Source organism: Equus przewalskii, chromosome 9 (assembly GCF_037783145.1).
Source record: "Equus przewalskii isolate Varuska chromosome 9, EquPr2, whole genome shotgun sequence".
Taxonomy (NCBI): Eukaryota; Metazoa; Chordata; class Mammalia; order Perissodactyla; family Equidae; genus Equus; species Equus przewalskii.
The window spans coordinates 6,904,924-7,170,762 of record NC_091839.1 but is presented as its reverse complement, the minus strand read 5'-3'; the positions used below and the strand labels follow the sequence as shown (position 1 = coordinate 7,170,762).

The 265,839-nt window shown below is 53.7% G+C and overlaps 22 protein-coding genes and 2 long non-coding RNA genes across 80 annotated transcripts; 10 read left to right on the top strand and 14 right to left on the bottom strand.

Annotated features, from left to right (window-relative positions):
- Positions 1–14,940: 14,940 nt before the first annotated feature.
- Positions 14,941–21,861, bottom strand: LRFN3 (leucine rich repeat and fibronectin type III domain containing 3). The gene is made up of 3 exons (XM_070632693.1): positions 20,715–21,861; positions 17,870–19,306; positions 14,941–15,569 (listed from the first exon to the last, which is right to left on the bottom strand). The coding sequence occupies exons 2-3, from the start codon at positions 19,288–19,290 to the stop codon at positions 15,104–15,106; spliced, it is 1,887 nt and encodes a 628-aa protein (XP_070488794.1). The 5' UTR covers positions 19,291–19,306; positions 20,715–21,861; the 3' UTR covers positions 14,941–15,103.
- A 26,530-nt stretch (positions 21,862–48,391) lies between these two features.
- Positions 48,392–51,128, top strand: TYROBP (transmembrane immune signaling adaptor TYROBP). Of its 2 annotated transcripts, none has more exons than XM_008543335.2 (5): positions 48,392–48,548; positions 48,929–48,955; positions 49,111–49,251; positions 49,426–49,469; positions 50,897–51,128. In XM_008543335.2, the coding sequence occupies exons 1-5, from the start codon at positions 48,461–48,463 to the stop codon at positions 50,960–50,962; spliced, it is 366 nt and encodes a 121-aa protein (XP_008541557.2). In that variant the 5' UTR covers positions 48,392–48,460; the 3' UTR covers positions 50,963–51,128. The 2 variants fall into 2 exon arrangements, with proteins under 2 accessions (XP_008541557.2, XP_008541556.2); XM_008543334.2 differs by having other exon boundaries at positions 48,393–48,548; positions 49,423–49,469.
- A 142-nt stretch (positions 51,129–51,270) lies between these two features.
- Positions 51,271–55,946, bottom strand: HCST (hematopoietic cell signal transducer). Of its 4 annotated transcripts, none has more exons than XM_070632689.1 (5): positions 55,818–55,946; positions 52,642–52,737; positions 52,215–52,238; positions 51,656–51,787; positions 51,271–51,426 (listed from the first exon to the last, which is right to left on the bottom strand). In XM_070632689.1, the coding sequence occupies exons 2-5, from the start codon at positions 52,682–52,684 to the stop codon at positions 51,386–51,388; spliced, it is 240 nt and encodes a 79-aa protein (XP_070488790.1). In that variant the 5' UTR covers positions 52,685–52,737; positions 55,818–55,946; the 3' UTR covers positions 51,271–51,385. The 4 variants fall into 4 exon arrangements, with proteins under 4 accessions (XP_070488790.1, XP_070488793.1, XP_008541554.2 ...); XM_070632692.1 differs by having other exon boundaries at positions 51,271–51,423; XM_008543332.2 differs by lacking the exon at positions 55,818–55,946 and having other exon boundaries at positions 52,642–52,839.
- Positions 54,648–61,567, top strand: NFKBID (NFKB inhibitor delta). 2 transcript variants are annotated; one of them, XM_070632687.1, is made up of 12 exons: positions 54,648–54,792; positions 56,120–56,220; positions 56,389–56,449; positions 56,822–57,039; positions 57,298–57,488; positions 57,581–57,686; positions 57,804–57,950; positions 58,067–58,118; positions 58,202–58,350; positions 59,764–59,880; positions 60,187–60,351; positions 60,925–61,567. In XM_070632687.1, the coding sequence occupies exons 4-12, from the start codon at positions 57,034–57,036 to the stop codon at positions 60,976–60,978; spliced, it is 987 nt and encodes a 328-aa protein (XP_070488788.1). In that variant the 5' UTR covers positions 54,648–54,792; positions 56,120–56,220; positions 56,389–56,449; positions 56,822–57,033; the 3' UTR covers positions 60,979–61,567. The 2 variants fall into 2 exon arrangements, with proteins under 2 accessions (XP_070488788.1, XP_070488789.1); XM_070632688.1 differs by lacking the exon at positions 54,648–54,792 and adding an exon at positions 55,445–55,723.
- Positions 61,568–64,780: 3,213 nt separating this feature from the next.
- APLP1 (amyloid beta precursor like protein 1) lies at positions 64,781–73,839 on the bottom strand. Of its 4 annotated transcripts, none has more exons than XM_070632686.1 (17): positions 73,586–73,839; positions 72,542–72,685; positions 71,609–71,741; positions 71,285–71,397; positions 70,920–71,053; positions 70,622–70,803; positions 70,032–70,162; positions 69,589–69,663; positions 68,544–68,702; positions 68,337–68,465; positions 67,330–67,429; positions 66,447–66,554; positions 66,165–66,188; positions 65,903–65,973; positions 65,615–65,677; positions 65,340–65,483; positions 64,781–65,224 (listed from the first exon to the last, which is right to left on the bottom strand). In XM_070632686.1, the coding sequence occupies exons 1-17, from the start codon at positions 73,730–73,732 to the stop codon at positions 65,126–65,128; spliced, it is 1,956 nt and encodes a 651-aa protein (XP_070488787.1). In that variant the 5' UTR covers positions 73,733–73,839; the 3' UTR covers positions 64,781–65,125. The 4 variants fall into 4 exon arrangements, with proteins under 4 accessions (XP_070488787.1, XP_070488784.1, XP_070488785.1 ...); XM_070632683.1 differs by having other exon boundaries at positions 66,165–66,191; positions 70,032–70,246; positions 73,586–73,836; XM_070632684.1 differs by having other exon boundaries at positions 70,032–70,246; positions 73,586–73,836.
- A 993-nt stretch (positions 73,840–74,832) lies between these two features.
- KIRREL2 (kirre like nephrin family adhesion molecule 2) lies at positions 74,833–82,963 on the bottom strand. Of its 2 annotated transcripts, XM_070632680.1 has the most exons (15): positions 82,683–82,963; positions 82,296–82,445; positions 81,257–81,406; positions 80,936–81,096; positions 80,384–80,534; positions 80,008–80,113; positions 79,768–79,916; positions 79,319–79,446; positions 79,095–79,227; positions 78,701–78,801; positions 78,319–78,538; positions 77,740–77,844; positions 77,318–77,418; positions 76,926–76,991; positions 74,833–75,803 (listed from the first exon to the last, which is right to left on the bottom strand). In XM_070632680.1, exons 1-15 carry the CDS (start codon positions 82,732–82,734, stop codon positions 75,468–75,470), a joined length of 2,109 nt encoding a protein of 702 aa, XP_070488781.1. In that variant the 5' UTR covers positions 82,735–82,963; the 3' UTR covers positions 74,833–75,467. The 2 variants fall into 2 exon arrangements, with proteins under 2 accessions (XP_070488781.1, XP_070488783.1); XM_070632682.1 differs by lacking the exons at positions 78,701–78,801; positions 79,095–79,227 and having other exon boundaries at positions 82,683–82,860.
- On the top strand, positions 82,917–103,591 carry NPHS1 (NPHS1 adhesion molecule, nephrin). Its single transcript, XM_070632679.1, has 29 exons — positions 82,917–86,419; positions 86,529–86,744; positions 86,820–86,942; positions 87,132–87,260; positions 87,793–87,874; positions 88,256–88,359; positions 88,560–88,687; positions 88,775–88,946; positions 89,134–89,291; positions 89,552–89,696; positions 89,795–89,919; positions 91,103–91,289; positions 91,499–91,628; positions 91,730–91,902; positions 92,338–92,478; positions 92,560–92,700; positions 93,243–93,364; positions 94,313–94,484; positions 94,584–94,740; positions 94,836–94,987; positions 96,335–96,446; positions 96,528–96,709; positions 98,397–98,453; positions 100,176–100,295; positions 100,426–100,450; positions 100,558–100,633; positions 100,794–100,887; positions 100,985–101,100; positions 103,073–103,591. Exons 1-29 carry the CDS (start codon positions 86,164–86,166, stop codon positions 103,202–103,204), a joined length of 3,927 nt encoding a protein of 1,308 aa, XP_070488780.1. The 5' UTR covers positions 82,917–86,163; the 3' UTR covers positions 103,205–103,591.
- A 5,463-nt stretch (positions 103,592–109,054) lies between these two features.
- On the top strand, positions 109,055–113,122 carry LOC139085439 (uncharacterized). Its single transcript, XR_011543733.1, has 3 exons — positions 109,055–109,916; positions 110,653–110,960; positions 112,720–113,122. It is a non-coding gene; the product is annotated as an uncharacterized lncRNA (long non-coding RNA).
- A 4,138-nt stretch (positions 113,123–117,260) lies between these two features.
- PRODH2 (proline dehydrogenase 2) lies at positions 117,261–127,360 on the top strand. 2 transcript variants are annotated; one of them, XM_070632677.1, is made up of 10 exons: positions 117,261–117,546; positions 117,623–117,819; positions 117,908–118,046; positions 118,131–118,217; positions 121,651–121,731; positions 121,812–121,967; positions 122,041–122,207; positions 125,556–125,666; positions 126,110–126,195; positions 127,134–127,360. In XM_070632677.1, the coding sequence occupies exons 1-10, from the start codon at positions 117,373–117,375 to the stop codon at positions 127,316–127,318; spliced, it is 1,383 nt and encodes a 460-aa protein (XP_070488778.1). In that variant the 5' UTR covers positions 117,261–117,372; the 3' UTR covers positions 127,319–127,360. The 2 variants fall into 2 exon arrangements, with proteins under 2 accessions (XP_070488778.1, XP_070488779.1); XM_070632678.1 differs by lacking the exon at positions 126,110–126,195 and having other exon boundaries at positions 117,266–117,546.
- A 1,467-nt stretch (positions 127,361–128,827) lies between these two features.
- LOC103566087 (inactive serine/threonine-protein kinase TEX14-like) lies at positions 128,828–136,372 on the top strand. Of its 8 annotated transcripts, none has more exons than XM_070632670.1 (17): positions 128,828–128,917; positions 129,682–129,919; positions 132,178–132,292; positions 132,687–132,852; positions 132,932–133,086; positions 133,168–133,228; positions 133,305–133,429; positions 133,568–133,660; positions 134,084–134,419; positions 134,497–134,654; positions 134,731–134,924; positions 135,010–135,082; positions 135,169–135,257; positions 135,347–135,520; positions 135,696–135,848; positions 136,028–136,077; positions 136,165–136,372. In XM_070632670.1, the coding sequence occupies exons 2-17, from the start codon at positions 129,787–129,789 to the stop codon at positions 136,259–136,261; spliced, it is 2,172 nt and encodes a 723-aa protein (XP_070488771.1). In that variant the 5' UTR covers positions 128,828–128,917; positions 129,682–129,786; the 3' UTR covers positions 136,262–136,372. The 8 variants fall into 8 exon arrangements, with proteins under 8 accessions (XP_070488771.1, XP_070488775.1, XP_070488773.1 ...); XM_070632672.1 differs by having other exon boundaries at positions 128,829–128,917; positions 129,655–129,919; XM_070632673.1 differs by having other exon boundaries at positions 128,876–128,917; positions 129,738–129,919.
- A 5-nt stretch (positions 136,373–136,377) lies between these two features.
- On the bottom strand, positions 136,378–149,791 carry ARHGAP33 (Rho GTPase activating protein 33). 2 transcript variants are annotated; one of them, XM_070632669.1, is made up of 22 exons: positions 149,422–149,791; positions 147,332–147,429; positions 147,170–147,254; positions 146,718–146,798; positions 146,480–146,617; positions 145,720–145,812; positions 145,086–145,208; positions 144,921–144,998; positions 144,769–144,835; positions 144,626–144,685; positions 144,385–144,537; positions 144,201–144,303; positions 142,885–143,029; positions 142,722–142,804; positions 142,535–142,642; positions 140,996–141,141; positions 140,213–140,366; positions 139,983–140,128; positions 139,835–139,909; positions 138,156–138,818; positions 137,670–138,061; positions 136,378–137,585 (listed from the first exon to the last, which is right to left on the bottom strand). In XM_070632669.1, the coding sequence occupies exons 1-22, from the start codon at positions 149,425–149,427 to the stop codon at positions 136,803–136,805; spliced, it is 3,780 nt and encodes a 1,259-aa protein (XP_070488770.1). In that variant the 5' UTR covers positions 149,428–149,791; the 3' UTR covers positions 136,378–136,802. The 2 variants fall into 2 exon arrangements, with proteins under 2 accessions (XP_070488770.1, XP_070488769.1); XM_070632668.1 differs by having other exon boundaries at positions 136,378–138,061.
- A 3,479-nt stretch (positions 149,792–153,270) lies between these two features.
- Positions 153,271–161,883, bottom strand: PROSER3 (proline and serine rich 3). 10 transcript variants are annotated; one of them, XM_070632643.1, is made up of 11 exons: positions 161,344–161,748; positions 160,331–160,512; positions 159,909–160,111; positions 158,945–159,072; positions 158,733–158,839; positions 157,991–158,073; positions 157,745–157,893; positions 154,923–155,092; positions 153,791–154,808; positions 153,620–153,701; positions 153,271–153,460 (listed from the first exon to the last, which is right to left on the bottom strand). In XM_070632643.1, the coding sequence occupies exons 2-11, from the start codon at positions 160,337–160,339 to the stop codon at positions 153,403–153,405; spliced, it is 2,007 nt and encodes a 668-aa protein (XP_070488744.1). In that variant the 5' UTR covers positions 160,340–160,512; positions 161,344–161,748; the 3' UTR covers positions 153,271–153,402. The 10 variants fall into 10 exon arrangements, with proteins under 10 accessions (XP_070488744.1, XP_070488742.1, XP_070488748.1 ...); XM_070632641.1 differs by having other exon boundaries at positions 158,733–158,842; positions 161,344–161,578; XM_070632647.1 differs by having other exon boundaries at positions 158,733–158,856; positions 161,344–161,574.
- Positions 161,884–162,012: 129 nt separating this feature from the next.
- HSPB6 (heat shock protein family B (small) member 6) lies at positions 162,013–165,123 on the top strand. Its single transcript, XM_008542335.2, has 3 exons — positions 162,013–162,769; positions 163,769–163,891; positions 163,984–165,123. The coding sequence occupies exons 1-3, from the start codon at positions 162,587–162,589 to the stop codon at positions 164,152–164,154; spliced, it is 477 nt and encodes a 158-aa protein (XP_008540557.1). The 5' UTR covers positions 162,013–162,586; the 3' UTR covers positions 164,155–165,123.
- Positions 165,124–165,172: 49 nt separating this feature from the next.
- On the bottom strand, positions 165,173–170,276 carry LIN37 (lin-37 DREAM MuvB core complex component). Of its 2 annotated transcripts, none has more exons than XM_008542336.2 (9): positions 169,912–170,276; positions 167,257–167,332; positions 167,019–167,069; positions 166,663–166,692; positions 166,496–166,581; positions 166,245–166,411; positions 165,550–165,690; positions 165,390–165,463; positions 165,173–165,304 (listed from the first exon to the last, which is right to left on the bottom strand). In XM_008542336.2, the coding sequence occupies exons 1-9, from the start codon at positions 169,943–169,945 to the stop codon at positions 165,223–165,225; spliced, it is 741 nt and encodes a 246-aa protein (XP_008540558.1). In that variant the 5' UTR covers positions 169,946–170,276; the 3' UTR covers positions 165,173–165,222. The 2 variants fall into 2 exon arrangements, with proteins under 2 accessions (XP_008540558.1, XP_008540559.1); XM_008542337.2 differs by having other exon boundaries at positions 169,741–170,237.
- Positions 170,277–171,237: 961 nt separating this feature from the next.
- On the bottom strand, positions 171,238–172,655 carry PSENEN (presenilin enhancer, gamma-secretase subunit). Its single transcript, XM_008542334.2, has 4 exons — positions 172,518–172,655; positions 172,229–172,384; positions 171,708–171,812; positions 171,238–171,520 (listed from the first exon to the last, which is right to left on the bottom strand). Exons 1-4 carry the CDS (start codon positions 172,642–172,644, stop codon positions 171,381–171,383), a joined length of 528 nt encoding a protein of 175 aa, XP_008540556.1. The 5' UTR covers positions 172,645–172,655; the 3' UTR covers positions 171,238–171,380.
- A 21-nt stretch (positions 172,656–172,676) lies between these two features.
- Positions 172,677–174,996, top strand: U2AF1L4 (U2 small nuclear RNA auxiliary factor 1 like 4). Of its 4 annotated transcripts, none has more exons than XM_008542332.2 (8): positions 172,677–172,814; positions 173,035–173,097; positions 173,490–173,556; positions 173,639–173,688; positions 173,762–173,860; positions 174,038–174,171; positions 174,284–174,379; positions 174,723–174,996. In XM_008542332.2, the coding sequence occupies exons 1-8, from the start codon at positions 172,761–172,763 to the stop codon at positions 174,805–174,807; spliced, it is 648 nt and encodes a 215-aa protein (XP_008540554.1). In that variant the 5' UTR covers positions 172,677–172,760; the 3' UTR covers positions 174,808–174,996. The 4 variants fall into 4 exon arrangements, with proteins under 4 accessions (XP_008540554.1, XP_008540553.1, XP_008540551.1 ...); XM_008542331.2 differs by having other exon boundaries at positions 172,727–172,864; positions 173,010–173,097; positions 173,639–173,658; XM_008542329.2 differs by having other exon boundaries at positions 172,727–172,864; positions 173,010–173,097.
- A 157-nt stretch (positions 174,997–175,153) lies between these two features.
- IGFLR1 (IGF like family receptor 1) lies at positions 175,154–177,676 on the top strand. Of its 5 annotated transcripts, none has more exons than XM_070632666.1 (5): positions 175,154–175,293; positions 175,713–175,937; positions 176,340–176,524; positions 176,847–177,216; positions 177,298–177,676. In XM_070632666.1, the coding sequence occupies exons 2-5, from the start codon at positions 175,781–175,783 to the stop codon at positions 177,621–177,623; spliced, it is 1,038 nt and encodes a 345-aa protein (XP_070488767.1). In that variant the 5' UTR covers positions 175,154–175,293; positions 175,713–175,780; the 3' UTR covers positions 177,624–177,676. The 5 variants fall into 5 exon arrangements, 4 of the variants coding, with proteins under 4 accessions (XP_070488767.1, XP_008540549.1, XP_008540547.1 ...); XM_008542327.2 differs by having other exon boundaries at positions 176,844–177,216; XM_008542325.2 differs by having other exon boundaries at positions 175,154–175,937; positions 176,844–177,216.
- A 416-nt stretch (positions 177,677–178,092) lies between these two features.
- On the bottom strand, positions 178,093–197,868 carry KMT2B (lysine methyltransferase 2B). Of its 3 annotated transcripts, XM_070632639.1 has the most exons (37): positions 197,484–197,867; positions 196,288–196,360; positions 194,013–196,042; positions 193,663–193,776; positions 193,426–193,576; positions 192,869–193,148; positions 192,652–192,707; positions 192,127–192,405; positions 191,743–191,837; positions 191,369–191,467; positions 191,114–191,227; positions 190,826–190,972; positions 190,632–190,727; positions 190,046–190,163; positions 189,393–189,506; positions 189,051–189,235; positions 188,887–188,976; positions 188,691–188,795; positions 188,484–188,557; positions 187,796–187,911; positions 187,608–187,699; positions 187,389–187,526; positions 186,495–186,653; positions 186,142–186,262; positions 185,986–186,064; positions 185,724–185,884; positions 184,465–184,692; positions 183,087–184,383; positions 182,908–182,997; positions 182,723–182,832; positions 180,056–180,193; positions 179,896–179,970; positions 179,618–179,795; positions 179,210–179,317; positions 179,010–179,093; positions 178,762–178,891; positions 178,093–178,669 (listed from the first exon to the last, which is right to left on the bottom strand). In XM_070632639.1, exons 1-37 carry the CDS (start codon positions 197,844–197,846, stop codon positions 178,394–178,396), a joined length of 8,163 nt encoding a protein of 2,720 aa, XP_070488740.1. In that variant the 5' UTR covers positions 197,847–197,867; the 3' UTR covers positions 178,093–178,393. The 3 variants fall into 3 exon arrangements, with proteins under 3 accessions (XP_070488740.1, XP_070488739.1, XP_070488741.1); XM_070632638.1 differs by having other exon boundaries at positions 192,127–192,707; positions 197,484–197,868; XM_070632640.1 differs by lacking the exon at positions 196,288–196,360 and having other exon boundaries at positions 192,127–192,707; positions 197,484–197,613.
- A 970-nt stretch (positions 197,869–198,838) lies between these two features.
- ZBTB32 (zinc finger and BTB domain containing 32) lies at positions 198,839–207,198 on the bottom strand. 11 transcript variants are annotated; one of them, XM_070632657.1, is made up of 8 exons: positions 206,175–206,300; positions 204,013–204,110; positions 202,904–203,046; positions 200,409–201,394; positions 200,074–200,147; positions 199,895–199,963; positions 199,607–199,771; positions 198,839–199,424 (listed from the first exon to the last, which is right to left on the bottom strand). In XM_070632657.1, exons 4-8 carry the CDS (start codon positions 201,293–201,295, stop codon positions 199,144–199,146), a joined length of 1,476 nt encoding a protein of 491 aa, XP_070488758.1. In that variant the 5' UTR covers positions 201,296–201,394; positions 202,904–203,046; positions 204,013–204,110; positions 206,175–206,300; the 3' UTR covers positions 198,839–199,143. The 11 variants fall into 11 exon arrangements, with proteins under 11 accessions (XP_070488758.1, XP_070488762.1, XP_070488755.1 ...); XM_070632661.1 differs by lacking the exons at positions 202,904–203,046; positions 204,013–204,110; positions 206,175–206,300 and adding exons at positions 204,759–204,818; positions 207,068–207,198; XM_070632654.1 differs by lacking the exons at positions 204,013–204,110; positions 206,175–206,300 and adding an exon at positions 206,722–206,838 and having other exon boundaries at positions 202,483–203,401.
- On the top strand, positions 206,944–214,544 carry LOC139085438 (uncharacterized). The gene is made up of 2 exons (XR_011543732.1): positions 206,944–208,953; positions 212,876–214,544. It is a non-coding gene; the product is annotated as an uncharacterized lncRNA (long non-coding RNA).
- Positions 214,545–220,690: 6,146 nt separating this feature from the next.
- Positions 220,691–239,514, bottom strand: UPK1A (uroplakin 1A). 7 transcript variants are annotated; one of them, XM_070557397.1, is made up of 9 exons: positions 239,469–239,514; positions 228,503–228,839; positions 228,138–228,222; positions 226,598–226,798; positions 223,840–223,914; positions 223,615–223,722; positions 222,688–222,867; positions 221,337–221,420; positions 220,691–221,255 (listed from the first exon to the last, which is right to left on the bottom strand). In XM_070557397.1, the coding sequence occupies exons 3-9, from the start codon at positions 228,216–228,218 to the stop codon at positions 221,211–221,213; spliced, it is 774 nt and encodes a 257-aa protein (XP_070413498.1). In that variant the 5' UTR covers positions 228,219–228,222; positions 228,503–228,839; positions 239,469–239,514; the 3' UTR covers positions 220,691–221,210. The 7 variants fall into 7 exon arrangements, with proteins under 7 accessions (XP_070413498.1, XP_070413497.1, XP_070413495.1 ...); XM_070557396.1 differs by lacking the exon at positions 239,469–239,514 and adding an exon at positions 229,264–230,196; XM_070557394.1 differs by having other exon boundaries at positions 226,598–227,260; positions 228,138–228,839.
- A 380-nt stretch (positions 239,515–239,894) lies between these two features.
- On the bottom strand, positions 239,895–247,492 carry COX6B1 (cytochrome c oxidase subunit 6B1). Its single transcript, XM_008542324.2, has 4 exons — positions 247,353–247,492; positions 245,834–245,950; positions 244,566–244,666; positions 239,895–240,083 (listed from the first exon to the last, which is right to left on the bottom strand). Exons 2-4 carry the CDS (start codon positions 245,937–245,939, stop codon positions 240,030–240,032), a joined length of 261 nt encoding a protein of 86 aa, XP_008540546.1. The 5' UTR covers positions 245,940–245,950; positions 247,353–247,492; the 3' UTR covers positions 239,895–240,029.
- Positions 247,493–250,125: 2,633 nt separating this feature from the next.
- ETV2 (ETS variant transcription factor 2) lies at positions 250,126–253,214 on the bottom strand. Its single transcript, XM_070557390.1, has 7 exons — positions 252,799–253,214; positions 252,474–252,563; positions 252,260–252,376; positions 251,929–251,988; positions 251,197–251,673; positions 250,554–250,666; positions 250,126–250,345 (listed from the first exon to the last, which is right to left on the bottom strand). The coding sequence occupies exons 2-7, from the start codon at positions 252,541–252,543 to the stop codon at positions 250,145–250,147; spliced, it is 1,038 nt and encodes a 345-aa protein (XP_070413491.1). The 5' UTR covers positions 252,544–252,563; positions 252,799–253,214; the 3' UTR covers positions 250,126–250,144.
- A 2,859-nt stretch (positions 253,215–256,073) lies between these two features.
- On the bottom strand, positions 256,074–264,588 carry RBM42 (RNA binding motif protein 42). Of its 4 annotated transcripts, XM_070557387.1 has the most exons (11): positions 264,412–264,504; positions 263,744–264,317; positions 263,375–263,510; positions 261,979–262,063; positions 261,799–261,873; positions 260,168–260,233; positions 259,916–260,091; positions 258,804–259,136; positions 258,365–258,482; positions 256,412–256,606; positions 256,074–256,319 (listed from the first exon to the last, which is right to left on the bottom strand). In XM_070557387.1, the coding sequence occupies exons 2-11, from the start codon at positions 263,869–263,871 to the stop codon at positions 256,207–256,209; spliced, it is 1,425 nt and encodes a 474-aa protein (XP_070413488.1). In that variant the 5' UTR covers positions 263,872–264,317; positions 264,412–264,504; the 3' UTR covers positions 256,074–256,206. The 4 variants fall into 4 exon arrangements, with proteins under 4 accessions (XP_070413488.1, XP_070413485.1, XP_070413490.1 ...); XM_070557384.1 differs by having other exon boundaries at positions 263,744–264,588; XM_070557389.1 differs by lacking the exon at positions 260,168–260,233 and having other exon boundaries at positions 259,916–260,070.
- Between the last annotated feature and the right edge of the window lie 1,251 nt (positions 264,589–265,839).

The window sequence follows — 265,839 nt, the reverse complement described above, 5'->3', positions numbered from 1 at the left end:
TCTCGAAAGGCGTAGGCGGCGGCACGTCGTGGCAGTGGTGAAAGGGCTGGTTCGGAGCTGCCAGGAGGGGGCAGGGCCCCTGGGTCTGGGGTGGGGACGCGGGCTTGGCACAGGGAGCAGCCCAGGGGCGTGGCACTGGGCATCAGGGCCCAAGTGCGCAAGACTGCGCGCTGGTCGGGACCACCCACATGGTTGGTCTGGTCTGCATTGAACTTGCCGCACAGGCCCACCACGTGCGCGCCGTGGCCGTCGGTCACTTGCAGAGACAGCGCGCGCTGCCAGTGGGAGACTAGGCGCGGTGTGGGCGGCTCTTGCTCAAGACCGGCCTCTGCCCATAGTTCCGAGCTGCGGGAGTACAACTGCACCCGCCCATCGCTCAGGGTCGCGGTAGCAGAAGCCGCTGCTGGTTCACCTCAGGGGCGACCCAGGAGCTCGGGTTACCAGAAAGGTTGCATTCCTGAGCATTTGAGGAGGGGTGAGGGGTGGAAGCTGAGGGGGTTGGACGTTGGGATAGAGAGAGAGAGTGGGGGCTTTGGGGATCTAGGAGGTCTCACCCTCATGCCAAACTTGGAAGCCCTCCTCTCGGGAATCCAGATAAGTAATTCCACTAAGGGGCTAGGACTGCCCATCTCCTTCAGTTAATAGGAGAGCTTTCAGCATGGACCCAAAAGTCTTTCCTCCAATTACCAAGAGCCTCCACCAAGAGCTTCCAGATCAGGGAGTATCTCCCTCCTCCCAATCCATCATTTCTTCTTTTTGCCCCCACCCAGCTAGAAGGTTCCCAACCTACCTTTTACTCTCCTTCACTGCCTCCACCCTGGTCCAGCCCCCATCATCTCCTGCCTGGACTATTGCAGCAGCCTCCTCAACTGGCCTCCCAATTCTTCCTTCTCAAGCCCCCTGGTTTGTTCCCCACACGGCAGCCGCAGGGATCTTGTCAATACCCCAGTGCTATCTCATCTCTCCTCTGCATGAACTCTTTCCTTGGCTCTCACCTCCCACAGAATAAAAGCCAAAGTTGTTACAAGAGGCCACGTGGCCATATGCGATCTGACCCCATTCTTTCTCCCTCTACTCTGCACCACAATCCCTCCACTTCAGCCTGGGCTTCTTGCTGCCCCTCTAATGTGCCTGGCAGAGTCCCACTCTAGGCACTTGCTGTTCCCTCTGCCTGGAATGCTCTTTTCTCAGATATCTGCATGGCTCTCTCCCACACCTCCCTTAAGACTTGGCTGAAGTTTCATCTTCTCAGCGAGGCCCTCCTATTTAAAACTTCACTCTCAGAAATCCTGATCCCACTTTCCCTTCTCTATTTTTTCTCTTTAGCATGTATCATCTTCTAACACACTATATAATTAACTTGTATTTATTGCTTATCTCTCTCCATTAGAATAGAAGCACCATGAGAACAAGGATTTTGTCTGTCTTTGTCACTGAAGTGTTCCTCAGTGCCTTGAACAAGGTCTGGTACACAATAATAAAGCATTCCTTAATCGTTGAAGGAGCTCAGGAGTGTCCGGTCCCTGGGAGATGGGGGCCCATGTTGGTAAGAGTAAAAATCTGGAGCCCTGAGAATTTGAAGGTGTTGGATACCTGGAGGACACCTGGAATGGAGGCTGCTGCAGGCAGGGGAGCCATAACAGCACTTGGGAAACTCCTGACTCCGGAGCTGCAGGGTGAGCTCCCAGGAAGCACGGAGGGGAGTATGGAGCATCATGGGCTCAGTCATCCGCTCCTAGCATCATGCACATTCTGAGCTTTCCATCTAGTAGCTCATTTAGTCCTCACTATGGGCCTATGAGTTAGGTCTTTTCATCATCTGGATTTTGTAGTTGAAGAAACTGATGCCAGAGAGGTTAAATAATTTGCCCAACATCATACAGATAACAAGTGGTCAACCTGGGATGTGAATCCATGCCACCTGGCTCTCGAGTCCATTGTCTTTCTATAGTGGTGCTGAGAGGTGCTTTAGTACATCCCTAACCTCCATTGGTTTGCCTGCTCTAGCAACCCCGATTAAATATAGTCTAGCCCCTGCAAGCTTCCAACCAGAGCAATGCCCCTAAACCTTCCCTGAGGAGAAATCTGGGATATGCCAGTGGCTGCCTGTGGTCCTAGGCTATGTCCAAAGCTCAGAGAATTTGGAGGTTCCAAATGCCAGTGTTAGGTGACCATAAACGTAGCAAACACTCTTCATACGACAGTGACCATGAGCAGGACTCTGTTGAAAGTGCTTTTCATATGTCAACTCATTCCCACCTCACGGGCACCTGATAAGATAAGGGCTAGAGATCTACAGTCCCTTGGCTACAATCCCCAAATGCAAAAGTGGTCTGAAGACTGAAAGATGTTTTGTGTGTTTGATGTTAAAAGATGATTGGCAGCAAGAGCTGACCAGAACACATGTGTGGCTGCTTAGAGTCTTAATTTATCCCACTTAGTGTGACTATTCAGACATGTCATTGCAGAAATATTAATGTTTGTGATTATGTAACACCCACTGGGAGTGTTATATAATACTTGGCGTTTGCATGGTATGACCATTTGAAATTCCAAAATCTGAAATTCACCTGGCCCCAGTCATTTTAGGTAAGGGACTGTGGACCTGAACTTTAGAGATGCCTCCATTTTAGTGATGACAAAAGATGAGGAACAGAGAAGGATGGGATTTCTGGGATTTCATACAGTATGATTCTTACCCTGACAAAGCTGAACTCATGCTTGACAGCAGTGACAGTGATGCCCAAGATGCGTGTTGTGACAAAGTGCATAGGCTGTCTCCCTCCAGAGCAGGTGATGCCCAGTTGGAAGGCAGGGAGGCTGCTGGGTAGGGCCTTCAGGCATTAGCTCAGCATGTAGGTACAGCCCCCAGACAAGGGGAAAGAGTAGCCATAGAAAGTGTAGATGTATGGTAGCCTGGAGGCCCAGCAGGTACCCCCTGTAATGGCCCACTACTCCTTACTAGGGACAGCCACTGTCTCTGATTTGGCCACAGATGCCATTTTGGATTCAGACACAATCTCAAGTTCTGGTTTCATTACGGCCACAGCCCCCAAGCCTGGTTCAGTCACTGCCCCCACTTTGAGCCGTGGCTTGGCCACTGAGACAGCTTCTGACCCAGAGCCAGACACTGTCTTGGATTTGGACTCTGCTTCAGCTTTGGGCATGGGCAGGGGTACTGGGGCAGGTGCTGGTTCAACCACAGCTACAGATTCAGACTGGGGTTAATTCACAGCCCCTCCTGCAAGGCACAGATCAGTCATGACCACAGGTGCAAGCTCGGATTCAGCCTGAGGTATGTTCTCTGGTCCTGGTTTGCTATGGTTTTAGAGCTGGATATGAACACTGTTTTGGAGTTATTCAGAGATACCGTCTTGGAACTGGACATGGTCTTGGATGCAGATGTGGTCTGGGTGCTGGGCCACTTAGGCTTGTGCTTCACAAGGTGACATGTGGTCCCATCAGAGCATGCATGGTCCTTGCAGGAGACTGGGAACTGGAGTGGTATCATCTGGGAAGACTCTAGGAGGGAATGGGGTTCCATGGGAGGGTTCAGATCCTCCTCAGTCAGAATATCTGAAGATGAGATGAGGAGAGGATGCAGCAGAATTGAATCCTAGCATTTAGTCGCATCCCTGACCTGTTTCCAAACCCTAGGCCTCCAGGGTCCCTGGATTTGGAGACTCAACCTTCAGAAGCTAGCAGGGCTCCCAGTATAAAATGAAGTGGGCCCATATTGGCCAAAAGAGAAGGGTGGGGCTGAGAGACAACACAGAAATAATCAGCACAGCCTGGTTGTGAATAGGACATTGATGAGCTGGAGAGCACAGGCGCCATCTGAAGACAGCCTATCAATTATTTAAAAATCGCTGTGCCAGTAAGTCCAGACACATCTGTGGGTTGATTTTGGCCAGTGAGGACTTCCACCTTGCCACATTAAGCAGTCTTAAGAGTAGTGTGTGTGTGTGCGCGCACGCACATGCACTCTGTGGGAAACTGGAGACATGTATTCCCCCCTAATTCCCTGGGAGGGGAGTTATTTCTTCATGGCTGTTGGCACATGAGGTTAGCCATCTACAAAGTGGACTTTAAAGAAATAACCTTGTTTGTTCTGTAAGGTTTTGCGTATTTTCCGTTAAGGTGGAATACAGAGTTTTGGTGTGGATTAGGGTGTGAGCTGAAGTTCAGCTCCTCAGTGTAGGGATGTTGTCTGTGTTGCTCATTGTTACATCTCCAGTACCTAGAACATGCCTGGCCTGAGGTAAATTTTTAAAAAAATTATTGGAGAAGGAAATAGCTAGTATTTACTGCATGCCAGACTCTGTTGTATTAACTCATTTTTAAAAATGCCACAACAACCTTATGATGTTGTTGGTATTATTATCCATACTTCTCAGAGGAGAAAATAGAGGGTTAGAGAGGTGGAGTGACTTGCCCAAGATCACACAGCTTGTAGAAGGACTTTAATCCAGGCCTCTTGGCTCTAGAGTCCAGCTCTGAGCCATTATGAATAAGTGAATTGAAGCCCATGCCTTCGTTTCTAAGAAACCATAGCCTCTCTCTGAGTATCCTCTCACTTTTCTCTCATTTCTTAGTCTCCTCCTGTTTTTCAGGACTGGAAGAGATTGGGTGGGAGTCCCGAATTCGGAGGTTACGGGAAAATCTTGAACCCCACAGCATATCGTGTATTCAGAACCACGGCCAGCGTCCAGCTACACTGAGTCTGCGCAGAACTCAGCGCTCTGGGCGGCGACGCGCATCTTTCCCAGCAGCCTGAGCGAGTTTGGGGTTGGCAGCTGCCGCCTGCTCCGTGCGTAGCTTTGGGCGGCGATTTCTCGCCTTCAACCTTCAACTGCTTCCTCTATAAAATGGGGATAAGAAAAAGACCTGCCTCCGGGGTGGTTGTGAGGAATACATTATACATGAAAGCCCTTATCACTTAGCTCATAAGTCTGGACTATTTATGTCTTTGCGAGGCAGTACAAAAACAAAATAAAACAAAAAGGCGGTTACAAACTTGTGCTCTGGAAGCAAGTGGACCTGAGTTCAAATCCTGACTCTGCCACTTTCTAACCAGATAAACTTGGTGAAAGATTTGAGCTCCAGCCCTTCTCCCTCCCCCTTCAGGAAAAATGAATTATTACGGTATTATCATAGAGTCTGCCTCAAAGCCTAGGGGGAAGTTGTTAAGCACTCAGTATTAGCTATTATTATTTTATTCGTTCCCCTGACCCCATTGTTCACGTTTTACACTGTGATAAAGAAAAAGAGCTGAGAACTTCAGCAATAACTACCTGAACCCAGCACCTGGCATATAATGCGGTGCACATCTAACAAATGATAACTATTATCATTATTTATTCCAGAAATATTTACTGAGTGCTGGGCACTGTCATAGGTGCTGGCGATTCAACAGTGAATGAAACATTTTTGTAAAAATCTGACCTTACGGAGCTATTTGGGGTAATAGAAAAGTTCTATAGCTTTATCTAGGTGATGTTTACATGGGTGCGAAAATTCAGGCTGGATCCTTAAAAATTGTGTAACTAACTGTGTATCCTAAAACTTACTTAAAAATTAAAACAAACATTGCCCTCAAAGAACTGTGTGGCAGAGAAAGAGAATAAGTATGTAGAAAGCGATATGCGATGTGAAAAAAAGCAGGGAAAGGCTAGAGATTGTAGGGATTGGGGCACTGCGATTTTAAATTGGGTGGTCAGGCTGGCTTCAGGAAGAAGGTTACATTTGAGCAAAGACTTGAAGGAGGCGAGGGAGTGATCCACAAGGCTATCTTGGGAACAGCCAGTGCAAAGGCCCTGGAGCAGAGAGAAGAAAGTAAGGTGGCCAGTGTGGCTGGAATAGATTGAGGGAAGGACAAGAAGAGCGAGAGAAGATGCGATCAGAGAGGTAACGGGCACAGACCGTATGGGACCTCATAAGGCTCTGTAAGGACTTCGCTTTTGCTGAGTGAGGTGGAATGATTGCACGGGAGGATTTTGAGTGGAGGAGGGACGTGCCTTGCATTTAAAAACTGTCTTGCTGGTTGCTATGTGAGCAATAGAGCATGGTGTTATGACTTTCCCCGACCCTGATCCCCAGGAATCTCATCACCCGCCCACTTCCCGACTCTCTTGGGCCCCAGGGCTGCTCAATCGCCGTCTGCTGCCCCTTGTCCTGGAGTCCTGAAGCCGGTGCCGAGGGCTGTACCAAAGCCGGGCACCTCTATGGGAGCCCCACGCATCTCCACGCAGCGCATGGCGCCGCGCCCGCGCCCTGGCCCCTAGGCCACCTCCGTCCGGGGGAAGCCCTGAGCCGGGGCTTGGCTTTGGATAGAATGCTGCCTGTGACCTGGCTGGCGTCCGGCGGGGATGAGGCGCCAGTGCAGGTCCGGCAGCGGCCGCTGGTCCAGGGGCACCGGAGTGGGCTCGCGTGCCACCAGCACCGCCACGTTGGAAAAGCCCGGCAGGGCCATGAGCGCGAAGCTGCGGCTGAACGCGCCCACTGCGGGAATGAGCGCGAAGGAGGGATCGTAGGCGACGCCCCGCGGGCCGCGGCCGCAGCCAGGAAAAGCACCTGCGGGCGGGCCGAGGAGCGCAGCACCCCCGGGCGCACCGGGTCCACAGCGAAGCGCAGCATTGCGCCAGGGCACAGAGTCCGCGCCTCTTCGGCGCGGCGCCCCCAAGAAGCGTAGGCTGCCCGGGCCGCCAGCCGCCATGTACACGCGGTCTCAAGGCCAGCGACTCTCGGGCGCAAACAGCCGCACGGCATAGACGCGGCCCCAGCGACCTTGGGGCAGCAGTTGTTCGGACACGTGGCCACAGGTCTTGTCTCTCGCTTGCAGGGAACGGTGACCAGCTGGCAGCGCGACAGGATGAGTGGCCACAACGCGGGTGCCCGATAGGTCGCCTGCGACCTGCATCTGCGGCTCTTGGAAGGGCTCCAGGTGCGCCAGGAGAGGCCGGCGGGCAGCGTGCTCGACGCGGTGCAGCAGGACGGGCTAGGTGTGGGGCTCAGGTGCGTGGGCTGAGCGCCGGCTACCGCGACAAACTCCTTGCGTCGATCATGGAGCTGCAGCGACGGCGGCACGGCCGCGAACCGAGTGTCCAGCAGGTGGAGCGGAAGCGCCAGCGCCGGGTCTGGGGAGGCGCGCCCACGCGCGTTCACCACGCTCGGTCCCACCCACCAACCCAGTGGCGCCCAGCCGCAGGCTCACTAGCACACTAGCAACGCCGTCCGGAGCCCCTTAGGCGAGGGCGACCCCGTACAGCCGGAAGTCAGGCTTCTCAGCAACCCCTACCCCGCCCCCGCCAACCCAGCCCCGTTCTCCAAGAAAGCCCTGATGAAGTGACGGCCCTGGAAACCCACAAACTCAGCCGTGGGGCCTGAGGGAACCGTGAGGGGAAAGGAGGGAGTCAATAAAATCCAGTGGATTTGGGGGCCAAATACAGCAGGTTCCAATCCTGACGCTGCCACTCTCTAGGCATGTGAACGTGGGCAAGCTACCTAACTTCTGTGAGCCTCAGTTTGCTCGTCTGTAAAAGGGGGTGTTAGCACACACTTCAAGAGCTATGGGAAGATTAGATGAGATAATGTATGTAAAGGCTCCGGAACAATGTCTGGTATATAAATATTAGCTTAAAATAAAATTGCTTCCTTTGTACCATCTGTCCCAGAAGGGCCTGCCCAGCCACTTTCACACAACCAGTTTGGCCAATCTCCTGCCACAGAGTCTGCCCACATAGTCCCTTGTCCCACCTGGCCAGGGTCCTGTCCCAAGAAGCTCCACTGTGGCCAATCCCCTGTCACAGAACCATGCCAAGCAGCCTCCAACCCCAGCCAGCACAACCAGTCCCCTGGTGCAGATCTAGACCTGCTCACCAGCCTTCTGCATCCTGAGGGTCACTCAGCCCGTAGCAAACCCGGGGCACGGAGGCACAGCAGGGCAGGTGTGAGGACAGCCATGGCTAGGAGGGGTGGACACATATGGACTAGTCAGTGCAGTCTCTCCTGCCAGTCTGCCCTCCAGCCCTCACACTGCAGGAGCGAAAGGGAGCACAAGGGGAATCCCAAAGAAGGGCTCTGGCCTCAGAGCCCACGGAAAAAGGCAAGGCCCTGGGACTCACATGCCAGGAGCTGAGCTGAGGCCAGGCACATTGTGGGGACACTTTTCATCTCAGATGCCTGGGCCAGGCCCTCAGCACCCTCCCTGGGTCAGTACACGGGTGTCCCCATTAGCATTGGCTCTAGCCTGACCTGGTGCCGTTGATCATAATGAGGTCTAATTCTGTGAGCAGGGGTCAGAGGGAGAGACAGAGAGGGGAGAGGGAGGGACAGAGAAAGAAGAGGGGAGAGACAGATGAGCAGACACTAAAAGAGGAAGAGGGAAAAATACAAGAAAATCACAGTGAGATGGAGAGATGCGTGTGGGGAGGGGGACAGGGTAAGAAATAGAGAGAGAGAGTGGGGAAGAGATCAAAGACCAAAAGCGAGACAAGAAAGATACTTCTTCAGAGGAGGGCCTTTGAGTGTGGTAGGAGTGGCTGTGTGTGGACGGGGTGAAGGGTCCACGTTTCTGAGACGGGGGATCGGAGTGGGCAAGGCAGGAAGACCATGTTCCTAAGACCAGAGGACAGGACTCCTGAGCCTGCTGAGGAGGGAGAGGCTTCAAGCTTGGGCATTTGGGGCCCTGGGAAGGAGGGGCCAGGAGCCTGGACTCCTGGACTCTGTGGAGAGAGAGGAATGGAGACTGGACTTCCGTGTCTGAGGGAGGAGGGCATTGGGGACCTGAACTCTTGAGTCTGGGGCGGAGGGGGCTGGGGTCTGGACTCCTAGTCGTGGAAGTGACAGAGGCAGGAGAGGAGAGGACACTGTGTGCTGGGTGTGGAGGTCTGGAGGGTTTGGTGGCAGAGCTCCCCAAGGGAAGACAGTGGCTTCCAGTCACTCCCATCCTCCCAGGACCTCCTGATCTGGAGGCAATGGAGCCGCACCCTCCATGGAGGATTCAGGAGGAAGGGCAAGGCTGGGGCTGCAGACAGGGCGAGGCAGGGACCTTGGATACGGTTTCCAGCCCCTTCTGCCCCGTGTCCTGGATCCTGCACCCCAGGCCTCCTTCTCCATCAGAGCCCTTGCCTTTGGGAGGGGGACTAGGGGGAGAATTCAAGAAGGAACCAGCTTTCTTTCAATAGCTTCATTTCTCACCTGCTTAAGATCCTTCCTGGGCTCTTTGTCACAAGCAGAGGAGGCAAGGGAAAGCTCACCCAGCACAAAGAACACTGAGAGGGAAGGCGTGGGAGCACAAACATGTGGGCCCTTCAGGGAGCGGCTGTTTCCTTCCAGCCTGAGGTGAGGAACACATGAGCTAGAGGTGGGGCAGGGTGCGGGACAAGGCCTGCAACGCCAGGCTGAGGAGCTGAGACTCTGTCCAGGAACCCTGGGGAGCCATGGAGGGTTCTACGCAGAGGAGGGTCAGGTTTGGCTTTAGGAAGATTCCCTGGACCAGAGGGGGAGCCTGAGTCCAGGAGCCCAGGCGGAGGAGATGTAGGGTCCCAGGTGGGTGAGGCCAGAGCTAGCACAGATGGGACCAGAGATGGGTGGAAGGGCAAAAGGGAGGGCTGCTCAGGAGGCTGAGCAGAGGTTGCCCTGAGACAGGAAGTGGGAAGAGGGGCCGGTTTGGGAAGCAGCTGAGGCCAGTGTGGGACCCAGAGGGTGGGAGCGGCCTGGGGGCTGTCCAGGAATCCGACGTAAGCCAGGCTTGGCGTTTAGGAGAGGGCCGGGGCTGGGCACAGAGATGTGGAGGTCATCAGCAGAGGAGGAAAACGGAGGGGTTGGGATGTCAGGAGGAGGTGAGTGGAGAAGCAGGAAGGGGGTCAGTTGCCAACCCTGAGGCTGCATTTTGGGCTGTGGAGGGAGAGGAAGTTCCCAAACAACTGATGTTCTATCCAGAGGACCGGGGCCAGTGAAGCGCATCCCAGGGGTTCCGCAGAGTTGAAGCCGGAATATACCCAGAATAAAGTCCTCTGAAGTCTCACATTTTATACTCTAAATTCTTGTCAATTTTGCATTCACCTCCATCAGTCTCTCCATGTGAATTCACATATAACCTCCCCTCTGCATGCCCCCTCCCGCCCTCAACAGTGAAAATCTTCAAGTGAAAATGCAGCTCTGGGTTCAGCTGTGGTTTTGGGGTCTCCTGGCCAGTCTCCCGGTGCATTGGGGGGGGGGTCTGTCACCCAAACATTCAGGCTCTTATAAGCCTGCCCACGGTGGCCAGACACTCCCGACCCTTCCACATGTAACCGAGCCCCCCCACCCTTGACTTTGTTCTTTGCCATGTGCCCCCAGCCACTCTCTCCACCAGCGCCAGATGGATCTTTCTAAAGTCCAAGCCTGACCCTGTCCCTCCCCCATGGCTCTGCATTGTCCCTGGCATCGAGTCGAAGCTCCTCGCCATGGCAGCTGGCCTCTGGCCACTTCCTGGGCTCACCCATCACCATCCCCCTCCTCCCACGCTGTGCTCCAGCTACACGGCACTTCCGCCAGCTCTTCAAGTGCCCAGTCCTCTCTCTTCCCTTCTTGTCTTTCGCACATGATTTTCTGTCTCCTTGGAACACTCTCTCCTTGTATATCCTTCAAGTGTTCTCTCCTCGGGCAGGCCTGGCTACGTAACTTGCACGGCCCAGTGCAAAACGAAAATGGGGAGCCCCTTGTTCAAAAATCATTAAGAATTTCAAGATGGCGACAGCAGGGCATTCAACCAAGCACAGGGTCCTTTTAAATGTGGGACACTGTGTGATTGCACAGGTCATGCTGCCATGAAGCTGGGCCACCTTCAGGAAATCTTGGACTCTCCCCCTTCCCATCCCAGGCTCGGTTAAGAGCCCCTGCCAGCTCCCAAAGTCCCTCGGGCTTAAACAGGCCCTAATGGTCCTTGCCTGTGCTTCCCCCATCCCAGCCCTGCTTATGGGCTGCCATTGTTGGTGGGTATCTTTTCCTCCACTAGACTGGCACTCTGAGGGCCGTGCTGGTCACCACCGTGATCCCAGCATCACTCTACACAGGTCAGGGCAACAGCAAGTGTGGATGCCTAGCCTGGATTTGTGAGGCATGCAAGGGCACAGGCACCAGGGAGGAACCAAAAGCAGGAGCCAGGCCCAGGTTCAACCCAGAAGAGAAAGCTCCCCTTTGGGGGACCCCTTTGTCTGATTCTCTCATCTATGTGCCCAGGTACAGAGCTGCAAGGGCTGGCATGAGCGGAGGCCTTGTAAGGGGTCACAGGTATGCCTGCTCAGGTACTGTGTCAGATTCAGCCACACTTGGTTGGATCCGGCAGCATGCAGATAGGGAACAGTCCCGCTATCAGGACTATAGTCACTTCAGGAAAATGCTCCAGAGCCAGCCCTGATGGCCTAGTGGTTAAACCTTGGCACCCACCACTTTGGTTCACTTCCTGGTTGCAGAACCACAGCCCCCGTCTGTCAGTTGTCATCCTGTGGTGACGGCTCACACAGAAGAACTGGAACCACTTACAACTATGATATACATCCATGTACTGGGGCTTTGCGGAGGGGGAAAAAAAAGAGGAAGATTGGCAACAGATGTTAGCTCAGGGCGAAGCTTTCCCTACAAAAAGAAAAAAAAAGAAAAGAAAATGCTCCAGTAGCCTGGAGCTTTGGCCCCAGGAAAGCTGGTCTCAAAAATGTGCAGGGCATCCTCAAAGCCAGATGGAGGGTGACAGTGGGAGGAACAGCCCTCCCCGAGCTCAGGAAATTAGTGGACTCGGCTGGACAGTGTTGGACAAGCTACGTTTTAAATTCCAGATACATGTGCTCATTTGTCCACAGTTGTGTTGTTCCTGCGTGGGGGCGGGGACGGCCCAGGCGTCCTGTGGGGCAGGCAGAGGGGGCCATGCCAGAGAGACCAGCCTGTGCCCATGCACCTCCTCCCACCTCCCTGCTTCTGGATGTGCAAGAACTACCACTGGGTGTGTGTCCTCCTTCCGGGCCTGCATTTCCAGTGTCCACATTCCCCCCGACCACCCACAGGCTCTGCCTTGTAGAGCCCTGGTCACTGTCTGCCTGGTACTTGAACCTGGAAAAGGGCCTTAATTCCTATGCTACAGAGAGGTCAGCTCCCCCACCTGAGGGACGGATCCTTGGCTATCAGAGACCAGAGCCCCACAGCTCTTCTTCCCCAGTGTCTCTGCAGTCTTGCCTGAGAACCGAGTAGCTGGACAGTGGTCCACGCTATCCTCTTCTGCGCAGGGGAGGGAGGCCTCAGGCGAGGCAGGCTCAAATCTCTCTCCAGTCCATCCACTTCAGGCCCCAAACTGGTCCGGATCACCCTTCTGCTCGGACTTTTGCAGCAGCCTCCTCCCTGGTGTCTCTGCCCATGTGCAACGAGACCCTCCCTGGAGCTTCCTGGAGATCCGGGAGCACCCCGCTCCTCACTGCTCAAAACCCTGCAGTGGCTTCTCATGCCACCTAAACTAAAATCCAGACTCCTCCAAGGCCACAGCGTCCTGCGTCATTTGCCCCTTCCCCACCCACCAGCCTCAATGTAGCATCACTTCCCTTCCCTCACCCCCCGGCCTCCTTCAGTCCCTTTTACTCACCATGCATCCCTCTGCCCCTGGACTTCTGCACATGCTGTTCCAGTCGCATGGAATGCCCTTTCCACACCCTGCATAAAGTCCAACTTGAGCATCCTCAGGTCTCAGGGAGGTGTCACTTCCTCCAGGAAGCCTCTCTCAACCCCTCTTCCCGGCTCAGGTCCCCTGGTTGCAGGGCCTCCCCCAGTGCCACGTCTCTCTCCTGCACGGCCCTCCTTGTCACCATAGATGCTTTACATTTGCCTGTGTCATTATTTAACATTTTTCCCCCCACCAAATGGTGAGATATGTGAGGGAGGACAGGCCTGTATCTGTCCCTTATTGAATTCCCAGCAGGTCACACAAGTAGGCACCCAATAAATTGTTCAAATTTGAAAAGCAGGGCTGAGGAACAGCGCACTCTGGTGCCCCCTCACGGCAGCAACTGGTATCCTGTAGCTGGCACTAGGTATCCAACCCTCCCACTCCCTAGGCCCCTTGGCTTCACCTCATCTCAGCCACCGGAGGGTGACAAGAGGAAGGGTCTCATGATGCTGCTGGAGGACCCGGGAGTCAGACCAGGTCCCTGAGACTCAGGTTGTTCCCATGGCAGATGGAAGATCATTTCCAAGGCCCGCACCCACCACGAAAGCTGCAGCAGAATCTGGGACGTTATCCCACCAGGACAAGTCATGCGCCCCTGGTTATGAGAATGGCCAGTCCAGTCTTGGGACCTCTTGGCCATGCTCCTCACAGCAGCATCACTCCAGAGAGGACTCACGGGACCCAAGTTCCCTCCACATCTCTGCCTCTGGACCACCCCCCAGAGTGGCCTGAGGTCAGGGAGTGCTATTCCTCTTACTGCCCATCCCCTTGCTGGATCTCCAGTGAGCCCCGACATTTCTAAGGCCCAGGGTTTGTCCTCCAAACCTCCAGGCGTGGTGTCTGAGGGCGGCCCAGGGGAATTCGAGACAGAGTGAGGACCAGCCCTGGAGGGATGTGGGGTGGAAAGGCCCAGATCGACCTGAACCAGGCTCTGGGCCCCAGAATCGTAGGGTCTCCGCTAGCTGTCTACACTTTCTTACCTCCTGCTCTCAGGTCAGCTGAATCTGGCACCTGCCCCCCGAGCCCCTCATGCTTCTCTCACGGGGGGCCCTGCAGCCTGATATCATTAAACACAACAGTCACTTGGGTCTCACTTGCCTGGTTTGCTTTGCTCTGTCCCTCCACCCGCTGCTCCTGTCTAGTCTTTGTTTTTCAGCCTAGGTTTGCCTGTTCCTTAAATATGGAAAGTCCCAGAGGCTGCCTCGCCACCCTGGTGGCCTCAGTTCCCCCTCACTGCTGAGCAGAGCCCTCATTTCTGTCCCCAGCTGCAGCCACAGACTAGGTAGGGGTCCTGAGGCCTCCTGGTTGCCACCCTCTGCATGTCCTCTGGGCCCCTCATTGGCCTCAGCATCTTCCTCAAACCTGCCCCTCCACCCTGGTCCTGTATCAGGGCAGATCCATTGTCCCCTCCCCTGGCCAGAGCCGTGGGTCTCACCCTATACACTTCCCTCCCCCACTGCCCTTCAGCTCCATAACCCACCCCCTCAGCTTCCGGAAGGTCCCCCAACCCTGCTTTCCCCAGCCCTGCCCTGGTCTAGTCTTGTCCTCACCCACCCAGGTCCTGGCCCTGGCCTCCCCCGGGTTTCTAGCTTCAGTCTTCCCCTCTGGCCCACCCCCTTCATGATGGCTAGAAGGATCTTCTGAAAGCCCAGACCTGACCCTGTCCCTCCTCTGGACAGAATCCTCCATGGCTCCCCAGTACTATGAGGCCAGAGTCTGAGCTCCTCAGCCTGGGGGTCCTGGCCCCACTCACCCTTCCTGCTCATCTCTACCACTGCACCCCCAGTGCCTAGCACTTACTAAGTCCTTGCTTGTCCTCTGCCTGGAACCTTTCCCTCTGCTCTTTGCCCAATTATCTCCTTCAGATGTCATTCTCAGGTCACGTCTCCCCCAGGAAGCCCTCCCTGACCACACCCTAGGCCGAGTCAGGCATCTTCCCTGGGCTCCCACAATCTCCTCAGCTCCCCTCATTGCCACATCTCCGATCACTCCAAGCTGTCACTGTCTGAGGACAGAGCTTGGGGCTCTGTGTGTCACCATGGTGTGACCCAGCACAGGGCACATCCAGAGAGGTCACTCACAGAATGTCTGTTGACTGAATGGATGACCATCGTCAGCCTCATCCAGGGACCTCAGACAGAGCTGTGGGGGTCTCTCCCCAGAGATAGCACCCACCCCCCAGCTCCAGACCCCTGCATGATCCCCCCACCCCAACAGACAGAGACAAGGGCAAGAGCCCAGGCCCAAGCTTAGAAAAATAGGACTTTCTTGTTGTGCCCTGGTGCCCCCGACACCCTCCCCATCAGAGTTTTAAAAACCGTGAGCCATTTGGTGAGTCTGAGGCCAGGTCCCACCAGGTGCCTGGGTCCTGCCCCGCCTGGGGCCAGAAGGGCCACAGAGGTGGTTGCCAGGCTAGGGTCCCATGGGTTCGTGGCTGGGCCCCCAGGGCTCACAGTCCAGCTGGACCACGGTGTGGGCCCTGGGTGCGGCAGGCTCAGGGGCGGGCGGGGCTGGCGCGGGGCCCAGGGCGCCGTTGGTCTGGGAGCAAACGCTGCTGACTGGCGCAGGGGCCTTGGCCTTGCCCGGGGGCTGGCCCCCGTGCACCTTGTAGCGCATAAGCAGCACAAAGATGAAGACCAGTACTGAAGCCACGATGACACCACCCAGCGCGATGATCATGGTGCCGCCCAGGAAGGGTGCGTGTGGGGCCGTGCACGGCCGCAGCGCCGGCTCAGTGGAGAAGCGGGCGCAGCCCACGGGCCGTGTGGCCGTCAGCCCGGTGGCGCTGTCCTCGTACACCGTGAGCACGCACAGGTCGTAGGTGCGGCCCGAGGCCAGGTCTGTCAGCAGGAAGGAGCGGCTGTCGGCCGGGATCATCCTGGAGGGACAGGCAGGTGGGGTGAGGTCTCTGGATGCCCAGCGGCCACCCTGCCCTCTGCCCCAGCCCTGCAGTCTGGAGGATTCCACTGCCCCGGCCCGCGGCCCCGCCCACTACCTCATTTCTCTCTAGCCCCTGAGTCCTTCAAACCACAACCGGAAGTTACCTGTGGTTTTCTCTGTAGCCCACCCCTTGACTTCTCCCAGTCCTGTTTTACTTTGTCGCCAGCTGCCTGATCCCCGTCCTGCACGGCCACCCAACCCAATATCCCACAGGTGTGCAGCCCTAATTCCCCCAGCTTCCTGCTCAACTTTGCCCCACCCACCGCCTGATTTCACTCTCCTCCCCGCTTCTCCCCAGCTCACTGCCGGAGTTCTTCAGTCTGTCACCCAGCTTCCCGCCAGCCCGCCCCCCGAGTGCCCTGTGGCCCTGCCACCAGACGTCTCTCCAGCTAGCCATCCAACTGTGTCCCAACCGTCTGACCTCCTTCTACCCCATGCCCACCTCCTTCTAGGTCCCCATCAATCTCCCCCTAATCCCAACTCCCAGTCTGCCTCCAGACCCTCACCCACCTTCCCCTTGCTCCCCGTCTGACTCTCCACAAGCTGTGCTGATTCCCCCTTGCTCCCCGTCTGACTCTCCACAAGCTGTGCTGATTCCCTTTTCCAGCTGCCTGATTTTCCTCCGGGGTACAGCTAGAATTCTAATCCAACCGCTGATGCCTGCTTCCCCTCTAACCTGCCAATGCACGTCCCCCTAGCCCCACTGCCTTATTATTGTTATTGTTTCTCCAGCACTGCCTGCCAAGGCTCCTCTGGTCTGACTCCGTTTTCATTAAACTGATGTGTCTCAGCCATTGCTGCTGATTTCTTTTCCTCCCTGTTGCCTTCTTTCTTTCCAGCTCTGTCTCCTGATGCCCTTTTATCTCTGTTGACTGGTTTCTAGAGATCCTTACCTTTCTCACATCCTTCTGTCCTTAGTACCCAATCCCACTCTATTTCCTTTTGTAGCAGAGCGCCCGGTTGGAGATTTAACTTGTTTTATAATCCGTTTTATTCCTAAACTGCTTTAACGAGGGAGGTACAGGGAACTGCATGATTGACTCTGGGAAGGTGACTATCTAGGACAGCATTTGTCCCCTCCCCGCCAGGCAAGGCGGACAGGACGTGTGTGATTGTCAGGTGTGGGCCCTCCGAGGGATCGATTGCGTGCTGCTGTCTGAGAGACGGAAGGAGGGAGCTTGCTGGATTTCCAGGACTAGAAAGGAAATCAAGTGACACTCTCTTGAGGTGTAGGCCCCTGGGGAGGGAAAGGGCACCCAGGGACTGGCTTTACAAGGTGCAGATCCTAGGCCCTGGGAGGCCCAGGCCTCTGCAGCCAGGCCTCGGGGCCCAGCCCAGCAGGGAGCCATCCAAGGCCAGCCAGACAAGGCTGGACTTGGGTGCAAGGTGTCACAGCCACCACTACTGACCACCTGTGGCCACCACAGACGTTCCCTGTGCCCGGCTCGGGGGCAGAAGATGTACTGACCCCCATCTCGGAGTATGTAAGCCCCAAGTTTGTGTTTGCAACAACAGAAGAGAGAAGGGAATCCTCAACAGGTGCAGACTCCCCAGTTCCCCTGCCAGGTGGAGCCTGAACTAGGCTTAATTCGATTTAGAACATCAAAAACTGAGAAGACACCATGACAGAACTCTAAACACGTGGAGCAGTTCCCACTGCACAAAGCCCAAGGCCATCTCTACTAACTTCCTCCCCTTCCGGCCTGAGTTTCTTTGCAGCACAGCTGCCTCAGTTTACTTTTGCTGTGACCCCCGTACCCTCCCCCCTGATCTCCTTTTCTTCCGCAGCCTGGCTCGTATCTGGCCCCGTCATCTGGAAACACCTGGTTCCTCTTTACCTTGACTTCTTAAATTGCGCCCCCCATTAACCTTTTACTCTTACTGCCTGATTGCCTTTTTATGTTTAACATTTACTTTTGCTGCCTTATTTCTTTTTACTCATGCAGCCTGATTTCTTTTATCCTCATTGCTTGATAAATTTTAGCCCTGTAGCCTGATTTATTTTACATTTGCTACCTAATTTATTTTGTCTCTACTGTCTGATTTCTTTTCACCACTGCTGCCAGATTTCTTTTACTCTCTCGGCCTGATTTCTTTGACCTTCGCTGTCTGACTTCCTGTGTAGCCTTGCAGCTCATTTCTCGGCTGTGCTGCAGCCTGGGGTATCAGTAGGTGGACTTCCAACCCTCCCTCCACCCTGCCCCCTACCCCCGAGCTGCCCGCGCCTAGACCCTGCACCTGTAGACGAGGATGTCATCGGCTGAGCTGTTGTACTGGATCTGGTACATGCGGATGCCTGGGATAGGCCGCTGATCTGGCCACTGGATGAGAGCAGCTGTGGCCCCATGCTCAGTCACTTGGACACCACGGTCAGCAGGGGGCCCGGTGTCAGCCGCCTTGGCGGAGGCGGAGGCAGAGGCGGCAGAGGGCGGGGTGAGGGCATCAGGATCCCCGTCCCGCGGGGGGTCACAGCTGGTGCTGTTGGCTAGCTGGGGGGGTGGCGGGGGACCCACGGTCAGCTCAACAGCAGCCGTGGCCTCGCCAGCTGCATTGGCCGCAATGCAAGTGAAGATGCCACCATCGCTCGGCTCGGTGACCAGCAGCTCCAGCGTCCCATTAGGGAAGGCGCGAGCGCGACTCGAGTTTCCCAGTAGCCGGCCCTGGGGTGACACCCAGCGCACTCGGGGCTCAGGGTCCCCCACTGCCCGGCAGCGCAGGGCGGCGGGCCGACCTGCAGGCACCGCCAGGGGCGGCGAGCGGTGAGTCACCACTGGGGGCTCGCACACAAACTCCTCCTCCCCTACGGCCCAGAAGTAGCGGCCACCGAGAGCAGGGGGGGAGGCGCAGGCCTCGAGGTCGTCCTCCCGTGCCAGCCGCCGCAGCCACACCAGCTCGCAGTTGCAGTGCAGAGGGTTCCCGCCGAAGGCCAGCACCAGGGCAGAGGCGGGGGAGCCACGGGGCCTGGCCAGCAGGGGCAGGCGGGAGAAGAGTGGGTCGGGCGGGATGGTGGTCAGGCGGTTGGAGGTCATGTCCAGCCGCGCCAACTTGTGCAGGCGGGAAAAGGCGCCGGCAGGCACAGAAGCCAGCAGGTTGTGGTCGAGGCCCAATGTATTGACATTGCCCAGGCGGCCCAGAGCCTCCCAGGGCAGCTGCTCCAAGTTGTTGTAGGAGAGGTCGAGGTCCTCCAGGGTCTCCGCGCAGTCGTCCAGGGCACCAGCCGCCAGGGCTGCCAGCTGGTTGTTGCTCAGGATGAGGTGGCGCAAGTTGACCAGGCCGCGCAGCTGACCCTCGCCCAGCGAGGTCAGCCGGTTGCCGTCGAGGTGCAGGGCGCGCAGGGCGCGCAGGTCGGCGAAGGCGCCAGCTGCCACGTGGCGGATGGTGTTCCGCGACAGGCTCAGATGCAGCAGGCCCGTCATGTTGGCCAGGTCGCGGCGGCGCACAGCGGCAATGAAGTTGTCCGCCAGGCGCAGCTCGGCTGCCCGGCGGTCCAGTGAGGGGGGCACGAACAGAAGGCCCGCCCCGGGGCACAGCACGCTCAGGGGTAGGGACTGTGTCTGGCAGCGGCAGCGGCGGGGACACGGGCTGGATGTGGCCGGCTGTGGTGGAGATGAAGCGGGGGCCAGCGGCAGCAGGCAGAGGAGCAGCGGGAGGACGGCCATCGCGGGCGGGGGCGGTCTGTGGGAAGAAGAGAGGCGTTAGGGCAGGCTGAGGCCAGCAGAAGGGTGCCAGAGGGGCTGGGGTAGTCTGAGAGCAGGAGAGGTCACAGTGGGCTGAGAGCAGAATGGTCAAAGATGGTCAGAGAAAGGAGTAGTCAGACAGATCAAAAGCCAGAGGAGATGGTCAAAGACTCAGAGAGACAGATGTGTCACAGGGGGACAGAGGGAGCAGAAGTGAACAAAGGGTCAGAGGGTAGGGAGGTGGTTAGAAATGGTTAGAGATGGTCAGAGGATGGGAGGGTTGGTCTTGGAGGGTAGAAGGTAAGTCAAAAGGCTTTAGATGAGGTCAAAGAGACACGGCCAAAGATCGTCAAGGAGAGGAGAGGTGGTGGTGGCGGTGGGGGCAAGGATTAGAAGTAGTCAGGCATGACCAGAGAAGAGAGGTGATTAGAGATGGTCAAGAAGATGAGAGGTGGACAAAGAGAGAAGTGGTCAGGGATGGTCAGATTCAGGAGAGATGGTCAAAGGTGGTCAGAAATGGTCAAAAGCCAGAGAGGTGGTCAGAGAGAGTAGGAGAGGACAGACACGTCTGAGATAGTTGGAGACGAGGACAGCTGGTTAGGATGATGGATGTGGAGAGAGGTCATCAGGGAGAGGAAAGGCAGTCAAAGATGTATGAAATGATCAGAGAGCACCAATGATCAAGAGAGACAAGAGAAGAGAGTTGGTCAGTAAAGGCCAGAGATGGTCGGATGGCAGTAGACAGGCAGTTAGGGTCAGGGACGGTAGGAGGGCAAGAGAGACAGTGAAGAATGATCAGAGAGAGGAGAGATGGACAGAAGCGGCTGGAGAGAAGAGGGGTAGACGGAGATGGTCACAGTCACAGGTCAAGCCTTAGAGCCAGGGGTGGACAAGGGCAAGGGAGCTGGCGAACAGAGATGTCAAAGGTGGTCACTGAGTGAAGCAGTAGACAGAGGTGGCCGGAGAGAGGAGCTGTGGACAGGGGTGTTAAAGATGATCAAAGAGAGAAGAGGCAGACAGAGATGGCCATTGAGAGGAGCGGTGGACAGAAGTGTCACAGATGATCAGAGAGAAGAGGTGGAGGAAGGAGACTAGAGAGAAGAGTGGTGGAGTTGGTCAGACAAGACAGATGTGGGAAGAAGGTGGAGAACAGGGTGGAGGGTCAGAGACCTGGAGATGCCATCGACGGGGGAAGAGGAGGTCAGAGGGGCAGGGCTGGCCAAATGGCCAGAGTGTTTGAGGCAGAGCAGGAGCTGGAGGTAGACCCTTAGGGGGCAGGGGGATGTCTGTTTCCTGGGGAAATCCCAAGGGTGCCCGGAGGGACCTGGTCCTCACTTACCTCCACCCCCAGCCACAAAGTTCCTCCCAGGTCCCTCCCCACCATGGGGGTCTCCCAGTAGCCTTACCTGAGCTGGAAGCCACCCCAGGGAGCAATGTCCTCAGGCTCCAAGGGGGCAGGGGGCAGGGTTCTGGAGGGAGCACCTGGTCATGCCTTTCCTGTCCCCAAGGCCTCTGTTGTGTCTCAGCTCAGATCTGTGGCCACGGAGACTCTAGACCTTGATACTCGGGGTCCTAGATGTCCAAATATTGGGCCTCTAGGGTCCAATTTTAGAACCCAGACCCCGTTAGGGTTGCTGAGGGTCAGGGTCTCCCAGTTCCAGTCTTGAGATGCTAAATAGCCAAATGAAGAGTTTAGGGTCTGAGCCCCAAGCCCAGTCCTGGGATCCAATACTGGGGTGCTGGGTTCAGATATCGGGGTGCTTAGTAAAGATTTGGAGGTCCCTAGCTCCAAATTTCAGTATTCAGGTTTGCAGCAAAGACTTCAGGCCCAAACTCAGGTTTAGGCCCCTTAGAATGCCAGGGTTCAGATCTTGGAATTTGAGGCCTAATTCTTAGTGTTCAGGTCCTAAATAGTGGGTTCCAGAGTATAGATATGGGAATCTGGTCCCAGATTTCAAGGTCCCAGGCGCAGAATTCAGAGTTGAGCTCCAGATTTGGGGTTTTAGGTGCTCAGTCTTGAGGTTCAGGCTCCAAATCTTGCCGTCCATATGCCAAATCTTGGGGTTCAGCCTCCAAATCTTGGGGTCCCAGGGACGGATGTTGAGATTCCAGCCCCAAATATTGGTGTTCAGGCTCCAGGTCTTGGGCTCCCAGCCCCAGATCAGGGTCCCAGGCTCAGGTTTCCAGATCCCTGGATCCAATCTCGGGGTGCAGGGCCCCGATGTCGGGGTGTGGGCCCTGGGTCTAGGGCGGCGGCGTGCCGGCTGGCTTCCCGGGCTGCGGCGGGGGCTGGCCCGGAGGGAGGGGAGCGGCTGCGGTGGGTGGGGGGGCGGCCAGGGAGCCCCGGCAGCCGGGGTGGGGCGAGGCCTGGGCGCGGACAGACGGACACACAGGGACTCGCAGGCTGGGGGCACCGCAAGGCAGGCGGGGGCGCAGGGGGGAGGGGCCACGCTCAGAGACCCCTCCCCCGCCGGGGCCGGGGCGGGGGCCGGGCGGGGGCAGGGCAGGCGGGCCGGGTCCGGGAGCTCCCGCGGCCTCCTCGCCGGGAACCCGGGGCCGCGCGCGCGCCCGCGCTTAAAGGAGCAGGCCCCGCGCGCGCCCGCGCTTAAAGGTGTAAGCAGCCCCCTTCTCTGCAAGGCGCGTCCCCAGCCCCACCTCCCAAGGAGTCGCCCTGGCAGTCGCTTGGGAGAGAGGATCCTTGGATACAGAGAGAGATACAGAGACAGAGAGCGACAAAGAGAGAGAGAGAGACAGAGATAAAAAGATAGGCAGACAGATTGAGAGACAGAGAGGAGTAGAATGAGAGAGAGAGGGAAAGACACACATATCCAAGAAGAGAGACAGTGAGAGACCCAGAGAGAAATAGACAAGAGACAAACACAAGTCAGAGATAGACAAAGACAGAGACACAGAGAAAGTCAAAGAAACAGGGAGAGACAGAGAGACAGACAGACTGGGGCAACTCAACTGTGAGGATGGGTATGTGTATGCGTGTCCAGTTCTCATTCACAGCCTTGGATGTGGCCCTCCATCCCAGAGCACTGCTCCCAACCTGTCTCAGCACCACCTCCCTGGGATGTCCCTTCCACAGCTGGAGTCCCCTTACTGGGACCCTGGCTGCAACAGGCCTGATCTTTCCGGCCAGAGGGGAGACTGCTCTTTCCCAAGGCTCCTTGCCCTGGTACAAGGGGAACACTTGGCTCCAAGACGCTGTGCCCTCTGGAATTAGAGCTAGACCTCAAGACACACTGGCCCGATAGCCCATGGAGGAAGGAGAAGATAGGAAATGGGACAGAGGCAGGGGGCTGGCCAGGTCGACCCAGAAAAGTGTGTTCACTGCCTTCCCCTCTCTCCAATTCAGGTCCACTGGCCCACAGAGGATTCTACTAGAATTGTACTAACATATGACTCACCGGGAGTGGTGTCTGCCTGTCCTGACGCCTGCCTGTGAGAGGATGATGGTGGGGGGTGGGGGGGTTCCACGTATCTCCTGGCAGATGGTGTCGCAGGAAGAGGGATGCGGGCCTGGGAACTTGGTTATAGCAATACGGGGGACCTGATCTTTTGGGAGCCCTGGTCTGAAGGGGACACATCCTTGGCCAGTGGTCATGGCCTTACCCTGGGGGAACCTGAATGGTCACGAGCCACCTCCACTGAGTGGAGGAATCAGGCAACCTTGTTGGGGGTGGGGCATGGATGCACATCCACCCTGGCATCCCTGCCTCTGCTGAAGGCTTCAGAACAGACTTTTGGTTCCTTCCACTTATGTGTATTGAAAAACTGCAGCTAAAATTAACTCCACTCCAGGGCCCGCCTTTCCAGATCATTAGCAAAGTTCATCAGTGCTCCTGGCCCAGCACAGTGGATACTGGTTACTCAGACACTCGGAAAGATGATGCAGAGTTTCTGAGCACTACAGAAGCGGGGGAGGTGGGGGGAGAGAGAGGGCAATGTATGGAGACATTCCCAAGAGTGGACAGGGATGAGAATTCAGTGGAACTGGCTGATTTAGGGAGTGACCCCAGGAAATGGGCAAGGGAGGGGGAAGAGTAAGACGGAGGAGCAGAAAGTTAATGGGAAGTGCAGATGAGGAGAGGGTGCCTCTCTGGGCAGCTGGGGCCAGGAGCATTAAGGAGCCTAGCAGAACACATCAGGACTGTTGTCCCTCCCTTTCCTTCCCCTGCAAAGTTCAAAGAGGCTGCGGGGCGTTTATCCACCAATTCTTATCCCGTTCAGTGCTTCGCTGATGTTCGTCCCTTTGGTGGAAGGGGGTGGCACTGAGAGCCATCTGAGCTCTGAGGCAGGAAAACAGAGAAGGAAGCCTTGCCCGAGCCAGACCAGCGGTCCTCATGCTTTAGCTGCATCGGGATCCCCTGGAGAGCTTGTCAGCCCTAGAGCCAGAGTGGCCAAGGTGTGATGAGGAAGCACAGGGCAGAATAATAAGGGCTTTGATGACACAGCCCAGGCCAGAGTGGTCAGGGCTCTGATGGGGGAAGCAGAGGGGTGTGAGGCCCAGAGGCAGAGTCCACTCCTTCTACCCCTGACCCCAGGGAGTCAGAGAGGCTTCCTGGAGGAGGAGACCTTTATGCTGCGACCTGAAGGATAAGGACAGATGAAGCAGGCGGGCACAAGTGTCCCCTGTGCCGTTCGTGTGCCCTCACACCATAGCATGTGCAGTCTGGTGTCCCTGCAGCACCTGAATAGTACTGTGCGTGTGTCTGCATGTGCTGTGACTCCTCATTAGCTCCTGGAAGGGGGTCCTGGTGGGATGTTTTTTGGGGAGGCTCCGCTTAATTGCTGCATTTACTTAATTGGAACATCTGGAGAAGGGAACAGAAGCAGTAGAAACAGCCACAGCGGGAAGAGTGAGGTTAATCTGCCTGGGAGCTGAGGGGGCCTCGGGGGCAAGGGGACTGCTCTTATCTACACACAGAATCTGCTAGAATAAACACAGATACACACAGGGGACACACCCACACTCACACAGGCACATCACGTCCTCAGAGGTTCGCCAGAACACACACAGACACAGCAGGCACATGGAACACACATACAGCTGGCCTCATGTTCAAATACAGGGGACACACACAAGTGCACATTTAGACACACACCTCCAAAACACACACACAGACTCACACTCAGACGTGTGAGAGGTCACATGTGTAGACACATACTCTGCACATAGATTCTCTCTTGCACACATGTGAGCCACACTCCCCCACATACACACAAGAAACGTGGTCACATCAAACACCTACAAGGGATGGGTAACACACACACACACACACGCACAAGCACACAGGTCCGCATGCACACTCAAATCAATGAAGTCAGCCTGTCTGCCAAAAAAGGGTCACTTTATAAATAAAAGTGGGCCCCTTCCAAGTCCGGGGGTTGTTAGGGCAAGGAGGGATGGAGGTGAGGTGGCGTCCCCTTGTCCTCAACTAGTACTCACTGACCCAAGTCGAGCCAGTGGGGTTCACTGGAATCAGCTCAGCTTGGTAATTAGCCCATGAATTGGTACCCAGGACCAGGGACTCACTTTAAAGAAGGGTCTAAAGGTGCACCCACCTTTGGAGGGGTCAAAGGGAGGGGCAGGAAGATGAACATGTCCTCCCCCCATACACACACACTAACCACCCTACATCAGACTCAGGGGTCCCAGGCAAGCACCGACTTCTGCGGGGCAACCACAAGACCCTGTGCGTGAGGTTCTGCTTAACTATGGTGGGAGAACTAACGCAACTTTCAGGGTCTGTTTTAATGACTTCTACCCATCAACAGGGAAGAAGACTTCCATAAGAACGTGGGGAAAAGTTTACATTTGTGCAAAGAACGGAGGGAAAGGTACTGATGACTTTTAACTCGCAAATATAGAGACTTGGACCACTGGACAGAGCTACTGTGTGAAAGCCTGAATACCACAACTAGGGGTCAGAAGCTCTTTCCACAGAATGACGGGGTGTTCAAGCTGTACTGACAGCAGGGGCCCAGAGAGGAGGGTCATTGTACTGGTGAGTGTGATGCCAGCTGCTGTAACAAATAACCCCCTGGATTTCAGTGACTTCATACAATAGTTTATTTCTTGCCACAGGCGACCTGCTTGATTAGCAGCTGTCGTCCATCTGGTGATTCACGCAAGAGACTTGTTAATCACGTGCCTCCATTACTTCCTGGGGCTCAGAATTATCTGCTTCCACCAGGCAAATGGGAGCAGACAGGGTGGGGAAGGTTTGCCAGCCTTTTTCTTTTTAAAGATTGGCACCTGAGCTAACAACTGTTGCCAATCTTCTTTTTTTTCTGTTTTTTCTCCCCGAATCCCCCCAGTACATAGTTGTATATTTTAGTTGTAGGTCCTTCTAGTTGTGGCATGTGAGACGCCACCTCAACGTGGCCTGACGAGTCGTGCCATGTCCGTGCCCAAGATCTGAACCAGAGAAACCCCAGGCCGCCGAAGCGGAGTGTGCGAACTTAACCACTCAGCCACGGGGTCGGTCCCTGCCAGCTTCTTAAAAAACTTGGCCCAGAAGTGACCTACATAGTTTCCTTCTGCCCATATTTTACTGGGAAGAACTAGTAACCTGGCCATCAGGGATGCAAGGGGGCTGAGAACATATTGCCAGGCTGAGCAGCTCCCACCCAGTCACAAGTATGCAAAAAGAATTTGGATTATAATGGACCCAACATCACTATCTGGATCACCACCGGATCCACAGCCTCAGGGGAGGCGCAGGAAGAGACTGTGGAATCTCCTTCCATCCCTTACACCAAATCCTGCTCCAGGGAGATGTGCCCAGCCTCACCCAGACCACCCACCCACCCACTCTGGTCCCCTGCCTTTGGGGTAGGTGACTACAAATTTGACCCCTTTGAGGGCAAAGTGAATCTGGTGTGATCTGTTAAATCTTTAGGTCAGTACAGAAAGGTGTGGTGAGTGCCCATGCTCTTTCCCTAAACATTTATTGAGCCCTCACTGGGGGCCTGGCCAGATGCTGGGAACATGCCCGCGAATCAGACACAGACCAGGCTTTGGGACTGTGTCACCTCATAAGGCAGAAAGAGAACAGATAATTTCTCAACCTGAGGTTGTCACTGTGGTATTCCCTTATGAACAGATGGGGGAGAGGGGAGAAGCAAGGAAATCACCAAGTGGGCCTGCCTCCTGGCAGGGGTGGGGGTTCAGGGAAGGAATAGGGGCAACATTTGAGGAGGAGGTAGGGGATAGGGCTTTCTAGACATGAACATAATCCCTGCGTGCAGATCCATGTGTGAATCAGAAACCCAATGATTCCAACTCCTAACACAAACCACTGCTGATTCAAGTGCCAATCAGAAATCTGATCCCTGTGAACACAAACCTGTGCTGATTCATGTGATAATTATAAATTTATACTGATTGAAACTCTGTCCTGGAGCAAGGCTAAGTCACAAGTGGGTAGGAACTAATCACCAAGTCAAGGAGACCCATATACTAAAGGTCATCCAGATTCATGTGCTAATTATAATCTTGGGATAATTTATAGAGTGATCAAAGGGTGTTATATTTATAGTAAAGAAAAGCACAGACTCTGAAGCCTGACAGCCTGGATTCAAATCCCAGCTCGGCCACAGACCAGCTGAGTGACTTTGGGCAGGTCATTCCCTTCTCTGGACCTCAGCTTCATTCCCGTAAAGGGGTCTGGCTGTTGGGAGCATTAAATGAGATGCACGTAAAGCACTGAGAGAAGTAAGTACTAGCTGTAAAATAATGATAATATGCAGGTAACAGTCATTGTCTTGGTTTCATTTAATCTTCAGAGCGGACCCCAACTCCAATTTCTTCACGACTACCTACCTTTCTTGGTCCAGGTCTGGGGAACCTCACCCTCTGAAAGGCCTCCCAGGGCTTCCCAGGCCAAGCCTCAGCTTCCCCAGCTCCGCCCCCTCTCCTGCTCCCCCCTCCACCCCTCCCAGCACCGTTTCCAGGCTGGGCATAACCGCTCAGCCGCCACGTGGAGGCAGCAACATGCCGCTCCGCCGCTGCGCGCGCGGCGCGTTGTGGGGCGTGTAGTCTCGCGGGCGTGTTAAGCGGTGGCTCCGGCCTGGCAGGCAAACTGCATTTCCCAGGAGGCCACGCGACAGCAGCCGCCTCACCTTGCTCTTGTCTGAGAGGGCGCCTCCAGAGCGACGCCGGGGATTATGGGGTGTAGGGCCTGCACTGCGCGCCAGAGGCGGCACTGCTGCGCAGGCGCGACTTGGGGCGCCCGCTGGGCTGTAGGCGGGGAGCGTGGACAGACGATCTGGGCTAGGAGCTGCGGGCTCCCGAGCTGAAGTTCGGGCAGCAGTGGAGCTCCCAACTCGGGGGAGAGCGAGACCGACGCCCCTGCCGCTGTGTGGGCCCTGGGGCCTGCTCGGCCCCTTCCGGCTCGCCTGCGTCTGCCCGCCCCTTGTCAGCTCAGCCTGTTCCTGTGCTCCGGTCTTAAAAATCAAAAAACCCCTTTGCCTTCTTTTCTCAGTTTTCTTTCACAGCCATTCCCCCCCCCCCCAACTTTTTAAAACCTTATTATGGTAATGTTCAACCATGCACAAAAATAGAGCACTATAACGATCCTCCAGGTGCCCTTCTTTAATGATCAACGAATGGCCGATCTTGTTTTATTTCTCCGCCTCCCCTGCCCGCCGAATTGGCTTAAAGCAAATCCCAGACATCATATGATTTCACCCATAAATACTTCTCTATGTACCTCTAAAATGTAAGGTTCTTAAAAAAAAACAAACCCTGTATCACGCCTAAAAGATGAATAATTCCTTAATTTTATCTAGTATTCAGCCCGTCTCCGAATTTCCCTATTTGTCCTATAAAGGTCTTGTAACTGTTGGCTTGTTCCTATCAGAAGCCGAACAGGATCCATGCGCTGCATTTGGTTGGTACGTCTTCAAGTCTTTCATTCTGTGACAGTTCCCCCTCCCTCTCATTCATCCTACAGTCTGATTTGGCAGGTTGCACTTTTTGGTGTCCTTTAGTATTTTATGTCCCCTGTATGTCCTGCAAAGTGGTAGATGTAGAGGCTGGGTCAGATTCAGGTTCAGTTTGGGGGTAAGTAGACTTCATGGGTAATGTCGAGTCCTTCCCTCAGGAGGCGCGTAGTAATGTCTGGATGTTTCTTTTTTTGTGATGTTAATTTCCAGTGTTGGGTTTGAGCGTTGTCAGCCTGATCCATCCATTATAAAACCTCAGCCAAACTTCAGGAAGGGTCTGCATGCTCCCCTCCCCATCTCTCCCTCTATTTTACAAAAACGATAATTTATATTGCTAAAGCTCTTCCTTGTTGCTAAACTCGAGAGGCATTTGTCCATCCTCAACTCACTGGTCCTAAATAACAGGTCTGTCCTGTGCTGTCCAGTATGGTAGCCACTGGCCACACAAGTGGCTATTGAGCACTTAGCTCATCCTAATTGAGATATGCTGTAAATATAAAATACACATGGGGATTTCAAAGACTAGTACAAGAAAAAGAATGTAAAATATCTCAGGAATTTAAAAAATATTGATAATATGTTGAAATGATAGTATTTGGGATCTATTAATAAAATATATGAGTGAGATATTTTATTAAAATTACTTTCACTGTTTCTTTTTACTTTTTAAATGTGGCTACTAGGAATTTTAAAATCACATGTGGCTCGCATTATATTTCTGTTAGAAGGTGTTGTTCTCGATGAGTGGTTTTCAAAATGTGATCTCTGGACCAGCATCATCAGCATCACATGATAGCTTGTTAGAAATGCAAATTCTCTGAGGCCGGGAGACCCACTGAACCAACAGCCTGCATTTTAACAAGTCCTCCAGACCATTTCTGTCTGAAAACTCCCCTCCTTGGGTGGTTAAAGTTCTGTGCGCTCCGCTTCAGCAGCTCAGGTTCACCGCTTCGGTTCCTGGGCACAGACCTCGTCTACTTGTTAGTTATGATGTCATGGCGACCCACATACAAAATAGAGGGAGATAGGCACAGACGGTTAGCTCAGGGCTAATCTTCCTCAAGCAAAAAAAAAAAAAGAGGAAGATTACCAACAGATGTTAGCTCAGGGTAAATCTTCCTAACCAAAAAAAAACCCACCTCCCCTTCTGCCTCCTGATTTCTGTGACACAGTGCTCTCCCAAACCTGCTCTCTTCTCCCCCCTTCACTGTCCACACCCTGGCTCAAGCACCATCTGCTCCCGCCTGGACCACCACAATTGCTTACAAACTGGTTTCCGTGGCTCTAATCTTGTGAACTACTTGCAGTCCTCGCACCATAGCTTGGGGGATCTTTCAAAAACATAAGTCAGATCACATTACTTCCCTGCTTAAAACCTTCCAGTGGCTTCTTCTTGTACTTAGAGTAAAATCCAGACTCCTTCCTGTGGTCCCTGCAGCTTCCCCATCTTCACATTGTCCCCCTACTCCTTCGCTCTTTCTGCCCCAGCCATGCCAGCCTCCTTGCCGTTCGTCTCACACTCCCAGCTGTTTCCTGCCTTGGGGACTCTCTGATGGCCATTCCCTCTTTTAGGAACAGCGTCCTCCCAGATCTTCGTAGTGCTGGCTCCCTTTTTTCCTTCAAGTCTCAGCCAGATGCCTCCATCTCTATGATGCCATCATGTCACCCTCACTAAAGCCTGACTCTCCCCACCCATGTTCACACAATATCACCCACATTTCATTCTCTGCGTGGCACATACCACACAATGTTCATTCTTTATTTTTAAAATTGTCTTATTGAGGTCATATTGGCTTATAACATTGTGTAAATTTCAGCTGTACCTTATTTATCAGTTTCTGTATAGACGGCATCCTGCTTACCACCAGTAGTCTAGCTTTTATCTGTCACTACACACATGTGTGCCTTTACTTCTCCCCTTCCTCCTCCCCCTTCCCCTCTGGTAACCACTAATCTGTTCTTCTTATCCACGTGTTTGTTTCTCTTCCACATATGAGTGAAATCATGTGGTCTTTGTCTTTCTCTGTCTGACTTATTTCATTTAACATCATACCCTCAGGGCCCATCCATGTTGTTGCAAATGGCAGGATTTTGTCTTTTTTATGTCTGAGTAATGTTCCATTGTAAGATATATATACGTCTTCTTTATCCATTCATCCGTTGATGGGCACTTGAGTTACTTCCTCAACCGGCTATTGTGAATAATGCTGCGATGAACATAGGGGTGCATAAATCTCTTCAAATTGTTGATTTCATGTTTTTTGAATAAATATCCGGTAGCGGGATAGCTGGATCATATGATGTTTCTCTTTTCTTGGTTGAGGAAGATTAGCCCTGAGCTAACATCTGTGCCTATCTTCCTGTATTTTTTACATGTGGGGCACCTGCCACAGCATGGCTTGATAAGCAGTGCGTAGGTATGTGTCCAGGATGCAAACCTGTGAACCCCAGGCTGCTGAAGTGGAGCGTGTGAACTTAACTTCTTCTCTACCAGACTGGCCCCTGGTATTTCTATTTTTAAGTTTCTGAGAAATCTCCATACTATTTTCCATAGTAGCTGCACTGGTTTGCATCCCTACCAGCAGCCACACACTTTTCTCCCTCTCCTTCGTTTGTTCATCTGTCTTCCCCACTATGATATAAGCATACAAGGGCAAAGACCATCTCTTTTGCTCACCACTCTGTCCCCAGCTCCTCACACAGTGCCTGTACACAGCAGGTGCTCAGTAAAGGCCTGTTCACTGACACAGTGAGTGAACTGTTCCAGCTGCTCCTCCTCAGTGGCTCCTGCTGCCTCCACCTACTCTGAAGTCAGAGGACTGTTGGCATCCACAGTGTTTGAAATATCAGAACATTCCCCATGACAATCCTGATTTCTGGCTTCTGCTGCATTGGGATATCTCAAAACACAGTGCCGACTTTCCTCCTTGGGCACAGTAGGCTGGAACTGCTATACCTGTGGGGGCCTGGTGAGGATACGGAAACCAATCCCGTATTAGAACAGAGGGACATCCACACATCGGGGTGGTTATGCAGCAGATGGAGGAGCTGAGGGGCCAGACAGGAGCCAGTGATGCAATCAGAAATTAGAGCAGCGAGAAGCCACTGCCGCTCCAGGCTGGAGGAACAAAAGGTGTCACCAGAACCCAGTGACGGAATCGCCTAACTGAAGCTGAAAACCCAGTAGGATTGTCTAGCTGGTTGGAGCTGTGGAGGAAGCACGACCACAGGGAGAGAGGGGAGAATTGCCCTGGCCCCTTCCTCCTGCTCTCCAGTCTCCTGCTCACGTTTCCCATTGGCTGAACCCCATTGAATCCAGATGAAGGGGGAACTGTGAACTGGGGTGCAGGCAGAAAGGGGAGGGGGGCAAATACAGCCCAGAGCAGCACAGCCTGGTCCCCGGTACACAGGGTTCCCACCTGGTTGTCCCATATCAGGCCCCGCTCCCTGATTTACGTTAGCTATCTGGCTGCTATAGGATTAGGCTTAGGGTTGAGTTTGCAACCTTGGTGTTTCAGTTATGTATTGCCACATGACAAATTATCCCAAAATTAAACTTTATGGATCAGAAATTCAAGAAGGCCTTGGCAGGGCTGTTCTTGCTTGGTGTCTGTCATATGGTTGAAGTCGGATGTTGACTAGAGCTGGAGTCATTTGCAAACTCGACTGGCCTGGTGTCCGTGGTGGCTTCCTCACATGGCTGGCAGTGTTGCTGGCTGTCAGTTGAGAGCTCGGTGGGCTCTGGACCAGAGCAGCTACACCTGGCCACTCCAGCATGGTGATCTTACATGGCGGCTGCCTCCTCCCAGAGCACATGTCCCAGAAGATCGAGGCGGAAGCTGCACGGCCTTTTCTGACTTGGCCTCAGAAGTCACACAGCATCTCTTCTGTTGCTGTCTATTGGTTAAAGCCGTCACAAGCCTGTCCAGATTCAAGATGAAGCTACCTCTTGATGTGAGGAGCTGATGGCCACATCTTGCTACAAAGAATGTTCTTTGAGGCGCTGATATGAGTCCTTTTCTCTCCTGACTCTAGACATTGTCCTTTGATTAACTTCTCCATTATATTCTGGGGGCTTTGATGGCAATCTACACCGCTACAATTCCCAGCCCGATTTGTAGCACAGACTCTTGTGGACCCTGATTTGGCTCCACCCTCATCTCTGACTTGAAATTTAAGGATCCACCAAGACTGAATCTCTAAGTGCTTTCTCCCTTGTATACCTTTGTACATGCTCTTCCATTTGACTGACTATGTTCTGTGTCATTTTAAAGACATGGATCTAGGGTTACCTCCCCCATGGAAGCCTTGCCAGGCGCTCACTCTCCCAGGTTGGGAGAGAGAGCTGCTGCAGGGCCCAGCAGTGGGCTGGACCCATATGTTCACTGCGTTTCAGGAGACAATGTCTGTGTGGCCTGCCCCTGCGTCTGCTTCCTGCCCGGCCCTTGGAATGGTCAACAGGAGCCGTTTAATGGACTGTTACACTGCGACTCCCAAAGAGCTATACCTCCCTGTTCACACTCTTACATGGTCCTCTCCCCTTGAATCTTCCTGGGACATGTGACTGGCTTTAAGCAATAGGATGTGACAGAAGTCACCTCCCGCCAGTTCTGGCCTAAGCCTCAGGCCTGGCAGCTTTTGCTTTTGTGCACTCAGGAGCTCTGAGAGCTCTTCTGGGGAGACACACGAAAAGGCCATGTGGAGAAACTGCCCGGAGAACTGAGGATGCCAGATGATGGTGGGAATCGAAGCCCTTCATATGTGACCCCAGTTCCACTGTTCTAGCTGCCCTTCAGCAGTTTGAGCTGTCCTGAAGCACCAGACATGTAAGTGAAGAAGCACTCTTGGGTGTTCTAGCCTTAGCTGACACTGTGCGGAGCAGAGACAAACCACCTCTGCTGTGTCCTATCCACCTTCTTGGAACACAGGACAGTGAGCAAATAATAACATGGGTGCTGTGGTAAGCCACTAGTTTGGGGGAATTTTGTTATGCAGCAATGTCTGCCCGATACAGGTGGAGTGCAGGCTTTCCTGTCTGTCGGTGGGCCTCAGAGAGGAAGGGGCAGAATGTTATTCCCAACAGATGTACACCCCCTGCCCGGATCAGGAGTGGCATATGGTATACGTTCAGTTATTTGCTTACTCTTTCATTCACCCATTCATTCTTTCACCAGATACTTATTGAGATCCTGCTGTGTTCCAGGAGCCATGATACACGGCACCTGTGGCAAGATACAAAGTCATGGAGTTCACCTAATGTAGAGTGTGATTTCAGTGTAAGAGCAATCATCCTGGGGAATGTATCAGAATGGTTGACCAAAGACAATAAGAAAGCAAGAATCAGGGCTGGCCCCATGGCCTAGTGGTTAAGTTTGCACACTCTGCTTCAGCAGCCCAGGGTTTCACTGGTTTGGATCCTGGGCACAGACATGGTGCCGCTCGTCAGGCCACGTTGAGGCGGCATCCCACATGCCACAACCAGAAGGACCCACAACTAAAAAAACATACAACTATGTACGGGGGGATTTGGGAAGAAAAAGCAGGAAAAAAAAAAGATTGGCAACAGTTGTTAGTTCAGGTGCTAATCTTTAAAAAAAAAAAGAAAGAAAGCAAGAACGTATTATGGAACAGGAGCCGATGTCACGCCGGGTGGATTTATATTTCAGGCTTTGCAGGGAAAATATCAATCTGGAGCCTCATCTTACAAGACAAATGAAAATAAATTCCAGATGGACTAGAGTAAAGTGTGGGAAGAAAATGACACAATAAAAGTTTTGAGGATGAAATAAATATTTAATAACCTCTGGTAGAGAAAGACTTTCTGAACTTTGAAGTGGAAGAACAAATTACCGAGGGAAAGACTGACGGATCTGACTGCATGAAGAGTTCACTATTCCGTATGTCCAAAAAGGCATGAGTAAAATTGAAGTTAAAAAACAGACAAAAGTATTCGCAACAGGTGTGACAGAAAAATGATTAACATCATGTAGTGAAGATATTAATAAGTTAATGTGGAATTAACATGAAGAGCCAGTCCCCAAACGAAGGACGGGCAAATAATATGAAAAGGCAATTCACAGAAGAAATACAAACGGCCAAAAAAAAAACCAAGTTTATCCCCAGTAATATTTGAGTGTCTTACCACTTGAAATACTGTGATGCATCTCTTTGCCTGTCAAATCAGCAACGATGTTTGAAACATGGTTCCCTGTGGCTGAGGAGACTTTGGAGGAAGGCAAGGCCCCACTCGCTGTGGTTGGGATGTGGGTAGGAATGACCTTTCCGGAGAAGGACGGGGCAACCTGAGTCCAGAGCCTGAAAACGCACATCTGTTGATCCACCATTTACACTTCTAAGAATTTAGCCCCTGGAAATAATCCAGCAAGTGGGAAAAGATTTCACTACCAGTATTTTCATGGCACCATTTAAAAAAATATATATAGCAAAAAAAAAAAAAAGGCCAAAAACTAATTGGAAATAATCATATGTCTTATGAGCATTTGACAAAGATCCATGGACGTTAATTGGTATTTGAAGATATAAGGAATACGGGAATGCCGGCTTGAATGAAGCTAGATGAGGAATGGCCATCAGCATGTGGGAGTCCATGATAACTGCTCAAGAGGGGGCTTCCCAGGCATCTTTTTCCTGAGTTTATTTGGTCTGGGAGCCTGTTTCAGTTAGCTGTTGCCGTCATGCCATTCTTCCACCTCATTCTATTGGCCACATCAGGTCTCAAGACCTACCCAGACTCTACCCTTCGGTGAAAGTTACTGTGAAGTCAGATGGCAAGGGGCAAGGAGACAGAGGGCTGAAAAATTGGAGCCACTTTTGCAGTCCACCAGAGCCCTTTTTCACGCAGTGTGTTGGGTAAGGTAATTAACTAGCGGTCGTTAACCAAAGAACCCCCGAATCTCGGCGGCATGATAAGTCTGTTTTTTCTTTGCACCATAGTGCAACCCAGTCAGTGGGGCGGCTCTGCTCTTCAGTCATTTGGGGACTCAGGTTCCTTCCATTTGGCAACTCTGGGCTCCTCTAATTCCCCTGCCCCTGGCCCCGGTCCTCTCTATCAATGGGTGTTACCAGAGGTGAGGGCCACAAGTGGGAGGTTTTTAGGGTTGCACCTGGAGGTCAGATATATATCTGCCCGCTTGCCCATTGGCTTACATACCTGACTGCCAGGGAGGATGGGAAATGTAGTCCAGCTGTGTGCAAAGGAGCAAAGGGAAGCAGTTTAGGCGAGCAATTAGCCCGTCTCTGCCACACATTTTGGAACATGCTGTATCTGAAAATAGAAAAGGGTTATGTGGTTTTTTATGTGTTTTCTTTTTTGTCACCTGTCTCCCTCCACTAGGATGTAAGCCCCACGAGGGCAATTTTGTTCACCACTTCATCCCCATCACCCATCCGAGGGCCCAGACGTAGTAAGCACTCAACAAATATATGTTGAATAAATGAAGGAATGCGAGTGAATAAAACAATTCAGTAACTTCAGGGCCGGCAGATGGCCGAGTGGTTAAAGTTCCATGCCCTCAGCTTCGACACTCCGTGTTCATGGGTTCCGATCTCGGGTGTGGACCTACTCCACTCATCAGCCGTGCAGTGGCGGCATCCCACATACAAAGTGGAGGAAGATTGGCACAGATATGAGCTCAAAGCTAATCTTCCTCATTCGAAAAAAAGAACACAACCCAGTAACTTCAGAGGATATAATGTTATATTATTAAGACTGATGTTTCTAAGGAGATTTTGGGAACATGAGAAATTGCTCACGTATAATGAACACTTAGCTAGGATACAGGCTAGGTAGGATATGAACCCTGTAAAAGAACTCGATGTAACAGTGGCCTTAACAAAGTAGAACTTCATTTCTCTCTCATCAACAGATCAAGAATAAACAGTCCAGGGCTTCATGGCATCAGTATAGGTTTCATGGCATCAGAGATCCAGGTTGCTTCGACCTATGGCCCTGCCGTCCATAGGGGAGTGCCCCGGCCTGCATGGCTCAGCATGACTCCCGCTACATCCACAGTCCAGGCAGTAGGAGGGGGAAGAGGGAAGTGCAGACTCACTCACAGCTCTTTCTGAGCACAGGTGAACCAAGGAATGAAATCTTAGCTTTGCTGTCTGATTTACTCTGCCCTCTGTACTCTGAGGGTCGTCTGTTTGGTTACTTTTCAGGTCAAAGAGCAGATGTATAACAGTGAGGTCATGTCACAGGTGCGCAGTTGAAGGGAATGTAGCTGCACGTTCCAGGTTAATACAAGTTGTTTGCTGAAATAGACAGGATGCAAATTTGCATATATGAGATGGTTAGAAATAGGTAAAACTATGCCCAGGAAAACAACAGGAAGGAAATATTACAAAACAGTATAACGAAGTTGTCTCTGAGAGGTAGGCAAATTTTTTTGTTCTTTTTGTATTTTTCTGTATTTTTCAATTTTTTATAGTGAGCGAGCATTATTAGATTTTTTTTGGTGAGGAAGATTGGCCCTGAGCTAACATCTGTTGCCGATCTTCCTCTCTCTTTTTTTTTTCTCTCCCCAAAGCCCCAGTACATAGTCATATATTCTAGTTGTGCGTCCTTCTGGTTGTGCTCATCAGCGTGGCTTGATGAGCAGTGCTAGGTCCCCACCCAGGATTCCAACCAGCAAAACCCTGGGCCACCGAAGTGCAGCATGGGAACTTAACCACTTGGCCACCAGGCCAGCTGCATTCCTCTACTTTGTATATGGGACACCACCATAGCATGGCTTGATCCATGGCTCCATGCCCAGGATCCCAACAGACAAAACCCTGGGCAGCAGAAGCAGATGGTGCAAAGTTAACCACTAAGCCACCAGGCTGGCCCCAGCGTTTTAAAATGTTATTTATTGTGACATATAGAAGATGTACAAGAAAAACCCCCTCGAAAACAAAAAGCAAATACACAGCTCAATGAATCACTGAGTGGATACTCAGCCACCCAGCTCCACAGGAAAAAGGAGGTCGTCTGTGCGTTCCAGAAAATGCTGTGTCCTTTTTTGTTCATAAAGCTTGCTCTGCTCTGACAGGTCACCACCACTTTGATTTGATGGAATCCCTTCCCCGCTTTTCCTAATAGTTTTGCCACCCCTGTAAACTTCCTAAGCACCGTAGTCTAATCTGGATTATTTTTAAACTTTATGTAAATGGGAGCCAGATTATGTATATGGCTGGTTTCTTTCACTCAATGTCCTGTGAGATAAATCCCTGTTGTGGCAAATGTTAGTACCTACAGTATTTATTCTGTGCATCTAGTGTAATTATTCCCATGATTCTGGGGTATTCCATTGTGTGAATCTGCTGCCATGCACGTATCCATCCTACTGTGATGGACATTCGCGTTATTCTCCTGGAGGGCTTTACCAAGAGAGCAGCTGTGGAGAGCCTTACACGGGCTTCCTGGCGTCCCTCCACCAGTCTCTCTAGGCTACAGATACGGGGGCAGAAGTTCTGAGTTGCTGGGAAAGACGACACGAAATTGTTTCCGAGGTGGTTAAAGCAGCTCAGCTCCTTCAGCAGCGTGTGAGAATCTCTGTTGCTCCACACCTTCACTGGGCTCGTCAGATTTAGACATTTCTGTCACTTCTGGAGGGCAGAGGGGACGGTGTGGTGTGGTTTGGCACTGCTGTTCTCATGTTCGCATCCCACTGAAGCTGAGAACCTTTGGTACCTTCGTTGCCATGTGGATTTCCTCTTTTGTCAGCATCTGTTTGAGAGTTCACTCACTTTTCTTTAGGGGTTGGCCATTTGTTTTCAAGGAGTTCCTTATAAATGCTGGACTCAAATCCTTTGTCTATACTGTATGTTGCAAATATCTTCTCCCACTCTCTGACCATCTTCTAACGGTATCTTTTTTTTTTTTTTTGAGGAAGATTAGCCCTGAGCTAATACCTGCCGTCAATCCTCCCCTTTTTGCTGCCGAAGACTGTCCCTGAGCTAACATCCGTGCCTATCTTCCTCTACTTTATATGTGGGATGCCTGCCATAGCATGGCTTGATGAGTGGTGTGTAGGTCTGCACCTGGGATCCAAACCTTCAAACCCCAGGCCACTGAAGCAGAACGTGTGAACTTAACTGCTGTGCCATGGGGCTGGCCCCTAATCGTATCTTTTTTTTTTTAAAGATTTTATTTTTTTTCCTTTTTCTCCCCAAAGCCCCCTGGTACATAGTTGTATGTTCTTTGTTGTGGGTCCTTCCAGTTGTGGCATGTGGGACGCTGCCTCAGCGTGGTTTGATGAGCAGTGCCATGTCCGCGCCCAGGATTCAAACCAACGAAATACTGGGCCGCCTGCAGCGGAGCGCGGGAACTTGACCACTCAGCCACGGGGCCAGCCCCTAATGGTATCTTTTTTTAATGGAAAATCTCAGACATACACGAGAGTAGAGAGAACAGTATAATGCATTTCCACAGACTTATCGTTGGCTTCCACAATTGTCAATTTATAGCCAATCTTATTTCTTCTCTTCCTGCACCCATTTCTTCCTCCTTGGATTATGTTAAACAAATCCCAAATGTCTTATCATTTTATCCAAAAAAATTTTAGTAAGTGGCTATCTCTAAGCAATAATGACCCTTAAAACAATAAATATATAACCTTGTCACTCTAAGATATCTTTTGACCAATGCAACTTCTTGATGTTGATTAATCAAATGTAACAGACTTCTCTTTTATAGTTAGTGCTTTGGGGTCTTGATTAAGAAATCTTTCCCTTCCTTGAGGTTATAAATTTATTCGCCAATATTATCTTTTAAAAACTTTTGCTTTGCCTTTCAATCCTTGTCCGTAATCTACGTAGAACTGGTTTTTGTGTACGGCATGAGGCAGCAGTCTAATGTCATTTTTATCCATTTTGATAGCAAACTAGTTCAGCCTATTTATTGAAAAGACCATCTTTTCCTCCACTGCTTTGCAGTAAAACCTCTGTCACAAGTCAGGTGGCCGTACTCGCAGGGGTGTATTTCTGTTCCTCTGCTCTGTTCTAGCTCACCAGTCCGTGCGCTGCTTCCTGTAGCTTCACAATAAGTCCTGATATCAGGTGGAACGAGACCTCTCACTTTGTTCTTCTCAAGAGCGTCTTTGTTATACTTGGCTTTCTATATTTCTGTATAAAATTTAGGATCCACCTGCAAGTTCCACAGGAAAAAACTGTTAGAATCTCCATTTAAATGCATCAAATATATAAGTAAACTCAGAGGAAAACTGATATCCAATCCAATAACATGATACATTGCACCATTTATTTAGATTTTTTAAAAAAGTCTTTTACAAAGTTTCGCTGTATAGGCTTTTCCCACACTTTGTTAGATTTATTATTAGATGCTCAACTATTTACGCCAATGTAAACGGTTGCTTTTCTCTACACTTGTTTGGTTTATGCCTAGTATATAGCAATAAAATTGATTTTTGTAGATTGATTTTTATATCCAGAAACCCAGCTAAATTCTGTTATGAACTTCAATAAATTAGTCTATAGAGTCTTCTTATTTTTCTATACCCACAATCATATAATCTATTAATATAAATTAATAAATTAATATTTATTAATAAATAAATAAATTATTATTAACTAATTAATTAATATTATTTATTTTCCTGCTTTACGGCAGAGGTAGGTCTCCAGGACCATAGTGAACAGAAGTGGGGTCAACAGGCACCTTTGTCTTATTCCAGATCTTAGATGGAAAGATTTTCCTGTTTAACCATTAAGTGCTTTAATACTGAGCCGTGAATGACGTGAGCTGTAGGTCTGGGTAGCGCTATTCATCCAATTAAAAAATTCACTTCTATTCCTGGCTTGCTGAGAATTTGAATCATGAACTGATGCTGCATTTCGTCCGCACTTTGTTGGCACCTCTTGAGGTAATCATCTGCCTTCCTCCTTTACCTGTCAGTGTTCTGTTTACATGAATTGATTTCCTAATATTCAACCAACTTTGCATTTTTGCTGTAACTCTCACTTGGCCATGATCTATTCCAAATTTGCCTCTACCCCATTCTTCTGGAACTACAATAAAATGAGGTAGAAATTCTCTTTTACTTATCTTTTGGACATCTCATTTTTGGTCTCTACTGAATTCTGGATGTTTCTTTTGACCTACCTTCTTTTTCAGCTATGTCTAATCGCTGTTAAATACATCCATTGAGTTTTTAATTTCCAGGATTGTATTTTTTCAGTTCTAGATTGCTTTTTGTTTTGTATTCCTTTTTTTAGTATCTTCTTTCCCCCTTCCTCTTCTTCTCCCCAACCCGCCCCCGCCCCGCGCCCCCCCCCCGCCCCCCGCCCCCCGCCAGTACATAGCTGTATATTCTAGCTGTGAGTGCCTCTGGTTGTGGCATGTGGGACGCCGCCTCAGTGTGGCTTGATGAGTGGTGCCATGTGTATGCCCAGGATCCGAACCAGTGAAACCCTGGGCTGCTGAAGGGGAGCACTCGAACCCAAGCACTCGGCCTCGAGGCCAGCCCCTTGTTTTATATTCTAATATGCTCTTTCACTTTTTATAGTTTCCAGGTCCATGATAAAAATTTCAGACGTGTGTTTCGTTTTCTTGAAAATACATGTAGCCATATCATAGTCTGTATCTGATAATTCCAGGATCTTAAGTGTTTGTGTATATGTTCTCATATCTGATGATATGGGTTAAAAATACTCTCCATAAAGAAACCAATCAAGTTTAAAAAATATATATGTCATTTAAATCCCATCACCCAGAGATACCACTGCTGACATTCTCTGACTACACATTCACACTTTTTTCTATGCAGACATATACAATTTTATTTAGGTAATTTTATATAATTGGCGTCATGTTATACACACTATTGTTATCACATATTTCCTTTACCTTCAACTCTGCTTTGCTCTCACCCTCTCCTGTCTCCTGACCCCAGTCACCAACATTACTCATGTTACAGCCTGAGGTGTGTCTTTCCACAGCTTTCCCCACCATTGCTCAATATGCAAACATTTATGCACATATTCCTAAGGGATTCTTCTTGGTCATGGTTGGGGATTGTACTGTATTCACTTTTCTCCATCTTACTTTTCTCAGTTAATATTCCTTCAAATCCGCTGTCGAGTCCTAATTCATTTGCAGTGACTGCGTTTAATGATACGGATGAACCACCATTGATAAGTCTATCAAGCATGGCTTTAATTATATTTTAAAAACCTTAACGTTACAAATAAAAGTCAGCCATTGTGGTCTAAGATGGCTGCCCGCTGCTGGTGTCAGGGACACGTTCCAGCCAAGAGGAGGGACGGACACAGCGAGGGCACAGCTTTGCCCCTAGGGACAACCCGGAAGTTGCCCACGTTGTTTCTTCCCACATTCCATTGGCCAGAAGACAGTTACAAGGCCTCACCCGGTTCCAAAGAGGCTGGGCAACATGGTCTTGGCTAGGGGACCAGATGCCCGATTACAAATTCTATTTCTGCAGAAGAACGGGAGAAAACAGTATTTGCTGATCACTGGCATCTGCCTCACTCACCTTCCAGCAAGTCAGCGCTTGCTAGCACCTTCCCCCAAGCCGGAGTGGGCAACATCTGGGTAGTCATCAACACTGCAACTGACAGGAAATAAAAAGACCCTGGCACCTCTTTACCTGTTTCTTTACAATTTTCATCTCATTAAAACAATTTTTTCATTCAGGTGTGATTTACATAAAGTTCATCCTTTTTAGTGTATTGTTCTATGAGTTTTGACAAATGCATACAGCCATGTAATCATCACCACAATGAAAATAGAGAGTTTTATCACCTCCCGAATTTCCCTCATTTCCCTTTGTAGTCAACTGCTCCCTCCACTGCCTGCCCCTGGCAGGCACTCCTTGGAGTTCTCTCCCTATAGTTTGCCTTTTCCAGAATGTCATACAAATGGAATCGTGTATGTAGACTTTTGAGTCTGGTGTCTTTCACTTAGCATGATGCATTTCAGATTCGTCTATGCTGTTGTGTGTATCGGTAGTACATTCCTGTTTGTTGCTGAGTAGTATTCCATCATGTGGACATACCACAGTTTGTTTACCCATTCATCTGTTGAAAAACATTTGGGTTGTTTCTAGTTTGGGGCAAATATGTATAAAGCCACTATTCATAGGGCATGCTGGTTTTTGCATGAAGTTAAGTTTTCACTTTTCTTGGGTAAATATCTGAGAGTGGGATTGTTGGGTCATATGATAAGTACCTGTTTATAAGAAACTGCCAAACTGTTTTCTAAAGTGTCTGTACTCTTTTGCATTCCCACCAGCAGTGGATGAGAATCCTAGTTGTTCCACATCCTTGGCAGCTCTAGCTATGGTCAGAGTCGTTGTTTGCCATTCTAATAGATGTGAGGTGGTATCTTATTGTGGTTTTCCACTTTATTTTGACCGAAGACTCAAACTATTACCTTATCCAGGAAGGGTAAGGCAGGCCCTCGGGATTGGTTCCTCTGGTATTGTGGACAATTCTCATGCTTTCTATCCAGGCGTTCAGAGCCTTTTGAACATCATCTCTACATTTTGGGAGTTTCCTACCTTATGAATTCGGCTTCCCCAATCGAGAAGTCAGAAACCCACTTTAACCAGCTTTCCTTGAGGCTGCAGTCTGCCAATCAGATGCACTCATGCTTTAAAAAATTTTTAAATTGGAGAATTTTGAAAAGACTGGAGACAGGAGAGTATGAGGAATTCTCAGTAATCTATCTACCCCAACAACCAACCAACAATGGCCTATCCTTTCCCACTATCTCCCTCTCCTGTATTGTTATCTAGCAAATCCAAGACATATTTTATCTGTAAATATTTTGGTACTCACATAAGAATTTGATTTGAAAGAGCGAGGAGAAGGAGGCAACCTGTAAAATCGATTCTGATGTGAATGACGGAAGTCTTACCAGAAAGTCCTGGATGGCATCAGGATTGGTGTAGCCCCAGGACTGATTCTCTGGCCCTCCTGGAGGTTCAGTGGTCTCCCTAACATCCCTGAACACATCCCCTTCTCTGTTTAAACTAGTTACATGGCTTCTCTTGTATGGAACAAAGAGCCCTGACTGCTACAGTCGGGTCAGGTTAACCTTGGTTTGATGACCAGAGCTGGGGGGTTGGGCATATGTAGTTCCTACTTTCCATCTGGAATCAGCAGGTTCTCTGAGAAGGGTGTGGGGATGGGATATGTCATGGCATCTATTGTACTGATGACCCAGTGCCCCTCCTTTCTTCTGGGAATCACACTCCCTTTGTCTTAGTGTGGGTTCTCCCAGAACCAGACACTGGGAAGAGGATTCAAGTGCAAGTCATTTACTTGGGAGGTTCAGAGAACGCCGGTGGGGAGAGGGGAGGAGAGGTGGGGAAGGGGGAGTCGGTGAAGGCAGGTTATCTAGGAGCTTAATCTTGCTGGGGAGTTCTGGCAGACAGTGTAGAACCCTAGAATTGTTCCATCCAAGGGGTGAGGGAGCTGGGGTATTTACCCACTGGCTCCCATCAGATATTGGCAGAGGCAGCTGCCAGAAGCATTGACTCCCTGGCCCTTCCTAGCTTGGGCAGAGTGGGTTCCAGCAGTCAGAAAGAAGCCTCGAGAAGACAGCCACAGTGCAGGCAGTTGGAAGAGGGTAGTGTGTTTGGAAATGGTAAATGCTAGGGGAACGGGGGTTAGGCAGCCGTGGCGTCCCCTACAGGCTGCTTCTAGAGACTGTCCTTCCCTCCTGCTCCATCTCAGTGTTCTGAAGGATCCTGCCATTTTCTTACAGACTTCACTCCCTACCCCAGCCAGCTTGGGGTGGGCAGGTAATTCGTGCTGAGCCAATCTTAGCCCTTTCCTAGGATTTTTTTTTTATCATGGGACCAGCAAGAGTGAGCAATTGATGGCAGAGACTCTGCTGTTCCATAAGGAACAGAGAGGGCTGAACAAAGCTGGCCCAGAGAGAAGCAGAGGCAAGCTATGGACAGAGGGTCCTGGGGTCAACCCAGATGTGTCCGAAGGTCCACCACGCCCTATCCTCTGAGGTCTGGGTGCTCAGCTTTCCCTTAGAGCATCAACCTCCGGATCTTCACAGACTTCGCCCTCTGAACTCAGCTAGCTCGAGCTGGGCATCTGCAACGATGGCAGGCAGGACACAGATTTGGATGTAGTAACAAAGTCCCCCAAATAGCGGTTCTGACTCCATTGTCTTTCGCTTTGTAACGGACCATCCAAAATGCAGTGGCTTAAAACGACAACGCTTTCTTATTTCTCATGATTCAGTGAGCTGACTGGGTGGTTCTTCTGCTCCACGTGGTGTTGCCTGGGGTCACTCATGTGGCTGCACTTGGCTGGCAGCTGGCAGGTACGGCAGATCCACGGTGACTTCTTCCACCTGCCTGGAGCCTTGGCACTTGCTCCCGGCTGGGGTGCCGTGGTTCTCCTCCACGTGGCCTCTCTGTCCACACGATATCTCGTCCTTTAGGGCCTCTGTGTGCAGCCTCACTCTCCAGGAAGGGAGCCTGGTCTTCCTTACAGCATGGCAGCTGGGTTCCAAGAGAGTAAAAGTGGAAGCTACAAGGCTTCTTAAGGCCCGGGCTCAGAGCTGGCACAGCATCACTTCCTCTGCGTCCTTAGTCAAAGCCAGGCACAAGGTCAGCTCAGAATCCAGGGGAGGGAAAATGCACTCTCTCTCTTGATGAGCGGGATGGCATGTGCATACTGGGAGGAAGAAATTCTTGTGACTGTCTTTGGAGAATTCCTACCATGAGTGGCTTAAATCAGGTAGAAGTTTCTGTCTCCTGTAACAGTCCAGGGCTGGGGCGGCTCCTCCAGGACGATCGGCTCTGAGGCTCCTTCTTTCTTGTTCCTCCTTTGTCCTTATGATGTGGCCCTCAGCCACTAGTTCCAAGAGGACCCCTCCCGCGTTCCCGTTCCAGCAAACAAGAAAATTGAAGAGGAGTCACGTGCAGCCTTCCACAAGGCTCTGACAGATAAACTGCCCGTCCACTTCCCAAACCGCCCATCAGCCAGGACGCGGCCATATGGCCACTCTAAATGCAAACGAGGCCAGGAAACACAGTTTTCACTTTAGTGGCCAGAAGCCCTGCTAAAAATCCTGTCGAAGGAGCAGGAGGATATTGGAGGACACTAGCGTTCTTACCTGTCAAGTGACTAATTCAAGAAGAAAGAGAGCATGTCTGCAGAGATGAGGAGCCATGCTAAATCCACCCTGTTACCACTAGTGGCCTTTAGTCCGATAGCCAAGGAACACCGATTGAGCATCTCCTATGTGTGCTGGGATTACAGCAGTGAGCAAGACGGAAAGGTCCCTCTTCTCATGGAGTTTCCATTCTAGATGAAGGGGCAGACAGTAGAAATGGGGACACAAATCAGAGAGTTTCAGGTGTGACAAATACAGGAAGAAAATGCTGCAGGTGGTGGGAGATGACTTAAGCAGTGGTGGTCAGTGGAGGCCCCTGTGAGGGTGTGACGTTTGAGCTGAGACTTGGAGAATGAGAAGGGACCAGTTATACAAAGACTTTGGGAAAAACATCCCGGGCAGAGGGAACAGCAGGTACAAAGGCCCAGAGGTGAGAAGGAGCCTGACTTATTCCAGCAACAGCAAGGGGGAGGGGAAAGGACAGAGGGGTGGGCAGGTCTTAATGGGAACAAATGTTTTGGTTCTCTCGGGTAATTGCTTACTTCTGTGGAATTGCTGAATCGCTGGGTAGGTAAGTGTTTAACTTTATAAGAAGCTACCAAAACTCTTTTCTGAAGTGGTTGTTCTCTTTTACGTTTCCACTAGCAGTGTATGAGATTTCCAGCTGGCCCACCTGATGGGGTCAGTCTGTTGAACTGAGTCATCCTGGTGGGTGCGTAGCGATATTTCATTGGGGTTTTCATTTGTATTTCCCTAATGACTAATGATGTTGAACGCTTCTTCACGTGCTGATTGGCCATTCATATATCTTCTTTTATGATGCGTCTGTTCAAACCTTTAGGCCGTTAAAAAAAAATAGGTTCTCTGTTTCAAAAAGTTTCCACTGGCTGCCGCGGGGAGGATGGACTGTAGGGGGCGAAAGTGGAAGCAGGGGGAGTGAGGAGGGCCTGCTGCTTCCCTAGAGGTGAGCTTGTTGCACGTAATTTCAACAGAGTGCCTGCTTTTTGGGAAAGTCAGCTTTGGCCTTCCCTGACTCTCGGACTGCCTCCAGGAGCGACTGAGACACTTTAGAGAGAGAGAATTGTGGGGGAGGTGGGCCACCCTGCTTCCTGGAGTCTGGCGGTGGGGTGGGGCCCAGCCCTCCGTCTCAGCCTTCTTTCACCCACTGTGGGGGGACCCCATCTGCCCGTGGAACGGAGACCCTGGAGAAGGGACCAGCCCAGGCCGGCATTCTGTGGTCTGCACCCTACAGTCGTACCAGGTGCGAAAATATTGAACTATTTCACTTCTGGGTGGTAAAGAAGTTCTACCCCACATCCCACAGATCTCTGCCATCATCCCAGTCCGTTCCCTTGGGTCACTTTGGACTTCCCCACATCTCTGCAACTGAAAGGGGGCCCCAGGACTCGGGCCCAGTCCTAGGGCCACATCAGTTCTGATGGGCTGGTGCCTGGGTGTGCTGGCTATGACTGAATGGTGGGGACGGCCCAGGCCTGGCTGCAGCTGGGAGGAGGCTGAGAGGCCAAGGGAGGTTTTTATCAAGGTGACCCCAGAACTGGAGACCTGAACTTCTAACAGTGACGCTAATGAGGACACTGAATTAACAGTCCTTGAGCGTACACACTGTGCCAGGCAGGCATTATTCTGATCGACCTCACAAAATCCTTGCAATAACTTGGACCATTGCAGCAGCTTGGCCCCTGCTCCTGTCCCCACTCCCATAGTCTGTCCTCACGCCCAGCCACAGGGTGCTGGGGAACACCTGAGTCGGACCAAGGCCCTCCTGGCTCAGAGCCTCCTCTGGTCTCTGCCGGCCCCTGGCTCACCCGGCTCCAGCCGCCCGGACAAGCCTGGTGGCCTCGAGGGCCTGCGGGGTCTGCTCGCTCCACGCTCACTCCACGCCTGGTCAGGGGTGGGGCGGGGGGGGGACGGGTGTTGGTTCTTTAGCGACTCGACTCAGGACTCCGCCAAGCCTGGGTAGTGGCAGCTGGTAGCAGCCAGTGCTGCCTGGACTGGGCCCTGACCCTCCTCTGGACTCCAAAACCCCTCCCCCCACAACGGGCCATGCAGCGTCTGTCCCATGATCAGCATCCAGTTTCCCCTTTTCTCTCCTGAGCCCCGGCCCAGGGAACGGTGGGGTGTGACGCCTGGATGGGGGAGGGGGGCTTCCTGCTTCTGGCCCTAACCTCAGGTTCCTCCTTCCCCAGCCCCGGCTCCTGTCTCCTCCTGGGTGGCCTCCCTCAGTTCGTGCTTCCAGCCACTTCCTCATTTGCTGGGGCAGCCCAGCCCGGCCCAGGAGTCACCACACTGCCGCCCTCCTGCTTCACTCCAAAGCCCCAATCCTATGTCTGTGTCACTGTCTGCTCCTCTCCCTCTTTCTCTGCCTCGCCGTCCTTTTCTCCTTCCCTATTTTTCATCTCGGTTCTTTTTTCTTTCTCTCAAAGGGTCAAATATCTGTCTTTGGCTCCTGGGGTCCATTTCACCTTTATTTGCCGTGTGACCTTGGGCGAGCGTCTTTACCTTTCTGTAATATGGGGATGATAAGATTGTCTACCTGAGAAGGCTGTTGTGGCGCTCTGATTAATCAAGGTTCTGATTATCAAGTAATTATAGCCGGCACTTATAAAAAGCTGACAAGTGTCAGACCCTGTTCTAGAAACACTAATTCATTTGATCCCCACAACACCCTATGAAGTAGGTACTATTTTACTCCTCGTTTTACAGATGAGGAAACTGAGGCCCAGAAAGGTTGAGTGACTTGCTCAAGGTTGTCCAGCCAGGAAGAGGCAGAACTGGCTTCAATCATGGTCAGCCACTGACCCTCCTGGTACAGTGATGTCTGACCCCTAATTGGGGTGGAGGTCTAGTTGACACATGGATGCCTTGCCCTTCGGGTCCAGCCTTGGGCTGCAGCAGGAGCGCTGGGATGTCTGGGCTTCATTCTTTCAGGCGTTATTTTTCTCTGTCCCTCCTCCCGTCCTGTCCCCTCCTTCCTCCTGCCACCACCCACCTCAGACTTCCTCCTTCACTTGGTTCGACGCTACGCCACATCCCACCAGCCCTTGGACTATGGTGTCCAGCAGCGTCGCCGGCATCATGGGGGACCTGGGGCCCTCCCAGAGGGTCCTGCTCCTGCCTCTCCTTCTCATTGTGGGTGGTGAGTTGGGGGCTTCTGTAGCTGCCTCCTGAGCCCCTGGGCCCAGCGCCGGGCAGGGCAGAGAGCAGGGTGGAAAGAGAGAACCAAACGGCAGGGTTGGGATGGGAGGAGATCCCCAGCTCCTCAAACCCTACGGGTCTCTCTCAGAGCCTGAGCCCCCAAGATCTGGCCTCTGGTAGAAGCCGGGAGAGGGAACTCTAAGGGTGTTGGGACAGGACAGTCGGTGTAGAAGTAGAAGTTGATGATGACAGCCCACAGGCCCCACCAGATGTTGCTCTCCACCCCGCCTCTTGGCTGTCGGAACCTACCCTCTCCAGCTTTTATTCCTACCCGCTAGTCACTGCCCTGTGCCTCAGTTTACCTTCTTTTTCTCTCCTCAGGTCTCAGCCCTGTCCAGGCCCAGAGTGGTAGGCCTAGACCCTCAATCCCGCTCCCTACCTCCCAAAGACCTCCCCATCTCTGCCCCTTCCCCACTCTCTCCAGACCTCCCCCTGCTGACACCTCCTCCCAGTTCCCAACTCCCACTGGAACGCCCCTGACCCTGTGCCACATACCTTCCCAGAATGCAACTGCTCTGTGGTGAGCCCCGGTGTGCTGGCAGCCATCGTGCTGGGGGACCTGGTGCTGACCCTCCTTATCGCCCTGGCCGTGTACTCCCTGGGCCGCCTGGTCCCTCAGGGGAAAGGGAAAGGGGCTGTGGAGGGTGAGTGGGGCTGGCGGGGGATGGCCCGGGACTTGCCTGGCGGGGAGGGGAGGCTCCCAAGTCACCATCATCCAAAGGGATGGTGATGGAGGGGCTGATTTCGCATCAATAAAATGGTCCCCATTCACCACCTTGTCTCTGTCTGCACCCTGCACCACTCGCCACCCCCAGCAGTGACACGGAAACAGCGCATCACAGAGACAGAGTCGCCTTACCAGGTGAGGAAACCACTCTTTCGCTCCTGCCCTGTGAGTGTCTGTCCTAAACACTCCTCAGTCTTCCCCGGACCGAGACCCTGAAGCCACTTTCTCAGCAGCACTGTAAACCCTTGAAGACAAACAGGGCGTCTGCCCAAACCTGCTTTCAATGAGCAATCAGGACCTTAAGCTCAGCTTAGTGGGAGGAGAAGAAATAGGAGGGATGGCTTTGCCTTTGCGAAGGCAAATGCAGGCCTCAGCCAGAAGGCAGGCTCCAGATTGTTCTGGAAAAGCCCGGGCTGGGACAGGCTGGTTTCCGGGAGAAGCTCTCAGAAGGGATATAAGGATATAATTCAGCCCTAGTTTGGTAACTAAAGAGTTCCCGAATTGTTTTGGGAGGGATCATGCATCCCTTTGAGAAGCTGGCGAAAGCTAGAGACTCCTCAGGAAAATCCACACCAAAAATGCAAAATCGTGCATATAATCTAGGGGCAGTGCAAGCATCCTTGACACCCTTCTTAAGAACCACGATCCAGCCAGACGCTTCTCTCCACCTCCTGCCTCTCTGTCAGCACCATTCTGACCCTTCCGGGGGTCATGGGCTCCTCTGATAATCTAATGGAAGCCAAACAGCCCCTCCCCGTGAAGACGCACATCCAGACGGGGCATTTGCCATTGATTTCAGGGATTCTGTCTGAGGGCTGCCTCTTGGGGCCACAGACTGTCCTCCATCCCCACCCCCCGTTGTGAGTCCTGCCCTGTGAAGTCTGTTTGAATTCTCTGCGCCCAGTTTTGCTTTGCCTCACTTGTGGGTAAACGGTCTCTTCATAAAGTGTGACAGTCTTGAGTTTGGCTCTGTGACGTCCAGGAGACAGAAGGGGCTTTCACTTACTGCGGGCACTGAAATTTTAGGGCCAAGCCTTACTCCAAGGTATTCACGCCTTTGGTAGGATTTGTCGAGCATCTGTACGGGCTGATGCTGGGGACACAGCAGCAGAATTTACAACCTATCTGGGGAGACGGACTGGAAGCATGTTAACAAATAAGATCATTTTGGGGAGGTGTCATGAAAGACATAAAACGGGTTGATGTGACCGGGAGTGGGGTGTGAGGGAAGACACCACAGATGGGGAAATCAGGAAATGCGTCTCTGAGGAAATGACACAAGTTGAGACATGAAGAGGGGGAAGGAACCATCTGTAGGAAGATCTAGGGGGCCAGTGTTCCAGGCAGAGAGAACAGCATGTGCAAAGGCCCTGAGGCTGGGGCATAACGATAAGGTAGAGGAGAAGGGGAACACTGAATGGACTTGAGTAAAACCCAGATCTCTTCCATGGCTGCAAGCTTGAAGAAGCTGCGAGGGGAGTTCTGGGAGAGGGCTGGATTCTTTTTGAGTTTATTTGGTGGATCCCTTCCACTGATGCTCCCTACCCTGTTTTTCCCTTTAGGAGCTCCAAGGTCAGAGGTCAGATGTCTACAGTGACCTCAACACACAGAGGCCATATTACAAATGAGCCCAGACCATGGCAGTCAACAACCTGATGCCTGGATCCAGTCACTCCTGATGCCTACTTAGCACCCTATTCCTACTCCCACCAAGATACAGATTCACGGAGTGCCCTCCTTGAGATGCCAGACCTTTCCCCACCACTGCCCCCAAATAAACAAGGCACCCCTAAACCCTGTTGAGTTATTCCAGATCCTTGGGCTGAGGGGAGGGGGATATGTGGGGTTCTGGGGGAGAGTCATGGACCCAGAAATAGCTAAATGGGATGGAGGCTTCGGGGACCCTGGGGTTCTTTGAATAAGAATTCGAAGTAGATGTATTCCAATTGCTTTATTCCAAAGCAACCCAAAGCTGGGAGTGGGTTTCCTGTGCCATCACACACAATCCGGGATGAGAGGGTCAGAAGTCAAAGGTCGCAGTTACAGGGGGCTCAGCCTCTGGCAGGCATGTTAATGTAGATTTTGCCATCTTCTAGGGGTGGGGGAGAGAAAGCATGAGGCCTGACCACTCCTGCCCACCCACATCTCCTCCTCCCTGGGGGCCCACCTCTTCAGGGGTTTCCTCAGGGGTTCCCCTAAGCACCGCCCCCAGGGTTTCCCCAGTACCACCTCCAGGACTTCCCCGGGGACCCCTCCCTGGGGACCTCCTCCCTAGGGACACCCTACTCCCATCCTCGCCCTGCCCCTGCCCCTGCCCTCACCTTGGGTGGGCCTGCTCCGGGGACGCATACACACAAATACGACCGCCACGATTAGCAGCGACACCACCGCATCGGCGGCCACGAGGCCTGCCAGGAGCGGCAGGGAGAGGGGTCCACACCCAGAACAGGAACCTGAGGGTGGGGGCCAAGACAAGAAGGCAGCTGAGGGGCTCCAGACCCTCAGAGCTGTGCTTTGGGCATATGGGGCAAAGGAAGATGCTGAAGGGGTGTCACAGACTCCCTGGGGTTGCACTTGGGGGTGAAAGGGGGAGAAACTGAGGGGTTCCAGGACTCGAGGGCTGTGCTTTGGGCATAGTAGGAACTGCCAAAGAGAGGCTGGGGGGTGGCCAAGTCCCTGGGGCTTCACTTTGGTGATGAGGGCAGTGAGATGGGGACCCAGGGTGGGCTTCAGATCCTCTGGGAGCTCTGATTTGGAATGCGAGCTGAGATGGTGACCTGGAGAGTCACTGGGAGAGTTCCAGGGCCCTCGAGACACACTTTAGGGATGCCAGCAGTCCCTGAAGTGGCATGGCAGAGGGAAGGAGCGTCAACTTCTCACCTGCGGTTATCTGAGCTGCAGCCACTGTGAGAAGAGAAGGAAGGTGGATCAGCGGGGAGAGGTGGTTCCCAAAATAGGGTGCAGGGAGAGGGGACGTCCTGAAAAGTAACCCCTACTCCAGAGAGATCAAATGAGCAAGAGGGGTCAGATGGGAAGGGGAGCTCCCAGAGACACAGAGAGAGACAGAAAATCAGAGGGAGAGGCAGAGACCCAGCAGTGAGAAGGGAGATGAACAGGCAGCCACTCCAGACTCAGTTTCCCTCCCCAGAGAACCAGGTCCAAAGCTGCATAGATCTCTGGGAAGAGAGGGGAAGGGAAAGGGTACTGGGAGAAGGACACGCCCTGAGTACTCCTCCCTTCAGATGCCACCCAAGCCACCCCTTTCACAAATACTTGGCTTGCCACCCCCCATAACCTCTGGCTTCACCTGGGAGCAAAAGCAGGAACAGGACGTTGTCTGGAGAAGCCATGGTGGGCTGAGGGCTGGAAGGGGTCTGGCAAAGGGCTTTGGTCCAGAGAAGTCCTGAGGAACAGTGGGGGAGTAGACTGGCAGCAATAGCGGATGTCACCCTGCTGGTGACAAAGCCACCTGCTTCCTGTGTTGTGTGTGTGGGAGGGTGAGAGGTGGCGGGTCCCTGTGACTGCCTTCAGGGACCAACTGGGGGGAGGGTCAGAGAAACCAGGGAGGCTGCTACCATTGTCCAGGTGGGAGGTGACAGGTGGACCAGGGTGTGGGCACTAGGGAGATTCTGGAAAGTTTTGGAAGTAGAGCTTGCTGATGGAGTGGATGTGGGTATGTATGAGAGAGAAGGACCCAGGATGACCAAAGCTTCTGGCCTGAGCAACTGAAAAGATGGAGCATCCTTTGACAGGATGCAGAAGGAGGGAAGTGAGTGCAGGGGGAAAATGCCTGAGGTCTGGGCACACTGAATTGGAAATGTCTGATAGAGCTCTGCAGGGGGAAAATGCCTGAGGTCTGGGCACACTGAATTGGAAATGTCTGATAGAGCTCTGCAGGGGAGGAAGATAAATCCTCCACCCTCTCTGGGTCCTTCTGGCTGGCCTAAGAATTAAATTTACATGAGATCGAGTAACAGGAGAAAATCAAAGCTTTATAACATGCATACATGGGAGAAACTCAGGAAAACTGGGTAACTCCGCAGAATGGCCAAAGCTATCACCTTAAATATCATCTTCAGCTAAAGACACAGGAGGATGTTGGGGGTAGTGGTTTGGGGTTTCAAAGGGGACGAAGGCAGTTCACACGAGATGCAAAGGCAAATGTTTGGTAGATGAGAACAGGCTTAGCAAGGACCCTCATAGTCTATGAGACCCAGAGTTATCTATGGTGATGGCCTGTCTGAGAGGCCATCTTAAATTGTTTAAGATAATTTAAGAATTATCTTAAATTCTTTTAGGCACTTAGGGGGAAGGTCAAAGTTTCTTTTAGTCTTTTGTTCTTAAAAATAATCAAAGCAAAGAGACACATTTTGGGGTGGCCAATTCTGATCCCCGGCATCTCCTTGTGGAGAAGTTGAACAACCACAGCTGCCTCTGAGTTCAGGGGATAAGTCCGGCCTGGAGATGTAAATTTGGGGGTTGATGGCTATGGATGGTATTTAAAGCTATGAGACTGGATGAGATCACCAAGGAAGTGCGTATAGAGGAGCAACGTCCCCCTCCCCCCCCCCCCCCCCCCCCCCCGCCCGCCCCCACAATGGGTGGAGAGGAGGAAACAGCCAGGGAAAGCAAGGAGCAGCAAGCGAGGGAGGAGAACCCGGAAACATGGAGTCTTGGAACCCGGGGAGAAATATGATTGACACGGTCAGCGCTGTGGATGGTCCCAACATGGGAACTGAGAAGGAGCCTCCCACCGGAATGTCGCTGGGCTTGAGGGCTGGGAAGTCCTGCCCGCTTCGTTCATAGCTCCACCACAGCGCTCAGCAAAGTGCCCCCACCCCCCACCCCGCCCCCCGGCCCCGCGGTAATACATAATTGTAAATGATGAATGAATGAGAACCGAACTCTGGAATAAAAGGTGATGGGAGGAAGACGGAGCAATTTGAGTCCACCTAGATCACTCTTACCAACAGACCTTTCCTCCCTCCAGACTAGGGAGTCCAGACCCCCAGTCCCCTCCTCCTTTGCGACCCAGTAATAAGCCCCCCAGGCCCCAGCCCAGGGCCCCGCAGTCAAGGCCTCCTGCACCCCCTGGACACAGACCCGTAAATCGAGGCCCCAGGGCCCTCCTCCTTCAGGAGTCCGCTACCCCAGACCCCTTCCCCCTCAAACCAAAGGTGGGGTCCCCAGCTCCCTCTTTCCCGAGAGACTTAGGCCCGCAAAATCAGCCCCGCCCCTTGAGAGCCCGGGTTTACTGGAGCGCGACGCGGGGACTCCCCGGCCCGTGGGCGGGGCCCCGCCCAGGACGGGGCGGTGCCAGAAGCTCGTTTAAAAACTCGCGGGGGACCGGACCCAAGATCGGGGACCCGGCGGCGGCTCCGCGGGGACACAGCGAGGCTGGCGCAGCGCCGAGGCCGGGGCCCTGGGGGCCCCCAGTCCGCGCCCCGGAATCCCCGAGGTAATGGGGGCAGGGAGGCGCGCGGCACGCTCGGCGGTGGGAGGGTGAGCGGCCGGCGTGCGGGGCTAGGAGGGGGACTCCGGAGGCTCTAGGGACGCAGCTGGAGCATCACGTCCTGGGTCCTAGGAGTGAGGGTACCCGGTGTTTGGAGGGGGCAGGGGGCCCGGACCCCTGGGTCTTGATGGAGGCGCGGCTGGGATCCGGGCTCCTGGGTCCCGAGGGTGAAAGGGCTGGGAGCCCGGACCCCTGGGTCCCGTGGAAGGAGGGCTGGCGGCCCGGATCCTTCCCCTGGGGAGAGGGCCTGGCCTGAGTCGTCGGGGGCGTGGTTGTTTCAAACCAGCCCGGGTCTCCGTGGGGAGGGTCGGGCGCCTGACCGCGGGGGGTCCACGCCGGCCGTGACCTGCCCTCGCCCCGGGATTTCCCGAGTCGCCCCGCGTCCGGGGTCCCCGGGCTGAGCAGGAATTCCCCACGTGCGGGGATTCCGCGAGCGCCACGCTCGGCCGCGCGCCCCGCCCCGGGACCGGACACCTGGGCCGGCACCCAGAGTTAGGGGAGATGGAAGATTCCCTTGCGTGAGCGCCGTGACGTCAGCGCGTCGCGTCTGTTTCCGTGTCTGCCCTCCCCCGCTTAACCCTTCCTCCGCCGGAACCGGCTCGGAGGGTGTGGGCTGAGAGCCCGGGCTTCCTAGGTCCAGGCGTCTGGAAACTGGGACTCCCAGGTCCTAGGGAGGAGGAAGCCCGGACTCCTGCGTCCCGGGGAAGGGCCGCTGGGCTCCCAGATTCCTGCGGGAGGGGCCTGCACTGCGGGGCCTGAAGGGGCGCGGGGTCTGAGCCCCTGGATCCCTGTTGAGCTAGGGGGCTATTGACTCGTGCTTCCCCGGGGACAGGGGCCGGGGACTCGGACATCCGGTTTCCCGAGGAAGGAGTATCAGGTCGGCTTCTAGGGCCGAGGGATGTTGGGAACCTGGGTTGCGTCTCCAGGGAGTGATGCCCGGTGACCCCCCTCTCCCCTCCCTGCCCACCGACCTCAGGCCTGGGAGATCTGGAAGGTGGGATTTTTCACGGAAGTTGGGGGTGCTGCAGAAGGGCGCTCTCCTCCCCCTTCCTTAGTTTCCACGACGCTGGTGGAAACTTGGGTCAGAGGGGAAAGTGCGGAGCAAAAGGAAGGAAACGGCGGAGGCGGGCGCCACACCCGAAAGTTTAGCTTGGCTTTGGAGTTCTCAGGCGGCATCAGTGTGCCAGTTTTTCCGCGCGGGAGGGAGCCAGAATCCACTCCCCCGCGCCCCTGGGTGACTTAAGGACTCCTGATTACTTCCCTCCCCGCGCAGTGAGCCGGAGTGAGCGCAGCCACTGTCCGTCGCAGACCGTGAAGAAGCTCCTGGAGGAACAGAGGCGCCGCCAGCAGCAGCCTGACGCTGGTGGGGTACCGGTGAGGCCCATGAAGCCCTGCCCTGCCGTGCAGGGACTCGCTGGCTTGCCGCCCTCGGAGCTGATGAGAGATGTCGTCCCGACTTAGATGCCCTGTAGGTGGGGAGTGGATGCTGAGGAGCCTGCCAAATAAATTCCCCCTTGTTCCTTTTTGCTTCTGCCTCTACAGGGACAGTTCCCGCCTCCCCTGGCGCAGCCCCTGACGCCATCTGTGAATGAGGCCGAGGCTGGTAAGTCTGGAAACTCACCTGCTTCCCTCAGGGCTCAAACATCCCAACTCAAAACTTTTAGGAACTTCGGAGTCAGACCCTCCTTCTTGCTGGGACCCAGTAGGTTTGATGCTCCAGATTCTCTTCAGCCCCCCAGTCTATACACCTGTCCTTCGGCGTCCCGGGGCCCAGGCTCCCAGCCTTTTGGAGCTCTAGGAGTCTAAGCCCTCAACCCCTCGGGGTCCCAGAAGTCCAGGTCCCAGCCCTTTGGGGTCCCAGAAGTACTAGCTTTCAGTACCTTGGGAGATTCCAGGCCCTCATGCCCATCCTGCAGCCTTGACCATGACTTCCCTCACTCTGGTAATGAGGGCCCCCCACTCCTCTCACACACAGGCCATACTCACTTCCCAGCACACCAGGAGACTGTGGGTTCTGGACTTGGCAGCCTGGCACCTCCCACGGGCTTTCCAGACTGGGACCCCAACACGCATGCTGCCTACACGGACAGCCCCTACTCTTACCCTGCTGCTGCTGCTGAAAATTTCCTGACTTCCGACTTCTACCCACCCTCGGACCCTGGGCGGCCGTGTCCATTCCCCCTGGGGATGGAGGTGAGATGCAGAGTGGGAACGGGATGCTGAAGGGCCCCTAGAATTCCCAGTTGCCCTCATGCAGTGTTCTGAGATGTCTGGGGCTGGGTTAAGATCCCATTCCTCAGATTGGCAAAACTGAGGCCCGAAGGTCCAAGGTCGCTTGGTACAGATGGGACTCCCAGCCACTCTGCCGGCGCTCTGTATGTGTACGTGTGTGTCGTGGATTGGGAAGAGGGAATTAGCTGACGGGCTCTCCCTACCACCCGCACCCTTCAGGAACCCCTGGATACCCGGCTCTATGCAGAACCGTCCCTGCCACAGGCGGGATCCTGGAGAGGTTCCGGACTCCCCTCAGGACCCCCACAGTTGCCCCCTGTGGTCACCGGACCATCGCTGGATGCAGCCCGTGCTCACATGCTGGCTTTGGGGCCCCAACAGCTGCTGGCCCAAGATGAGGAGGGGGACACGTGAGTATAGGGAATATGAGTATGGGGAATGGCGTCGGCAGGCTCCCGGCTTGCTGGGCAGCTGTGCTCACTGCCGCCCCACCTGTGCTCAGGCTCCTGCACCTGTTTGCGGCTCGGGGGCTGCGCTGGGCAGCATATGCTGCAGCCGAGATTCTTCAAGTGTACAGACACCTGGACATTCGCGAGCATAAGGGCAAGGTGAGGGCTGGGGGCCTAGACTCCTGGACTGAGGGCAGAGGGGCTGGGGGCCTGGATGCCTGGTTTTCAGAAGGGAGGGGCCTGGGGGTCCAGACTGACCTTTCCTGTCCCCTGCAGACCCCTCTCCTGGTGGCTGCCGCCGCCAACCAGCCCCTGATTGTGGAGGATCTACTGAACCTGGGAGCAGAGCCCAATGCCGCTGACCACCAGGGGCGTTCTGTCTTGCACGTGGCTGCTACGTATGGGCTCCCAGGAGTCCTCTCGGTATGGCCAGCTGGCAGCTGGGGTGAATGGGGTGGACTGGTTGCCCGGATCCTGGCTTCCAGTCTGGGAGACCTGGGGAGACCCTAATCCAGCCCTCTGCCTTCTCTTCCTCCCAGGCTGTGATTAACTCAGGGGTTCGCGTTGACCTAGAAGCCAGAGACTTCGAGGGTGAGTTGGGTGCTGAGCAGGGCTGGTGTTGCAGGCGGGGTGGGCACTCCAGATGCAGAGCCCTCACTGTCTCCATTCTGCAGGCCTCACACCGCTCCACACAGCCATCCTGGCCCTCAACGTTGCTATGCACCCACCCGACCTGTGTCCCCGGGTGCTGAGTACCCAGGCCCGAGACAGGCTGGCCTGTGTCCAGATGTTGCTGCACATGGGTGCTGATCACACCAGCCAGGTGAGCTGGGCTGCGGGCAGCCGGCCCCTCGGAGGGCGTGTGGCATGGGGGCACCTGGCTGTCCAGGGGCTCCGAACAGACCATGACCATTGCCTCTTCCCAGCTGTGTGACCTTGAGCACGTTACTTCACTTCTCTGTGCCCCAGTTGTCAAGTGGGAATAACGTTACGGGTCCTAGCTTATAATTATCAAGCGCTGCTTATTTATCAAGCCCTGAGTTTCATGGATTAGCTAATTGAATCCTCAAAGCCAGCCTTTGACACGTGTGCTCTTATTACTGTCTCTGTTTTACTAAGGAAACTGAGGCACTAGGAGTCAAAAATCTTATGGCTCGTGAATGTCAGAGAGAGCACTGGAACCCAGGTGGTCTGACCCCAGAATCCAGCTCTTAACAATCCTGTTATTCTCTCTCCCCTGACAGTACCTCCTTCACAGGCTGGCTGAGAAAAGTAAACATCCACTTATTGTTTTGGGTTTTTTTCCCGAAGAATTTGGAACACAGATAAAGTACAGAAAATAATAAAATGAACTCCATGTACCCGACATCAGTAGCCAGTCCTGCCCCGTCCACTCATCCACTTTCCTATATTACTTTTAAGCACACCCAAGCATATAATTTTATCCATAAATATTTGTGTCTTTAAAAGATAAGAACTCTTTTTAACCTCAATACCATTATTCCACGTTAAAAAAAAATGAACAATCTCATGATATCAGATGTCCTGGCTGTGTTCAAATTTCCACTGGGCTCTGAAGTGACGTACATTTATTTTTTTCATTTAAAATAACTAGCATCCAAATAAAGCCCAAATACGCAATATGTCTTTTTAAGTTGCTCTTAATTTAGAGCTTCCCCTGCCGTCTCCTGGTTTTCTCTTCATAATTTATTTGGTGAGCCAACTAGGTAAAAACACATAAAAGTTTTACTGTTCATTATCGTTACAAACTCTTTAAAGACACATAATAAAGTTTCATTGTGGAAAATATCTTTATTTGCTCCAAAATATGAAGAGAACAGCTCAATATGGAAGTGGATATACACTTAGTCAGTCCACTGCTCAGCTCGCATCCTTGTAGATAAAGTACAGTCTATGTGGGATGTTGGTGCATTTTACTGTGCTTAATAGAATGTGGGGTGGCCAGGGCAGCTGCTAGCCCAGAGACGTCCTTTGGTGGATTAGAAAAGGAACTTTTTTCTCAAAGACACCTGGGCTGGAAACTTGTCATGATAAATGTATAGTTCTATGATGCACATGACATTGTACTCTTGTATAGTGCACAACACATACAACTGTATAAGGCACCCCTGGATGCTTGCAAAGGAGAGACAGGGCTTCTAAAGGCTCTTGGGTTCTGTGGGAGGGGGCCTGGGTGTGAGAACTGGCCTGACCTCTGCTGTTCCTCTCCCTCCAGGAGATCAAGAGCAACAAGACAGTTCTGCACTTGGCCGTGCAGGCCGCCAACCCTACCCTGGTTCAGCTGTTGCTGGAGCTGCCACGGGGAGACCTGCGGGCTTTTGTCAACATGAAGGTGGGGGCCTAGTCTGGAATGTGCAGCTTATGTGAGATATGGCAGAGAAGGGCAGTGGGATGTTGGGAGTCCTGTGGGCTGTGGCCATGGAGGGGATAATGTGTGGGACATGTGTAGCATGTGGACGTGGATTGGGGGATGTGTAAGACATGGACAGAGGGGTGGGTGGAACGTGGTTGTGGAGGGCGGTCTGGGAGGTGAAAGGGGACATGTGGGACAGGGATGTGGCAGAATGTGAAGTGTGCTGCTGAGGTCCCAGACCAGCTGAGTCTGAATCCGTATCAGCCCTCCCCTCACTGTCCCCAGGCCCATGGGAACACAGCGCTCCACATGGCGGCTGCCCTGCCCCCTGGGCCGCCCCAGGAAGCCATCGTCCGGCGCCTGCTGGCAGCTGGGGCAGATCCAACCCTGCGCAACCTGGAGAACGAGCAGCCTGTCCACCTGCTGCGGCCCGGGCCGGGCCCCGAGGGGGTAAGCACCAAGCCCACCCTGACTGCAGAGTGGCCTCTGACCTACGGGGTGAGCCCCCGACCCCACCCATTCCTGACCCTTATTCAACCCTGACTTCAAAATGTGACCTCTGACCCCAGTGTTTGCTCCCTTACCTTGTAATGGCATGTCCTTACCTCTACTTCCACTCTGACCTCAAAGCGTATCCGCTGCTTCTAACCCTGAATCCTGACCTCAAGGTGTGACCTTTGATCCCCAAGTATGACCTCCAACCTTCTGCCCCTGACCCTGAGTCCTGACCTCACAATGGGACTTCTGACCCCCAAATGTGACCTCTGACCCTTTCCTTCTACTCTTTGACTCCCAGTCCCCAATACTAACGCCAGGTGGGAACCCCCAACAAACACCTTTCCCTTCATCCTCAATGTGTGAACCCTGACCTTCACCCCCAACTCCAAATCTTGACTTTGAACGTGACCTTCAAACCCAGCCGACCCCACTCGCCCTCTCTAAGCCCCAACTTCTCTGGGTGTGCCTCCCCCACCTCTCCTGGCAACCTCCCAAACTTCTCCGCCTGCCCTGTCTCGTCCCCAGCTCCGGCAGCTACTGAAGAGGAGCCGTGTGGCACCCCCAGGCCTGTCCTCTTAGGACTCAAACCCAGAACCTGGACTGATTTTCCAGTCCCCACCGTCCTGTGGGACAGCCAGCGTATGCGAATGTTGCAAATCCGTGATAATGTATGTGGAATGTCCTGCCATTGGGGTCTTACATTAAAACCCCAAAATGGCTGCTGGGGGGTAAACAGGCCCCAATATTTGGGGTGTTGTAATACCCCTCCCCCACCTGCAAGGAGCCCTCTTGATGATTTCTGTGAAATCGAGGCCCCTTGATTGTTTCTGTGAAACACTCTGGACCCCTAACCCTTTCCCCACCGGGATCTTTTAGGGTCCCCTCCTCTAACTTAGCTCGTCATACCTGGAGCCCCAGATGTAATTCCCCTCCATGGTACTTGGGGCATCTCAAAACATCTCCCAGTAGCATCCAAGTAGACCCCCCAGTCTCCCCAGGACCCACCCCCTGCAGGTCCTTAACTCTGAGACGTAGGAAGGACTGTCCTAGCTGAGAGTCCCAGGTTCTCCTGCTTTCTAATTCAGGGCCCACCCTGTCCCAGACCTCAGCATTCCAGTGAACCCCTCCCCTGTCTGAAACTCCCTATTAAACTCAGTTTGGACTAGAACTGTCATCTGGTCTCTGGGGGCATTGGTGCAGGGGAGTGGCTGGTGCCTGGCTGAGGAGTCAGGTTCAGATGAATGTGCCTGGGTGGGACGCGTAGCAGACACTGTGGGTGCCACCCTGTCGACACCTGGTGTTCTGACGGCTGAGGCCAGCGAGGGAATCTTTGTTTGTGGCTCTGCCCTGGGTATGAGTGTGCAAACCTTGAATGCCAGGGAGTTCCTGCCACTTCCCCCTCCCGCAGCCCCCTACCAGGGACTGACAAGATGGTGTATAAACACCCTGGGTCCCTCACCTCTCCGTGGGAGAACTCGCAAGTGCGTGGTCTGCACTGGCTCTCAAAGTTCCCCTGCAGAATTAAGCTCCACTTCCCCACAGTGGTTCTCGCTTGATAACATACCCTTTCTTGTCTGCTTTCCCTTTTCTGTGTCACTTCCTACCCACCTGACCAAAGTTCTCCACCCCTTCCAATAGTCTTGTCCTCACATCCTTGCCTCAGCATCTGCTTCTGGAGAAACTGAAAGGCAGACAGAAGACCTCCACAATGCCCCCTTCTCATACCTGCCCCACAGCCTCTGCTCTGGCCTCCATCCCAATCTTGCCACCTCAGACAGCCCTTGACCCACTGTAGCCCCCCACTGCTCAGAGCCTCATGGACAACAAACCAAGCACACTTCAGGGTGTGTGCTGGTGCCTCTGCCCCAAAATGTAAGGCTTAAAACAGTCACCACTTATTTGTTCATGATTCTGTGATCTGGACTGGGCTCAGCTGGGCAGTTCTGCTATCTTCTTCGGTCGCTCATGTGTCTGCAGTCAGCTGGAGGCCCGATCAGGCAGGACGGCTGCACTCACGTGTCTGATACCTCAGCCGAGACGGCCGGAACTGCTGGAAGTGGGCTGAGCATCTCTCTCCATGTGGGTTCTGCAGGAGGGTGGGTGCATCCCTTCACAGCTGGCTCCCGGAGGGAGTGTTCCAAGAGAATGAGGCCCTGCTTGCATCGTGCTTGCTGACCTCCCGTTGGTCAAAATCAGTCACGTGGCCAAGCCCAGACTTGGTGGGGAAGGGAGCACTACCCAAGGGCATGAATTTTGGGAGGTGGAGTTGTTAGGGGCCACCAGTGTAAGTCTCCTGCATCAGCTGCCCTGTGCCGGCATGCGTGAGCTCTTCTGTGTACTCACATAGAGGCAGCTGGCCCGTGAAGAATTCATGGAAATACACTGTAAATGTCACCTCTTCTAAGAGCTTAATTGAAATTCATCTTACAGTCAATTATGTGGCATAGTTTAATTTCTGCCTTGTTTTCCTTTTGGTACATAAAATAATACTATTTCTTATCATTAATGGCATCTTAGATTCTGCTGAGATCTAAGATGTATATCCCAATATGTATCCATACACACACATGCCACTGACATTGATAAAATGTCTCCAAGAAACTTCGTGTTATTAAAAGAATTAACATTATTTTCAGTGGGAAAACAAGAATGGCTTAGGGGTACAAGGACATCAAATGAGCAATAGTAAAATTATTTTTCCTGCTGGAATTTCAATAATAACAATGTTTTTAAATTAATCACTCTAAGTATTGCCATTAAAAGGTAAACATTAAAGAATCACGCACTGAGCACATGGAGCAAAATGGCCTTTCATTTCCCATCCCACCTGCTTGGAGCTCTTCACCCACTGTTAGCATGTTCATCAACCTTGGCTGTGCAAACCCAAACGCAGCTTTTCCCCTGCTGGTGATGCTGGTCATAGATTTCTGCTAGGGTCATTGGCGTACACCTGAAGATATAACCAGGATCAGATGCTACTGCACACTGGGTGCTCTAATGAAGCTGTGGCATTGCCTCCAATTTGCATCGTGTAGGCATCTTCCTCCTAATACCTCCAGGCCTGTATTTAATATACATGACCTGTATTTACATGTACACATTTTGAAGAGCCACTGTGAGCTCATAGGTCCTTCGGGAGGATTAGAAATAGGTGCTCCCTCCTAAGTCATTCGTCCCAAAATTGCCTGCTGTGCTGACAAAGGAACATGGCACACTACTGCCATCTGCTGGGAAATTGTGGTAAAAGTGCAAATCTATAATGTCTAGGAAGTGAACCATATCACTTGGAATTTTGCAGTGCACAACCTGAACACCATATGGAACAGCCACGAATTATTAGGCAGCAGGTTAGCAAAATGGCCAATTGTATGGGTGCTGGAGCCAGGTTTCCTGGGTTGAATTCCTAGCTCCGACCCTTCCTAGATGGTGACCTTGAGAACATGATGTAACTTCTCTTTGCCTCCATTTCCCAATCTATAAATTAGGATAGTCGTAGTGCCCACTTCACGGAGGAGAAGTAACGATTAAGTGTGCCAATGTATGTAAAGCCCTCGGAGCAGTGCTGGGCACAGAGCGAGCGCCATATGGGTGTTTGCTGCCATACCATTTTAACATTTATCCCACAATTACCTGTGAAGTAACAGGCACAGTTCTAACGTCTCTATTAACCTATAAATATTATCTATATTTATCATATAGATAAAATATAGATATATAATATATAGATAGATATATAATATAGCTATTATAAAATAATATATAATATAGATATTATAAAATAATATCTATAAATATTAACCGTTTTCATCCTCACAACAACCCTCACGGGACAGGTAACAGCTCACGCAGAGTAATAACTCCAACATGTTACAAAATGGGACACGTGAGGGTATAAATTCCAATAGGCACTTGCAAACACCACGTAACCCTCTCTGGAACATGTGACTGAAATTTCCTCGCCCCAGAGGAATTCCTATTGCCTCCCCAAGAAGGGATGAAGACTTGCGAATGAGAAGAGCGGTTCAAGATTACCAGTGTCTCATCGGGCTCTCAGCTTAGGGGGGGATGCTGTGTGTGATTGTGTGTGAGGGCAAGAAGAAGGCCGGGGAAACTCGCCAGCGCCCAGCCTCATCGCAGTCCACCCTGGGACCCAGCAGATAGAGGCCTAGAAGTCGAGGCCCGTTCAGCACCACGGAAAGCTCCTGGCTGGGCGTGAGAGGCTGTCCAAGGTCTCCGGGCCACGCCCCCTCCCACAGGCCCCGCCCAGACTTAAAGATCCCTCCTCCGGTTTAAGGAGGTGGAGGAGGGCCCGGCAAGGATGCACACTAGCGCTGAGAGCTATGATTACACACCGATTTCCCCGACAGAGACGCAGGATGGCTTGGTGGGGAAGAGGACTTTATTGGGATGTTAGTGGGGGACACGTGGGAGGGTGAATTTCAGGGAACAACAGACACTGGGACCAAGCTAGTGGTCACCTTAAGGAACAATAAATTAACGTACAAAATAAATTAAGGTGAAGAGGTCCCAAGCAGGGAGGCAGCTGGGAATACCTGGGGACTTCTTAGGGATGGAATTTGGAATTGGAAAGGAAAAATAATTTCCAGCCCCCTCACAAGGGGAAATGAACTTTTTCAAGACCCCTCCCCCAGGCTGGGAGTTGGGGTTCTGGGGCTCCAGGAAGAGGGAAGGTCTGGGCTCAGCCGAAGGGGTGAAGGGGGCTGGTTCAGGGTCGTTCCTCCAGGAAGCGGTAGGTGGGGTTCTCGTAGCCGTGACGCTGCAGTTCACGCAGCTGCTGCTCCTCCAGGGTCAGCATGGGGTCCACCTGCAAAGGGACAGCGGAGGGATAGTGGGGCATGGGGACCTGACCACAGATCTCACAGCCACTCCAAGCCCAGGATTTGGAACTCCACCCCACTCCACGTCTTTGTGTCTCTCACCTCCACCACTCCGTGGCTAATAGCCCCATAGGGCTTCTTTCTGCGCAACAGCAGCAGGGAGAGCACGATCAGGGAGCCCCCACCCGCTCCCATGATCAGCAGACCGGACACAGCCTCTCGGGACACGCCTGTCCCGGCTGGTGCCTGTGGGGAGAGGAGATGGGGCAGGGGTCACCTTAGAGGCTCACCAGGGCCCTAGGCGGCTTTGGGAGTCACAGCCTAGCCACTGACCTCTGACCTCTCCCCCTAGGTACCCAGAATATTCCTCCTCTTACCAGCTCATCTCTCTGAATCTCCGATGAGTGGAAAGGAAAACCCCTTGGAACAGACACATTCACCTGGGGGAGCAGGAGGTGTCAGTCTGGGCCCCAGCCTCCTCCTCCCCTGGGTCCCAAGAGGGCATCCCCCAGCCCTCTTCTTCCCAGGACCCTGAAGTCCATGTCCTCAGTCCCTTCTTCCCTCAGGCCAAGGAATCCAAACCCTTAGCACCCTCCTCCTTCAGGCCCAGGAGTCCAGCCCCTCTCCCGTCCTCCCTCAGGTGCCCGCAGGTCTGACTAACTTACCTTTCGCTCATACTGCTCCAGGGGAGACATATTCTCTTTCCCAGGGGATGCAGCATCTTGTTCTGTGGACCCTACCCCCCAAGTGCTATCTCATTCCAGAGAGTCCAGAGTGGTGCTACCCTCGCCTGAGGAAGGGGTTAGAGGGGGCACCAGACTCCACCCCAGGAGGTCTGAGATTCCCAACCTGTGGGCCCTTTTTCCATTCCGGGTTCAGGGACTCAATGGGATTTGGTGGCTGGGGTCTACTCTGTGAGATACTCACCTTTTGGAAGGGCCATGGGGGTGTCTGCTGGCAGCCGGGGGAGGCAAGGCAGGTGGAACAATGAAGAGAGGAGGGCATCATCGAAGAAAGGTGGAGAAACACCCTCCCAGGGGCCACAGAAGGAGGACCAAGGATCCTCAGAGGCCTCCCCAACCTTAGACACTCCTTCCCATCCTCTCCCACTCACTGTGGCGACTAAGACACCCCTGACTTTAGGGGATTAGATTGAGGTTGAGGGCCTGTCCCCTAAGTCTGGTGTTACCTATATTTGGGTTAACTCACCATCCTTGGAATCCAGAGGCTGCAGCTCACCCTTGTCCTCACTGCTCCCCGCCGGGGCAGGGGCTTCCAATTCATTGGGCCCCAGGTGTTCAGAGTGGAGGAGTTCCTCTGAGGGGAACATGCAGAAAGGTGGCTGAGGTCGTGAGCACAGGGACCTCACAAAACAAAACTGGGTGAGCAGATGGCACCTAACAGTTGAGTGACTGGGGGCAGCCCGAGTATGATCTGGGGAAGTGGGAGCTAGATGGAGGCAGCCCTGGCAGGGAGGATGGAGGCTGAAGTTTGAAGAGAATGGCCTCCTTAAAGAGTAGGGGAATTCGGGTTAGGTGTGGGACATCCAGTAGGAAGTCACAATAGATCTGGGAGCTGTGGGAGGTCACGCTTTCTGGTACTCATGCTCTTGTGTAGGCCCTCTCCTTGAATCTGGACTGGGTTTGTGACTTGCTTTAACCAATAGAATGTGGACCCAACCCTCAAGAAGACCTGGCAGCTTCCACTTTTGTGGGGATCCTGAACCACCATGTAGGAAGTCCAGCTACTCTGCTGGAGAGACCATGTGAAGGGGTTCCAGAGAAGAGAGACCCCAAGCCTACACGGAGAGGGAGAAAGGCTCTTTTGTGCCAGAGTCCCAGGCCCGAACTGATCGGCTAGCCAAATGTAGCTACGAGCTTGACCACTGGCAAGACCAGCAGGAGAAGCACCCAGCAGAACCCAGACCAGATGGCAGAATCACGAGCAAAGAAGTTGGTTGATTCAAGTCACTAAGTTCTGGGGTTTGTCACATAGGAATAGATAACTGAACTGGCGGGTGGGAGTGAATAGTTGGGGGTCAGGATCTGCTCTTAGAGATCTAGAATGGGAACCAGGGGTCACAGGCACTCACGGATCTGGGGCCGCAGCTCCTGAGCCAGCTGGGGGTTCTGGTCAAGAAGCCCCAGGCTCTGATTCATCCTTTCCTCGATTACTTGAAGGTGGGTCTGCACCTGTGGGGGAGGGAGTATGAAGTATGAAGGGGCAGTATAGGCTAGAGGTGGGGAAACTGAGGCAGGGTGAAGGAGGCAGGTCAATAGCGTCCGAGGACAAGTAGCACATATAATGGACAGGTGGCAGGGCACAAGGGCCAGGAACTGGGCCACCAGAGGAAGGAAACTGGAGGAGGAGAAGCAGAATATAAAAAGAAGAAAAAGACGTATAGAAGACAGGAAGTAAGAGGCTTGAGAAAGGAGGTAAAGTAGAAGGAAAAGGAGCAGTCGCTAGGAAAAGCAGGGCACAGGAGACAAAATAAGTACAGGACACAAGGAACATGGCGTAGAAGAAAGGAAGCGGAGGTAAGTGGGTAGGAGGGGCAGAAAGTAGGGTCTGAAGAATAGAAAGTGAAGTTTGAGGGGGGTCCAGAAAAGGAAGTGGGATTGGAGGGTCATATAGAAATAATGTGGTTCAAGGGTAAGACTTGGAGTTCAAGAACATAGAATGGATTATTCACGGACAGGAAGAGGACGTCCAAGGGACAGGAATTAGGATCTGAAGGCACAGAACAGGGGTTCCAGGGAAAATAAGCAGGGTTAGGGAGAAAGGAGAGCTGAGGGACAGGAACAGTGTTCCAGGCACAGGAGGGGGACTCTGGGGGAGGAAGTAGGGATCCATGGGACAGGAAGTGGCGTCAAGGGACAGGAAGTAGGAATCCAAGGGACAAAAAGGGGTCTACGGTGTGGGGAGGGCAGTGTTCTAAGTTGGGAAGTGGGGGTCCAAGGGACTGGAAAGGGTCCCAAGGGACAGAACGGGGGACTCCAGGAATAGGAAGGAGGTCCGAGGGACAGAAAGGGGGTCTGAGGGCCAAGAGAGGAGTCTGAGGGATAGCAGGGCATTTGGGAGCTGGAAGAATTTGAGCACCTGGAAGCGCATCTGCTGGGCCTTCTCGGGATCCACGGCGGCCACGTGCTGGTAGTGCCGCAGTGTGTGCCTTTGCTCCTTCTGCTCCGCCCGCAGGTAGCGCCGCAGGGCCAGCAGGACGCGCTCTGGCTGTGGGAGGGATGAAGGCTGCTTTCACCCATCCCAGCCCTTTTCACCCTCTGCCCTCTGCCCCCACAGCCCCCACACCTGAGGCAGATCCCCCTGCAGTGCCGCCAGGAAACCTTCCAAGGCAGCCCGGCGCTGGTCGTTGATAAGGGCGATGACCCGGGTGGCGTGGGTCTCCACCAGGCGCTGTCGCTCACCAGACACCTGCTCCTCCAGGGTCTGCAGAATGGACTGGAAGTGCTGGCAACGGGGTGGGCACAAGGTCAGGAGAGACGAAGATGGGTGAAAGCCGGGGTCAAAGGCAGTCTGGAAAGGCAGGCTACAGGGCCAAGTGGTGGTGGGGGAGCAGTGGGCCTAGGTCTGGGCAGAGTCAACCTGGAGGTGGGACTATCACAGGACACTGACCGGAAGGGGTGGGGCTACAGGCCAGGTAGGGTGGGGACAGCACCGGACTTACTGGGAGCCAAGCTGATGGCGTAAAGTGTATTGGGTGGGAACAATCTAGGAACAGAGCTGGCCTGTGTCAAGGTGAAAGAGACCAAGTATTGTAGGAAAGGTAGTGCTGTAGGCCTGGGCAGGGCCAACTGGAGCCAGGCTGTTCCCCAGCGAGTCTGAGAAGGGTGGGAGCAAGGGTCAGGGATTGGGGTCAACCTGAGCGGGGCCACAGTGGGTACGGCTGCACCGAGGTGAGGTTGAGAGGGGGGGACCGAGTCAGGAGGCTGGGCCTGCTGGGGAGGGACTGAGTGAAAGTGAGAGTAGAGGGGCAGGACCAGAGTCAGGGAGCGGGGCCTAACAGGGATGTGACCGCATCAAAGAGAGGCTGAGAGGGACCTGGCTGGGTCTACAGGGGGCCCAGCTTGAGACAACTTCACAGCCAGCCCTCAGAGTAAGGATCAAGTTAAGACAGGGCAAAACATGGCCAATCGGAGGAGGGAAAGAGCAACGTCCAGTCAGACGGAAGCCAAGAGGGGTGGAGCCAGATGTAGGGAGGTGGGGCCAGGAGAGGCCTATATAAGTAGGAAGGAGTGGAAATGGATGAGGCGGGACAAGGTCTGAGTCAGGCTGAGCCCAGGTGTGCCCCAGCTCCTCGACAGGCATGAGTTGGACCCGCTGGAGGTTGTCCTACCTCGTTCAGGGCCTGTCTGTCGGCTTTAGGCAGGTTCTTGGACTGGTTGTCCGCCATGGCCCATTCACGCATCACCTGGGGGTAAGGGGGGCTTCAGTGTCCTAGAATCCACCTTGATCCACTCACTGAGTCTCTGAATCCCTCTTCAAGACTTTGGAGGCTCCAGATCCCTTTAGTCCCACAGGCTCTTGGGTTCCCAAGAGGGAAGACTCAGGAGGAATTTAAAGTGGAAGAATACTGTGGACCAGAGTTCCCATAGCATTTGGTAGCATCTCAGTGGGATTCTACATGGGTCAAGGTCGTCTTAGGGGTGGTGGTGAGGGCTAGGTGTTGATGGGGGCCTGGCAAGCCCTTGGAGGTTGTCTCAATGTATCTCTGAGGAGTTTCCTGGTATTTAGGGAGCTCCATGTGGTAGGGGATCCTAGGGCCCCCGGTAGCATCACCTCATTAATCTGGCGCATCCTACGCTCCTCCAGGTCCATTTTAGCCCGCAGGAAGCCCTCATGCTCGCTGATCTCTCCAGGCATGCCAAAGTACACGTCCACACCGTCTGTGGGCCTTGGGGTGGGAGTCACTGCGAGCCCGGGAATCGGAGTCAGACTGAAGCTCATCTCCAGGTCACTTTTCCTACCTTGAGAACTACATTTCCTAGAGCACACTGGAGACCATCATGGGTCCATTTTAGCCATAGCTGCTATCTGACATCATGGGAGATGTAGTTGTGGACTGGGCCTGTTCTTACAAATCTTAGGAATCCATTACACCATCCTCTAAGCTTTCCCAAAATAATCCTCAAGACCTACCAAACGGTTCCTCCACTTTCAGGTACCCCCAAGCCACTCTCACTCTTTGCATTCTTCACAGGCCAGCCCTTCCACCTCTACGTTATCCAAAGCTATTCCCATCCCTTCCATTCCCCCCATTTGGGCCTCAGCCCCACAGACCCCTCCCAAAGATGCCCCTCCACCAAGGCTCCCTCAAATCATTCTCCCTCCAGGGTGGAGGGGGCCTCGGGATTCAGAGACTGCCCCACCTTTGCTGACCCCTGCAGGGGTATGGGAGCTTGAGGGTGGGGCTTTTTCTTCCTCTTCCTCTTCAGCCCGTGGGGGCTCCACGAAGTAGTCATCTACCGGCTGTAGAAAGGATTCCTCCTCTTCCTCGTCCTCAACCCCCTCTACTCTGCTCCCCGGGGGCCAGGACCGGGTGGAGGGGTCACTAGGGAGCAGGGAAAGACCCGATGCAGTAAGAACCTGGGCCCAGGCCCCCAGGCTTCCATCTCCTGCCTCGGGAGCCTTGGGATGGGTGGGCATGGAGGATTCCCTCCCACTCACCCAACTGCTGTCCCGGACGGGTTGGGGGTCACCGGAGGGGGGCAGCACACATACTCCACACCTCGGAACCGATCCGTGCCACAGGGCAAAAGCATACCCGAGCCATGCAGGATGAGGCCCTGGGAACTGCAGGCCTGTGGGAAGAGTGGGCCCAGTTGCCAGGATTGTGACGTAGGAGAGGGTGGAGGGGGGCCTGGATGCCTGGGTCTTGGGGGCTGATGGGGTTGGGAGCCTAGATTCCTGGTTCTGTCTCTGTGGGAAGAGGGGGTTGGAGGCCCAGACTCTTGGGTTCTGGAGGAGCAGGGTGTTAGGGGACCTGACTTTCGGGTTCTGGGGAGTGCAGATGGATGGGCCAGGGTCCTCACCTCCTGTGCCTCCTGGTGTCTCCGGGTTGAACTCTCACACTGATCCATGCGCTCCTGGTGCAAGAACCGGCAGCCTTCGGGCACCAGCAGGGCCTCGCTCACAAATTCACCGGCTGGGGAATGGGGGACACCAGAGTGAGAGACCCTCCCACAGCCACTGGCCCCACCCTCCTCGGAATCTAGATAGTTTTATCCTCGGAGGCTTCTCTGCCCCAGTCCAGACCCAGGCATCCGGCTCCCTAATGTGGACCCAAGACTGGGGCCCAGAAACCTGACCCTTGGAGACCCCCGACCTCCATTCCCCTCCCCTAGCCTGTGACTCACGCAGGCAGTGGAAAGGCACAACCTGGTGGTGGGGGTGGGCACAGCGGCCACCCCGGGCACCCCCACACCAGCGCTCCATGGGAATGGCCTGTGTCGCCTGTTCCACACGTGCAATCTGCAGCTCCGGGTACATCTGCGGGGACCGGTTGGGGGCGATCAACCCATTGCCAGCCGCGCCTCTCCACTGGCCATGTCCCTTTTCAAAGCTCAGAAGGACCTCTCCGCCCCAGGTCCTGCTTCTCCACAGAATCTGTCTTAGATATCTAAGCGCCTGCCTGCCTATTGGCCACGCCCCCTAGTAGCTCTCTCTTAAAAGCCCCGCTAACCTTAGGCCCCGCCCCTTTGCCTGTCCAGTTTTGTTACAAAGGTCCCTCCTCTAAGCACACCTCTCTTTTTGTCACCTCTGCTCCCTTCCCCAATCAGGATCATCTCCCCATAGGTTCCGCCCTCCCTTAAGCCTCGCCTCTTTCTCAGTCTGGCTTCTCAGTAACCGTCCCTTCTCTGTGTACTAGACTTGCCTTTCTATAGCCACGCCTCCTCGCTATCCACTCTCATTGGACTCCGCCCCTTTCCCTATCTTGCTGGTCCATAGGTTTTTTTTGTCTTAGCCCTGCCTTTCCTTTAGCCACGCCCACTTAACCCTACTCTTTAAGGACCCTACCACTAGACTCCGTCTCTTCACAGGATGGATATATTCTTCAGCTGGTCTTTGCACAGTTCTCCACCTTTCCTGACCTGGTTTCTCAAAAACAGGTCCTGCCCTATCCTCACCTCGCCTCTTTGTTGGCCACGCCTCCTAGCTTCCCCTCTCTTCTTAGATCCCTCAGCCAGTTGAACCACGTCTTTTGCATATCTAGCTTTTTATGGGCGACCCCACCCCATCTTGGACCCGCTTTGCCGCCGACCACGCCCCTCCCAGTAGGTCCAGCCCACCTGTCTGCAGTACTCCAGCACGCGTTGTGGGTCCCGGAGACAGCGTCGCGAGCGCTGTGGGTCTGGTTCCCAGCGGCCGGTGCGCAGGTCCCGGTGAAGGGTTAGGCGCCCGCATAGTCCAGCCACCTGGGCCGACCCCGGGGCCTGGGGTGAAGGCGGAGGGGGTCAGTGAGGGCTCAGGGGACGCTGGCACGTGGGTTACCCGGTCCTTTGCTCCCTAGGACTCAGATGTTCAGACCCCCAGCAGCAGCCTCCTCCACCAAGCACTGCACACTCGGCTCCGTAGAGGGACCGTTCCCCGGGAAACAGCTCCCACAGGGCGGGGGCGCCCCAGCTCTCCTGTTGCTATGGCGACCCGGGTCCCCCTGGATTCTCGCGGCCTGGTTGCCATGGAGACAGGCTCCGCCCCCACCCCCGACGCAGCGGCGCTGGAGCCCGAAGGGGTTAAACCCGAATCGCGGGGGAGGCGGCCAGAACCCAGGCGTTCTGGCCCCTCCTCCCTCCATCCCCAGCTCAGGCTCCCATTCTCGGGTGCAAAGACGACAAGGCCGGGCTTCAGGGCCCTGCAGGCCTGGACACCAGTCCTTGAGGGCTGGAGAGCTACATCCTGGGTCAGGGGGCGGTGGCTGGAGGCCTTGACTCCTGGGTTCTGGGAGGCTGTGGGGGCCCTCAGTGGGTGCAGAGAATGCAAGGTGTCCGGATTCTTGGATCCAGGTGCCTTCCTGCCTGATGGGTCCTATGTTCAGGCGGGAAGGGGTTGGGCTGAGTCACGTAGGTCGAGACGGTGGTCTGAGGGGGCTGGACTTCTGGGACCAGGGGCTCTGGAAAAGCCAGTCCCTTTGCTGAGGACGGGAGGGGGCTGAGATGGCAGATGATGGGGGAGCTGGGGCCTGGGTTCGTGAATGCCTAGTGCCGTTAGGGGCGCCTTGGGGCCAGCCACCTGGCTGCAAAGACTGCGGTTTCTGCCCTGGATATGTCCGCGTCGGGGTCCAGAGGCCCGGTCCCGCCCCTTCCCCCATCCCCCAGGACCCGGCCGGGGCTCACCTCGGCCGCGCCGGGGCTCCCACCGGCCAGGCTCCCGACGGCGAGCTGCGCGCGCAGAAGCAGCAGCGATAGTGGCAGCAACAGCGGCAGCGGCGGCGGACCCCGGCGGCGGCCCAGACCGCGCGTGGCGGGGCTCGCGGGCCCCATGTCCCGGCCCTCGCGCCCTCACGTCCCTGCACTCCCGCCCGGCCCAGCCCGGCCCCAGCGGTGACAGGAGCTCCCGGCTCCACCGCCGCCGCCTCCTCCTCCCGCCGCCCCCGGGCTGCGCCGGCGCCGCCAGCCCCGCCCCGCGCCGGCCCCGCCTTCCCGGCCAGGACAATAGAGTGGCAGCTCTGCGCAGAGTGGAGCGCTGTGGGACCTGGGGGGAGCCCGCGCCAGGTCCCCGCCCCGAGATGCCAGGCGGCCCGGCCCAAGTCCAGGGCCCAGCCAGCCAGGAGTCCAGGCCATGGGCCCCACCGTGGTGGATTTTGAGTCCTCCCTCCGGACCCTCACCCCCAGCTTTCTTCTCCCTTGGACCCAGACACTCACAAATCACCTTCCTCCTCTTCCAGGCACGCCAGCATTGGAGACGGCACTCCTCCCCCCCCCCCGCCCCCCCCCCCCCCCGCCCCCATTCCTCCTCAGGAATTCAGGCCTCCCAAATTTCTCTAATCAGGAACACATCAATTGAGACCCAGTCCCTTTCTCCCTCAGATCCAGAAGTCTGGGCCCCAGGCATCTTCTCTCTCGGGATCAGAGACCTCCCTAAGACCCGGGAGTCCAGGCCTTCTGCTCTGCTTCCCAGAGGTCCCAGGTGTCTGGACCTTTAATTCCTAGCTCAAGGATCCACTCACCAAAGCCCCCAGGCCCTTTCTTTAAGGATGACCAGAGTCGGGTACCCAGCACCTCAGGGCAAGGGCCAGGACCCCATCCTTGCTCGAAGGACCAGGACGTTTGTATTTTCCCATCCCTGGCCTCTTCCTCCCCGCCTCCCCTTCAGGGCTCACTGCCTTGTCTCCTCAAATGATAGTATTGAATTCTGTCTTACCCAAGCCAACCGGGGCAGCCCCGTCAGGTGTGTGAATCTTTGTGTAGCTGTGGAATAAAAGAGCCTGGAGTGCTAAATGGGTAGCAAGGAGCTGGGAGGAGTTCACAGATTTGCTCCGCTAGCCACTTCAGAGCCTAGGGTGTAGGAAGGGCCTTGGGGCAGGTCGGATGGACCGCTTCCTTGATGGAGGGTAATAACACCAGGAGAACCCTAAGACACATTCACTTCTCGACTTTTTTTTTATTAAACATAAATATTCTCATCCCCAGATTCCCCTCCCCCACCTCCAGGGACAGTTCTCGCCCTATCCTCACTCCTTTTCTTCCAGGTCCACTTCTTCTTCTTTAAGGAAGATGGAAGGAATCAAGATGGTGGCCATCTTGGGTTCCCAGGGAGTGAAGGGCCATCTTGGCAGCACTTCCACTGGCGAAGCAAAGTGCCCTTCAGCACATGGCCTGGCCTGGCTACCATCTTAATCTGCTCTATGTTACCTTTCTTCTCAATGCAGGTAGTCATCTTGAAATACCTTCTTTCAGTGTCTGGAAACAACTTCCATCCCTGCCCCTAACTCCCATCACCCCCTGTCTCCATCCCTCTCAAAGGGCCCATCTGCCATCTTGAATCTCTTTCCCACGCAGGGAGAGGTGGGCATAGTGGCCATCTTGCTCCCACTTGGGACGTTCCCTTTGGCTGAGCTGACTGTACATCAATGACCCAGACAACTGTAGCAATCTTTCCCTCCTCTCAATGTTCAATTTTGGAGGAGTAAGTTCGCCAACTTGTTCTGGTTCTTAGAAATCAGGACAAACCATTATGGCAAGTTGAAGACCCTAGGACTCTTCAGCTGGAGAGATGTCACACATGAGTCTGGAGACGTGGGTGGCCGGGTGTGGGGAAGGCAGCATATGGGAAGGGGGGAGTCCCGGGGGCTAGATCTGGGGGTCCAAAGGATGTGGGCTTGATGTAGCTGGTGAAAGCTCGTGGATGGGGTGTGGTGAGATAACCTGCCCTGGCTCTATACAGTCTGCAGGGAGGGACCACGCCCAGGTGCGGGTTGAAGTCATAGAAGGTAGGGGTCCCTGGAGGTCCAAGGGGAGAGGGGGGTGGCAGGAAGAGGCCTCCTCCAGGGGCTTCACCAAGGCTCAGGCTCACACTGACTCCTCGGACCTTGTAGTAACCGTTGGTTGGGTCCTGAGGGGACAAACGGGACTAGGTAAGCTATGTGAGGGTATGTGGATGAGGGTCACTGATGGAGGAACACACTGAGATAGAGCCAGACTGACAGACGGACAAGAGACAGAAGCAGAAGCAGACAGAGACCCAGAGACAGAGAGACAGACAAATAGATTGATAGAAAGACAAAGTAAGACAGAAAAATAGTGACAAGAGACAAAGGGACAGAAGAAGATGGGCAGAGGAAGGTGAAGAGAGAGGGACATAGGCCTGCTGAGGGCTGGCGGTGTGGAAGGAGATGAGAGGGAACAAGAGAGGGACCAAGACATTCATTCATGCATCTGCCCTACAGTCAGGCCCTGCGCTGTGCTGGGACATCTACCACTAGAAGAGACCTGGCCCTGTCCTCAGGGAGATCCCAGGCCAAATGGGAAATGACAAATCACCAGACAGAGCCCAGAGGGGTCAGGGCTGTGAGGGGGGAAGTAGAGGCAGAGTGTCTGGGGCTGCGATGGTGGAAACACAGGAAGAGTGATAGGGCTTGATGGGGAAGCCCAGGTCAGAGTGGTCCTGGCTGTGAAGGATCCAGGCTGTGAGGAGGGAAGCACAGGCTTTCTAGAACAAGAAATGTCTGAGCTGAGACCGGAGGAATGAAGGGGAGAATCAGGTAGGGATGGGAAGGAAGGTGGGAATGTTTCAGGCCAAGAGGATAGCATGTGCTAGGGACAGAGGAGAGAGAGAAGTGCTCTGGACTGGAGCCTGGGGTCAGTGGGGCTGTCCTGAGATGGGACCCCAAAGGTGCGGCAGGTGTGGGGAGATGTAAGGCCAGTGTGGGACCTTGTAGGTGCAAGGGGCCTGGGGGAGGCACACAGGAGGCCTGAAACATGGCTGTGATGGGGAAAGCACAGGCAGAGTGAACCCTGATCTGGGGCCCAAGATAGAGGCCAAGGCTGGGACAGCTATGTGGGCACAGTCAGCAGACATGCAAACTGAGGCTGTGGAGGTAGGTGAGATGGAGGGGGGGCAGGGGAGGGGGGCAAGGCCCCGGTTCTGGGGACAACAGAACAAGAAAGGAGGGGACAGAAGCAGGGAGAGAGTTGGAGACCCAGTGAAGGGAGTCCTTCCCCTCGCAATGCTCACCTTGCTCTCCAGAGTTCCCTCCTCGTCCAGAACCAGGTCACTGTGGTCCGTGTGCACGATGGGGCCCTGGAGGAGAGTGCTTAGTGAGAGGGAGTGGTCAGAGGATCCTCCTGCCCCAGTGACAGACCCAAGGACCCTCAGCTGGACAGGGGAGGCCAGGCAGGAGGGACCAAGAGCACCAGGGAGCTGGGGTCTGGATTGAGGACAACAAAGGGCCCCGGGGACATATTGTGTCTAGGGAGTAATTGGTCAGGGGCATATTTGGACTTGGGGGACATTTGTGTCTGGAGTCACTGCTGGGACTAGGGCCCTATTTGAGTTTGGGGGTCTATTTGGGTCTGGGTTACTATTTGGGTTTAGAGGCATAGTTCAGTCTGTTCCTGGCATCCTACCCGGTCCCCGCCGCTGCCTGTCTCCTCCTCGGCGCCCCTCGAACTGGAGCCATCGCTGCTGCCTGGGATTCGCACCAGGTTCTTTTGCTTGGAGAAAGAGGCTGAGGCCAGAGACAGTGGGGTGGCAGAGGTAAGCAAAGGGGCAGGGTTATAGTTTGGGGAGATCAACGAGCAGGAAGAGAGAGGACTGGGGCGGATAAGATTGGGAAGCTGGGAAGATGAGAACTCTGGTCTGGGAAGGCAAGGAGCATGACCCTGAGGAGATGGAGTTAACACTTAAGGGAGGAACCAGGCCTGAAGGTGAGCCAAGGCCCGTGAGGGGCCAGAGAGGTGGGACTGGGGCCAGGTCCCAAGGCCCAGCCAGTCAGTGGGCAGGTGAGTGTGTGCCAGGGGAGGCGCTGGGGCGGGGCTTGGGAGCTGACCCTTGCCGTGGCGCCAGCAGCAGAGGGCCACCCCAGTGATGACCATAAGGAGAGTCAAGGCTGCAGCAGCCACTCCAGCGACGATCTGCACAGTGGGCAGCAAGTCTGCAGGGAGAAGAGGGGGTGTCCCGAGGAGGGTGAGCAGAAGACTGAGGAGGAACTGGGGGACAGGGGCTCAGGGCGTCGCTTGGGGCTCTCTGGGTTCAGAAGGTCTCCAAGTTTGGGAATTTCCAAGGTTTGGAGTCCTCTAGCTTGGGGTCCTTGGATTTAAGGGCTCATGAATTTGGGGTCCCACAAGTTTAAACTCCATGGCATTAAGGAGTCTTTGAGTTTATAGGGGTTATTTGGAGGTTCCAGTTTTTGGGAGGCCTAAGTGTGAGGGGTCTCTCAGTTTAGGATTCCGTATTTGAGGTAATTTATTGTTTTTTTTGGGGGGGGTCTCAGGATTCAAGAGACTCATAGTTTTGAGGTTCGCAAGGTTTGGGACGTCTCTGCATTTGGGGGTCATCGGTCTGGGGATTGCAGAGCTTTTGCGGTTTGGGACCCTCAGATTTAGGGTCCTCAGGCCCAGGGTCTCACCTCGACGGCCCAGGCTGACCCGGGTGCCTCCCTCGCCCAACCGGTTCCGGGCACTGCAGTTGAAACCCCGGCTAAAGTCGGACTCCTGGGTTCCAGAAATGTGTAGCACAGAGATCAGACCCGGACCTTGTCCCCCGCGGCCTTCCGGAGCTGGGAACGTCTCCACCAGGAACCGACCCCTCGACCCCGCTGCCAGGAAGCCCTCATCCCAAGACCAGACCTGGGGGCACAAAAGAGGGAGGTCACTGAGGAGCCTGGGGAGGCGGGTAGAGGGCGGGCAGGGTGTCGGGAAGTCAGAGGTAGTCATGGCAGTTTTAGGGGTCCGGCTGGGAGGTCAGGGATCACGGCTGGGTGGGTCATGATTGCAGGGACATTTCCTTACCACGGCCTCTGGGGCGGGGGACGCGAAGACTAGACACTGGAGGCGGGCGGGGCCCCTCAGGGAGGCGGGAGCAGACTGCAGGGCGGTCACTATCGGGGGAGCTGGTTTGGAGATTGTGGACCAATCAGATGAGAGACCCCGCCTCCCCAAGGCGCGTCCTCAATGGGGCGGGTCAGACCTGGGGCATCCTCCAGGAGCCACAGCCAACCAGGCCACGCCCCTCAACTAACTCTGAACCCCTGGGAGACTCATTCACCAGGGCCCGCCCCTACCCAGGCCCCGCCCCCACAAAGCTCCTCCTCCAGAGGCCACGCCCATCCCGTTAGCCCCACCCACTCTGCCCGCTCGGCGTCCCAGGACCTGCCCCGGCCTCTGGAAGGCGCCGCTTTCTCACCATTCACAGTCAGCCTAGCCTCAGCAGCGCCACCCCCCCGGCCCGAGAGCCCCGGCTCAGCCCTGCACACGTAGTCGCCTGCATCCTCGGGCCCCACTGACGGAAGACGCAGCGTGGGCCCGAAGCCCAGCACCTGGGATAGGGAAGGGGCATCAGGGGCAGGACCTTGGGAGGAAGGCCCGTCCACCGCCAGCCACCGCCACAAGCCGCAGATCGGGCCTCACCTGCGTGCCCCCGCGGCGGGTCCAGGTTACCCGTGGGAGCGGGTTCCCGCGCCAGGCACAGCTGAAGGAGGCGTCTTCCCCCGCGTCTACCGACAGAGGCTCTGGCTTGGCCTGCAGAATTGGCCCGACTGGAGGAGAGTAGGAGTCACATGACCGGGGACGGATGCAACTTCTGACTCGGGATCAGCCACTCAGAAACGACGCCCTCAAGGGCCCCAGTATAGACCCTCTGTCCACGACTACTCTGCTCACTCGCCCAGCCCCGCCCTCGCCCCGCCCTCGCCCCGCCCCTGCTCCACTTGGAAGCTGACCCGGCGCAGCCAAACCCGACCTACAACCTATTCCGGCCCCACCCCCTCCCACAGCGGGTGGCAGCCACGCCCCACTCTAGTCCCGGGCTCACACGAGCTCTCCACTATGGCCACACCCACGGCCCCGCTCCAGCTTACACTGCACATCCAGCGCGGTGCTGCGGTTGGCGCTACCCACTGCGTTGCTGACCTCGCAGGACACCGGTGCGGTCAGAAAAGAGGCGTCCGCCACGACCTCCAACATTGGCCCGCGGGCCCCTAGCACCGGGGAGCCCCCCTTTGCCCACCTGCGAAGGAGGTGGGCTGTTAGAGTTGACCCAGCCCAAGCTCCCCCCAAGCCTGTGCTCCCGGCTGGGAAGAGGTGATCTTTGTCCTCACCTATAGCCAGTGACAGGAGGTTGGGCCGTGGCCTGGCATAGGAAAGTGACCTTCTCTCCCTCTTGCACAGTCTGTGGTTCTGCAGACAGAGTCACCACTGGGGGGTCTGTGGAGGTGGGTGAACAGTCAGCAGTGGGAAAGGACCTGGAACACCTTCACTGATGGCCTAGGAGTCCAGTTCCCAGCCCCTCCAACCCAGACGTCTGGGTCCCCAGTCCTCTCTTCCCTTTGAACTAGGAGTCCAGACCTCCAGTCCCCAACTCACCCAGGGACCCCAGATCTGCAGCTCCCTCCTTCCTCAGACCCTAGAGTCCAGGCCCCAACCTCCTCTTTCCCCCAGGACCTCAGCTCAGGGCCCAGGGTCCACCGCACTCACACTGCAGGCTCAGTGTGATAGCTGTGTCCTTCCCTGCGGGCAGGGCCTGGCTCCGGGCCCGGCAGACCAAGGTGGCTCCATCATCACGGCTGGAAGGGGTCAGGAATAAGATGCTCTCTACTGATCCAGTGGTCCCTTCCTTCAGCAGGGTCTGGAGGTTATCAATAATAATAATGATTTCATCTACCCCTGACATAGTGCTTACTATGTGGCAAGCACTCTTCTAGGCATTTATAGGGGTTACTTTATTTAATCCTCTCAATTACCCTATGAGGTGCATACTGCTATTATCCTCATTGTACAGATAAGGAAACTGAGGGATAGTGAGGTTAAGTTACTTACTTAAGATCAATCAACTAGCAAGTGGTTGAGGCAGGATTTGAACCCAAGTAGTCTAGTCCTAGAGTCCTTACCTTTAACCACATACCAAGGGTCCCAGCCCTTGAACCCCTGCCCTCCCATGACCTTTTCTCCTCCGGATGAGCCTGTGGTGGGAGTGGACCCCCCAAGTTCCCTGTGCGGGCAAGGGTAGCACAGGGCCTTGGATCTGACCTGGTGGAAGGTGGTCCCATCCAGCCGGACCCCATCTCGGAACCACAGCAGCTCAGGGGTGGGGTGGGCATCCCCATGGCTCCGACAAGTCAGATTCGCAGGAACCCCAGCAACCAGAGACACGGACGGGCCACCCAGCACCTGGGGGGCTTCTGGGGGCACTGTGGGGTGGTCTAGGGTCAGAGCTGGATCATGGGCCCAGAGACCCTGATCTTCCCAGCTCTAACAGACCACTCCTCTGGGTTCCCTGGACTCTGATACTCCCGGCTAGCACTGGCTGTCCCCCTGGGCTCCCGGGGGAAAGGGGGGCTGGGTCCTCACCCAGGACATGCAGTTGGGCTGGTCGAGAGCGGAGGCCTGCTTGTGTAGCCTGACATTCGTACGATGCTTGATCCTCTAGCTCCACGGGCTTAATGTGAAGGTCGTGCTGACCACTGGCTGCATTCCCTGATATCCAGTACCGGGACCATCCTGGAGTTGGGGGAGAGGCAATCGTGCCACGGTTCTGAGTTCCTGGCCCCAGGCCTCCATCCCCAGACGTCCCACACCAGAAAGACACTACCAAAAGTAGATGCTGGGCCAGAGAGACACTGACCCTCTCCAAATCCAGAGTCACTGCAAACTTGGGGGGGGGGTAAAGTAGAAAAAAAAAAGCAAGAAAACAACTGCCATAAAAGTCAGCATGATGTTACAAATGACTACAATAAAAAAATAAACTAAGGAACAAAAGTCAGATTAGATGCTACCTCTGGGGTAAGGAGGGAGTGGGGGAAAGGAATAAGGAGGGCTTCCGGGGGCCTGGCAGTGGACCTGGGTAGTAGTTACATGGATGTCTACTTTATAATTATTTGGCAAATCTTCCATTTATGTTTTTTTAATATCTTTTTTTTTTGAGGAAGATTAGCTCTGAGCTAATGACTGCCAATCCTCCTCTTTTTGCGGAGGAGGACTGGCCCTGAGCTAACATCCATGCCCATCTTCCTCTACTTTTTACCTGGGATGCCAACCACAGCTTGGCTTTTGCTAAGCGATGCCATGTCTGCACCCGGGATCCAAACCGGCGAACCCCAGGCCACCGAGAAGCAGAATGTGCAAACTTAACCGCTACGCCACCGGGCCGGCCCCCCCATTTATGTTTTATGTGCTTTTCTGCATTTATTTATTTTCCAGTAAAAATAAAAATCCCCAAACCCTATGGGTCATCCTCAAAGAAGCTAAAAATTCAGGACTCCCAAATGTTTACTTGAGTCCATTAATTTTCCAAACCTGAAAATGTCAAAATCGAAACTTCACTAACATCCCAAGCCCAGCACCCTCACTATGCAGCCAGCCCCTCCCTGAGTCGAGAGAACAGCCTCACCTGGCAGGTCCCTTTCACCCCCTAGAGCCAGCCCATCCTTAGTCCACTGAACCAGCCCCCGGTATGCGCCCAGGGCACAGGACAGCCGGGCCTCGTCCCCCAGCAGTACCACCAGGTCGTCGGGCTGCTGCAGGAAGTGGGGCAATCCGCCTAGGAGAATAGGGGGCAGCACAGCTGAGCTTAGCACATTCACCAGTTCCCTCACTCAGGACCCAGGAGTCTGGTCCCCAACCCCTTGTTCCCTCAGACCCAGAAGCCCAGGCCCCCAGAATTCTCCCTCAGACCCAGGAGTCGGAGCCCTCAGCCCCATCACCCCAGTAAAGCGGGGACTGGCAAACAATCTTCCCCCATATTTACTCACCCCCCATCCCCCTCCCCTCGCGGTACCTGCACGCCCTCTGAGGCAGAGAAAGAGGAGGAGGAGGGCGGGGACCAGCATCCTGAGTGTGGCCCCCAAGATCCCGCAGACTTGTTTTCACACTGGCTTCCCTGCCAACTCCTTCCTCGGCAGTACACCTCCCACCACTCTGGCCCAGAGCCCCCTTCGCCCCAGGCTGGACGCCCCCTAGTCTCCGGCCTGGAGGTTCCCGAGTCCGCTCAGCAGCAGCCTCCGACGCTCTGAAACCCGACCGGTTCCGCGCGCTGGCTCTGGGAGAGACCCCGGGAGGGCCGGATCCCGCTCGCCCCGCCCCTGGGAGACCCGCCCTCTTCCCATTGAGAAACTCCCGAGGCCACGACGCGGATGAATGGGGGCATGCAGGGCGGGGTCCCCCCGGCGGGCCAGCGCCCCAGCCCAACTGGGGTCTGGGAGCCGGAACACCTGGGTTGAAGGAGGGGGTCCCGGCTGGGTTGGACACCTGCATCCTGCCAGGGTTGGGGGGGGAGGGGGCCCGGGAGTGAGGAGGAGGGAAGCGAGGGAGTGGAAGAAACTTGCTCAGCCCAGGTCCTGGAGGGACAGCGCTGAGTGGAAACAGAGCTATAAATGGGAGCCCCTGGGGCCTCGCTAGTTTCCGCGCCCTGGGGAGGCGGGGCCAGAGGCTCCCCTCGGCCTGCGGGTCAGGAAGAGGGCACCGGGGGACCTGAGGGGTAGCTGGGACCCCTGAGAAGAGGGGGGTTCAGATCTCCCCACCCCAAAACCCCTCCTCAAACTATCCGTCTGCCTGCCTTGTTACCGCTGCAACCCAAAGCAGGCCCGAAGATCCAGGCCCCCAGCCCCTCCTTTGCCAAGACCCCGCAGTCCGGGCTCAGGCCGTGGTTGCCGGGCGACGGCTGGGCGGCGCGGGGCCGGGCTGGGGGCGGCAGGGAGGCTGGGAACCGCACAGCTTGTCCTGACGGCTGCTGCCGCCCAGCTGGGGCGTTCCCACGCTGCAGGCAGGCCAGTGCGCTGCGCAGCTGGCCGGGCAGGTGGGCGGGACCCCGAGCCCACTGAGGGGGACCTGGGGGCCTGGGACCCTGGGTCTGACATTCCTGAACCTGTAGGGACTGGGGGTCCACACTCAGGTTCTCCGTTGTTCCTGAGCTCAGATTCTTGCATCCCTACATGGCAGGGGCTTGGACTCCCAGGATTCTAAGTCTGTGGTTCAGACCTCTGTTGACTGAGACACCAATGGCCTGAATTGCTAGTTTCTGAGGAGTTGGGGACTCGACTAGGTCCCCTGCCTGTGGCAGGGTGCAGTTGGGAGAGGACGACAGGGGGTCAGAAAATCTGGTCTTAAGTCTGAGAGTTCAGTGGATTTAACCACCAATCTCTCTCCCACCCCCACACAGACCCAGGAGGATTTGAAAATCAACAGTGAACATCTGCCCTAAGTCCTGTGTGTATGGGGGGAAGGGTTGGAGGCCTGAACTCCTGGGTCTTTGGGGAGAAGGGGCTGCAGACCTGGACAACTGAGTCTGAGAGGGATGGATCCTGGGGGCCCAGACTGCTAGGCTTGAGGACTCGAACTCCTGGCTCCTGGATGTTGAAATAGGATGATGAGCTTGGGGCCAGGACTCCTGAATCTTGGGGAGGAAGTCAGGTAGTAAGGCTGTTTTTCCAGACACCTGACTTCACTTCCCCTTCCCAGCTCTCTGGGGCCACAGGCATAGAGCCTGAGGTCCCAGGAGCAACCAGAGAAGGAAAACAGCCAAGGTGGAGGGTGGAAGGTTTGTGCTAATTAAAGATCCCAGCAACTGACAGCTCTCGCCCTGGCCCCAAGGGACACCATCTGGTGAGGGCCCCTATAACAGAACCTCCAGCTCTGCATCCAGCCCATTCCCCAGGAGGTGTGGAGGGTAGTGGGAGAGGGAACGTGGGAGGAGGGCAAGGAGTCAATAACGGGAGGGAAGGAGAAAGACTAGAGGGAGCATCAAGGATGGAGCTGTGGGGGCTCAGGCCAGATGCTTCATCTGGTTCCTGGAGGAGGACCAGGGAGGGGAGTTGAGGGGGGAGAGAGAGAGAAAGCGAGCAGTTCCAATTCCTACAGGAGATAAGCAGGCAGAAGAAGCTTATCCCCTGTGAGCGTGTATGCGCAAACTGGGGTGGGGAGGGCAGGCCAGCCAGCATATGGTTGTCAAATTCGAAGATCTGACCATCTGAAGGACTCAGAGATGGAGAAACAAACACAAGAAAGAGACATAGTCAAAAGTTGACTGAGAGCAAACATTTATTGAGCTCCTGGTGTGTATCAGAGAGAGAGAGTATGGAGTGGAGGGAGATGAGAACAAAGACAGAAAGACAGAAAAACAGAAAAACAGACATGTAGAGGCAGATAGAGAGAGAGACAGTAAAATAGTTACAGGTTGATGGAGATGACAACACCTAACGGAGAGAGAGGGAGAGAAAGACACTGAAACGGAGAGGAGAGTCTCAAAGAGATGAGAAAGATAGAAAGATGTATTGAGACAGATAGAGGGAGGGGGAGAGAGACACAGAGGAGGAAAGAAGAGACTGGAGAGACAGAGGGAAGCTACATGAACTTGAGCTCCTCCGCTGGCTCAGTGCTATACGCACACTTAGTGCTGGGGGTCTTGCACCCTGCCTTTGACTCTCACTCACTCTGACTGCCCTGCACTCTGCACACTTACACCTTAGACACTCTTACACACTCACACACTCTGCACATGCTTTCACAGATCACAATTCACTCTCACCTTCCCCACGCTCACACACATGCTCACACGCTCACATGCACTTCACACACACACTGCACATAGGTATCTGCACTCTCCCAGTGTCTCACACACACTCTTGCACACTCCCCAGCAGAGATATCTGGTGTCACCATGGGCTGATATCTACTCCAGGAAGGAAGGGGCTTACCAAGGTCATGTACCAGGGCAGGGAAGAGCCGGCCGGCTCCCTGCTCCCCACGCTGAGCTGGGACTGCCTGGGTCTGACTACTCCCCCTTGTCCCTGGCCCCAGCCAGGCCCTTGGGGTCATGGGGGCTAGGGAGGCACCAAGGAATGTGCCTGGCATGTGCTGACAGGGGATTTCATGTTCCAGCTCAGCCGGGAGGAGCCTGCTGGGCAGAGGCCTGGAGCTGGGGACCCGGGAAGGAGCCTGGGGGAGGGAGCAGTGTGAGGAGGAGACCAAGCTGGGTCCGAGGACGGCCCCAACTCAGCCCCTGACCTCATCAGCCTCATCGCTCTCCTGGGCTCATGGGGTCTGCTGGACTCTGAACAGCGGGTCCTCCCTGAGGTGCTGTGAGCGGTGGGAGGAGAGCAGGGCTGGGGGTGGCAGGATAGAAGAAAGAGAAACAGAGACCAACAGGGAGGGAGATAGAGACTCAGACAGAGAGCGAGAGAGAGAGAGAAGGAGAGTGTCTTAGACAGGGAGACAGAGATAGAGAAAGACAGGGGCGGGAGGAAGGAGAGTGGAGGGTACTTATGGAGGGAGAGAGAGATAGGAAGGCAGAGAGAGAGAGAGACTTAGGGGAAGAGAGAAAAACAGAGAGAGAGGAGATGGAAAGAAAGAGACAAAGAGAAAAGCTAGAGACAGACATAGAACGAGGGACCAAGAGACAGACAGAGGCAGACGCAGGGGGCAGGCAATGGGCGCTTGGGGCTACAGGCAGAGGACCTGGGATGGCCCTGAGGATCCCCGTCAATGCTCCCCTGCTCCTCATGGGGCTGCTGACCACAGGTGAGTGGGATCCTGGCCTTATGACCCAGCACCAAGTCGCTTTCATTTCCCACCCACGTTCTCCAGACAGACCCTCTGCTCTCTCCTCCTGACCCCCCTGTGTCCCCAGGCCTGGCCCAGTTGCCGATCCCTGCCTCAGCCCCCCGAGGCTTCTGGGCTTTGCCTGAGAACATGACGGTGGTGGAGGGGGCCGCTGCGGAGCTGCGGTGTGGGGTCAGTGCCCCTGGCAGTGCTGTGCAATGGGCCAAAGATGGGCTCCTTCTCGGCCCTGACCGCAGGATCCCTGGCTTCCCGCGGTACCGCCTGGAAGGGGACCCTGCTAGAGGTAAGGGGTCAGAGCCTGAGACCCTGAGCCACCAGCAGAGGCTGACCGTGGCCCTGATCTTGGTCCCACCTGCAGGTGAATTCCACCTACACATTGAAGCCTGCGACCTCAGCGACGATGCAGAGTACGAGTGCCAGGTCAGCCGCTCAGAGACGGGCCCGGAGCTCGTGTCTCCCAGAGTGATTCTCTCCGTGCTGGGTATGGATGAGAGACCCCCCAGGGCCCAGGAGGCTGGACCCCAAGCCCTCTCCTACCCTGGGATCCAAGAGTCCAATCCCTTACCCAAGGCCAGGGGCGCAGAACTCATTTCATGAGCAATGAGCCCCAAAGCCCAAACTCTCATCTCCCTCTTGGAGTGGCCTCTCACCCCAGACCCTTTCTCACCAGTGCCCCCCAAGGTGCTTCAGCTGACCCCCGAGGCAGGGAGCACGGTCACGTGGGTGGCTGGACAGGAGTACGAGGTCAGCTGTGTGTCTGGGGACGCAAAGCCAGCACCTGACATCACTTTCGTCCAGAGTGAGTGTGGGTGAATTGGTGGGGGCAACGTGAAGCCCCGGGAGTGGGAGGGGATGTCTCCCTGCCAGTGACCTCCCAGGGGCCCAGAAAATACGACATTCCTGAGATGAGGATGCACGAGCAGGCCTGGGGAGATGCCGGGGACAGTGTGGGACCCTGTGGATGGGAGGGGACATCAGGGAGAAACACCCAGGAGATGGCAGGACTGCTGGTCTGGGACTCGGGGAGAGGCCGAAGCTCCACATGGAGATATGAGTGTCATTGTTGGTGCAGAAACAAGGAGCTGAGGTAATGGGGTGGAGGTGATACAACCCAGCAAGGAGGGGAGGGGAGTGGGGAGACTCAGGCCCCAGCCCTGAGGACCCCAGTATTCAGCGAGGCTTGGAGATGTGGAGGGGACAGAGTTAGTGCTTTTCCCCCAGAGCCAGGAGGGAGGGAGCAGAGTGTCTACCCTGAGAACTTCCAGGCCATGCTCCCCAAGGTCTATGTTGGGCGGAGCCTGGCATTCCTCCAGCCTTCTTGTTACCCAAAGGTGGACAGGTAATCCCGGATATCTCTGCTAACGTGAATGCGGGGTCCCAGGAGAAACTCTTCACCACAGAGGCCAAAGTCAGGTACGGATGTTGGGATGCCCTCCCCGCCATGATGACCCCCAAACTTCTCCCTGAAAACCCCATATCCTAGGGATTCGAGCAGGAAAGCCTGGGCCAGGTATGAACACCTGGGACCCAAGTCTTCACCTGACACTCCAAAACTTTGTTATGGGAACCCCCATTCCTGAGTATCAAACACAAAGATTTTGGCCAGGTGTGGGCCTCTGGAACCCCAGTTCTCACTGCTGACCCCCTAAATCTCTTCCACGAAATTCCAGATCCTAGAAGAAACCAGCATAGAGACTTAGACCAGGTGTGGGACGTGGGACCCCCACTTCTTCACCCTGACTCCCTAAATTTCAGATGATGACTCTGACTCCAGAATCCCAATTTCTCATCCAGGGTGACACCCCAGAGCTCGGATAATGGGCAGTTACTGGTCTGTGAGGGGTCCAGCCCAGCTTTGGACACCCCTATCAAGGTCTCAGTCACCATGAATGTTTTGTGTAAGTGGGAAACTGAGTCAGCTGTGGGCACTGGGAATGGGGAGCGGGAATCAGGGAGCCTGGGGGGGGCACAGGGATTATGGAAGATTCAGACTATCAAGGAGAAACTGGGGGGGGGGGGCGCAGTTCAGAAGCAGGTTGAGAAGCCTGGAAAGAACGGATGGGCTCCCCAGGCCCACTGAATGACTCCTGCTCCCCAGTCCCCCCAGGACCCCCTGTCATTGAGTGGCCGGGCCTGGACGAGGGGCACGTGCGGGCAGGGCAGACCTTGGAGCTGCTGTGCATGTCCCGAGGCGGGAATCCGCCAGCCACACTGCAGTGGCTGAAGGTGAGGGCAGAAACAGCCACAGGGGTGGGGCAAAGGGCAGGGGCCAGGAGCTGGCCCTGAGCTGGTTCAGGGCTGTTCTGTCTCCAGAATGGCCAGCCTCTGTCCACAGCATGGGGCACGGAGCATGCTCACTCGGTGGCCCGCAGCATGCTAGTGATGATGGTGCGGCCGGAAGACCACGGGGCAAGGCTCAGCTGTGAGGCCCACAACAGCGTATCTACAAAGATACAGGAACGTGGGGTCATGCTACAGGTCACTTGTGAGTCCTGGTGCCAGCTGCCCATCTGTCAGTCCACGCCCCAGAGAACCATCTGTTTGTGCCCCCAAATCATGCCTGTCTGATGCCAAAGACCTTGGCATCTGTCCCCGGTCTCTTGTCTATCTGGGCTGGCCTGTGAGGAATCCAGCCCAGCTTGGCATCTCTCCTCCGCCCATTGTCTCTGCAGTTCCCCCCAGCGCCATTACCATCCTGGGTTCTGCATCCCAGTCTGAGAACAAGAACGTGACGCTCTCCTGCATCACCAAGTCTAGTCGCCCTCGCGTTCTCCTGCGATGGTGGCTGGGCTGGCGGCAGCTGCAGCCCACGGAGGAGACGGTCATGGATGTGAGGCGGGAGCCAGGCTCCTGGGTCTGAGGGAGGAGGGAGCTGAGGGCATGGCTCCTGGATCTGGGAGAGGAAGGGTCTGGCAGCCTGGACGCCTTGGTCCTTGGGGAGCATGGACTGGGGCCTGGGCCTCCTGGGTCTGACAAGGAGGGGATGGAGACGCTTCATATGTCCCTGCTGGGGTCTGGGGTGGACCCAGGTTTCCGGTGCCATGGATGGGGGTACCCTAGTCCCCAAGTCTGAAGCTCACTCCCTGCCAGGGCCTGCATGGTGGCCACATCTCCATGTCCAACCTGACGTTCCTCGTGCGCCGGGAGGACAATGGTCTGACCCTCACGTGCGAGGCCTTCAGTGATGCCTTTACCAAGGAGACCTTCAAGAAGACGCTCACACTGAACGTGAAATGTGAGCCCCACCCATGCCTGGGGGTGCCCCACGCCTTAGAGACCCCGCCCAAGGCTTCAGCCCAGAGAGAAAAGCCCCTCTTCCTGGCTCTCCTCCAGATCCTGCCCAGAAGCTGTGGATCGAGGGTCCCCCAGTGGGGCAGCGCCTCCGGGCTGGGACTCGGGTGAGGCTGGTGTGTTTGGCCATTGGAGGCAACCCAGACCCCACCCTCACCTGGTACAAGGTCGGTGTCAAGCAAGGGCTGTGGGGTGGCCAGGAACGTGGCAAAGGATGAAAGCCCTGTCTCCTCCAGAGTCTTGGGAAATCTTGCAAAAACCTGAATTTGGTGAAAAATACTACAGATTTTGAGTTTGGTCAGGAAATTGAAAAAGACACAAACGCCATGAGAATTAAATGGAGTCCTAGGAAAATTCTGGGAATTCTGGGAAAACAGTGTGAATTCTAGAATAAAAGAAGGAATTCTGGATCAGGATCGGGAATTCTAGAGAAAAGCCAATTAATTTCATTAAAATTCAAGGAAATCCTGGTGAAATATCAGAATTCAGGTGAAATGACAGGAATTTTAGGGAAAAACTAAGAATTCCAGGAACAAAGACAATGATAGTCTGAGCAAAGGCCCGAAATTTGGGGGAAGGACTAGTATTTCCACATAACATTTGAAAACCCATTACATTAAATTGAATTCTTGGGATTTGTGAGTAAGAAAGTGAAATTCTATTAAAATTAAAAGACCTTCTGACAGAATTCTAGGAAAATCCAAGCAAGTTAGGGAGCTAGTGGAAATTCTGGGGGGAAAGACTAGGAATTATAGGAATGAAATGGAATCCCACTTAATTAGATGGAATTCTAGGGAAATCCCAAGAACTTGGGCAATACCAAGGATTCTAGTAAAAGAAAGACTGGGATAATAAGAAAATATTGGAAAAGGAGTCAGAAATCTGTGGAAAGAGAATGGAATTAAGGGAAAGCTCAAAGGAAATCTTTTGGGAAAGAGGGAATGTTAAGATAAAGAACTAAGTATAGGGAAAATGAAGGAATTCTGGGAAGGCTTGGGAATTCCAAGGGAGTTTCCCGGCACACGGTTTTCGGTAAATGAGGGGGGAATGGAGAGTGAGGAGTGGGCTGAGGGTCGGCAAGGGGCACCAGCATCGCGGGCTCCCGGGAGCAGAGCGGGCGGGGCGGGGGTGGGGCAGGGGCTGGGGGCGGGGTCAGGCAGCCACACCTCGGGGCGGGGACCCTGGATTCCAGTCCCCATTCCCCCACCCCAGCAGAGTGCCAGCGGAAGGGGGCGCCTTTTCCGCATCACACGAATGATTTCTCTGGGCTGGTGGGGCCAACCCAGTGGGGGCATCTCAGGGGGGACTGGCAGGGCCACCCGCGGTCCTGCAGTCAGTCTCCGCCCTCAGGACTCGCGCACGGTGACCGAGCCGCGGCCGCCCCAGGAGCCGCGGCGGGTGCAGCTGGGGAGCCTGGAGAAGTCGGGGAGCACCTTCTCCCGCGAGCTGGTGCTGGTCACGGGCCCGTCGGACAACCAGGCCAAGTTCACGTGCAAGGCGGGCCAGCTCAGCGCGTCCACGCAGTTCGTGGTGCAGTGTGAGGGCGCGCAGCCGGGCGAGGGGAGGGCGGGCTGGCCGCGGCGGGGACCGAGCCGGTGCCGGGCAGGGGACAGCCGATGCCGCAGCGCCGGGACGCGCAGGCCGGCAGGGGACGCGGGCCGGCCGGGCCTGGGGTGGAGGCGGAGAGGGAGCAGGCCGGGCCTCCTCCTCACCTCCGACCCTCCCTCCGCCGACCCGCTCTCGAAGTCCCCCCGACTAACGTGACGATCCTGGCCAACGCGTCGGCGCTGCGCCCCGGGGAGGCCTTAAACTTGACGTGCGTCAGCGTGAGCAGCAACCCTCCGGTCAACCTGTCGTGGGACAAGGAGGGGGAGAGGTGCGCGCACGTGGCCTCGCCGAGCCCTGGCTCTGGTCGCGCTCCCCTTGGGTCCGAGTTCCGCCCCGCCCCGACCCCACCACCCTCTGCCGGGTCCGCAGGCTGGAAGGCGTGGCCGCCCGGGCCCGGAGCGCCCCGTTCAGAGGCTCCGCCGCCGCCAGGAGCGTCCTTCTGAGGATGTCATCTCGCGACCACGGCCACCGCGTGACCTGCCGCGCCCACAGCGCGGAGCTGAGAGAAACCGTGAGCGCCTTCTACCGCCTCAACGTGCTGTGTACGTGCGCCGGCCTGGAACCCCTCTCGATTCCCTCCTGACACTATACTACTTGGGTCGTCACCTTGACACTGTTCCTGACCTCCATCCTAAATCTTGAAACTTTCCTGACCCCTGGCCGGGCACCAACTCCTATCCTGCCCAACCTGCATCTTGCCTTTGTCCTTTATCCTTGCTCCTGATCATGACCCCCATCTGACCCCTCTCTTCATCCTTAAACCTGACTCTGGTCTCTACCCTTTTCCTAAACCGGACCCTAACCGCTATCTTGAACCTAACCCTCGAGCTCAGCTCTGAACTTAATTGTTACCTTGTCCACCACTTTGATCTAGTCGTGACCCTGACTTTAACCCTTTGTACCTGTGTTTGGTCTCAAAGCCTTCCCAGACCCTAACCTTAACAACAGTCTTGACTCCTGGTGGTGCCCCTCCGCAGACCCTCCAGAGTTCCTGGGGGAGCAGGTGCTTGTGGTGACGGCGGTGGAGCAGGGCGAGGCACTGCTGCCGGTGTCCGTGTCTGCCAACCCCGCCCCGGAGGCCTTCAACTGGACCTTCCGCGGCTACCGCCTCAGCCCAGGTGTGCACAATGGGCATGAAGAGGGGCGCAGGTCTCCGGGACGGGAGGGCCTGGCGGGCTGCTCATCCTGACCTCTCCCAGCTGGCGGCCCCCGGCATCGCATCCTGTCTGGTGGAGCTCTGCAGCTGTGGAATGTGACCCGCGCTGATGATGGTCTCTACCAGCTGCACTGCCAGAACTCGGAGGGCACCGCTGAAGCGCTAGTGCGGCTGGATGTCCACTGTGAGCCCCCTCACAACCCCAGGAAACTAGGGAGCTGTGGGAGCCCCGCCCACCGTGTAGATCACCCTCACCTGGGGAACCTTGCCCACTGGGGAATCTCCTCTTTGTGGAAGCTCCGCCCACCTAGGGACCTTCACCCATCCCATAAGCTCCCACTCTGGAAGCCCTGCTGGGTTGGAGCCACGCCCACTTTGGGAGCCCTGCCCACTAGAGAGACCAAGAATGGAGTCTCTGCCCAGACAGGGAGCCCACCTACACGGGAGTTGCTCCCATCAGGAAGCCAAGCCCACTGTGGAAGCCCCACCCCTACACAATTCTGCAAGTCCACCAGACCTACTCATGTCACCACAGAGGCACAGTAGAGGGTGTGGACAACCTCACTAATCCTGAGAACTCTACTCCAAGTGCTCCACGTAAAGGGCAGACTGAATTTACACTCGTGTCTTTCCTGGGCACCTCTAAGACACCTCTCCCACTGGGGCCCTCTCCTACCATGGCTTATCTGGGCCCAAGTGCCTCCCCCAAGCCTCTGTCTCTTCCAGATGCCCCCGCCATCCGAGCTCTCCAGGACCCCACTGAGGTGAATGTTGGGGGTTCTGTGGACATAGTCTGCACTGTGGATGCCAACCCCATCCTTCCGGGGATGTTCCAGTGGGAGAGATTGGTGAGGAAACAACCCTTGCTAAATGGAAGTGGAGGCTGGGGGATATGGTTTCTTGACTGTGAGTTCCTTGGGAGGAGGAGTCACATCTATATGACCTTGTGTAACCATATATTTGTCAGGGCTAATTGAACTAATTGTTGAATGGCAGATGAATGGGTGGATGAGTGCATAGATAACCAGGTGAGTGGGTGGGCAGGTAGATGGATATATGGATCGATAGGTAGGTGGGTGGATGAACAAGTGGATGGATGAATGTGTGGATGAAAGAACAAATGGACAAATGGACAAGTGAGTGAGTGGATGAATAGAAGGGTGGCTAGGTGATTGAATAAGAGACATGAGTAGTAAAATGGATTAGATTAGAGAGTAGATGAATGGATAGATATGTCATCAGTGGAAAGATATCTGTAGAAGGATAGGATGTAGAAGATGGGTGGATAGATCAATGAAGAGATGGAGAGATGGGTAAATAGGTAGCTGGGTGAATTGATGAACAGAGGCATGTAACTTATGAGTGTGTGCACGTATAAGTGAATAGATGGGGTGGGTGGGTGGAGACATGGAAGGGCGGATAGATGGATGGAGAGAAGGAAGACAAATGGTTGGGTGAATGAATGAATGGATGGAAGGAGAGGTGAATGGATGGATAAATGGATGAATCAATGGTTAGGTGGATGGTTAAATAGATGGATGGATGGGTGGATAGATGGTTCCAAGCATGAATGATTGGATAAATGGATGGGTGAATGGTTGGCTGGATTGGTGGATGAATGAATGGATCCATGCACAAATGATGGGATAAATGGATGGTTGGATGGATGACAGGGGGGATTTTTCTTTGCTAGCTCTGTGGAAGGTGATTGTGACTGGGAGAATGAGGCTACAGAAGGGACCCAGTTTGGAGGGTGATGAAACTGGGGGGTCAACTCTCGAGTCTTGGGCCTCTAGGGAGAAGAGGAGGAGGACCGGAGCCTGGATGACATGGAGATGACGTCAAAGGGATCCACAGGGCGTCTTCAGATTCGCCAGGCCAAGCTGACCCAGGCTGGTGCTTACCAGTGCATTGCAGACAATGGAGTGGCACCTCCAGCCCGAGGGCTAGTCCGTCTTGTTGTCAGATGTGAGTAACACCCCAAACCCCTGACTTCAAGGCCTGCCACTAAACCCACCTCTCTCATGTTCTTCCATATGCCTCTTGTTGACCCCCAACTCTTCCTAGTTGCCCCCCAGGTGGAGCACCCCACTCCCCTAAGTAAGGTGGCTGCAGCTGGAGACAGCACCAGTTCCGCTACCCTCCACTGTCGTGCCCGAGGAGTCCCCAACGTTGTCTTTACTTGGACAAAAAATGGAGTCCCTCTGGATCTCCAGGATCCCAGGTGAGCCCAGGTCCAGCCAGGTAGCCCTCCAGCCCCGACTCTGGACCTCCAGTCCCAGTTACCGTCCTTGAGTCCCTGCCACACCTCCTCTCCAGGTACACGGAGCACACATACCACCAGGGTGGGGTCCACAGCAGTCTCCTGACCATTGCCAATGTGTCTGCAGCCCAGGATTATGCCCTCTTCACCTGCACAGCCACCAACCCCCTCGGCTCAGACCACATCAACATTCAACTCGTCAGCATCAGTACGGTGGGAGGCGCCTGTCGCGGGGTTGGGAGGGTGCTCCCTCAGTCAATCCCTGAGTCTCTGGTTGGCCCCACACTGAGTGAGGATGGAGTTTTTGCCTGCCCTGAAAATCCTAAAGGAGACTGGATCTTCAGGAAAATGCACAACAAAAGAATAAAAGATGAAAGGGGACTTTTTGGCCCAAATAATCGAGAAGTAGATTTTCAGGAGCAGCTGGCTCTAGACTCAGCCATCATCAAGAGCTCTCCATCTCTCAGGTCTGCTTTTCTCTGTGTCAGCTTTATTCTAAGGCTCCTCATAGTTGGCTGTTAGACTTCCCAGGGGAAACAGAATTTTTTCTCTTCCTAACCGTGGTGTGCAAGTACCAGAATTAAGATTCATTGGCTCTACTTGGCTCCCGGGCCATCCCTGAACCAATAATGTTGTTAGGGGAAGGCGACACTCTGGTTGGCCAGGCCGGGTCGCATGTCCATCCTACAAGGGGTGGCATCACTTCTGTCGGAAGTACGTGGTCTGAAAATGCAGGCAGGTGGTTCTTCAAAGGATATTCAGGGTTCTGTATCCAGAAGAAACGAGGGGAATGAATGCGAGCTAGGCACAAGAAGTCTGCTGCAAGGAACATGTATGTGACACAGTCCATTCTCGTTATTTGTCCAGTCTGTATTTGCAATTTGCCTAGTCCCTAAAATTCACATGTCACCCCCAGATCAACTCTCATGGTGCTTTCACAGCCACTCAGGGACGTGTACAGAGTGGGTGAAAATTCGAGTGATCTTATGAGCACATTGTCAGCTGTGGTAGAACCAGGCGACCCTCTGCCTTCCTGTTTCAGCTCTCAGACAAAAATGTGTCCTTAGTGCCACATTTTGTTTGCATTTTTGTGCTTTTTATTAGTGATGCTGCTATTTGAACTGGTCCCAAGCACAGTGCTGTCTAGTGTTCCTGAGAGCAAGGAGGCCATGATGTGCCATATGGAGGAAACACTTGTGTGGGATGAGCTTTGCTCAGGCGTGAGTTATGGCGCTGTTGGCCATGAGCACACTGTTAATGAACCAACGACACGTATTAAAGAAGGTGTCTTTAAACAGAAACACACGTCAAACAAGATCATGTTTTGATTGGTTGGTGAAAACCTTGTGACTATCGGCTGGCAGGAACCTAACCCCTCATTTACCCCGGAAGCAATAGTTGGGTTTTTGCTAATTCGGTGTCCACAGAGACTTTATAGAAGAAAACCACCACGAAGAATGAGAATCGACTGCATGTTCAAAATCATTCTTAGGAAAAATCTGGAAGTAATCTTCCAGAATCCTTCTGTATCTTCTTCCCATCCTTTTCCTCAAAGGCCGCCCTGATCCTCCGTCGGGACTAAAGGTCGTGAGCATGACCCCATACTCGGTGGGGCTGGAGTGGAAGCCGGGCTTTGATGGAGGCCTGCCACAGAGGTTCCAGATCAGGTGGGTTCCTGTGAAGGCAGGAAGGGGTGAAGCCACAGGGCTGGGGCACCACCCTGAAGGACTGCCCTCCCTCTTCTACAGGTATGAGGCTCTGGGGACTCCAGGGTTCCTCTACGTGGATGTCCTACCTCCCCAGGCCACCACCTTCACACTGACTGGGCTGCAGCCTTCTACGAGATACAGGGTCTGGCTGCTGGCCAGCAACGCCCTGGGGGACAGCGGACTAGCCGACAAGGGGTCCCAGATCCGCATCACCACACCAGGTGGGAAGGGACAGTCTTGGGCAGGTTGCAGAGTTCCTCAGAGGACTTATCGGGTGGTATAGTGAAGTCGATACTACTTTTCCTCTTTTACAGATAAAGAAACTGAGGCTTAAGCAGAGGTTAAGCGTATTGTCAAAGCTCACACAGCTAGAGGGAGGTAGAGATGCGGTTGACACTGAGGCAAATGAACTCCAGAGACAGTTTTTAACCACGAAAACATACTGTCTGAATGTGATCAGTGCCACAAGGGAAATTAGAAGAGAGTTTGCACTGAATGAAGATGAAAACGTGAGAAAATTGTGAGATGCAGCTAAAGCAGTGCTTAGCAGGAAATTCATAGCATTAAATGCTCATATTGGATTTTAAAAAAGGCCTCAAACTGATGCTCTAAGTTTCCGTCTTAAGAAACCAGAAAAAGAAGAGCAAATTAAACCCAAAGTAGACAGAAGGAAGGAAATGATAAAGGCAGGAGCAGAAATTGATGAAGTAGAAAACGGAAGAACAATAGAGAAAAATCAATGAAACCAAAAGCTCCTTCTTTGAAAAGATCCATAGCATTCGTAAAGGTAATCAGGGCAAAAAAGAGAGATGACAACTTAACCAATATTAGAAATGAAAGAGGGGACATTACTACTGACCCTACAGACGCTGGGCGGGTAATTGGGGAACATGAACAACTTTATGCCAATAAGTTCAGCAGCTTTGATGAAATGGACAGATTCTTTGAAAATGACTAGTAAGAACATTGTGCCTCTGACAGACACTCTGGTATAGTGGTTGCCACACAGAGCCTCTTCAGACCAGCCTGGGTTTGAGTCCCAGCTCTGCCACTTCCTAGCTGGGAGACTTCAGGCAAGCACTTAACATCTTTGAGCCTCAGTTTCTAAAAATAAGGCATATCTCAGATCTCTATGCCTCATTTTCTTTTTTTTTTCTTTTGAAGATTGGCACCTGAGCTAACATCTGTTGCCAACCTTCTGTTTTTCTTCTTCTTCGCCTCCCCAAAGCCCCCTGGTATATAGTTGTATATTGTATGCCTCAATTTCTGAAGATAAGGTCTATCTTGGACAGTTGTGAGGAATAAATTAATAAATCTGAAGTGTTTAGAACAGGGCCCTGTACAAAGTAAGTGCTATGTAAATGCTAATTTAAAGAAATACTCCTGCTCACCTTCGGTTTACTTTGCCCCATGAAGTCTCTCTCTTTCTGTCTTTCCCTTCCTGAAAGAGCAGCCTTTTCCCCATAGAAGTAAGGACCCTTTCCCATCCCTACAATCTTTCCTCCTCTTCCCCTGCCCCCCATTCCAGTCTTTCCTTTGAGCCCCAAAACATAAAATACTACACTCACCTCCCTGGCTCTGGAACATATACCTCTTCAGTGCATCCTGACAGCCCAGCAACTTTTTTGGTTAACCTCCAAAATTGACAATTCAGGTTAAAAGGACCTTCCACACCATAAAGCACTCATCAATAATTAATTATTATTATTACTGGCATTAGAATGGCAATTAATAGTATTGCCATTATTATCAGCAATTTCCAGGTCTCTTTGAAATGTTCCTAAGAAGCCATAAATCAGTTCCCATGAGTCTCAAAATGGGTTGAAAGCTTAATAGGAGACTGAGAAATATTTAAGGCTTATCCCAGATTCTTGGTTTTAATTCACAATCTCTATATCCACCTCCCAGGTCTAGATCAGCCTTCTGGAGAACCTGACTACCAGCTGCCCACAGAGCAGCCTGCAGGCAAGTCCTCAAGGCCCCAGAACACCCCTCTCTCCCCTGAGAATAGAACTCCCTGGTCTCTAACCTGCCTCCTTTTCCTTGTGGTCACAGTCCCTCAAGACTTAACTCTGTCCCTGTAGGCCCGCACTCATATCCTTAGCTCTTCCTCTTGCTTGGAGGGTGATCAACTCTCTCTCTTCCTAGTTCAGTTTAATTCTAAAAGAATAAGCTGATTCCATGCCCTGTTCAGAGCTGGTGTCAGTTGGCTTTTGCTGCATAACAAATCACCCCAACCACGGGCACTTACAGCAACAAACGTTATTTCTCATGGTTGTATGAGTGGCTCACCAGTTCTGGCCTGGGCTGCAGTCAGCTGGCAGCTCCGCTGGGGCTGGCGGTCTAGGATGGCCTCGTCCTCACCTGTCTGACAGTCTGGATATGGGTGGGTCAATGAAGATACCTTGGCCACATGTCTCTCCTTGGCTTTTTCACATGGAGCTGGTCCCAGGAGTCCCAAGGGCAGCAAGAGAGGGCAAGCTCCAATTTGCAATCACTTTTCCACTTCTGATTCTGTCACATTTGCTACTGTCTCATTGGCTGAAGTGAGAGACGTGGCTCAACTCAGAGTCGGTGTGGAAGGGGACTACTCAAGAATACAAAGAATTATGACCATTTTGCAAACAATCCCCTTCAGAGCCTGAAAAGAAGGTTGCAAGTGACAGAAATTCAGCTGTTGTCAGCAGCAGAAAGAATTGCTTGGCTCGTGAAATTGAAAACTCCAAATGTGGCTGGATTCAGGCGCTCAAAATTTGTACCAAGGATCTATTTCTTCCCCTCTCAACTCTGCCTTCGTCTCTGAAGGTTTCTTTCTCAGGTCCTTCCATCAAGAGGGCAAAGAAGTCCCCCCACACCTCCAGCTTTTGTTCCACTTCTTAGCAGCCAGCAGAAGAGTGGCCTAAACATTCTGGCAAAAACCCACCTTGGGTCAAATGCCGGTCCCTGAGGCGATCACTGTGGAAAGAGGAACGGGTGCTCTTATTGGTGAGGCTGGGCCACATGTCCTCCATGGAGTCCTGCAGAGCCACGCAGATGAGAGTGGGGGTGCAGCTGATTCCTTGAAGGAAATGAGTGCTGTTAGCAGAAGACGGGGAAACGGATGCTGAGCAGTTGTCTACTTACAGGGACTTAGTCTTGTCCTCAGGGATACAGCAGAGGAGTCTGGTATCATCTGGGATGGAAGTTTATGCAAAGAAGAAGTCATCTGAGTTGGATTTGGAAGAGTGAATATAATTTGAGAAGAAAGGACATTTAAGGACAGACAGTTGGCTGTTCCAAGCCTTAACGGTGGTGTGGGTTTGCCTCAGTAATTCTGGAAAGAGCCAGTGTTTAGTTTGTGTGGGTGGAGGGTGAATACCAGAGTCTATGGTTGATGGGCAAGGCTGGAGATGTGGGAAGAGGCCATATCACAGAAGGTCTTGTGTCCAGCTAAGGAGCTGGAGCCCCACCTGAGTCCATACGTGGGGCTCAGGCAAAGGTAGGCCCCGCTGCTAGTGGCTTGACTTGAGAAAAGAGCCACCTGCCCTGGGGTGGCAAGAAGGAGTGGACATGGAAACCCCTGCCCACCCTCTTCCCTGTCTAGGAAGTGGGGCTTTGCTTTGTCAGGGACAGGCTTTCCCAAAGAACCCTGCTCTGGGCCTAGAGCTAGCTGTTTTGGGCTCACCGAGTGGTACCTTCTGCCCCCAGGACCCTCAGAGCTGCCCTTGCTGCCTGTGCTGTTTGCTGTTGGGGGTCTTCTGCTGCTTTCTAATGCCTCCTGTATCCTGGGATTCTTCTGGCGGCGGAGGCTGAGGCGTCTTGCTGAGGGTGAGGAGAGACCCTTCCTCTGCAGGGATGGAGGGTGACAGGGAGCCCTGGGGCTGCTGCGTATTGAAGGTCTCCCGAGGCTGGGTGGGCTCTGGGGGGAGTCTCTGACTCCTTTTTCTGCTTCCCTCAGGCATCTCAGAGAAGACAGAGGCGGGGTAAGTGGGGATATGTTTCTGGAAGGAAGGCTTGGAGGCAGGAGGTTTGGAGCGACAGGTGTCCAAGGGTCAGCACTCAACTGCCCTGCCTCCCTCCATCCTGGAAGGTCGGAGGAGGACCGAGTCAGAAATGAATATGAGGAGAGCCAGTGGACTGGGGACCGGGACACTCGAAGCTCCACGGTGAGTGAGGGTGTTCCTGACAGCCCCCTGGCAGGGAACTGACAGTGACTAAAATTCTGCCATTAGCTTCAGCTGAATCCCTGCCCTTTCCAGGAACTATGGAGTCAGAGGATGGGAGAACTTTATCTGGTTTATTTTTGGGGGGGGGGGTGGTTTACAGGTGAGCACAACAGACGTAGAGCCATATTACCACTCCACGAGGGACTTCAGTCCCCAGCTGCCCCCCACGCTGGAGGAGGTGTCTTATCCCCGAGGTGAGTCAAGAGCACATCTGAACTTCCCCCACTCATAGCCACCCCTGACATCCAGACTGGGTGCCATGATCATCCCTTCCTTCCACTCCAACTCCAGCTTTCACAGGTCTTGAAGCGGAGGATGTGACCTTTCCTGGGCACCTGTATGATGAGGTGGAAAGACTGTACGCCCCGTCTGGGGCCTGGGGACACCTCTATGATGAAGTACAGATGGTGAGGAGAAACCCACCTCCTACTGCTTGTGTTAGTTAGGGTAAGCCAGCTGCTGTAACAAAGAGGCCTGGCCATGATCCAGGGGCCAGACCATCTATTTCTCTCTCAGGTAGCAGTCAGAGGTGAGTGGCCCTGTCGCATGTGGTTATTCTGGAACCCGAGTTCTTCCCACTGTGTTCCTCTGGTATCCCTTAGTGTGTTGTGCAAGTTTGCTTGGATGGGCCAGTTCACTGGGGATTTCAGCTTGTGGGAAAAGGAAAAAGAGAACGTGGTGGAGGTACAACCCTCCTATGGTCCAGGCCTGGAAATGATACACTCTGCTCTCATTCCGCTGGTGAGAACGTGGTCACATGGCCACACGTAATGGCAAAGGAGGCTGAGAAACGTAGTCTAGCTTGGCAGCTATATGCCTTGATACAATTCTATCACTGTGGAAGAAGGAAGGCATGCATTTCATTGGATAATTAGCCACCTATACTACACTGGTTAAGAAAAGAGATATAGAGAAAGAATTTTTTGGCCCACTCAGTTGAAAAGTCAAGGGATAGAATTGTCTTCAGGCCCACCCAACTGGACCCAGAATTTCCTCCCTAAATATATCCCTAGCAAATCCAGGTTTGCGTCATATTAGATTAGAAACCTCCAAAGAAAGAGAATGTATCTTTTCCATTATCCCCAGAGCCCCAGTGCTGACAGTTATAGGTCTAGCATGGGTCACATACTCATCGCTGAACCAATCACGGAGGCTTGGGATGGACTATGCTAATTGGACAGGTCTGGATCACTATGTGTCCCTGGCATCGGGGAGTGAGGGCCAGCCCCATTCAATCCACTGGGCTGAGAGTGGGGAGGGACAGAGAGCCCAGAGGGAAGTGAAGATGGTGGTGGGCAGGCAAAAGCAACAGACAGGCACTTTGACCTTCAGCTAGCCCCCACCCGCTAACCCACAGCGAGGGAGGTGGGACAGAACCGCTGACTTTCCGTGTGGCCTTGGCCAATGCTCTGGCCCCTCTGGGCTAAGGATTTCGCTCCGTAACATCGCGCCAGGTGAGGCGCTGTTCCCACCAGCGTGGAAATACAGGCACGAAGTGCTGTCCGCGGTGCTGAACCGGATGCCCCTCTAAAGCACAGACGCAGTCTGCACGCTTTTTCTGTAAAGGGCTGGATAGCAAGTATTTTAGGCTTTGCAGGACATACTGTCTTTCTCAAAACTCCTCAAATCGGCCATTGTAGTGTAAAAGTAGCCATGGACAATACACAAGCGAACGAGTGTGGCTAAGTTCCAATAAAACTTTATTTTTGGACACTGAAATTTGAATTTCATATACAGTAATTTTCATATGTCACAAATACTCTTCTTTTGATATTTCCCCCAAATTAAAAAATGTAAAACTGTTCTCAGCTCTCAGGCCATACGAGAATATGTGGCAGGCCATATTTTGGCCCATGGGCAAATCTGCTCTAAAGTTTGCTGACCTAAAACAACCATTTTCTCCCAGTAAAGACCATCCTACGAGGTCTTTTTTCTCTTTTATTTTGATGAGAAAATGTTTTGGAAATCATAGGACTAACGGAATCATGACTCACATTCCACAGTTCCCATAGCTGCTATCTTTGGCTTTTAAACATTTCATATTTCTGACATTTAAATTTTTTTTGACAAGAAATCATGGGATATCTTGGACTTGCTTAAAAATAATCCAGTTAGTGGAGGTGGGGATGAGATGATAGAGATATAGATAAATCAAGATTGACGCAGGGTTGATGTTGTTGAAGCTAGGTGAGGAGTACATGGGAGTTCATTATAATCACTCTACTCTTTGTATACGTTAGAATTTTTTCCCCATAATTAGAAGCTAAAACACAATTTTTTTTTCCTGGGAAGTTGAGCAGGAGTGTGTATCCCCCCAAAGCTTCAGTGATGACCCACAGGGCATCTCTCGATGGTTCTAACTCCACCTTTGCCTCTCAGGGCCCCTATGACCCCCGCTGGCCTGAAGACAAGTTTGAGGATCCAAGAGGAATCTATGATCAGGTGGCAGAAAACTTTGACCCTATGGAACCTGATTCTCTCCCATTTGAGCTGAGGGGACATCTGGTGTGAAAGCCTTCTCAACACCCTTTTCCTACACCTGCAGGACATAATCTTCCAATGGTCCTTTCCAGTCCAGCTGGGGTTGAGCATGTTAAGTGAGCTCCATAAGACACAAAGGACTGGACTTATTCAGGAGAGGACATGGAGGGTTGTAAGAGACAGAAGATGATTCAAGCTGGGGTCAAAGTATAAGCGAGGCTCCTTTTGGGGTTGGCTTTAGAAACTAAACTTCTCCAAAGGGACACCGTGAATTGTAAAAGACATCTCGAAAATCTATTCTGAGGGTCTCTTATGCTTTTTTAAAGTAAAAATTTCAGAAGTGGAAAAGACATTAAAAACTTAGTTCATTTTGAGTTCAACTGTATCTAAATAAGAATAAATGGAATTTATGAACCACTATGTCCTACTTTTTTATTGTTTTCCACAGTTATCTAAAACATGATGTATGAACTATGACAAACATGTAAACATAGACTCTATAAAGAGAAAGTAAATAGACTATCAAAACAGCCAGACCCAAAAGGATGCATACTGTACGATTTCACTTATAGAAATTCTAGAACAAGCAAAGCTAATCTATGGTGACAGAGCAGATCAGTAGTTTCCTGGGGCCGTGAGGAGGGAATTGATTCCAGAGGGCATGAGGGGGTTTTTGGGGTGATGGAAATGTTCCCTATTATGATGGTGGTGGTGGTTACATGGGTATATAAATTTCTCAAAACTCATTGAACTGTACACTTAAGATGGGTGCATTGTATGGTACATAAATTACACCTCAGCAAAGGAGATTTTAAAAAATAAATAATAAAGCAGCCCAGCAAGAGAATTCTTATTCTTTGTATTGAATAGCAGGAAAGATAACTGAGAAATCTGTCTATTTCCTTGGGGAACAAAATATAACCTTTCTTTAGGCCTCCACTTTCACCTGATGAATCATATTGTCAAGACTGTTAAATTCAAACGTTTGTCCATGTATTATTTTTTATCAGTGCAGACTAAAATAAGTTTTTACATCACAGCACTTGAATACACAAATACATTAGGGGCTAAATGATTTCCCTTTAATTAAAAGATGATTCCATTCTTAAAAGCAGAATTTTTCTGTGTATTTCTCCTTCTCAAAGAAGAAACCTACAACATTCTGTTTCCACATTGGCAAAGCAGGAAAGGTAAATTTATTGGCTCTTATAGCTGATGATCCCAGGTGTATTGTTGGCTTCAAGCTCTGCTGGATCCAGCATTGAAACAAAAGCCATGAGGGGTATATCTCTCTATGTCTCTTTGTTCTGTTTTTTTCTGTGTTAACTTCTTTTCCAGGTAGACCCTTCATTTGGAAGACAAAAATGACCACTTACAGTTCTAGACTGGCATTCCACAAGCTCAGTAGCCAGAATGTCTCTTTTGCCAACAGTTCTGGAAAGTCCTGGGGCTTTCATCAGCCCAGCTTGGGTCTTATGCCCATCCCTGAACCAATCATTGTGGCCAGGGAACGGAATATGCTGATAATCCAGGCCGTGGCTTGCTCAGCACCACATGAACCACTTGGGTAAGGCTCGCCAAAGGAACACCATGTTGTATCTTGGGTATATTCATGCACTTCTTACTTCTTCCTCTTTGCTATCATCAGAATCAATGTAGCAAACATCTATTGCTTCTGTCTGCTGAAAATCTAGCCCCTCTTAATTTATATAGGTATCAATGATCACACCAAGCCCCTGGATCCAAAGGCACCTGAAGTCAGAAGTACTCCTAGACTGTGAATGCTCCTTCTCCCTTAGGACAAAATGAATAGTGTCTTCAGTTAGTTGCAACCATAAATTACCCTCCTTCTTAAGCCATTTTGAATGGGTCTTCAGTTAACTGATACAGAAATGAATAAGTTACAAGGGGCAGAAACTCACTAAAGGTAGTAGAGCTAAAAGAGCATTTGTTTTATTAGTTACCAAAAAAAAAAAAAAGTAATTTCACAGTGGAAGAAACCCAAGAGATGTCACCTTAACCGAATGATCAAAGTTGACATGACCAGTCATGGACAAAACGACATCAAGGTCCTTCTGATCTGAAATACTGAGGATACAACGATATATCAATGATATTCCTGACCTAGGGGCATTGTTGGTCATGCTGCCAGCCCATTCCGACTCTTAGCAACGCTGTGTCCAGCAGAGTGGAGCCCTGCCTGGTCTTTTGCGTCATCCTCTCACCTTCGGCGCTCTATCAGACGATGCCCCACCGCTGTTCCTAGGGTCTCACCGCTGGTTTTGTCAGAAGTGGGTGGCCAGCTCCTTCTTCCTCGTCTGTCTCAGTGTGGAAGCTCCGCTGAAATTTGTCCACAGTGGGTGACTCTGCTGGTATTTGAGATCCTGGTGGCAAAGCTTCCAGCATCATGACAACACACAGCCGCCACAGTATGAGAACTGACAGACGGGCCGTGTGGTCCCCTGACCAGAAACGAACGTGGGCCATGGAGGTGAGAGTCCTGAATCTTAACCATGAGACCACCACACTAAAGTGCATAACCTGAATCTAATCATGAGAAAGACACATCGAAATTGAGGAATATTCTACAAAATAACTGGCCTGTGATCTCCACAGATGTCAAGGTCACGCAACACAAGACTGAAGACTTGTTTCAGATTCAAAGAGACTAAAGAGACAGGACAACTAACTAGGGTTAGGGTTTAGAGTTTAGGGTTAGGGGCTAGGGCTAGGGGCTAGGGGCTAGGATTGGGGCTAGGGCTAGGGGCTAGGGGCTAGGATTAGGGCTAGGGCTAGGGCTAGAGTTAGGGGCTAGGGGTTAGGGTTAGGGTTAGGGTTAGGGGTTAGGCTTAGGGTTAGGGCAAAACATAATTTCTGTAAAGGGTATTGTGGGGACAATTGGCAAAACTGAACATGGCTTGTAGAGTAGACAATAATACTGTATCAGTGTTAATTGTATTATACGACGGTGGTGTCAGACAGTGCCCCATTCTTAGGAAATGAGCGCTCATACACGTAGCATTAAAGGACGTTGTGCCTTCAATTTGCTCTCAGACAGCTGAGAAAAAATAATATGTGTTTATACGCAGAGATAGAAATGGATAAAACAGTGGAAAATGTTGACATTTGGGGAATGTGGGTGAAGTGTATTGGAATTCTTTGTAGCATTCTTAGAACTTTTCCATAGGTTTGACAGTATGTCAAAATAAAAGTTAAAATAAAAAATATGTATTATAAATGTGCACAACACCGTCATAGAAGCAAAGAATAGGAAGTGCCGCGGGGTTTCACGGGTTGTGTAAATCTGCCCAGTTCTTTTCTTTTTTCATTGGTCACATTGCCTTCCGACTGCTTCCCTCAGCAGGTTTCCTCCATGCTCTCCTTGTCCATCATCATTGCTCATCCAGGATTGACTGCCCCGCTTCCAGAGCACCTTGAAGCCCAGCACCACACAGCTGCCCGACTCTGAAACGTAGTGCCTTTATTCCAAATTTCAGACAGGCCGAATCAGGCTGGCCCAAGTTGGGTTAAGAAAAAGAAATAAGAGAGTCAGCTCTGATGGCCTAGCAGTTCAAGTTTGGTGTGCTCCGCTTCGGTGGCCTAGGTTCGGTTCCCAGGTGCAGAACCACACCACTCATGTGTCTAGCCATGCTGTGGAGGCAGCGGCTCATAAAGAAGAACCAGAAGAACTTACAACTATACATAACTACATACTGGGGATTTGGGGGTTGCGGGAGAAGAAAAAAGGAGGAAGATCTGCAAAAGATGTTAGCGTAGGCCAAATCTTCCTCTGCAAAAAACGAAAAAAATAAAAAGAAATAAGAGAAGAAATGAAGATTATCTAGAATTGGATGAAAATGAAAATGCTACCTATCATAACCTGTGGGAGGCACCAAAAGCAGTGTTTTGAGGGAAATTCATACCCTTGAATACTTATCCTAGAAAAGGAGAAAGCTCCAAAGTCACAAAGTGACTGTCTTAAGAAACTGGAAAATGAACTATAAAATAAACCCAAAGAAAACAGAAGCTGTAAGAAAATGAAAGGAGAATAAATGAATGAAAAAAATGTAAAATAGAGATTCTGTTTTTAAAAAGCCACAACTATGTTCTTTGACATTAACAAAGTATACAAATCTGATGACATAGGAAAGAAAGTCATCAAGGTGATGAATGCATAGGGCACCATAACTGTGAAAAGCAAGGGTTAAAAAAAAGGTAATGGTTTTCAGTCCTAATGGTATTTTGTGAGGCTCAAGCAACCTTGGAGACTGCACGAGTGTGTGTGTGTGTGTGTTGAGTGGGGAGCCATGACAGCCCTGGGGGAGGTGTCAGAGCCCAAGCGGAGTTGGGGGGTGTGCACAGCAGGGCAGCTGTGCAGGCTATCAGAGCCCCAGCGTAGAGGGCTGGTGCCAGGACGGGGCAGCAGACACGCCGGGAGGTCAGGTAAATACAGGGGCATTGATCAAAGCAATAAATATATTAACAATGGCCAGATTTCTCACTATCAGAGAGGGGGCTTTCCGTGGGCCAGAATGCATCATGAACCAAGGATAATGGTTAATCTGTCCGGTGTCCCTAAGGTCAAGAAGAACAAAGAAAAACAAAAGTAAACAAAAATGCTCAGGCACAGCCATGTGCTCATGGGGGTGTAAATTAATACACCCACTTTGCAAAGCTGTTTGGCTGTATGTACTAATTCTGAACATCTCCATACCCTACAACCCCATCATTACACTCCTAGGTACACACCCAATAGAGATGCTTATATAGGTGAACAAAAAGATGTGAACTAGAAAGCTCATTGCTACAAGAAACTGGAGACAAGCCAAGTGTCCACCAAAGGAGAATGGATAACTAAACTGGATATTCATCCAATGGATTCCATGGCAACGAGGATAAGTGAACTACTGATAAACAACGTGACAAATCTCACAAACTTAATATTGAACCAAAGGAGTCAGACCCAAAAGAGAACATAATATATGATTTCATCTGCTTAAAGTTAAAAACAGGCAAAACTAAATTATGACATTGGAAGTCACCGGTGGTCATCTTTGAGTGAGAGAGAGAGTGATGGGAATGGGGCACAATCAGGACTTTTAGGGGACTGTGTAACCAGCACCCTGACCTGGGGGCTAGTCATACAGACATCACTTTCTGAAACCTTATCACACTGAACACTTGCCATATGTGCACATTTCTTCATGTGTGTTGTATGTCTTAAAACTTTTTCCCTATATCTCTTAGATGGCATTGTGGTTGGAATTGTGATTTTCCAATATGGTGAACAACCCTTGGTCCTGTTCTGAACAAAAAAAATCACAATCTTCAACTCCACTTACACCATAGTTTCATTTCAGAAAAAGTATATTTTAAACCACACCAAAATTTGTCATGCATAAGTTTATGTGTTATATTAATAATTTCAGATAATTAGAAACTTTTTTTTTTCTCAGAGAACGCCTTTAAGAACATCTTTAGGGGCCGGTCCCGTGGCCCAGTGGTTAAGTTTGTGCACTCGGCTGCAGGTGGCCCAGGGTTTCACTGGTTCGAATCCTGGGCGCGGACACGGCACCGCTCATCGAGCCATGCTGAGGCAGCGTCCCACATGCCACAACTAGAAGGATCCACAACTAAGAATATACAACTATGTACCGGGGGGCTTTGGGGAGAAAAAGGAAAAAAGTAAAATCTTAAAAAAAAAAAAAAAAAGAACATCTTTAAGTTGTTCGGGACGCCGACCCAGTGTCTAGCCCTCCTGGTCCCTGACCTCTAAAAGTGTAACGCTCTCCAATTTGCATAGCGACCAAAGATTTCCAAAATTCCCACCAGGGGGCGGTACCGCCCCGTTTGAGAAGAACCAATCTAGTCGGAGATTCTATGTAAGCGCTTGTGTGTTGGGGTCTGGAGCTCAGCAGGGCTCTGTGCTGGAGATAAAACTCGGTGGTGGTGGTAGTGGCGGGAGTGTCCTCTGTATGGTCATTGGTCACTGAGCCCCAACATTTAAGGCTGAGTAGCTGTGCAGGGCATGGAGGCATAGACGACCGCGGGAGCACAGCGCCGGGAGAGATTTTCCTAAAATTGTTGCTGGAGAATAACGGTCAAGGCAGGGAGTGGTAGGAAATGAGGCTAGTGAGATGGACAGGGATAAATCACGACGGTCATCTTATCATGTTTGTACTTTATTCTAAGGGTAATAGGAAGCTGTTGACTCATTGAACCAACAAAAACAGACAGCATTTATGAGCTGTTCCCACATGCCAATCCCCATTCGAAGTTCTTTTTGTGTATTCTCTCCTGGAACGTCAGAACCATTCATGAGTGCAGGGCACCTTTGAGCGTTGTGTCTGGTCCACTCTACTTGGAGCTCCATGAAAAGGCGTATCCCTCCCATCTGGCCCGTCAGAGGATCTTATGCTCCAGGCCCAGTAATTGGTCTAGGGGTCATCAGGTGACCCGGCCAGAACCAGTGAGAGGACTCTGACCCCAGAGCTGTTCTCCCACTAGGACTCTGCCGCTGTGCTAAGATTAAAGGCCCCCTTCCCTCTCACCACAAAACGGGTGACCACTCACAGAAGGACCATCTGGGAACTTCTTTCAAGAACCTTCCTTGACTGCTGTTGAGCAGCCCATTGTGTTCTGTCTCTTCTGCCAGGCCCTCAAGATGACCCACCTGGTCTCTCCCGCTCCCACACTGTCATTTTCAACTTCATTTTCCCCCAACCCTAGTTTTCTGTTTACGGTAGGTATGTCAAAAGAAAAGCTTTTCTCCTCTATGAACCATAGTTGTTTTGACCTCCTTATGTTTAATTTGTCTGTGATCTCAGCTGGGGATACTCTTCTTTATTCAATAAGAATTTGTGGGTCATTTAGTCCACGCTATACTCTGGAGGATGCAGAGATAAACAACAGATCTGCTTATCTTCAATGTTGTGCAATCTCATTTTAACGTGTGTAGGAATGGATTTCTTCTTATTTATTGAGTTTAGGATATGCTTGCTTCTTGGAACTGTGGGTTCATATTTTTCATCGGCTCTGGAAAATTCTCAGCCATTATTTCTTCAAAGACTGCCTTTCCTCAATTCTCCCAACTTTCTGCTTTTGGAACTTTCAGTAGATATTGATGTATCTTTGTCTCTCTTTCATATATCCACCTCTTCGTCTTTCTGTGCTGTGTAATTTCCTCTGATCTTTTAGTTCAATAGTTCTGTCTTGAGCTATGTCTAATCCACTGAGTTTTTAATTTTCATTTTGGAAATTACATTTACTACATTTTTCATCTCTTGAAGTTCCATGTTTCATTTTATTTTTCAAATCCACTTTGTTATTCCTGATTTTCTCTTGTTGCTTGCTTATATTTGTGATTGTGCATTTTATTTCTTTAAACATTTTACAAAGGGCTAGGTTATAGTGTGATTTTGACAATTCCAATAGCTGAATTCTTGCAAGTCCGAATCTTTTGTTTGTTGTCGTGGCAGATTGTATTTTCCAAAGATGGCCCCGAGATTTGCCTTTCTTACAGAGTGACTTGAGACTATCCACTGAAAGACAGGCTCTGCGCTCCCCGCTTTGGTCTGGGCAGATTTATGACTACGATGGAAGAGACACTGTGTGGCTTCCAAGGCTGTGTCGTAAGAGGCAGTGCATCTTCTCCCTGGTTCCCTTAGGATGTTCACTCTACTTCTGCTGTCAAGAAGCCCAAGCGTCCTGTGGAGAGGAGCTGAGGCCCCAGCCCACAGCCTCGACTGAGCTTCCAGCCCACAGCCAGCACCAGGTGGTCAGACACGTGAGTACAGCATTTTCAAAGCACGCCCTCCCACCCCACATTGAGCCGCCTCAGCTCGTACTGCGTGGAGAAGAGACACGCCATCAATGCTGGGCCCTGCTCAAGTCTCTGATCTGTAAGGACAGTAAGTTAAGCTGCCAAGCTTAGGGGAGGTTGATCTGGCAGCCCCAGAGACCTCGAGCCGTTTGCTCTGCTGGCTCTCACTCGTGCTGGCTTACTTTCCTGTGTGCGTGGTGATTTTTGAGTGTGAATTTACTGCTTGATCTTGGTCACTGGGAGTCCTGCAAACTTAAACAGGGGACGCCTTCCTCCAGAGAGGATTTGCTTCTGGTTCTGGTGGTGCTTATGGGCGCCATTGACCTGGGTCCGTCTCCGCCCCTCTCGGGGTCTTGGCTTTACTTGAAAGCACCAGGTCCAGATTTTCCACCTCTCGGATGCCCCATGACTCCGCACCTGGATAGCAGTGCTGCTGTCAGCAGCTGCTCTCATGGCAACTCCACCTCTCCCTGCTGTCCCCTGCCCTACCCCCTGCCAGGTCATGATTTCTTTCTTTATTTTCATTTTTTTTTTTTACTGATGAAGATTTTCCCTGAGCTAGCATCCACTGACAATCTTCCCCTTTTTTTCGTGTGTGCACTGCTGCCACTGCATGGCCACTGCCAGGCGATGTTGTCGGTTGACACCCTGGAATTGAACCCAGGTTGCTGAAACGGAACACACCAAACTTAACTGCTAGGCCACCAGGGCTGGGCCAGGTCATGATTTCTTGAGGGGCTGATTCTTGGGGTCTCCTCTACTTCCTGCAAGATCACAATGACTCAAGAAGTGGATCTTGATTTATTTTTTGAGGAAGATTAGCCCTGAGCTAACATCTGCTGCCAATCCTCCTCTTTTTGCTGAGGAAGACTGGCCCTGAGCTAACATTCATGCCCATCTTCTTCCGCTTTATATGTGGGACGCCTACCACAGCATGGCGTGCCAAGCGGTGCCATGTCCGCACCCAGGATCCAAACCGGTGAACCCCGGGCCACTGAAGTGGAATGTGCGAACTTAACCGCTGTGCCACGGGGCCAGCCCCAAAAAGTGGGTCTTATCCACAATCCACTTGTATTGCTGCAAGAAGGAATTTTCAAGTCCTCTGTCCAGCAAATGCCAAAGAAATCCATTAAATCATTCATTCAACAAAAATCAAGTTCTGCGCTAATCATTGGGGATAAATTAATGACATAAACACATGTGGCCCCTGTCTTCATGATGCTCACGTTCTTTTGAGGGGAGAGACCTGAACTAAGTGTTCCCTCCAAGATAAATGAATGTCTCAGGAACTACAAGGCTGGCATTCGAGTGTGAAATTAGAAAACTTCCCCTCACAGGAGGGGCTCGTTGAGGGATTAGCTTAGATCCTGAGACCTGATGACATGTTAGAGTTAATTAGACAAACGAGGAAAGGAAGAGTTTTAAGGGGCAGCAAGTGCAAAGGCCCTGAGACAGGAGGAAGCTTGGTGTGTTTGAGGGACGATGAAGAGTAAAAGAGGGTGAAGGGTAGGGGAGATTAGGAGCTAAGTTAGAGAAGTGAAGGGGCCAGATTGTGGGAGCTGCGTGTCTTTGCCGGGTTGCACATTTAATCACCAGGGGAGCTGGTGACACTCCCGATGCCCATGACCAGTTATTTCAGATTCTCTGGGGGTGGTGGGGCCCAAACATCAGGATTTTTAAAAGCTCACCAAGTGCTGGACACAACACAATTATCCTTCAACAGATGAACGGATAAACAAGCTGAGGGGATCCTCACAATGGAATACTACACAAGCAGCAAAAAGAGTGAGCTCTTGAGACACACAAAAACTCAGAAGAACCTCAAGGACGTTGTAGTAAGTGAAGGAAGCCAGTCTCAAAGATGACGTTCTGCGTGACTCCATGTATTTGACCTGCTCGAAAAGACAAAAATGCGTGATGGAAAAGAGGTCAGTGGTCATCAGGGTTACGGTGGGGTGATGGTGTGGCTGGAACGGGAGTGCTTGGAGATGACGGGACTGTTCCTTCCTGATGCCGTGAGGGTTAAATGGATCTATACGCGTGTCAAAATTCATTGAGCTGTACACCGAAGGAAAAGCGCTATTTTTATAATATGATAACTTAAAAAATAAAAATACTCTCCCCAAGTGATGTCAAGGTTGAGTCACTGATGATGGGCCATGTAGACATTTGAAGGGGTTTGTTCTTCCTCCTCAGAGCAATGGGGAGCAGGAGGGGGGCCTCCCCGAGATGGGAGCCTGCGGGAGGAGTCGGACACTGGGGGTGGACCAGGGAGTGGTCCAGAGGGTGAGACACACTGTCAGTTCATTCCCTCCGTTCATCCCACAGACAGTTTTTCAGCGCCTGATGTGGGCTGCCTGTGCCTGCGGCCTGTAGCCTATTAGGAAACCAAGCATAACAAAACCGCCAGGCAAGGCGGGGGCGTGTAGCGACTGCACGGAAACCTGGGAGAGGGTCACAGCAGATGTCTCTGATCCCCACCCTTGGCCATGGTCCCTGTACTTGATTCCCTGGGCCGTGGGGCTCCCCTGGGAAAGTTTTTGGGGGCCAGGATGAGGGAACAGCATCCCTCAGATGCTGCTCCTGATCAGATCCTCCATGCCTGTCACCCCGGGACTTGGGGTTTCCATGAGGAATTTTGGGGGCTCTGCCTACCACCCATCCACAAGGCCCCTTGTGTGTCTTTCTGCTCCTCCAGCCCCAGTGTGGTCCAGCCTCATCCTTGAGCCCCTGTCCCTGCCTCAGCCTCTTCTCTGGCTTCAGTCTCCCTCTCTGATCTATTCTCTGCTCAGCAGCCAAGGGGATCTTCTGAAAACCTAAGTCTGAGCCTCGCTCTTCCCTACCTAGACTCTTCCGTGGCTCCCTAGGGCACCCAAGGTAAAATCAGCCCTTGATAATAAATACTCAAGGTCCCTCACAATCTAGCCCCCAAAGACTATTTTGCTCCTGGCTTCTCTCCTCTCCCTACATCTCCCTAAATGCCGGCCTCAATCCCCCACTGGCAAGTGTGCGAAGGCTCAGAACCTAGCCCTTCACCCTCTCTCCTCCCCTCCTGGCAGGGCTGTGGAGGGGCAGGAAGGCCTAATAACGTGGCGGCTAGGAGCCCAGGCCTGGAGGCTCTGCAGACAACCCAATGGTCACTGGTAGGAGTCTGATCTGATAAATTATAGCTCTAGACCAGAACTCCGGTTTACGGGAAATACGGAGAATACAGGACCATGTTAGATGACACCACAAGGGTATAATCAGACAAATACAATAGTGGGGCATTCTACAAGACACCTGGCCTGGGCTTTTCGGAAAATCAATATTGTTAAAAAATATCCTGAGGACTGTACCCAAAAAATTCCCCCAATATTAAAGAGACGTAACAACCAAATGCAAAGCATGAACCTGGATTGACTCTGGTTAAAAATAAAAAACAGCTATAAAAGACGTTTTGGAGGCAATTAGGGAAATTTGAACGTGAATGAGATATCACGTACTAAGGGATCAACGGCATTTTCTTAGATGTGAGAATGGTGGTGCGGGCACACAGGAAACATTCTTATTCTCAGGACATGCAAGCTGATATGCCGTAAGGTCTATAACCTACTTTCAAAGGGTTCTGTGGGAAACACATTAAGAGCCAGGGAAAGAGGAGAGAAAAAGCAAAAATGGACAGTTACTGATCGAAGTGGAAGAGGTATAAGTGGTCTTGTTAGCCATTCTATAAACTTTGTTTGTTTGAAAATTTTTGTACTAAGATGTCAGGGAAAATGAACAAATCATCAATGATGGGAGTCCATACAACAGAATAGTCTGCAAATGTTAAAAATGAGGCAGATCAGCAAATTACAGAGAAACAGAGCCAGAGGTGGTGGTTTGAAAAGATCAAGCACGTTGATGAAATCCCCAGCCAGCCCCATCAGAAGGAGAGAGAACAGAACTTACCAATACCAAGAATGAAAGCGAGGTTCACGTTACAAACTCCGTAGTCACATTTGACAATTTAGAGGAAATGACAATTCCTTGAAAAACGCAAGGTATGAAAGCTGACACAAAGTGAAATAGAAAATATGAAAAGCCCTACATTTATTAAAGAAATTGAATTCATTATTAAAAACCTTCCCACAAAGAAAACTCCAGGCCCAAATGGGCTTCCTGGTGAATTCCATCAAACATGAAGGGAAGAAATAACAGGATCTTTCAAATTTGAGACAGAGCTACATGTGCTGAGATGGGAGTGATCCTCCAAAATGCATTGTTAAGTTTAAAAAAATCAATGTGCAAAGAGATGAGTGCGATTTTCTCATTATGTCGTGAATAAAGGAGATACATGGGTGCACGTTCCACGCACAAACTGTCTTTTCAAAAACACCCCGTTGCCTTAGAGGGAGGAAATTGAGGGACTGAAATTCAGGAGTGGGAGAAAAATGACTTTTTCACCCTGCTCCCTTTCATATCGTTTTAATTGTTAAATATGAACTGGGAATGTAATTTAAAAAAAAGTTTAAAGACTTTTTTAGCTCCAGCTTTGCTGGGTTTATAGTCTGACTCTCGTCACTCAGTTCTGTGAATTGGGTACTGAAGAAAAGGCTGCAGAAAGAGGTGGTCAAAATCCTGAGGCCAAGGAGACCAGGGGACAAGGTCATTAAACACACACTTGGCCACCAACTGGCTGTGTGACTTCAGGCAGGTAACTCTACCTCTCTGAGCCTCCACTTTTCACATCTGTGAAATGTTGCTGTGCAGTGAAGAATTAATTTTGCCTGGCTCCTAAGCCCTTGGAATACCCTGCTTGATAAGAGTGTCTTTATTTATCCGGGGACCTTGGGCCGTGCAGTATCAGCTTGCCCTCTGGATGGCCAGTCATGTGGGAGGTCAGCTGTGCCTATGTCACTGACCCCCAATAAAAAGCCTGGACACCAAGGCTGCAATGCTGTATGTGTGCCTTCACGCATCGTTGCTGGGAGAATTGAAGACCATTCGCTTGGCTCCCCTGGGAGAGGACAACTAGAACCTTGTGCCTGGCGTCTCCTGGACCCTACGCATCTCTTCCCTTTGCTATTTTTAATCAGTGTCCCTTCACTGGGATAAACCATAACCGTGAGTAAAAAAGCTTTTCTGAGTTCTGTGAGTCCTTCTAGTGACTCATGGAACTGGAGGTGGTTCGGGGAAACCCCAACACAGGGGTGATTAATGGCTTGTACTTCATCTGGAGCACAGGCACCAATGCAATTGTGTATATGCAGCACTTAAGGATCACAGCCAGTACTTACTGAGCACCTACTCTATACCAGGTTGTGTATTCAAGAACTCATTGGATCCTCATAACAACCCCATGCGACTGACATTATGATTGATTTTTTTACTTTTATTGTGAAATGTATTATACCTTCAGGAGTACAAAATTTAGATGGATGGCTTTAAAAAATAATGTGAACAACTGTGAATCATCATCAGGTTAAGAAAAAAGGACGTAGAAGCCCCCATGTGCCCCTCCCCAGTGGCAATTCCTCCCTTCCCCCAAGGTAACTATCTCTCTGACTTTTGTGACAATCATTTCCTTGCTTATCTTTTCTTTATAGTTTGACCACTCACGTATGTATCCCCAAAACTTCACGGTCATTTCATTTTCCCTGCTTTCAAGTTTATTGACTAGAATAATACAGCATGTCCTGTTTGACGTCTGGCTTCTTTCACTCAACATTATGTGTGTGAGATTTACCCATGTGATTGCATGTGTCAGTAATTCATTCCCTTTTCATCGCTGTATAGTATTCCACTGTAAGAAAAAAAAATATATATATATATACCACAATGTATTTATCCATTCTCTGGTTGATGGAGATTTGGGTGGTTCCCATTTGGGGCTATTATAAACAGTGCTGCTATGAAATCCCTTCCTGTACATGTTTCCTGACTTATGTTCAAGTGCTCTAGGAAATGTATGTAGTAAGAAACAGCTGGGTTATGGGTTATGTGCATTTTCAAATTTATTCGATAATGCCACACTTGCATTTTAAGATGAAGCAATGGTAACAAGAGAGGCTAGGTAACTTTCCCAAGATTACAAGGCCAAACTTCCTTGCTGCAGAGCCCACCCTCTCACTTAGCACCACTGGCACATGGTGGGCCGCTCATAATTGTGAGCCATGATGCTGAGAGTTGTTGGGGCTGTTATTGGGGGTCTCCTTTCCTGACCCGCTATTCTGAACTCTGTTCCCATCAGTTAATAATTAACTACCCCCCAAGGAGCCTGTGATCCCGAAGCTTTGCCTTTCCTTGGCTACTGCCTGGTTAATCTGTCACTGGTCTGGCCGGGCAAGGGGCACTTGGTAGACCTGCTGCCCCCAAGCCCCTTTACCCGGTGTGGAAGTGGCCAGGCATCCTGATGCTCTGGACGTGCCGAGTGCTCTGTCCCCAAGCCGGCCCCTCCGCTGGGGGCTGGCAGCCCCTCAGCTTTGACGGGGGGGCCTTCCACCTCAAGCGCACAGGAGAGCTCACACGGGCTTTGCTGGTGCTACGGCTGTGTGGCTGGCCCCCTCTGGTCACCCATGGGCTGGCGGTGAGCAGTGACCCTGGGGACTGTCCTAGAGGCTCCCCAGGGCCCAGCTCTGAGCCCTCGCTCCCTGTCACCCCAGCTCCAGGCCTGGTCTCAGCGCCTCCTGGGCTCCCGGCTCTCGGGCGCACTTCTCCGAGCATCCATCTACGGGCAGTTTGTGGCTGGCGAGACGGCAGAGGAGGTGAGGGGCTGTGTCCAACAGCTCCAGACCCTCTGCCTCCGGCCCCTGCTGGCAGTGCCCACTGAGGAGGAGCCGGACTCGGCTGTCAAGATTGGGTGAGTAGGGGACCAGGGCCTGGGGAGGGGGTAGGACGGCAGGAGGGGGTTAGTGGACTCAGGGACCTGACGCCTGCTGGCTGGGCAGTGAGGCCTGGTACGAAGGCAACCTCAGCGCCATGCTACGGTGCGTGGACCTGTCACGAGGGCTCCTGGAGGCCCCTGGCCCGACTGGGAACATCCTCATGCAGCTGAAGATGACGGCGCTGACCAGCACTCGGCTCTGTGTAAGGGACGGTCAGGACGGTGGGGGAGGAGGGTGAGGTGCCCATTGAGTCCCCCTCACTACCCCACCCATCACCCCATTCCAGAGGGAGCTAACCTCATGGGTCAGAAGGCTGGGGGCTTCCTGGGAGCTGAGCCCCGAGAGGCTGGCAGAAGCCATGGACTCTGGGCGGGTAAGGACCTCAGGCTAGGGGACACTGGATGGTTGGTGGGGAATGTCGGGGGCAGAGTCCCCTGGACCTGGAAGCAGCAGGCACCTGCAAGCAGGATGTTCTAATGACCACTGCTTCCCAGGCTGGAGACAATCAGAAGAAGCGTGGCTTGAGCCCGGGGGCACAGTCAGAATGGATGGGATACAGGCCATTGTGGGTTCCAGGGGAGGCCCCTGGGGCTGGGAGCTTTTAGCAAACAGAAGAAAGCCTATCGATCTTTTAGCAATCACTCAGATATGCTAGTGTGTACTGGCTGGAAGTCATCATTAGACCAGTAGGGTTTTGGTTCATTCATTTCTTTTTTTTTTTTTTTTTTTTATTTCCGTATTCTATTTCTACCCTCCCTGCCACTGGCAACCCCTTCACCCTGTATACCATGGATCTCTTCATTATTGTGATCTTGTTTTGCCAAGTGTATACTGTTTGGGAGCATATTTTTTCCAACATTTTATGAAAATGTTCAAACATATAGAAAAGTTTAAGGAATTTTACAGGGAACGCCCATAGACCTGCCATCGTGCACATTTAACTACATGTGCTTTAAATCGTACCTGTCTCTCCCCATCCCTCTCTCCGCCCATCAATCCACACTTCCTCACAGATGCTTCAAGATGTGCATCACTAACTAGAGCTGGACAGTCACTTACAGGACTTGATTTCTTCTCCGGTAAAATTTATACACAAGGAAATGCACACATTGTAAATGCACCTTTCAATGAGCTTTGACAATACACACACCTGAGCAATTCAAATTCCTGTCAAGTGAAAGCACGTTCCCATCCCTGCAGAAGCTCCCTCCGGCCCTCCTCCATCAGCCTGGGGTGTGTGTAAAGACGCACACAAATGCTGCTGTGTTCTCTCTCCCGTTCTGTTTCACACTTTTCCCACCGAGCGCTCTGACTTTAAGATCCATCCAAGCCTCTTTGCATACATAGAATTGATTGCTTTTCATTGCTGTTTCTAGCCGTGAGGTTCACCTCTCCCGGGACGGACTCCTGGGATGGACACCCGGGTGGCCTCGGAGTTCCCCCACCCCAAACAATGCTGCAGGGGACATGCTGATGTTTCTTTTTTAAATTTTTACTTTTTATTTTTTTTTTTTTGCTGAGGAGGATTCTCCCTGAGCTAACATCTGTGCCAATCTTCTTCTATTTTGCATGTGGCCCGCCACCACAGCATGGCCACCGATGAGTGGTGTACGTCTGTGCCTGGGAACTGAACCCAGGCTGCCAAAGTGGAGCACGCTGAACTTAACCACTATGCCACCAGGGCTGGCACTTAATTTTTAATTTTGAAAATGTGTCCCAGAACACATAGAGGCAGGATTTGCGGTTTCAGAGGATCAGCTTTGGAGGATAACGTGTTTTATCTCTTTATGAGATGTAGTGCACTCACGTGGGGACAGTGATAGTAACTTCTCCCCAGGGAGGTTTTAAGGATGAAAGCCCCCGCCAGGCTGGCACCTGAGCGGGGGGAGCCTTCCTCCTCCTCTGTCATTTGCTTCCTTGGCTTCCTCAGGACATCCCACCTGGTTTTCCTTTTCCATCCTGCTGGCTCATTCTCAGTTTGTCTTAGGTTTTTCTCTGCTCATCTCTTAAATAAGAGGTTTCCCAGGGCTGGGTCCCGGCTCCCTCCTGCCTCACTCTTTCTTCCCCTCGAAGGGGCCTCCCCACCTACCCCCACAGCCTCAGTTTCCCACCCAGCACTAATGATGCCCCTGTTTCTGTCTCCAGCCCCAGCCTTTCCCATGAACCTCCTGGACATGCCCCAGACCCTCACACCTACCAGGCCCTATACTGGTCTCTGTGTCTCCCCACACCTGCCCCTCCTTCCTGTCCCCATCTCAGAGGCAGCCCTACCTCCCCCGATCTCGGATCTGAGTCTCCGCCCATCCTTGGTCTCCACATCCACTGGTTCCACAGCACAATTCATGACTTCCTGTGCCCTGCCATCTCCCCAGCCCCTGGTGCCCAGACGGGATACGATAAATATATGTTAATGAAGGAAGGAAGCAAGCAAGCAAGCGATTTTTAAACAATAAATTAATAGCGGAGAACTTACTGATTGCTTACAATGTGCCACTGGGTCTTAAGTGCTTCGTACGTGTTTGGGGAAACATTCACCCACTGCCCGTGAGTGGGTGTTGAGGGTGATGGTTAAGAATTCTAAGAAAGAACTGAAAAGAAAGGCTAGAGGTCTGTTTAGATAATAGTAAGCAAGAATGGAGAGTGTCTTTGATGGGGTTATTAGTAGACAGGACGTGGCTGAGGATGTCTCAATAGAAACCTCCAGAATTGAAAAGCATATAGAAAAAAGACTGAAAAAAACCCAAACAGAATATCTAAGATCTGTGGGCCAACTACAAAATGTGTAACATATGTGTAATGGGAATACCAGAAGGAGAAGAAAGAGAGAAAGGAACAGAAGAAATATTTGAAAAAAATAATGACTGAGAATTTCCCCCAAATTAATGTCAGACACCAAACCACAGATCCAGGAAGCTCAGAGAACCCTACGCAGGACAAATGTCAAAAAAACTATACGTAGGCGTATAATTCAAACTACAGAAAATCAAAGAAAAAATTTTGAAAGAAGCCAGAGTGATAAAAAAACACCTTCCCTATGAGAGAAGCAAAGGTAAGAATTACATCGACTGCCCAGAAACTACGCGAGCAAGGAGAGCATGGAGGGAAATATTTAGTATTGAGAGAAAAACCACCAACCTATAATTCTTTACTCTGCAAAATTATCCTTCAAGTGGGTGGCCCCATGGCATAGTGGGTAAGTTTGGTGCGCTCCACTTCAGTGGCCCAGGTTCAGTTCCCGGGCTCAGACCTACACCACTCATTGGTGGCCATGCTGTGGTGGCAATCCACATAGAATACAGAGGAAGATTGGCACAGATGATAGCTCAGGGCAAATCTTCCTCAGGAAAAAAAAAATTATCCTTTAAAAGTGAAGGAGAAATAAAGACCTTCTCAGACAAACAAAATTGTTACCAGTAGACTTGCTTTTGCAAGAAATATGAAAAATGCATAATAAAATTTACAATGTTAACCGCTAAAAAAACACAAACCAAAAAGACCAACTGCATGAGGTAGATGCTACTGTCATCTCCATTTCACAGAGGAGAAAAACTGGGGCCCAGAGAGGTGTGACTTGCTCAAGGCCACACAGTAAGTGGTGGAGCCAGGATTCAAACTCAGGTTCTGGGTCTCTTAACCAGGGTATTATAGCTCAATAAATAGCATCTATGTGATACATAGCTGGCTGCTTTTCAGATTTCTAACAATTTCTAAACTTTTTTCCCTTCCTGGGGGTGGGGGAGAGGAGACTCCGGCCCTGGAAGGGTCCAGTAGCCCTGACTGCTCTGCCTCCCCTGCTGTCCCCCCAGGGCCTCCAGATCTCTTGCTTGAATGCCGAGCAAAACCAGCATCTCCAGTCTTCTCTGAGCCGCCTGCACCGGGTGGCACAGGTAACACCTTCTGCAGTGGTCTGGCTGTGCTGCCCCTGCTGGGCGCCTGGGGTCCGGATCACAGCCTCTCTCTCCCCCAGCATGCCCAGGCCCAGCGCGTGCGGCTCCTGGTGGATGCTGAGTACACCTCGCTGAACCCTGCCCTGTCTCTGCTGGTGGCCGCCCTGGCCGAGCGCTGGAACCGCCCCGGGGAAGGCGGGCCCTGGGTGTGGAACACCTACCAGGCTTATCTGAAGGTGCGTGGTGCTTCGGGGGGCTGTGGGCTGGGGTCCCAGCGCCCCGCCCGAAGCTGCCTGTGTGCCCCACCAGGACACACACGAGCGGCTGAGGCGGGATGCTGAGGCTGCAGACAGGGCCGGCCTGGCCTTTGGAGTGAAGTTGGTCCGAGGGGCGTATCTGGACAAGGAGAGAGAGGTGGCCCGGCTCCAGGGGACCCAAGATCCCACTCAGCCTGACTACGAGGCTACCAATCAGAGGTAGGACTGGGCCAGGCCGGCCTCTGAGACAAATAACATCTCACTTTTAGTTAGAACTCACCACCCATGATGCTGAGCGTCCCCGTGGGTCCACATGTTACTCCCTCTCCTTGGTCCAGGACACAGTCAGTTCCCACCTGAACAGCAGCTTGCTCCTTGTGCTCCCTGCTCCCTCCTTAGTCCTCCCCTGCCCAGTCTGTTCCCCACATGCACCCCTCCTGTTCGTTCATAGCTGAGTCAAATCATGTCCCTCTTCAGTTCAAAATCCTTCCGCGGCTGCCGCCGCACCCTCAATAAACCCCAAATCCTTACAGTGGCCCACGAGGCCCGCGGATCTGCTCCCGGTCGCCTCTCTAACTCCTCCTCTTCCCACCCTCCCCCTCGCTCACTGACTCCAGCCCCTCTGGCCTCCTTGATGGTCCCCAGGGCCTTTGCACTTCTTGTTCCCACCGCCTGGAACTTTCTCCCTCCAGACAGCTGCATGTTCAGTCCCTCACCTCCTTGGGTCTTTACTTATTGGTCCCCCCTCAGGGGAGCTGCCCTGCCCTCTGTGTCAAAAACTAGAACACCCACACTCACCCTCTTCCTGGATAGACTTTTCTCTTTAGCACACATCAGCAGCTGAGGTTCTGTGTAGTCTCGTGTTCAATTGCTCATTGTCTGTCTCCCCAGCGTGGGCCCGGGGTGGGGGCGGGGGCGGGGGCAGGGGGTTCCAGTTTGTTCACTGCTGAACCCCCAGGGCTTAAATTGTGCTGCTGCACGGCAGGGGCTCAGTACAGACCTGTTGAATGAATAAATAAACTATCCTAAGCAGTAGGTACTATTATTATCAACCCTACTTCAGAGAGGAAGAAACTGAGGCACAGAGAGATGGAACACTTACCCAAGGTCACACAGCTAGTAAGTGGCAGGACCAAGATTTGAGCCCAGGCAGACAGGCTGTAGAGTCTGCATTCTTACCCACCTCAGATCACCCTGTGCAGGCGGCAAGATGTGGGTGAGCGCCCCAGACCCCCAGGCCACGGCCCCGCAAAGAAGGAATTTATTCATTCACCACACACTCGCCGACCGCCTGATTTAGATCAGGAAATGTGCCAGACCCTGGTCGCAGTAGCAACCAAGGTGGCCCCCAAGCCCTGTCCACTTCACAGTGGGTGGAGCAGAGGTCTGTGGGGCTGCGGGACTCGCCCAAACTTACAGGGCAAGGGGCCCAGCCATGGTCGGAGCCCAGGTCTGCACCCAAGGCCTAGGAGGGCTCCTGGGCACATTTGTGTCCCAGAGGCTTAACAACTGGCACCCTTATTACTTTTTTTACTGAGATATAATTCACATACCATAAAAATTCACCATTTAAAAGTGTACCGTTCAGTGACTTTCAGTATATCCACAAGGCTGTGCAGCCATCACCATGTCTAACTCCAGAACACTTTCACCACCTCAAAAAGAAACCCACGTCCATCAGCAGTCACTCCCCGTTCCCTCGTCCCCTCAGCCCTGGCAACCACTCATCTACCTCTGTCTCTGTGGATTCACCTGTTCTGGACATTTCCTATCAACGGAATGAGACAACATGTGGCCTTTGCGTCTGGCTTCTTTCACTCAGCATGATGTTTTCAAGGCTCAGCTATCTATCAGCACCTCCATCCTTTTCATGGCTAAATAATATTCCATCGTATGGGAAATACCATACTTTGTTTATCTGTTCATCAGTGGAAGGACATTTGGATTGTTTCTACTTTTTGGCTATTGTGAATAATGCTGCTGTGAACATTCATGGACACATTTTTTCTGTAAACATATATTTTCAATTTTCTTAAAAGTTCGGTTCTCTAGGAGTGGAATTGCTGGGTCATATGGTGATTCCACATTTAACTTTTGGAGGAAATGCCAGCTGGTTTTCCAAAGTGGCTGTGCCACTTTCCATTGCCACCAGCACGACGTGAGGGTTCCAGTTTCTCCACATCCTCTTCAGCACAGTACTATCAATATCTTAATATAAATTTTGAATAAATAATAAATCCACAATTAAAAAATCTAAATAACATGAAAATGAACACATGACATCTCTCTCTTCCACCCCCATCCCCATTTAATCATGGAGTCTCTGTGCCCCGCAAGGTAACCAATTTTGTTTCTTTCTTAGATGCATTTCCTGAGTCCCTGAATGTGTATTCAGGCAAACACAATGATTTTTGAGTGTGTTTGTGCAGAAGGCATCAGGCCCACACACTGCTCCTTGCTCTTCCACTCAGCTGCTGATCTTTCAAGCAGAATAGTCCAGCGATAACAGGTCCAGGCCCTGAAGCATCAGACAGCCTAGGTGCAAATCCCAGCTCAGCCACCTGTAGCTGTGTGACCCAGGGATAAGAGACTTAACCTCTCTGAGCTTCAGTCTCCCCCTCTGCAAAACGGGATGACCAGAACACCTACCTCACAGAGTTGGTTGGAGAATCAGCTGAGTGAACGTATGTGCGTCTGGCAGGACCCCAAAGGAAAAGACACCAGGGGGGTTAACTGAAGGAAACTTCATGACAGGACTATCTGTGGTGTGTGGGCAAGGTCAGGGGAACCCACAAGGAATGTTGAGGCACCCAGAAGCCACAGGAATGGGAAGCTGTGAGGACCCCTGGGCTATAGCTGAGGAGGTGTGGCCAGACTCGGGACAGTCAGAGTGGGCCAGGGAGGGGCCTAAGGGCGACATACCCAAGCTTTCTGTCCTCTGGACCTCTCTTCTCCTGCTCATGAGTCCGTGGGTGATGCGGGAGGTAAAAGCAGCTTGCTGAGGGCAGAGAAGTGCAGAGAACAGACCTGGAGGGCAGTGCAGCAGCACCAGGGTCGCACGTGAAGTCCACGGGGGGCCCCTGGCCACGGCAACTCGGGAAGCGTTTGCCAGGCTCTTTCCCTTTCCACGTGGGTGCCACAGCGTCGTCGTTCTGTTTACCGCCGTGTGGTACTCCACCATCCTCTGCGTGCCATTGTTCACCTCCCCTCTTACAGACACTTGGTTATTGCTAATCACGTCCTGTAGACAACGCGGCAGTGAGCGCCCTTGGGTAAATGTCATCTTGTGTGTGCGATGTGGCCCTTTGCTGTGAGACTGCTGTTGTCCCAAAGGCTTTGTGTACACCCTCATCTCACTGCATCCTCACAACAGGGCTGTTAGGTGCACTCGAGTTAGCAGAGGAGAGTAAGGAGGCTCAGAGAAGGTGCAAGTGGAACGGAGGTACCTTCTGACTCCGGAGTCCTTGCCCTTAGGCACCGCACCTCCTGAGGACAGGAACCCCCAGTCCCTGGGGCCTGACCCACACTTACCAGGTGCCATAAGCTGAACGGAGCATCTCCCTGCAGTTACAGCCGCTGTCTGGAGCTGATGCTGGCCCATGTGTCCCACCGTGGCCCCATGTGTCACCTCATGGTGGCTTCCCACAACGAGGAATCTGTTCAACAGGCAACCAAGCGGTATGAGGTGGGGGGATGGGAAAGAGGTGCCCACAAGAACGCCCCTCCCTTCCTCTCCCTTGCTCACAGTCCACGGGCAGAGGGCAGTGGACTCAGAACAAGGAGAGGGGCGGTGCGGGGCGGGGGTGGTGGGGTGGCCAGCAGTTCAGAGGGCTTCTGGGGAGGATATTCAAAACGTTTAACCCTTGCTATGCTGTAGGTCCGAGTGGCCCCAGCTGCACTAGGCACCGCCTCTCATTTGCTGGGGCCCGAGGAGGTCGAGGGTTCCTGGGAAGGAGCTGGGACTCACTGGGAGCTGTCAGGGGGCTCAGTGGTCACTTATCACTGAGTCTGGAAGTACTTCAATATTCAAGTAACTGGAACAGTCACATGGGTGCGCAGCGGCTGAAGTTCAGCTCTGGCTCCACCCACTGTGTGGATTGATCACGTGGCGTTTTCTGTAGCATGTGGGAGCTGGGCATTCCTCTGGATGGGCCTGTCTGTTTTGGACAACTTCTGGGGATGTGTGACCACGTCTCCCTGGCACTGGGTATGTGAATGGCCCATTCCCCAACCCCACCCTACGCCCTACCAGCCCCCAGGCCTCATTCTTCCCAGCCAGACCCCTTCTCCCATCCCCAGCAATTCTGGGCCAGGCTCCCATCCAGACCCTGCAGCTGCCCAGCTGCCAGACCCTTCCAGATAGGTCTGTTGTTCCCGTAGCTGAAGGCCTGAAGCCTGTGTCTGCATCTGCTGTCTGCGACTTCTGCTAGTCCTTGGTCACGGCGTCTTGGTTTCTGGGCCTTTGCTGTCCTCACCCTGTTGCTCCCCAGGGCCTCTGTGTTTTCTTCCACCAGGCGCTAAGGGGTACAAAACCCCTGTACCCTAAATTCACAGTTGAGGCTTCTTGAGACATCCCAGGGATGCAAATTTGGGCTGGGAATATGTGAGGGGACTAATACATGGCCACGAGCTCTCAGAGATGGTCTCTGTTCTCTCCCCAGCTCTGCCTACAGTCAAGGCCAGCCCGGGGTAGGGGGTGGGGAGACGGGGGACCGTTACTTCTTGTTAACTCTGACGGTGCAGATTTTGGGGTTTCAGCTTAACTCCTTAACTCCAGAAGTTCTCCTTTAGGACTCTCACCCCACTCAGGCTTTGGGGCTCCATTTCTTTACCCCCTCAACTCTGAAGTCATCAAATAACGGCTCAATTTTGCCCTCAGGGCAGGAGTGCTTCTGGTGCATCCTTTCCTTCTCTGAGATCTCACTTTCTCTTAATTCTTGGATTAGTAAATTATTCTCTTGGCAGCATTTTAACAACATTGAGAAGTTTTTAAAAACGTTTACCTCAAGTTTTTTTCGGTAGGGAATTTTGTCCAACTCGCCCAGTCTGCCACGTTCTCAGAAATGGAAGTCTCTGTTCCATATAGGGTCTGGGGAAGCCTCTCCCCAAACATGACCCCACATCCTGCCAACACTCTCCCCCCAGGGCAAGCCGGCTACGCTGTGTATAAGTCCATCCCCTACGGCTCCCTGGAGGAGGTGATCCCCTACCTGATCCGGAGGGCCCAGGAGAACCGGAGTGTGCTGCGGGGCGCCCGCAGGGAACAGGAGCTGCTCAGCCAAGAACTTCGGCGCAGGCTGCTGGGGCGGGGCCTAGGCGGACCCCGTTAGCACCCGCAGGGGTCATGTGGTCAATAAAGGTCGTGAGCTGCTGCCCTGCACTGAAGTCCCTCCTTAGGGCAGGGGGAATCCCAACCTCAGCCAGCCCCAGCTAGGGGGCTCTGCAGCTCAGGAGAGACCCTTAGATGACCCAAGAGCACAGCAAGGGCATGGATCAGAGACTAACGAGGCCGCCCCACAACCCTGAGGCAGCCTAGCCTGCGATGGACCTGTGGTCGCTCCACGCAGCCCGTCAGTGGCCGATGTGGGAACTTTCCTCACTCCTGTGGATGCCCAAGCAAACAGCACAGAGGAAGAGTGGACACTGAGGCCCCAAAGTCAAGAGGCTGGGCTAAGGCCACACATCCAGGGAGGGACAGAGGGAAGAGCCAAACCATCTCTGATTTAATAAGCATTTACCAAGGCTCCTTCTGAGCCAGGCTCTGAGGCAAACAATGCTGGGGACACAACAGTGACAGACAACCCAGGCCCGGCCTCACAGGGCTCTCAGTCCAGCAGGGCAGACAGATTCATCTTCAGACAGCGACAGCCCAGAGCGGTCAGGGCTGTGATGGGGGAGCCCAGGCAGAGCAGCAGGCGATGTTGGGGAAAGCATGGCGGCTGTGGGGAGGCCCGAGGAGACCCTTGGTGATCAAGAGGGCTTCCCAGAGGATTCATAAGAATAACCGAGTGAACATCGAGAAGAGCATTGAAAGAGAAGGGCCCTGCCGACAGAGCGAAGTGTGAGGCAGAAGGGGAGCCGGGGACAGGATGGAGCAGGCAGGGCCAAGTCATGCAGTCTCAGCTGCCGGGTTATAGGGTCTGGGGGTCGGGAGGATTTCAAGCAGATGGGGACGAGTCAGCTGTGGCTTCAGGAAGATTCCACCTGCTGCCATGTGCTGGGTGGACCAGAGTGGGGAGGCAGGCAGGAGCCCAGGGGAAGCTGGGGCAGGGCGGGGCTGTAGGGAAGGGAGGAGGGGCTGGTGGAAAGGACGGTCAGGAGGCTGAGCGGATGGGCCACCCAGTGACAGGCTGGAGGAGAACGAGACACTCAGGGAGAGGCCCAGGGCTCTGGCTTGAAGAGGGAACTGTGGGGCCAAACCTGAGACTGGGATCCGGGAGGAAACTCACTTTTGGGTAGATACTTAGGCCCGTGTGGGCCCCGGTGAGTGTGAGGGTCCCAGGGGACGTCGAGGCGGAGGTGTCCAGGACACTGTTCGGCCCCGGGTCAGGGGCAAAGAGGAGAGCCTGGGGCAGGGACAGGGAGAGGAAACAGCCCGCGGGCGTGGGTGAGAAGCACGGGAAAAGACAGCCAAGGACAAGGATGAGGAAAGCCCACCACCTCAACAAGTCCTGGGGCGGAGGTAAGAAGGGGTAACATATAGGGCGCAGCCCTAACTGTCCCGGGCAGACCTCGCTCTCTTCCGTCGGCTCACCCTAGGGATACAGGGGCTCCTCTCGGGGAGGGAACCTACTGCGCAAGTGCAAACGTGGCTGGAGGCCAGTGATGCGCATGCGCCTCGGACTCCCGCCCAGACCGCCAGATCTAGGGCATCGGGGTCACGTGGCAGTCACGTGGCAGTCACGGGTGACCACTATCGGAGCCCAACGGTAGGTGCAGAGCTTCCTGGGCTGGGGTGTGGACCTGAGAACCTTCCCAGAGTTTACCTGGCCCTCAGCTCTCCATTGACTCCGCCCCCAGCCCCCCTTCCTCCCTCCCCGGCGTCCCTTCCTTCCCGCCCACCCCACAGCCGTCTGGCCCCGCCCCTTTATCAGAGCCTGGCTCCATTCCGGGCACCCTTCCCCCAGCGCACAGAGACCCGCCTCAGACCCTTTCGTGCCCTCAGTCCCTTCCTGCTTCTGTGGACCCCACCCTGGCACACGGACGCTTCCCTGAACTTCAGTGCAGGCCCCCAACTCTCAGATCCTCCCAACCCGGAGACCCTGAGTGCTCCTTCGTCCCTCAGACCCCTCCCCAGGGCCCCTTCCCTCGCCCGCACCCCCTGCCCTCGGACTGTCCTCCCCTGGCCACCCCCCCCCCCACCCCGGCTCACAGCGCTTAGACTCCAGCCCCTCTCAGATCCTGACCCTCAGGCCCCCTTCCTCCAGCCTGGAGGTGGTCTTCAGACCTTCTTCCTAAGCCCTAGACTCCTTCCCTGGACCGGCAGCCCTTATACCCCCTCCCCTGGATGGAGTCCCCAGCCCCCAGATTTCCAAATCCCCTTTGGCTCCCAGATGCCCTTAGGGCCCTGACCCTCTGGTATGTAGCTCTTCCCGAGTGCACCCCCTTTCTCATTCAGATGCTTCCCTCCAAATCAGACCCCTCCTGAATTCCCTTCCTTTCTCAGACTGCCCCCCACCCCCATTCCATCCAGCTCTGTCTTTATCACGCCCGGAGGTCCCATCCTTCGTTGCCTTCTGCCTTCATGAGCGCCCCTAGCAGATCCCTGCCCAGGAGCTGACCCAGTTCAGAGCCAAGGATGCCCTTGTTGCGCTCTCGCTTCCCCGTGAAACTGGGCTCCGTTCGGGATCCAGAAGGCCAGGTGGGCCGTCTGCATCGCCTGGCTGTGGCTGGGGGCCCAGGCTGGGGCCTCAGCCGGCTCCTGCGGAGAGGTGAGGGTTTGGCTGCTGGAACGGCCTGTGGGGCAAGATCAAGGGGCAGCATGGGGGTGCAACTTCAGTCGGCAAGTCGACAATTGTGTACCAGGCACCTGCTGTGTGCCAGGCTCTGTTGTCGGTGTTGGGGTGTAAGGTAAACATGACCTTCTGGGTCGTTGTGGATGAAATCTATTATGAGAGTTTAAGAGAATGATGAGGATGGGTGGACACGCTGGAAAGGATGGCCTTTCGGATGGGGTGATACTTTAGTCCCACAGGGTAAGAGCTAGTCATGCAAAAAGCTGGAGGAAGATGGATTAGCCAGTGCAAAGGCCCTGAAGTCAAAACAAACTGGGTATGCGTAAGTAGCAGCAGGGAGCAAGGGGACTCAGAGAGGACTGAAGCTGAAGAGGCAGCAGACACAGAGATGAAAGGGCCTCAAAAGGAGTGTGAATTTTGTTGGATTTTGTTCTGTGTGCGATGGGAAACCATTGGCGTTGTAGGCAAGAAATTAACATTACCCAATTTACAATTTCTCTTTTTCAGTGATTTTTGTAATTTGATTGTATATCAGGCCACTTTCTAAACTTGTTTAATAGTTGTAATTGTTTGTTGATTCTTTCACTGTTTTGTTATCTGCAGATGGTGGCAGTGGTCTCAGCCCTTCCATCTTTAAACTCTAATTTCTTTTTCTTGTCATAAGGTGTTGGCCACAACTCCCAAACCTTGTTATCAATGGACAGCTCTTTCTTTGTTCTTGATATTGAAGGGAATGAGTCTGTGTTTCTGCATTCAGTATCATGCTTGTTCTTGGGTTTTGGTTTATAATTTTTATCAAGTAAGGACGTTCTCATCTATTCTTAGTTTTCTGAGGGTTTTTTTTTTCCTAATCATAGGTAAGTATGGAATTTTATCAAGTGCTTTTTCTGTATCTACTGAGCTAAATGTGATTTTTGTCCTTTACTCTATGAATGTTGATAGACTCTTTTGATGTCTATTGATAGATGAATGACTCTATTACGTTGATAGATTTTCTTTTGTTGACTCATCCTTGCTCTCTGGGAATAAATTGGGTTACTGCTTTTACTTTATTTAGGAGTTTTGCGTATATAGTCACAAATGGAATTGATATATCATTTCACTTTCTGGTTCTAGAAACTCTCATCTAGTTTGGGAATTAAGGGGATACTAGCCCCATACAATGAGCCTTGCCCTCTTTTTCTATTTTTCTGTTTTGGAACAACTTGTATAAGATTGTCTATACGTAAAATGAAATGATTATCATTATAATAATTATTTATATCACGAAATGATTTGTGTTTTAAAAGATCCCCTGCAGGGATCATTCAAGACGAATGCAGAAAATCAGTTAGGATGCCATTGCAAAGATGGTGGATTACTGAGTAAAATAAGATGCAGTGAGTGTGATATTAAGAGGTTCCTGAAGGATCACATTTGGAGGGATTTTGCAGCAGAGACCAAACTGGGTTGGACCAAGTGTGTGATTGATTAGCCATGTCTGCCAAGGACATAGGAGTGCAGGGACGAGGATGCCATGCAGTTGCCCTCCTTGAGGATGTGGGACATAGCCTGGAGGAAGAGGAACTCCAGATTGATGGGTGTGCAGAAACAGGGCTTGGGGCATGATGAGTGGGGAGATGGGGGTTTGGGAGAGGGGATCTGAGCAGGATGATGGGGGGAGGAGATTGGCAAAGACGTGGAGGTAGAGGTGCAGAGGAGGTTGCTACCGGGATTCTGCTCTTAGATGCAGTGTTCAAAAATAAACTTGAGAGATTTCCTGATGAAATCCAGAGAGTTTGATTGTTTTGAAGAATTGGATGCTGGCTGCATGGGACCTGCATATATGCACTGAATTAGAGCTGGGTGGAGGCTGCCTGCCCTGGACAGTGCGTGAGACACTGTAAGCCAAGGTCTCCACGAAGTCCACTTTCCCCTGGCCCCTGAGTACCTTCCTGTGATTTTGACCCCTCTGGGATGGGGGAGGGATGTCGGCACGGCAGGTAAATGTTACCCCGTGTTCCAACTCTGTGGACTTAATGGTAAGCGCTGTGTTGAGACAGATTCTGAGGCAGAGTCCTCAGAGGCTGGAGGGTGGGGGTTCCTGGATATAGAGATGGAGCCTGGCATCAAAGGTTAACAGTCCAGGTGGGACTGTAGGAGCTGGGAATTGGCAAACGTGCTTCCTGGCAGCCCCCAGGACCTCTGCCCCTGGAGTAGGGGCGGGGACAGCCCTGAGCCTCGCTGCCCCTCAGTTGTCCAGGTGGATGGTGAGAACTCTGCTGGGCAGACGGGGCTCTTCCTCTCGGCGCTGCTAGGCCACAGCTCTGCCGTGCAGCTCCTGCTGGCTTTTGGCGCAAACCCCAACCAGTAAGTGGACAGGTGGTGATGTCCCCACACCCCCAGGGCCCTGAGTCTGAGCCCCAGAGAGCCAGGGCCTTCTTCCCCAGAGGCCTCTCTCCCTCACGACCTTCTTCCATCCCCTGATGACCCTCCTGTCTCCAGTAACCACCCTCCTTGTCCTCTGAGTTAACGCCTTCTTGTCCTCCAAGACTATTCCCGTTCTCCTGGTGCCTCCCATGCTCACAGTGATCCTCTCATCCTCTCAAAGGCTCCACTGTGTCCCCAGGTGACCCTTCCTGTCCTGATATCCACCTGCCGTGTTCATAGTGACTCCTTTCATCCCTCACTGCCCCCTCCTGTCTCCTCTTGTCCCTGATCCATCCCTTTCCTAATCCATTCCTGCCTTCATTGTTCTCTGCAGCCGCTGCCTTGATGGCAGCACACCTGTGCATGCAGGTGCCTTCTCGGGCCGCAGCCTGGTGGTGCTGCAGCTGCTGCGGGCAGGGGGGGACCTGCGTCTGCATGACCAGCAGGGTCGCACGCCTCGGGACTGGGCAGAGCAGGGTGGTGCTGAGCAGAGCCAGGAGGTGAGCAGTGGCTGGGGTGGGGTGGGAGCATCAGGGCCAGCACCCCCACCCTGCCTCACCCCACATGCCCCCCATCCAGGTGCTGGAGCTGTTACAGCTCTGCTGTGTCAACATATCAGCACTAGTGCATGGTGCTGAGTTGGCACCCACGGCATCCCTGGGCCAGTTGCAGGCCAGCTCTGGACGCAGCCTGTGTTGCTCCCTGTCTCGGCTGTGGCTGGTGCAGGCGGACAGGTAACTGTCCACACTGTGAAGCCTGCCCACCCACCATTCCCAGCTTCCCCGAACTTACCCTTGGACTGCCCTTTACCCCAGGGCACCAAGGCCGGAGCAGATCAGGGGACCCCGCCAAATCCCAGGCTTGGGATTTGGACAAGTAAGTGAAAGAGGGTGGGGTACTGGGGACCACCCCTGTCCTCTTTGTGCCTCATAGTCGTGCTCCTCATCCCCAGCTGAGCAGCCTGTGGCCAGTGGGGCTGGTAACAGGCATACCCCTCGCGGACCCCAAGGAGCTGCTGCCAGCCCAGGGCGAGCCTGTGCGCACCTACAAGAGCAGCTCCCACACCCTCATGATCAAGTGAGAGCTAGCCCCCTCCCACGCCCCACGCCTGGCGGTCCAGCAGCACTCTAGGGAGAGTCTAACTCTCCTGCTCCCGTCGCGAGAAACCCCCCCCGTGTCTCAGATGTCCTCTCTCTCCCCGCCCCCATTCTCCAGCCTCTTGTGGAGGGGCCACCCTGTGACCGTGCGGCAGCTGACGGCACCTGGGAGCCAGCCTGACGTGCTGTTGGCTGACCTTCAGCACTGCAGGTGCACCAGCCCCAGCCTTCTCCCCGGGCCAGCCCAGTCCCACAGGCCAGTCTCCTGCCTGCTCTCCTGACTCAAGTGTTTCATAAACAAGACCAGGGACAGTGGCAGTGGCCACGGTTACAGTCTTCACCTGCGGGCCAGCACCCAGCATAGAGCCCTCCTACTGGAGTGGCCATCCCCCCACTGGCAAGTGGGTACCCAGTTCTGTGTGCTGTATCTTGTAGGCTGCGGAGGGGAGCTGGGTGCAGGGAGGGGGAGCGTGAACAGGGTACCAACTGGGTGCTGGCTCTATGACTGCCAGGCTGTGGGACCTGGGGTCTCAGTTTCTCTCCTGTCCCGTGGCTGGTGCAGATCTGTGCCCAGGAGCAGCCCCCCGAGGCAGGCTGGGGCCTCCTCATGAGTGGCCTGCTCTCCTCCCCCCAGCACTCTGCACCACCCCAACCTGTTGCTGCTGATGGCGCTGAGCCCTTCAGCGGACCTGTCGGGGCTGCGCCTTCTCTTCGAGCCCGTGTGGCTGGGTTCCCTCTATGTGGTGCTGCACCCACAGGAACCGAGTGAGGGGGGTCCCCGCCCTGCGCCAGGTCTGCTGCCTGGGCACCTGCTGCTGCAGGTGCTGGAAGCCCTGCTGTTCCTGCAGGCCCGCTGGCGTGCTCATGGCGGCCTCAGCTCCCATGCTGTGCAGCTGGTGCGGCCAGGCCTGGCCAAGGTGGGCAGCCTGGAGCACGGGCGCCCACTGCACCAACGCTGGCTACAGCCCAGGTGAGTGCCTGTCTCACCCGCCTGCTCCTGTGTCCCTGTCCAGTGGCTACTGGCTCATGTCTCCTCGGCATCTACAGGCCACAGCAGGGCTGCCTCTGGGGAGGCCCAGGCCCAGGGCTGCCCCCACCTCCCGAGCTGTACCCATGGCTGCCACTTGAGCTCATCTGCGGTGACACACCTGCTGCCACCTCAGACCTCTATAGCTTCTGCATCCTGGCCCAGGAGGTCTTCACTGGTCAGTGAGTGACCCTACACCCTGCCCCACTGTGGCACCCTGCCCGTTTGGGTCCCCCAATCGTGCTTCCTCACAGGAGAGCTGCCCTGGGCTGGGAGACAGGGACCTGAGGTGAAGGCTAAACTGGAGGCAGGTGAGAGCCCGGCCCTGGACCCCCTGGTGCCAGCCCCCTACCAGGCCCTGGTTCGGGCTGGGCTGGGCCTAGGGCCTGCTGACCGCTCGGGCAGCCTGCAGAGTACGCGGTACCTGCTGCGGGAGGCCCTGGCCCAGGTACAGGACAGGTTGGCAGGGGTAGGTGGTAGCTGTGGAACCTCAGGCAGGGCCCATGTCCCCACACCTAGCCTCCTTCCCACAGGACTCGGCTCCTGAGGTGAGCTCCCCAATGGGCCGGACCACACTGTGCCCTGTACCCCAGTGTTCCCCACCAGGTTAGAGGGCAAGGAGATGGTGGTGGCAGGTGCTGGGCACAGCTCAGCTGTGCCCCCCTATTCCAGTCAACTGGTCTGCCCCCCAGAGACACTCTACTATGAGGTGGCTTCCAGAGCCAAGACTACACCCAGGCCTGTGCCCCCTGTGATGTCCCTAGGCCCGTCTCCATCTCAGGTAGGAGCCAGGGCAGGGATGTGGAGGACTGAGGGAACTGTGGGGCACCTGGGCAACCCATGCCAGCTCTCTGCCATCGCTCTCTGCAGGCGCTGGAGACTCCTGAGGTCACGGGCCACAGCAGAGTCCAGAGGGGCCCAGCATGGGACTCGGGCAGCAGCTTGACTCTAGGCAGCAGCCCCAGTCCTAGCCATGGCCTCTGCCCAGGCCACAGCCCCACAGCCAGGGTCAGCCTGTGCCATGGCCTGGAGCCCAGCTCAACAGTATGGATACCCCCAGGGCCCCGAGCACCCATCTGATCACAAACTGATGACCCCTCCCCCCACTTGTCACCAGCCCCAATTTCCCTGGCTGCCTGTCCTCTGACCAAGGACCCCCTGGGACCCCCAACTGTCCCCTCTCTGATCTGTGACCCCTGACCAACCCTGCTCCCCCTAGGGCCCTGCCCTGCACTCCAGCCTCCAGGACCCACCCTCCCTGCTGGGGACCAGGGCTCTGTGGAACAGTTTCAGAGAAGTTCTGTCAAGATCCGAGCCCTGCAGGGGCTGTGGCGGCACGCACACAGGGCTGCCCCGCCGGACGCCCAGTTCTGTGAGCCCACCCCCTGCCTGCTGACCCACAGGGAGGCTTCCCACACCCTGGAGGCTGCTGGCAGGGAATGCCACCAGGGCAGGGGAAGCAGAGGACCCCGAGCCCACCCCCTGCCCCACCCCAGCCTCCCAGGCCCATCCGTGGCTGCCGGGTGGCAGCTCCAGCCTTTTTTCCTGCAGGCGCCCAGCCCTGGGCTGATCAGAGAAGGTCTCTTCTCCAGCCTGCAGAAGTGAGAAATGGGCTCTGGTGGGAGGGCCCCTGGGCCCCATCATCCCTGAGGTGACCCTCAGTCCTCCCCTCCCTGACCACTCCCCAGGATGGATCTGCTGGAGGAGATCATAGCAGAGCTGGACAGTGGAGGCCAGCTTGGAGGCAGGCCCAGCCGCGACCCCCCTCCTGGCACACATTCTTAGGGCACCCCTGGCCCCCTCCCTCTCTGCACATATCGCCCCTCAGAGCCTCCCAGGAGTGACTCCCCACTCAGCACCTGCCGAAATGATAAAAGGAAAGAAAATGATAAAGCAACCCATCTGTCTCTGCCTCTTTATTCACTGAGCCTGGGCTCAGCAGGACATTAGCAGCCACATTTTCACCATTTTTATTCATTAATTTTGTCAGATGGTTTAGCGGGGTATGGGGAGGAGGGAAGGAGCTGTCCCCCCACCCGCTGTGCACAGGTCAGGGCATGCTGGGGTCTCCTGAAGAGGGAGGACAGGGTGTCAGCCCAGCCCTCAGATTTGTGCAAGAGCCCCCAGGATGGAGGACGGCGGGAGGATGGGTACAGCCCCTTCAGCCCAGGGTAGGGAAGCTATAATAGGTTAGGGACCCACATCAGAAGCAAGTTACAAAGTTAGAAACCTGGGGTAGGGATCAGGAGCTCAAGAAAATACAAAACAAGGGTTTGGGTTGGGTCAAGATCAGTGAGGGGGAAGGGAGGCGTCTCCCAGCTCTGGCTCAGCAGTAGCTTCGGGTCTGGCCCTCAGAATGGAGGGACCAGCTGGGAGTGGGGTAGGGGGGTGGGGGACCAGCCCCCTCTCTTCCTTGCCCCCCATTCCTGTATAGGGACCCTCTGTGGTGCTCGCCGCCCCTCCCATAGGCTGGTGGGGCTGCCCTGTAGAGCAGGAGAGGCTCAGGAGGGCCCCAGGGCCCAGGTACCCTGTGAGCAGTGTGGGGGCCCCAGGGGGCCCGCTGTTTCTGGGGAAGGCGGGGTGCTGGGGGGCCAGGGTCTGAACGACTTCGGGGGTGGGCAGGAGGGGAGGAGGAGCTGGAAGAGGCGGGTGAGGGACCCCTGGGCCCTAGGGCTAGGTTGACATAGAGGGGCTCAGGTCGGGTGGGGCGCCGGGCAGGGTGCTGGGGGGCTGAGTAGCCAAGATGGTCATGGGGAAAGCAGGAGGGGGGTGGTGGGTAGCCGAGCAGGAAGTCAGGGGACCTGTGGGGTGGTGGCGATTGGCCAAGCATGCCATACGAGGCATTGAGCCGGTCTGGGGGCATGGAGCGAAAGGGACTCCAGGAGCGGGTGGGGCCAGGGTAGGAGCCCTCACCTGCCTCGATCTCATAGTACATATTCTCTCCCCTGTCCAGTGGGGCAGGGCCACCCAGGGGGCTCCTCCAGGCTGGGGCTGGGGAGCAGGGCTGGAAGGGTGGGGAGCCCAGGGGGTACAAGCCTGGTTTGGGGACCCCGAGAAAGGGTGGCAGGCACTCCCGGGGGGCTGAGGAGAAGCAGCTGGGGGTAGGAACCTGTGAGGGGACAGAAGACGGGAACTGGGCTGTGGTCTCTAGCGCATCCCTGTACCCCCCACCCGCCCTGAGCTGCACACTGACCTGGGCAGGGCCTCTGAGCCCCCTCCTTGAGGTCCCTGTGGGCCGCTGGCTCCTCACCAAGCTCCCATCAGTCGGTTGCCTTGGTAGGGAGGGTGGGGGTCCCGGAGCCCAGGCACGCGGGTGGGCTAGGGAGTGGGGGGGTGGTCCTGTCCCTGAGGTCCCCGGGGGCTCACCACCCACCTCCAGGGACAGTGAGCGGCGGAAAGGGGAGCAAGGAGCAGCTGGGGTGCTCCCATGCTCCTGTTGGCTCTGTCTCTGGGCCACCTGCTGAGCCCGCTCAGCCAGGGCCAGGGCCATGAGGCGTGCTGCGTTCTTGGGGGGTGGGGGCGGGGCTCCCCCAGGGCGCAGGAGGGACAGGGGTGGGGGCAGCAGTGGTGAATCCACACCAGGACCTACGCAGAGAGGAATGGGAAGGGGCATCAGCCAGGTCTTGGGCACAGCCTCAGGGTCTGTGAGGTGGGCTGAGGTGGGCTGACCAGGACTCACCGTGCTGGCCTTGGGCTCCCCGGGGACCAGGCAGTGCCAGCTTGCTGCAGATCTCTTGTTGGCAGGTGTCACTCAGCTGGGCCTCAGCTCCACGTAGCAGCAGGGGGATGAGATGGGGGCGTAGGCCTGGGCTGGGGCTGAGGGCTGGCGTTGGGGTGACCGAGGCAGGTGTTCCCCCAGCCCCCAACAGCTCCAGGACGGCGGGTGGCACTGATACAGCCAGGGGCTCTGAGATGTCCAGGGCGGTGGGCGAGGCAGGGCTGGCAGGCCCACGGGGCGAGAGGGCCTGCGGGGGTGCCCTGGGTGGGAAGGCAGAGGCAGGGGCCGGGGGGGCCGGGCTGGCGGGAGGTGCAGGGTCCCCTGGGGTGGGGCTGCTGCAGCGAAAAGTAAGAGGATCAAAGTCGAGCCCCCGGAGCCCCTCCAGGCAGTGGGGTGGGCTGAAGTCCAGCTCATCACCATCGTCCAGCCAGGCTGAGGTTCGGTGTGACGGGGAACCGGAGAGTGCCCCCAGCCCAGCTGCGGAGGACCCCGAGGGAGGAGGACAGGAGGAGGACGAGGAGGAGGACGAAGACAGGCTCTCGCAGGAGCCAGCAGGTGCCGGGCCCATGGGGAAAGCATCAGTGCTGGAGTGCGGTCGCCGTAGCCTGTGCAGTCTCTGAAGGCCTGGAAAGGCAGAGGGTGGGGGGGGTGGCAGTTAGGCATCAGGCGTCAGAACTTTACAGACCCATACCTCAGTGAGAATAGGGCACACAACCCAGCAGGTTGGGGACACATAAGGGTGATAAAGGAAATAAGTGGCCAGTCCGTGAAAAGAACCAGTCCCGACCCAGAAGCAAGAATGACGTCTGACAACCGCATGGGCTGTGAGCGTGAGACCAGCAGGATCCCAGTCACGGCTGCTGGAGGGCCACGTTTGCAAAACAGCCGGGCCTCGTCTTGTGCAGCGGAACATGCGTGTGCCCTCCAGAGGGCCCCTGCTCTCCTGGGTACGGGGAGGGCTCTCAGCAGTGGCAGGGACTGCTCTTCAGAGCCCCCACCCAGATCCATCAGCAGTAGGAAGGACAAACAGCTCCTGATGGGCCACCCACACACAGAGTAGGAGAGCGCAGGGACAGGAAGGAACCTGTGCTCCCCTTGGCAACTCCAACTCGGATGGGGTCTGCAATGCGGCGGGGAGCGAAAAGGCCCAGCTCCACACGCAGTGCGCCCCTTTCTTATGACGCCCTTTAATCAAAGCCTCACAATGACCAGCACTGCAGATATGCGACTTACCCACACGCTGTATGTGCCAAAGCTTTAAAGGCAGGGGATGACGACCCTCAAATGCAGAGGACGCACCCGGTCGGGGGGCGGCATGGGGGGAGGAGGAGCTCGCAGGTAAGGGAGTGGGGCTCTTTCAGTTCTGGCTGGGGGTTTAGGGGTGTTCGTTATATTACTGACTTTTTTTTCAAAAGGAATGAATAAAAGGCTGTTGGAAAGGACCCTGCATGGACCAGGGATCACAGGGCGTCATGAACTTAAGGGGATGATTTATCCAACTCATTGTACCTAAGGTCCAGATTAAAAACTACAAAAAACCCAAGGCCCCCAAAGGTGAAGTACAACATCTGGAGGCCAACTCAGGGCCGCAGCCCCTCCCAGCCCCATCAGGGCCCAGGCCCAGGCCACCCTGTGCTCACCAGCCCCGCTGGCCTGCGACGACAGCGACTCCTCGCTCTTGGCGGATCTCAGCGTGACTGTGTCAGGTCGGCTGCCTGCAGGGAGAAGTAGAGGGTCACGGGGGCACGCAGAGTGCCTCCCCCTAACGCTGGCTGTCCAGTTTCTGACCTGAAGGCTGCGGTGGGGCGCGGGTGCCCCCAAGCCAAGGCAGAGGCTTCTTTCGGGGGATGCTGGGGCCCCGGCCCAGTGCAAAGAAGGTCTTCCAGCTGCTACCCCCGGGCTTCCGCTGTTTCTCGCCTCTCTCGCGTTTCCTCCTGGGGTGTGGGAGGACACAGGCGGCAGGCTGAGGGGCCGGGGCCTTCAGGCTGGCCCTCCCCTCTCCCTGGCATCCCACTTACCTTTCCACAGGTGAAGCTGGGGTCTTGGGAGCTGTGACCTCAGTGGGTGTCCCCAGCCGGCCCTGGGTGCGAGCTTGGGCTTCCTCCAGCGTCAGCAGGCGAGTGGAGGGGCCGCTGCCCGCAAGGGACTTGGGCCTGGGGAGGAGGCAGCGGCCTGGGGAGTTGGGAAAGGGGGCAGCTGTCAGCTTGGGGGGCCATTCAAGGCCACAGGCAAAGCCAAGCGCCACAGCCCAAGCCCCGGCCCCGCAGCGTGCCCACCCGGGCTGGCAAGGCAGGGGGCCAGGGCGGATCAGGCGGGAATGGGGGGGCAGCAGGCAGGTGAAGAGGAGGAGTGAGGCAGAACGAGCTGATGAGGAGGCAGCTCCCAGCAGCCAGCGAAGGCAGCGGCTCTGGCTTCAGTTACCTCGGGCCAGAGGGCCCTCCGACGTGCTGAATCCTGATTGGGCTGGGGTCCGGGGCGGGGAGGGGAGTCTGGGTGGGGCTGGGGCACGGTCAAGTCTGGGGACCTCCCACCTCCTCCCAGGATGACCCAGGGCCCCAAGCGCCCCCAGGAGCTACAAGGGGTGAAGGAAGACCGATGTCCGGGCCAAGAAGTGGGGATCCTGAGCGGAGGAGCTGAAATGAGAAGGGGGGGCAGGGGAGGGAGAGGCCGGGGCGGGGTCCTCAAGGAGCCAGGAGGGAGGTCCAGCTTCAGTGGGGAAAGGATAGGGCTGGGAGCCCACCTGCCCTCCCACTGCAGCCCTGACAACGAGGGGGCAGTAGCCAGGGGTGGGCTGGGCGTACCTGCAGGATCAAGGCCAGCGGAGGTGAAGGTGTCACTAAACAGGACGTCCACATGGGTGAGCAGGAATTCCACCACCACTGACTGCACCCGCACCTCCCGGAAGGCCGCTGCCCCACCCAGCCCCACTGACTCCAGCTCCATGGACCTGGATGGGGGTAGGGGGAGGGAGGCCGGGTGCCTTGAGCCCCAGCCGGCAGGTTCTGGCTAGGCAAGGTGGGGAGCTAGTGGAAGCAATGACTGTCATTCAACGCCTCTGACCTTATCAAACTGACCACACCTAGAGCTGGCCTCTCAGCCTTTCCCCAAGCCCGCTCCCTCCCCGCCTTGCCTATCCTGGTCAGTGTCAGGCCCGTCCTTCTAGTGGCTCCAGTCAAACACCTCGGATCGTCCTTGACCCCTCTCTTTCCCTCACACGCACATCCAGTCTCTCAGCAAACCCTGTGGGCTCCACACACAACATCTATCCAGAATCTAAATTCTTCTCCCCACTGCCCCACCCTGGCCCGGCCTCCATCCTCTGCCTCCTGGACCATCACAGCAGCCCCCGCCCTGTCTCCCTGCTCCATCCCTGTCCCCTGCAGTCTGCTCCCCACAGCAGCCAGGAGCGGCCTGTGAACTTCAGTCAGGTCAGGGCCCTCCGGGGTCAGAGCCTCCCCTGGCTGCACTCACACCAGGTAAAAGAGAAGTCCTCACCACGACCCACAACCCATAAGTCACTCCTCTCTGTCACCTCTCTGACTTCATCATCTCCTCCCCCCAAGCTGTCACTCACTCACTCTCTCACTCAGCTCCAGACACGCTGGCCTCCCTGCTGGTCCTCCAGTACACCAGGCGCTGACTCGGCCCCTGGGCCTTTGCACTTGCTGTTCCCTCTGCTTCACTGCTCCTCCTCAGCTATCTGTACGAGTCCCTCCCCCACCTTCTGCAAGTATTGACTCAAATGTTACCCTCTCGATAGTGTCTTCCCCACCCACCTGATTTAAAATTGTAAACTTCTGTACTTCAGGTCTGCCTTTATTTTCCCCACAGTTCTTATACTCACCATCTGATATACTATCTATTTTGTTTATTTATTTATGTGTCTCCCCAGAAGAACCGGACCCCTCCAGGACAGAGAGCCTGCCTGTCTTGCTCACCATCAAATCGTCTGGGGCTTACCCAGCTGCTGGCCATAGGAGACTTCTTACTGACACCTTCCCTGCCACACTATCTAACGATTTCACAATGCCATGATCCCGTACATCTCCCTTCCCTGCTTCGTAATCTTTCCCTTACCACTTATCACCATCAGCCAGCGCTCTGTATTTTTCCTGTTAATCATTCACTGTGCATCTCCTCCCTGAGAATGTGAGCCCAGGAGCACAGGATCCTGCTTACTACTCTGTCCCTCGTGCTGAGAACAGAGGCTGGCACACGAGAGGTACTTATTTTATGTGTTGAATGAAATGGGTTCCTGGGGTGGGGGTAGGACTGGGGCAGACTTGAGGCCCAGCCCATGTGAGGGAGCTGAGGGGTGGGCTGGTGAGTTGCCAGTTTACCGTAGCAGGTTGGGTGCCCAGACGATGGCCAGGTTGCGGGCGTGCATGCTGGTGTTGGCACTGTGTCTCGCCATGCGGGCCAAGTGCCTCAGCAGGTACTCCAGGGTCCTAGGTGGGAGCAGAGGGGTACACTGAGGCTCAGCTCCTTAGGAGCCCACCCCAGTCCTTCCCTGTGCTCCTGGCTTGCCTGTAGTGTGGCGGGGGCAGCTGCTGGATGACGTCGTGGACGCGCACCAGGCGCTCCTCCTCCCCAGGCACCGACATGGCTTCCTGAGAACGTGCACAGGCATGATGGGGGCCGGGCCAGAGGCGTCCCAGCACCCTCCGGCCGCACCAGCTCCCTTACTCACGCTGAACTTCCCGTAGAGCTGGTACGTGAGCAAGGGGTTCGGCAGCTCGCGGAAGTAGAGCTTGCAGAGGGAGGACACGCTGTGGATGTCCTGCAGGAAGGCGGGGCCAGACAGTTCAGGGATCCTCTCACTGTCAAACTCATGCCTGAGGCCACCAGGCCAAGGAGGAGGAAGATTCCAGTCAGAGCTGGCCCACCTGGCCGTGTCCTTCCCCCACCCCCAAAGCGTCCGCAGATGGATGCAACCCTCTTCCTGTGCTGGGCTCTTCAGAGGCAGAACCTTACCGAAGCCCCCAAGAACCCTGTGTACCAAATATCAGGGTGGCCTATTTCACAGAGGCTCAGGTGGGAGACCCTACTGCGTGTAGCTACCCAAGGCTATCTGACTCCAGAAGGTGACCATGCTCCTTCCAAGTTGTGCCATTTTCCTGGCACAAGAGGTCACCAGAAAATGCGGCTGAAATCCCTGCAGCCCCTGCTCCCAGGTGTTGGTGGTGTCCCACTGCTCCTGGGGAAACCTCGTGTCTCCTCTCGCTCCCCTCCCCCTCCCCTCGGCTCCATTCTCACTGCACGGCCCTGTCAGCCATGATGCTCGGGCCTCACTGCTTCCCCACTCTTAAGACCCTTGTGCACACTGTCTCTCCCCGGCTCAGAACCCTCCTGTGGTTCCCCCTTTCCTCGGAGTAAAAGCCAGAATCCTAGCAGTCGTCAAAAAGGCCCTGCATGCTCTGCCCCTAATCACTGCGTAGACATCATCTCCTGCTGCTTTCCCCTTTGCGCTGGCTGTTCCCTTCACTGTGGATGCTTTTCCCAGGATATCCCCATGGCTTGCTCCCTCACATCCTCCAGAGTGAGCTCTCCCCCAGAAAACCTTCTCCGCGCGCCCTATTTAAAATTGCAGCGCTTTCTGACTTAGTATTACCATCCTCCTTACCCCAGTCTATCTCCAGAGGCCTTGTCACCTCTTAGTAACTCTCCTACTTCCTTGTCTGTCCCTCCTGCATGTAAGCCCCATGAGGGCCGGAGTCTCTGGGTGTCGCCAGAGCCACTAGGTCCCCAGGACCTCGTGCTGGGCAAGTGCCAGGTGCTCAATGAAGTTTGATCCCTCTGCTTCCAGTGCTCATTCTGCCCTCACCTCTCAGGCCTCAGCTAGGGTGTCACTTCCTCGAGGAAGCCCTCCCGGCCCCCAGCCTTGTCCAAGCCCGCTCTATGCCCTCTGAACTCCTGAAAACTGTCTCCAGCACCCGGCCCAGGGCCTGGAATAGAGACGACGCTCAGTAGATGTGTGTGGAGAGGACGGTTGGTGGAGGGCCTCACCGCAGCCTCTGGATGTTGGATGACACGCCCGAGAGCCGGTAGATTCCATCCACCACCCCGTGGGCCTCAATAAACTCTGAGCAGCAGCGAAGCACCTGGGGCACTGGGAGAGAGCAGCGGGGTCAGGGCTGGGCAGGTTGCATCCTGGTGGCCGGGTGGGCTGGGCAGGCGGCCCGGGCCTCACCATCCTGGCCTGAGTTGCTGAGGTGCTCTCCAAGGTCGCAGCCGAACACCCTCTGCCGCAGGATGCCGCGCTGCCGCAGCCGCTGCCGGGAGGGCCGGGAGCGCATGAAGGTGCGGAGGAGGCCAGCCAGCTTCCCACGCGGCCGAGGCACAGCTGTGGGGGTAAAGGCAGCCCGCACAGGGTCAGTGCAGCCACTGGTCTGGGGGATGGGGGGCAGGGCCCTGGCCCTTATTTCCATTACCTGAGGTCAGAGAGGAGATACCCTGGGGAGCAGGGACACCACACGGGGGACCGTCGGCATCTGTGGGGCAAACAGTGGGTGCAAAGGATAGACAGCAGGCACAGGATGCAGGGGGGCCTCCCCACTTGGCCCAGGGCACTTACCCCCCTTCAGGCCCGGACCCGGCCGCTCTGTGAACAGCTCCACACACTCGCTGGGGAAGAAACCGACCTGAGGAGGAGTCGGGGTCAGTGCCTGCGCCACCCTAGCTGGCTTGGTTTCCCAGTCTCACCTGTCCACCCCAAGCCAGGCTCACCTGGAAGCCTCGTTTGCCCCGCCACCAGCTCCGATCTTCCGTGGGTGGCATGTCGATCACAGAGACAATGTCTCCCACCTGGGAGTGGGCAGGTGAGAGGAGGGAGGGTCAGAGGAGCAGGGGAAGTGGGGAGCCAGGCTGGAATCCGCTCCCCCACGGCCTCACCTCGAAGGACAGCTCGTCTGGTGCCTGGGCCGTGTACCGTTTGACCACGTGGGCAGCAGCCACGGCAGGGATGTTGAGCGAGGCCTCCTCACTGAGGAGCAGTCGCCGGCCGTGGTTGTCCAGCTGAGATGAAGGCAGGATGTGGCAGGGAAGAAGAAGAAGGCAATGATAAAGACAGAGACAGTTCCTCCATGTCCAATGGAGGCCACCATCTGTCCCCCACCTAAGAGCTATTGGTCAAACACCTAAATTCTTGCCCCATCCAAAACAAAGCCCCTTCCTTCCTGTCCTGTCCCAGGACACCCCTGCACCCCCATCCTGCACAGCAGACACTGCACGCTTGCCGTCAGAAAACCTGCTGGGTTGCGCCTCTCTTAGCCAGGCGTTCTGCGACTCACAGCCAAACCCATTTCTAATCAATATACCTTGAGATCCTTGCACCCCACAGCCCAACACCCGCTGAAACACACACGCACTCGCTCTCTCGCAGGCCTGCACCCACACAGACACTGAAGTGCAGTGCCTCCTCCACTCCGCTCCTTCCTTTCCTGTGCCCACACACACTCTTGCAATGGTTCTCACTCCTCAGACATCCCCGGCTCACTCTCAACTCCAAGCCCCGACTCGGGCCCACCTCCATCCAGGTGAGCACGGGCCCACAGTTGAGGTTACTGTCCACCAGTCCCGACAGGGTCTCCAGGTACTGCAGCAGCAGTGGCACCAGCATCTAGGGGCGGGTGGTCAGGGTGGGCTTTTGTGAGGGGACCCTGAGAGAGCCCAGTGTCCTCTTACACCGCCCTGGCTCGCCTCTGGGCAAGGTTGAAATTCAGCCTGAATGCACGAGTTAAGTACTGAAATTTTTTTTTTCTTTAGATTTAAAAAAAATTTTTCCTTTTTCCCCCAAAGCCCCCTGGTACATAGTCGTGTATTTTTAGTTGTGGGTCCTTCTAGTTGTGGCACATGGGGTGCAACCTCAGCATGGCTTGAGGAGCGGTGCCATGTCTGCGCCCAGGATTCGAACCGGCGAAACCCTGGGCTGCCGAAGCAGAGCGTGCGAACTTAACCACTGGGCCACAGGGCCTGCCCTAACCCATGCCTCCAGGGGAGATACTGAAATATCATATCAGTTGATAAACAGGCTAGGCCAAGCTCCTGTGTGCCCCCATTGGCCAGGCCATGCTGACCCTCCCATGGAACCCTCTGGAACTCTCCAGGATTCTAAAACTCAAGGGAGCCTCAAGAACCCTGCTGCCTTTCTCAGGCCTCTGACTGGGTGGGGCTTGGGCCACACCAGTGTTTAAATATTTATCTATCCCCCTGCCTCGATGGTCTCCCGCATTGCTGATGAGGACATGCCACAGCTGAGGCAGGGGCTGGGACAAGAAGCAGTTTACCTGGGCAGCCCTGGCACCCTCCGGGGGTGGGGGAAGCTCTGGCAGGCAGGAAAACCTCCGGTCAAATATGCAGCGGTGGAGGTGGGCGTCCAGGGAGCGGAAGTCATCATAGCTGCGGAGAACTGGCCAGGAACGGCCCTATGGGCGTGGCGGGGGGGACAGAAGGGCACAGTTACACAGAGCTGAGGACCATGGTGCCCAGTCCGCCAGGCTAGATAAGGGGCAGGAGTGGCCTCACCTGACAGGTCACCTGTACCCCAAACACCAGCTCATTCTCCCCAGAGAAGTTGGGGCCTTCGCGTTCTGGAGACAGCAGGAGCTGCAGAAGGAAACAGAGGCCCAGGAGAGGGTTTCGCTTTGGTTCAGTCCTGACTTCCCCAGACTGGCACTATCTCGGGATGGGTCTGTGTCCCCCTCCTGGAGCTCCCCAAAGATGGGGCCTGGGGATGTCTCAGTCAGAGTACTGGGTCCTGGTACAGAGCTGACACCTAACAAGAAGTTGTTGCTGAATGAATTAAAGAACAAATGAATGAATGGACAGCTCTCTCCTTCCGCCCTGCAACTCTGGCCACTGACTGCTCAGATGGGCGGAGCAGCCAGTCCCAGGGAAGTTTCCGGGGTAAAGTGGCTGAGACTGCATCAGGGTTGGGTGGGATCTCACCTTCCCACCTGGGTGCAAAGCCCCCATACCTGAATGTGGCCAAAGTCAACATTCTCATAGTGGAAATGGGCACAGTCAGCCAGCCGGGGGAAGGGACCTCGAGGAGCCGAGAGCCTGGGAAACAGGTGACACGTCACTGGCGGCTCCTGCACTTGCCCCCTCCTAAGCTGAGCCTGTCCCTCACCTCTCACCTCTTCCCAGGCTTCCCCTTCACACTGGGCCCGCCAGTAGGGGGCAGGGGCTGCACGGAGCCCTCTCCTGGGCCATCCAGGCTGTCAGTGCTGCGGGCCTGTAGAGCAGAAAGAAGAATCAGAGTCCCCAGAGATGGGAGCAGAGAGACAACGGGAGCATTGTTATCTGCCAGCCGGGCCTGGAGGCCGAATTGCTCTACACACTGCCCTGAGCACGGAGTAGAAGAGTAGGTCAGGGGGAGGTGACAGCCAGCCGAGGATAGGCCTGTTTCTTCGTGTGTGGTCTGAGGCGGGTGGGGGGGGTGGGGGGGTGGGGGTGGGGATGCTGGAAGAGCAGGGGCTGAGGGTGAGGCAGGGAGAGAGCAGGCTGGTGCCATCTCTCCCCATTTTAAATCCTCCCATAGCCCCTGCAGAGTACAGTCATGTCCCATCTGTGCCTCTCCACACCTTCCATCGATATCTGGACAATCACAGCTACCATCTTATCAGTTTTCCTGCTTCCAACCTCTTCCCTCCTGCCAGCTTCTTCACAGCAAGAGCCAGTATAATTTTCACACAACACAAATCTGCCTGTCTCTCCATAGATGGTGGACCTGCAATGGCTCCCTGATGTCTTCAAGGCAGTCTGAATTCTCTGGTCTCTGTTTACCTTTCCAGCCCCATCTCTCCCCTTAGCCTCCATTCAGAGCTCTTGAACTTCTAAGAGTCCAGCAAAAGCATCTTATCCTTTTCTTGTACGCCTCTGCAAAGGCTGTACCCTCTGCACAAAACACTCTTCCCCATCCTCTCATTCCTCAGGTTTCAGCTCTCTTGTTCCCTCTTCTCGGAAGTTCTCTCTGACCCTTCAGGCTGTATCAGGTACCTCTTCTGGACTCTTCCACCCCTTGAGGTTCCCCCATCCCAGGCCTGACGGCCCTGCCTGAGCTTCCCCCATCACAGCTCTGAGCACTCTGAGATGTCACTGTCTGGTGACAAGTCCATCTCTCCCATTAGACTGTGACCTCTCCAGGATCGGGCACTGGGGCTGAGTCCCCAGTCCCCCAGCATTGCCCAGCACAGAGCTGGGCACAGAATTGGTGCTCCTTACAAGTAGGGTTCTGCCTGATTCCTCTCTGGGTCCCAATACCCAGTGCCAGCCCCGTCGCAGAGCAGGGGCCCGGTAGAATGTAATGAATAAATTAACCAGCTGCCAGATGGGGATTTCCCAGACCAGGCTCTAGCTTCTCCCTCCTTCATACCCCTGTAATCCCGACTTTCTCCTTGGGTCTTGTCCTCGGGTCTGTCCCCCTCCAGCCCATGAGCTCCCCAAGGCAGGATGGGATCTGACGCTCTCTGTGCCTGGAGCATGGGGTCTGCACAGAGGTCTCAGTGAATGTCTGTTAAGTGAGCCACGAGGAGGGAATGAATGGATGAATGAGCAGGAGCAGCATGGTGGGCGAGGGAGACAGTGGGGGAGGGAGGAGGAGGACAAGAAGATGGAGAGGACTCAAGGATCACGCTGGAGGTACAATGCCAGCTTGGGATTGGGGTGGAGTACTGGAGAAGCTGAGGTAAAGGTTCAGGCTGATGGCGGTAGGGGGGGATGGTTGAGAGGGACCGGGATGGGGTGAGAACGACGAGAAGGAGAAGAAAAGGGTCAGGTTGAGGATGGAGTGGGGGTGGGGCTCAAGAACCAGAAAGCGGCTGGTGGAGGAGGAGAGGAGCTAGGCCAGGGAGGGGCGGAGGTTGGGATGAAGACTCTGAGGATGGCTCTGGGATGGGGGCTGGTGAAGAACCACGGAGCTTCAACAGGCGCCTGCGGGGGCCACTCGGGGGATACGAGGCCCCTCCCTGGACCAGCCCCTCCTCCTCCCGGTCTTCGGCCGCTGTCACCCCCATCTAGGGCGTGGAAGGGGATGCGCGCTGAGGGGGCGGGGCCCGGGTAAGGGCTCGGGCCCAAGACCAGGCCGGGGGACGAGAGGGACCGCGACGAGGGTGAGGGGCGGCGCGGGCCGCGGGCTCGGGCGGGGCCGGGGGCGGGGCGCTCGGGGCGGGGCCGCGTGCGGACAGACTGACACGCGGACGGACTGACGGCCGCGTGGGCTGCTCACCACCATGGTCTCGTAGCCTCCTCAGGCGCCGGCTGCGCGGGACCCCTCGCTCGTCGTCCTCGTCGCCGATGCCGCCGCCATGGCGACACAAAGGGGAGGGCGCGAGCCGCGCGCGGGCGGCCGCAGGCCCCGCCCCTAACGGCCGCCCGTGGCTCCGGCGCGCGCCCCACCGGGGCGGGGGCAGCGAGGACGCGGCGCCGCTTCTCATTGGCTCCACCCTCGGCCTCAGGACGACGCCCCGCCCACCTGGCGGCTTCTCATTGGCTTCGGCTTGGGTCCCCTCGCTGCCTCGGTCTGTCTTCGGTCCCGCCCTGCGAAGTTTGACAGCGCCACGCCCACGGCTGCTTTTCATTGGCTGTCATTCCCCTCCTGAGACACGCCCCCAGGTTCTTTATGCTTTGCCTCCAACACTTCTAACACGAGGCGAGGGGCCCTCCCCTTGGTCCACTCTCAGTGACCGCTCCTCTGACACTTAATTGGATTCTCCCACGGCCTCAGGGCTTTTCTCCATCCCCAAGCAGCTTTTCAAAGTCAATCCTCTAGCCCCACCTTGGCAGTCCTGACCCTGACCCCGCCCACAGAATACTGAGGGCATTCACCGCTCGACGGTTTCCCTGGCTCAGGTGCCCTGCCTGGACATGACCCTATGCACTCTGCGACTTGGCCTTGCCCTACCCACTGCACGTTATTCTTGCCTTCTCCTCTACTGCTGATTACAGGCCGGCCTCTAGCCTTGATTCCTCTTACCTAGGAATATGTTTAGCCGGCAATACCAGAACATGACCACGCCTCCCATAAAGCCAATCCCAATTGTTCCAGCCATTGGCCGAGCCAGGCTCAGAAAACACTCTGTAGCAACGCCCTTTCAAAGAGGCCTCTCCCATTAGTCAGGCCCTCAACGAGACCCTCAGCTCAGAAGGTACATCCTTGATCCGTCCATTCATTCATTCAAAAACTCTGATCACTTAATTTGTGAATACGTCAGTAAACAAAACACGGAAAAATATACCCTGCCCACACGGAGCTCAAAAGCTAGTGGGAAACGACAGACAATGAACAAAATAAATATTTAAAAATATAGAATATTAGAAGGTGATAAGTTCTCCGGATAAAAATTAAGCAGTGATCAGAGAAAGGGAGTGCTGGGGGAGGCGTCAATTTACAGTTACTTATTTCAATTCATTGAACTTGCCGACTTCATTCCCATCACAGGATTTCCCACAGGATGTTCCCCCCACCTGGAATATTCCTCCCCACCACCCGTCAACCTCTGTGGTGGTTTTAAAACATGACTGCAAATTCTTTGACACTCTTCTCATGAAAATGTGGAGTCTATGTCTCCTCCCCCTTGAATCTGGGCAGGATTGTGACAACTTCAACCAACAGAGAATAGTGGGATTGCGCTATGTGATTTCCAGGGCTAGTGGTTAGCGGCAATGCAGCTTCTTCCTTGTCCACTAGGATGACTAGCTCTAGAGCCTTGAGGCATCATGTGAGCATTGTGACTGTGCTGAAGGAGCTACCCTTTGAGGAAGCCCAAGCCACACGGAGAGGCCATGTGTAGGCACCACAGTCCATGGTTCCAGCTGAGCCCAGCCTTGGGATCATCGGAGCCCTGGTACCAGATTGGTGCATGATGAAGCTCCAGAGATTCCACCCCGAGCTGTGGAGGTTCCTTTGTCTTCCCAGTGGAACCCCTAGACTTCATGGACAGACACAAAATGTCCCCAGTTGTGCCCTGTCCAAGTTTCTGACTCAGAGAATCCATGAGCATAATAAAATGATTGTTTTATGCCGCTAAGTTTTGGGGGTGACTTGTAACTCAGCAATGGTAATTAGGATGGCCCTTTTCAACTAGTTAATTCCTATCTGTCTCAGCTGAAATGTAACTTCCTCAGGAATCCTTCTAGGTCCCACTCACTCCCACCCACCACCCCCAATTAGATCAGTTCCACTACTAAACATCTTTTATTTCTCCTTATATCTAAACAGCTATTTCCTTCTTGTTGATTTCATTTAAATGTATGGTTTTTTCAAAATGGGTCTAAACAAATATTTACCGTGTCTGTGACATACAGAAGTACTTCTAACAGAAATCTATCCTATCCTCCCTTTTTAAATAAATACAGATATCAAAACAATCCTAATCATATATTCTCCAACATTTTGTTATGAAAAGTTTCTAACATACACCTAATTTGAAAAATTTTACAGTGGACTCCCATATACCCACCACTTAGATTCTACCATTATTTGCTTTATCTCCCATCTACCTATTACTCTATTCATCCATTAATCTAATTAATTTTGGGATGTATTTCAAAATAAATTAGAGACATTGATATACCACCCCTTAAATACTTCAGCATGCATATCTTTAACTAGCGCTCAAAGTTTATTTTTCTTTTGAGGTAAACTGTACGTTAAATAAAATTCACAAATTTCACTGAGTTTTGATAAGTGCATGCACCTCTGTAACCCAAACTCCTACCCAGGCTGGCAACAGGACTTTTTATATGGCAGCTCAGGGCTCCAAAGCAAGCGTTAGAGAGAGAAAGAGAGAGAGAGGAAAAAAACAGGTGGAAATCGTATCATCATTTTTAATCCAGTTTAGAACATTAAAGCAGTACCATTTCCTCTGCATTCTATTTGTTGGGGCAGTCACAAAGTTCTACCCGGTTTCAATGAGAAGGGACATAGACTCTACTTTTTGACAAGAAGTGTGTCAAAGAATTTGCAGACAAAACAATAGGTTTTCCAATAGTCCAGACCATGATGATAGCCTAGACTGGGGTAAGGGCAGTGGAAGAGGGAAAAGGGGTTAAATTCTGGATAGATCTTCAAGGAAGAGATGACAGGGCTTGCTGGTTAATTGACTGTGGGTGTGATGGAAAGAGAGGTGTGAAGGATGATGATGAGGCTTGGGCTCAAGCAGCTCAGATGGAGCTGAGGAAAGCTAGGGAGGAACAGGTTTATGGGGGAAGACTGGGAGGCCAGTTTAAGACCTGTGGAGTTTGAGGCATCTCTGAGACCTTTGAGTGGGGAGGGTGAGCATGTAGCAGGATATAGGAGCCTGAGGTTCAGTGGCCAGGTCTAGGCTGAAGATAGAAATTTGGGGACTATCAGAATAGAGATGGGACTTAGAGCCACGAAGCCAGACGAGAGCATCTGGGAATGAGTATAGAGAAGTCAAGGCCAGGGCCCTGGACATGCCAGTCACAGGTTGGGGCAATGAGGAGGCACGACCAGGGATGGGAGAGGGGTAGGGTGCTGGAAGCAGAGGAAGGAGGTGCTTCAAGGAGGGAGGGATCGGCACACCAAATGCTGCTGCTGGCTCCGCAGGATGCGGATTGAGGACTGGACATTGTCCAACACTCTGAAGTCCCCATTAGCTTCATGCCCAGAGGACAGTCCCTTTGGTCTCATCTGAGATAGGACAATCCACTCGTGAGTTGAGAGTCAGATAAGGTGAGTCCCAGTCTTACCTGGAATCCCTCCCCTGCCCTCAAAGAGGATGAAACCAAAAGATTTTGTGTCAATGGTGAGGGACTGGGGGGGGGGGGGTGCGGGTGTAAGGGAGGGTGGAGTCATTTCCTAAATTAGCACGACCCTTGGCCTTTCCAGAACAAGCCCTTTCTCAGAGACAATTAGTCATCTGAAAACTTTTTTTTGGTGAGGAAGATTGGCCCTGAGCCAACATCTGTGCCAATCTTCCTCCTTTTGTATGGTGGGACACGGCCACAGCATGGCTTGACAGCAGTGTGTAGGTCTATGCTCAGGATCCAAACCCCCGAACCCTGGGCTGCCCGATTGGAGTGCACAAACTTAACGATTACACCACTGGGCTGGTCCCATGAAAAATAAAATTTTTTATTGGGAAAAAGAGACTTTGTACAATTCAAAGTTGTCCGGCCTCAAAAGAGGCTCCTTCCCTGGGCAGCTGAGTCCTTGGGGACCTGGGGGCCATCTGGCTGGAGGAGATCAAGACCCTGGGTCTTCAGTGTGGTCCAGCAGGCGGGATAATTGGGCTTCCACTTTCCTGGAAAAAAGCCGGGGTAGTAGAGGCTGAGGTATGTGCTCAGGGCTGGGGTCTGGGGCCGTGGGCATTTCCAGGAAAGGGGCTCAGGAGAGGGGGGCACTCAATAGGGGTTCTCTGAGGATTCAGAGGCCCAGAGTCATAGATCCTGGTCACGGTCACCTTTTCTGCCGCTGCAGCTCTGCCCTCTGAACCCTTAGCACCTGCAGTACAGGGTCGTCCTGGAACTCGCTGCCGTCGGAGTCTGGGGGCAAAACAACGAATTCCAGGGAGCCGGACTCGTAGGGTGCTGGGCTGCCATCTAAATCCGGGCAGCCAGGCACATCCGCTCACCTTCGGCAGCCTCCAGAAGTCTGGCGGCCTGCGAGAGCAGGTCCTCTGAGGGGGCGTGGTCAGCAGAGGAGGAGGGCGTGGCCACAGCCTCGAGAGACCCCGCCTTGAACGAAGGGGGCGGGGCCCTGGCGCACGAGGACAGCTCCTCAGCCGGAGGGGGCGGGACTCTGGGCTGCAGACGCCCGGCTTCAGCCGAGGGACTGTGTTTGTCCTTGCAAAGCACCGACCCCACTGGGGGTGGCGTGGCCTTGGTATTCCGAGACTTGGCCTTATACTGACCCGGCGGGGTCTCTGCCTGCAGAAACCGTGGTTCAGACGGAGGGGGCGGGACCTCCGAGGGAGGGGGCGAAACCTTGGTCTGGGGGTGTGTGGCCTTGACTTTCGCAGACGGCGTCTCGCGTGGAGGCGGGCTCTCGAGGTGAGGGGGCGTGTCCTCCAGGCCGTCCGGAAACAGCCGAGCAGTTACCACCTGGCCCAGGGCGCCTCTGAGCTGCGGGCCGGGCCCCTCGTCCCCGGCCGTGTCTCGGCCAGCAGTGTCCCGGCGCGGGGCTCTGCTTCTCCGAGGCTTGGGGCCCTGCCTCTCGGGCTGGGCGGGGCTGCTTAGCACAGGGATGGGCGGGCCCTGGGGGGCGGCTGGGGGCGCGGGGGTGGAGGCGGGAGGCGCGAGGGTGGAGACCGGGGTCGCGGGGCTGGAGGAGGGGAGTCCGGGGGTGGAGGCGGGAGGCGCGAGGGTGGAGACCTGGGGCGCCGGGGTGGAGGCGGGAGGCGTAGGGGGAATGGCCCCAAGAGATACCCAGGGACCGGACTGCGGGGCCCAGAAGAACCCAGGGGGGCTGGGGCCCCAAAAGATGTGTGGAGAGAACCCTGGGGGAATAGGAGGCCTTTCTAAATAGAAGGCCTCCGGGGGACCAGGCCGGGCAACATTGCCCCAAAGTGGGACGCAGTGAGGCTGGGTTCCCAGGGAACCAGGGGTCTCTGCAGGGGCAGGAGAGGTCTGTAGGCTGATGGGGACAGGGACCTGAGAGGGAGAGAAAGGTTAGACGGTCCTCAGTCCCCCTCAGGCTCCTCTTCCCCCAGTTTCCCTTAGGCTTCCCCCTCCAGCCCCCTCAGGCTCCTCCCTTCCCCATCTCACCGGAGTAGTGAGGGCAGGGGTCCGGGGCAGCACCCAGGTTCCGTCACCCTGACCTCTTCGAGCCTGTTCAAGCTTCCGCTGCTGCCGCCACTGGTACAGAATGTCATCCTCTGGCCGCAGGGGTGCCTGGGAGGAGACTGGGGCTGGAGCAGGGATAGGTGCTGGAGTTGCTGTGGGGTAAGCAGAGGGATGGGCAGTAAGGGCAGGGGCCGGGGTGATGAGCAACCCAGCAGCCTACACACAGGCCCTTCGAGGGTGCCAGAAGGTTATTCGGACAGGCTCTCCAGATAAAGTCCAACTCCTCTCTGGAGTGGGAAACCGGGGAAAGGTCAGAGGGAGAGGAGAGAGCACTCAGGGCTTCTCAACCTGCCGTCATTCAGTTCTTCAGCATCCACAGATATTTATCGCGCTCTGGACACTGTGGTTACAGCAGTGCATAGGACGGATCCTCCAGAATCTGCCCACTTCTCCCCCCTTTGCTGCCCTTGCCAGGTCCAACCCCACAGCAGCCTCCTCCCTGGCTCCCTACTGCCTGTGCTCTCAGTCTGTGCCCCGCCTGCAGCTGAGGGAGCATGGGAAGACAGAGTCAGATAGGGGCCTCCTGGGTTAGAGTCCTCTGCAGGCTGCACCTCTTTCCTGAGAAAAAGCAGAAGCCTTTGCACTTGTGGTTCCCTCTGCTTGGAATGCTCTTCCCTCATGTATCCCCAGGGTTCACTCCCTCAGATCCTTCAGATCTTTGCCCACATATCACCTCTAGTGAGGCCTTCCCTGGCTACCCCATTCAAAACCGCAACAGCCCCCAGCCCTGCCCCTCCCTCTCCTCTTTCCTCTGCCATTTTCCTCCTTAGCGCTATCAACTTCTAACATACTAAATATTGTACTTTATTCATTGCTCATCTCTCCCTCCACAATGCCAGCCACACAAGGGCAGCGTTTTTTATCTGTTTGGCCATTAGCATACCCCAGTGTCAAGAACAGGGCCTGACGGCAGTATTTGTGGCATAAATGCAAAATGAACTGTTTACTGTGCTCCATGCCAGTGCCCCGCCCTGTGCTGGGGATCCAGCAGGGACTAAGGGCAAGGCCACTGGCTGTCGTCAGTCCAGTTGGGCAAAAAGACACCATTCCCATCACCCAGAGCACCTTTCATCAGTGCTGATCAGGAGGGCTACGATTCTCTTTCAGAAGCCCCCCATCTGATGCCGTACAGCGAAGGGGGGCATCATCTTATACCTCTGTCTCCTCCCCATCCCTCTACATCTGTGATTCTACTTCCAAACCTGGCCACTTCCTTCTGCTCCGCTCCTCAGGCTCTGGCCCAAGTCAAACTACCAGCATCTCTCACTGGGTGTGACAGCAGCCAGAGGGAGTCTATTAACACCCAAGAAAGCTCATGTCCCCTCCCTGCTCAGAACGTCCCGTGGCTCCCCAGTACTAAGATAAGGACCACATGCCTCACCATGCCTACGTAGCCAGTGTAATCTGACTCCTGCCAGTCTCCCCCACCTTATCCCACACCACTCTCACCCCCCGCTCTCACCTTTTCTAGTCCCTTGTCTGCACCATGCTGCCTCCCATCTCAGTCCTCCTGTACATGCTAGAGGGCTCTTGTCCCCGTCTCCATCCTTCAGGTCTCCACTTAGATAGCACCTCTTCTGGGAAGGCCTTCTCTGACTTCCCAGCATCACGATCCTCTCCTGCCTGGCCCGCATTGCTGCTTACATTTCACCTTTGTGAGATTATATAGCTAGTGTCTGCCCCACACTCACTCTGCTGTGAGAACCCTGACAGTGGGACCATGTATGCTTGGTTCCCTGTGGAGTCCCTAATCCTGCTCCCAGTGCCTCAAACACAGTAGGGATTCAATGCTTGTTAGATGAATGAATAAATAAATGTATTCATTCATTCAAAACAATTCATGAAGTAGGTACTAGTTTTATCCTCACTTTACAGATGAGAAAACTGAGGGTCAGGAAGGAGAGATGAATAAAAGGTGAAGCTTAGAAGGAGGGAAGAACCAGACAGGTGAGTGCTTGGGCTGGATCACACAAACGCCTCTCTGTTCCTTGTACTCCCCTGTCCCCATGCACGGGAGCCCCAGGAGTCAGGGAGAGCATCAGCCTGTCCACTGCTGTGTCCCAGGACCTGAGCACAGAGTAGCAGTAACACCAACGATGGCAGGTATAGTAACCTAGGTCCTTAACCCCATCTATGAAATCTTGGGGGCATAAATTTGAGAGTTCAACAGTTTGCGTATTTTAGCAAAGTGGCATGGTATGTAGAACACAGACAGGGGTCTGGGGCACCACACCAGACTCAAAAACATTGGTATTTGGTTGAACAATATGAAATTGCCAATAGTCTGCCATTTTTTACTTACAAGACAAAAATTTCATATGGTTCAACGTAAAATATCCATAGCAAAACGTATGAATATTCACCCTAAATGAGATATATATATAGAGAGAGATTATAAATATCCTTCATACTGTTTAGGTCAGATTTTGCCGTCAAGTCAGGTATGGTGCCAAATCTGCAAAAAACCTTCTGATTGTGGAGTTTTGTGTTCAGAACTGCAGACAGGATGCAGAGAGAGAACGTGTCACACTAATGATTAGCTACGGTAACAGAGCTGTGCTAAGTGCTCCGTGCATGCACCAACTCACTGCATCCTCACCACACCAGAGCAGAGGAGGACAATTATTACCCCTGTTTTAAAGTTGGGGAAGCCAGGTCCAGAGAGGCCCAAGGTCACACAGCTGGTAAGTGGCGGAGCTGGGATTTGCACCAACTGTCCTCGATCCTTGCCTCCCAGAACTTACCATGTGCCCTGGGGTCAGAGCCCTTGCTGGAGTCAGGGATGAAGGCCATGGAGAAGGGCGAGAGGCCATCAGAGCTGACGGGGAGTGAGGAGCTGCTGGCATTACTGGGGCTGACGGAGGAGGAGGAGGAGGAGGAGACAGAGGCCTTGCTGTAGGGAGAAGGCAGATGTGAGACCACAGGGGTCTCAGGCGGTGGGCGGGGCCTGGAGCTGCAGGAGTGGGGAGGCTGGGGGGCAGGGGAGGCACCTGCGCTGGAGCAGCCTGGCAGCTCTGCTTTGCAGGCTCAGCGTCTCCAGGTCCAGCAGGGATGAGTTCCATGTGTTAAGGCTCTGTGGGGTGAGAGGGTCAGAGGCCAGCCCTCTCCCGAAGGCTGCTGGGAAAGGCATCTGGACAGAGGGCCTGGAGTGCAGGCCTGAACTCCACCTGGTACCCCCACATGCTGGCTTAGAATCTGCTCCGCCTCCTCCTCGGGAAGAGAGACCCAGTTTTCCTCTGTGGATCCGCACCCCTCAGTGCAGTCACTGCTGTGGGAAGAGGGCAGACCCCACCTTCCTGACCAGGCCTGGCTAATCACAACATTCTGTCCTCTGGTTCACGGTGATTGATCCAAAGATGAGCGAATGAGAGGAAGCCCTGGGGCTCTAGAGGGAGCTATTGGGAAGGCCTTCTCTTTCCACTGGAGTAAGTCAGTAAGTTGGAAGCCTAGAGTTACTGGGCCATCTTGGCTACTCTGAGGGGAAAGCCTGCCTGAGATTGAGCCCAACAAAGAACAGAGAGCCAAGAGAGTCGAGTTCCTCCCCATACTGTTCAAACATCTGGATCCAGCCATGCCTGAAAGCATCTACTTTTGGATTTCTTGATTGTATTAGCCAACAAATCCTCCTTTCTTTGTTTAATCTTCCTTGAATTGGGGATTGACTCTAATTCCATCCCAGGGCTGGTGCTGTCAGTTCAGGCACCTAGGGGAAGGAGTGGATGGGGATGTCACCTGCTTTATTTCCTCAAGGGGGGCCATAGCCTTAGCCTCTGATGCGCTGGCCATCTTGGCAAGAGTTGGGACTGCTGTGTTGAGTCTTCCTTCTGGTTCACTGGCTCCTGCTGAGAAGTCCCAACTGATCATGGGGACCAAGAGGAGTGGCTGCTGGGGGCATTGATCAGGAAAGGTTTTAAGTCTGGAGTGGATGGGGCTGAAGCAGGTACCTGTTGCAAGCTGACTGCTGGGGTCTGGAGATTCAGGCCGCAGCCACCAAAAGTCAGCTGGGGCTGGGCCTGCAGTCTCTCGTTCCTCCCGGCTCGTGGGCTGAGCCTGACGGAACCGGTGTATGTACCTGTGAGCATCAGAGAATGGGAGGTGGGTCGGGTGAGGGGAGCCAAATAACAACAATAATAATAGTTACAATAGCCAATGTTTATGGAGGCCCAGGCAGTGCCTGGTAGTTGTCCCTCAATATCTATTCTCCTTTCTTATATAGTAATACAATATTATATGAGACTATATAATAATAATACTGGGCACATAGCCACTTTTCTATAGATACATTTACCAGGTGTCCCTGTAGCTTTATGGCCATGTAACTAGGTTCTTGACCAACACATATGAGGATGCGTGATTCTAGAAAGTAGATGTGGTTGGGAGCCATTTTGGTCCATGAAGGAAAGGGCCACAGAGCCACGGGATGGGAGAGCAACAAGACGGAAGGAAGGTGTCTCTGACGCCTCAACTAGTGGCTGCCCTGTCAGCCCTGGCTGCTTCTGCCCGGACTGTTAGATGAGGGAGAAATAAATGCTACCTGTTTAAGCCTCAATTAGAGACTCTGTTACAGCAGCTGAGCTTGTATCCTGCAAATCCAAGTGCTCGCTATGTGACAGGCATTGTTACAGAGGTTTTACAGACAATAACTCATTGAAAGCTGAAACAGCCCTAGGGGATATGTGTTATTAATATCCCCAATTTACAGATGAAGAAACTGAGGCCGAGATCATACAGGAAGTAAGTGACAGAGCTGGGATTTGAACCCAGGCAGCCTAGCTCCAGAGCTCTTCATAACACACATGAGGTATGGTCCTAAAAGTGCTGCATAAACACCTGTGGTTGTGATGGTGATTATGGGATCCCTGCCCCTGCCCCAAACCCTTCTTTCCTCCCAGGGCTGTGGGTACTTACTTGGCCACCACGGAGTCCCCACTCTCAGTCAGGGTGCGTGGTGGGGAGGCTCCAATTTGTCCCTCAGTGCTGCTGGGTGGGGAAGGGGTCCCTGAGCTGGATGGCCAGAACTCCTCAAACAGCTCAGGAGAGTTGGGACCTGTGGCCAGAGTTTTGGGAGCTTCTGGGAGCCTGGATCTCTGGGTCCTGGATGGGCTCCGGGTCTAAGATAGGGGAAGTGCGGAGAAGAAAAAGTGAGGCCTGAGGTCATCCCTGTAGGGGACTGAAGACACAGGTGTAGTCTCAGTCGGAGGGGAGGAAACACATCTCACAAGGGTTACAGGCTTGGAGTGACTGGAGCTGTGATGGTGGGTCGAGGTGGGAGAGGCCTGGATGAGGGCAGGGCTGTGAGGAGGAGAGGGGGGACTGTCTTAATCTCTCACCCCCATCATCACGTCTTCCTTCCCTCTAGTCGTCACTCCTTTGCTACTGGACTGGCACACAGCACTTTCTGTGGGGTGTCCTCACCTTGAGGTGCCAGGTCTGGCTTTGGGAAGGCCAGTAGTGGCTTCAACCCAGGGGAGTGTCCCCAAACGGGCTGTCTTGGATGGAGAAAACTGGCAGGCTGCAAGGGGAGAGTGGGTTTGGCAGGCAGAGCATGGTCACTGCAGGCGTGGGGGGCGAGGGTGGAGTCAGGGTGGGAGGATAGGAAGAGGAAGGCAGAACCAGACTGCAGGTCCCATGGATTCCTGGGAGAAATGGACTATAAATCCCATGAAGCACTGCTGCACATTCAAGCTGATGATATTGGAGGCATGATTCCCACCAGCCCTTGGAGCACTCTCGAATCGGAACCCAGGAACTGCTCCACCCTCGATACAGTCTGGGAGGAGTCTTCAAAATACAGAGGCGCAGTCCTTACCCCAGACCAAAAGAATCGGAATATCTAGAAGGGGAGCTAGGCATCTGTGTCTTTTTCGCAGCGTTTCACGTGATTTTTGAAGTGGACCTCGGGTTAAGAACCAAGGCTAACTCCTATTACCGGGCATTTCCCATAAGTCCTTGGGACACTCTCTAGGGAGAAAAGGGGAGGAAGGACTGCAGTCCCCATCAGTCACTGGGCTCCGCCTAAGCCAGAAAGGTAAAAAACAACACCCATGAGTCTGGGGGCAATTTCAAAATTAAGAAACTTAATTCCCAAGATGCCCCTGGACACTCTTGGAGGCGAAAAGTCCCCTGCGGCCACTTAGCGGAATGTAGGACGCTATGGGCCCCCCAGGATGGTGAAGTCTAAGGCTGGAGCAGCCAAAAGCTGTGGAGCATCTTGGGAGTTGTAGTTCCGGTGCGGTTGAGAACGAGACTCTGGACCCTAGCAAACTGGACCCTAGGCTGTGTTGTTCTGACCCTCGGTGCTCCCCAGGCCTCCTGTGTTCCCCAGAAGAGGGATCGGCCTTACCCGCGGTCCATCCTGCGGCTACCTCGGCGCTTCCGCCTGCTTCTCTCCTTCAGCCGACTGACCCCGCGCGCATCTTTGTCGCTTAGCAATGTCCTGTCGGCCCCGCCCTCTCTGGGAGTGCCGGCGCGGGAAGAGAGCGGCCTCCGAGGCTACCAATGATAGAGAGGAAAATAAAAGGAATTGAAAAGTGGCCAAACGGAGATGCCTCACAACTCGCTGTAACGTCGGCCTGACTGAAAGAGCGTGTTTGATTGGAGAACTGTAGCGTACAGCAGTAATTGACAAGCCTGTGGACCAATGGGAAGGATCTGAGGCCGGGCTCGACGTTGGGAGGGGTTCTAAAATACACTTCTTGCTGTCGTGTCTTCTAACCACTCCCCCTTTTGCTGCAGAAATCTCAGCCAGACTCCAGTCTAACGACGGTTTTTCTCGTTGCAGTGGGCAATCAGGGAGTCTGTCCGCTCTCTAACCGCCGTCCCTCCATCACTCGGACCGGCCAACGGGTCCCGCTGGGTCATCTAAGCACTTCCGTCTTGCTGCAGGAGCAGCTGGTTGCGCCAAGTGCCAGGCCTGGGCTCTTGGCCGAGGTGGTGGGATCAAAATGAGCTATTTCGGGCCCCGGCGCGCGGCCCCCGGGGGGCCAGCCTGGACTGTTCGTGCCCGTGCCCCCTGGCCGCTGCTCACCTGGCAGACCGTGCTACCCTGCGTACCCAAGGCTGAGTCAGAGACACAGATTTAGGCCCGGCCTGCCGCGGGGCTGGGCCCAAGGCCCGGGTGAGATGGGAGTAGGGTCTGTTCTGTGTCCTCTTGACAGCCTGGCCCACTTACAGCATTCCCTGTACCGGGGAATCAGCTCCTAAGACGGCCATCTGCGTCATCCCCAGAGCTGCCTGCGGGGCGGGGGTGGATTAAAGGGACTGGGAACTCCGCGGTGGGCTTCTCAGGACTTGGATCCCAAACGCCACGCTGTGCTCCCCACTCCGGCAAGGCTCAGCCTTAGTTTCCCTTTCGGGAAATTGGGGAATCTTAATGAAACCTCTTTGGCATCCAGCAGGCGCTTAATAAATGGCTAAGTCATTGTTGGGCTTTCTAAATAAGGCTCTATTAATGGCCGAGTCTGGCCACCTTCCCAGTGTCCCCGGGCGGCCCGCCGAGGGGCGGACACAGGGCGTGCTATAAATCCGAGGCGGCGGCGCACGCAGAGGCACTGCGGGTCCCAGGGCGGCGGCGGCGGCGGAGCAGGATGGAGATCCCTGTGCCTGTGCAGCCGTCGTGGCTGCGCCGCGCCTCGGCCCCGCTGCCCGGGCGCATCTTCGACCAGCGCTTCGGCGAGGGGCTGCTGGAGGCCGAGCTGGCTGCGCTCTGCCCTGCCGCGCTGGCCCCCTACTACCTGCGCGCCCCCAGCGTGGCGCTGCCGACCGCCCAGGTGCCAGGCCTGAGGGAGGGGCGGGCACCGGACCACTTCCAAGGCTCGGGGTCCTGGTCACCCTGAGGGAGTGAGGGCGTGTCCCTTGACTTTGAGCGGGGGCAGAGTCCGGTCACTCCGCGGGGCTTCCGGAGTTCCCAGAGTATGGAATCTCAGAGGCCGGATTACTGAAGGGGGTGGGAAGTCCATGTCGAGCTGGAGAGGGTCTCAGCTCTCAGGGGAGTGGAAGGGCTGGGTCACTGATGGGGCGGGGCGGTACTCTGAGAGGGTAACTCTGGAGGAGGCTGGGGACCCAGGGAATCTCGGGAAAAGGGGGAGCCCAGTCATTCTGAAGGGCGTGGGGCTCCCAGTGACTCCCGAGGGGAGGGAATGTTTTTGTTAACCTTGGGGAAGAGAGTTTGGAGACTGTATGTGGTGACTTTGTCTCCTGGAGAGGCAGAGGGGAGGAAGGGTCCTGTGACTTGAGAAAGAGGGGCCTGGCCACTCTGAGAAGCGGAGGAGGAGTATTAGTAACAGCTGAAAGGCAAGCGGTCCCGTGACTCTAGTGGGAGGGTAGAAAGAAGACTCTGGAGACCGGGGTGGGGGGGGGAAGAGGCATCTTGGCGATTTCTGGCTGGGGGTGGGGAGGCAGTAAGGGCCCTGGGGGCTCTGAGAGGAAGGGAGCTGGGGAGTCAGTATCCAAGCGGACACGCTGACGGTGGGGTCGTTGACACTGGGGGAGGGGGGCAGGCCTCACCCTGTGAGGGCGTTGGTCCCTGACTTTGCAGGGGAAAGGGGCCTCATCACTCTGGGTGAGAGAGGAATCCCAGTGATCACACGGGGAGGGGTGATCTCAGTGGGGGAAGAGCTCCTCAGCGGCTAAGAGTAGGAAAGGGAACTCCCCAGTTCCGGGGGCCAGGGTCAGCTGCAGCAACGGGACCGACCGGGCCCCGACGCGGGAGGGGCCTTGCTGGGTCCCGGGAGCCCGCCCCGCCCCCATGACAATCCGTCTGTGCGCAGGTGTCGACCGACCCCGGGCATTTCTCTGTGCTGCTGGACGTGAAGCACTTCTCACCAGAGGAAATCTCCGTCAAGGTGGTTGGCGAACACGTGGAGGTGCATGCGCGCCACGAGGAGCGCCCAGTGAGTCCGGGGGGGCGAGGGCGGGGCCACAGGCCGGAGGGCGGGGCCTCTATAGGGAAGGGGCGGGGCCGCTCAAGCCTCTCCTCCCGCAGGACGAGCACGGCTACATCGCGCGCGAGTTCCACCGTCGCTACCGCTTGCCGCCTGGCGTGGATCCTGCCGCCGTGACGTCCGCGTTGTCCCCTGAGGGTGTCCTGTCTATCCAGGCTGCACCCGCGCCGGCCCAGGCCCCGCTCCCGTCGCCGCCGGCTGCTACCAAGTAGGGGTGTGGGCACACCTGAACCCCGGGAGCTGCCTCAGGCCCCCTTTTAAAGCCGACCTGACTCCGCCCAGCCAGATGTCCTGAGCGCGCCAAGACCACTCGCCCACCCAATCTGGGATCCCACCCTGACCCTTCCAACCTAAACTTAGTCCTGATAACCTAGACCTTCCACTGACACTCCCGCACTCACAACCCCTCCAGCTTTCAAACCCCCCAAACCTCCCTAGCTTGCAGACCCTACAAGCACAACCCCTCAGCCTGCAGTCCCCCATCCTCACTGATCCTACTTTCTTGGCATATAACCCCACTCAAAACTCCCTCCTTGATTTCCTTCTGATTCCTCCAGGAAAACACCTCCACGCCCCATTTCAATCCCCTCCCCTCTGTGACACCAGATTACAGTGGACAGCCCTGCCCCACCGTAGGCCAGTCAAGCATAACTGGCCCCCGCCCCCGCCCAAATGTCCCAGACTCTGCACAGACCTTGGACCCCAGACCATCCAAGCCTGGCCCCCAAGGCTCTGGATCCTTCCCCTCATTCCAACCAGACACTCCATTCTCCCGACCTGAGCCCTCCAACCCATCTTCTGACTTGAAACCCCAGCCAGCCACCCCCAGACCCCTGAACTCCTTTTCTGACCTCCACTCTCGGACACCTATTCTAGGCCAACGAGGACCCTCAAGCTCAACCTGTACAGATACCTACTGCATCTCCCCAGACTCTGCACAGATATCCTAGGCCCTCATCCTTGACTCTAACCATAACCCCCTAGTCACTTTGTCTTGATCCCCAAGTCTCCAACCACATATCCCACGCAATCTACCTTCCACACCCCTCCCCTTATTCTCCAAGACCCAACCAAGTAGCCCTTTGATTCCCCACAATCTTTCTCCCTCCTTGAATTCCCTGCTGCCCCATCTCCTCACTCCTCTCTAAGCCCACTCCCCCAATAAACGTGCTAGAGCTGTGCCAGCTGCTTTATGTCTGGACCAGGAAGGATGGGCTGCAGCCACAGAGGCCAGGAGGGAGGAGGAGAATGTTTATTGGGGTTGGGGGGACAGGGGAACATCACTGTCGCTCGTACATCTCCCGTAGGATCTTCATGCTTTCTGAGTAACGAAGCTGGTTCCGATGAGATGCCTCCTTCCACCTGCAGTAGGGGTGGGGAGGTAGAGGGAGGACTCAGCAGTCGGGGCAGAGGCCACATGGGGGCAAGCAGGCTGGCGGATGCTCACCTCTGGCGGATGCGTTTCCAGCGCTGCATGTTGCGGTAGATGAGTGTGGAGGGTGAGGGCTCCGGCTCGGAGGGCTGCATGGACAGAGAGGTCAGGCTGGGTGGCCGTGTCCAAGTGCCACAATACACCCCATGGCCCCGGGCCAGCCTTGTATACCCACCTCATCATCGGTGGTACCCTGGGTCTCAGGCTGCAGTGGGGATGGAATTCGGGATCTGCAGGCGTCTCCAGGTGGCCCAGGGGCTGTAGGCGGAGGCAGCTTGTACACATCCCGACTCTTGCTGTTAGTGACCTCTGGACCCTGGGGACACAAGGGCCCCAATACCAGGCCCAAGAGAGTCAGAGAAGGCGACCAGGGGTACACATTTCACCCTTCCTGCTTCTCCCAGTGACAATAGAAATGAGGGACTCACCAAGGACTTGTACTTAGGAGTCATGTCTGAAGGGTGGGGACCTTACACAGCTTGGGGTCCGGTCTGCCTGCCCTAGGGATCCCTGTCATCTCCTGTCCAACCCAGGGACCCCCATCTACCCCTGCGCAGCCCAAGGGGTCCTCATCTGCTCCCCTAGGCCAGGTGGCTACACCTGTTTACATTAAGGACCTCTGTCCAGCCCCCAGCTTTTGGGGACCCCTGATTTTGGAGGTCTCATCTATCTGCCCAGGGGAACTCTATCCCCACTCCCTCCCAGACCAGGTAGCCATGTCTGCTCCAGGGAGTTCCATCCATACCCCAGCCTATGGGTTCATATTTGTGTGCCTCCCCAGAGCCAGGAGTCATTTCAGGGACGGAGACCTGCTGCCTCGGGGGAGGGTACCTTGTGACCATCTACCCACTGCCCTGCCCCCCATCCCACCTCCTCATCCTCAGGCAGCGGGGGCAGTGGTGAGCTGGGCGAGCGTTCACGCTCGCGCACTGAGGGGCTGTTGCGCATCCAGGCCCGGCAGATCGGGTACAGCGGTGTGTTCTCACTGAACTGAGCCAAGTCCACGCTCCGGTCAAACAGCTTGATCACATACGTGTCTAGGGTGGTGGGAGTGGGAGGGATGTGAACGTCCTCACGTAGCCCCTATTCTTGCCCGCCCTCCAGGGCTACCACCTACTCACTGGATCGCTGTGGCCCTCCCTCAGCCAGCCCATCATCCATCTCCCTCCTCTTCTTCCTCCGCTGGTGGGGGAAGCGGGCAGACGGCCTGAGTGGGGAGGGAGAATGTCAGGACCGGGGTGGGGGCTGGGGACCTCTCCTCAGCTGGTTGGCGCCCCTGCCACCTTACCGTTTGCCGGTGGCCGCGATGGAGCAATCTCTGTGGGGAGAGACAAGGCATCAGCAGGCTGACCCTTGAACAAATGCTTGCTCAAACCCCCCAAAGGCATCCTGGGGATGCCCTGAGATCAACCCTGAGATGCCCACGTGGAGCCCACCAACCTCTCAGGCCTTGTGTCCCACCCACGCCCCTGGGGCTCCAGGTGCCAACTGTGAGGGAACCTAAGTGTTTGCTGCCCCAGGGTCTTTGTCTGCGTAGAGTGGTTAGGACTGTGGGGAAGCATGGGGCAGACTGCTCAGGGCGTGCATGAGGGAAGAGTTATCCACGACAAGCCCTCAGACACGGATCCCGGCAACAACACTTACTTGTTGTGGGTGTCCGAGGGGGTCTTTCCGGCTTCCTCATCCAGACGCTCCCTGGAAGAAGAAAACTGTGGGCTCAGGGTTCCAAAGGCCTGGAGTGGGAAGGCACCAAGTGGCCTCTCCTTTGGGCCCCTTCCCCACTAAGCCAGCCTCTGTCCCACCTAGATCCACCCAGGACCAGAGGATCCAACTTGCCAGGGCCCCTGACCCGCTATGCCCCTATGCTGGGCCAGGTCCTGACCTGTCCATATGACTCTTCTCCAGCAGACACTGCAGAACAGCATCCAGTTGGTTCCGGGCCTTGGCCATCTCCAACTCTGGGGAAGAGGGTACAGAGCAGGAGTCAGCTCCCAGGCCGTAGGCAGGTGGACAGCCAACTGGCCAGGGAAGGGCATGCGTATCCGATCCTACGCCAGGCCCGGGCGTGCTGAGGGTGCAGTGGGCAGAGACTGCTGAAGCGATGAGCAGGAGCACTAGCTTCCAGGACTGTCCCATATGCTAGCGTGTGACCTAAAGCCAATCACCTTACCTCGCTGAGCCAGTTTCCTCATCTTGAAAGTGGGTCTCCGAATGACACCTATCTGCTAGGACTGCTCTGAGGTTAAATAAACCATGTTGTCGATGAATCTCTTAGCAGGATGCAATAATAATAAGTGACATGTACACAGTGCTTGCTATGTGCCAGGCGTTGTTCCAAGCACCTCACACACATTAACCCACTGAATTCTCACAGTAAGCCTGGCAGGGAGATATGATGTTTATCCCCATTTTAAAGACAATGAAACTGACGCACAGAGATGTTAGGCCACTTGCCCAAAGTTACACAGCTAGGAAATGGCAGGACTGAGGACCCGCACCCAGGCTGTCTGGCCCCACAGCTGAGGTTATGAGGCAGGGGCTCACACTGGGGACAGAATCTCGCCACCAGATGTGCTTTTTTTGGCAGAGGCAGTGGTGTTATTTATAATCTGAATTAAATCTGAATGAGCTGACAATATTTAACAATTGGGAGATTTCATGTAAAATACCCATTTTTGGCATTTTTTTTTCCCAGGAAATGAGATCTGGGCCCACCTTCCTGCCTGCAGAGGCGATGGCTGGCTCTGTCAGCCTGTGTTGGCCTCCCTTCATCACGGAACTTAGGAGGTGATGATGTTATAAATATTCTCCTCTCACTCCTGTGGGGTGTTCGCTCTCCTCTTCCCTCTAGTAGGAGCTGTGGCCCAGTGCTCAGAGCCTAGAAGGACACTCGAGGACATGCTTTGCCAGCCCTGGGACTTCCTGAGGAGACCGGGAGACGCAGGGATTCCTGACATCCCTCAGAGGAGAGATGGGGTTGAGGAAGGGGCTGGGGGCAGCTGAGATTCTAGCAAAGAGCCTTGGGCAGGAGCCAAGGTCTGGATCGACCACATCTCCTTCCCTGCCCCCGTGTCTCTCCTGAACCTCAGACCTTGGGGTCCCACGGACTCATGTACGCGTCCCCCTGGACATCCACCAGGCTCCTTCCACCTACTAGGGCCACACTGGCCTCAGTGTCTCTCTCATTTACCTTTTTTCCAGAGCCCTCATTTCAGGGGTAGCCCCACTGTCCCCCAGTCCCTTCCTGGGCTTCAACATGGACACCTCTCTCTCTCCCCCACCCCAGGCCATCAACCCCATGGCCTGTCCACTTGGCCTCCTGAGGGTCTCTCCCACCTCCCCCTCCCTACCCCACCCACTCTGGTCCTTTCCCTTCCTCCCCCCCCCCCGCCCCCCCCCCCGCCCCGGGCTCCCAGCCTCAGTCTCCCCTTCTGATCCACCCACCACAAGGTGGCCAGGGGATTCTTCCTGACACTGATCAGAACAATCCACGACTCTGCAGTGCCCCCAGGACAGTCCGCACTCTTCAGCCTGGTGTTCGCACGCCTCCAGGACCTTGCCTTCTCCTTCCCGCCACCATCATTGGTGGTCAGGCCCCTTTCACTTTTCTACCCACAATTTTTTTGGCATCTGGGGGGCATCTTTATTAACTCACTTCTCAGTTCAAAACCCTTCCTTGTTTCCCTATTTCCATCAGAGCAAAAGCCAAAGTCCTAACCTGGGCCCACAAACCTGTCCCCCTCCCCTCCCGTTTGTCCCCATCTCCTCACAGTCTACCTGACCCACTCTTCTCCAGCCACACAGGCTTCCCTGCTGGCCCCTGAACACGCCAGACAAGGCTTCCACTTCAGGGCCTTTTCAAAGCTATTTCCCTCGTCTGATTCGCGGTTCCCACACGTATCCTCATGTCTCTCTCCTTCACCTTGCCTCCCTCCTGATCTCCTTACCTTCTCCTGTTTCATCTCATTACCACTTATACCATCTAACATCCTACATCATTTCACTATTATCTTTTTGTCTGGATTCCGTGTCTCTCCCACTGCCCTTACCATGCCAGTCCTGGGTTCCCATCGGCTCGGCCCCAATCCCAAATCACTTCTTCTCTCTCAGCTTGTTTCCCCATCTGCCACATTTCCTACTTCCTAGGATTAGTGGGACACAGTGACTGCGAGGACTAAGTGCTTCCCTGTACTTCAGGCGTTCAGCACAATGCTTGACTCACGACCACTGCTGGATGTGGGGAAACTGAGGCAGAACCAAGAAAAGAGTCCTTCTCAGAGTCACACAGCTCAGGATCCCCATCTCTTACCGCCCCACAATGCCTGAGCCACCACCATTCAACCTTAAAGCTATCTCGAGCACAGACCTGGAGGGTATGAGGGTGGCAGGAATCGCTCGATGCCTGACAGCGATAGTCAGATGGGCTGCAGGGAGAAGCCGCGCAGTCTGCCTTATCGCGATAATCCTGTCTGTCGGGACTCCCATCCCCTGATCAGTCCGATGCACCCGGACAGGCCCCCGACCTCGGGGTCCTCACCTGATTTTTCCACTTTCACCTTCACCGGGAACATGGTTTGGGTCTGGGGTCTGGCTAGCTGGGTCAGAGAAGCCAAAAGAGCCTAGGATCACAAGTCAAGGTCGGAGGCAGACGGGGAGAGGTCAAAGGTAAGCTTCGGCTGCGGACAGCCCTCCGCCCTGAGCAGTGTCCGGCCGCGACCGCCGCCGCTGCCGCCAGCTCCTCTAGTTCCCCTTCTGAGGGCGGGCCCCTGCGGCAGTCGCCTGTTCCCATTAGTCAGTTCGGCCGTCAATCTCGTACCCCGACCATTTGAGAGCTGCCGCTGTCGGCTCCCAGCTCTAAGTCCCACCTTTCTGGGGCCCCGTTTCCGGAAACAAACCAACGACATCCCGGGGCGCTTCCTGGGAGATGTAGTTCTAGCTCCCGAGACTTAGCCGGGGTAACGGCGCGTGCGCCGCGCAAGGCACGGTGGAAGACGTAGGATCAGGGCACAGCAACCTTGTTGAAACTTGTAGTGTCAGAGCTTTGAGTAACGCCAGTTTAGCTATTGACAGGATTTATTTAACCGTGGGAGTCCCTCTTGTCCCTAAGAGGAAGGCAAGTCTGGAGTTTGATGGGGTTCCCTCTTACTAGGCATTTGCTAGGTGCCAGCTACCTGTTAATCTCTTTTCAGGCACAACCTCATTCATTTGGCAAATATTTATTAGGGGGCCAGGCACTCTTCTGGCCACTGGGGACACCGCAGTGCACAAAACAGACAAAAATCCTTGCCCTAACAGAACTTATATTTTAAAGGATGGAAGATAAACAAGTAAAACATTTTAAACGAAATGTGAGAGGACAAAGAATATAACCTGAAAGGGACACAGGGAGTACCAATGTGGGCATTGAAATTTTAAATAGGATGGTCAAGGAAGCCTTCTCTAATAAAGCTCTTGAATATGTCTATTGCTGCAGACAGCTCCTTCAGAAAATGGGAAACTTCCATTGACCACATGTCCCTTGGCCCAGACAAATTGTAGGAGGTAGCATTGTGGTCCACATTTCTAATGAGAATACTGAGGCTAAGTGGGAAAGTAATGTTTTCAAAATTCACACACTATCAGTACAGGATAGCAGCCCCTAGTACTGGAAGCATTATTCCTTTCTTGGTTCTGCATGTGTAGAATAGGGTTCCTGAGCGGGAAATTTCCTATTTCAGAGGATCATGATTAGTAGTCAATGAAAAAAATGCACATAATGTGTGCAGCACTAAGCCGGACACAACGTAAGCATTCAACAAATGTTTCTGAATATTAATAATCATTTTATGATTCAACCTCCAAAAGATCCTAGAGAGTCAGCATAGAGAATTAGGGTCCTTTATTGGGGGATGTCAGCAGAGAACACAGGAGATGGGAACAAGTCTCAGGGGCTTGAAAGTTGGCTTAGAGTAGAGGAACACATCCTGGGAGAATGAGCAGGTTCCCGGGCCTGTGCAGAAGAAGTTGTCAGGGGGTACCCAAGGGTATGGTGAAGGAGAGGTAGTCCCCAAGGGCGCCCCAACGGGGCCGGTAGATCTGGAAGATGGTGATCCAGGTGGTGAGTATAATCACCCAGAAGAGGAAGCCCACAGCTGAGCGCCAGACATCTGTAGGAGGGAACAGGAGTGGGGAAGGCTGGCCTCCACCTGCTCTCTGGTCTGCCCCAGACCAACCCTTTTTTCTCTTCTACAAAGACCCAGAATTCTGGAACTTCCATCATCCTCTCCCACCAAAGCTTCCTGCTTTCCCCTCCCCACACTGGACGGCCTCCCTTCATCTGTGCCCTGGACTCACAGCCTTTGATTTGGCTCTGCTCTGTGTATGCCGGGACAAGGAAGGCCTCTCGGAAGAACCAGAAGATGTTGACCAACCAGAGAAAAGGCAGGAAAGCAAACCCACCTAAAAAGAAAAAAAGCGAACTGGGACATAAGGCAATGAGGATCCTCGCCAATACCCACCTAGAGGACCTATTTGGAAGTCTTCTCCCATACCCAAGTTCAAATGGAAATCTCTGCTATCAGGGACTCAGGAATCCTGGCTGCTCCCTGGGATCCAGGAGTCTGATTCTTCAACCATCTCTTTCTCAGGACTCAGGAGTCCAGCTCCTCAATTCCTCTCCTCTCTTGGGACCCAGAAGTTGAGGTCCCAGCCTCCTCCTTCCTCAGGACCCAGGTCCTTCCCTCAGACCCAGGAGTCCGCGTCCCCAGCCGCTTCATCCCTTAGACCCAATAATTCAGGCCCCCAGACCCTCTTCCCTCAGGCGCTCTAGTCCGGTCCCCTCTCTTCTCCTGGGACCCTAGGACACCGGCCCTTACCCAAGTAGTACTTCCGGCACAGGTTCAACTTCTCCTCGTTGGACACTCGCTCCAAGTTCATATTTGCGCGGAGGCACGGTCGTCCCGAGGGTCCGCGGGGCGAGACCCAGCCTGGACCCCAAGTGACAGATGCAAGGATCGCGAACAACCACGCCCCTATTACGACAAATGGAGATAAACTGAAAGGTGGGTTTACTGAAAGAGGGGCACACCTGCCCCCACCAGAAAGCTAACTGGGTTGAAACGCTCTTTATGTTTACTGGGGGGTGCGAAACGACCCCTAACTTACCAGGGCAATCTACTTCCTGTGGCCTGGACGTTTCGCCACTTTCAACTACGGACGCTTGCGCGAGCTGCCGCAAGCATCTCTGGAGTTTGTAGTCTTTTTGGTGAGGCAACGCTTCACGCATGCGCATTCAGGGAACTCCGGCCGGTCGTTCTGCGCAGAGGGCGCAGGCCTCCACCACGCAAGCGCACTAGGGAGTTTGAGAGCGTGATGAGCGACCCGAGGCGTCGATGAACTACACTTCCCATGCTCCTAAGCGATGGAAGTGATGTAAAGAGCAGACAGAATTGGAGGGTTCGGGTAAAAATGGCTGAATATTTAGCTTCGATATTCGGGACTGAGAAGGACAAGTGAGAACGGGCACAGGGAGTGGCTCTTTAGGGGGCCCGGGACAGGGCTCTTGGTTCCCTGGTGGTTGGGCGGCGTGGGGCGGTGTTTCTGGGGTGTCCGGCCTCGCCGGCCCTTGGTTCACCTCTGTCTTTGCACCTCTTCCAGGGTTAACTGCTCTTTTTACTTTAAGATCGGGGCCTGCCGGCACGGGGACCGGTGCTCCCGGCTTCACAACAAACCGACTTTCAGCCAGGTGAGCCCCACCACGGAGCCTCGGGGGTTAACGCTTCCCGGCCCTTCCCCTTCTGCTGTCCATCATCATGAGCTCCCGCCTTTTCCGGATTTCTAAGGCCCACCCTACTGCCCCGCTTGTTTCTTGTCGGACCTGTGCAGGTTCCTCCCCCAACCTTCAAGCCCTTCTCCCAGGATTTTGGCCACGCCCCCGTACGTACAAGACTATACCCCTGGGCTGTGCCTCACTGCTAGGTGTCCCCTCTTCTGGTTTCCTTGGGGCAGGCATCGCTGATGCCCTCAAAATGCTTAGGCTTCTCTGGTGCAAGGTCCCACCCCAACCTTCGTATCCCAGCTATTTGCATGTACCCCGCTCTCTGAGCTCAGGCCCTGTCCCTTTTAAATTCTGTTCAGACCATAGTGCTGCTCAACCTGTACCGGAATCCACAGAACACCGCCCAAACCGCAGACGGATCGCATTGTGAGTGAGGGACCGGTCTTGGGGGCAGGGCGGATAACTGCCAGCAGGCCACCCCCTGATTCCACCCTGCCCCCTCCTCCAGGTCACGTGAGCGACGTGGAGGTGCAAGAACACTATGATAACTTCTTCGAGGTGAGGGTTGGCAGGGTGGATTGTGTTTCCTTTGGGCGGGGAGCTCAGCTGAGTTCCTCCTGGTCTTCCGCAGGAGGTGTTTACGGAACTGCAGGAGAAGTACGGGGAGATTGAAGAGATGAATGTATGCGACAACCTGGGGGATCACCTCGTAGGCAATGTCTATGTCAAGGTGCCTGCTGTCCCCCCATTAGAGCCCAGAGGTGGAGGCATTTCAATGCCTAATGGCCACCACTGAAGCCTCACAGCTTGAGGTCCATCGCTAAATCCAATCCAGCCCCAGAGCTACTAACTAGTCCCCTGAAGATTTCTGAGTTTGATTGCTGACATTGACCGACTTTCCTCTCAGTTTCGGCGCGAGGAGGATGCAGAGCGGGCAGTGGCTGAACTCAATAACCGCTGGTTCAATGGGCAGGCTGTGCATGCCGAGCTGTCTCCTGTCACCGACTTCCGGGAGTCATGCTGTCGGCAGTATGAGATGGGGTATGGTAGTACAGGGCTGGGATGGGCACCTTGAGCCTCAGACTACTGTGTGTGTGTTGGGGGCTGTCAGTGACAATGGTTTCCTCCATCCATCCGTCCATCCTCTACCTAGGGAATGTACCCGGGGTGGCTTCTGCAACTTCATGCACCTGCGACCCATCTCCCGGAACCTCCGGCGGCAGCTCTACGGGCGGGGACCCAGGCGCAGGTACCTCAGGACCAGCCTGCCACGACTCTTTATACCCTAAGCCCCATGTACTGAGATGAACCTCATCCTATGCCCCAATAACTGTCTCAAGCCTTCTGTACCCTAAGAATAGCCCTGAACCCCATCCCAAGACCAGCACCTACGTCCCAACCACAAAACCAGCCTGCACCCCAAACCCCCCAACCCAAGGCCAACCTACATCTCCAATCCTGAGATCAGGCCCTGGAACTCTAGTTACTTCATCACCTGCCCTTGCCCCATCCCAGAGCAGAGAGGCAGCCCTTGGGGATCTGCACACCACTCCCCATGGCTCTAACCCTTCTCTCTCCACTCTGTTTCCCAGGTCACCCCCAAGGTCTCATACTGGCCACCGTCCCCGTGAAAGAAACCGACGACGATCCCCAGACCATCGGCATGGCCGCTTCTGAGACTCTGGCCCCGTTGCCTGCCATCCCGTTGCCTGCCATCACTTCCTGGCCTGGATACCTCCTCAAAGCCCCCTTAACTTCCTGGTGCCATCTTCCCCATGCTCCAGGGCTCCATGATATAATCTGTTCTACACAGGGACCTTCTCCTACTGCCCCTCCCCTAATAAAGTTCTGTATTGAGGGTTTAGAGCTTCCTTGTTAGCTGAACCTGCTGCGGGTAGGAGTTTCCTTCCACCCCCACATCCCCTGACAAGGGGAAGTGGGGCTGGGCTCTGGCCACAACCTCATCAAGTAATCTCCAACAGGTGGGAAAGCAGCTGGCTCAGAGCCCTGGGCCCCAGAAACCCCCAAGTGGGACTGGTGGGGTGGGGACACCTTTGTGCTGGAAACTTCAGCACGTCCACCTGAAGCTTCTCAGGGGAAGACGCCTGGTTGTGGCAGGTTGGAGGATTCCCAGCCCGGAAGAAACTGGGGTTAGGAGCTAAGGTAAGGTCCCTGGGACTTGAATGAGAGTCTCCAGTGGGTGAGGGCCCCACCCTCCAGGCTGGCCGCCCTGAAATGAGAGCTGGTAATGCTGAATACTTAAGCTTAGCATATGCCAAGTGCTGTTCTAAGCGTTTTACTTCTAGCAACGGTTTTAATTCTCTATAAGAACCCTATGAGACAGGTGCTATTATCCCATTTTACAGATGGGAAAGAGGGCGGGAAGATAGCAGACGTGGGACAAGAATCCACGCAGTCTGGCTCCGTCCTCGCTCTAGCCATCTTGAGGCCTTGTGGCCTCTCTGATAATGGGCCAGGAGCTGGACTGGGGTTGGTGGGTAGATTCCCCTTTTCCGAAGGGGTGTGGGGATCCTATGCCCCCACATCCACTGTTTCCTTCTTCTGCCCCGTTTCCTGGAAAGTGCGGCAGCAGCGCTGTGGCCGGAAGTCCTGCGGTCACAGCCCCCCAGGCTGTAGGCCCCGCAGCAGGATGAGGCCCCTCCGCCTCCTACGGACGGCCGCGCTGCTCCTGGCCCTGGCGCCGCCGCGGGAGGCCTCCCGGCACTGCGGCCTCCTGGAGTACTGGAACCCTGACAACCAGTGCTGCGGAAGCTGCCTGCAGCGCTTCGGGCCGCCCCCCAGCCCGGGTGAGGAGCAGGGACCCGGCGTATGCATATAGCCAGGAGCCGGGAGTGATCGGGGAAGGGGCGAGGTCTGCGGGGTACAGCCCATTAGGCTCGCTTCGGGGTAGGGGGCTGGCGTGGGTGATGACGGGGCCCCGGCGAAAGGGGGTGTCCTGGGGCGGTGAGGAGGCGGCGGCGGGGGAGAGGAACGCGGGCAGAGCGCGGGGCACCGGGCGGAGGGAGTGAGGGGGCGGGGCCTGCGGAGCAGGTTTCCAGGCCGGCAGCACGAGCGCGGGGAGGACGCCGATAGGACGGGCGGGTAGAGTGCAAGGGGCGAGGCCTGCTGGGATAGGACGGGGGGGAAAGGGCGTCACCAGCGCAGAGGAGGCGGGGCTTGGCCCCTCGTGAGACCCTGTCTCCCACTAGACCTCGAGTTTTCGGAAAACTGTGGCCTCAATGACTTTGGCGATCACGTAACGCCCCCCTTCAAAGAGTGTCCTCCTGGGCAGTGCAACCCCGACAGCGCGGAGCTGTGTAGCCCCTGTGGCGGCGGAGCCACGGCTCCTACTCCCGCCGGGAGGCGCGGTGGAACCCGGCTGCGCTGCAGAGAGGTGCGGATCGCCTCGGGAGGGCCTGGGTCTCCTCGGGAGGGCTTGGGTCAGGGTGCAGCTTGCCAGAGTGGGGCGGAGTTGGAGGGCGTGTCTTGGGATCGGATGGGCGGGATGTGGATCAAGGGAGGGGGTGTACCCCACTGAGGAGGATATGGGTAGGAGCATGCAGTGTCAGGAGGTGACCTCCCTGGGTTAAAGGGGTGGGGGTCTGGATCAGGCGGGGACCTGGCCCCACTGAGGGATATAGGGATGGGAGGACTGGGCTGAGAGAGCAGGAGTGGGGTGCACCTCCCGCTTTACTCCAGCTCGCTATTCCCAGAAGCCCGTCCCTACCAAGGAGCTCTGCCGTCCGAGCGTCCTTAGCTCCCAGGAGCCCAGCTCACCGGCGACTTCCAGTCTCCCGGGGACATCTGAGCGCAACGTCCCTCAGCAGGCCTTGCCGAGTTTTGCCCTGCCCCTGGTGCTGGTTCTGCTCCTGACCTCCACAGTGATGCTCCTACTCGCCCTGCGAAGGCACTGCCGCCGCCGCGGACAGGGGAAAGCCGGCCTCCACACCTATCCTGCCTCGGCTTGCGGAGATCCCAATACCCAGGGCCTCACCTCCTTGGAGTCGTCTTCTCCAGGCTCCCTGGAGGCATCTGAGGCGGGGCACTCATGGAAGGAGGTCTCCCTACTTCCACTCCTGGGCAGGGGTTAGTCGGGGACACACTAAGGAGGGGGAAGGTGGACTGGAAGCCCGCCCTTCCTCCCGCTCATCCTTCCCTGTCTCCCAGAGTTCCCGAGTCTGGCATCGCAGCCCCTGTCTCGCCTCCTGGATGAGCTGGAGGTGCTGGAAGAGCTGATTGTGCTGCTGGATCCGGAGCCTGGGCCAGGTGGGGCGATAGCCTGTGGCACCACTCGACACCTGGCTGCAAGATATGGCCTGCCTGCTGCCTGGTCCACCTTTGCCTACTCTCTGCGACCCAGTCGCTCACCTCTGCGGGCCCTGATCGAGATGGTGGTGGCAAGGGAGCCCTCTGCCTCTCTGGGCCAGCTTGGCACACACCTGGCCCAGCTAGGGCGGGCAGATGCTCTGAGGGTGCTGTCCAAGCTTGGCTGATATGAGGTTTGCCTGGCTAGTACTCAACAAAAGTAAAGTTTCTGTTGAAATAAGTGCCTGATGTCTTTGGGCTTCAACTAAGGGGGCCTCTTGAAATACAGTCTTAATTGGGCCAAGAACCAAGAGACATCCTCTCATTCCTCTTAGTCCCCTAGAAAAAGGGCCCATTCCTACCACACACACAAGACCAGATGTCTGCGAGCTGGTCTCTGGTGCCTCTGAGAAATATACTCCTGCTTCCCATGGGAGAGCTCAGCCCCGGGAGCCAGCTGGGTTCTGACTGGAATATGTAGAACGTTTGTTGCTCTGAAGCCTACACAGACCCCACAATTTACTTCTAATTCTGAACAGTGGCCTCTCACCTACCTTTTGAGGCTGATGGGCTTCCTTGGCTCAGGATGGGTGGGGGGCACGGAGAAACAGAAGCTCCTACCTGCCCCCGGCACCATAGAAATGGGAAGACAACCTCTCCAAACATTGACAGACTTTATTGTGGGGGGTTCCCACCAGGGATCCCACCCTCTTAAATAAAAAAGTGCATAGAAAAGAAGGGATTTAGAAACCTTTGTACAATATCTACATCCTGGGCCCCCAGGGCAGAAAGGGGGCGATTGCTGGGTGGGCTGGAGGGGTGGAGGCAGGGCCCTTGCCACCTGCATGCCCACATCCACCCTGAACATGAGGGTGGGGGTGAGATGCTCTGGGAGGGACTAGGGAGCCCCGAGGCTAGGGGCAAGATGGCAGCGGGGGCGTGGTGGGCAGCCACGGCTTCAGTTAAGGAACCGACGGCAGCGCTTGGCGCCACAGTTGCAGGGCAGCTTGTTGCTGGCATCCTCGATGGGGAACTTGTAGTCATAGGTGAGCTCCTCACCACGCAGGATGCGGCGGAGGGCAAAGATGACGATATGCTTCTGGCCCTCCACGTGGATGACTCGAGAGAAGCAGTTGGGCTCACACGAGTGGTTGATGAAGCGGGCGGCGTTGCCATGCATCGTGGCATCCACCACGTCAAAGTCATCCATACGGAACATATAGCACCCAATGCCCTACAAGGATAGGGTGGGGGCAGTCAGGTGCTCTGTTCCCATGGGCAGGCCCTGCTTCACCCACCTCATTCCCATCACCTGGTGGAGCCCACCTTCCCATCGTAGAACTTCTCCCGCTTGTCAGTCAGCACAGAGCGAATGACAATACCAGAGTACTCAATGACCATCTCGCCAGCATCGATGTTGCGCTTACAGAACAGGCCCCGCCCATGGATGGCAGATCTGCAGGGTAGGATGGGCAAGGGCGAGCTCAGGGGGCAGGGGGATGGAACCAAGGCAGCCCCACACCAGGGTGCCTGTCCATCCACCCAAGGGGCATCCTCCCCCCAACCCCACTAACCTGTAGACACCCACAGCTTCCTTGGATGTCTTCTTGAGGTGGCGAAAGCGCATGGCCATGGGCAGCTCCAGGCTGGTGGCACGTCTGGTGGGGGCAGCAGTGTCACACAGGCTGGTATCCAGGAATGACCTCTCTTGCCCCTGGTCACCCTCTTTAGGACCCTTCCAGACCACCCCCAGCATCCTGGCTGCCCTCTGTACCTGGTTGACCTGAGCTGCACCTCATCCTCTTCCTCGTCACAGGTGGCTCCCTCAGGCAGCACTCGGTGCTGGGAGGCCAGGAAGTTGAACATGTCGAAGGTGCACTTTCTGCAGGTGGGAGGGAGGGAGGGAAGGAGGGAGGTTCACAGGCATTCCTCCAACCACATGGTACCCATCTATTCTTTGGCCTGGGCCTGCTGCTGGCAGGGCAGGAGGAATACCGCTACGACTGAAGACACAGTAAAAGGGGAATGGATGGGGTTCGTTCTTCTGATGTGAACTCTAGTGCCTTGAGTGGTGGAGGGTCTTCTCCCCAGGCCTCCATCTCCAATCTGTATGGACTTGTCACACCCTCAAGAACTCGCACAGAGCTCCTCCGACCCAGGCATCGTGCCCCAGCCCTCTCACCGGAGATAGACCTCGGCACGGGCTGCCCCATGAGGGTTCAGGGGTGGTTCTTCCTGGCCCTCTCCCTGCTGGTGATAGCGGAACTTATAGTGCTGGCAGCGCTGGGCCCCGGGTAGCTGCTCTGCCAGGAAGATGACAGCATCGTGGTGGATGCCAAGGAGCCTTGCCCCACTCATTCCTGCGGAGTCAAAGGTGAGGACACACAAATCATGTCAGAGGCCCATCTTGCCCTCAGGGAGTCACCCCAGGCCCCAGAATCCCCGTGGACCCCCACTTACCACTAAAGGAGAGATGTCTAAGCCGGGCATGCCCTCGGGCCTCTTGAACCTTCTCAATCAGAGTTCTCCATGCCCCTGAGAAGAGGGCAGGTAGAGAGCAGAGTCAGGCTGGTGTTCTATGGGATACCTTCCCTCCCTGTCATTGCTACTTCCAACTCACCCTCCAAGCTCTCTGCTTCCACGCTGAACCCATCCTCACTGCTGATCTCAAAGCGCAGATGCGGGCCAGCCCGTTTCGGGGCCTGGTTCTCTTTGTCCTCTGGGGATGGAGGCTCTTCTTCAGAGCTTGAAGCCTCACCTGGTCCCAAGGAGCAGGTCAGAGTAGGTGAGGATCACCCCTCCTGGACTCAAAAGTCCCTGGTTCCCCACTACTCCCCCTTCCTCCCTGAGCACAAGGCACAGGTGCTCGGGCTGAAGGCCCGCCTCCTCCTCTAATTGCCTGGCAAACCCTATAGAACAGACATTACTTTTTTCTAAAGGGCCTGTGGTCCCTTTTCTGTAGGACTTCTTGCCTAGATGGGCAGTTCCACAGAGGCCTGGAGTGTTGTGGCTCTGCAGGACACACTTAGGGCTTACTCAAAACCAGTCTACCATAAATACCCCTCATTCTGCTGTTTCTCACACAAAATTAAAAATACTAGAGAATTAGATTTAGCACATGTATCTTTTTATATGCAGCATGTTTCTGTGAATACTACAAATATATTATTACATAGGTCCATACTCAAAGAATCAAGTATATGTACATTATGAGCTACTTGAGAGATTTCTCAGGGGCTAAAGATCTTAGAGCAGACAGGACTTGCTGATGGGAAGAGATGGCGATATGAGAGAAAGGGGGGTCAAGGACAACTCTGAGGTCTGGGGCCTAAACAACTGGAAGGATAAAACTGCCACTGACTGAGATGGTGATGATGTTGGGGTGACAAGGTTGGGGTGAAGGTCAAGAGCTCAGTTTGGGACACACTGAGTGTGAGATTCTTCTTAGAAAACCTTCCCTTGCAACTTGCTGATGGAGATGGTGAGCAGGCAGCAGGTTATAGAACCGTGGCTAGCAATCTGGGGGCTATCAGAATTAGAGCTGGGATTTGGAGCCATGAAGCTAGACAAGAGCACCTGGGAGTTGAGTGTACAGAGAGAAGTCAAGGTGAGGGCCCGGGGACATGCCAAAGTTGACAGGTTGGGGCAATGAGGAGGCAGAACCAGAGAGGTGAGGAGAAGGCTGGGGTTCCAGAAGCCAGGGAAGAAAGTGCTTCAAGGAGGGAGGGATCAGCGCACCAAATGCTGCTGCTGGCTCCCACAGGATGCGGACTGAGGACTGACTACTGTATCTGGGTGGAGTGGGGGGAACGGATGTTTGAGTGGAGCTCGCTTTAGGAGAGGTGGGGCTCACACGGCGGCATTTTCTCCCTTCACTGCTTCTCTCGGCCAACCTGCCTAAGTGCCTTCCCACCCTCAAGCAAGCCTCCAAACCTGATTCTTACTGTGTGACCCACATCATCTCCAGGCCTCAGTGTCCCTGGGTCCAGCTCTGACAACTTACGCCACCTTTTTTTAGCCTTCTTGCCTCCATCTGCTCCCTGAATATAACAGGCTGACTCCAGGGGCCTCGCCCAGGCACTCTCATTGCCTTCTTCCTCACAATGCTCCTTCCAAGCTGCAGTGTACTTGCTAATGGGAGTGTCTGTTTCCTCTACCAAAATGTGGTCTTGGTCCCTGAGTGTAGGGACCTGTCTATGATATCCTCATGCCATCTCCCACCCCCATAAGTAGCCTTTCAGTTAAGCAGTCTCAGCCTACCTCACTCCACTTCCATGCTCAGCAGCTAAGCTCCACATAATGAGAAATTCCACACATTGGGGCCACAAGAAATTTCAAGCCTTAGGCTGCTTAATTACCGGCTTACTTGGCTGCAGCCCACTCCCTCTCTCACTGTCCACATGACCAACAGAATACTGTACTTCCTTCCAGCCTCACTGAGTCCACCAGTCAAAACTGCTCCAAGTGCCCTACCCTGTGTGCTGACGTCCCTCACCTTTCCTCCACCCTCAGGAGTCTCCTAGTCCAGCCCCACCGCCATGCCTCCTGCCCCCTCTTTTTCCATCCACGAGCCCCCTTAGTCTTCATCCTGGGCTTTGCTGTCTCAGCCCTCACACCAAGCCCTCTAAGCTGCTGCCCCACCTCCTCCTCTCAGACTCTTAGCTGAGCTTTATGGCGTGATGCCTAGGTGTTGTTTTGGCTTCCTTATCAACCACTGTCGTCAATTCTGGACTCGGACACACATCTCCCCCTCCCTGTACCACCTGATCAATATGGCACACTGATCCTAGAACCCACATGCCTGGTGTCCTCTGTGGTACTGGGGCTGCTGGTTACTCCCTTCTCAGGGTCTCTTGAGACACCACTCTCCTCTGACCTCCTTCCTACAGTTCTTGTCCCTCCTCCGGGTCCTAGGTGGGCTCCATCCTCTCTGGACCTCCAAAGACTTCATCCTTAGCTTCACGAGGTACCTAACCCTCTGACCTTGGCAGACTAGGCTCTGAAGCCCTCCCTTGGGCTCTTGGGTGTGCTGGACAGGCCCTTGCAGAACACCTGTCACATCGAGCTGAAACTTCCTCTCTCTCTCTGTTTCTGCCATAGGCCATAAGCTCCCCAAGGGCATCTCCAAAATTCTAGCACCCAGACACGGGCTTGTCGTACCCAGGTAGGTACACAGTGTGCAACATTCAGTGGAGGATCCCTGAAGTGGGCCGTTCTGTATCCGTTGGTCCCCAAGCTGAGGCAAGCACAGGGAAGCAGGCAGTGAGAGGGAAAGGCCGGGCCCTACCTGAGTAGTGGTGCCACTGGGACTCAAGCAGCAGGTCAGTGGGACCATCGGGGGCTCGGGGAGGACCACCTTCTGGAAGTGGCAGCAGAGGAGACCGGTCCTGGAGGGGCCTGTGAGGAGAGACCTGTCAGAAGGGGAGAGGGAGAGGTCCCAGGGCCTCCAAGGAAAGGGGCCTGGCCACTCACCTTGGGCTTTCCTCCCCAGTCGGCTCCCCAGGATCATCCAGATCGAGAACTCCACGCACTGTGGGCGTTTTCATCCTCACTCGGCTAAACCTGGTGGTGGTGGGGGAACTGTGAGAAGGCTCAGCTGCCTTCGGCCTACCTCTCTTGCCCACCTCCATGGCCTCAGCACACTCACTCACCCGCTGCCACTAAGCCCTGGACCCTGGGGGAAATCCTCCAAGGACTCTCCATCTTCCTCCAGCCGGGGTGTCTTGCTTGGGGGAGGAGCTGGTGGGGAACGGCCAGAGAAGGTGGATACCCTCTTGACGCGGATGGCCTGGCGGGGTGGGCTGGGGGGCCCACTGCTCAACACCAGCGTCAGTGGAGGGGGGGGTGGAGGGGGGTTGGGGCGGACTACTCCCACCACTGGCAACACACTCAGCAGGGGTCCTGGGGGCAGAGTCCAGGAAGCAGGAGCCGTGGGGGGAATGGGAGGGGGCAGAGGCGGCTGCTTCACTGGGGGTGAGACAGGCTCACCCTCCCCAGCCATCTTCACAAACACTTGCCCCAGCTTGTTGACAAGGATGATTTTAGACGTGGCAGGTTTGGGGGGCTCTGGGGCAGGGCCCAGGCTCAACACCCGGACCCCTGGGGCCCCAGGGAGCCAGGCAAACGTCCGAGTGGGGTCAGCTGGGCTAGGGGGCAGGCCTTGCGGGGGCTGGCTGCCATTGGCCAGGGGAGGTGCTGGGGGGAGTGGCTCCTCTCTGGGCCCAGTACCCCCCTCCCCAGGCCCCCCTAGGTTCTTCAAAACAAAATCCACAATTTCTGACGGCAGGTCCTCAGGAGGTCGAGCCCTGTCCCCTGCAGCCCCGATGACCCCAGCCCGGCCTGCTCCCGGCCCTGAAGGAGGAGTCCCCTGGCCCCGAGGCTGCTGGACTGCCTCAGCCTCGCTGTCTGTGCCATCATCCACTCCGTCCAGCTGTTCGATGCGGGGGGCTCCAGGGAGGGCGCTGGGGGCCAGGGCAGGGCCAGACACCACAGTCACAGGGAAGTGGACGTAGCGGGGGGTGGGGCTGGCCTCCTCCTCTGAGCTGTCCTCTGGGCCCCCGTGGCTGCTTCCCATTGCCCCTGCAGCCACAATCTCTTCCTGGAAGGGCTCAGTCCCCAGCAGGCTGGCCGCAAAGTCCAGGTCAGCAGCACTCAGTCCTGACACCACCTCCATGTCCTCAAAGTCTGGGCCCAGGTCTTCAGCGGGTGGTGGAGGAGACGGGGCCCGGCCAGGGGGAGCCAGCTCCCCTGAGGTAGGTGTGAGGGCTCTAACGACTGAGGTAGGAGGGGGCACCCTGAGCTGAGGGGAAGTTCTGAGAGGGGGAGAGGCCCGCCGTGATGGTGGCAGCCTGGGGGTCAGGGGACTGGGACGACGGGAGCGTCTAGGGGGAGCTGGGAAATCTGGGTCTCCCACTGTAGGGATGTGGTGGGTCAGAGAAGACGGACTTCCTGTGGGGGGAAAGGTCATTGTCAGTCAGGTACTCGTGCCTCACCTGCCCCACCCCTCCCCGTACACTCCCAGATACTCACCGGGGGAGGGCAGGGGTCCAAAGGAGACACCCCCCAAGGGCCTCCGGGATGGTGAGTAGTTGGGCACTTTGATTCGAGCCCCCGAGAAAGAGCGGGGGACCGAAGGAGGAGCGCTGCTTGGATCTGGCCGAAGAGTGGAGTCCAGGTTCTGAACAGGCGAGTGGTGCTCAGGAGCTCCTGGGGTAAGAGCATCTGTATCTGGTGAGGGGTCCACATGATCTGGGGGCTCTAAAGAGGCCAGAGAATGACATCAGGGCTGGCAGGGGCTCTTTGTCAAAGCCTCTCCTCACATGCCCTCCCTTCTTTTGAACACACTGCACCTTCTCCGCCCTGCCCCGAACCCCGACACAGCACGCACTTGTTCCAGTCATCACCTAGCCCCCAAACTCCTTGGTGGCATCTGCAAAACCCACACACACTTGGGTCAGGGTCCCTTTCTGACCTTTCCTCCCCCATCCTTTGCCATCTCCCCTCTTCCTGGCTGCCTACTGCTCCCTCTCTGATTCAGGCCCCACAGGCCACAAGGGGCCCTGTCCTCTGTCCAGCACGGCCAGTCCTACCACTTTCTGACCTGCTCTGCACATCCCTGCCACACCAAACGCATCTGCCCCATCCTGGAGCTGGCGGCTCCCCATTACCTGGCTCCACCCAACCTGTGCAAGCTAATCTCTGCTGCTTCCTCCCAATGTTCCCTTGTTTCCAGCCAGAACGGCTCCACCCTCCTCCCCTCTCTATTCCATGTCACACTCCAACCTGGAACACACCCTTTACTCACAAACACAATGCCAGCTTCTTCCTCCTCTCATTAAGTCCAAATGGCCTCTCCCCCTTTACCAGTCTCCAAGCCCATTCTTTGCTCTGTGCTACCCAGCTCTTAGCTCCATCCCTCAGTAGCAGCATGGCTGTGAGGGTGCCAGTTTGGGAACTGAGCAGATCCAGGTTCAAGTCCTGGCTCTACCACTACATTACCGTGGAGAGCAACTGCTCTTTCGAGGTGCAGTACAGCGTGACTTGTACCTTCCTCAGGAGGCTGTGGGGAGCGTTACATAAGCATGTGCCCCAAGTCAGGTGGCCGAAAATACTTCTTAACTTGTCCAGCAGTTACCACTCACCCCCCCATAAGCAGGCAGCACAGTGCTCTCGCCTCAATTCCTATGAAACGCTGAGCACAGCCCCTGGCACATAATGCACAGCCATTAAGTTCTTTGATAGTGCCTTTACAACAAATGGAAGAAAATAAGGCAGTTCCAAGGGCAGACCTGATGAAGGGGCAGGGCTGTGCACAATGGTCTGGTTCTCCTCCGCTGCCTCCAGGTGAACCGGCTCTTCCCTCGGCCCCCATGGCCGATACTCCAGTATTCGGCACCGATACCAGCAGCGCCGCCGAGCATCCACCGTGCTCCAGTACAGACGGGAGCACCTGTTAGGTGGGCGTGTGAGACAGGAGGGTCAGGATAATTTGGGAAAGGGGACCCAGTCCTGAAGTCCTCCAACCCTACCAATTACCCCTGGGCTGCTCACTGGTAGCCAACGGGAAAGAGCCGTCCCTCGCAGTCCGAGAGATCAGACAGAGTACCCAAGGAGTCAATTCGGATGGAGCCTGTGGTGCAGAGAAGAGGTCAGGAGGGTGGGGCCAGGGAAGGTCAGGAAGACCAGGGTAGACAGCAAGTGGCTTACCAATGAGCACATTGATGGCATCAGGTTCGAGTCCCGTCAAGAATTTTCGTTTGAAGTTGATGCCCTCAAAGTCTACGTAGACTCGGCGGAGAACATCAAAACCATCAGGGGTCACGATCTCCTGGGAGATGGGTGGCAAATGGGGTGCTGGATTGGTGGGGGTTGGGGGGACGCAAGGGAAGGCTCTTTAGGCAGGGGCTAGAGAGGTGGGGGCTTGGCTAAAGAACTTGGGGAGAACAAGGAGACACTGAGAGGCAGCAGGGCCAGGCCAGGCCTGAGGGGCTGCAGGGGTCCCTGATTGGAAGGGGAAGAGAGTGCAGTGGGGAGCTGTCTCCCTCACAGGTCTAGCCAACCTTGCCATCCAGCAGGTCTGTGTGTTTCTGGCAGAAAACTTTCTTGTCATCCTGGAAGATGCAGTAGCTGGCCCGGGCACACATGAAGTGGAAGTTGCTGAGGCAGGAGGAAAGGCAGCATCCCACCGTGGCTCCAGGCTTCAGGCAGAGCTCACAGCGCTGCGGGTGGAAGGGGCTGCTAAGGGGAGAAGCCAGTGACTGGGGCCAGGGCCTGACGCTTAGCATCGCTGTCCTGAGACTCTCCTTGGGTCCCTGTCAAGCCCAGCACCTTGCACAGAAAGGCACTCACCAACATAACCTCTTCCCTAGCTGCATCCAGGACCAGGTTCACATCAGAACTACTTAAGAGTTTTTGAAGCAGTGTTGCAGTAGGGAGAAAAATAACAGCTAACACTTACTAAGCGGCACTTACCATCTGCCTCGCAACATTCTCATGTGGAACCTGCACTATTTCGTTTACTCCTCACATCCACCCCTGTGGCCGGTAACTCCATCCTCCCACCTCCTGACGGTGAGCTTGAGGCATTCTACAGTTCCTGACCCAGCGGCCACACTGTGGGGGGGGCTCTAACCCAGGCAATACCTCACCTCACGGGACGCAGGAAGAGCTAAATGCCATCCTGTCTGGAGAGCCTCTGCACAGGTTCAATCAATAGGAGGTCTTCTAACTTTTAGTCTGCCTGGCTTTAGGCCCAGATTATGGCCCAAGGGCACAAATAGGAAAAAAGCCTCTATCATTGCAGCACCAGATTCCTGGGACAACTGAAAAAAGTACCTAGGACCCGCAGGAAAGGACATGCTGGGGTAGAGACTTTGAAACAAGAGCTGTCTCCACTAGGAGGGGCCCTACCCAAGACCCCGAGGGCTGCCCACCCTCCAGGCCCATGCCCTCACCATCTGCCTTCCTCGAGCCACAGCAGCGTGTACATTCTTAAGGGAACCATCGTTTTCCTCAAATACTTCAGCTGACCAAATGGCACAGTTGACATGTGTCCACTCATTCTGCCCGATGTACAGAAGCCGCCCCGCCTCCTGGGGCAGAAGAGGAGTGGCGTGAGGGGAGGACCCAAGGACCAGGCCCCACCACCTGGGGCTTCATGCAGTAGCCCTCACCTTTGAGTCCGCGTCTCCATATTTGAGGCAGAGTGCACACTGACGGGGGTCCTCCAGGTGTGAGAAAGCAGCTGGATCCTTGCCCTGGAAAGCTAGAAGGTGTGTGGGAAGGGATGTTCAAGAATCAGGACCCGGAGCCTGGTCCACAAACTCAGGGGCTCTGGCTTCCAGCCCCTACTTCCAAATACCTGCTGAGGGGTCCCCCGGAGGCTGCCCTGATTCTGGAGTCTCTGGTTCCTGCTGCCTCCATTGAGCGTAGACATGGTCCAGGGAGGGGGGCAACACAGCATTGGGAAGGACTCCACTGTGGACAGGAAGGATGAGCATCTGACACATCTAACAAGAGTGGCTGGACTGGGGCCCACCCACAATCTCAGCCTAAACATGCCATGACACCCTTTGTTTTCTCTCCACGTAGCATTTTTCTCAGTCTCTAGAACAAGCCAGGTGCTCTTATGCCACCTGTGATACACGAGATACTGTTTCTCATGCCTGGAATCCTCTTCCTCCACATCTCAGCTCGGATGTCATCTCTTCTGGGAAGTCTTAGGCCCCAGGCTCCAGCAAGCACCTCCTCTGGACTCCCACAGCCCCCTGGGCTTCCCCATCACTACCCTGACAGTCTGGGTCATCAGTGCCTGCCCAGCTCCCCAAAACTGGCTTGCTCAAAGTAGAAACAGAGTGAGAGCTAACTATACAACCTGGTCTTTGCTAATCTGGAACTGCTGGGGACTCTCATCCTGGTTCCACCCCCGCCAATCCCAGACCCTGACTCTGCTCTTCATCTAGTCTCAGCCCAGCCTGACTCTGGATTCCCAGGTGCCCTGGCCTTTGCCCTCACTCCCTGGTCCCCTCCTGCTACCCAGCCTTGCTCACTTTGGCAGCCGGGTACTCCGTCGCCAGTACTTGGGGTCGTGGGCGTCGAACCAGCCGAACGCAGACTCTAGCAGCTGGGAAGTGGGTTAACAGGATGAGAAGGACTGGCTTCCCCAGGAAAGCTGGCAGGGGCAGGGTCTGGAGAATCCACTCTCTCCTCCCCACGACCACTCAAGCCACCCTAGAGGCATCCCCCAAAGAGCTCACCTTCAGTAGGAGCCCCTTTGTCTGGCCTCCAGCCCGACGCTCTGGGGTCTCCCCTTCTTCTGAGTGTCTCATCAGGATGCCCACCACGTCCTCCATAAAGCTGTGCTGTAAGGGGGTTTGTCAGGATCCAGGCCCCTACCTCAACCCTGGCCCTCTGTTCCTGGCACCCACCTTTTCCTCTCAGTATCCCACTCACCACGGACTTGTAGTGGCCTTCCTCAAAGCGCTGACTCACGGCTTGCAGATCGCAGGGCCCTGGGTGCAGCTGCTTTCCATCCTGCCCACACTGCAGAGAGGGGAAGTTAGCAAGGCTGGTGCTGGGCCTGGCCCCACCCCAACCTGCCGCCCGAGCCCCCAGACCTGGGTGCACAGCAGCAGTGGGCCCGCCACCTTGGAGCTCAGCAGGCCCTGAAGCACCTGGCGCAGGCCCCCCTGCAGGGCCCCACTCAGGGCCTCTCGCCAGCGTGGGTGCGTGGCCCCAGCACACGGTCCACAGGTGTATAGCACCGAGTCTGGTAGCCCCGAAAGGATCTCATAGTCTTCATCTAGAACAGGCCAGAGCAGGAAAGGAGAGAATGGTCTGGGAGCATGTGAGGACTCTCAGTAGCCCATAGATCACCTGTCCTCTGAGGGCCTGGGGTGGGGGGTAGGACAGGGATCCCCACAGGGCAGAGATCGAACTCCAGGGATCCACTCACTCACCTGAAAGTCCCTCGCACTTGGCATGCACCCAGTGGTCACACTGTGCGCACTGCATCATCTTGCTCTCATAGTCGTTGTCTTCATAGCAGCGTGTGCAGATTGGGCAGTAGTTTCCTGGAGGAAGAAGGAAAAAGAAAGCAAGTCAAGTGGGGCTGGGGCCACTACCTGCCCTCAGAGTCCCTATCAGGGCCTGCCAGCCCTTGATGGCTGCATGGGCTGCCTCCATTATGCCCCATCTTGGGTCCCTACTATTCCCACAAAGCTGGCTGAGGACAACGCTTCTTTACCAACCCTGTAGCCCTAACACCTCACAGACAATAGGGTTTTGCTAAACATGCTGCCTGAATAAATATGGAAAGCCCAGGCTTTCAAAGTGCTCATTGGAGACCTGAGGTTCCAGGAGGCATCTCAGGGGCCACCATGAGGTGGGGTCCCAGGCCCTCCAATGCCACTGCCCACAGTAGACACAGGTGGGGCTGTGTCCCTCTATGTAAGGGACCGATGGGCTTCTGTGGAAGAGGACCCTGAACAGAAAGAAAGGTTCCATGGCTAGAAGAGGGGGTAATCCACAAGAAAAGAGCATCTGTCTGTCTAGGAGCCTGGCCCATTCCCCGGTGGCCCCTCAGGGCCCAGGTCCCCTGCCAGGTCCCCACCTTTCTCAAAGAGCTGGGTGCACCTGGGGCAGAGGCTGTAATCTCCAGACCACTCGACGTCCCAGTTCTTGCCTGGAGTCGCCCCACAGCTCTTACAGCGCACGCAGGCTGAGCAGATCTGGGGGGGCAGGGCCACGTTAGGGGGAGTGCCAGGCACCAGGCTGGAGCAGTGTGAGGGGGGATGGGCAAAGAGGAGTAGACGGTAGGCAGGAGACAGATGAGGAAGAGTGAGTAAGAGGAGAAAAGGTGTGGGGAGAGATGAGAAAGTGGAGGAGGGAGAGGAAGAGAATCAGAGCAGGAGAGGAATGAAGTGAGCAGACTGGCAGAGGGACACAGGGAGGAGAGGACGTTAGGCTTGAGCAGGGGATTGTGCCCAGGACGATGGCATCCATGAGCCCCTGAAGCTGTTAGTAAAAATTCTCCATGTAAATTGTGTCCACGAAATTTTGAAAAGAACACCTTATGTTTAACAAGCTCTCTAAGGACCTCCAGCTCCCCCTCCTCATGAGAACGCTGGCCTGAGCAGGTCTAGGGTGTGGTGGCATGAGGTAGAGCTCACAAGCAGGCACGTGGCCTTGTCTCTCACCCAGTGGCGCCGTTTGCGTGTGGCCCGGGTTGGGTAGCTGGGCCCCAGGCAGGCTGGGTGGTAAGCGTGGCGGCAGCGCTCACACTCCAGGAGGTGCTGTTGGATGAGAAAGAGAGATAGCAATGCAGAACCTACTGGAATAGGAATACTCTTCTCTTCCACGCCGCCACCAGCCCCATGGCCCGTGCCCAAACCTTGGAGCCTCGGCCTTTGCGCCCACAGACATGGCAGAACTTGCAGCGGCGGCAGCACCAGGTGTCATGATGTTGGGGCAGGGGCCGCTCTGCCTCCTCCAGGCAGAATGGGTGGAAAGGGTCACAGCACACTTGGCAGAACACCAACTGGGGGTGGGAAGAGTGAATGATGGGCACAGCGTGAGACCAGGAAGCCAGGGAATAAGACTCTGCTGAGAGGGCCCAAGAAATCAGGCAATAAGGGCCAGTGAAGACTTGTGGGGCTGTGAAAAAATGCAGGTATCCAACCTCATGCAGGCCTTTGCTGGCACACAGCAAGCACACCATCGGTGGGCCCCCTGGCACAGAGGTGAGCACACTTAGGCCGCCCATCAGCCACACGTTCTCCAGGTCACAATCCTCCTGAGGGAAGAGAGGACACGGGATCAGAGAGCAGCCAAGAACAGAAGCCAGATCCATCCTTAAAGCCCTGTCTTCTTGGGAACAATCAATAAGTTTCTTCCAATCACAGTTGCTACCCACCCCGACCCCTCAATGCCATACCTTAAAGTCCACACGGACCCGGTGCACACCATCAGGGGACTTCTGTTTTCCAGTCCAGCCATTGGGGAAAGAAGCAAAGGGGCCAGGAGCCAAAGCATCCTAGGGAGGATGGTGGTGGTCAGAAGGCTGCCAGCCCTACCCTTGGCAGACTTGTTTCCTCACTGCCCTCGCTCCCAGCCTGCCCAACCCTAGCTTTTGCCCAGATCCTTTGCCTTCCAGGACAGGCCTGCCTCACCCCTCAGGGCCTGTCTTCTGGTGTGCACACACCACGGCACTCAGGTGAGCAGGTTACCCTGACTTGCCAGGAAGCTCCTGGAGGGCGGGAGCCATGCCTTCCACAGGGCTCAGGGTTCTTGGTGTGGGGCCATGCTGACCTTGTCCAGGCGCCTTCGGGCCTTGAGCTGCAACACAGGCTGCAGGGTGGGTTTGCGGGGCCGGCTCTGCTCCTCAGGTTCTGGCACTGGCAGCTCTAGGCAGGACACATGAGCAGTGAGGTTCCCCCTCTTCAACAACTCCCAAATATTACCTGGTCCCCAGGGCCTTCTTGAACTAACCAAGGTCCGTTAGGATGACTCTTAGGCCTTGCTCAAAAAGCTACTGAAAACCTCACACACCAGCTCTCCCTGTCTACCTAAAACTACGTTCTTCTCTGCACTCAGCTACTTTCTCCAGCATACTGATAGAGCCCTGGGTCTGGGGTCCCTTCCATGCAAAAGACGCAGGACTGACTGACAGAAGTAGCAACAAGCAATTCGCACCATTCTCTCGAGGGGTCCGACGCCGGGGAGCAGGGGGACCCCCGGGGTCCGAGTCGTCCGAGTCCTCGAAGATATCATAGGAGGGTCGCTGTTTGACGCAGCGCCGGGCTGACTTGCGCTGCAGTAGGAGGGAGTCCTGCTCCTCCGGCCCTGGGGGGGCCACCACCTCCTCCCGGGGCCCCCCAGCTCCCGCCCCCCGGCGTGGGCCTGGAGGACCAGGGGAGGCCTCAGGAGATTCATCGGAATCCCAGGGCAACAGCGTCTTCACTATCGTCCGGCCTGTGGGAACAGGGGACTTGGTAGGATCTGAGCTCAGCCAGGGACATGGGACATCGGGATGGAGAAAAGCCAGAAAAAAGTGGGGCAGAAGAGAACAAGTATGGGAGAAACCAAAGCACACGATGGAAAAGATGACAAGGATGGTGGACTGCAAAGACAAGGGGAGATGAGCAAAGAGAGCATGGTTTCCCCATACCAAGAATCTAAACAAGGCTGTATAAAGAAACGCTCCGCAAACCTCGTTACCTTTTTTAGCCAGCCGTTCCATCTTCCGAGCCTCTATCTTGTCGCACTTCCGGTATCTGGGGAGGGGAGCAGCACGTCACCAGGGTAAGGGACTGGTGGTCTGGGGGAAGAGAGGAAGCTCTCCACAAGGATGCCAATCCCACTGCTCTGGCAAGACAGGAGGCCTGGGTGACTGACAACCATGGGTGGGAATGGAAGCTGCACCCCAGCTACTCACACACAGCACTGCTTCTTGGTGTTGGGGCCTCCAAACTTGGGCTTGTCCAGGCAGTTGACACAAGACCCACAGTCCTGCACACGCAGGCAGCCCCGACACTGTCCACACCGTGCCATCCGCATCTTCTTGCCATGATGGGAGGGCAGAGAGCGCCGGGGTGTATGGGCCAGGGTCCCTGCGGACCCTGCAGGCTCTGAGTCTCCCCCAGCCCCTGCTGACTCCACCTTTCCCCGCCGGGACCGTGACGGGACACTCTCGGTCTCAGATGCTGATGAAGTATCTAGTGCAGCGGAGAGGAGGGGATGGAGCCTCGAAGACACCTGCCCTTCTACCTCACTTCCCTCTTCTCCCCTAGATTCCATTCAATCAGCCCGCTGGCCCCTACTTTCCCATATTGCTCAGGTTCCAGGTGCCCCCAAACCTGCTCTAAGACCTCGCACTTCAATCCCCTTGTCACCTAGCCCCAAGCACCCACTCTGCTCTCATTCTCCTAGGCATTCGCCGGCCCCCGAACTTGACACAGCTGTCAAATCTCCCCACAACACACCCACCCCTACCCTCTGTTGCGAGGTCCTGCCGATCCCGGAGAGGGAGAGCACTCAGGCGGGGGACGTCTTCAGGCACCATGGCCCGGGCCTGCCCCAGGGCCACAGCAGCATGACGGCAGACGTGTTTGATGCGGGGACCTTGCACGGGGGACTCAGGGCCCTGGGGGAGAGAAACCACGTGTGGCTAGCTGCCCCTTGTGCTCCTGCAACCAGCCTTCCTCAGACAGCCCTCCTCCCATTCCATACCGATGGTCTCTCTCTCTTAATTTCCACTGATTCATCTTCAGACCTGACAGCAGCTCTATCTGAGATCTGCTTGACAGTCCCCATGACCTCCTCCATCTGCCCTCCAGGGCTTGGCTAGGGGGGAATAAACAGGGTCAGAGGCTAGAAAGTGAGGAATAATGGGCTGGGGGAGTACCATGGGGGAGGGAAGGGGCCAGGAAAGGAACACAGGAAGCTGAGGGACGGGAGAAGAACTGGCTCTGAGGGTTCCCTGCAGGGCTGGGGGCTCTAGGGAGGAGAAGCTTAAGGGGCTGCAGAGAATCGAGGCTGGATGACTCGGTGCAGGGGCCTGGCCAATGCACCACGCTCACCGGCATCAGAGAAGCCACCTTCTGCTGCTGCTGCTGGTCGATCTTGAATAGCTGCACCTTGGCTCTCTTGAGGAGGCTGAACATTTTCTCCTCCACACCAGACAGTGGTAAGGAACCCAGACCTGCAATCCGGGGCTTCTCCAGGGGTGATGGCTGCTGTGGTGGTGGCGGTGGCTGCAGCTGTAACTGTGGCTGCAGTTGTGGCTGCTGGGGTGGTAATGCCTGGGGCAGCAGCTGGGTTTGCAAGGCCTGCAGGGGCTGCTGTAGCTGAGCCTGAGGCTGCTGCCCATTGCTCGGAGTTGGAACCGCAGGAGGGGGCACCTCAGCCTTAACAGTAGTGGCAACCACCGGGGCGAATCGAGGCAGACTGAGGTGGTTGGTACGGCCCGCTGCCCGTGGCTCAGGCTCAGCTGGAGAATCATCAGCGGGAGGAGGCTCTGGCTCAGGGGCTTCAGGGGCCCCAAGAGGAGGAGTAGTAAGCACCGATTCGTAGATCTTCAGGTGGGCTTCGCTTGGGGTAAACTGAGGGGCCCGAAGGAGCAGGGGCCTCCGGGATGGAGTGACAGGGGCAGGAGGTGGGGGTGGGGCTGGTGGAGGGGCTGGGGGAGGAGGGGGCAGCTCCCGGGTCAGTGAAGTCCAGCGAAATGTGGGTTCCCTCAGGATGGACCGTCTCTTCTCAGGGAGTGGCACTGGGGTAGATGGGGGAGTTGGGGCATGAGGTGGAGAGGGGGCTGGTGATGGTTCCTGGGGGGCAAGTGGGGAGACGGCAACGGGAGGCCGCAGAGTAGGTGAGACCTCCACCTTTAGGGGTTTGGGGGGATCTTCATCCATAAATCGCCGGGGTGTCTTGATGACACGGGAAGAGCGGGCACTCACCACAGGCATAATAAACTGCCGGATATTCTTCAGGAAGGTGGTACTTTTGGGGGCCACAGTGGGGCTGTCTTCCAGAGAGCCTCCTGTGGTGGTGGTGCTGGGAGCTGGAGTGGGAGGAGAGGTGCCCTCCGGCCCTGCTCGAGCAGCTTCCCGCTCTGCCCGCTGGCTGGGAGTCAGGGGAGGCCGGCCCCTCTTCCTGGAGCATGTAGCTGGGACCACAGGAGGAGGGGATTCCTCCTGCTCCTCTGGGGCAGGAGGTGGTGGAGGGGATGGTGGGGGTGGAGGGGACACTGGGGGTGGGGGAGGGCAAAGTGGGGATGGAGGAGATGTTGAGGCGGGTGGGAGGGGTGGAGGAGGTGGAGGGGCTGGAGGAGTCAGGGGTGGTGATGGCAGCTTTGCCTCTTCCTTTTCCTCAGCTACGCTCTCCTCTTCCTCAGCTACAGCTTTCTCTTCCTTCTCTTCCCCCTCCTCCTCGTCTTTCTCCTCTTCTTTCTCCTCCTCTCCCTTTTCCTCCAGCTTCTGCTCCTTCTTCCAGCAGGGGCCCTCTCCCTGTTCAGACCCAATTCTTCCTTGGGGGGCATCCTGCCAGCTTTCTTCATGTGGATCTTGACCCTGACCTGATTCAAGTCCCAAGGACAACTGTCCCATCTTCACTTTTTTGGCCTTTGAAACAAACTTGATCACGAAGGGGAGCCCTCCTCGGCCTCGGCCCCTGCCTCCACGACCTCCTCGCCCAGACTGTCCTCCACGCTTGGGGGTCCCAGGTCCTGGGCCGGGCCCCTCCTTGCACTTCCAGCTGCCAGTTCGGTGTTTTACTGGAACCACAGGAGGTGGTGGCTCAGGTTTGGGGATTGTCACAGCTGCTTCTGCCACCACTACTGCTTGCTGCTTTTTCCTGCAGGGGCCTGCTGGCCGTCCTGGGGGCCGTCCCCGAGACCGACGGGGAGTGGAGGGCTCGCATGCCCGGCTCCGGGGAGCTGGGGGTGCCTGGGCCCGCCGGAGAAGTTCAGTCAGTGCCTGCACCATCCGTTCCGTGCCCTCCTCACCCCGTTTCCGGGCAGGAGTCTTTGGGGGGGTAGGAGCCACATCTGCTAGGCGAGGAGGCGGAAGGGGGGTCGTCTTATGCTTGCGGCCCCGACCTCGGGGGGCTCGACCTAAAAGGAGAATAGGTGTGGGGAGATGGGTCAAGCTAGCCCTGCAGACTGAGGAAGGCACTCCAGGAGGGCAGGGACTAAGTCTTACTTGTCTGTTTCCCCCACAGCCCAGCCTAACTTGGGCTCTGAACACAGAACACACTCGGTAACTGATGGAGACTCTAGTGGAACAGGGAAGAGCTGACACGAGGAGTGAGAATAACATTCCTGTAAAACTATACAGGTAGAGTTTCCCCATCACTCACCTCGCTGGGATCGGAGCGCAGAGCGCAGGGAACTGGGGGCCACATCTTCATCTGAATGAAAACCCTGAAACTCCTGATTTAGGGGACCAGGGGTGGAGGGGAGAAACAGCAGTCAGTGCCAAAGCCCTCTTGCCACCTGAGACTCAGGTATTGAGGAATCTCCCCAGCTTCCCCCCTAACGTACCCCTGCCTATTTACAAAAGAACTACAAAGACAGGATGGTGAAGGGAGTAGCAGACAGGGTTTCTCCCTAAGGACGGAGGCACAGGGCACTGTGAACCCCTACTCCTGTGCCAGACCACAGCAACACTGCCAGCAGGTTCGCTGGCTCAGAAGGGAACAGCATAGTGTCTTCTCAGGCCAAGCAGTAGGCTACCCTTAAAGTGCCTCATGCTCCAACTCAGACAAGTGGGGCCTCCGTTTACACTCTCTCGGGCTGTAGTTTTTTTTCTTAAATAAAGATGGGAATAGAGGCACCCAAGCAGGCTCTGTTTGTGTGTGTATCAAATGGTTTATCATGTTAGGATCCACCCTGAGCCCTCATGTGGCTACAAACTGTCCTAAGTAATACAACCCACACCTTCCTGCCTTTTCTGAGAGGCTGGGGATAAATCCTGAGCTGAACTCCGACCAGCTGGAGTGCCCAGTCTCAGCCTTCGTTCCATTTCTCTTCGACCTGTGCCCCCAAGAGGAGGCTGTCCACCACTCTCTCCTCTCTTCACTTTAGGTCAGAAGAGGAATTGGGGCACTGATAAAACTAGGGATGTGGCAGAGGCTACGAGGCCGGGCGGGGCAGCCTACAGGTGAGTGCCCAGAGCCCTGCCTGGGTCCACTAAAGCCACGCTGTCCTGTCAACCACCACTGGTTGGGCATGCAGTCCCCAGAGCCTCCTCGTCCACCTCTACAGCCTTCGCCTTGCCAACTACCAAGAAGGATCAGCCAGGACTCTTCCGCAGCACCCGTCTCGGGCCCCAGCGCCCAGCTGCAGCCCGGGCTTCTCTATCCACTTTCCGAGGCCCCTTCCACCGACAGCTCCGTGCAATCTACCTCCTCCCATGCCTATTGCCAGGGTCTCTTCCCTCCGCAGGGGCCCTGAGGACCCCGCTTCGCCACGCCACCCCTCGGGGCCACCCAGACCCCTGCAAGCCCCCGGCCTCTGCCCCGCCCGGCGCTGGGGACGCCTCCGACTGCCTCACCTCATCGTCGGATTCCCCGTCACTGCTCTCCTCCTCCGGCATGCAGCCCCGGCTCGGGCCCCAGCCCCGGCCCCGGCCCCGGCCCCTGCCCCGCTGGACGCGCGGGCCGGCCCACAGGCGGCGGAGCCGGCGCAGGCCCCGGCGGAGCCCCAGCAAACGGAGCAGGGCCGTGTCCTCCCCAGGCTCGGCTCCGCCTGGCCCCGCCGCGCCGGCGCCGCGCCGCAGAGCTACCCGCACTCTCTCGGCCCCGCTGCCCCGTCCGCCGCGGCCCCCGCCCCCGCCGGGGCCCCGCGGCCGGCCCGGGAAGCGGCCCCGCGCGGAGCCAGGCCCGGGGCAACCGCCGCCGCCCGCCGCCGCCGCCATCTTGGCACCGTGAGAGGGGCCGGGGAGGCGGGGGGAGGGGCGGCCCGTGCGCAGGGCCGGGGGGAGGGGAGGGAGAGGAGGGGCGGGGCGGCTCACTCACGACAACAACCAGCGCCGCCGCGGGGTCGGCGGGAGCCGGGGGCTGGGCCGGCCACGCGCGGGGCACCACGGGAGCCGGAGTCCCGGGCAGGTCGGCCCTCACCCCGAGACCGCGCCTGAAGTGCATAGACCCCCGCGACGCGGCCGGAGAGGGGTGAAGCGCAGGGCCCTCGGGGAAATGTAGTCCAGGCACCTCGCTCCTTCCGCCGGGAGCTAGGGCCGCGAGACCTGGGACTCTGGGGTCCCGACCCAACCCAGAAAGCCATCCCCCACCGGCCGCTGGGAGGTGTGGTTCTCGCCCCAGACCCCTCCCATTGTTCTTGTCGAGGCCACCGGCCCGCTTGAACTACCACTCCCAGGGTGCAGTGAGCTTCGGACCCTGGGAGCCCCGGAGACACTGGGAAATGAAGTTTGCCGCTGCAGGAGGCGTGGGCTGGGGAAGGGGCAACGGCAAAGGGTTAGTCTCAGTTCGAGGCGTGACCCGGAGGCCGTTTAGCACAGTGTGGAGGGAAGATGCCGGAGAGGCCGCAGCCTTGCAGCACTTGTGCTGAAGGAGAGAAGGCAGGTGGCCGAAAGCAGGGCGGAGCACGCATTCCTCTCGACCCCGGGGCACAGGGCTCGGGCTGACTCAGACTCCGTGCGCTGTTGCTTGCTGTGGAAGGGGCGAGCAACTTGGCTTCCCACAGCCTCCCTTCACAGGGCTTGCTGCTAAGGCAGCCTGGACACCGATCCCTCGCGGCCTGCTGCCTCCCGGGTAGGACCGAGCCCCAGGAGATGGAGGAGGCGGCCACTGCGCCGAACAGCGGACGCACGGCCACCAGGGGCCGCTACAGGACCAGGGGCAAGGCTGGCCACTCCCCGGCTCCCACCCCAGACTACAGCCTGTACTTGACTTTCTTGTCCTGAGAGGAGGGCACAGGAAACTCTTTATTTTGGTGATGAAATCGCCAGTCCCCGCACAGTTAACCTTCACTAGTGCAAACGTCACTGCCCTCACCCGACACGGGCTCGCTGGCCCAGGATTCTGCGGCCTGCCATCGTCTTGGAGAGGGCTCTCGGCGCCCTTCCTGCAGCGCTTCTTGGCCGAATGGGCTAGGCTGCCGTAGCCGCGGTGCTGGATCAGAAGCCAGCCCGCCGGCCTGTCCTTCATTCTTTAATTGTACTCTTGGCTGAAGCCAAAGGAGCTACCGACACCCGGTCAGGTGGTGGAGGAAGGAGGCCTACAGGGAGAGGTCGAGGCCCGGGATGGCCTCGAGGAAGAGGAGGAGTAGAGGAAGGTGGAGCGAATGGTCCATCCAGGCGGGAGCTGACTGGGCGAGTGGCCGCGCATGTGCGCCTGCATGGAAGCCAGGCTGGGGCAGCCGGCCTGGCACAGAGGGCAGCGGTAGGGTGCGGCCCCATGCGTCCGTAGGTGCTTGGTCATGGCGGAGAAGTCCCGGGAGCGCTGGGGACAGAGGCTACAGGAGAAGGGCTTCTCTCCTAGGGCAAGTGGAGGGGAGGCCGGTGAAAGAAAGAAGGGAGTGAAAGCTGGCCTAGGGGTAAATCAGGGCAACTAGGTAAGGGAGTTGCATGGGAGCCAGGCACACAGAGAGGGACCTAGGAACCGGCAGACTGGAGTTTGGAAGGAAGCAGACAATTCACACTGGGCAGGGCGCCCATACCTGTGTGAACTCGGTAGTGCGTCTCCATCTGATGCTTCAGTGAAAACCTCTTTCCACAGACAGAACAAGAATAGGGCCTGGACCGAGCAGGAGGGGGCAGGGTAGGGTGCTGGCAAGATGGATGGCCTACTGTGCCCACATGACCCACACAAGTTGCAAGTGTACCTGTGGGGACAGAAAGGCAAAGGAGGGCAGGACTGGAAATCCCAGAGCCGGATCATTGGACACTCAGGCAAGACATCAGGTGCTACACTGGGGCTAAGGCAAAAGCTCCCTCACCCTGCTCACCTGTGTGCCTCTGATCAGACTCTTCCGTCTCCCCAGGGCTGAGCTGTGTGGGGCCCTGGGGGAGGGAACCTGGAGAGAGCAGAGCAAAGTAGGGGCCCTGTTCAGGCTGTACTCCTGGAGCCCCAGCGCCACCCAAGAGACCATGTTATAGGGTTCATGCAGGGCAGTGAGGAGCTTACCTGGGGTTGGGCTGGAGGAGGCCAACTGGTTCTGGCTCCAGAGCCCTTTGGGGAGGTTCAGGGACAGTGGGATCCTAAGGGTGGGGGAGGGAAGAATTATAGCCATGGCAAAACCTGGGATTGTGGCCAATCCCTTCCTGGGGAGGGAGGTGTCATGGGTCCTCCTCAGGGGCTGGGCTCTTGCTTCCCCTTTGGTGGGAGCTTCTTGTCCTATCCCCAGCTCAGGAAATGTACAGTAGAGATAAGAGATGTGGTACCCTTTCACCCATCACTGCTGCCTCTCCTGAGCCACTCCCTCCCAGCTTGGAAGGTCTTCCATGATGCTGTTCACTCACCTCTGGTCCTGAGGCCAGAGCTCCTGCCAGGTTCCAGTGATGGGGGTGCTATGGGAGTAGGGAGTGCCATATCTGGGCGGCAACAGCAGGATGCTCCACAGGGCAGGCTGGCCCTCCCCTAACCAAGGGGCCTCAGCCCACCAGGGCCTAGGGGTGATGCTGGTTTGGAGGGAACTTGGTGGGAGAAGGGGGCCAGGGAACTCCTGCAGACTTTCCTCAGAGCCCCCTGGAGTCTCCCTCACCCACATGATCACTTCTTGCTTCCCATCTACTCCCCCACGGCCAACAGGGAATTGGTTGAGTTTCTCCTTTAATCTCATCTGCTCCCCCTGGCTCTCACTCGTTGCCTCTGCCATCTCAGGGTTCTCTCTTGTTGGCCTGTGCTCATGCAATGTCTCCTGTTCTCTCCCACTAGCTCTAATAAACTTCTCTGGTCTCTGCTTCTCTCCAAGGCCCGCCACTCCTCTCTCAGAACCCCTTGTGAGTTTCTCTGGCTCCTCCTGCTGTTCCTTAAGTCCTGGACCCAGCTCTTCTCTAGCCCTGTCCCTTCGAGCCCTCCTGCATGCCTCTTCCAGGGACTGCACCCCCAAGGCCCTGGCCGCCTCCTCAAGGGGCCCCAGTTCCCCAGGTTGCAGCTCTACGCTCTCTCCATAAACAAAGTACAGAAGCTGGGCAAAGGTGGAAGGGCTGATGCCTTTCACCAGAGCCCAGTGGCCCCTGCGGCCCAGGTGCTGGCTCGCACCTGCCAGCACCAGGCTGTGGGCAGGGAACTCTTGGCTCCCCACAGTGATCAGGGTATCACATAGTGCTGGCCGGAGGCTGGCTGCTAGCCGTACCAGCCGATCAGAGCCATAGGGGCTAGACAGTCTCGTTGGGGACAGGGGCATTGTGCCTTGCCTGGGTACCAATTTTAGAGGTTCTGAGAGAAAGGCCACAGTGCAGGGTCCGTGGTGGAAAGGGGAGGGAGGAACAGCATAGTCTCAAGCCTGTGGAGGGAAGGGGAGAGTGAGTGAGTTGCTGGTTCTGGATCAGAGCTCTCTGTCCTGAATAGAGCAAATAAACTAAGCCAAGAGAGGGCCTGAGCTTATCCAGAATCATAACAGAGCCTGGGGGTGGGGTGGGGAGAATGGAAATTAGACCAGATTCAGGACTTAAAGAGCAAGGACCAGGCAGTTAACAACTATATCAAGTAGTGGGTTTAAGACTAGTATAGATGGGTCCTGCCAATTGGCAATCTCTGACTTAAAGGATGGCAGACGGTGATACTTCTTCTCCAAGCCCCTCTGCAGGGAAAACTCTGAGCAGACCAGGCTTTCCTCATTCCAGACAAAGAGATCACCATGAAACCCTGTCAGCCCTAGCAACTAGGGATGGAGCAAGACGTAGCTTCATGGGAGAGTTTAGAAAGCTAGTACTGTCCTCTCCCCACAAGCCCATCATGTGGAACTGAGGGTCCTGAGAGGCAGAAAGGGCAGCAAGACGGGTCATAGTTGACAGGCTCTAAGGCATCAATCAATCATCTCCCTGAGGCTGAAGCTTCTAGAGCACATTCTGAGAGAGGGAGCTGGAAGAGACCAAAGACTCCCATCCAGTGAGTTAAGAGAGCAGGTGCATAATCCACAGGAGAGAGAAGGCTCCCGACCTAAGGATGGAGGGAGGCTTTGGAGAAGACTTTGATGCCTGAGGAGGCAGGAGAAAGGGAAATGGGAACTGTAGAAGGGGAGGCTATTTCCTCTCAAGATTAGGATAAGGAGATGGTTTAATTTGGTTTTTCATGAGCCAAGAGTGAACAACAGAAAGACACAACCTAACAAGGCAGAAGTTTATCACACATTAAAACCACCACATTGGCTTTTAAGAAGAGACTTGGAACCTAGATACCAAGAGACAGACCTAAGTGTCTCTGTGCCCAGCAGGCATATTCCTAGGTGTGGGCTCACAGTTAGGAAGGACCCTTGAGGGAGGGAGGATTACCACTTGGACACCTCAGGGAGAGGGCCACAGGTTGGCAGGAAGTGGACAGAAAGGGGGCTAATGGAAGGAAAGTCTCAGCTAGGGAGAAGCAACCACTCACCAGTTGTAGCTTCCTCCTGGACACCGCATGCTCTGAACTGCTGTTGGGGCTCCTGGGGCCCCCCCTGGAGCTAGCCCCGCCCCTGACCTCACAGTCTTCCATTGGGTGTCCCAAGTATCAGTCTGCCACAGTCCCCCAAGGGGGTGTGGTTTTATACCCTTGGCTCTGCTTCACCCCTCCAGGAGAGACCACTCCCTCTACCTCCTGAATCCAAGCATTCTGCCTCCTCACCTCCCATTTTTTTAATTTCATATGTGAACTTCTAGAGTCAAAGAAGTGTGTCTGAGGCAACAAGAACTCTGGACTAATCAGACCTCATTTGAGTCTCATCTCTGCCATTTACTAATTGAGTCACCTTGGGCAAGTCACTTCTCTGAGCCTCGGTTACCTCATCTGTGAAATAGGGATAACCTCTGCTTACCTCATTTGGAGGTGGGAGTGAGGATGAAATGACATGATGAATGTGAAAGTGGTTTGTCTGTACACAGCATCATTCAAATACTATTAGTTCTATTTCTTCAAGGGGTCATTAGAGCTCTAGCAGCTGGAAGTTGTTTCTACTACCTGAGAAGTAAAAAGGACTGAATCATCTGGCTTCCAAAGAGAGAGTGAAGGAGGGCCAAAAGCATGCCTGACTTGGTACTAGGAAGCCTTGACAGCTCTGTGGGAATGACCCCTGTCATCTGGGCCACTACTGAGGACTGGGTGTGTAAGTGACTCAGATCCTCCCATCAAGCTCTGAAGGGGGCAACCCCAGGAAGGGCCTGCGGTGGTCTTCGAAGAGAAAAACTCCTTTTCTTGGGTTGATGACAAATGGCATTTCTCTGAAATCAGGACTCCGGGGTTTCTTTCACTTCCTGCCCAAGGGGTCAATGTCCTTGGAGATTTCCCCTCTTTTCACACTTTAGCACTCTTTAACCTGGGGAAAGGATGAGGTCTGAGAGACTCAAATTTCTTTTTCTGTTTCTTATTATTCCATTATCCCTCATCTTGTGGCAAATTTTTCATTCATTGAACAAGTGTTGATAAATCACTTATAATATGTGACTGGCATATCATATATGCCAAATAAATAACTGGAGGATATACAAGTCAGGCACTGGTAGGCTGCTCTGGTGACAAGACATGGTCTGGTTCCCCCTAGGCTTCTCCCTTAGATCCTGGTCCCCTCCTGGACTCAAATATTAGGTCTCTAAACTCCTGTTTCTCCCTTTAGCTCCAGGATCCCAAAATGTGCAGACCAGCCTTCTTCTCTTTCCCTCTAGACCTAACATGCCTTCCCTCTACCTCTCATTCTAGCTTGGGTGCAGGCAGAAGTTAACCCTTCCTAGATCAGACAGGGTGTGCCAAAGGGTGGGGCTGGTGGAGGGGCAATAATAGGGTGGGGAGAGGGGAAGATGAGTCAGAGTGAAAGGGAAAATGCAAATGGGCAAGCTGTAATCATTTGCTTCTCTGAACGTTAAATATTTTCCATTTCGGAGCTTTCTAATTCCTCATGCCACCACACCCGGGGACTCATTAGACACTCACGTAAAAGATACTTGGCCTGGACACATAAAAGCAGCAATCCCTGATACATATGTATACAGAGGGAAACATCCTTCCTCCAACATAGAAATACACAATCCCTGAAGAAATGGAATCAGTGGGGAAAGCCATGAGGGAGATAACCAAAGTGTAGAAGGAAAGGTGCAGGGGCCTGGACGATTACATCATCACCCAGTGGAGTGTGGTCCCCCTCACCTCCCAGCCCTATATCATGTGCCTGTGACTCAGCTCCCCCACTGGTGTGGTTTGCCCATTGATCAAGAGAACTGGAGACTGCTCAAAGGGCAGCATCCTCTGTAAACCCAAATGTAGTTGACAGTGTCAGTGGGCTTTCAGGAAACCTAAAAAGGAGGAGAAGGGGCAAGGGAACTCCCCATTCAGTGAACAAAAGCCCCCAAGAATGGGAAATCCCATCTTGCCTCCCACTTGGTGTTTACCCCACTTAAGGATATCCCTTTCGAGACCGCCTCCTTAGGGATATGTCTAGGGCCTCTATACCTCAGCCCTTGGCTGGTAACACTCTAGCCCCCTCTGTCTCACTGCATTCTTGACTGCACAACCCGAGCCATCTCGCACTGAGCAGTGACAGCAGAAGCAGAAACAAATAGCACTCTGACTTAGAAAGATAGGGACACTGCTGACTGTTTCTGTTCTTGAAAGTTCTCCCCTCCTTAGTCTCAGAAACCTTGCGCCCCTTCTACTTCCCAGGCTGACTCGGTGGGAATCACCTGCAGTTGTCTCCCTGGGGTGGAGCCAGGAAACCGCAGGTGATGAGGACAGCCTGCATCCTGGGAGAGGGTAGAGTGGGTAGGAGAGAATAAGTAGGACACCACTGTACGAGAAGTATGTGGAAAAGGAGGTATGATTTTTGCCTCTCAGTCCTTTATAATGCTCATATTACAAAGCAAAGCCCATCCTTGGACAGGTTAAATACTCCTTCTCACTTTACCTTGTGACCAATTTTGCCCTCTCCTCCCAAAAAAATCCAACTCATGCATACAATTTTTCTTATGATTTCCAGGAGCTCACAGACCCTTGAAATCCACTCATAGACCATCCCCTTGCATCCTGCACCCCTGGTTCCATGAGTGTACATGAAAGCACTCTGAAAGCTTTAATTCCAGGTAGAGCTTGAAAAGCTGTGTGAGATTAAACATCAAGAACTTGGCCCATAAATACAAAAAGATCTTCGGTAAAGTCAACCTCGGTGATTTCCTAAAGAGCAGGATATCTCACACATCTCTTCCTGTGCCCACTACAACACCCATCTTTCCCATGCACCTGCCCCATGCTTACAGCCTGATGTTTTCTGGGAAGGACCAGAAAGAGTTTGTGGAAGAGGTGCGGACGGGGACGGAAAGGCCCCAGACACAACCCATCCTGCTTCTGTCTAGAGCCACCAAAGGCAATTATACCTCATAGAGGGCAACCCACCTGGCTGGGATTTGGAGACCCCCCCTCCCCAGAACCTCCAGAAGACCACAGGCTTAACCTCTTGGCCACGTTGTCCAACTTGGAACCAATATTGGAAAAATCTGCTAACAGCACCTCAACTCAGACCCCTAAAAGCCTTGCAGCCACGTGTTCCCAGTGCAGCCTGGAGGCAGTGACCCTTGACAGCTTCCCGTTGGACTTTCAACCTCATGAACGTCCACTCTCAGCCCAGGCTGGATCCAAAGACCCCAGACAACTTCTTAAGGGCACACTAGTTTCATCTCTTGGCCAGTGACTCCCAATGACCTCTGGAGAGTCACAGGCCTCTCTTTCCAGTCACCGGATGCAGACTCAGTCCAGAGACCCCAGACATCCTCTCACCATCCAGAGGCCTACCTCATGGCCAGTGACCCCACGCAGAGCCCTAAGGGCCTCCGAGTGCCCCACGACACTCTTCCGAATCAGGCTGGCCTCAGGGACCACCGACCAACTCCTAGGGCATGCTGGCCTGGCCTCTGCCCAGCCCGGGCCCAAAGGTGCCTAGGAGGCCCATTTCCACCCTCTCCAGAACAGAGGGAGTCCCCAGGGCCTAAAGCCCTCAGCCCTCCCTTCCCCATTCTCACGGCGACCACTCAAGCCTCAGTCCCCCAGCTTCACCTGAGCCAGGCCCAAGCCCGAAGAAAAAGAGTAAGAAAAACCATAGCACTCACCAACTCGGACCCGGTTCAGCCTCACCCACGCTCAGCCTCACCTACGCTCAGGGCGGCAGAGACCCCAGCGGCCGTTACAAAGCGCCAAGCGGCGCGAGGCCCCGACCGCGAGGCCGGCGCGTGCACAGCGCACTCCTCGCGCCGGGACCTGAGGCGGACGCTGATTGGCTGCCGCGCTGGCCACACCCTCTTTCCCAGCTCCCGCCTCAACCGCCTGGGAGGCAGCGAGCACACCTCCGCTTCCCTGCTCGCGCCTCGCGCCCCGCCAGTTGGCCGCGGAGCTGCACCGGACCGGCCGCGGACTCAGCCTGCAGCCCTCCGAGGCCGAAACCTCACCGTCCAGCCCGCCCGCACGCTGAGCGGCTGAGGAGTCTGCCCCTTCCCACGCTCTCTGTGAAGAGACTGGGCCCTGCGCTTCCTTCCCCGGGAGAGACTTGGAGGCTCCCTCCGCAGGGGCTGAGGGACGCCACCGCTTTCCTGCTCCTGTCTTGCCACCCCGGGTAGCTCTCGTTGCACACCCTTTCCCTTTCTCTCACCCCTTTACAACCTGTGGAGAAGTGTGCGTGTGATTGGCTGGGAGGCCCTCAAGAGCCGGCCAGCCTTCGGGTGCCTGTGGCAGCTCCCCTTTCCCGCCTCGGGCCCTGTCCCACCGCTGATTGGCTGCGGAACGCACCCTGCCTCACCCGGAAGTATGCGGGGACAGGGGAGACACACCAGGGGGCGGGGCCTTGACCCGTGATTAGTCTGGACGCTCGCCCTTCAAACGCTCATTGACACCTCCGCTGTCAGCTGAGCCGGGCTTGACCGCGTCCGTACTTCATGGGCCAGCCCCCCGCCACACCGCAGAGAGAACCGTCCAGGGCGCTGCCCCCTACTGGCTGGCCCGGGCTTACATCCCGGCCTGCGGGCTTCCAGCCTAGGCAGGGCTTTGGTGCTGACAGACGACGAGGCCGCGCCCCGCGGGGCGGAGAGCACCGCCGGCCTCCCTCCTCCCACCTGCCGCGCTGCGGTTGCACCGCTGATTGGCCGGCTCCTCTCTCTTCTTAGTGGCTTAGCCTGGCGTTCGCGCTCGGACACATCCAATGAGGTGCGAGGGCGCTTTACGGAGGCGGGCATTGCTCCACCGCTTCCACTTCTGATTGGTCCTGAGGCTGCTTCGCTTTTGATGGATCCGAGGGCCGGGAGGCGGGAGCCCCACCCCGCGGTTTCGGGCGGCAGCGAGGGCTAGGTGCCTGTGCTTGGGCTGCGCTCCGGGGCTCCTCGGGGCGTTGTCTGAGGCCTCTTCCCCGCGGCCAGCTGAGGAGTTTGGGGCTGGGGCGCAGGAGGACCCTCCTGAGGAGGGCATGACGCAGAGGAGCCTGCCGCACAGCCGGAGCTGAAAGTCCAGGAGGAGATGGCCTAAGGCGGGAGCAAACCCCTCAAAAAGCAGGGACGGCAGGCGCCGTGGAAGCGCTGACGGCCGCTCCCGCTTCCCGAACCCCTTCCGGCCACCATGCTTTGTGCAGCATCTGTTGAATCCTCTTCAATAACCCCGTGAGCCGATTGCTCTGCCGCCTTAAACTCTGAGGGTCAGAGGTGAAGTCGCTTGTCGCAGGCCCCACAGCGAGTCTGGACGTTGCTGGGACTCTGCCCTCGCTCTGCTGGGCGTCCAGCCTTCGAGCTACACCACGGCTGATCTTGTAGATGTGGGCTGGTCTGATGCGGTCCCGAGGCCCCTGGCTTACCCGTCTATAAATGAGGGTTTTTTGACTTTTGTTTTGGACTTGAATCTGATCCTGAAGGCTTTGCTCAGCGCATATTTTCAACTTCTCAAACTTTTGGGCAAATACATTTGCATTCTAGAAAAGGATATTTGAAAAATCCGCCTCCTGAGGTCTTTGCCGCTGCCGGCCCCTTGCACTGAACCAGGCCAGTTTTAAGCGCTTTACACGCACCATCTGATAGAATCCTCGTGACGAGCTCTGGCAGGTAGTTCCTGTTATTCCCACTTCACAGATAAGCAAATTGAGGCTGGTAGAAGTCACTTTCCCTAAGACGTCACCAGGAGTCGTCGTCAGAGCTGGAATTGGAACTAGGCCTGTTGCAGTCCGACTCAGGGCCTAAGCTTCTAAGCGTTGGTACACCTGCCTCCCATCCTGACAGCTACGGTGTCCAGAGCACGGACACACGTGGTCCTGGGGAATCCTCATACCCACCTAGGAAGAGGGATGGTGACGACACCCATTGGAACAGGCAATTGAGCTCACGGAGAGGAGACCCTCAGCTCAGCTCACAAAGCTGGTCCGTGGCTGAGCATGGACTAGAACTAGTGAGACAAAACCTTCTGAATCCAGACCCACGTTCTCAGTCGCTCCTCACACTGCTCCCTTCCCGTTTGAGAGACGGAGAAACTGAGGCCTCAGGAGAAATCAGAGTTGGAATTCAGACCTGGGGCTGTCAGATCCTAGGGGGTCACCCCCGAACCTCATTGTCTCCAAGAATTGCTTGTCGGTTCATCCTGGGTTGGGTCAGCTGAGCCCTCTCGCCCAGCCTGGCTTGTCTGCAAACAAGAGTTCATCTGGTCCCAACTTTGGCCCTAACGGTGGTTGGGAGTGTATTTCACAGCCTCAGACCCTTTGAAAAGGGACTTCTCATTGAGAAGCCCTAATCGTAACTGCTACAATTTATCGAACATTTTTTCTGGGCCAGGTGAAGAAGAAGGCATTCTGCATGCATGTTCTCACTGAATGCTTGCAATAATTCTAGGACAAAAGGGATTGTTACTGTCCCCATTTTACAGGTGAGGAAACTGAGACCCAGAGAGGGATGTAACATTCCTGTGTTTACAGAGCTAGCGAAAGGTGGAGGCTGGATGGGATCCCAGAGAGCCTTACCCCAGAGCCCTCACATCCAGCTGTCCAGCGTGCGCAGGCATGAGAAGATGGAGCGAGGGACCCTGGGCTCTGACAAGAAGGAGGAGGCAGGGTTGTCGGCTTCATTCTGGTGGTCAGATTCTAAGATTAGGAGAATCAAGTGTCTGAGAGGAGTAGAGAAATAACTGTGGATTATTGAGCAACTACCCCATGCCAGACCCTATGCTAACTATGCTTTAAAGTATGCTGAGAAGCAGAGAGCCTTGTGGTTAGGAAGCTGGACACGGGATCCAAACTGCCTGGATTCATATCCTGGCCTTGCTGCTTACTAGTTGTGAGACCTTTGGCAAGTTGCTTACCTTCTCTTGGCCTCAATTTCCTCATCTTTAAAGTGAGGATAATGATGGTAAATACCTCTCAGGACTGTTGAGAGGATTAAATGAACTAATAGAACAGTGGCATCTCTTTTCTTCCCCAGTGCCCTGAAACTGAGTTGGTTCCCTGCCATCAGCATCACCTGCCTTGACTCTGGTGTAGACACTGAAAATTAAGGCTGGATATTTGCCATAGGAAAATCTGAGGGAAGTGTGTTCCCAGAAGAGGTAGCAGTGCAAAGGCCCTGAGACAGGTGTGACCTTAGTATGTTTGAGGTACAGCAAGAAGTCCAGATTGGGTGGGAGGATGAGTAAGTCCCAGGAGCCCAGCTCCACTGCTCAAACGTTCATAACAGATGTAAAAATTACCCTGTACTTTTCAGAGAACAAAGGACTTTCCCAAAGTTTTGATCTCTGGAGAAACTCAAGGCCATGATTACTTTCAAGGCTTGGTGTCCAAGGTTGCACAGGAATTTAGAGATAACACTCAGAACTCAGGTTTTCTTGCTTCCCATCCAGGGTTCATGTGTAGGGGACAGGAGACTTGCATTCTCTCAATGTTTATTAAACTCTATCAGCATATGCCATCTGTGCTGAGCCCTGTAGAAGACTCAGCCCCTTTCAAATCTTTAAATTCAAAGATTTAACCTTCTAGAAAGGAATTAGATCTCAAACCATATCCTTCCAGAACCAAGTGGAAAGTGTAGCAACTGAAGCCCACAAGGGGCACTTAAGCCATGAGCAGGGGAGGAAAAAGGGTGAGGGAAGACTTCCCAGAAAAGGTGGTAACACTTGAGTATATATTTTTGGAGTACCAACTATGTGCTAGACACATTGTTTGGTACAAAGTATATAATGGAAAGCAAGAAGAGATGGACTGTATTAGTCTGCTATGACAAAATACCACAGACTGGGTGGTTTAAACGTCAGAAATTTATTTCTCACAGTTCTGGAGGCTGCAAGTCCAAGATCAAGGTGCTAGCTGGGTTGTTCTCCTGAGGCCTCTCTCCTTGGCTTGCAGACAGCTGCCTTCTTACTGTGTCCTCATGTGGCCTGTCCTCTGTGCACGCACATTTCTGGGGTCTCTTCCTCTTCTTATAAGGTGCCATAGACTGAATGTTTGTTCCTCCCCCCCCAAAAAAATTCATATGCTGAACCTAATCCCCAATGTGATGATATTGGGAGATGGGGCCTTTGGGAAGTGCTTAGGTCATGAGGATGGAGCCCTCATGAATGGGATTAGTGCCTTTATGAAAGAGGCCCCGGAGAACTCCCTTATCCCTTCCACCATGTGATGTTACAGCAAGAAGACAGCTATCTATGAACCAGAAGGCAGGTCCTAACCAGATGCCAAATCTGCCAGTGCCTTGATTTTGGCCTTCCAGCCTCCAGAACTGTGAGCAATAAATTTCTGTCCATCCAGTCTGTGGTATTCTGTAATAGCAGCCAAATGGACTAAGACATAAGGACATCAGTCCTATTGGATTAGGGCCCCACACTTATGACTTCATTTAACCTTAATTCCCTCCTTAAAGTCACATTGAGGGTTAGGGCTTCAACATATGCATTCTGGGGGGACACAATTCAGTCCCTAACACTGAATATCTACCATTGAGGGGCTCACAGTCTTGTAGGGGAGATGCATATTATTTATATCAAGGGGAGAGAGCAGGGCAGAATCGGTAAGATGTCAACTCCGGAACAAGACTGGCAGGGTTTGGGTGCTGCCTGTCATTTACCAATCATGTGAGCTTGAGTGAGTTTCTTCCACTTTCTGTGCCTTGAGAGAATCAAATGAGCAGACACCCATAAAGTTCTTAGAACAGCCCCTGGAACAGAGTAAGTGCTCCTTAAATGTTGGCGTTTGTTATTAATTCCAAGTAAAATTAAAACTGTACTAAGTGCTCTGAAGAAAAATCATGAGATGGATACTTTAAGAAAGTAAAACAGGACTCTGACCTGGCCAGGGTTTTCAAGAAAGACATCCTGGAGGAAGTGAAGCTTGCACTAAGATCTGAAGGATGAGTACTCGCTAACTAGGCTAGGGACTGGGGACAGTCTTCTGGGCAGTAGGAAAGCAGGTTCCAGAGCTCTGGGGCAGGAGGAAGTGTGACCCAGAAGTTCAGCGTGTCTGGAGTGAGAGAGCAAAGCAAGGGGAAGCAGGGGACAGTGAGGCAGGGGTGGTCAGCAGGGCCCGGCTTATCAGGCCATGCTCAGATGTGCTGGCATTGTCCTAAGAGCCAAGCAAAGTCCTTGAAGGAGGTGTTTACTTTTTACAGAGAATAATTTAATGAATCCCCATGTACCTATCACTCAGATGCAACAGTTATCGACATTCTGCCTTTCTTATTTTATCAATACTCCCTCAATTTTTTTAAAAAAAGTTTTTCGCCTTGAACACATTCTACTTTTTATGAAGCTATTCAGACAAAAATCTCTTGAGATGAGGAAACATACAAACATACTCGACTTTTTTAGGGGGAAAACATAGACATGTAGTTAGTTTTATCTAGTGATAATGTATGCTTTTTAAATGATACACTTTGTGAACTACTTTGAAAATACCTTGAAAGTTTTTTTTAGCAACAACCAATGGGATTTCCAGTATTTTAAAGGAATGTTTTCAGAAGATTAAATTTTATTAGGGTTTTATCACTCACTCTGCTTGAGGACAAATATGGTTAGCGTTCTATATGTATGTGAGATCAAAATAGGGCTGCTTGCCCACAAAATATCTTGATATTTAAGTAAAATGTATATGGCATGAGTCATAGTGGCTGTTAACCTCATTCCTTCCTGATCAGAACATTTGACTTTACCGAAAGATTTGGTGCCATGGCATGGAAATCTACCATAAACTCATCTGCTTTTGACTTGATCGGTCATCGCTTTCTTGAGGAAGGTCAGGAGGATCTACGAGGAAACAGCACTTGCATCTCATGATTGTAAATCTCCAAAAGCTGTCAGTGATTGCACCTGTTATTTCTAGACCCATCCTCTGTCACGCTTGGTGGTAACTCTGTTGGCATCAGGTACGGGTGTGATCAGTAGACGTGAGGCCCGAACTAGCAGTTTGATATTTTGTATATTAACCTTGTTGCGTGCAATTTTGCTATGATTGCTTATTAGTTCCAAGAGTGTTTTTTGTCGATTCTTTCAGATTTTCTACCTAAGACAATTATGTCGTCTATGAACAGAGACAGTTTTATTTCTTCCTTCTTGATCTGTATACCTTTTATTTCCTTTTCTTGTCTTATTGCACTAGCTAGGACTTCCATTATGATGTTGAAAAGAAGTGGTGAAGATGGGACGTCCTTAGCAATTTAATCTTAGGTATTCTTTTTGGACAGCAAGAGGAACTTGAACACTAGGGACCTTCCTTTAATTATATGTTGAATTGTGCTGAAGTAGAGCTGAAAGAAGACCATTTTCTTAACCTTTTACCTTTTCTATTTCTTTCCGTTCCACTGCCCAGGGCATCTGAGAAGTCATCTAAGGGAATCTTCACATGTTTGATAGACCTCCTACTTGAGTTTTGAAACATGAATTTAGTTAACGCATTGTCTCCTTCATCTTTTGTGATATCTGAAATTCAGAAAAAGGCACCTATTCATAGGACAGCTCTTTAGTTACTGGAGGGATGACCCAAGGTCCAGGCTGCTGTCGGTACTGTTTCCCGTCTGGCCTCTTCCTGGGAACTGCAGGCCATTTGAGGAGGTCACAGCGTGGAACACTCTCAAATAGAGCTCTGCTAGGGACTGCTGGCATCTTTTTTATCATCTTGGATCCCCTGTGTGGTAGATTGTTTGTTAAAATGGCTTCCATAGGGGCCGGCCCCGTGGCCTAGTGTTAAGTTCACACGCTCCGCTGCAGGCGGCCCAGTGTTTCGTTGGTTCGAATCCTGGGCGTGGACATGACACCGCTCATCAAACCACGCTGAGGTGGCGTCCCACATGCCACAACTAGAAGGACCCACAACGAAGAATATACAACTATGTACTGGGGGGCTTCAGGGAGAAAAAGGAAAAAAAAAATCTTTAAAAAAAAAATATATATATATATAAATGGCTTCCATAGTTCTGCTCCCATCTGTACACCTCCCACACTAACTCTGGCCCTAGCCATTGACTTGCTTTGACCAATGGGACAATAGCAAATGTGACAAAAGCAGAGACTTACAAATTGCTTGTGTATTTGGAACTTGTCCTCTCTTGCTGCTCTTGGGAACCCTGCGAGTACCGCTTTGTGAATAATCTTAGGCTGGCCTGCTGTGGACACTGACTCAGTCAGAGCCATCACCCCAGCCACCTATGCCAACTGCCAGCCAGCCATACATGTTAGGGAGACCACCCTAGACCAACCAGCCCCCAGTCATCCCACTAGCTGACTGCAGCTGCATGAGTGAGCCCAGGTGAGATCAACAGAAGAACTTCCTGGCTGAGCTCAGCCCAGGTGGTCCCACAGAATCAGGAGCTAAAAAATAACCAGTATTTTAAGCCATTGAATTTTGGGATGGTTAACAAAAGCTGATACACCCTGGACCAGAGGAGTTTCTAGGCAACAAATATCACTTGCCTTGACTTGGTATAATTCTTGAAAGTTGAAAAATTCCTTCAGTTTCCAGATTTGTTTCCTCAATTTTCTGAATTAAATTTTATGAGATGAACTTTTATGCCAGGGATCTTGTTTTGATGATTTTTTCCCAGCGGGACTGGAAATGGCTCTTCCAAAAGACCATTTTGTTTTTTTTGTTTTGTTTTGTATCTTTCTATTTCCATTTGCAGAGCATCTGAAGACAGTTCAGTGAGAAACCATGATTCTACTTCACGTTTTTAATAAATGTCTTAGGTTAAGTGGCACGTCCCTAGCTGGGCTTAAGAAGGTGCTGGAAGGTGGCCAGTTGCACTGTGAAGAATAACAGCCACCTGCTGGTCACACCCAGTAGGAACAAGGACAAAGCACTGGAATCTGGAGAGAAGCCCCCAACTCCTGCAGTGTCCCTCCAGGGCCCTCTACTGACAAGGTCTAACCTTGTGTCTGCTGATAAATGTTGGAGCTAAGAGGCAATAAATGGATAATTTATTTTTATTGTATTGATGGGGGCCCCTGATATTAATAAAAACAACAGAGGTGATGATGGCTAACATTGACTTCTCAGTGCTTTCTGTGTCATTTATCTCCCAATTGTCAGGAGGGAGGTTGACAGGGGGAGGGGATAGGGTCTTTTCTGTCCCCAGAGTCTATTCACCCTTCCCTAGGCTCAGGGCTTGAGCCCGCTCTGGGTAACCAACTCCTCCCCGCTCCCAGGCTGGGCCCATTGAATGCAGCTGACTCCATCCCTGCTCCAAGGTAGGCATGTGCCCCAGGAATGGTCAGTTGGAGCTTCCCCCAACACCACACATGGCGATGGGACAGCACAGCATCCAACTAGGACAAAGGGAAGCAAACTGGAGGTGGCACAGGCCACCGCTGGAAGTTCACCCACCAGCCAGGATGCAGGTATGGTGCTGGAACTCCCTGCCTCCCTTCCTGCTAGTTTTTAAACATTCTTTTCCATTTTATTTTTTTTCTTAGCACTTACTATCCCCTGATATGTCTGTTTCCCTTACTAGTTTTCTCTTTTTCCCCCTCCAGAAGGTAAGCTTTATAAAGGGAGACACTGAGGTCTGATTTGTTCCCTGCTGGGTTCCCTGAGCCTAGAACAGTGCCTGAGGTACATGATGGGCAGGCAATCATATTTGAAGGCGTGAGTGAGCCGATGATAGTCACAATTTTACCACCTAAGACAGGGGCAGATGCAACCTGTCTCGATATAGCTTCCTGGGCCCCCAGTCCTTGGGGCATAAGGTATCAGCAATGTTTTCTGGGTAAGATAGGTTCTCACTGGTTCTGGAAAGTTCAGTTCTTATAATATCACAGCCCTTGGGTACCCAGGACTTACATCACCATTCTGGAAGACCTTATATAACAATGTAAGCTTTCCCCTCTAGGGGAGGTTAACCCACATTGGACTCTTGGTTCTCACCACTAACTCATGATCAGCAAGGCCACATTGGGGAGCCAGCAAAGTCAGTGGCCAGACTTGCCTGAAGACAATACTGCCTCCAGGTTCCTGCCCTTCTGGGAATCCTGCTCTCTGCTGTCTGCTCTGTCTCTGACTCAGGACACTTTGAGCTCAGTGGTTCTGAGGGGACCACAGCTGAAAATCCATTTCCCTACAACCTGTTAAACCATTTGGGTTAACATTGGTGAAAGCATTTTTGGTAAATTCAGTGAGTCGGCCGTTTGGCCACATGAACATTTTGTGAGTTGGCTTCTAGTGAATTGCCCTGTGTTTCCTTTCACTCCATTCCTCAGCCCAGTGTAATTTCTTCCTGCAATCCAAAGTGAAGACATTCTCAAATAATGCCACAGGTAAAAAATTTCCAATAATGACATGTGGCACTCTGAAAAAATTATGATGCAAGTGTGGATATAAATTATTTTTTAAATATTCATCAATTGTCAAAATGGGTAATCATTCCTGAATTAAGGAAAATTAATCATAAAAATAAAACACTCTGTAAGAAAGGATGTATCTCGTGCATACAGCAACTTTTCCTTTTGTCTCCTGTCTAGAGTCCTACAAACATAGAATCATACATTCAGTTTTTTAAATAAACTTTTTATATGGGAAGAATTTTAAATTTACAGAAAAGTTGCAAAGACAGTACGGAGAATTCTTGTATACCCTTCACCCAGTTGCCCCTGATGTTAACACATCACATAGCCGAGAACATTTATCAAAACCAAGCAGTTAACATTGGTACCAATGTTAATGGATGGTACCATTGATGAGACTCCAGACTATTGAGATTGCGCTAATTTTTCCACTTCTGTCTTTTTTTCTCTCCCAGGATCCCCTCCAGCATGTCACATTGCATTTAGCTACATTTGGTTCTGCGCTTTGCATCTTTCTCGGTGGAAAATGTATCTTGGAGATGGTTTTGTATCAGCAACTATGACTGTGGCTCCCTTTTAACTGGGATGCATAGCATTCCATGGTGTGAATATAAATGAATTGTATAACCAGTTCCCTTCTGTTGTGATTTGGGCTGTTTCTCGTTTGTTGCTTTTCCGTTACCCTTGTACATGGGTCTTGCACACTTGTGAGTGCATATGCAGGATGAACTCTCAGAGGTGGACTCAGTCAGGTCAAAGGGATATGAGTTTCACATTTTAGTGACTAAGCCAACTTGCCCTCATGGAAGGAGTGTAAGCAACAGTGGATATATTCAGAGGTGTGTGCCTGCTTGATGGCTATATAACATTATAGTTGATTCTTTCCATTCTCTGCTCTCAGATGGTGAAGAAGAGCTTGGTTCAGTAGGGTAGGAGAGAGAGATAAGCCTGGGAAGTGGCAAGGAGATGGGCCACATAGGCCCCTCAGTGCCAGGCCGAGGAGCTGGACTTGGTGCTGAGGGCACTGGGGAGCCATGGAGGGTTAGAGCCTGCATCGAGCCATGGACAGATGTGGTCATGTAGGGGTGCAGGAGGAACAGCCATCGAATGGCTGCCTCTCTTTTAGGTTGTCCTGGGAGCCTCACTTCTCTCTCATCTCCTTGCTCCCCTCTCACCCACAGGAGCGGGCCTCTGAGTGGAGGGGCTGGGGCAGATGAACCTGTCCTGCCGGTTGAGGCCTGCCTTGGCCAGGCCAAACAGCTGCCAGTCCGGCTGAGCTGCCCTCTGCAGGTATGTGGCCAGATGGAGCCAGAGAGGGTAGTGGCAGATGTGGGGCAGAGGTGGAGGCCTTCCTGCCTGCTGCCCAGAGGCCAGCTTGACCCCAAGTCTCCAGTGTCTGGCCAGGCCTGAGCTGTCTTAACTGCTCAGGTAAAATTTGAAAATGTTTAGCAGAATAAGTCTTTTCTCAATGCACACCTCCTGTCCCGCAATGACATTTCTATTAACATTTATTTCTTGAGTTTTGTTGGAGGACAAAAGCAATAATCATCACAGACTATTTGGAAAATACCAAACTGCCCAAGGAATGAAATAAAAATCCCCTGCAACTGTCTCTTCTTCCTTAATAACCAATGTTAACCTTTGGGAGACTTTTTTGTTTTACAGTTTTAAGGCAAACACGCACGTTTTGATGTTTTCATGAGAAACGCAATCATACTTGGCCAGCTACTTTGTAATCTTCCTTTTTTGCTTAATAATTTCCCACTTCTTTTCCCATGACATTAAATATTCTTTTTCAGTGTGATTTTTAAGGGGAAAACTGATTTGATGCATATCAATCTGCATTAATGCCACAAACATTCTTTAACGACCCTCAGACAGAAAGCATCACATTAACTCTAACATATGCTGAGCCCATGGCCTGGGCGTCTGTCAGTGAAAGCACCAAGCATTTGCCAGTGTGACTTGACATTTGTAAGTGCAAATATGTGAGTCAGTTTGGTAAATCAGCTTCTGCATATCAAAGATGGTGGAATCCCAAACATTTGAAACTGGGGTTCACCAGAGACAGTTGCAGCCTCAGCAGGCAGTGTATTTCTGCATTTCATTTTGATTACAGGTGATCAAGAAAATTCCCGATTCATAACAAAAGGTCTACTGGTTCCTGAGCTCTTAGGATGTGTTGGGTCCTACGCCATGAGGTTGGCACTGTTAGAACCCCCGTTTTGCAGAGGGGCGCACTGAGGCCCAGAGTGCGGCCGGCCTGGTGCAAACTCAGCGCTGCCTCTTTGCCTCTCAGAGAAGCCATCACAGACTCAGTCACTGTGAACTTTCTCATGAGGACAGACCTAAATCTAAAAGTAGATTAGGATGAAATCCCCGCTTTCCTTGACACGTTTACGAGACAGTCAAATATGTGCCCGGGGTCGGGGGAAAGTTTCATTCCAGGGCTTGCAGAAAAGCCAGTCAGGCGAGTTATCCGGAGCGGCTCGTGTGTGTTAAAATATGGTGCATAACACATCTACGTGGCGTTTTCAAAATTCTGGCTGGAAAAGACAGCTGTATCTTGCTTAGAACTTTAGAAACCCTTTTGCTGGTTTTTCTTCTTGAAAAGTAGTAGATGATCTTTATAAAATTTTTTCAAACATTATAAGGATATATATGGTGTGAAAATTCCTGCACCTCTCAGCTCTCCATTCCACTCCCTCCTCAGAGGAGTCCTTCATGGGAAGCATGTGTATATCATTTCTATGAAAATGAAGTCGCTTCTGCATACTGCTCTGCTCCTTGCCTTGTTTACTTAACAACAGATCAGGATGGCCTAAGGCACACTGATACTCTGGAATACGTTGCCAAACAGTAGAAAAGAAAAGAGATGAATTCTTATATACTGACATGGAAAGATGATCATAATACATAGTTAAGCAAAGAAAGCAAGTTGCAAAGCAATATTTAAAGCAGGATTCTATTAAATATGTATGTGCGTGCTTATATAAGTATATATGGATGTGTCAATATAAACTTTTGGGAAGCCAAAAAGGACTTTTATCATATGTTAATAGCAGCTACCCGGGGATTGGACTAGATTGGGGGAGAGAGGATTTCCTGGGGGGTGGAACATAGGACGCTTCCCCCCCCCCTTTTTTTTTTAAGGAAGATTAGCCCTGAGCTAACATCTGCCACCAATTCTCCTCTTTTTGCTGAGGAAGACTGGCCCTGAGCTAACATCCGTGCCCATCTTCCTCTACTTTATATGTGGGATGCCCGCCACAGAATGGCTTGCCAAGCGTTGGGTAGATCCACACCCGGGATCCCAACCGGTGAACCCTGGGCCGCCGAAGTAGAACGTGTGATCTTAACCACTGCACCACCCAGCTGGCCCCCAGGATGCTTCCATTTCTAAATTTTTATAATCTTTTTTAAATGAAAAGGCTACAAGTGATTTTTTGCTTTCTTAAAAGTGTTTTTCTCATTCTTTTATACATTATTTTTAAAACATTGACCCATTCCTTTAAAAAGAATAGTCCAACCCTGCATATGTATCTATAGGAATAAAAGTATTGTGTGTGGTTTGCAAGTTTTTCTACTCTGCAGTTCTTGGAGCTTTTTCTGTGTTAAAACATAGCGCCCTTGTTCATTATTTTTTACTACTGTGTGGTATTCTGGAGTATAGCTAGAGCTTAGTGAATTGAACCAGGCCCCTACTGATACTCACTTAGGTTACTATTATGAAAATCCTATGTATGCTTTCCAATTATTTATACCATTATGACATCTTTTTATGTCAGCTCACATAGATCTAACTTCTTTTTAACAGCCACAGAGAATTCCAGTCCGAGGATGTAACATAAATTGTACAACCCATTCCTTGCTGGTGGATGTTAGGCTGTTTCCAATTTTTCTCCCTAACAGATCATGACCCCTATGACCATTACAGATTTTTTAAGGTATATTTTAAAAAGTTAACATCTGTGGCAACTAGACTTTTGGTGGTGAACATGATGCAGTCTATACAGAAGTCAAAATATAAGGATGTACACTGAAATTTATATAATATTATTAACAAATATGACCTCAATAAAAAAATAATAAATAATAAAAATAAACTAATTAATTAAAATAAAAATGGGAAAAAACCTAACATCTGTATTCAGCATTTGCAGACCAGCTGCAGACAGTGGAGTGAATGAGGACCCCTAGAAACCTCATCCCATGGGGAAGAAAGCCAGGCTCTCCTGGCAGGGCCTAATTGCTGTAAAATGGCCCGAGGATGAGCCTGCTTCAGAGATGACAAAAGAGTGATGACAAAACTCTTAAACTGTTTGCTGTCCTGTACCCCTTAGAGAACTTCCTGCAAGCTAGAGCCCCTGGGGGGAGGATGTCTGTGGCCTGTGCGGGCCCAACAGCCCTGCACTCTGATTTTCCTTTGATGAACACTCCCCCCTCATAATACCAGCCCTGGTTGCATCCTTAGCAGGATTATTAATCCTGGTGCCCTCCCTTCCCCCAACCAAAGGATGGGCCTGGAACCTAAACCAAGACAGAGAGATTTAATCCCTGACCTTGCCTAAAGCTCTTGGGAGAGACGCTCTTTCTCGCTGCTGTGTTGCTTAGCTCTGAAGATGCAAGCCTGATGTTACCAGAGAAATCCTGCCTGAGAATGAAGCCGGTTTTCTGGAAACCTAGACTGAACCCCTGGATCCAGATATGCCTGAAGCGAGCCCTATTGACTCAGTTACATGAGCCAATAAATTCCATTTTATGTTTCAGTCAGTGCCATTTGGGTTTCTGCCACTTCCATTGGAAGAGTTCTTGTTCATTCACCTTTGCCCAAGAAGAAAACAAATAATTCATTCAACCAGTATTTATTGAACACCCATGCTTAGCCCTGTGCTGGGTGATGCTGGTAACAATAAAGAGGCCATGACAGAACTTGTCCGTCCCCTCACAGCAATCCCAGTCTACCAGAGCTTAAACAGATAATCGCAAACTCTTCACCAATGATGGCGACCCCCACGATGAAGGAGGAGTTCAGGGAGCGACAAGAGAGGCACCTGTGGATGCGGTGGTGGGATCAGGGAAGGGTCTCCTGAGGACAGGACTTTAAGTTGACACTCAGAGATGGGCCAGGAATCAGCCAAGTGAAATGAGCTTAAGGGCTAAGGGTCCTTGCACATATGTCCAGGGGTTTCAGGGCAGCTCCGTGTCCCAGCAGGGCTCAGAAACCTGGTAAAAGATCTTTGGAGTGGAAGGAGGGGAAGGGTGAGGGAAGTGGGCGGGGCAGAAGTGAGGCAGCCATCCAGGCCTCAGCTGGAGGAAGCAGGAGTAGGAGGAGGTGAGGTGCACAAGTGGCCTTCGCTTCGTGTTCCTCATAAGGTGGTGTAGAAATACATGGCTATCAGCATCACAGGGAGCTGGAGGAGGAGGCAGTCAGGTGAGGGATGCTCCAGCCCCACATCCCCACCCCACCCAGTCCATAGGCCCCCGCCTCTCACCGTCCACATCAGGATGGCAAACCCAAACCACGAGATGCCCCATGTGTAGCTGTCAATGGCATGGCTGATGTGCTCGAAGCAGCCCTGGGCAGGGGGAAAATGGGAATTTGAAAAATGCCCAGGGAGGCTGGCTGCCGAAAGCAAGAGTCACTGGGCGCCCTCGGGAAGGTCCCTTCCTTCCTGGAGCCTTGGTTTTCCCATCTGTCAGTGGGGATGAGGGCAGTGTCCACCTCCCAGGGTAGTTTTGGGGAGCCAGGGATGCAACCCTGTGCAAGTAGGTGCCACCCTGATGGTGGCTGTGACAGTCTGAGAGTGACATTGTTTGGAGACTGCTTTCCATGCTGCCCACGAGTTCCAAGGGTTTGAAATATGCCTTCTGGATCAGTCCGGTTCTGGCCCCTCCTCATACAGAGATGAGGCCGAGTGGAGCCAGAGCCCCACACCAGAGTCACCTTCCTGGTGACCCCTGCCCCAACTCAGAAGCAGCCAAGAGCAAAGGTTCGGGGTGTGTGTCCTGGAGTCAGGTGGACTGAATTGGGGGCCAGCTCTGCCATTTGCTGGCTGCGGGGCCTAGGCATGATTCTGACCCTCTGAGCCTCGGTTTTCCCATCTGTGGAGTGGCAGCGCTGCGCTCCGAAAGCACTCGTGGGGGTTCCACGAGATGATGCCCGGAAGTCAGGGCTCAGGAAACCGCTGTCCGACTGATGGAGGTGACGGTTTGCACGGCTCCCTTCTCCGTGACACCTGCTCTAAGCAATGCCGCTGAAGGGCCCCCAGGCAGCCCAAAGCAGCCAGAGGGACCCCTGGGACCAGTTCTCCTCTCAGTCTAACCTCCTCTGGTCTCTCTCCACCTCTGCACTCGCATTGCAGTGTGAAAACTGTTAAAGACCTGGCTGGGCCTGACTGCCCACAATCAAACCCCTGCTCCACCCCTCACTGAGCGCCCTCTCAGTTCCACCAGCTGTCAGATGGGACAATCATAATCTGGACCTCAGAAGACCACGGCACTTAGAAGGATGCCTGGTACAAAGAAAGGGCTCCATAAATGTTGGCTGTTATCGGAGCGGTGCTGCTGTCATTCTTACTGTTGCTGTCATTCCCAGAAAAGCTGAGGAAAGCTCAGGTGCCGGGTCTGGATTACACGGAGCCTGTGTGCAGCCCGCTGACTTGCAGAGGGAGGAAGGGACAGATGGAGAGAGAGTTGAGAGAGCCAGAGAGAGGAGGGAAAAGGAGAAAGCCAGAAAGGGCAGGAGGAGATGGCAGACAGGCAGTGGGAGGGAGGAAGAGACAAAAGAACCAGAGAGGGCCAGACAGACGGTCAGACAGGGGCAGCAGGGGGGAGGGGACACACCTTGGTGAACAGGTAGTCCATGTGGCCCAGACGGCAGCCTTCTTCACTGAGGGGGATGAAGTTGCCAGTCCGGCGACAGCACAGTGGGGGCCAGGGGAACGTCACCTCCGGGGTGGCCGCCCGGAAGGCTGATGTGAAGTTCACCCAGTCCATGGGACCAGATGTGCCACAGCACTCTTGCTGGAGAGAAAGGCAGGGGTCAGGCAGGCTCTGGCTCAGAGAGGACAGCTGCTTGCCTGAGGTCACACAGTGAATGCTAGCCACCAAAAGGCAGATTCCTGGCTTCCTCTGGCCCCTGTGGGTGCTTAATTTGTGGCCCTCGAATGATGAAAACATAGGCTGCTTCAAACAGGGGTTCCAATCCTGGCTAGATGCATGACTTGAGCCAAATTGGGACCTCATTTTCCTTGGGGCCTCAATATTCTTCTCTTGCGCTGCTGGGTCATGTTGAGTTTAATTAAGAATGTGGCTTCTGGAACCTGGTGGCCTGGGTTTGAGTCCTTCTGGTTCTGTGACCTACCAGCCACCCATCAGCTTGGTTTTCTCATCAGCTAAAAGGCCGATCTCCCTTATGAGGTGGTTGTGAGGATTAAATAGGCTTTAAAAGTGCATTGAACACTGCCAAACAAAAGTTAGTGCTCATTAAACATTGGTTATCATCATCATCATCATCATCATCATCATCATTATTGAGACAGTATCTGTTAAGGGTTAAGAGCAGGGGCCCTGGATCTTACTAACTGTGTGACCCTGGGCAAGTGCCTTGCCCTTTTCTGGGCCTGTTTACTCATCTGGAAAATGTCAATAACCAGAGCCCCTCCCTCATAAAAACCACAGGAGTAGATACCATCTACCAGGGGGCGTAGTGGGAGCCCTATCCAGCTCTGTGATCAGAGCCCCAGGCCCTCCTCGCCCGCCCTCGCCCACCTCAGTCATGATGCGGTCCCAGAGGCGGGTCAGTTCCCGGCCCTGGGCCGTGTCTGCACTGTAGAAGGTCAGCATCTGCTTGGTGATCAGAGATGGGTTGGACACCATCTGCGGAGGGCCGAGAAGTGGGGCTGGGTAGGGAGGGATGTGGACCTCCACCCCCTGCTCAAGACCATCCCCCTCCCCCTCAGAAGTCAGGCCCCTCCCCTGGCCTCTGCTGCTTACGTAGTCTCGGTGGGTGTAGGCCGTGATGCAGGAGGCACACTCAAAGATGTAGACGATGAGCATGAGCACCAGGTACTGGGGAGAGAGGGAGGGAGGGAGGGAGGGATGAGGCACGGCTGATCAGGGCGAAGCCTGTGAAGTCACGTCCCTCAAGGGGTGGATCGATGGATAGAAATGCCATTAAAAAAAGCGTAGGACAATGTGAATGGTAACGTCTACGTGGTGGACATACAGGTGTTCGCTGTTCAAGTCTCACACCTTTTCTGTTTGAAATTTTTTATAATACAGTGTTAGGGGGAAATGAAATCAAGAAAGAAGATGTGAAGTATTTCCCGAAGTTAACTACTGGCTTGGGTGCAGTAAAATACATGTCTACTGTAGAAAAGTAAGAAAATAAAGACATTCTGGAGAGAACAGAAACATCTGAACACAGGCTGGGCCTTAGAAGGTAGATACAAAGGAGCTAGGATGGATTTTGCAGTGCGCCAGTGGCACAGTGGTTGTGCAAAAAAAGAAGAAAAAAGCTCTTTGACTGGTGTTTAACGAAAGCTATCTTGCTGCCCTCACTCCTCCCCTGAATCCTCCGCTGTCCTCACCCCTCAATCTCCCCAGAGCAATGGGGGTGGGGGTGGCTGTGCCAGCTCCACAGCCACGATGCAGAGGCTGTGGCGGAACTCGCCTGGCTGCTTTAAAACAATGTCCTTATCGCTCAGAGTAATGTGCGCTCGAGTATTTACAGGTAAATGACTTGGTGTCTGGAATGTGCTTCCAGATACCCCAGGAAAGAAGAATGTGGGCAGGCAGAGGGTGGAGGAGAGGGGACAAGATGGCCAGGCTGGGGTGGCTATTGCTGAAACCAGGTGATGGGTTCTCAGGGGTCACCAAACCCTTCACTCTACTTCAGTCTATGTTCAAAATTTCCCATAATAATTAAAAAAAAAATTCTGTCATAGTTAATGACAAACTGGGGAGACAGACACAAACACAAATACAAACTTTTCTTTTCCTCTTTTTTACAGGTTGGGTGAACTTTTAGGGCTTTGGCTAAATTGTTATGCCAGAGAATTAAGTGTAGGAAAGAAAGGAAAAAAGAAGAAAAGGAAAAGAAAAGTGCCTTTCCATGGATCCATCTCACTCACAGTAATGCCAAGGTCCTTACCAAGACCTGTAAGGCTCACCGCATAGGCCCGCCTTCCCTTTCTCCCCTCATCCTCCACGCTCACCCCACTGTTCTCCTCCCCTCACCCACCCTCATCTCCTCTTACTCAACTCCTATCCCCACTGGGCTGCAGCCACACTGGACTCCTGGCCCCTCTGGCTTCAGAGCCTTTGCTCCACTATTCCCTCCATCTGGAATGCTCTTCCTGCAGACACACCCCCGGCTCACTCCATCACCTCCCCATGCCTTCCTTTCTCTGGCTGAGAGGCCTCCCCTTCCCCCTCTCCCAGCTCCAGATCTCTTTTCCCTGTTCACTGTCTCTGCTGTCTCTGGCTCAGAGCATCCTCTGCAGGGCAACGGCTTTCACGTTTGCTCACTAGATAGCCCAGTGCCTAGCTAGGGTTTGGCACATGGTTCTTGCTCAGTAAACATTTGTTGATTTGTTGATTGAGTCTAAAAGGCCCTCAACTGCAGAGGAAGAGCAGTGTTGGCTCTGCGTCAGTGGGGCCAGGATTGGAATCCCTGCTCTCCCCGTCACCTGGGTTGTTGGCCTCTGAACCTCAGTGTCCTCACCTGGTAAATGGGTAGACAAGTGCTAACTTCAGAGGGCTTCTGGGAGGGTTGAGGGAGCTCACTCCTAACCTGCTTAGCCTAGTGTCAGGTGCATGAGAGGTACCCGGAAGGTTGGGTTATTGTTGTTGTGATTATTATGTTTGGCAGAGATTAAGTTAACACTTAACAGGCTCAAGTGGTGACCTGCTCAGGTTTAAATCCTGGCTCTGTCACTTACTTGCTGTGTGACCCTGGATAAGTGACTTCACTTGTCCAAGCCTCAGTTTCAACTCTGTCAAATGGGCTCACGAGGATGATGGTGGTGATGATGGTGGTAGTGGTGATGACGGGGGTGGTGGTGATGATGGTGGTGGTGATGATGGTGGTGGTGGTGGTGATGGTGGTGGTGGTGGTGGTGGTGATGGTGGTGATGGTGGTGGCGGTGATGGTGGTGGTGATGATGGTGGTGGTGGTGGTGGTGGTGGTGGTGGTGGTGGTGATGGTGGTGGTGGTGGTGGTGGTGGTGGTGGTGGTGGTGGTGATGGTGGTGGTGGTGGTGGTGGTGGTGGTGGTGGTGGTGGTGGTGGTGATGAGGATGGTGGTGAGGATGGTGGTGTTGGTATCTCATGGTGGGTGGGGAGGAATAAACGAACTAGTCCATGTGAAGCATTTAGAATGTAGTGAGCATTTATTAAATGGTAGCTGTGCTATTATTATTGTTGTCATTGTTATCAACAGAGCTTGCGAGCACAGACCCTGGAGACCAACTATCCTAGGTTCAAACCCCAGTCCTGCTACTCAAGAGCTGTCTTCCTGTGCAGAGTTTCCTTCCCTCCCTCCCCTGTGGCCCGGTTTTCTTTGTAAAATGAGGAAACAGTGAGCCTAGGTGACTGAGTTATGGGAAGATTAAACAAACTGGCTGCCGTGAGGCCGAGTGGTGTCATGCTGAACACACCTAGCGACTGTGCTGGTAACTGATATTTTGACATCATCTGTGATGATGATCTTCGTGGCCACCCATCCCCATCCTCCCTCGTGGGGCCTCACCGTGAGCATCATAGACCGGCGGTGGCAGAGCGCAGCACCCACACCAAAGCTGGCCACCACGAAGAAGGAGAAGCCGCAGAAGATGGCGATCCAGGCACCAGCGAAGACGTCATCCTTGCCTGAGACGCCCATCAGTGGATACACGCGGTACTGGTCAGCTGTCACCCATACTGTCTCGGCAAACAGGGCCAGGCCTGACAGCTGGACAGGGCAGCCAGTTAGAAAGCCCTGTTCAGGGGCAGCAGCCCAGCTGCACGAGTCTCCGTGAGCAAGTGCCTTCCCCATTCAGAGCCTCCACTGCCCTCTGGGTAAAGTGGGCATGTAACAAGAGTGGCAAAGACATTGCCTTCCTTGAGCAGGGATGAGCTGGGCAGAGGTCAGGAGGGGAGGGAGGGCCCAGCCAGACCCTTGCCCCACTACAGGCCAGCTGCCAGTTGCTTCAAGAATACAAGGAGACAGCACATCCGCAAAGCTGGAGCGCGTGACTGGCACCGAGGAGATCCTGGGTCATGCCACCTTCCCTTAATAGTGCTGTTATTCCCGGAGCACAGCAATCTGGCCATGGCCAGGACATTACAAATGAGCCTCTGAGGGCTCGTGTGGAGTGGCCTACAGACTGAGAGCAGGAGAAAACAAGAGGCACGGAACAGGATGTGGCATGAGCTACATTTTGGGGAAAGAAAGGGAAAAAACAGGTATATATGTTCCTATTTGCATAAAGAAACGGAGAAACAAAAATCTGGCTACTACGACCAGCAGTCCCACCACAATGGGGAGCAGGAGAGAGGAAGACTTCTTGTGGATCCCTCTGACAACAGCCAACCTAACACCACAGGGGACTTACCGTGCGCCGGCATTGGTCCCCACAACTGCTTCTGTGTGATAACCACCGCGAGCAGCTGCGGTGTCTAGCGTTGTTACAGCCAACACAACGCCAAACTCCGGTCTAAGCACATTAATCCGTAACTCATCTCATCCTCCTAGCGGTCCTATTTTATCTCCATTTTACAGATGAGAAAACTAAGGGGGTTACATCACTGGCTCCAGTTCCCACGGTAGAAAGCAGCAGAGCTGGGATCTGAACCCAGGCTGTCTGGCTCCAGAGCCATGTATAGGTATCATATATTTTTTAAAAACATTAAACATTTATTAAAGGACATTGTTATTATTCATTACCATGGGCCTTCTGAGTGCCAAGGAGGCACTTTACATCCTTAATCATGTTAATGATGATGGCCAGCATTTGTCAAGCACTTTTTCTGAGCTCAGGGGCACACATGAGTTAATCCTCACAAGAGACCCCACAATGAGAACATAAGCTATAGATGGAGAAACAGGCACAGAGAAGTAAGGTCCCTTGCTCAAGGTCACACAGCTGAGGAGAGGCAGAGCTGGGATTTGAATCCAGGCTTCTCTGGCTTGAGAGCCCATAGCACTGGCCATCTGGGGAGTCTTGGGCCCTCAGCCCCCATGCCCAGGCTCAGGACTGCCCCCTCCCCACACTCACCCACTCGGCTCCCAGCACTGGGGGATGTCTCACCAGAATAACGATGTTGCCCACAACCAGCAGTCCCACCACAACTGGAGACCCCTTCTCTGCCTCTTCTGCTGCAGAAGCCATAGTCCTGCCGGAGACAGGTGAGCGGGGAAGAGGCCAGGCAGAGGCCAGGAGGGGAGGGAGGCCCAGCTGGACCCACCACCCCCACTCCACCCCCAGTTCCCAGGAGCTGCTCCCACTCTCTGCTGGGTCCAGGCTGGTACTGAATGTGCCCAGCCTCCCACCACCGCTGTGGTGGGCTATTTTACAGAAGAGGAAACCGAGGCTCTGGTGGGGCCTCCCTGGCCAGAGCTCAGACCTCCCCAGCTCCCTCTGCTGCATCCAGACCCTTAGAGCCCCCTCCTCACCTTCTCTGCCAGAAGCTTCTCTGGCAGGCCCTTCCCACAGTGGCTCCCTATATACGCCCAGGCCCATTCTTGGGTCAGTCTCCAAGGAAGTGGGCAGGGTGTCTGGAGGAGGGGACAAGAGACCAAGCAGGCAGACAAGCATGGGAGAACAGCTTTATGAGCCCCCCCAACCCAAGTGATTTATAGACCTGAAATTCCAGATCGTGCTCATGTCTGGCCATACGGGCAGGGTGACACACCCATGTCCTCCAGTTCCCAGGCTGCCGCGGAGGTGGAGGGGGTGGAGTTGGGAGGATGAGCGCACCACCTGATGTCTCTCTCTAAGGCATGGGCCTTCCTGGGAGCAGAGAGAGAGAGAGCCAAGTCGGACCCCAGTGTGAATCTTGAATCCCAGAACGGCCTCCTCTGCTGGAGGCTCCCCTCTCTGAGGCTGGGAGCCCAGGGGGAGGCCAGGGCAGGGACCCCAGCAGATGAGGACAGGGCTGGACCAAGGCAGAGAGATGGGGATGAGAGGGGGCAGGTGGAAAGATGTTCAGAAGGCTGATGTACCAGCTCTGGGCTGAGGGGAGAGGACGGCAGGAGATGGGTGTTCAATGAGTGTACAACGAGGAGGGAGAGAGGCGTGCTAGAAAAAGGGAAGGGCACACCGAATGGGCTTGGTGGGAGAAAAGTACCCTTCCACACACACACACACGGACAAATCAGGGTCACAGTGAGGAGCCACGGGTGGAAATGCCTTCAGGGGGCAGAATCAAAGAGACCTAAGTTCAAATCCCAGTTTTGCCTCCTCTGTGCTGCGCGACTTGGCGAGCGCACTTGGCCACCTGCAAGAACGGAAATCGTCAGACCACTTTCCCGGGTGTCGGTGGGAACCGAGTGCAGGGACGTCTGCAAAGCGCGTCTTCCGGGCCTGGCGAGCGCCGGCGCCCGCGCCTCCCAGCCGCCCTCGGCGAGCCCCACGTTCTCTCCGATGGCGCCCCCTGGTGGCGCGAGGATGACTCCGCAGGCGAAAATGCGGGCTTGGAAGCCCCAGAACTGAACCCCGTGGGCCAGGGCGTTGACTGCGTTTTCTCTCTGAGCCCCGGCTCCCCCAGTGTGCGGGAAATGGGCAAACAAACGGGAACTAAAATTCCACTGTCAGGACACTGGCTTGGTAATAACACCCATGAGATATTTTCCTACTGAAATGGTTACGTTGGTTTTCAGTCAATCCACTTTACATTTAAAACAGTTGTTGGGGCCGCCCCGTGGCGCAGCGGTTAAGTCCACACGTTCTGCTTCTCAGCGGCCCGGGGTTCGCCAGTTCGGATCCGGGTGGGGACAGGGCACCGCTTGGCGGGCCATGCTGTGGCAGGCGTCCCACATGTAAAGTAGAGGAAGATAGGCATGAATGTTAGCTCAGGGCCAGGCTTCCTCAGCAACAAGAGGAGGACTGGCAGTAGTTAGCTCAGGGCTAATCTTCCTGTGTGTGGGGGGAATAGTTCTCTGTTGATTTATATTTATATTAAAGACTAACGAGAAAATTTCAGTAATAACGTACATGACCTGTCAAGTACATTTTATAAGTTTTAGCTAAAACAACTTGCGGGGCTGGGCACGTGGCTGAGTGGTCAAGTTCCTGCGCTCTGCTTCGGCGGCACCGGGTTTCGCTGGTTCGGACCCTGGGTGCAGACATGGCACCGCTCATCAGGCCATGCTGAGGCAGCATCCCACATAGCACAGCCAGAAGGACCTACAACTAGAATATACAACTATGTATTGGGGGGCTTTGGGGAGAAGAAGGAAAAAAAAAAAAAAGAAGAAGACTGGCAACAGATGTTAGCTCAGGTGCCAATCTTTAAAAAAAAATAATAAATAAAACAAAATAACTTGCAAAATAATAGGGCCATGCTAATAATATGAAATATTTTTATTTTCAAATACTTGGTAACTGTCAGTGGTTGGAAGTTACATAAAATGTCTAGTAAAAGCAAAACGTTGTCATCAATGGGGCCATTAACATGTCAGCAGTCATAAGAGGGATCTGTTTTGTTCTGAAACATGAAGCCAGTTTACTTTGATGTCAAATTTGAATTTTCATTATTCTTTTTTACTATTATATGACAGTCTTCAAAACAATACATTTTGAAGTGCTCATTACTTCCTTTAAAAAACCACAATGCCGAGATCTCCTAAAGATGACATACGCCTACCCTATGACCCAGCCACGTGTCCCTGAGAAGTCACCCACTTCTGCCTACCAAACGCTGTGAATGTATTCCTAATAGGCCCACAGCAGAAACCACCCAAATGCCCCTCAGCAGTAGAATGGATAAGCACCTTATGGTGCATGCACACAATGGACACTATTCAGCAACGAAAGGGAACGAGCTACTGATACGCACAACTGCGGGGGTGACTCTTGAAAGCATTGTGCTAAATGAAAAAAGCCATACTCAAAAGACTACAATTGTATGAGTCTACAAATGAAATTCTAAAGAGGCAAAACCAATCTAGGATGATCAAAGTCAGGCTGGTGGCTACCCTTGGGGGCACCATGACTGGAGGGAACAGGAAGGGGGCTTCTCTTTCCTAATTTGAACACTGCTTGCACAGGAGCGTTCAGATTGTGAAGATTCATCAAGCTGTACGCTCGCAATAATGTACTTTTCTGCCTCTTCTTTTTTTATTACAATGCCTTCTAAAGAGGATAGATCCTTTCAAAGAAACATATTCAATGTGTTAAAGAGGTGTTTTCCCAAGGGGGCAATGATTTTAGGCTGTCCACAACATGAAGTGAAACGGCATGAAATGACACAAAACCCCCATGATGAGAAGCTGACGCAGTTCTCCAGCCCCTCTGATGCTGCCATGGAAAAAGGCTCAGCTCGATGCTACTGTGTCCCAAACACCCCTCTGACCTTGCTTAGAGCAGGTCTCGAGAGGCCTCAGTGTGTGACTAGAATTTAATAACTTATTTTCATTGTATTTATTTTTAAGATAAGATGTTTTATTTTCCATGGTCAGTGGCGAGAGGAAAGTTTTCTTAATTTTTTTTCCCCGAAAATTGGCCCTGAGCTAACATCCGTTGTCAATCTTCTTTTGTGTGTTTCTCCTTCTCCCCAAAGCCCCCCACTACATAGTTGTATATTCTAGTTGTCGGTCCTTCTGGTTGAGCTGTGTGGGACGCCGCCTCAGCATGGCCTGATGAGTAGTGCTAGGTCCATGCCCTGGCTTTGAACCAGTGAAACCCTGGGCCCCCAAAGCAGAGCGCGTGAACTTAACTACTCGGCCCTGAGGCTGGCCCCTTAAATTCTTTTTATTATAAAATATTTCAAGTATACCAGAAAACGTAGAGAATAACATAACAAACACCTATGTCCTCACAACCCAGCTTTGTCAAATCTAAGTATTTTTCTATGGTATTCACTGCAGGTTTTTTGGGGTTTTTGTGTGTGTGTGTGAGGAAGATTGCCCTGAGCTAACATCTGTGCCAATTGTCCTCTACGTTGTATGTGGGATGCTGCCACAGTGTGGCTTGATTAGCGGTGTTTAGGTCCGAGCCTATGAACCCCAGGCCTCTGAAGCAGAGCACACGAACTTCTCTATGCCACTGGGCTGGCCCCCAGCAGGTTGTTTTTAAGCAGCCTACACTGCAGTTCGCATCTGAAGCCACCTGATCTCGCCCCAGAGACAACTTCACTATGAAACTGGGGACTCATCATCCTCGGCACCCCTTCCCCTGGCTTCTTTTTCAGATCGCAGTTGTCATGGGTTGAGTTGACCCTACACCCTCAGTTTACAGCTCATTATTCCCCACAAGACAGCTCTTCTAAATTTAATTTATTCCCTTACATCCCCATATCGCAGTCTCTTCCAGCGCCCCTACTAGCAAACATTCTAATATGTTCATATATATCTTTTTTGTTGAGTGTGTTCTTGTGAAATGGGTACCGTTGTTTTCTGTGCATGCATTTTCTAACTTACCCACGATGGTGTTAAACAGCTCATCCGACTCTTACTTTCCTCGCTCAGCACTACAATTTTAAGATCCATCCACATTATTCCGGGCACACTGAATCCACGGCTTCAGATGGTTGCTTGGGTCACTCCTGGTGTGCATCCTCCAGTGTGCCGTCTCCTTCCAGTGAGGACACTCGGGCTACTTCCAACTCCCCCTCCACCACTGCCACTGTGAACACTGCTGCAAGGAGCACCCTCACGCACGGCCCCTTCGAGACTCACGTGTCTCTCTTAGGGAGCAGAATTGCTGGGCCACAGATACGTATGTGCCAGGTCGTTTTCCACAACAGGTGGCCCCTTCCACACCCCAACCAACAGTTTGTGAGTGTTCCCGTATCCTTCCATCGCCACCCACACTTGGCATTATCCAGCTTTCTAGTTTTTGACAGAGTAATTCAGTGTAAAGTGCTACCTGCCATTATTTCTACTCTCACTTCTCTTATTACTAATGATTTTTCAGATCTTCTCAAATGTTCATTAGCTTTTTGGATTTCCACTCCCATGCACGCTTTCATATTTTTAATGTATATGCATATATTCCTCAACAATGTATAGAATAGTTTTAGGTTTTTTGGTAAACTTTAATTAAATTGTATCTTATGGTACATATCCTCATGCAATTGACCTTTTTCCCCTCAGTATTACGTTTTGAGATTTATTCATCAATATGTGGCTCTAGCTCATGCAGTTTTTGCAAGAATACTTCGTGGGTCAAAGTTTCCTTTCCAAATGAATTCATTTTAGCAGAGATGTTACAGAAAAATGTCGTCAGTGGCAGCAAAGAGGTATGCACATTTAGCAACACTCTGAAACCTGAAGTTTGGGCACTAAGTAAAGGCTGAAATCTCAGGTGCTCCTTTGGGTCAGCTGAGCAACAGAGGGCCTGAAATTCATAGGTAGGGGTGGGAGAGGTGACTATCATGCCCAAGAAAGGGAGACTTCAGGGCTGGGTGGGGCCAGCATGAAGTGCAGGATGAGGAGGAGAGAGAAAAGCAGGGAAGGGGGAAAGAGAGAAGTCAGGGGGAGACCAGACGTGGCGTGAGGTGGTAAAGCAAGGAGGAAGGTGTCACCGATTAATTGTCCCAAATAACTGAAGGGAGCACTTAACTGTTTCTCCAAATTGTTTTTTTTGTTATGTTAAGAGATGCAATCACCAACTGCCCTGAACGTGTCCAAACCCCACCCAAGAGTGATGCCTGTCCAGATGGGCGGAGAAGAGCCCAAGAGATGACCTTTGCTTCATTTTAATGCTACGATCTCTGCCACAGGAGGAGCTTAGGCCTTATTACCATAACCTGTAAAGTATGCGGAAGCATGTTTTCCAACTGAGCCTGTGCAAGCGAATGCCCACCTCTCCCTCTTGAATATTCATTTCCCATCTGAAATAAAAGGCCCCTGCGGTCCTGTGCTTGGGGAGCCACGCCTTTGGAAACAATTCCCCATGGTCTCTATTTGCTGCAAATAAATTTTACTTTGTGTGACAACTCCTTCTGGTGAAGGTTTTGATTTCATTTTTTTTTAAGTTGGCACCTGAGCTAACATCTGTTCCCAATCTTCTTTTTTTGTCTTCTTCTTCTCCCCAAAGCCCCCCAGTACATAGTTGTATATTTTAGTTGTAGGTCCTCCTGGTTGTGCTATGTGGGACGCCGCCTCAGCATGGCTTGATGAGCAGTGCCATGTCAGTGCTCAGGATCCGAACTGGTGAAACCCTGGGCTGCCGAAGCGGAGTGCACGAACTTGACCACTCAGCCACAGGGCTGGCCCTCGCTTTGATTTCAACTCACTAAGAAGTGGACCCACTTTGGTTTCATAACAAATGCACTAGGGAGCTGTAGCCAGAGGTCTTTTTATTTTCTTCTCAAACTTATTGAGCACCAAGTATACGCTCAGGCTTGAACTAAGCATTAAGGTCACGGTGCACATAACAAGTTTTCTCATGCCCAGCCCTGTGTGGGGCGATGCTGGGAACACAGCAGTGATCAAGACAGTACTGTCCCTGCCCTCACAGGCTCACAGGAGAATGGGGGAGACAGACCTTCACCAGAGAGCGACAGCCCAGCACGGTCAGAGAGGATGCTAAAGTGACCAAGGCACCAAGAGAGGAAACACAGGCCACAAAGGGGAAAAGAGAGGTGAATGTGTGAGCTCAGAGGAGGTGCTGACCCAGCCAGGGGCACAGAGGAGGGTTTCCTGAAGGAAGGGATGTTGGAGGAGGAGACTGAGGCCGGCAGGTAAAAGGCAGGGAAGAACATTCCTGACAGAGGGAATGTGGCATATACATACAAGGGAATATTATTCAGCCTTAGAAAAGAAGGACATCCTGCCACGTGCAACAACATGGACGAACCTGGAGGACATGGTGCTAAGTGAAATAAGGCAGTCTCAGAAGGACAAATATGCACGAGTCCACTTCTGTGAGGCATCTAGAATAGTCAAACTGAGCAGAAAGTAGAACAGTGCTTGCCGGGGGCTGGGGGCTGGGGGAAACGGGGAATTGCTAATCAATGGGTATAAAGTTTCAGTTATGCAAGATGAGTAAGTTCTTAAGATCTGCCGTACAACATTGCACCTAGAGTCAACAATACTGTATTGTACACTTAAAAGTCTGTTAAGAGAGTACATCTCATGTTACGTGTTCTTACCACACACACACACACACACAAAGACTGCGAGAAGGAAAAGCTTCTTGGTGTGTCCACCAATGTGCCGGGAGCAACTCATATTTAGAGAGCATTTCCAACACACAGGGCACTGCTCCAAGCCCTTTCCGCACGGCATCAGGCACCGTTCTAAGTGCTGTACAGGGAGCAGCTCATTTAATTTGCACAATGACCCTGCGAGGAAGGTGTCATTAACTTCATTTTACAGAAGAGGAAAGCGAGACACGGAGAGGTCAAGTAATTTGCCCATGGTCTCATAGCTGGCAAGTGGTGGAGCCTGAATTTGAACCCAGACCGTCAGCTCCAGTCCTCCCCGCTTAACCACTATCTTCTCCTGCTTCTCTGAGTGTATACTGACTTTGCTGGAGGAGCTTCCTTTTTTTTTTTTTTTTTTTTTAAGCCAGGAGAATATATTCACGTATTACCTATACAACTTGAAGAAATTTAAGAGTATCAGATGGACAAGCAAGGATCTCCAAGGACTATTGCTAATGGAGAAAAGCAAGGTTCAACTCTGGGACCAGCAGGCTACAACGAAGAGATGGCAGGTGGAGGGAGGGCCTGCCTGCAAATGTATAAACTATCTTTGGAAGGACACACAGGAAACCAGCGATGACAGTCACCTCCTTATGGCTAAAGGAGAAGGTGGGGAAGAGACTGATTTTTATTGCATAGTTTTCGTTCCTTTGAGAGGGTCGAGAGAGTGATATTATCAAAATGATGAAAGAGGAGTTGTTCTACTATCTTCCCCGTAAAGAACACTGATTTTGAAAATTACCCACAGATGAGAGTGCGGTCCAGAGCAGAAGTTCCAGCACACCGCTGGGGCAAAAAAAAGATCCGAAATTGGAGGCACTGAAGAGGAATCCTGAGGAGTTCTGCCCAATTAGGGGGCAGGGAGCGGCTGGGAGACGCACAGCCAGGTTCTCAGAAAGCATCAGAGGGACCTGGATCCTACTAACCGTGTCACAGACATCAAGAAGACTGCACGTGGGCCACGGGCGATGCCTGATCTGTGGATCCCCCAACTGGCCCACGGGCACCTCCAGTGCTTTGCACGCCTCACCCCCACCCCTCTACCCCAGGGCAGCTCCCTGTGCGCAACCCTGAGGGCCGCGGGGGTGCGCCTTTGCAGATGCTAGTGAACCCATGCAGAAAGTCAGGCAACTCTGCGGGATTGGGAGAAAGCACACAAACTTAAGGATTCAGCACAGCCCTAGGGAGGAGGATGGGAGGCTGTCAGCATTCGGTCTGGCTTGGCAGGATTGAGAGAAGGCATACAATCTTCAGAACTTCCCCCCAGGAGGGAACAAGCAGTGTGGAGCAGGCGCATCCATAGGGAAGGTCTGAGAAAGCCTCGGAAGCTACCAGGGCTGATGGAGGCATTTCTTGCCCAGAGCCAGTTGGTAAGACTGGAGGAGGCGAGTGAATCTTCAGATGTGAGGCAGCAATGAGGGTTGCAAGAAACATGAGAAATCTAGGAAACATGGCATCACCAGAAGAACACGGTAATTTTCTAGCAACTGAGCCCAAATAAATGGAGATCTGTGATTTGCCTGATAAAGAGCTATATTCAATCCTGTAAAATGTGGGGTCATGTCAAGATGAATACAAGGAAATGAGGGTGTGATATTATATCCAAATTCACATCATCCCATGGTTTTCCTGTATCAAGTTGCTCATATTAAATTCCTGTTTACTCCATAGGCCTCGGGAGGTTTCAGTCTTGTGCTCTGAACCCTCTCCATACAGATACACTAAAAGGAAACCCACAGCCTCATGGACCGGTAGGAGGATGGAAGTGTCAGTTTCCTCTCTTGTAAAAATAGCAGCTCGAGTTGTTGGAAGGCCTGAGGTAAGGCAGGTGAGCTGCTCAGTGCGTAGCTTCAGAGCGGTTCTACAGCCTGCAGCTATACAAGGGCAATGGATGAGAAATGGTCCTCAGCAGTCTCCCACAGGAGAGGGAGGCGATGAGAAACTGCCTCACGGCAGCTCTTGACAAGACTGCTTATCTCCCTTCCTTTCTGGAGGAATCACGGGTGTCCTGCCAAGGTTCGGGTGTGACCACACGTAAGCATTGCCTGTGTGGCTCATGTGGAGATGTGCAAGGTTATTGGGGAGCCACGGCCGAATCATTTCCCATAGTATCACCCTACAGGTCATTTGCCAATGGCAAAAAGGGAGAGCACATCTTTCCAGAGGACATAGCTAGTGGCCGTCACCTTTCCCAGGGTTTAGACTCTGCCACCACTAACTGGGCAACCTGGCATCAGGTAGCTCCTGATGGGAAGCGGTAAGGAGATACACACAGGAAGGATTCTTGCAAAAAATACTTGATCTGCATCTAATCAAGCCTTTAAAGCCAACTTCTAGTTTAGAAGAACCAAAGAAGATGCTAGAAGAAGCTGAATGACACCACGAGGAAACAATAAGGCAAATCCAGAGTGGGGGACATTCAACAAGACAGCTGGCTTGGTCTCTTAAAACTCCCTCTTAGACCAGCCCCAGTGGCCTAGTGGTTAAGTTCAGTGTGCTCTGCTTCAGAGCCCTGGGTTTGGTTCCTGGGCATGGACCTACATTGCTCTGTTAGCAGCCATACTGTGCTGGTGGCCCACATACTAAAAAATAGAGGAAGACTGGCAGAGATGTTAGCTCAGGCCAAAATCTTCCTCAGCTAAAAAAAAAAATTCCCTCTTATAAGGGTGGGTGGGGTGGGGTTGGGGGCTATCCTAGAATTTTTAAAAAGACTAGAGACCTAAAAACCAAATGTACAATATGAACTTTGATTAGATTCCGCTACAAAAAACAAACTAAACAACAGCATACAGCTGACTTTTTGGGTTCAATTTGGGAAATTTGAATACGAGACATTAGAGAACTAGCATTAGTTTTTCTTAGGCATGACAATGGTATGAAGGAACATGTCACTTTTCAGAGATGCATGCTTAAATATTTAGCAGCGAAGTGTCAAGATGTTGGGAAACTACTTTTAAATGTTTCAGTAAAAAATAACGTGCATCCACATACAAAGTAAATATGACACGAAGTTAACAATTGTTAAACCTAGGTGGTGGGTGTAAGGGTAATCATTGTACTAACTGTTCACTTTTTCCATATGCTTGAAAATTTTCATAATAAAGTGTTGAAAATGGGAATAATATACTCTTAAAAAAAATCCCTGTGCTCATGGAAATTATATTCTAGTGGTGGGGGGGCCAATTATCAAGGATGAGTAGTAAAATATAAGGGATATTAGTGCTAAGTGTTTGAGAAACAAAAGGACTGACTGAAGGGCTGCAAAGTGTGAGTATGGGAGTTGAAAGGGTAGGTCGAGTGTTCAGGAAGGCCAGGGGTTCTGTTTGCGGCAGACCTGGACACAGGAGTGAGAGCTGTGGCGACAGCTGGTGGAGAGGTGCTCCGGCAGAGCAAACACAAGTGCAAACGCCTTGGGGTTGGGGCCAGCCTGCGCGGACACCGCTCATCAGCTCACAGTTCCCATCACCCTGAGAGGCCAGTGTGGCAGGAGCTGCATGAGCGGGGAAGTGGCAGATCAGAGGAGCCAGGAGAGCCCTTTCAAATCTGTATCAAATCAAATACATATACAATACGTATTTATCAGCGCTTCCAGATGTGTGGGCTATCTCTGGAGGAACACACGGGAAACTGCTAATGGTGGCAGCCTCTGGGCAGAACTGGGTGACTGGGGTGAGGGGAAGTCCTCCATTGTGACTTCTCACTGGACTTTCCGTTTCATCTGAAATTCCATCTGAAACTTCAGCGTCTACAGTGCCTCACAGCCCCTCTGTGCACACTAGGGTCTCCTGTTTACAGCCCCTCCTCCTCACAGGCAGCCATCTCCCATTTCCGGAGATCCCTCCCTAGGGCCACCTTCCCTCAACACAAGAATCAGCTCTGCTCCTGTGCATATGCTTCAGATAAGTCTGTTGACAACCATTTGAGCAGCTGAGGAAACAAACACCAATTCAGCCACAACACGGTGCTTTAGCTGGTCAGGAGTTCCCGCTGACAAATTTGGTGACTATTTGGGACTGTTATTGTGTGGTAATTCCTTGGGGTCACCGAGGAAGAACATTTCTTAATTTGGCCTTTAATTTAAATGACTTCCAATCACCATGATCAACATCAATGAGGAGGCCAAGAACAAAGAGAGAAATTTCACATTGTGCAGAACACAGCTTATTAGATGATATTAAGAATTTACTGTTAATTTCTTAGATGTAATAATGGTAGTGTGATTATGTTTAAAATAAATCTCTATCTCTACAAGAGAAACATACACTTACTTATTTCTGGATAAAATATGATCTCCAGGATTGGCTCTAAAATTACCTAGATGGGGAGAGGAGTACTTAGAGATGAAACTGCCTGGCCATTTGTTGATAACTGTTGAAAACAGGTGATGGGTACATAGGAGTTTTTTATTATACTATTTTCATGTGGTTCAAAAATTACAAAAAATTTAATTTTTTTGTACAAATAATAACGGGAAATATACAGATAAATTTTAGCATATATAGGGGTTTGAGGCTATTTTGCATAATCACTCATTCTATTGTCTGGTACACAGGAGGTGGTCAAAGTTTAATAAAATTAAAAAAAAAAAAGAAAATAGAAAAAATAATCACCCCAAAGCCCCTTTTACTGGTCAAGGTACTAATTCCACCCCAGCCTCTTGCCCGATCATATACATATTTTACACATACACAGTCTTACACTTTTCCAACGAGTATTTATTATTAAGCCATGATTCAGGATCCTAGGGTGGGGATCACCATGTCCCCGGGTCCCCCTTCACCACCCTGGGAGAAGCAAAGAGGACAGAAGAGAAGTGGAGTGGAGCCCGTTCAGATCTTCCCAGGAAATGTGCCTTCCGCCCGGCGGTCGTCCCAGGCTGACACCTGTGGAAAGACAGCAGTGTCACTCCTTTCCGCGGGGAAACCAGGTGAGTGGATATCTTTGTCTTCCTCACCTTGTCCACCTGTTCTGCCAGTCAACAGTAACCCTGTACCTGCAATGTGCCAGGACCAGAACTTTTTCAGGAGCCGGGAACCAGCAACGACCCAGAAAGACAAGACTCACTGTCCTGAATGAGCTGACATGGGTTGACCCATTGCGGGGGTGCGGCAAAGGGGGAGGAGTAACAGGCAGAAAAACCCCAGCCTCACTGCAGGGCTGTCCGCGGGGAGAGGTGTGACTGTATCGAGCTTTGAGAGTGTGGCTGTGCCCCACTCCAGGAACCCCCCAGTCAACACCCAGTGATATCTGTCAGAAGTGAGGAAAGAAGGAACACAGGAAGCTGTGGAAAAAACGAGGCTGATCCATGCTCCAGCACGGTTGGATCTCCAAGACATATAGTCAAGTGCAAACAGGGGCCAAACAGAATACAGAGTGGGATCCTACTGCTGATCACGGAGGTATGCGTACATACAAAAAGGATGGAAAGGCCCACAGCAAACTGTTAACACTCCCCAGAAGTAACACTCTGCAACTTGTGGACCTTCCTAGGGGCAGCCAGTGTTTGTGTTTTTACACACACACACTCACACTTACATGCTCTGTATTAGAGGCAGTGGGTAAAAGCATGGATAAGGAAGACTGAATCTGAATTCCTGCCCTACCACTTCCCAGCTGTGTGACCTCGGGCAAATTACTCAACCTTTCAAGGCCTCAGTTTCCAATTCTGTAAAATGAGGATACCGATCATAGTACCTACCTCATCCCGTCTTTCAGCTTGTTTGCCCTTATATGATATAAGGTGCTTACAAAGTAGGTGGCCCACAGTAAGTGTCATGTACGTGTCTATTTTATTTACATACACATACACCACATCACAAATACTCTGTACTTTAAAAAATATATATACAAACTGGGCCATCCTATAGATTGTTCTGCAACTCGCTGTTTCCACAAGTCTCAGAGCTCTTTCTGTATTCTGTCACATAGATCAAGACAAATACACCAATATTTACCTAACTTGGGCTGTCTCTGAATGTTCCAAATTATCAACAGCTCTGCAAAGGACATCCTCATACATGAAGATTTTTGTAGGATGTCTAGATGTGGAATTGCCACATTTGGAGTATGATTTTTTTCATTTTGAAAGACCCTGCCAAATTGATCTCAAAAGTGACTGGACCAATTTACAGAACCACCAACACTTAGCACTATCGACCTTTATAACTCTTGCGCCAGACTGCAAGCGAAAACAAGCATCTCTCTGTTGTTTTAAGCTGCGTTTCCCTGATGACTTGAGCGGCGATGAACATCTTTTCATGTCCGGGGTTCATCTGGATTCCCTTATACCAGACTTGTGCTGTCTACAGCCCACGGTTCTCTATGTGTGACTTTCTCAGTCACTGGGTTTACCTCCCTCTCCCGCTCTCTCTTTTTAAATTAGGGAACCAGCTGGCCTGGTCCTTTGGCAAATTACTCTTTGCCCAGTAATCCCACTTCATGGAAAGGAAACTAAGGAAACCACTCCAATAGAGGGGAAAACATTTTCTGCAAGGAATTGGACATGGAAGTATCACTTAAAATACGGAAAAAAGACAGTCCAGCTAAAGGGGGAGTATTTTTAACTGTTAAAGATGACGGCTACACAATAATTGAGCAGCCTGTACCGACATGAAAGTAGGTATACAATGCATGTTAAGTAAAAAAAGCGAAGTCAAAACAGTATCTAGTGTATGATCCATATCTGTATTTTATTTTATTTGTTTCAAAGACTGGCACCTGTGCTAACCTGTTGCCAACCTTTTTCTTCCCTTCTTCTCCCCAAAACCCCCCAGTACACAGTTGTATGTTCTAGGTGTGAGTGCCTCTGGTTGTGCTATGTGGGACGCCGCCTCAGCATGACCTGAGGAGCGGTGCCACATCCGCGACCAGGATCTGAACTGGCGAAACCCTGGGCCGCCAAAGCAGAGCGATCGAACTTAACCACTTGGCCATGGCGCAGGCCCCATATCTGTATTTTCAAAGTATATAAACACACTCCTACACATACAGTAGCACACAGAGAAGGAAGGGGAGGACTTACAACAAATGACTACGGAAAGTTAACTTCAGGGCTCAGAAGGGGAGGCCTAGGGAGTTTTCACTTTCTACACTATATAAATCTCTCCTTCTGAAGAGTCTACAAAAAGCCAATGCTATTTTCCAATGGAGAAACTAAAGATTTTTTAAACCAGAAAATAAAGGATGATTGGAAAATATGTTTTAAATGTTCATATACAAAAAGTGCTTGACTGTCACCCCCACTCCTCCCAAAATACACGTTAGGATTAGAGACTAATCAAAAAAAGATACACAGGAAACATCTGGAAGATGCTACAATATTACCTGCAAGGTCAGGAGGATGAGGAACCTTTTTTTGCCCCTTCCTCTATTTTTTTTAAGTTTCTGTGAAGTGACTATACGGCTTATAAAAAACAAAAAGATGGGCACGGATGTTAGCTCAGGGCCTGTCTTCCTCAGCAAAAAGAGGAGGATTGGCAGCAGATGTTAGCTCAGGGCTAATCTTCCACACACACATAAAAAAAAGCAGAAAAACCCCAAAAAGAAACAACAGCAATAACAAAACACTTATTTTTACTTCACCAAGTTTCTGGAATAAAGGAGCCAGGGCTGCTGTGTATAAAGGGGTCTGCACATTTATATCCAGCCCTCACGGGGCAGACACAGCCGGGACCTGAGGAAAGGAACCACACAACCCAATGCTCCCAGTTAAGGGCAGGTCCACGTCATGGGGACTGGGGTGGGCAGCGACACTGGGACCCTATCCAGCACGCGCCCAATGCAGGCCCCAAGTCTGGAGGGGGGATGTTATGGGATCAGAACATCATGCTACCCAAGATCACCCAGGGACAAGGAGAAATTTGGGAGGGCACGGGGTCGTCAAAGACACTTGAGACAGTGTGGCCAGAGAGGTGGGAGGAAAACCAAGTGAGCTGAGGAAGAGGGCCATAAAGGCAATCTGTTCTCGAGAAACGAGCCCCAAAGATGCTTAAAATACTGAAAGATTAGAACATAATCTCCATCAAAAGGGGACCAGTTAAATAAAACATCTGTAAGTCATTGAAACAAATTTGGCAGATCTATATGCACTGTCATAAAAAGGCTCCAAGACACACCAGTAAGTCAAAGCAAGTCACAGGACAGGAGAGAGCATGAACCATCCCTACACAGAAAGGGCCACAGGCTGACGTATGCTAAGTTCACAGAAAAGGGACCAGCTGACAGCAGTCACTGCAGGGGAGGGCACTGTGCAGCGCAGGAGGCCTTCTACTTTTTATCTTACTGCACGGCTCACATTCACTTTGTTTTTTTAAATGAACACTATTACTTTTACAACAGTATCATATTTTAATTCTAGGACACATGGTTTTTCATTTTAGCATCTCTGAAATTAGCAGGTTTGTTACACTCATTTCCAGCATTTTAAAAAAAAAAAGATTCAAACATCTCTCTAGGGGCTGGCCTGGTGGCTAGTGGTTAAGTTCACACATTCCGCTTTGGTGGCCCAGGGTTCACCGGTTTGGATCCCGGGTGTGAACCTACACACTGCTTGTCAAGCCATGCTGTGGCAGGCATCCCACACATAAAGTAGAGGAAGATGGGCACAGATGTTAGCTCAGGGCCAGTCTTCCTCAGCAACAAGAGGAGGATTGGTCACAGATGTTAGCTCAAAGCTAATCTTCCTCAAAAAAAAAAAAAAAGAAGAAAAAGAAAAAGATTCAAACATCTCTCACTGTTTCCTGGAGTCAATGGGGTCTTTGATGTGATGGAATAGAATATCGTTAAACATCAATTCAGGTCAAGGGAAAAAGGGCTGCCTTACTGTGTCTGTATGTTTTAGAGATGCATACTGAAGGAGGTAGGGATGAGGTGACCCTTTTTGGGATTTGCTTCAGAATACTTTAGCAAAGAAAAGAGAAAGAAAAGGCATGGATGAAGGAAATGTGGAAAAATCTTGAAATTATTCAGTTTGGGTAACAGGTAAACTTGGAGTCACTGAATTACTCTACTTTTATGTATATTTGAAAATGTTCATAATAAAAAAAGGACAGGATCACACAAGATGGTGAGCTCCACAGGGACAGGAAGCTGGCATTGAGTATATCTGTAGAGTGCACGAGGGAGATGGACCTGGCGAGGAGATGGCCCTGGTCACCTGGGCTGAGAACGGTGACTGGTCGAGAATATGGGTGAAAGGAGGAAAGGGAAGGAAAGGGGGGCAATTCCAGGAAAAGGAAAAGGCCACATCTCACGGACAGTGTGATGTCCTGTCCTCCTCTGCCCTCGTGGATGAGCTCCCACCCAGTCACCCCGCTCTGCTAAGACCCCACCCCAGCGCCCCAAGGGCCCCAGTAGGAGGCACGTACCCAGGATAGGGGGCACAGGGACTTGTACACACGCCGGTACCATTCGCACACGGAGACATCACCCCCTTTAGCAGTCATTGCCTTCTCACAGCGGTGGAAGTCTGTGAAGAAAGGGGTCAGGGTCAGCCCAGACTAAGGACTGGAAACACATTTTTGATCAAAACTCAGAGAAATGCTTCTTACTTCAAAACCAGTTATATACACGCACACGCACGCACAAAGTAAGTTTCACAAGGACTGCATACAAGAGTACTAAAAAGGGCTAGACACACCTCACCAAGCTGATTTTGCAACCCCTAGAGAACTACTGTTCAACTGGAAAATTCTGGCGTTGGGAATGATGGGACAAACATGACGGGCATGTGTGGGGATTATGGGGTCCAGAACCAGGGCAACGGAAGAAGGGGGTCTTCATGTCAAGATACTGACATCCTAGAGAGGAACACAGAAGGGGGATCATCTGGTTTTTAAAAGTAGGCAATTAACTAAAAAGGAAAATTACTCCAGGTATTCCACTCCTGGGCACATTCCCTAGAGAGAAAAGTACTCACATGGACATCAAATTACATTTGTAAGAACGTTTACAGTAGCGGCATTCCTAAGAGCCCCAAAGTGGAAATCACGCAAGTGTCCACAGATAAACTGTGGGAAACTGCACAGCAAGGAAAATGAGCACACTCCGTTCCCCGGCATGGACAAATGCTCAAAACCGTCGAACAAAGAAACCCAAACACAAGAGAATATGCACAGTGGTTATAAAGCTCACAAAGGGGCAAACCTAAAAGCAGTGATAAAAGCAAAATGTGACCACCCTAAGTTGGTGGGGTCACATCTCTAGCGGGGAAAGTTGGGAGTTGTGTTCAAGAAAGAGCAGGCAGTGGGCAGGGGAGCTCAGAGTGCCGGCAGCATCTAGTTTTCTATCCAGGTTAGTTACACAGGGCAATCACTTTAGAATTATTCATTTAGCTGCACATTACGTTTTATTTCCTTCTTGTATGTATGTTACATCACACACACACACAAACACAAATAAATCTTTTAAAAAAAAATCACTATAGAAGTCAGTTTGTGACCCTAGCCAAGATCTTGAACACAGCTGGTGATGAGGGGCATGGGCCCTGCACGGTAGGATGTCCAGAATAAAAGAGAAGAGGCCTCGGATGCACAGGTCCTCTGCGAGGAGGCAAGAGGTGAGTGACTTGAGGTGTGGGACCAGGGGAAGGTCTGAGGGTCCCCCGCCCCCGCCCCGCTGCCCATGTCCTGCTTACCCAGATAGTTCTGCCAGCAGTTCCTGGTCTGGTTCTGGTTGGGGAAGCGGCTGTCAAAAGGGGCAGTCTGGTAGTTCTTGATTTTGCTCTTAATGTCTTCTGCCATGGTGCTGACTCCTAGAGGCAAAGGGAGTGGATATTAAGTGTGGAAGTCACAGCAGGGTTGGCAGTAAAATCAGGCCTTATTTGTCCCCAAATAACATTAGCTAACATTCATGGAGTGCTTACGACAGGCCAGGCACTGCGGTACACACTTTACTCCTATAGTCACTTTAAAAGGTAGGAACTCTCTCTGATTCACAGACAAGGGACAGGGTTTCTAAGTGACTTCCCAAGGTCATATAGCATACGAGTGGGGGCGCCACACTCAATCAGAGACATATCTACACTTTGGAGGTTCTTAATCTCTTTGTGCCATGAACGTCTCAGGGGTCTAATGAACCCCTTCTCAGAACGTGTTTAAGTGCATTAAAAAAGTGCATAGGATCGCAAAGAAAACCAGTTACATGTAGCTGAGGATTAACTACCACAATTATGAAGTAACCATCAATGACAATGATACTTTGCGGCATCTGCAACCATAACGTGATAGAAGATGACCTGTGATTTTGGGTGCTGACAAAGTCACAGATGATGCTAATACTACTCAGGTTACTGCCTCCATTCCTAACGGAAGGAAATGCTACATTTCAATTAGAGACTAGTAAAAACACAGATGTAACTTTCCCCCCATTCAGGTACTAGCACCCCTTGAATTTCACCGATTCTGTGGACCCGGGGTTAAAAATCTCTACGATAATCCCTCTTATGAGGCGACACAGTTTTTGCCAGGGAATCTGACAGAATCTGCCTCTACTCCAGAGAATTTGAGGAGTCGCGGGGTTACAGAGGTGAGCAGGCCAGTGTTAAATTTAAGAGATCCAAAGTAGTGATGGAGCCCCAGGGAAGAGTCTTTCGGACGGCGGGGGCCGTGGGGAGGCGGGACACAGAGCTCCAGCCGCAGGGACACAGGCGCGGTCGGGAGTGGTTCCGGGCGAGATCTCGACCCGCTATCCCGGAGTGAGGGCGGATCGCGGATGACGCTGCGGCCCCTCCAACGTCCCAGGAGGAGGAGGGCCTGAGTCCATGGAGCTGGGCAGGGCCCAGGCAGGCCGCGGGGGCCACACCTGCGGCCCGGTGATGATGAGCACCGAGCCCAAACCCTGGTCGCTGGCTAAGTAGCTTAGTACCTCTGAGTCGCAGATGCCTCACTGTCAGAAAGGGCTAATCACAGGCAGGCCCTACCTCACAGGGCTGGAAGGAGGATTAGATGAATTAATATAGGTCGCCTGGGATGCTAACTGGCATTCGGGAAGAACTAAATGATCGTCGGCTACGACTACTAACAGAACAGGACCCCAGGGCCCGGGGAGGCCGGACGCCGCGGGCCGGAAACCCCACCTCGTTCTCGAGGAAGCTAGGGTCCGGCTGCTCTGTCCCCCGGGATGGGGCCCCGGGTGCCCGAGCCCTCGACACTCACCTAAAGACGCCCCTGAAGCTGCTTGCAGCTCAATGTCACCCTCAGCAAAGACGCCAGCGTCGGACCGGAAGCGGAATTCGGACCGGCCGGAAGCGGGGCGAGCCGGAGTGCAGGGGAGTCTTACGTGCGGCTAGAGCGCCCACAGGGAGGCGGGCCCCGAAGCCACTTAGGCCACGCCCATCCGTGCGAACTACGGGCTCCTATTGGGCAGGATGCCTGTTCATCATCACTCCTGGCCCAATCGTGAGTTTAAGTGGCACTTTGAAGGGCTCCGACCTAGGGCTTGACTTGAGACGCAGCCGGGTTATAGATTCTCGTCGCTTACCTGTCTTTACCTGGAGACAGGAGTTCTGGGTCCTGGGGCTGGCTGGAGAGTGGGCCTGGGGAAAATAGCCAAGCGGAAGTGTTCTGTTCATGCAGAACCTATTTATTGAACGCTTACTCTGTGCCAGGTACTTCTGTTCTGGTTGGGGATGCATCTCTGAACCAAACACAAAAATCGCTACCCTCGTTATGATTATTACGGGGTCAATTCTTAGGGAACTGAAAATGAACCAGTCTTTCTCTCAGGATCATTTGTCCCGTTATGAGGAGTGCCAGACTCCACTTCCTGCTCATTACCATTTTTCCTTAAACCTCAGAAGACACAAATAAGCAAAGATTTGAGTGGCTGAGGGCTCAGAAATGAAAGTCCTTCATCACAGAGAGAAGGGGTTAAGAGTTAGCTTGAGCCTGTTAAGGGCCTGGCTGAAATTGGTCCATCTCGGAAAATGGCAACTCTATTCTTCTGGTCACAGAGTTGTCCTTGACTCCTGTCTTTCTCTCACATCCCATAGCTGATCTATCAAGAAATCCTGTTGGTTCTGCCTTAAAATATATATCCAGAATCTTCTGCCACATCTGATTCAAGCCACTAGCACCTCCAGCCTGGACTGAGGAGCCCACTCCCTGGCCTCCTAGCTTCCTTGCTGCCCTCCACAATCAGTCCACTCAGCCAGAGGGACCCTGTTAACACCTCAGTCAGATTGTTTGCCTTCCTTGGCCTAGAACCCTCCCCTGGTTTCTGGGCTGACTCTTTTAGTCTAAAGTCAAAGTACTTACAAATGACCTACACAGTTTGGCCCCTTCATACCCTCATCTCTTACCCCTCTTCTTACTCCCACTGCTCCAGCCACACTGGCTTCCTCACAGTTCCTTAAACATGCAGGCTGACTGCCCCCTCAGGGCCTTTGCACTTGCTGTCTGCTTGACCTGGAATGCTCTTCTTGCCACTGCCTCCCTCCCTCACCTCCTTCAGGTCTTTGCTCAGATATCATCTTCTTGGTGAGTCCTTCTCAGGCCAAATATTTAAAATTGCCATCTTGTCAGTCTCTATCTCCTTTCCCTAGTTTACTTTTCCGTAGCACTTATTTCTCATATACTATATCCTTCCTTTTATTGTATTTCCTTCTTTTTGTCTCCCTCGATAAAATAGAAGATCGTAAAGGAGGAATTTTTGTCTGTCTTATTTGCCATTGGATGTCCAGCACCTAGAACTGTGCCCAGAACATAGGAGATGCACTATAAATATTTGTTGAATGAGTGAATTTCTTGTGTGAATAAAAGGCCTTCTGAGGACTGGAAGAGGGAGCTGTGGAGGAGACCTTTCATTCCTCCTCTCTGTCTGGCCTTCACAGCTTCCCACATACTATGTTGGGTGCAGTGTTCAGGCTTAACCAGGTCAGGGGCCTCTCACACATTCCATGTTTGTTAGTATTGCAATTGTTTGTGGAACTGCCTGTTTCTATGCCTGCAGTCGACCCCCTTCAATGAGCTCTTCCTGAAGCCCAAATCTTTCCCCTGCTTAACCCCTCCATGGCTCCCCTGTGCCCTTGGAACAAAGTCCAGGCTCCTTACCATGGTGCACAGATCCTTCGTGACCTAATCCATGGTCCCTTTTCCCACCACACTGATATTTTAGTTTACTGAACAGTGCTGTCAGATCCATCTCCAGGCCTTTGCTCATGCTGTTTCTTCTGCCTGGAATATTCTTTGCCTACCTGACTTCTCACATCAGCTGTTTACTCCTCCAGGAAGCCTTCCCTGACTGCATCTGCCCGGGACTAGGCCAGGTCCTTTCTTTTGAGCCCCCTCAACTGCCCGGAGTTTCCCCATCCTAGCCCTGACCACTCCGGGCTGTCCTTGTCTAGTGATGGGTCTGTCTCCTCACTGGACCGTGAGCTTCTTGAGGGCAGGGTCCAGAGTTTTCTTGTCACTGCTGAATCCCCAGCATCGCCCACAGGAGGCCCACTCAGTAGCCTCTCTTTAGGGGTTCAGTGGTTCCCAGAATGGGGTAGGCTGTCCTGAGTTCTCTGTACTCCAGCTTGGAGTGGGGAAACAGAGTAAGTGGTTTTGGGGGGCAAGCACTAGGTCTAATTCTGTGATGGTCCCTATCACTGGGAGGGCACATAGGAAGCGCTTTTTGGAGCCTGCGTTCTCTCTTCAACGGGGTCACAGTAGGTAAACTCGCAAGTTAGTGATTGGGTGTGATTCCTTTACAAGCCCCAGCACAATGCAGGTACACAGTAGGCCCTACGGGGACTGAGTTTGATTCCTTTACATGCCCCATTACACAGTGAGCACACAGTAGGTCCCCTAAGGGTCTGGGTTTGTCTTGGTCACGAGGCATCCTGGGATCACACAGGCAGAGGGATGTGCGTGTGATGGTGCACACTTAGGATTCCTAACAGGTCTAGTCAGTATCAGTGGGAAGGATGCACACAGCATGCCAGACGAGGTTTGACGGGATGTTTTTATTGGGTCGCTGCTCCCTGTCCGGACCCAGGGCAGTCGAGATAAGCTAGGCCGGGCACGCGGCCCCCGAAGCGGTACGTGTACTTGCGCCCACCGCTCTTGCGCACGATGTCGCGGCGGTAGTAGTAGCGCAGGCCTCGGCTCAGCTTCTCGTAATTCATGCCCGGCTTCCTCTTGCGTTCGCCCCACAGCCGGGCCACCTAAGGCGGAGGCCAGGCTAAGTCCGAGAGGGAGGGAGGGCGGGGCTTGGCAGTGGAGGGGCGGGGCGGGGGACAGGGTTCAGGTTTGGTCTGGAGACCGGTTAGGTCCGGCCGATCCAGGTTGAGATGAGGGAGGGGCCGGGGACCCGGCCAGGTTGAACAAGAGGAGACTGGGGTCGAACTTGGCGGGTTTGGGAAGCTGCCCTACCTCTTTGGGGTCGCACAGCTGGAACTCGCGGCTGTTGCCCGTCCAGCGGATGCAGCTGCTGCGTGCCGCGTCTTGGAGCAGCTCCAGGAGGAACTGCCACAGCTGAATGGGACCTAGGGGGTGGAGGCAGATGAACACTCAGGCTTCCTGGCCCCAAACCATGTCGCTTCGATGATTCCGGGCTCCCTCACCTCGAAGGTCCAAGGATCCACGTCTTCCCAACTCAGGACCCAGGAGGCCGCATCCCCTTCTCCTCGGGGACTAACGAATCCAGATCCCTCCATATTAGGGACTCAGGAGTTGGCCTCGGGGCCCCAGGCATCCGGGGGCGCATCTCGGAGATTTAGGAGTTTGGCTGCCCCATCTCGGAGACACAGGCATCCAGACCCTCATCTCTTTCCTCTCATCTAATCCAGGGGCCTAGGTCCTCGTCCCTTGCTCCCTAGAAGACTACCCGAGTCTTAGTCCTCTCCTCACTCAGGACTCAGTTGCGAGGGCCACCGCCCCCTCCTCTCTGGAGAGATTAGGCATCTAAGCCCCGCCCCTCCCCGCCGGTTTCCCGGGTCCCGCCCCTGAGGCTCCCAGGCCCCGCCTCACTAGACTGCGGCCTCCCTCCCTCGGGACCGCCACGCGGACCTCTCACCTCGGTGGTTGGTTTTGGGGTAACGAGCTGAAGTTGCGCGGTCCGACTGCTGGCTGGGTTCGGAGGGAGCGGTGAGATCTGGACTCCGGTACCCCTTCGAGGCGGTGGTGCAGTCCGCGTGCAGCCCCAAGTCCCAGGAGGTGGGGTGGTCCGAGCCCGCAGGCCCGCCCCACGCAGTGGTGTAGTCGGCGCGCGGCTCCCCTCCGGGGCCCTGGCCCCAGTAGGCGGCGCCGTCGGGGCCCGTAGGACAGTCCCAGCTGGCCGAGTCGGCGGCCTGGGCGCGCCACCACAAGCCGGCCCCGCCGGCGGAGGTGGTGCAGGTCTGGCCTGCTGCCCCTTCCAAACCGGCGAAGGGGGCGGGGCCCAGGCCGGCAGGGACGGGGCCCAGGTCCTGGGGGACGCGGCTCCAAGGGTCCGAGCCGGTGCGCGCCAGCTCCGTCCAGTCTCCCGACCATGGAAGAGCCTGAGGGGCGTGCTCTGTGAGAAGGAACGGGCTCCAAGTGAGGGGAGCCCAGGTGTCCCGCTCCCCCGCCCCCTTGGGGGTTCTAGGAGTCTCAGCTCTCAGCTCTAGCGCCTGGGGCCCCGGGCTCCCGGATCTAGGCCATGCCACCTTGAGGACACAGGGGTCCCCCGTCCTAGCCCCGTTCCCCTTCGAAGACCGGGGAGTCTAAACCTCTAGCCACGGGGAGGACCCCAGTCCTCCTGTCCCCTCGCGTCTCCGCACGCACTCACCCGCCCCCCATGGGGCTTCCGGGTGCGGGAGTGCGGAGCCCCAGTCCAGCTGCGGGAGCCCTGCGAGAGACAAGAACGTAGCTCAGCTTAGGGAAGGGTGTGAGCGATGCTTATAGACGCCCCTCAACTGCTCACCTAGTAGTTTTTATTTGCCCGGGACTGAGAGTTATTACCCCCAGCCCCAACTCAGTCAGACCTAGGACTCAGGATCCCGGCCCCCTCCTCCTCCTCCTACCTCGGGAGTTCAAGCCTGCAGCCCGGTCCCCCATTCAACCCCCGGAGTCCAGGCACGCCCCCTGCCTCCCTCAGACCTAGGGACCCAGCCCCTCACCTTCTTCCCCAGCGCTCACGGGTCCCAGGGCACTGCCAGCTTTCCAGCGTGTGTCGGCTGTCAGCGTGGCCCCTTGGAGCGCCGGTTCAGGGAAATAGAAGCCGAGCTCAGCTCCTTCTGCAGGCAGTAAGGAAGTGAGGGTCGGGTCAGGGTCAGCGGAGGCCCCTACCTGAGCGCCCTCCCCACTCACATTGTCTCAGCCCCAGCGGCCTACCCAGCCCTGACAGCCTGTTCTCCGGGGGCACTTCCTGTGGTGGTGCTTCATCCCAGTTCCAAGAGTCCATGGATGCTCGTGGTGAACGTTCTGGGTTGGAAGGGCAAAGGGTGAACTGGTGACACTCAGGAGCCCTGAAGTCTGGGCCCCAGCCCTTGCTTCCCTCAGACCCAGGAGTCCAGGCTCCCTCCTTCCCCAGGACCCTGGAATCTCGGCCTCCAGTGTCCTTTTCTCTCAGACCAAGAGGAAGGAACCTCAGCCCTCTCCTCCCTCAGACCCAGGAGTCCAGGTCCCTAGACACCAAGTTCCCCAGTTCATGGCTCACCTCTGGCGGGTTCCTCTGTCCCCAGCCGGGGGTCTCAGCCCCATTTCATACTATGCACCCCCTCCCCCTGGGCAGGGGGAAATTTTCCGAGACGTCAGAGCTGGGGGTCGCGGCTGGGGTCGAGTTGCAGGGGCCGGGGCGGGGCCGAGCCGCGCCCCTATCCAGGGATGGCCGCCGCCTCTCGCCTCTGGGTAGCTGGGGCTGTCCTGCTGCGGGGGTGGCTTGGATTTGGGCAGGAGCTTGGGGAACAGCGGACTGGGCGAGAGCAGGGGTACAGAGGGGTGTTTACGGCATGATGCGGGCGGGGCTGGGGGCTGGGTGGACAGGTTCTCCGCCTTGGGGGCTTGATCCTGCGACACAGGGGGTGGTGAGGGAGGAGGGTCTGGGGTCAGCTGGGCTGCGCCAGGCTTATCTGCAACAGGAAGGGGGATTTCCGGCCAGACCCCCGGTCGGTCGACGTCACAACCCGCAGGGGGACTCGGGGGGATATGGTGGGGGGGGGGGAGGCTGACCCGGGGTCCCCGACCTGGTCGCGTTCTCCTCCTTTGGCGGTTCGGGAAGCCGGGGAAGGGCTTTGAGGAGCACGTTCTGGGGCTGCTCCTGAGGAGTGTCCATTATAATAACAATAACACCAACAATATAAACAACAGTGATAATAATAGCTAACATTTACTGAGGGCTCACTGCATACCACCACCTGTGCCACGGGCCTTCATTTAATCCTCTTATGAGGTAGGTACTAGTCTTACTATGAAAGGGGAAATTGAGGTGGCTTCCTCCTGCTTCTCTTCATCTCCAGAGTCCATGCCCTTCCATGCTATAATAGTCTGGGACAAACGGGGAAATTTGAGTATGAACTGAATATGAGCTATAGAATTATTAATTTTCTTAGATGTGATAATGGTATCATATGAAAGATGCTCTATAAGGAAATGAACACTGAGATATTTAGGGGTGAAGTGTTATTATGTCTGTAACTTGCTTCAAATGATTCAGAACCGCCCCCCCCCATGTATACATACATCATATACATACATATATGCAATATTCGGGACATGCTTATACTAAAAAATTATTTGTTGTTTATCTGAAGTTCAAATTTAAGTGGCTATCTTGTTATTTCCTACATCTGACAACCCCAAACCCAGGTAGCTTGGCTTCAGAGCCTTGTACCCATCCTGCTATATTAATAAGTAAATATTTACCCTTAAAAATAACCCCTTTAATCTGGGCATTTTCCAGTATTCACCCAGCTTGATCATTAACCACTTGCCATTCTGGGGGTGGGAGGAATAGCGGTGTGGACACGGCTCTTCTGTCCATGTTACAGAAGGGAAACTGGGCCTCAAGAGGTCACACGCTTACTAGGTCACACGGCGGGTGTGTGGGGGATGCTGGGATTGAACCAAGCATTGGAGCCACGGAGCCCTGGGGCATCCCTAGTCCCTCCATCCCTCTAACCCAGGGGCCCAAAGCGAGTCCTGACCTGCTGTGCCCCAGCAGGCCTGGGGCCTCCTCTCTCTGAAGCCAGCCTCTGTCTTGTCTCTCTGTCTCTCCATCTCTCTCTGCCCTGGGTTGATGTCCCTGGCTGTGGGTCTCTTTGCACCAGACCTGACTCCAGTGATGTCACATCACGCAGTCCCTCCCCATGTCTCTCCCAGCTCTTTATCTGTCTGTCTCCATCTTTCTCTGGGTTTTCTCCCCATCTTCCTTCCCATTGTACTGTCTCTGATCCATAGTTCTCATCTCTCATCTGTCTACCTCCTTCCCCTTCTCTCCCTCTCTGCTTGCTGTATTTCCTCCATCTCTGTCCATCTGTCTCTCAACCCTGCCATTGAGCTTCCTCTTGATCCTCAGGACTTTAAGGCACACATTTAAAACCCTCCAATCTGGAATCCTTCTCTCTCCCATCTCCTCCTTTGCCTCCATGGTTGCAGTGAGTAGAAGGGAGTTAGGAGTAGGGAAGGCTAGTGATGGGGGGTGGGGTTTGAAGGTTCTGGGGCTGGGTGGTCCAGCTCAGGTGGTAGGGGCTGGAGGGCACTTCCTGCCAGGGAGGGAGGCCCTCACCCCTCTTTCCAGACTGGAAAATGTGACGTCAGAGTGGGGGCAGTAAGGGAGGAAGATGGGAACTTAGGAAATTTGACACCTCTCCTGGGTGACCAGCTTCCCAGAGAGGCCTTGGCATTGTTTCCCCCTCCCCCTCTTACCCCTTCCCAATCCTGGGCTCTGATGGCTGTGCCTTCTCCCCTCCCCATGCAGGAACCATGCGATCTCCCTTTGCCTGGTCCCTGCCTGGGCCTCCTTCCAGCCCTCCAGCCAGAGCGTGGGAGTCTCAGGGCTCTTTCTAAGTGCAGATCTGTGATGCCAGTCCCCTCCTTGAACTTTGTCTCAGCTTCTCAGGGCTTGCAGCTGCCTTCAGGGTAAGTCAAGGCTCTCAGTCTGGCATTCAAGTCCTGCATGGACACTTCTTCAGACAGGCAGAGACAAGCTTGGAGGTGGGAAAAAGAGAATGGGGGAGACTCCCAGATGCAGAGAGAGAATAGAGACTCAGAGAGCTACAGTCACTCAGAAAGAGAGAAGAACCAGAGGGCACTCACAGAGACCCAGACGAAGAGACAGAGCAAGAGAAGTCGGCTGGGTTTTGGCAGAGTGAAGAAAGTGGAAAACATCTGAGAGAGCCAGAGGCTGAGAACTGCAGAGACTGGAAGAGAGAGTGAAATGGTCTCCGAAGTGGGTGGTTCCTTCAGGAAGCCCTCCCTGACTCCCAGGTCAGCACACAGCCTCCCCATCCCAAGCCTGACCACTCTGGGCTGTCACTGTCTGGCAGCAGACCTATCTTCTGCCACTCAAACCTGAGCTCTGAGGGAACAGGGCCCAGGACTAATGCAGTCGCCACTGTGTCCCCAGCACTGTCCAGGCCCTTGGTGAGAGTTTCCTGAATGGATGAAAGCCTAGAAGGCTGTGAGCCCAGAGGAGCAGGGCCCAGAAGACCCCCTACCCTGGTGCTGAGAAAAAAGCTGGAGTCAGGCAGCCACAGGGCTGAGCCCTGGCTTGGCTTCAGCCCTGCCATAAACCTCCACTTCCTCCTCTGTGGAATGAGTTGCACTCAGTGTGCACTTAGGAGGTTTGACAAGATGCAGTGGGCACCCAAGTAGGGACTGAAAAATACCCATGTGCATGTTTGTCTGGGTGAACTTTCAAGGCTCCCCACTATTCCCAGGTGGGGACATGCCAAACCCTACTCCCCATGGAGTGCTTCCAAGCCCAGCCAGGGATGGAAATGAACGTAAATTTATTGAAACTGGTTTTGGGGAGGATGAGTGGGTGGATAGTTAAGGGTTTTCCAAAGAGAAGTGTGGGGAGGAGCCAGCGCCCGGCCGGATGGGAGCGGGTGCCTGGCCACAGACCCTATCTCAGGCCCAGTTTCTTCTTCTCCTTCTGCTTCTTGCGCACCACATCCAGGTTCCGGTCCTTCCACATGCTCTTGCGCAGCTTGATGGGGCGTGAGCCCACATACTTCCCTGTGGGAATGCAGGGTTCAAGGTCAGGCTTGGGGTCAGGCTTAGGCCAGAGGCCTGCCATACCCAACGTCCCTAGGGGAGGCCTCACCCACCATTCATCTCACGCATGGCGCGCACATAGTCGCTGGGATCCTTAAAGCTGACGAAGCCATAGCCCTTGGTCTTGCCCGTGCGCTTGTCGCGGATCACCTTAGCCTTAAGGAAGGATGGGAAGCGGCTGAAGGCGCGTGCCAAGATGTCATCGTTCACCTCATTGCCCAGATCCCCACAGAAGATCCGGAAGTCATCTGGGGTTGGGAGAGAGGAGGTCAGAGGATGCAGATGCCTGGCGCAGTGTTTACTTTATTGAAATACCCTCCCTTCTCTGGAGGCATGCCCCAAGCCCTTCTCCCTCTGTATCCCTGGCAGTCTCTGCCCGGGGCCTTCTGAGGAATAACAGCCAACACCTGTATGAATTTACCCCATGCTAGGCTTTCTGCTGGGCACTCATGAGGTTTTCACACATCTGGCACTTTTACACCAAGGCACAGAGAGGCCAAGTCACCTGCCCAAAGTGTCTCAACCAGGACGTGGCAAAGCTGGGGCAAGAACTCAGGCATCTGGCTTCAGAGTCCTCACTTTTAACCAACTGCACTGCCCTCCCCTACCCCAGGGCCCTCTCACCCATTCCTATAATGAAGCCCCCAACTCTGTGCCAGCCCTGGCCTCTCCTCTGAGCCACCAGCATCCCTTGGCCTACTGGACACCTCCCATGGACATCCCCTGGGCCTCTGACACCCACCGGCTCCCACAGTGGCACCTTGGTACCAGAGACTTCATCTTTCCTCAGCTCTGCTTCCTCTGCAAAGCCCAATCTAATTCCCCCTTGAGTCCCTGAAATGGGAACACACTGCCTGACTCTTCTCCAAGGCTGACCTCAGCTGCCATTCCTGGGCTCATCCCCTGGGCCAGGCCTGAGCTTTGACTGAACATGCTCAAGCCCAGAGGAACCCTTCCCCGACGAGGCGCATATTATTATTATCCCCTTGCTGGAGATGAGGGAAATGAGGCTTGAAGGGCTAAGTGACTTGCCCAAGGTCACAGAACTAGGGTCCACAGCCTGCTATGGCCAAGTGTGGGCCGACACTGCCATGGCCCTGGCCTGGGGAGGGTGGGCAGTCCCTGGAGAAGAGGCAGAAGTCAAGGACTGGGATGGGAGGTTGGTCCATTTTCTTGACTACCACTGTGGTTGCCCCCTGGTTTCTGTGGTGAATAAGGATACTCTTTGAGAACAAGTCAGGCCACCCCAGGAGGAAACAGTCTGACAAACTCAGAGGGTGGGAGCTTCTACAAAACAACTGGTCTGGACACTTCAAAAAAATATTATACACAAGACAAAGCAGTGGGAGAGAGACCACCCTCATTAAAAGATAATCTAGTGACACAAAACTGCATGCATCCTGGTTCAGGGGAAAAAAATAGCTATAATAGTTTGGGGACAACTAAGGAAATATGAATATAAACAGACTATGAGCTACCATAGAACCATTGTTCATTTTTTTTAGATGTGTTCACGGTATTATGAGATGAAAGAGAGTATCACTTTTCCTAGGAGATGAAGACTGAGGTATTTAGGAGTGAAGTGATAACTTCATTTATAACTTACTTCAAATGAATGAGCAAAACCCAAAAAACCATACCAATACCCAGAGGGATGAAGTGAACAGAGCAAAATGTTGGCTTCTGCATGGAGGTGGTAGATATAGGGCTGTTCACTGGGCAAGGCAGTGTGCAAGTTTTCATAAAAAGTTGGGAGAGAAAACAATGCCCTTTCACCTTCAGCAAGCCAGGCCCCTCATGAATAAAAGAGGCCAGAAGGTCCCAGGTGCCAATCCCTTCTGTCAGGTCTGTTCGGTGGCCAGGGGAGGGCCTGCCCCTCAGAGCCACAGTCTAGCCCTCCATGAGGCGGGCTGACAAGAGCGCCTGCCCTAGAGAGAGGTGTGGAGATGCCTGGGTCACCTTCCCTTGGCTGAGCCATGCATGACCTTGCACTTCAGCCCCCTTACCTGCATCCCACTCCAGCAGGCTAGGGTCCTCCCAGCTGCTCCCAGCTGCTGTGCGAATGCAGCGTTTCAATTTCTCTGGCTTTCCTTTCTTCTTGTCCTCACCCAGGGGCTCTGGGACCTGCAGAGGAAAGGGGAGAGGGTGCAAAGGGCTTGGTGTCGGAGTCTTCTGGACTCACCTGCCCCCTTCGCGCTCTCCTACCTTCCTTTGCCCCACCCACCCCCCCAGCCACCTCCATAGTTAAAGGACTGGATGTGCTTCTGGGTGTGGCATATGTGTTTGCCTACCTCTCCCTCATGTCCTCCCAGCCCCTCCAATTTCTTGCATCCCTCCTACCTCCATGGATAGAAGACCACATGTGTTTCTGTGTGTGGAAGCCCATGGGCTCCTGTCTGCCCAGCTAGCCCTTTCTGTCCCCCCACTGCTATGCTCCCTGCTTACCTCAAGAGCCATGAGGCCAGGGGGCGGCTCAGGCCGTGGGGGCCGGGGCCGTGGACGCAGGGACAGGAGCTCAGGAATACGCAGTGGGGGCAGTAGGCCTCGCACAACTTCCAGGGGAAGGGGCAGGGGCTCAGGCTCCGGCAAAGGCATGGCTAGTGCCAGTGGGAGGCTGGGCCCAATGACTGCAGGGCCAGCTGGGGCACCTCCTGCCCCCACAGCCACTGCTGCGCTAGCCTCTTCCAGCCCAGCTGCCGCCGCCACCACTGCCTCTTCCTTCTCTTTCAGGCCTAACCCCAGGCCTAGGCCCAGCTCTCGGGGTGTTGCAGGCTCTTCCTGTGGGCAAGGGAAGGGTACGGGGGCAGGGGGTCAGATCACAGCCTCAGACCTTAGTCCCATCCCCATCCTGTACAACAAAGCAAGGGCCTGGGCGCCAGAGAGCAAGCAAGAGATGCCTAGACAGAGAAAGGAGGCTCTAGTTAGAGACAGACACAGGGACAGAGAAAGGCAGAGAGACAGACAGACACATATACACAGAGACACACACAGGGACAGAGAAAGACAGGCAGAGAGGCAGACATACATACAGAGGCAGACATACACACGGAGACAGACACAGGGACAGAGAAAGACAGGCAGACACATACATATGGAGACAGACACAGGGACAGAGAAAGACAGGAATAGAGATGGACACAGTCAGACAGACACACACACATAAACAGGGACAGAGAAAGACAGGCAGAGACAGAAACACAGAGACAGAGAAAGACAGGCAGAGAGACAGGCAGACAAACACACACACAGACACAGGGACAGAGAAAGCCATGAAGATAGAAAAACAGAGAAGGACAATCAAAGAAAAAAGAGAGATAAGGAGATAGAAATCCACTCATAGCTTTGTCTTTCTCTATACTTTCCTCCCAGAAAGAAAGAAAACCAGAAAGATTCAGCCACAGAGAGAAGTAAGGAAAGAGAGAGACAAAGTTAGAGAGTGAGAGGGCAGAGACAGGAAAAGCCGGGAGAAAGGCAGTCTTAGACACAGCCCATCAGGCCAGGATGGAGGGTCTCCCACCCACGCTACTTCTGACCATTGGCTCCCTGTCCACACTCACCAGGGGAGGCCTCAGAGCAGCCATGGAGCCCAGGGGGGGGCCTGGGGCCCGAGCCATTGGTGGCAGCATCATAGGTGGTCCAGGTGGCCCAGGCAGAGGGGGGCCCACGAGGGCCTGGTGAGGGGGCCGCAGGGCCATAGGGCGGGGACCACCTGCTGCAGAAGAAAGAGCAGAATCTGTCAGGGTGTTAGTGGGGGAGTTGGAAGGCTGGGGGGGAGTTATGTGGCAGGGATGATGACCCTGGCCCCTCACCTGCTCTCTGTAGCACGTGGGGGACGAAGGCTGGACGCAGGATAGGGGCCCTCTGAGGGGCCACAGCTGTGGGAGAGAGAGATGGGGGTGTGTGTGTCATGGGGGACCAGGGCACTTGGGGCAAGATGTGTGTGTGGGTACTCTCAGCATCCAAGAAATCGTGGAGAAGAGTTGGGGGAGCCTTCTGGCTGAAGTAAGGGTCTTTTCATGTGTTCATTTAGCAAAAATTTACGAATGAGGATCTCCTCTGGGTCTGGCCCTGTCCTGGGCAAGGCTAGGGACAGACCAAAAGACTCAGCATCTCAGGGAGCTCTGGTCCAGAGCAGAGAGAGTGACACAGAGAGTCCAAAGAGAGTGACAGCTTGGAATGATCAGGGGCAGGATGGAGGAAAGCCCAGGCAGAGTGATCGGGGCTAGGAAGGGGAAGCCAGGGAGTGCTGGGAGCCCAGAGGAGCCCTCTGACCCAGCCAAGAAGATTAGAGAAGGCTTCCTGGAGAAAGAGGCTTCCTCGAGAAAAGGACCTGTGAGAATGAGACCCAAAGGATCATGAAGAATTGGTCAGGCAAAGGGTGAGTGGCAATATTACTGACAAAGATCATTTATAAACAAAATCTTTTCCCTTTTCAGTTTAGGATGGTCGTAATAGAGGAAGTGGGGAGTTGGAGAGCATCATGGGAGGATGGTAAAGAGGTCAGCAGGCATCCAAGCATAGTCTTGGTGGCTGAACCGAAGGTGTCCCCTCAAGGGCACCAGGAGCCCAGAAGGGCTGGAAGCTGGGCAGGGTGACTAGGTCAGATTTGCATTTTGATCAAAACCATACTCAAGGGTAAGAGATGTTAAGATTTCTCAGATAACAGATAAAAAAGTGTAAGAGGATTTAAGTAACACACTTAACAAGTTTGATCCAATAGAGATTATACCGCAGCTTTGCAGAACACATATTCTTTCCATACACACAAGGAAGTTATGTCACAAAAACTGTGTATAGAAGCCACTTGAACAACAAAAAGCAAAATGACCTGTGGAGAGGATAGATTTTAGCTAGTTTGATTTTGGTTTGGTTGCCAGGTTTTGGAAGATTATAGTTGGGTGACAGTGAGCAGGGGCGAAAAGGGCCCGCAATAAGAGCATTGCTGGCACACCCCAGCAATGTCGCGGGCGCGTGGGGAGGATGTGGGATCTCTCTCTGCAAGGGGCCAGGCAAGGAGCCTGGCGCTTGTTTGATGGTTTGAGCATCCTATCAACAGAGAGCACAGAGTACTGCTTACTATGTGGCAGATACCAAGACTTCAGCCCCTCATGGAGCTTATGTTTTAGACAAAGCAAAGGATGATAACCATAATAAATAAATAAACTGCACAGCTTGTTATAAGGGATTAAGTGTTACAGAGAAACACAGCAAAGGGTAGGGATTAGGAGGAACAGGAAGGAGGTTGGCCTGCAATGACCAAGTTAAGCCTTACTAAGGCTAAACTGAAGAAGTACATGATGAGCTTTGTGCTTTAGGAAGATAAGATCAGTGTGGGGATGAAATGCAGAGAGTGAGGTACAGCAACGATTTAGGCAAGAGGCTGAAGTAGTCGAGACCAGAGTGCTTGGTTAGATGTGGGGGTCCCTGGCCCCAGACTTACCTGCTCGCCGCAGGAACATGGCTTCTCGAGCCTCTGGACTGTCCAGGTGACTCCGATCACCAGGGCCAAAGCCAACTGTTGGGAGGGGAGAGATGAGGATGGTGGGAGGAGAGTCCTGGGCATCCCTTTTTACCACCCGCCTCATCCCCTGCCTCCCTCACCCTGCCACTCCTTACTTACCTGGACCCACAAAAGGAGGGCCACCCACCATGGGAGGAACCACTGTGGCTGCAGCAGCTGCCCGGGCCTCCAGAGTCTGTTGGACCTGTTGGGGAGGAGGGTGGGTGAGGGGCCTGACTTAGTACCCCCACGCTGCCCTGGCTGGCTCATCCTGGGAGGCCAAGAGTTTTCATTCTTTGCACTCTGTGGGGATGGCTAGCTGTCAACCTTTAGGTCTCAGCTAAAATGTCACTTTTCAGGGACGCTTTTGGGATCATACTAGCTAAAGCTGTCCTTTGTCCCTCTCAGTAGCAACTTCTCTCATCATCCTGCTTTATCTCCCCCAAAACACTTAGCACTACCTGAAATTATGTCCAGCCTGTCCTCTCCACTTCCCATGCCACCACCCTGGTCCTAGCCACCATTATTTCTTGCCTAGTTTATTATGGTAGCCTCTTCTTTAGTCTCCTTGGTTCTGCCCTTGCCCCCTAAAGTCTGCTCTCCAAACAGAGCCAGAGTGACTCTGTTAACATCTAAGTTGGATCATATCACTCCTCTGCTCAAAATCCTTCAAAAGCTTCCCATCTCAGAGCAAAAACTAAGATCCTTGTGGTGGCCCACAAGGCCCTACCAGATCTGGTCTCTATCACTTCTCTGTCCTCACCTCCTCCCACTCCCTGCCTTGCTCACTCCACTCCAGGCATGCTGTTCTCCCTGCTGTTCCTTCAACATGTCAGGGATGCACCTGTCTGTGGTCCTTGTACTGGCAGTTCTCTCTCCTGGGAATGGGCTTCCCCTAGGTAGCTGCACGGTTCCATCATGTCCTTTATATCTGCTTAAATGTCATCTCCTCAGAAAGGACTTTCCCTTTCAGAAAGGACTGATAAACCTCTGCCTTTCTTACTCTACTTTGACCTGTCTCTCCCTAGTAAAATGTAAACTCCAGAAAGATAGTGATTCTTTTTCTCTGTTTTGTTCTCTGCTATATGCCTAATGCCTGGAATAGTCCCTGGTGCACAGAAGGCGTGCAATAATTATTTGTTGATAGAATGAACAAGTTTCATTTACTTGTTTTCTTTTTAGTAGTCTCTTCCTCCACTAATCATATATAGCTAACTATTGAACACTTTAACGTGACTGAGACTGAGGAACTATTTAACTTAAATATAACTTTTAAACAGACACAGAACATTTCCATCGTTGCACAAAGTTCTACTGGACAACATGCTCTAGAATATAAGCTCCGCAGGGGCAGAAACATAGTTTATCAGTCATTATTGTGTCCTCAGTGCCTGGCACATAAAATATTTGTCATGCTAATTAATCAAGCCAACATGTCAACAGCTCTCTGTATACAAACACTTCCTGTGTTCCAGATACTGTGCTCTCTGACTTACATGCCTTAGCTCGGCCGTACCTGCTGGTATGTGTTAGTCGCGATAATTGGGCGGATCACAGGAGCTGCCGGGACCTGCATCGCTTCTACCGTGGGGACCGTGGGCACCGCAGTCGGGATTCCGGTTACTGGAGCCCCCAGAACTTCCTGCTCAAACCTGGGGGAGCAGGAAGGACACCACAGCTCAGGACCTTGCACCAATCCTGGAACGCTAGGTACATCGCGACAGCACCTTCACCCCCGCCAACTTTCACTCCCGCCCCCACAGTCCCGAAGGTCCCATTCCCCCATGATAGAGCCATATGTCGGGCCTATCGAGGCCTGGAGGCTCCAGGGCTCGGCAGCTGTAGCTCTAGGACGGCTTTTATCACTCCCTGTCGCGGGCCTTACAGGGCCATCTCCGCCTCCATCTCCTTCAAGCGTTCCTCGCCGCTCTTGCCCGGGATGCCGGCGCCAGGGCCCGGGACCACAGGCCCTCCTGCACCCGGGAGTCCCGGGGCTGGCCCCGCCCCAGCCATCGCTGCTGCCGTCGCTGTCGCCGCTACTACCGCCTGGGCTCAGCAGCCTCCGCCGGTTCCGCTGTCTACTCTCGGGCTTCGTCAGGGTGGGCGCCTGCGGATGACGTATCAGCGAAAGCGACCGGCATCGGAGAACGACATCCTACGCCAACGCGGGGGCGTGCCGCTTTTGGAGAGCGGGCCAATGAGAATGTGATCGCGCCCGGAGGGCCCGCCCCAAGGAGGAATATAGGCCAACAGAATGCCGGAAAAACGCACCAGCGGAAGAACCTGGCTTTAGGAGAGTGCAGCCAAGCGAGACGGCCACGCCTTCATGGAGGAACCTGGGCTAATGAGAGCGCTGTAAAGTCTGTTGGCCCGGTCCCTAAAGTGGAAACTAGACCTTTGAGAGCTTAGGAAAGTTCGGAGTTTGTTGCCGTGCCCCCGCGAGGCCCGTTCCGGGAGTTCTGAAACACACGGAAGTCCCCATCAGCCCAGGGCTGGGCGAGATGGAGACAACTTGGGGCCGAGGGCTCCCCCGTGGGGTAGATGGACGGCTACCTGACTGTAAGTCCCAGAAAGACCGGGTACATGGTCTGGGAAGCTCAGAGGAGGCGCCTGATCCAGGCTTCCTGGAGGAGGTGATATCTGAAAACTTGCTGGATGAAAATAGGGAGAGAGATTCTGGCTAGGAGGAATAGTTCATGCAATGGCCGAGAGGCAGTCAAATACGTCAACTCAGAAGGTCACGTGTGTAGGTTTGGTCTCTGCGCCCTTTCTTGGGACACAGCTGACCTCCTTTGTTTTGTAGTTCTCAAAATGTTTTTATTTGAGTACTTTCAAAAATACAATAGCGGAGAGAATAATATAACCAATCTCATGTACCCTTCAACAATTACTATGTTTTACTTTTTTTTTCTTTAAGATTGGCACCTTAGTTAACATCCGTCGCCAATTGTTTTTTTTCTCCTCCTTCCCAAAGTCTCCCAGTACACAGCTGTATAGTTTAGTTGTGAGTGCCTCTGGTTGTGCTTGTTCTACCCTTCTTGTTTCGTCTATACTTCTGTTTATTTTTTTGCATGAGTATATTAAAGCAAATTCAAGACATCTATCAATTCACCCATAAATGCTTCATAATGTCTCTCAGATAAGGACTTCTTAAAAAAAAAAAACATGGCATTTTCATATCCAAGAATATTAATTTCTTAGTATCATCTAACACTCAGACTGTGTTCCATTTTCCCTGCCTCAAAATGTCTATACAGTAGTACCTGTATTGTAAAGTCAGGATCCAAATAAGATCCACACGTTGCATTTGGTTGCTTAGTCTATTTTTCTGTCAAAACTTAATTTTATTGGCTGACTTGGTTTCTTGAAGTCCCAGTCTGAATCAGCACCAACGAATGCTTGTTAAATACTGGCTTTTGTTTGCTTCCGTGCTAGAGATGTGGTAAGAGAATAGGAAGCCTTCCTCACCCCGCGACCCCCCCCCCCCCGCCCCATTATTTCCTAGTCTATACTTGAGTCAGATTTCCTTCATGCTTGCCTAATCTCTTTTCTGTCCAAGCATTTCATGCCAGATACCATGTTACATTTAGTTGTCATCTTTCCTTAGGCTCCTCTTGCTTGTGACAGTTTTTTACATTTCCTTGTTTTTCATGCATTTGACCGTTTTGAAGATTACTGGTGAGGTATTTTATAGAATATCCCTATTTTGGATCTGCTATTTTTCTTATCATTAGGCTGGGGTTATGGGTATTTTGGGGAGAAGACCACATAGGTAAAGTGCAATTGTCATCATATCCTGTCATATCAAGGGTACATACCATCAACATGACTTAGCACTGATGATGTTGACTTTGCCCTCCTAGCTAAGATAGCGCTTGTCAGGTTTCTCCACTATAAAGTTACCTTCTGTTTGGCTCCCTTTCCATGCTCTTTGGAAGTCATTACTCGCAGCCCACACTCCGCAGGTGGGGAGTTAAGTTC

What these genes read in the sequence shown, in the direction of transcription:
- RBM42 (XM_070557384.1), bottom strand. Translation starts at nt 263,871, where the DNA reads ATGGCTGGGGCGGGGCCAGCCCCGGGACTCCCGGGTGCAGGAGGGCCT. An exon ending in CCCTCCTTTTGTGGGTCCAG is followed by an intron (nt 261,874 to 261,978) that starts GTAAGTAAGGAG and finishes CCCTCCCAACAG; the next exon opens with TTGGCTTTGGCCCTGGTGAT. An exon ending in CTGCTCTGAGGCCTCCCCTG is followed by an intron (nt 259,137 to 259,915) that starts GTGAGTGTGGAC and finishes CCTTGCCCACAG; the next exon opens with GAAGAGCCTGCAACACCCCG.
- KMT2B (XM_070632638.1), bottom strand. Translation starts at nt 197,846, where the DNA reads ATGGCGGCGGCGGCGGGCGGCGGCGGTTGCCCCGGGCCTGGCTCCGCG. An exon ending in TGGCTCGAGGAAGGCAGATG is followed by an intron (nt 186,654 to 187,388) that starts GTGAGGGCATGG and finishes TTCCACCCGCAG; the next exon opens with CGCTGTGAGCTCTGCCTGAA. An exon ending in GAAGCTGTGGGTGTCTACAG is followed by an intron (nt 178,892 to 179,009) that starts GTTAGTGGGGTT and finishes CCTACCCTGCAG; the next exon opens with ATCTGCCATCCATGGGCGGG.
- ARHGAP33 (XM_070632668.1), bottom strand. An exon ending in TGGGCACCCAACCTGCTACG is followed by an intron (nt 141,142 to 142,534) that starts GTAAACTGGCAA and finishes ACCCCCATCCAG; the next exon opens with GTCCATGGAGCTGGAGTCAG. An exon ending in CGCTGGCCTTGATCCTGCAG is followed by an intron (nt 140,367 to 140,995) that starts GTACGCCCAGCC and finishes CCAACTCCCCAG; the next exon opens with GCCGCTGCCTCCTCCCCAGG.
- PSENEN (XM_008542334.2), bottom strand. Translation starts at nt 172,644, where the DNA reads ATGCGCATGCGTGAAGCGTTGCCTCACCAAAAAGACTACAAACTCCAG. An exon ending in GTGCCGGAAGTACTACTTGG is followed by an intron (nt 171,813 to 172,228) that starts GTAAGGGCCGGT and finishes TTTTCTTTTTAG; the next exon opens with GTGGGTTTGCTTTCCTGCCT. An exon ending in GCAGAGCCAAATCAAAGGCT is followed by an intron (nt 171,521 to 171,707) that starts GTGAGTCCAGGG and finishes TCCCTCCTACAG; the next exon opens with ATGTCTGGCGCTCAGCTGTG.
- U2AF1L4 (XM_008542329.2), top strand. Translation starts at nt 172,761, where the DNA reads ATGCTCCTAAGCGATGGAAGTGATGTAAAGAGCAGACAGAATTGGAGG. An exon ending in TAGGCAATGTCTATGTCAAG is followed by an intron (nt 173,861 to 174,037) that starts GTGCCTGCTGTC and finishes CTTTCCTCTCAG; the next exon opens with TTTCGGCGCGAGGAGGATGC. An exon ending in GGGCGGGGACCCAGGCGCAG is followed by an intron (nt 174,380 to 174,722) that starts GTACCTCAGGAC and finishes TCTGTTTCCCAG; the next exon opens with GTCACCCCCAAGGTCTCATA.
- ETV2 (XM_070557390.1), bottom strand. Translation starts at nt 252,543, where the DNA reads ATGGACTCTTGGAACTGGGATGAAGCACCACCACAGGAAGTGCCCCCG. An exon ending in GAACAGGCTGTCAGGGCTGG is followed by an intron (nt 252,377 to 252,473) that starts GTAGGCCGCTGG and finishes TACTGCCTGCAG; the next exon opens with AAGGAGCTGAGCTCGGCTTC. An exon ending in GGAAGCCCCATGGGGGGCGG is followed by an intron (nt 251,674 to 251,928) that starts GTGAGTGCGTGC and finishes TCCTTCTCACAG; the next exon opens with AGCACGCCCCTCAGGCTCTT.
- LOC103566087 (XM_070632670.1), top strand. Translation starts at nt 129,787, where the DNA reads ATGCCCTTGTTGCGCTCTCGCTTCCCCGTGAAACTGGGCTCCGTTCGG. An exon ending in TGGCTGGTGCAGGCGGACAG is followed by an intron (nt 133,087 to 133,167) that starts GTAACTGTCCAC and finishes CCTTTACCCCAG; the next exon opens with GGCACCAAGGCCGGAGCAGA. An exon ending in GCCTGGAGCCCAGCTCAACA is followed by an intron (nt 135,521 to 135,695) that starts GTATGGATACCC and finishes TGCTCCCCCTAG; the next exon opens with GGCCCTGCCCTGCACTCCAG.
- KIRREL2 (XM_070632680.1), bottom strand. Translation starts at nt 82,734, where the DNA reads ATGCTGGTCCCCGCCCTCCTCCTCCTCTTTCTCTGCCTCAGAGGGCGT. An exon ending in CCCGCCGCGGGGGCACGCAG is followed by an intron (nt 79,228 to 79,318) that starts GTGAGGCCCGAT and finishes TCCCTATCCCAG; the next exon opens with GTGCTGGGCTTCGGGCCCAC. An exon ending in GGCTAGGCTGACTGTGAATG is followed by an intron (nt 78,802 to 79,094) that starts GTGAGAAAGCGG and finishes TCTCCAAACCAG; the next exon opens with CTCCCCCGATAGTGACCGCC.
- HSPB6 (XM_008542335.2), top strand. Translation starts at nt 162,587, where the DNA reads ATGGAGATCCCTGTGCCTGTGCAGCCGTCGTGGCTGCGCCGCGCCTCG. An exon ending in TGGCGCTGCCGACCGCCCAG is followed by an intron (nt 162,770 to 163,768) that starts GTGCCAGGCCTG and finishes GTCTGTGCGCAG; the next exon opens with GTGTCGACCGACCCCGGGCA. An exon ending in CGCGCCACGAGGAGCGCCCA is followed by an intron (nt 163,892 to 163,983) that starts GTGAGTCCGGGG and finishes CTCCTCCCGCAG; the next exon opens with GACGAGCACGGCTACATCGC.
- NPHS1 (XM_070632679.1), top strand. Translation starts at nt 86,164, where the DNA reads ATGGAGGGAGAGAGAGATAGGAAGGCAGAGAGAGAGAGAGACTTAGGG. An exon ending in AGTGATTCTCTCCGTGCTGG is followed by an intron (nt 86,943 to 87,131) that starts GTATGGATGAGA and finishes CTTTCTCACCAG; the next exon opens with TGCCCCCCAAGGTGCTTCAG. An exon ending in CTACCGCCTCAACGTGCTGT is followed by an intron (nt 91,903 to 92,337) that starts GTACGTGCGCCG and finishes GCCCCTCCGCAG; the next exon opens with ACCCTCCAGAGTTCCTGGGG.
- LIN37 (XM_008542336.2), bottom strand. Translation starts at nt 169,945, where the DNA reads ATGTTCCCGGTGAAGGTGAAAGTGGAAAAATCAG. An exon ending in GGGAGGGCCACAGCGATCCA is followed by an intron (nt 166,412 to 166,495) that starts GTGAGTAGGTGG and finishes CCACCACCCTAG; the next exon opens with ACACGTATGTGATCAAGCTG. An exon ending in AGGGTACCACCGATGATGAG is followed by an intron (nt 165,464 to 165,549) that starts GTGGGTATACAA and finishes CTGTCCATGCAG; the next exon opens with CCCTCCGAGCCGGAGCCCTC.
- PRODH2 (XM_070632677.1), top strand. Translation starts at nt 117,373, where the DNA reads ATGCTCTGGACGTGCCGAGTGCTCTGTCCCCAAGCCGGCCCCTCCGCT. An exon ending in TGACCAGCACTCGGCTCTGT is followed by an intron (nt 118,047 to 118,130) that starts GTAAGGGACGGT and finishes ACCCCATTCCAG; the next exon opens with AGGGAGCTAACCTCATGGGT. An exon ending in CCTACCAGGCTTATCTGAAG is followed by an intron (nt 121,968 to 122,040) that starts GTGCGTGGTGCT and finishes GTGCCCCACCAG; the next exon opens with GACACACACGAGCGGCTGAG.
- IGFLR1 (XM_008542325.2), top strand. Translation starts at nt 175,403, where the DNA reads ATGCCAAGTGCTGTTCTAAGCGTTTTACTTCTAGCAACGGTTTTAATT. An exon ending in CGGGCCGCCCCCCAGCCCGG is followed by an intron (nt 175,938 to 176,339) that starts GTGAGGAGCAGG and finishes GTCTCCCACTAG; the next exon opens with ACCTCGAGTTTTCGGAAAAC. An exon ending in CCCGGCTGCGCTGCAGAGAG is followed by an intron (nt 176,525 to 176,843) that starts GTGCGGATCGCC and finishes CGCTATTCCCAG; the next exon opens with AAGCCCGTCCCTACCAAGGA.
- HCST (XM_070632689.1), bottom strand. Translation starts at nt 52,684, where the DNA reads ATGGCTTCTCCAGACAACGTCCTGTTCCTGCTTTTGCTCCCAG. An exon ending in TGCAGCTCAGATAACCGCAG is followed by an intron (nt 51,788 to 52,214) that starts GTGAGAAGTTGA and finishes CCCCACCCTCAG; the next exon opens with GTTCCTGTTCTGGGTGTGGA. An exon ending in CCGGAGCAGGCCCACCCAAG is followed by an intron (nt 51,427 to 51,655) that starts GTGAGGGCAGGG and finishes CCCCACCCCTAG; the next exon opens with AAGATGGCAAAATCTACATT.
- TYROBP (XM_008543334.2), top strand. Translation starts at nt 48,461, where the DNA reads ATGGTGTCCAGCAGCGTCGCCGGCATCATGGGGGACCTGGGGCCCTCC. An exon ending in TCTCCTTCTCATTGTGGGTG is followed by an intron (nt 48,549 to 48,928) that starts GTGAGTTGGGGG and finishes TTCTCTCCTCAG; the next exon opens with GTCTCAGCCCTGTCCAGGCC. An exon ending in CCCTGTCCAGGCCCAGAGTG is followed by an intron (nt 48,956 to 49,110) that starts GTAGGCCTAGAC and finishes ATACCTTCCCAG; the next exon opens with AATGCAACTGCTCTGTGGTG.
- COX6B1 (XM_008542324.2), bottom strand. Translation starts at nt 245,939, where the DNA reads ATGGCAGAAGACATTAAGAGCAAAATCAAGAACTACCAGACTGCCCCT. An exon ending in CTGCTGGCAGAACTATCTGG is followed by an intron (nt 244,667 to 245,833) that starts GTAAGCAGGACA and finishes CTTTCTTCACAG; the next exon opens with ACTTCCACCGCTGTGAGAAG. An exon ending in CCCTGTGCCCCCTATCCTGG is followed by an intron (nt 240,084 to 244,565) that starts GTACGTGCCTCC and finishes GTCTTTCCACAG; the next exon opens with GTGTCAGCCTGGGACGACCG.
- APLP1 (XM_070632683.1), bottom strand. Translation starts at nt 73,732, where the DNA reads ATGGGGCCCGCGAGCCCCGCCACGCGCGGTCTGGGCCGCCGCCGGGGT. An exon ending in TGCTGGAGTACTGCAGACAG is followed by an intron (nt 71,742 to 72,541) that starts GTGGGCTGGACC and finishes CGGTCCCCGCAG; the next exon opens with ATGTACCCGGAGCTGCAGAT. An exon ending in GGATGCGCCAGATTAATGAG is followed by an intron (nt 69,664 to 70,031) that starts GTGATGCTACCG and finishes CCTTACCCCCAG; the next exon opens with GTGATGCGTGAATGGGCCAT.
- ZBTB32 (XM_070632661.1), bottom strand. Translation starts at nt 201,295, where the DNA reads ATGCCCCTGTCCCCAACGAGACTGTCTAGCCCCTATGGCTCTGATCGG. An exon ending in CTCTGGCCTCAGGACCAGAG is followed by an intron (nt 200,148 to 200,408) that starts GTGAGTGAACAG and finishes CCCCACCCTTAG; the next exon opens with GATCCCACTGTCCCTGAACC. An exon ending in GCACTACCGAGTTCACACAG is followed by an intron (nt 199,425 to 199,606) that starts GTATGGGCGCCC and finishes CACTTGCCCTAG; the next exon opens with GAGAGAAGCCCTTCTCCTGT.
- UPK1A (XM_070557391.1), bottom strand. Translation starts at nt 228,644, where the DNA reads ATGCTTGTCTGCCTGCTTGGTCTCTTGTCCCCTCCTCCAGACACCCTG. An exon ending in CCTACACCCACCGAGACTAC is followed by an intron (nt 223,723 to 223,839) that starts GTAAGCAGCAGA and finishes GGCCCTCCGCAG; the next exon opens with ATGGTGTCCAACCCATCTCT. An exon ending in TGGACTACCTGTTCACCAAG is followed by an intron (nt 221,421 to 222,687) that starts GTGTGTCCCCTC and finishes CCCCCTGCCCAG; the next exon opens with GGCTGCTTCGAGCACATCAG.
- LRFN3 (XM_070632693.1), bottom strand. Translation starts at nt 19,290, where the DNA reads ATGGCCGTCCTCCCGCTGCTCCTCTGCCTGCTGCCGCTGGCCCCCGCT. An exon ending in GATGACATCCTCGTCTACAG is followed by an intron (nt 15,570 to 17,869) that starts GTGCAGGGTCTA and finishes CTGTCCCTCCAG; the next exon opens with GATGATCCCGGCCGACAGCC.
- NFKBID (XM_070632687.1), top strand. An exon ending in CAAGATGAGGAGGGGGACAC is followed by an intron (nt 57,489 to 57,580) that starts GTGAGTATAGGG and finishes ACCTGTGCTCAG; the next exon opens with GCTCCTGCACCTGTTTGCGG. An exon ending in CCGGGCCGGGCCCCGAGGGG is followed by an intron (nt 60,352 to 60,924) that starts GTAAGCACCAAG and finishes TCTCGTCCCCAG; the next exon opens with CTCCGGCAGCTACTGAAGAG.
- PROSER3 (XM_070632641.1), bottom strand. An exon ending in CCCTTGAGGAAATAAAGCAG is followed by an intron (nt 158,074 to 158,732) that starts GTGACATCCCCA and finishes CTCACCCCACAG; the next exon opens with AGCCTTAACACATGGAACTC. An exon ending in ACTTCTGGAGGCTGCCGAAG is followed by an intron (nt 153,702 to 153,790) that starts GTGAGCGGATGT and finishes TTTTGCCCCCAG; the next exon opens with ACTCCGACGGCAGCGAGTTC.